At 43.5% G+C, this 243,793-nt stretch overlaps 2 protein-coding genes and 3 long non-coding RNA genes across 16 annotated transcripts; 4 read left to right on the top strand and 1 right to left on the bottom strand.

Annotated features, from left to right (window-relative positions):
• Nucleotides 1–5,469: 5,469 nt before the first annotated feature.
• Nucleotides 5,470–60,244, top strand: LMNB1 (lamin B1). The gene is made up of 11 exons (XM_027076795.2): nt 5,470–6,222; nt 32,047–32,203; nt 32,829–32,954; nt 35,850–36,020; nt 37,856–37,981; nt 44,064–44,284; nt 45,604–45,829; nt 47,497–47,601; nt 51,352–51,471; nt 56,621–56,728; nt 59,546–60,244. The coding sequence occupies exons 1-11, from the start codon at nt 5,864–5,866 to the stop codon at nt 59,585–59,587; spliced, it is 1,761 nt and encodes a 586-aa protein (XP_026932596.1). The 5' UTR covers nt 5,470–5,863; the 3' UTR covers nt 59,588–60,244.
• A 7,137-nt stretch (nt 60,245–67,381) lies between these two features.
• LOC106970735 (uncharacterized) lies at nt 67,382–177,681 on the top strand. 8 transcript variants are annotated; one of them, XR_008297447.1, is made up of 8 exons: nt 67,382–67,539; nt 102,381–102,468; nt 119,481–119,575; nt 122,529–122,629; nt 132,314–133,536; nt 137,424–137,728; nt 144,021–144,072; nt 174,651–177,681. It is a non-coding gene; the product is annotated as an uncharacterized LOC106970735 (long non-coding RNA). The 8 variants fall into 8 exon arrangements; XR_008297446.1 differs by lacking the exon at nt 122,529–122,629 and having other exon boundaries at nt 174,651–174,737; nt 175,548–177,681; XR_008297448.1 differs by lacking the exon at nt 122,529–122,629 and having other exon boundaries at nt 174,651–174,737; nt 175,798–177,681.
• Nucleotides 87,029–239,050, bottom strand: MARCHF3 (membrane associated ring-CH-type finger 3). Of its 2 annotated transcripts, XM_015067430.3 has the most exons (6): nt 238,843–239,050; nt 142,283–142,389; nt 128,353–128,596; nt 124,644–124,848; nt 98,885–99,094; nt 87,029–92,616 (listed from the first exon to the last, which is right to left on the bottom strand). In XM_015067430.3, exons 3-6 carry the CDS (start codon nt 128,538–128,540, stop codon nt 92,458–92,460), a joined length of 762 nt encoding a protein of 253 aa, XP_014922916.1. In that variant the 5' UTR covers nt 128,541–128,596; nt 142,283–142,389; nt 238,843–239,050; the 3' UTR covers nt 87,029–92,457. The 2 variants fall into 2 exon arrangements, with proteins under 2 accessions (XP_014922916.1, XP_026932595.1); XM_027076794.2 differs by lacking the exon at nt 142,283–142,389 and having other exon boundaries at nt 87,030–92,616; nt 238,843–239,049.
• LOC106970737 (uncharacterized) lies at nt 189,437–222,740 on the top strand. Of its 4 annotated transcripts, XR_008297456.1 has the most exons (8): nt 189,437–191,335; nt 194,987–195,142; nt 208,455–208,634; nt 208,747–208,848; nt 210,702–210,843; nt 211,117–211,251; nt 220,976–221,097; nt 222,465–222,740. It is a non-coding gene; the product is annotated as an uncharacterized LOC106970737 (long non-coding RNA). The 4 variants fall into 4 exon arrangements; XR_008297460.1 differs by lacking the exon at nt 220,976–221,097; XR_008297457.1 differs by lacking the exon at nt 208,747–208,848.
• LOC128315077 (uncharacterized) lies at nt 228,827–234,139 on the top strand. The gene is made up of 2 exons (XR_008297461.1): nt 228,827–229,035; nt 231,321–234,139. It is a non-coding gene; the product is annotated as an uncharacterized LOC128315077 (long non-coding RNA).
• Nucleotides 239,051–243,793: the final 4,743 nt, after the last annotated feature.

A 243,793-nucleotide genomic window follows, 5' to 3' on the forward strand; every position in this document is an offset into this window, starting at 1 on the left:
GGTGTAAGAAAGTGGTCCAGGTTCCTTCTTCTGCATGTCGCAGTCCAGTTTTCCCAACACCACTTGCTGACGAGACTGTCTTTATTCCATTGGATATTCTTTCCTGCTTTGTCAAAGATTAATTGGCTATATGTTTGTGGGTCCACTTCTGGGATATCTATTCTGCTCCTTGTTCTGAGTGTCTGTTCTTGTGCCAGTACCACAGTGTCTTGATGATTACAGCTTTGTAGTATAGCTTGAAGTCTGGGATTGTGATGCCTCCTGCTTTGGTTTTCTTTTCAAGATCGCTTTGCCTATTCGGGGTCTTTTTGGTTCCATTCAAATTTTAGGATTGTTTGTTCTAGCTCTGTGAAGAATGCTGGTGTTATTTTGATAGGGATTGCATTGAATATGTAGATTGCTTTGGGTAGTATTGACATGTTAACAATATTTGTTCTTTCTATCCAGGAGCATGGAATCTTTTTCCATTTTTTTGTGTCTCCTTCAATTTCTTTCATAAGATTTCTATAGTTTTCAGTGTATAGATTTTTCACCTCTTTGGTTAGATTTATTCCTAGGTATTTTATGGTTTTTGGTGCAATTGTAAATGGGATCGATTCCTTGATTTCGCTTTCTGTTGCTTCATTGTTGGTGAATAGGAATGCAACCGATTCCAAAGAAATAGATTTAACAGGATATGTATATATAGACAAATTTATTTTAAGGAATTGGCTCATGTGAATAGGGAGGTTAACCAAGTCCAAAACATGTAGGGTATGTTGGCAAGCCGGGATAGCCAGGAAAAAGCTACTGGGGCTGAGAAGGTTGGGATGGAAAGATGGAATGGATGGGACTGGCTCAGCCAGACTACCTTACTTTTCAAATCTTTTCCTATACCTATATCAAAATTATTAAACTTAAAAGCTGAAAATGGTGTGATTGTCTTTCGTCCTGGTTTTACAATGCCATCTTGAGAAGAATGGTACCCCAGAATTGTGGTAATGAACACACTAACATCTGGTTGAAAATTCATTCTTTTATTTTAGAATATCAACTATACGAATATTGTATTTTCATTTTTCCTCTGCTTTCTTGAACTCAACCATGGGGTCTGGAAACAAAGATGTTTTAGGTGAGAAACGTCTCATGTAATGAACACGTTTAAATGTTATTGTGTAGGGATAAAACCATCTATAAAGATAAATATGCTGGCTGACTGGAGACGGATCATGAAACAGGAAAGCCCTTAACTTTTGAGTAGTGTCGGTTCCAATCAGACCACAAACAGCTGAACTATGTATAAACTCTACACTTTGACTCCAGTCTTTATTGTTATTATTATTATTTTTTACTCTAATGGTAAAGATGCAGAATAGAGTGTGAGGGAGCATATCTTGGTAGGCTTTTAAAAATCTAAAAAAAAAAAAAATCAGATACATAAATACTAGCTTATTAAATGGTTTTAAAGATATTCTTTTTAAATAAAGTAGTGTTATGACCATATTTTGGCATAAAGTAAAACTGAAATGCAAGCGTGAAGATTGGTTTCTCTCTTTTTTTAAAATAAATATTTATTTATTTTAGAGAGAGAGAGACAGACAGACAGAGCACGAGTAGGGGAGAGGTAGAGAGAGAGAGGGAGACACAGAATCTCAAGCAGGCTCCAGGCTCCCAGCTGTCAGCACATAGCCTGATGTGGGGCTCAAACTCATGAACCGTGAGATCATTACCTGAGTGGAAGTCGGATGCTTAACAGACTGAGCCACCCAGGGGCCATTCGTTTCTCTTTTTGATCAACTCATGTGTTTTCAGGAAAATGGAACCACGGAGTTAAAATAACTGTGCCATTTCTACTATTGCCAAATTATCCAGATCTTAACAATTTGGAAAACAGTTTTGAGTCATATGTAAATGTCATGCAGCTTTGCTAAGAGAAGAATGCTATTGAAGATGATAAAGACACCTTTATAACTATTTAGGTTCTTTTTATTAATATTGTTATTTTTGTTTATTTATTTATTTTGAGAGAGACAGAGGAGCAGGGGAGGGGCAGAGGGAGAGCAAGAATCCCAAGCAGCCTCTCACCCCAGCAGGGAGTCCAACATGGGGCTCAAGGTCAGGACTGTGAGGTCATGACCTGAGCCAAAATCAACAGCTGGTTACTTAAGGGACTGAGCCACCCAGGCGCCCCTTAGTCTCTTTTTAAAACACAAAAATCAAAATCAGAGTTTGAAGGGATTCTGGATAGTCATTCAACCTTCTGAAACCTGACTTATTGTTATGCTTTTATGGTAACTGGAAAAAATATTAACTTTGCAAAGTGTATTAAACAGAAACAATGTGGCCTGGAGGAACACCATGTATTTATTTCTTCTTGCATTCTTTCAGCAAACATATATTGAGGGGATGCCACCCAGCAATATGTTTCTTCATTGCGCCCTGCAGTCCTAGCTAGTCCATTTGTTTGCACTGTATGCTCAGCTAACTGCCAGCTGTCACTCCTCTCCCCTGGGACATAAGTGGGGTATTGCAAGCTTTCAGTATCTCCTTCCCTTCTTCCTGCCTCCCCACCTCCATCCTAGTCTGGGCCCCTTCTGTCCAGGTAGGACAGGTGTCCTGTATTTTTCTGTCCCAGATCCAAATGTCATACAGAAAGTAGGGCAAATGTCAATTAAGCTGTGTCTATGTTGTCAAGTAGGTCTGTGCAGTGGAAGGAGTATTGAAGAGGGAACCAATGTCGCGGCAACTTGAGGCTTGGTGGCGATATGTATGGCCTAACCAGCAACGAGAACATGTGCCATGACAAGAAAGTAAAGATTTATAAAAACAAGGCAGAATATTTGAAAATACGATATCCTGGTAAATGTGAAAGCACTGTCACCAAAAACATAGTATTTGTTACTTCTGTTCTAATTAATTGGGAAACACATCGGCAGCGATGGGATTACGGGAATTATTTAAGAGGGCTGAACAGCCTCTTATTATGAAAGAGCAGGGGGAAGGCACTCCAGGTACAGGGTTAGGCATGGGAATAGTCAAGAGAGTAAGGCAAATGTACATTTAGTAAAGTTCTTGACCAAATGTTTGCAGAATTGGTTCATTTTATGGTAAGAGATTTTCCATTTTTTAAAAATTGCTTTTGGTTGGAGACATAGAATTACTACTAGGAAGAATTACTAGTCATTTCATATTATATGTTTAAAATGTAATCTTTATGAACCTCCTGGAATGTAGAAATCACTCCAATTTTTCTATGAGGAAACCAAGGAATAACTTCCATTGTTACACAGCAATCAATGGCAAATCCTTAATTGACTCCAATGTATTTGTTTCAGACAAAAGGACACAATCTGAGTCTCCTAAAAAGAATCTAAAATTGAAAGATTCTATCAGGAGAAAGCTTCATGAGCATGCCTGGGTGGCTCAGTCAGTTAAGCGTCTGACTCTTAGTTTCAACTCAGGTCATGATCTCCCTGTTTATGAGTTTGAGCCCTCCATTAGGCTCTCTGCCCCCCTCCCCTCAAAAAATAAACTTAAAAAAAAAAAAGGCTTTATGGGTTTGAGAGTAACAGAGGTTAGGCCTGATGACACTTCACATACAGTTTTAAAATTTTCAAAGTGGAAAGAAAATACTTTAATAAAAGATTTCAAAATATATATTTTTTTGGGGGGTGGAGGAGTATGGAGCAAAAACCAAACCATGGGTGGAGGGGATTTACATTCCAGGGCTGATTCCACCACGTCGGATCAGCATTCATCTTCCTTAGGTCTCATTTCTTCTCCAATAATCTGGATTTTTTAGACCCTCTTAAACAGAAGCTTTTCTTTTGTTATTTATTAAAAAACTTAATGCTTATTTATTTTTGAGACACGGGGAGACAGAGCACGAGTGGGGGAGGGGCAGAGAGAGAGGGAGACACAGAATCCGAAGCAGGCTCCAGGCTCTGAGCTGTCAGCACAGAGCCCAAGGCGGGCCTCGAACTCCGCAAACTCACCCACCATGAGATCATGACCTGAGCTGTCGTGGGAGGCTTAGCCTACTGAGCCACCCAGGCGCCCCTAAAATAGAAGCTTTTCAATTCTTTCTCAGCGAGGTTAAGGAAAGGCATTTTAGGTAACAGGGCAGGAAATAGAACCATTGGTAAGGACAGTATCATCACTCAGGGTGCCCAGAAATCCCCCCAGGGTGATGATGCAGCCTGGTGCCCTTCACTACTTGTTATGTACGTAACTTAATATTTAAAGAACATCCTGGTCTTCATTTCTACCATTATTAAGGCAGCTAAGCTGTAATTACAGATGTGAGGTGTACTTTACTAATACATCGTGAGGTGGCCTAGGTTATAGTTAAGGGCTAGGCTCTGGGGTCAGCTGAAACTGCCTGGGTTCAAACGTTGTCCTGTCACTTGCTGGGCAGCCTTGAGGAATTTCGTCTGTTAAACGTGAATTTTCAAACGAAAACAATCCCCATACCACAGAGCGTCTGCGTGGACGGATCAGTGCAGGGCACAGTAAAAGCCAATGAACGTTCGCCTCAAGGTAAAGACTTTTCAAAGGGATTAACGGGACATTTGATTAGAACTAGCTGACAATTACATTTTAGAGGGATCCCTTTTTCAAGCAAAAAGTCGTTTCTATCTAAATTTGCACAAGCTTCGATTTTGCTGCATCGGACTTTAGTGAAGCAAGATAATTCACAGCTAGTGCTATTTACTTCTTGCGAGGCGGTTTTGATTTTATAAACCCTTTAATTGTTCAGAAACCAACCGATCAGGGACGGACCATCAGATCAGCACTGGTAGCAAATGACTCCAAGGTCAGGGTTTCTGGCTTCTGTGCGGTCTCTGTCGCTTCAAGACACGCGTACGTCGACTTGACTGGGAGGAGGTGTTTGGATACACCGTTTTCCGTCCCAGAGAAAAATAAAGGCTTGCATTTGGCACCGGCACGTAGCGGGCTTTGAACCTCAGACAGCAGAGCCCATTACGTAACTCCACGGCTGCCGGGGATAAAGTTACAACGTCTGCGACTGTCCCGGCCTCCACGAGTTGTGCGAGCGGCTGTTACGGCCGTTTATGTTTGAATTTCCCTGAACCGCTGGGTGTGGGCTGCGGCGCTGGCCCGCCCCGGAAAACCTCCGGGCTCCTTCCCGCCACCCGCAGGCCCAGCCCCTCCGGGGGTCCCCGCGGGGTGGTGGGAAGGCCCGGCGGCGCTGGGCCCTGGGCCGCCCGGCGAGCAGTCCTCGGCGCCTCGCTCCACCGCCCTCAGTCCGTCCCCAGCCACGCCCAGCCCCGCGCGCCTAGCTGACGGTTGCCGGAGGCCCCAATTTTGAATTTACAGGCCCAGCCCCCGAACCCCGGAGCGCGCCGCCGGCTCCCCATTGGCCGGCGACGGTCACGTGGAGGTGCCGGCGCGCGCCGGCCATGTTGGAGAGTGCGGCGCCACTGCCCGCGCCACCTCCGCCCCCCGCCGCCCTCCTCCCTCCCCACCCCCCCCCGCCCGCCGCTCCGCGCCGCCTGAGAGGAAACAAAGTGCTGCGGGCGGGAGACTCGGTGGCGGCGGCGGCGCGCGGACCCAGCTCGGCCCCTCCCGGTCACCCTCGCCCCAAATCTTCCAGAGTGTGTGTGTGAGTGTGTGTGCGTGTTTTCTTAAAAGGGCATTTTACGATCGATTGATTGGCAGTCTTCCCCCTTTGCCCTTTGTGCCGTAACCCGGCTCCTGCCAACCCAGGTGCTTCTCCCTTCCCACGCCGGCTTCTCCGCGGGCGCGGGTCGTCGGTTTGTGCCTTCGGATCATCGCTTCGCCCTCTGCAGCTCCTTACGCGTCCCGTGCTGCCCGCGGCTTCCCCGCTCTGCTCTGCCCGCCAGCCGCCCCGCCGCCCGCCATGGCGACCGCGACCCCCGTGCCGCCGCGGTCGGGTAGCCGCACCGGCGGCCCCGCTACGCCGCTGAGCCCCACGCGGCTGTCGCGGCTGCAGGAGAAGGAGGAGCTGCGCGAGCTCAACGACCGCCTGGCCGTGTACATCGACAAGGTGCGCAGCCTGGAGACAGAGAACAGCGCGCTGCAGCTGCAGGTGACGGAGCGTGAGGAGGTGCGCGGACGCGAGCTCACCGGCCTCAAGGCGCTCTACGAGACCGAGCTGGCGGACGCGCGACGCGCGCTCGACGACACGGCCCGCGAGCGCGCCAAGCTGCAGATCGAGCTGGGCAAGTTCAAAGCCGAGCACGACCAGCTGCTCCTCAAGTGAGTGCTCGTCTGGGGGCCGCATTAGCTCACGCGAGGGGCGGGGGGCGCAGCCCCAGGGCGGGAGGACCGGGGCCGAGTGCCCACGCCCTTTGGAAGGCGAAAGAATACAGTGTTTCTTAGCGGGGAGAGGGGTCGCGGAGGAGGGTTCGAGTTGTAGCGACGGTGTGACCGAGAGATGCACATTTCCGACTGCCCGCTCTTTAGCAGGGCCGGGTGGAGCGCGCACCTGAGGCCGCCAAGGTGGATTGGCCAGCCTCGGACCTCGAACCCCGAGATCCAGAAGGGTTCTCCGGCCGGGAATGCCCGGCGGGCCCCAGGTGTGGGGAGGTGGCGTCTGGGCGCGCGCTCCAATGCGCGTTCCTGTTTCCGGCCGGGCCAGAGACAAAGCGGCTGGTGGGTTTGCGGCGCAGGGATGGCCGGCCGGGAAGATGGTCTGCCCGCCTCAAGAATGAATGAGCTGTGCGCGGGCGGAGAGAGGAAGGGGAGGGACCTGCCTCCAGCGTCCCCGTCTCCCGGGGGTGGGTCCCGCTTTGGCGCGCTCAATCTGGGCCCTGTGAAATTTTGCAATCGTTCTACGCCTGTCTTGGGCGGGGTCTGAACTGAGCGCCTCTGCCGGCCCAGGCCGAGTTGGGGTTTTAAGCTCTTTAGCTTTCTCTAGGGAAAGGTGCCGTTTCTAAGAAGATAGTCGCGGGTCCCCTTGGGTGCTGAAAGCTGGGGTTTTGGATGGCGTGGCCACCGTTCTCTGATTCGTGGACCACATTACTCACCGCCCCTCGCCCCCCCCCCCCCCCCCCCCCCCCGGCAGCAGTCTCCTTCCCCGAGCTTTTGCACCCCCTTAATGTAGTCAGTTGGTCTTTCTGGTAATGGAGAGACCTTTTCAGCGCCCGCGTCTGTCATTGTAATTAATGACAGGCCAGGGCAGGTGTAAGGGTTGTTGTGTAAACGTGAAGTGCTGTGGCGAGTTTGTAATTATTCCACCGAAGGAGGTCTGAGTTTTCAGACCAGGGCACTGGGATAAACTAGCAAGCCTTTGCTGAGCCTACCTTGACTTTCTGGTGAGCAAAAGGGCATACTTGTAATCAACATCAGTAGGCAACTAGGGTTGATGTCATGCTTTAGATATTTGCTAAATTTGCTTCCAGAACTCGGTCTCCATCCTCCATTGTTCATTGAAATTTCTGGAGATGCTTGACTCCGACTTTGACTCTGTTTGCCTGTGAATGTCTTTCTGTCTGTGTGAATGCTCCTGTCTCTCTCTGATTTTGTATGCGTGAATCTGCCCCTCCCCCTTATTAATATTTGAAAAATGGTTCATAAAAAGTGTGTGCGCTTGATAAAAAAAAATGGGCTGACTTCTGGTGAAAGACTGTTGACAGTCTATTGTCTGTTTCCAGGAGGCAGTCGTGTTTAGCTCTTTTTGTGTTTATTTATTTGGGTGTTTAGTTTCGAAACTGAATAATCTTATTTTTCTGTTTCTTGGATTTACCAACCTTTGGAGGCATCTTTTGAAATGGGTCATTGCACTCACATTACTGTCTAATTTTTGTTACTGAATTTCTTCAAATCCTAGATGCCGACTTGCTATGAAATGCACCACTAAGAAAAAAATGTCAGGACCAGCTATGTAGGATCCATTCTGTTGGGCCCATATTTGTTTCAGAGATGTTAAAATGTGACCGATTAAGCATCTGTTATGTGCCAGTCACTGTTGTATGTTGAGAGACTACAGAGATTGTTTTAAAGAAATAAATTATTGCCCTTGTGTTGCTGAGTTGAGTACTGTAGGGGAGATACCTAACAAGCACATAAAGGTCCTATTTCATCTAATCTGAGGCATTTCGATGTTGATGCTTTTGTAATCTTTTCAGAAGTTAACTACGGAAGGTTTTTAATACAGTAACAAGACTGCCACCTGGCTGACTGTAGTTTTAAAATGCTGCCTATGGAGGGGGAGGGGGAAATTGAGGAAGCCAGTCAAAAGATACATACAGTTACAAGATAAAGTAGTAGGAATGTCATGTATAACAGGATGTCTATAGGTCATCATGTGATATATAGGAAAGTTAAGAGGTAAAATCCTAACAGTTCTCATCACAAGGAGAAATTTTTTTCCTTTTTTCTTTTTGTATCTATGTGAGAAGATGTATGTTAACTGAACCTATTGTGTTAATCATTTCTCAGTATATGTAAATCAAACAATTTGCTGTACACCATGAGCTTACACAGTGATGTGTGTCATTTGTCAATTAAAGTGTAAAAACATGCGGGGCACCTGGGTGGCTCAGTCGGTTAAGCGTCCAACTTTGGCTCAGGTCGTGCTCTCACGGTTCATGGGTTTGAGCCCCATGTTGGGCTCTGTGCTGACAGCTGAGAGCCTGGAGCCTGGTTCAGATTCTGTCTCCCTCTCTCTGCCCCTCCCCCACTTGTGTTCTGTCTCTCAAAAATAAATAAACATTAAAAAAAGTGGAAAAAAATGCTGTGTGTGGATTGTAAGATGCATACTAGTTTTAGCAAGATTAAAAAGTAAAATATACATATATTAGAATCAATAAAATAACGTATGTGATATAATTTTACATAATAACAGGTGCCAGGGTAGTAAAGATAAACTAGGGTGAAGGGATGGTGTGGTTAAGGAATTTTGCTACTAAATGGGCTTTCATTTTTCTTGTTGACTAAAGAAGTCTTTTTGAAAATATGTAATCATAATATCTATTACATGAGTATTATTTTTTCCCTGAAGCTTTCTGGGCTTAAGATGTGCTGTGTGTAGGGGCGCCTGGGTGGTTCAGTCGGTTGAGTGACCGACTTGGCTCCGGTCATGATCTCGAGGTCTGTGAGTTCGAGCCCCGCGTCACGCTCTGTGCTGACAGCTCAGAGCCCAGAGCCTGCTTCGGATTCTGTGTCTTCCTCGCTCTCTGCCCCTCCCCCGCTCATGCTCTGTCAAAAATAAAAAAACTTTAAAAAAAAAATTAAAAAAATGTGCTGTGTGTAGCTGACATCCTAGGAATTGACCTGATTTCGACGCACTGTCTAGATCACATACTTTTCTTTTCTTGGTTTCTTCCCTCATTTTGTTGGAGAACATCCTTAAGCAACTGACTCAGAAAAGATGGCAGGATGTAAACTTCCTTTTTTTTTTTTTTTTTTTTTTAAGTTTATTGGTAGAAAGAGAGTACAAACAGGGAAGGGGCAGAGTGAGAAGGAAAATCCCAAGCAGACTCTTTGCTGTCAGCACCCTGAGTGGGACTCTATCTCAGGAACTGTGAGATCATGACTTGAGCCTGAATCAAGAGTTGGTCGCTTAATCACCGAGCCCCCGCAAGTTCCCCAGGATTTAAACTTTCTGAGTCCCATGTGTCTGAAAATAACTTTGTTTTGTCATGCTTGGTTAGTAGTTGGGTTAGGTATAGAATATTGGTTCTAACCTTTTTCCTCAGAACTTGGGAATTACGATATTGCTCCCTTGTCTTCTAGTGGCCTGTGTTGTAGTATCTGTCTGATGTCAGTCACAGTTATTTTCTTTTGGTAATTGCTTTTGGTTTTCTTCTTTGGAAGCTTTGGAATTTTCTTTTATCCTGATTTTCTGAAATTGGATGGCAATGAGTCTAGGAAAGGATATTGCTGTTATGCATCCCACCTGTTACAAGTGGTTGCTTTCTATTTAAAGTCTTGAACTTTATTTAGCTCTGGGAAATTTATTTTATTCCAAATCTTTCTGTTCCTTGTTTTCTTTCTTTTTTCTGGTTGGGATGTTAACCACTTTTGTCTCTTGTCTCTTTTTTTTCTTTTTCCATTCTGGGAAATTACTTTGATTCTTCTCTAGTTGAGTAGTGACTTTTTATTTAATTACTTAATTTATTTTTCAGTAGTGACATTTTAAAGACTGAAGTCATGCTTTTAATTCCAAGAAATTTTTTTGTACAGATATTTCTCTTTTATTCAATTTGTTTCTATTTTATTTATTTTTTATTTTTTCTTTAACATTTATTTTTTGAAAGAGAGAGACAGAGTGTGAGCAGGGGAGGGGCAGAGAGAGACAAGGAGACAGAATCCGAGCAGGTTCCAGGCTCCGAGCTGTCAGCTCAGAGCCCAGTGCGGGGCTCGAACTCACAAGCTGTGAGATCATGACCCGAACCGGAGTCAGATGCTTAACTGACTGAGCCACCCAGGCGCCCCAATTTGTTTCTGTTTTAAGGATGTATTATTTTCTTTAATCTGTCTGAAGGTAATATTTAGGATTTTCTTGTTAAAATACTTTTCACTGGATGATCTCTTTTTTCCTCCCTGTTCATTTGTTCTTTTTGTTTGGATTGGATTTTTTCTTGCAAGTGATTTTTGTCACATGTGTGATCCTTCTCGCTTGTCAACATTTACAAATGAATTGGTTGAGCATCAGTGCTTTAGTTGTTTAGGTAGCTCCTTCCCTGGCTTTTCTAATGGAAGAACACATTAGGACCTCTTTATATCTCATTGGGATGTGCTGTGGACTAACTGGTTGGAAAGCCTGCAGTTAGGCTAAGGGATGCTGAGGAGAATCAGATATAAAGCTGTTCATGAGTTCATGCCCCCATTTTAAGTCTCCCTCACTTTCCCCTGTAGTCCTTATGTGCATATTTTGTGATATGTACTTTTATCTGCTTTTCATCGTTTTTTAGAAGTTCATTGGAATGTTTAATGATCCTTCTCCCATTCTCTTTGGTGCGACAGGTTTATTTATTTTTTTAAAATGTTGATATATTTTTGAGAGAGAGCTAGAGGGGGCACAAGCGCGGGGGAGGGGCAGAGAGAAGGGAAGACAGAGGATCTGAAGTGGGCTCGTTGTGAGCTGACAGCAGAGAGCTGAGTGAGTCTTTAACTCATGAACTGTGAGATCAGGAACTGAACTGGAGTTGGATGCTTAACCGACGGAGCCACCCAGGCGCCCCGATACAAATTTATTTTATGTGGCATATTTAACTGCCTTTTTATTAGGGTCTAGTGGGTGGACTAATGCTGCCTGTATGTAGTAATTCTTGGAAATCTTGGGAATAATTTAATTTTGAGCAATAGTTGCAGTATAATTTGTAAGATGTAAAGCAAGAAGTTATTTTTGTCTATTTGGGTCCATTTAGTTCTTTTATTTAAGAATAATTTTCTGTTTTTAATTTTTTATTCAGAGTTAAGAGTCTTTGTAAGTTAGTATATCATGTAAGTGGATTTAAAAAATCATAGATTCCGAAATTACTTAGTCCCTTTTTGCTTCCTCAGTACACAATGTACCTAAAGACAGAATAATTCTTGGAGATGCTTGGTCCTGCTGGAGAGTATTTGACATCCGCTTCCATCCATGTGGTCTCTCACAGGAACACATCTCAGATTTAAGATACAGCTACTCTGATTCAGTCCAAACCTAATTATATGTCATTGGAAGCTGTTTTGGTGAACAGTTTCCAAGAATGATGATGAGTGCCATCAGTCAACACTTGAAACAAAAAAGTAAAGGAAGATTGACATTGCAGAATTTCAGTGTTAACTCATTATACAGGAAAGGTAGATAGATATAAGAGAAAAGTAAGTTTGTTGGTCACTTGTTCAATAACTAATTTTATGGATGCATACTTTTTTTTTTTCGTTCGCTGATACAGGTCCACAGTTTTTTATGTAAAATCCTTAAGGCCAGGTGTGTTATAGAAGTAAAAACAATTTCAATTTTAAGGTAATATGCGTGTACCATATAGAATACCCCCAGTGGGGTCTGGGGTGGCACTCCATTGTGAAACATGTTTCTGCAAGGAAAGATATTAATAGTTATAGTCAGTGGAGAAAGACAACTAAAAATAGCCTCATATCCATTTAGGTCAGGTTTTGCCCCCAAATGAATTAATGAAAATTTTAGGTTTTAGAAACTCTGGAAGTGCATGTAAGAGAGTATGGATTTGTGTTTTTAAATTAACCGCTTCAAAAAAATAAAAAAAAATTTTTTTAATGTTTTTATTTATTTTTGAAGGAGAGAGGGAGACAGACCATGAGTGGGGGAGGAACAGAGAGGGGGAGACGCAGAATCCGAAGCAGGCTCCAAGCTCTGAGCTGTCAGCACAGAGCCTGATGCGGGGCTTGAACCCACAAACCGTGAGATCCTGACCTGAGCTGAAGTTGGACGCTTAACCAACTGAGGCCACCCAGGCACCCCCCAATTTTTTTTAATGTTTATTTATTTTTGAGAGATAGAGTGCGAGTGGGGGAGGGGCAGAGAGAGAGGGAGACACAGAATCTGAAGCACGATCCAGGCTCAGCTGTCAGCACAGAGCCTGATGCGGGGCTCGAACTCACGGACTGTGAGATCATGACCTGAGCCGAAGTCAGAGGCTCAACCGACTGAGCCACCCAGGCGCCCCTAGGAAGGAAACTTCTAATGGGAAATTTGGATTTGTGTGTGTGTAATTAAAAAATGCATACAGGTACTTATGTGCTACTAACAAGTATGTTGGGACACTGTCAACCACAATAGCATGAGGTTGGGTAGTATCGAGCAAGGGTACTTTGCAAAGTTGCAAAGTCTTAGTTTTTTGTGGCTTGGGTACTGGAATTCTTTGAGCCTGTGTTTCCTCATCTGTATAATTGAGATAAGGAGTAAGTAGTAGTGTTGTGAATCTCAGCAAGAATTAAGACACTTATATCATTTTTTAGCCTCTTATTTACTTGTGTCATAATAATGGATGAATTTTTATCCAGTAATAGTTGGATAAAATATTGCTGATAATTTACCAAGGAAAGTTGCTAAAATTTTAGCACTTTTAAAGAGTACTGAAATGCAAATATGATAAAATAATTTTTCCTGTTACTTTCCTAGTGGTGAAAGGGGTTGGGATTTACTATAAATTTGGACTTAGTGCATATATATACTTCCTTTGTTGGCTGTCTACCTATTTTAGTCACAGAATGACATTTAGGGAAGGTGCACAGACTAAACAACATCACCAGGGTTGTTCTAACATTCGTATTCAGTTTTCAAACTTAAAATAATAAATGCTAACCTGCTTTAGGGAATTTTCTTTGGACATAGGATGATTAATTTAAAAACAAAAACCTTCATCACATGTATTGCCTCGTCTTTCGGTTATGTCCTAATTTTGCTCTGGTAGAAGCAAGTTGACAGCAACACCCCGGCCTTAATATAAGAGCTATAAAATTGCATGCTAAACTTAATTTTCAGGGAAATACTTGGAAGGACGAAACCCCTAGAATTGGTGTCAAAATCTAGGAAGCAGATCCTAGGTAATTAAACTGTCATAACACTTCCTTCCTATGCTTTCAAAGGATGTCTGGTAGAGCAGGATATCTTTTAGAGTTGTTGGAATTTAATCCTTAGGTTTAATCCTATAAACTAGGTAATCTTTTAGTGTACCCAGATTCAAGAAAGTAAACACAGGATGAAAGATAAAGCAGTAAAAAAATATGCTGTTGATTTTTTTTTTTTTAATTTTAATGTTTATTTTTGAAGACAGACAGAACGTGAGTGGGAGAGGGGCAGAGAGAGAGGGAGGGAGACACAGAATCTGAAAAGGCTCCAGGCTCTGAGCTGTCAACACAGAGCCCGATCCCGGGCTCGAACCCACGATCTGTGAGATCATGACATTGGTGAAGTTGTTTGCCCAACCGACTGAGCCACCCAGGTGCCCCGATTCTTCCCACCTGCCCCCCCCCCTCCCCGCCAGCACAATCTATTAATGTTTGTCCTTTAATTTGTTCAGATGACATCACCTCTGGTATGTCTGAGTTAGAGATCTTGAGAATTTTATATCTTCAGTGTAGGTCTGTTCCATGCACAGATAGTGAGATTGAGGCTGAGGCATTACTTGAGTGATGGGAGCGTAACTGAAGTTCCCAATTATTATTGGGGTCTAAGGAAGTTTCCTAATCAGGGTTTTTAACTTCTTTTTTTCACTGTACTTCTGTGATAAGGGATTGTGTGTTGGCTGTTATATTTTGGGAATTAAAAAAAAAAAAGCTTTCTTATTACACAAAAATTATGTTTGTTATGGGAAATTAAAAAATACAGGTAAACACCAAGAAGAAAGTAAAAATCATCCTTAGTTCCGTAAAAAAGAACTCTGAAGTTTTCCTATTAATAATAAGCATATTGTTAACAAAAAATGATTCCTGTTAAATACTGATATGTAACCTTTTTTCATGCAGCACTGTTTTGTGATTATCTTCTCACATCAGCTAATGTACTATACTATCATTTAACACTTTTTAAAGCTACACTGATAACTTTTATTGGTCACTTAGCTTGCTGTGACCAAGCATGTGTACTTCTCAGTGACTGTATGTCCCCAGTTTCTCCGAGATGGTTAGAGGGCCATGTTTATCTTCTCTTACTGACAGTTAACAGGTTTTTTCCTCTGGTTAACTTAATGGTTAAATGTTAACTAACTGACTGGTTAAATGTTAACCACTGGATGAAGAAATGACAGTTTTGCCAATTTTTGATGCTACCAGCAACAGATGAGTGTCTGAGGAATTTATTTTAATTTTGGAATCTTTCTAGTTCTTGATCATTTTTATATTGTTAAGGTCATATTGCTGGTATAAAGGCATAAAATGATTGAAACTTAGGTTATAATCTTAGGTTTCTGCTGATATTTTTGGTGTATGACTAGATGATAAATGACGTTTTCCTTAGCTAATCTGTTTAGTTGGTCCTTTTTAAATATAATTTTTTGCCTTCACTGCATCTACATTTATTAATCACAGATCAAATCAGAGCCCTTTTGGTGCTGGAAGGGGTCTTGGATCATGCAGTCTAATCAACTTGATTTGTGGGTGCAGAAACTGAGAGCTAGATTAAAGTACTTACCCAAGATACAGGACAGAAGGTGCTAAGATTCATTTCACGCTTAACATGTTTGCCACACACTCTGCTAGATGCACTGTCTTTTAAGTCGTGTGATAACCCTGTTTGATGAGTGAGGAAACTTCAGGCTAAGAGAATTTAGCAGATTAGTGGTAGAGCTAGACTAGGTCTGAGCTCTGTGTTACAGCGTTGTCAGAGAGTTTTTACATGGATCATTTATTCATTTTTAAATAAGCTCTTTGGCCAACGTTGGGCTTGAACTCAACTCCAAGATAGAGTTGCACGCTCTACCGTCTGAGCCAGCCAGCCTCCCACCCCCCGTGTCATTTCTTGTAATCCTTACATCATTGCTGTTTTGCAGGTGTGATTTTGGTTTCTCTGCCTGAAGCAGGCTCACCATGCACTATCATTGGGTTGGGACTTGAAATCTTACATAAGACGGCTGATTTTCAGGTCCATTTGGTTGTTACTTTTGCAGATGGTACTGGATGTGTGTTTTTCACAGTGATAGTTCATAGCTCCCTGGAGGTGATTGTGGATTTGTCAGGAGGGTGCAGTAATGGAAGCAGCTGTTGGAAATACTGAGGGCTTCGTTCGCTCATGAGGAAAGGGTGAAGATGAATTACTGAAAAAGACTTCTTTTATCTTCCTTCTTAGAAAGCTACTTTCCTACTTTACTCTATGCCTTAATAATAATTTTAAGAGGAATTAAAATCTCTTAAGTCTTTAATACTCATGAGAGAAATACTGTTTTTTTGAATTATTTTTTTGAGAAATGTTCTTTTCATTTTTTATTCACACATTTGTGGAAATAATACTATATGCCAGGCCTTGAACCAGATGCCGCAAATAGATGGGACGCTCAGTTCTTGTTACCAAGTTGTTGACAGTCTCATGGGCAAAGCAGAAAACAAACACTATGCTATTGTGAACTGTTAATGTGGTACATTAATACAGTGTAATAAGTGTTATGATAGCAGTATCTACATGGTGCTGTGGAAGAAAAGACTAAGGCAGACAGGAGCCTTCTGAAGTTTTGAAAGACATCGCCAGGGAACTGGGCTGAGTGTTGGGAGGTAAGTAACTAGGAGTTGGCTGGAAAGCATTAGGAGAGGGTGGTTACCCAAATGGCAGTTAGTTTCCTCTAACTAGACCTGCACGCGTGCGTGTGTGTGTGTGTGTGTGTGTGTGTGTGTGTACATACCTACGCATGCACGTATGTGGTAGAGGGCGGTTGGATTTTAGGAAATGAGCCTCAAGAATTTCAGGTAGAAAAGTGACATGAACAGAAGAATGGTCTGGCCATTCTGTGGAGGAAGCAAAGAGTACAGATAAAACCCAGGTAAGAACACTTGAGGCGGGCCCTGAGCTCAGGTAGGCAGTGGGAAAGGATAGAAAGTGGATTTAAGAGATACTAAGCATGGGAGAGTCAGGAGAAGAGTTGAGGATGACCCTGCTTCCATGCATGGGTGCCTGGGGGAAGTGTTGCTTTTAGACCTTGATGGATAGGGGACTGGTTTAGAGAACCTACTCAAGGTTAGTGTGAATTAGTGGTGTTTGTTGGACTTCTAGGTGGAGATGTCACATGGCAATCTAGAGTACTTGCCTGGAGCTCTATGGAGAGACTTTGAATGGAGATACAGTTGCAGGAGCAGGGCTGATATTTGGGGATAAAGACGAAAGAGAGGAGGGGCAAAAACGTGGAAAACATCTTCATATGAGGACTGGGTAGAAAAAGGAAAAGTGGAGATGGTAAGCAATAGCCAGAGAAGCAGGACAAGAGTTGAGTCATGGGACAGAGATTTATAAAGCAATGCTAGGACAGTTTTGGTTAGATAAGTCCTAAAAGTTATTTATTACATTTGGTGGCTGGCAGATTATTGTTGATTGTGAGGAGTGCGTAATGCTAGTAACTTTGGCAGTGGGATCAAAGCCATGGGCTATAATGAAGGAAGGAGTGGGAAGAAAGATTGTGAGATTACTTGTACAAGAATGTTGGCTGTGAAGAGAAGACATTTTTATTTTAAAAAAATTTTTTTTCAGCGTTTTTTGTTTATTTTTGGGACAGAGAGAGACAGAACATGAACGGGGGAGGGGCAGAGAGAGAGGGAGACACAGAATCAGAAACAGGCTCCAGGCTCTGAGCCATCAGCCCAGAGCCTGATGCAGGGCTCGAACTCCCGGACCGCGAGATCGTGACCTGGCTGAAGTCGGACGCTTAACCGACTGCGCCACCCAGGCGCCCCGAGAAGACATTTTTAAAGTTTTATTTAAAGTAGATTCTCAGGGCACCTGGGTGGCTCAGTTGGTTAAGCGTCCACCTTCAGCTCAGGTCATGATCTCATGGTTCATGAGTTCAAGTCCCATGTCGGGCTCTGTGCTGACAGCTCAGAGCCCGGAGCCTGCTTCATATTCTTGTGTCTGCCCCTCTCTTGCTTGCACGCGCTCTCAGAAATAAAATAATAAAAACATCAAAAAAAGAAAAAGATAGATACTCATTTCAACTTTGTATCACAAAACATTGGATAGGAGACCAGAACACTTACCCTCTAAGATAATGCACTTAACCCACTTTGCCTAAAACACTTTAGTAACTTCTAGGATAAAGACTAAGACCCTCAGTATTGCCTAATTGCAAGGTGACCATATAATTTAGCATCCAAACAGGGATGCTTTTGTGTGTGAAAGAGGGAGGTATAAATTATGCTGGGACAACTGGCATGAATGGAACTTGCCCTTTGTAAACTGGGACAAGATGGTCATCCCACCTCAGACTTCTTCTCTGCACGAGCTGGCTGCTTTCTGACTCCACCTGTATCTCCCACCATACTTGGTCTTGCTCTCTCTCCTCACTCTGAAGTCCTTTATTCAACCTTGTTTACTACGCTCCCTGTTAATAGGTCCTTTGCAAAAGTGATTTCCTTGTCTGGACATGTCTTGTCCTTGGGTTAACGTCTCATCTCTCTGATGTCCACTGCATCCATTTTTTAGGGAAGTGCTTCCTGACTATCAGATGTTTTCAATTTGAGTCTTGGGAAAAAAGAAAAAAACAAAACAAAGCAAAAAGCAACCCAGGACTATACAGCAGTGTGTATGTGTGTATATAATTTAAGGACTCCAAGGATTCTCCCAAGGCTTCTCATAAAAAGAAATTACCTTCAACTATTTTCACTGCTCATTTGGAATTTTTACCTAAATGACATTATTGACTTTGTGCTTTGAAAGATGGGGAATTGAGTTCTTCATTGTGTTCTCCATAACACATTTTCTTCCTGTGACTGGCCTCGTGCATTATATTTTGGACCGGTTTAGATCAGTTTTTTGGTATTTAAAGTATTTAGTGTGGTGCTACAGATGCTTCTTTAACACCAATTAGCTCATATTTGGCTTTTAAATCGAGAAATGATATTACTGTAATTGGAGGTTGTATTGCTTTATATGTGACTTTTCCTAGTAAAGGAACCAGAAGGTCGAGAGTAGAATTTAGAGGTAGAGAAAGCTTTCAGTTGCACTTTCAGCTGTGTGTTATTTTAGTTTTATTATTTTTTAATCGAAGTGTTGTTGACACACTGTTATATTAGGTTCAGGTATACAACATAGTGATTCCATACTTGTATACTTACCCTGTGCTCACCACAAGTGTAGCTGCTGTCTGTTAAGGTATGACTCTACTTGAATACCATTGTACAACTCTGTTACAATACCAGTGACTGTATTCCCTGTACTGTGCCTTTATCCTTGTGACTTACTCATTAGGTAACTGGAAGCCTGTATTTTCCTCTCCCCTTCAACTATTTTGCCCACGCCCCTCCCCTCTGGCAACCATCTGTTTGTTCTCTGCATTTATGAGTCTGTTTCTGCTTTTCATCTTTTTCTGAAGAAGGTTTAACATGAGTGCTGCTCCCAGGATTCCCTCTCCCAAACAGGTACATTCCCTTTGGTATGTTCAGAGCTCTACTTCTTTCTGTCTCGTCTCAATTCCCGCAAGCCTGCATGACCACTCTTGTGCATTTATAAGTATCTCTTGAGGTAGTTGTAGCCACACAACTCTCTGCCTGGGTTGTCCAAATCATTTCCTGAGGTACTAGTTTTATATTATTATTGCTAGTGCTCTTGTTACAAAACTGCATAGGTTTTGAGAGGATTGTTCCAACTTTATGTTTCCATTTGATCTATTAGTGGAAGGGTTTTCAGGAACACACATGTTGTGTTACGGCAGAAATGCCTGTACGTACTACGGACATAATCTCCCACAGAACTGAGTAGTCATTAGTTTTTCTTCTCTATACCATCTTTTGTTTACTTACGGAAATGGCATTTTTTCCCACTTAGTTTTATCTAATTATATAGAAAGACTTGATACTAACTCTTAAAACATCAAGTCATTTGGAATCATGAGTTTTTTTTTTTAATTTTTTTTTTTAACGTTTATTTATTTTTGAGACAGAGACAGAGCATGAATGGGGGAGGGGCAGAGAGAGAGGGAGACACAGGATTGGAAGCAGGCTCCAGGCTCTGAGCCATCAGCCCAGAGCCTGACGCGGGGCTTGAACTCACGGACCGCGAGATCGTGACCTGGCTGAAGTCGGACGCTTAACCGACTGCGCCACCCAGGCGCCCCTTGTTTTGTTTTTTAAAGTAGGCTCCATGCCCAGCGTGGGCCCCAATGCAGGGCTTGAACTCCCAACCCGGAGATCAAGACCTGAGCTGGTGCTTAGGTACCCTGACCCCACCCGGGTCCCCTGATCACGTGGGTTTTATATTGGGAATGCAAGGTTGGTTCAGTCTGTGAAAGTCTATAATGTAATAAACCATATTAATAGAATGAAGGGCAAAAACCCTCTCACTGGATGCATAAGAAATATTTGACAAAGTACACTGCTCTTTCATTGTAAAAATATTCGAATGAGGAATAAAAGGGAGCTTCTTAACCTGATGAAGAGTATCTATGAAAAATTTACGGCTAATATACTGGATGGTCAAGACTGGCTGCTTTCTTCCTAAGACCAGGAACAGGACAAGGTCGCCCACTGTCACTACTTGTTAACATTATCAGTGTACCGGGCGTTCTAGCCAGGGCGATTAGGCAAGAAAAAGAAGTAAAAGGCATCCACATTAGGAACAGAGTGGTAAAACTGTTTCTATTTGCAGGTGCCATGCTTTCATAGGCGATCCTAAGGAATTTAATAAAAAAAACAAAAGCAAAACTCTTGAGAGCTAGTAAGTTCAACAAAGTTTACGACATGGGAGCAATATACAGAACTCAAGTATATTTCTGTACATTAGCCATGAAGAATGAGCAGTCTAAAAATGAAGGTAAGAAAACTCCATTTTTAGCAGCATCAGAGGGAATGAATTACATAGGAATAAATTGAACAGAAGTATAAGACTTGTACACTGAAAACTATAAATGAAAGAAGACCTACATAAATGGAAAGATATCCCATGTTTATGGATTGGAAGATGTTAAGGTGCCCTTTCTCCTCAAATTGACCTGCAGATTCAGTGCAATCTCTATCAAAGTCACAGCTGCCTTTTTGCAGACGTTGACAAGTTAAGCCTAAAATTCATACAGAAATTTGTGGTACCCAGAGTAGCCAAAACAATCTTGACAAAAAACAAAATTGGAGGATTCAGTTTCTGATTTTAAATTTCACTCCAAAGCTCCATTAATGTGTGTGTTATTGACATAAGGACAGGAAAGCTTCAGGTTTTAATGATTGGTTTTCAGCAGGAAAATTGCCACAAGGATCAAGAAGGTGGTCCTGTGGTACTTCCTTCTTCCATACTCCTTATAGGTGTGTTAGAGTTCCTCATTTTCCTCCCATATCCTAGCGTCTAGGCATTCTGGAAAATGTAATTTTTACCTTTCCAGTTGAGGAAAGCACAACTAGGAGGATGGAACAGACGTTGGGTGAGTTAATCCACGTGAGAGTTTTTCTCAGTTGTCTGATGACTGTTGTATGTCCCTTTATATTCAGAAGTGTTTCTCAGAAGCTGATAGAAAGCTGTGTGCGTAAGTGGGGCTTCTTGACCAAGCTTCCCGGGGGTGATAGGGCAGGATCACGTCACTGGGAATACCCACTGTCATGTTTTCAAGTCTTCCTTGGGCTTTGCTGCCCAGCCTGCTGTAAGCTGAGAGAGGCTGAGAGCGGGTTCGGTGTCTGGAGGGTCCACTGAGCTCCCCTACCCTCTGTGTGGTACTGCTGCCTTCAGGTGTGTTGTGTAACTACCAGGTCTAGGAATCTGCCCCACTCTCCTCAGAGAGGAGATCTGTCATCTTTGCCACGGTGGATGAGGGTCCATTGACCCAGGAGTGTGGTATGGAGTGGTTATTTGCTTTGCTTTGTAATAGATTGTCAGCTAGTTGTACTTCGGAGTTACCAAGGTATCTCTTGTTATCAACAACGTCTGCAGTATAAAGTAGGTTACTTCTCAGATATCCCTGTGCCTGGCTTAGGATTCAGCACTCTTGTGTTGGCTAAGCTCGTTTTCACTTATCCATCCATGTGCAGCTTCCAAGATTTTGTCATTTTCCCTTTGCCTTTGCCATTGTGAATTTGTGCCTTTGCTTGTTTTAGTTGGGTTTCTGGAGTCATGTGTAATGTGGTGTTTTAACCCAGAAGTTTCGGGAGTCCTGTTTAATGTGACATTTTTACCCTGAAGTTGTATCATGTACTCTTGGAGCGCTGTGTATCAAGAAGGCTGCCGACAAATTTGATGTGTTAAGACAATTCTATATGATTGGTTGATTCCCTCATGAGAGTGGAGTCTCTTTGTGGACAGGGTTAGTGTCTGACTTTGTTTCCTGTTGTATCAGTACATTTTTCCAGTACCCTCTAGGCTCTCCTAAGATAATTATTGACTTAATGATTACCATTTTCTCAGGAGGCTATTTTCCTACAAGATTGGGTTGTGTGAAACCCATAGAGGAGCAGTAAAGTAGTCATACTAGTAATTTCTAACTTGTTTTTCTGATTTAATTTCCTTCAAAGTATTGATTACCTCTGCCATATATAAATGTGTTTACTGTGTGCCTCTACCTACCAGAAAATACCTTCCATAAGAGCAGGGACTTGTTATATTTTGTTCACTGCTGGTTTCCAAGCCCTCTGATAAGTGGTCAGGCACACAGTGGCGGTTACTGGTTTTTTTTTTTTTTCCTTAATTCATTTTTTGTTAGGATTTAAGGTCTAAGTCTGTGCTATAAGCAAGCACAGAAGTAACTGTGAATCTCTTTCGTTCGAAGAAATAGATGTGAGGTCCAGTTTGAGTCTTATTTGGTATTTTTCCTAATTATAACCTAATTTCAATTAGGTTTTGCCTGATTGTGATTGGATTGCTGCTAATTTGTTGACTGCTCAGCTTATTGAATAACTAGCAGAATTTTACTCCCACAAAAAAATATTAATTTCAACCTTTGGGCTTGTATAGAAGCATCTTAGTCCTTTTACTTGTGCCAGAGGAGACCCTCGTTCATGGAAATTGTGATCATATGACTTTCTAGAGATTTTGTGTATTATTACATTGAGCTTAATTGCAGAGGAATTCATTTATTTTCCTCAGTAAAACTACTGTTGATCACATTCCTTTTTCCCTTGGAAAGGAAGATACTTTGGGGACAGAATTGAAGCTGGTGAGGGGCGCCTGGGTGGCGCAGTCGGTTAAGCGTCCGACTTCAGCCAGGTCACGATCTCGCGGTCCGTGAGTTCGAGCCCCGCGTCGGGCTCTGGGCAGATGGCTCAGAGCCTGGAGCCTGTTTCCGATTCTGTGCCTCCCTCTCTCTCTGCCCCTCCCCTGCTCTGTCTCTCTCTGTCCCCCCAAAAAATAAATAAACGTTGAAAAAAAAAATTAAAAAAAAAAAAGAATTGAAGCTGGTGAATGAATATTGGAGCAAATGCTTATTTAACAGCGTTTTGAGTACAGTGTTATTTGAAATAGATTAGTTTAACTAAAGACAAGGTTTGCGTTTGGGTATATTAATAATCCTTACCTTAAATTCAAAGGGAAGTTTATTTTTTCTTAAAAAGCCTAGACCATGGTTAGATAGATGGTAAAGGCCATGTTCATTTTGAACTCCAGGTGTGAAGAGAGCCTCAGAAGTTGCACTGATAGTCACTTGAATAATTGCTGTCGTGTGGAGTGGTGTCCAGCTGCCATCAGACAACTGTCAGAAGAAGCTTACGGTGTATCCCAGCACAGGGCTCAAACGGCTGGCCATACTTGGCCTGGCTGTCCGTGTAGAGTAGGTCTATTCTGGGGGATTTAAAATCCTTGCTTTGTGGTTATGTTAGAAATAACGGTTTATATAGAATGGTTTCTGTTAGGTTATCTGGCTGTAGGTGAAAAACGAAATAGCTTTTCCATTTCACCCTCTGTCATTTATTTGTTTTTTCTAAATAAGAATGGTCCTGAAGTGAAATGTCAGTGCTGAGTGCTGAGTTAAGAAAGGCAGCTGGACAGAGAAGGGGTGTCATTGGCATGGATTTCTTGTGTTCATTTTTCATTTTTTTTTTATCATCTCATTTCTATCTAGGGTATCACGATACGTGCATTAGGGAAAATTTTCAATCTGTTTGTTGTGTCTGTTCTTCAAAAAAACTATTTTAATGTTTTTATTTTTGGGAGAGAGACAGAGTGCAAGCAGACAGGGGCAGAGAGAGAGAGAGAGAGAGAGAGAGAGAGAGAGAGAGACTCTAAAGCAGGCTCCAAGGCTGTTAACACAGAGCTTACTGTGGGGCTTGAACCCATGAACCCTGAGGTCATGACCTGAGCCGAAGTCAGACACTTAACCGACTGAGCCACCCAGGTGCCTCGAGCGTCTATTTTTCTATAAGATGAACCTGGCAATCTTTAAGGGCTTCTCCCAATTGCTAAGAAGTGATCTAAGAAACCAGAGTTGCATAGTATTTTGCTGTAGAATATTATGAGTGGATTTTAAAACTGACTTGAGAATGGTCTATTTTTGGTTTCCTTACACTATTCTTTTGCCTGACCTGTTAAAGTAGTAATAAAAAACCCCACATACTTGTATTTCTATTTTTTATTTAGAAGCATGAATATTCCTGGTCTGGTTTTTTGTTTTGTTTTTGTTTTGTTTGTCAAATTTAGAGCTTTTACAATTCTATATTCTTAAGTCTCTCAGTATTTATTGAACACAAATTTTTGCCCTTGTCCATGCTTGGTTATATGCAGCATAATAATCTTTGGTGAATTTCATGGAAATGACATTGAATATCCAGAAACTTTATTTATTTACTTACTTTCTTACATACATACAGAAACTACATACCTTTCTAGGTATGTAATTATTAGAACAACTGAGAGACCATCTATAATTTGGGTCTCTTATTTTGAATTGCTTAATGGAACTCTTTGTACCCATATATACTCTATATATGAAAATCAAAGAACAAGGGCAAAAGGGCTTTTTTGAGAAAATACATTGAAAATTACGGCACTTGTGACAGAAGGAAACCAAACCGAAGCAAAGCATGTGTATAGTTCCTATCCTGAAAACTAACACAGATTCTTTGTTCACAGATACATTGTAGGTGATACAGAGAAGCTGAGCTCCAGGGTGGGTGCTTGGCTGGCTGGGTCAGTAGAGCATGTGACTTAATCTCAGGGTCTTGAGTTCAAACCTCATGTGGAGCTTACTTAAAATTAAAAAAAAAAAAAAAAAAAAAAGTTGAGCTCCAAGATTTTTTTTGTAGTTGTGCTACTGGCCAAACTAGACAATTCATTTAGCTGAGCATTTGTGATACAAACTGACCTGTGTGACCAACAAAATGTTAACAGAAGGGCAATAATTTGCCATTATCTAATTAAACTGTTGTGTAATGAGTTTCAGATTATGTTCTAAGTGTGTGTCCCTCTAAGTTTACTTCTTGGTTTCTGTTTTACACTAGTTCTTTGTTACTGTTTAAGTGGTTAATTATATTAATTCATTTTCAAATAGTTACTGTCATATGCTTATTAGGTCTTCAGTCACTTTCTGTGTGTTCTGTGTATGTAGTATGACTTTATTTAAAAAGTGCTCTACATTTATTACCTAGTAATGATGTATTTCCCCTAAGAGCTACCTTGAACATTCATTTTCTAGTGATTCTGTAATTGAGTGCATTTTATTTTTTAAATAAAAAACTTTTTTTAAGTTTATATATTTGTTTTGAGAGAGAGAGAGTGTGAGCTTGAACCAAAGAAGGGGAGAGAAAGAATCCTAAGCAGGTTCCATGTTTGCACAGAGCCCGATGTGGGGCTCAAGCTCACGAATCATGAGATCATGACCTGAGCCAAAATCAAGAGTTGAATGCTTAACCAACTGAGCCACCCAGGCACACCTCAAGTGCATTTTTGAATCTCCCATTTCTTTATTGGTGGAGGTTGTCGGAGTTGGGTTCACTTAGACAAAATGAAGGATACTTCAGTAGGAGACTTGAATCTTCCAAATGGAAAGGGTAGTGCAGACATCGAAGCAAGTTCAAGCACTGAGTTCCAGAGCCAGTAATTCAGTGCAGAAGCTAGGTTTGAAATTATGATCCTTAGACAAGTCAAGGTCAAAGAGGTGGTAGGATGAAAAACCAAGATGGTGAAAGCAGTGAAGTACAGTGGTGTTGTTGGTAAGTAGAAGGTGATCAGGAGTAATTCCGAAAGTGGCAAGTAAGCAGTTGCATTCAGGTTAGTCAGATAGACCCCAGGAGATTGTAGGGCTGGTTCCCAAAAGTTAAATGGTACTAGGTTCTCTTGGGAAAGTATATCCATGCTGTATCATTGAAACGATGTCTGTTACTCTTGAGCCATTGCTATAGGATATTAACAGGAATGTAGGTGTCTCCTGTCAAGCTGATTATTTAATGGTCATATATTTGATTGGACCTGGTTACTTGTTATGCCTGGTGAAATTCAAGTTTTCTTGAAATGAAAGCTTTCGTTTTATTCATATTATTTTTATTAAGGGAAGCAATTTTTTTTAAAGTTTATTTTATTTATTTTGAGAGAGAGTGAACTGGCAGGGTAGGGGCAGAGAGAGAATTCCAAGCAGGCTCTGTGCCGTCCGTGCACAGCCCAACACGGGGCTCGATCTTAGGAACCATGAGATCATGACCTGAGCTGAAATCAAGAATCGGACGCTTACCTGACTGAGCCACCCAGGCGCCCCTGAGGGAAGCAGTACTTAATTACGATGGAGTGTCAACTACATTTTATAAAGGTTTTCTGGGCTGCATTTGGAGTTTCGGTTCATCTGTAAGCATCTGCTGTAAACGAGCATGTTTTCTGACTTAATATTTAGCAGTGTGCATATTTCTAGTGGTAGATTCACATGCTGAATGAATGTAAATGAAAACACAGGAAAGTCTCCTTATCTGGAGGTGGGGAATAACTTAGGGTAGGTCAGCAACTATGAAGAGATCCAGTTAGGAAATACTGTCAAAGAGGAGGGGCATCTGGGTGGCTCATTGATTAAGTGTCCAACTTGAGCTCAGGTCATGATCTCAGTGGTTCATGGGTTCGAGCCCCGTGTTGAGTTCTGCGCTGACACCTCAGAGCCTGGAGCCTCCTTTGGATTCTGTGTCTCCCTATCTCTCTGCCCCTCCCCCACCCACACTCTGTCTTTCTCTATCAAAAATAAACAACAGTAAAATATTGTCAAAGAAAAATGCCCACCATGCCCTTAAGCGATAGCTTCTGGTAAGTTTGGTCTCCTGTCTCAGTTGCTGTTTGTTCCGGGGTAGCGTCAGATGCTACTCTATGCTTAGGTGGTGGCTATAGTCAATTAATGTGTTATGTTTTAGGATGTCAGTTCCATGGGTTTTTGTAATTTGACCAAGCACTGATAATTAGATCAAGACTTCCTGTGTCCTTTGTAATGAGTGAAAAATAATAATGCAGTTAGAAAACTGTCACAAGATTATGTGCTTTCTGCACAGCTCCCATGTGTCCTTGGTATTGGCAGCTCATGTGCCAGGTAAAACTCATTGATTCATAGCTTATTAGATGGAAAATTGCATGTGATCTTAATAATTTTCTTATGATACATCCAGCCTAGGAAATTGGCAAGGGGATAGGGAGGGCCTCTGGTAATGTGAATTGTAGAGATGATAGAAGTATCACAGTTATTTTTTCCTTCTAGGAAAAAACATGGTATTTTTATATAGCGGGAAAAAGCAGAGTGAGTTTTTCTGGGAACTGTATGGAGGAATTTCTTTTAAGAATTACCAAAACAGTCATTATCTACAGATTGTGTAGAAGTTAGAGGGTAGTAAGTCATGGCCCTTGCCCTGAAAGAGTTTCAGTCTGTTGAAGTAGCCGAGTACATCCACAAACACGGGTTTGTATGGAAAGGGTAATATAAGATAGGTGCAAGGTGCAGTTATTTAACTCTCTTCCTTTTCCATCTTGTACCCGGGCACATAAAGCTTTTATTTGTAATTTTAAGCACATTTTCAACTTCTGACTTCTTTTCTGCCTAATTACTAATGTGACAGAGCTTTAAGAAAGAATTTGTAATGGAATAATTTATATTTTTACAGATTGGCAATGGTATAAGCAGCTAAGAACTTGACACCAAGTTTCGGCTGGTACCATTGGGTGGCTCAAGGTACCACACATCAGTATATCCTCCTCTCATCCATCCGCTTTACTCCACCACTCTTTGGTCTTGATTGTTGTTGCAGAATTCACCAAATTCTAGTCCTGTACTAGTGCACCATCTTACTTTTGACTTCTTGGATTTCTTGTACTTTTCAAGATGTTGCACGGTTTCTATCATTTACACTGTAACATTCTGAATTTGGAAATGTGCATGTTTCATTATCCATTAAATCAGTGAAATCAAATAGAACATGCCATAGCCTATAAAATGGGTGTGATTTTTAAAATTCAGTATCCTTTCTGGTACAAAAACAGACACACAGACCAGTGGAATAGAATAGAGACTCCAGAATTGGACCCACAAAAGTATGGCCAACTCATCTTTGACAAAGCAGGAAAGAATATCCAATGGAAAACAGACAGTCTCTTTAACAAATGGTGCTGGGAGAACTGGACAGCAACATGCAGAAGAATGAAACTAGACGACTTTCTCACACCATTCACAAAAATAAACTCAAAATGGATAAAGGACCTGAATGTGAGACAGGAAACCATCAAAACCCTAGAGGAGAAAGCAGGAAAAAATCTCTTTGACCTCAGCAGCAGCAATTTCTTACTTGACACATCTCCAAAAGCAAGGGAATTAAAAGGAAAAATGAACTATTGGGACCTCATAAAGATAAAAAGCTTCTGCACAGCAAAGGAAACAACCAACAAAACTAAAAGGCAACCGACAGAATGGGAAAAGATACTTGCAAATGACATAGCGGACAAAGAGCTAGTACCCAAAATCTATAAAGAGGTCACCAAACTCCACACCCGAAAAACAAATGATCCAGTGAAGAAATGGGCAGAAGACATGAATAGACACTTCTAAAAAAGACATCCGGATGGCCAAAAGGCACATGAAAAGATGCTCAACGTTGCTCCTCATCAGGAAAATACAAATCAAAATCACACTCAGATACCACCTCACGCCAGTCAGAGTGGCCAAAATGAACAAATCAGGAGACTATAGATGCTGGCGAGGATGTGGAGAAACGGGAACCCTCTTGCACTGTTGGTGGGAATGCAAACTGGTGCAGCCACTCTGGAAAACAGTGTGGAGGTTCCTCAAAAAATTAAAAATAGACCTACCCTATGACCCAGCAATAGCACTGCTAGGAATTTACCCAAGGGATACAGGAGTGCTGATGCCTAGGGGCACTTGTACCCCAATGTTTATAGCAGCACTCTCAACAATAGCCAAATTATGGAAAGAGCCGAAATGTCCATCAACTGATGAATGGATAAAGAAATTGTGGTTTATATACACAATGGAATACTACGTGGCAATGAGAAAGAATGAAATATGGCCCTTTGTAGCAATGTGGATGGAACTGGAGAGTGTGATGCTAAGTGAAATAAGCCATACAGAGAAAGACAGATACCCTATGTTTTCACTCTTATGTGGATCCTGAGAAACTTAACAGAAGACCATGGGGGAGGGGAAGGAAAAAAAAAAAAGAGGGAGGGAGGCAAACCATAAGAGACTCTTAAAAACAGAACAATCTGAGGGTTGATGGGTGGGAGGGGGGGTAGGTGATAGGTATTGAGAAGGGCACCTGTTGGGATGAGCATTGGGTGTTGTATGGAAACCAATTTGACAATAAATTTCATATTAAAAAAAAAAATTCAGTATCCTTTCTGGTAGACCGTTTGGTTTCTGGGAAGCACAGGTTCTCTTTCCTGCCAAGAGGTACCACATTTGGAAGCACTACATAATGATCTGAGATTTAAATATTAGATACTGGTACCTAATAGTACCTAATGTAGATACTGTGAGTATACAACCCACACTCAGTTCTGGTCCTTCTAGCAACCTGGCCTGGGCCATGTGCCTGTGAAAGACAGGCTTTCCTTCTCCCAATCCAAAGTACCCCCCCCCCCCCCCCCACACACACACACTGGATACTGGGGGGTGGGGAGATACTTGGAGCTTGGGCCTGCCTCTAGCCAGACCTCACAGGCTCCTACTTGGCCAGGCTTCTAAACGTCAGCTTGCAACGCCCCACCCCTGCTCCCTGGTTGTCCTTGGAGCCCCTTGCCCCTTGGGACAAGGCAGTCCCCCACCACACAGGCCCCACAGGATAAGGCACATGGCAGGGAGGGCTGGCCTCACAGGCTGTGACCCCAGACTACAGACCTGGTCAGTTACCAGGTAAGACCCCTTCCCTGCCCAGGCAGGGGCAGACCCCGCCCTTCTCAAGACTCAGTCTTTCAGAACCTGTGGCCAATTTCTGCCCATTGCCCCCACGCCCAGCCTGAATCTTACCAAGGCCCTCTCTGCCACCACCCAACCCCGGGCCCCAAATGTGGGCTCAGTCTGTAGCCCCTTAATTTATTCACTCACTCAGCAATAAATAAGCCACGTGTTATGCACAGACACACACACACACACACAAAGATAGTGTAGTAGAATTTTTTGTGATTGTTAAGCAAGCCAGTATTTTTTGTGAATATTGTATAATCTGTAAAATATGAGTTTGTTTTAAATCATGTTTTATGACGTGTTTCTGCCCAGCTCTGCTCATTTATGTGGGACAGAACTCCTCACGAACACTGATTCTGTTCTAATGAATTCTCTGCTTTAGACCCTGGCCGTTGTATGAACTAAGCATTTTTGTTTTAAATTAATGACTGTATGGGATTGCTTTTTAACAACTAATTTTTCCCCTCTCTTGAACAAGACATCAGTGAAAGGATGCCATCTTGTGGTTTGTTAAAAATACAGAATTTAGGAAAAAAGTTACTGGGAAAGGACTGCTGAGATTTTATATATATAGTTGTTCTATGATACCAAACGAGTAAGAGATGAATACTTTGGACAGGTTTTTTTTTCCATTTTATTTGAGTAGTATAAGATTAATTTAAAAATTCCTGTTAACTAAGGATTCCTCTTCTAGACCATTCTCAAACATCAGTTGTAGAAACGTTCTTCGACAATAGCAGTTTAATTAAGAATTGTTACGGAGAATTTTGGTCTTGAGGCTTTCCTGGTGCCTAATAATTATTGTTTGGAATGAAAAAAATGCTTTCCTTTAAAATATAATTATTTGACAAAATATATCCAAAGGAGCCTTAATTCTATAATATAGAACTTCATTTAATGAAAAGTGATGTAATTTAGAAGACAGAGAAACTTCAAATCTCATTTTGGAGGGTTAATAGTATAAACTGAAATAGTATTTCCTCGAGATATTAGGGAAGCCGTTATTTCTAAGTTAGGGAAATCTTAAAATCACCTCTGTAAGAAATGGAAAGTGTTTGCAAGCCTGGGATCAGTTCTTATGTAATATTGAGGGAGTGTCTGCATAAAATAAAACAGAAACAGACTCAGATATAGAGAACTAATATGGTTACCAGGGGGATGGGGGTTGGGTAAAATAGGTGAGTGGGATTAAGAGGTACAAACTTGAGTTATAGGTAAGCCATGGGGATATGTACAGTACAGTATAGGAAATGTGCTCCATAATAATGTAACAACTTTCTATGGTGACAGATGATAACTGCACGTATCATGGTAATAAGTATTTTGTAAATGAATATAAATGTCAAAATCATTGTGTTGAGCACCAGAAACTAATACATTGTATATCAACTATACTTAAAATAAAAGTAAATTAAAAGATTTCTATAGGATGTATTTTCAGGTCATAAAACTGCTTTTTAAAATAACTTCATTTTCATTTATTTAATCTCATTGTATATCTTGATTTATGTGTCCTGTGGGTCTTGGATTTAATGCTAATTTTATTTTATTTATTTATTTTAGCGTTTTATTCATTTTTGAGAGACAGAGGCAGAGTGCAAGTGGGGGAGGGGCAGAGAGAGGGAGACGCAGAATCCAAAGCAGGCTCCAGGCTCTGAGCTCTCAGCACAGAGCCCAGTGCGGGGCTCAAACCCATGGACTCTCAGATTATGACCTGAGCCATAGTCGGCCGCTTAACCGACTGAACCACCCAGGCGCCCCATATTAATTGTATTTTAAAATAATACTTTTCTATTTCTTCAAAAACATCTTCTCTTATTGAAATATGTAGTGTCTCCTTATAGAACAAGAAGGGCATATGTTCTTAGTGACAGCCAAGATTCTGGAACAATGGCCTTAATGGACTTCTTTTTTGACCTAGAATCATTAGTAATCATGGAAGGAAAGGCATTGAAAGAGAATGTTGTTATCCACCAGAGTTGTAGATGGAGTGCTCCTGAATTGCTCATCTAATTTTAGTAGATTATGGCAGCCTTTATTTAAATTGCATCTTCTTTTGTTTGCCCTTCAGCAAGGAGGGGGAAGGCTTCAAGTCAGGGGTATAATTTGGTATCTTGCACCTTTAAATGTCTTACAGTTATGCTAAGAAGGAATCGGATCTTAATGGAGCCCAGATCAAGCTTCGAGAATATGAAGCAGCATTGAATTCTAAAGATGCAGCTCTGGCCACTGCACTTGGTGACAAAAAAAGTTTAGAGGCAGATTTGGAGGATCTGAAGGATCAGATTGCCCAGGTAAGGCAGACTCTGCCTTTGAACCATATTGGGAGTTTAGTTGCCCCATCCGACTCGGTTGATTGATTGAGTTTTGAATTAAATTTGAAAATATTTTTTGTTTTTAAAATTTATCATGATTTTTTTGTGGCTTACCTGAAAGATAGTTTTAACGCAGCTGACATACAAAGTATCTTCGCTTCTCAGTCATTGCACTTGTGGGTCATGCAGATCTTACTGGTGCTCTTCTTCGTTTTTGTTGTGCTTATGCTTATCTTTGCTCTCAAAACCTCTTTCGTTATTGCACCAAACTGTAAGATCGGAAAAGAAAAACTCATACCACTGCTCCACACTCAGGAAACAAATGAAAGTAGTGGCAAAAATCATCGGTATGTGTCTATCACTCGTTGGCAGTTACCAGATCTGAGAGGTTTTGGTGTGGCGTTCTGGGTGGGACCAGCAGTTGACTACACAGTTCTGTGATAAAGGTTGTAATAAGAGACTCTCATATATTGGTAAAAGAGAAGATAAAGATAAGAGATACGGAAGTTTTAAGACTTGATTAGATTCAGTCCATAGGAGTCTATTAAATTCATTACTAAATAATCGCTGTGTGATTTTCATCAATTTTTTTCCCTTATATTAGTTGGAAGCCTCCTTAGCTGCTGCCAAGAAACAGTTAGCAGATGAAACTTTACTTAAAGTGGATTTAGAGAATCGCTGTCAGAGCCTTACTGAGGACCTGGAGTTTCGTAAAAACATGTATGAGGAGGTAACTGTATAGTTTTATTTTTGTAAGAAGTGGGGGGATCCTAAAAGATTTGTTCTAACCATATATATATATATATATATATATATATATATATATACATATATATATAAAGTTGGAGGGGTTTTATAGATGAATTATTCAAGGCACTGCTGCTGAAATGTTGTATGTAAGAACTCAAACTCTTAAGATAAACAGATAGGATTTCACTTTATCTGATTCATAGAGGCTTGGTCATAGCAGTTAATATCAACCTGTTTAAGCATTTGTATTAGTTATCTGTTGCTTCGTTAATAAGTTACTCTAAAATTTACCAACTTTAAACCACAGATCTCTGTTATGTCACAGTTTCTGAAGGTCAGGAATCTGAGAGCTGCTTAACTAACTGCCTTGTTATTAGAGTCTCTCATGAGGCTGCCGTCAGGCTTTCATCCTGGACGGAGGAACCGCTTCTGAGCTCATGCACAGGTTGCTGGCATGAAGAGTCACTTCATCTTGGGCTTTTCCATGAGGCTCCTCATGATGAGAGAGAAAGAGAGAATGCAAGACAGAAGCCTCATTATCTGCTATAACCTTTCTAATCCCACAGAGTGATGTACCATCACTCTCTTACCACACAGACCAACCATGATGCACTGTGGGATTCTACAAGGGTGTGACTGTCAGGAGGCAGCAATCAAGATTGGGGATCATCTTGAAGGCAGGCTGCCCACAGCATTTACAGTTATATACGTATATTTTAAAATATTGTTTACAAGCCTTGACTTCTGTGGTCAAGCCTTGGTTGGGGAAGGTAGCAGCTGTTGCCAAAAAACAAGTAATAAAATTGAAGAGAACGGGGAATGTATGTATATTTCCTCAAAATTGAAGAGGATTGGAATGAACCCAGGGCATATGGAACCTGCAATTAAATACTTCATGATTTTAGAGGTAATATAATTTTTGAAAACTGTTAACAGTGATGTAAAAAATGGGGAATTAGTGTGGAACTTAAAATTTTTTGTTAATTGGCGAAAAAAATAAAATAGAAATTTGACTATTTTTGTAACTACATGCTATTAAAACATACAGGTATGGGGGGCACAGTGCACTTACTGGGCAAACAGACTTTGGACAACTCTTGAGTCATTTATTTAAAAGTGAAATACCAATACTTGCTGTTTTTTTCTTAGAAGAGTGGTGACCATCAAAGTGGAATATTTTGTGTAGTTCCTTGTAAAGATTATAGTGAATGCTGTCATTTAATTGTTAACTACAGCTTTGCTTTATAAATGGAGATATTTTTATATTAAGTTGACTTACATTATTGTTTTGTTTTGATAAAATTGCCGATGGTGTATCATTACTTAGTTTTTATGCTGTGTGTGGACTCCTGCATCTTTAAACCAAGAATAGGGTATTCTTTTTTCCTTTGCAAGTCACGGATTCTACATAAAATAATAAATGAAAAATGGCACCAAAAAAAAAGTAGTATTTTGGGGGTTGCATAGCATCTTTGAATATTTTGGGTTTTGCCTTTTATGAGAGAATGAATGTAAAATATTCATGTTTTTAACAGAGGATATAATACTTTTCAATAAATATACTTAAGTTCCTTACTATGAACAGTTAAGGATTAGGAGGCAAGAAAGAGGAAGATGAAAAACAGGAAGAGGAGGAAAGGAGGTAGACAAAGGGCAAAATCAGTAGGTGTTTAGTATTTGTTGAACTAAAAACCTTTCATTTGCGTGTTTTCATGATTTAAGTGTCATTTGCTTCATCAAGTTTATGTCAGCCCTGGGAGACAGAACTGGAATTTGAACCCTGGTTTTCAGATTCTGTCAAGCGCATTTTCCTCTGCAATGAACATTTAAAAGGAAGATGAGGAAATGCATAGGGAACCACGTGCAGGAAGAGGACACAAAAACAAATGTCGGTGGGTTATATCCCCCTCTTGTGGCCTCTTGAATTATTGCCATTAAAGACAGCTCTTTTGTATTTCCAGCGCTAGAAGCTGGAATGGAGGTTTTATTCTGGGACTTGTCTTTCTAGGCATCCTAGTTTTGGATACTTCTTTATAACATAAAGTGAAGGATTATGCCTACTATTTCTGATCTTAAATAGTGAATGATCATATGTACTTGAGAGAGTAAAGTAATATTGTTAATGTTTTTTTTTTTTTTAAACATTTATTTCTTTTTGGTAAAGAGAGAGAGAGAGCGAGCAAGCATGTGAGCAGGGAGGGGAGAGAGAGAGAGAGTGAGAATCCCAAGCAGGCCCTGCACTGTGAGCACAGAGCCTCATGTGGGTCTGGAACTCACAAACCATGAGATTGTGACCTGAGTTGGACGCTTAACTGACCGAGCCACCAAGGTGCCCCATTGTTAGTACAGTTTCATATCAGTTGATATTCATGCCTTAACACCAGCTGTTAAAATAAGTCACATAAATTAGCTTGCATCTTAGTATGTTTAAGTAGATAGTTTTATTATACATAAATCTTGTAGTTAAAGTTGCCCCGGTTGGCAAGTTTAACTTTTCACGTGGATTTTTTCTAGAGATGTCCTGAGGATCATCATTACACCAGTGTAGAAAACAGATGGTAATCAGTGTACATAGTTAATCCATGGTTGCATGGTACTTTTGTAAGTCTTCATGCCGTTCCTGGTCTTGAGAGAAGTATATAGCTGTGCCACTGAAAAGAAACACAAAATTCTTAGGGCTCTCGTTTCTGTCATTAGTTCCATCTCACAAATCTCCTTTGCAAGCAAAGGCAAAAGCGAGGTCTTTTAACCTGCCCGCTGTAGGAGAGACAAAGGGAGGTTAGCGTGTAACACTTAAAGTGGCCCCGATGTTGCTTGGACTGGTACTAGTGCAGCCGCGGTAGGTAACTTGGTTTCGTGTAATTTTTTCCCCCAGGAGATTAACGAGACCAGGAGGAAGCATGAAACTCGCTTGGTGGAGGTGGATTCTGGACGTCAGATTGAGTATGAGTACAAGCTGGCTCAGGCCCTTCACGAGATGCGAGAGCAACACGACGCCCAAGTGAAGCTGTACAAGGAGGAGCTGGAGCAGACTTACCATGCCAAAGTGAGCAGTCTCCTGTGAGCACAGGCTTGAGTCTTGAGAACCCTTGCATCAGGCACCCTGAAGAACATGACTTGATGGTTGCCTTGTTCTTGTTTTCCTAAATGAGTTCCCCTAGTCTCTATGAAAATAGAAAATGGACTTAAAAAAAAGTTTTTTTTAACGTTTATTCATTTTTGAGAGACACAGTGTGTGAGCGGGGAAGGGCCAGAGAAAGGGAGACACAGATCCGAAGCAGGCTCTGGGCTCTGAGCTGTCAGCCTAGAGCCCGATGCAGGGCTTGAACTCATGGACCACGAGATCATGACCTGAGCCAAAGTCGGCCACTTAACCGACTGAGCCGCTGAGGCGCCTCGAAAATGGACTTTTTAAAAAAGTTTTCTATAATGTAAATGATACTAGAAATTATTGAAAGAAAGTAGGGTTATTTTACCCATATCAGGGGTAAGGGTTTCTTAATAGAGGTAAGTTGTGTCTTAATAGTTAAACCCAAGCCTTCTGAAAATACTTCCCTCCCCGTGGCCAGAACTAATCATGCTGTCCTACATGTGCATTTAACAGCGAATGAATGTCAGACAGTACCTCGTTCTGACTTGCATGGCATCATTGTGCATTGGTTGCGACCACCACAACTCAAGCTTTTTTGAACAGAGGCTAAATGGAAAGTGTGGTATTTCTTCCTCTGCCGCCATTATTCATCTACAAATACTATAGAAACTTTCCACTTGTGTTAGCAGATCATGCAAAAATCTTTAACACCAATGAGTGTAGGCTTCCCTCATAAATGATTTTATCCCAGTGTGTGAAATGTAAATGATTTGATTAAAGAGAGTTAGTGGAAGACTTAGAAAAATTAAGGTCATCGAAATGTTGAATATAATTTCTGTTGAATGGCCTCAAACTGTTGATGTTGCTTTGAATTCATTTCTGAAGTAGTCCTTGGCTAGTGAAAGGGAGGGATCTTTGAAACCTTACATTGAATTGTCTGATACTCCATACTAGGCATTGTGCTGGGCAGTGAAGGAGCCAAAGTATAATGTAGGTTTCGTCTGTCACATAGACTGTGTCCCCAGAGGGAGCCAACAGACTAACAACGTCCAGAAAAATGTGTCTGAGGCACACGCAGAGCTGAATGTTATGGGCATTTGGAGAAATAGGATGTTTCTGTCTAAGGGGCTATATTTTGCTTCTGAAAGGAAGTGTTCTACTTGGTGGGAAATAATCTATGAGTTAGTACTCTCTGCTTTTGGCTTTATCTTTTTTTTTTTTTTTTTTTTTTTTTAAGTTTATTTATTTTGAGAGAATCCCAAGCAGGCTCCACACTGTCAGCTTGGAGCCACATGTGGGGCTGGAACTCACGAACGGTGAGATCATGACCTGAGCCGAGAGATCAAGAGTCGGACAGTTAACCGACTGGGACTCCCAGGCGCCCCTGGCTTTATCTTCTCTAATTAGATTTGGTGGGTTAGAGATATGTGATGTTTATTTTTCTACAGACATCACCCACAATTAAGTTGCTAGTACCCAGTCTCCTCATTAGCAGTATTACCTAACACATTAGAAATACTCAGGTAAAATATGTAAGTAATAAACTTTGGGGAGAGAACCTCATGTATTACCATTATTAAGCTCATATGTTGGGAATTGAACCTAAAGTCAGAAAGACGTGTAAGATAATTCATACCACGTCAGCAAACTTCATGATGCTTTTCCTGTTTCATCAGCCAGTTACTAGTAGGGCTTAGGTTTGAACTGAAATGCCTTGAGATGAATCATACTTCCTCATTGTTTGCTCTAAGTCACTAGATAAGGCTGACTCTTGTTTGTTCTTCTTTTAGCTGGAGAATGCCAGACTGTCATCAGAGATGAATACTTCTACTGTCAACAGTGCCAGGGAAGAGCTGATGGAAAGTCGTATGAGAATTGAGAGCCTTTCGTCTCAGCTTTCCAATCTACAGAAAGAGGTTAGTAAGTGTCTTCTTCCAAGAATAATGTAAGCTGCTCTTGAAGGCTACCTTGACCACTGTCATCCACCTGCTTGGCTCAGCCTGATGTCATTGTGCAGAGAGCATCGTAGTTTTCTACATTCTTGTGTCACAGGGCTTTCCTGGTTTGTTCATTTTGCACTACATAAACGTCCCCTGGGTAGGACTGTTACTCCTAAATTAATAGATTACCCAGAACTAAAGAGGTTTCCCTTAGGAAGTGACATGCTGATTTATTTCTAGGGCTTACCCCTTGGACCCAGATTTTCTGAACCATCTAGCAGCCTCATCCTTTTTCTTCACATTTGGAAGCCATAATAAGAAAAACATGCAAAAATTCTTTGTGAGTGGTAAATGCTTTGTGATTTTGGACAGATTCTCTCAATGTTTGAACTACGTAATAATTAGGGTCATCAGATGTAGCATTTGTTGCCTATTAAGAATTTAGCAACTGATTCATTCGTCAGTACACCTAAGTTGCAACTGATGACATTGCTGGTTGTGCTGACGAAGTGCCTCCCAGTTGTGATGGGGCCCTGAAGGTGCATCTCCAGGCGGTGGGGACACCGCTCGAAACCGGTCTCAGTGTACGGGTGGTGTTGATGTGGACACAAAGTACACAAGCGACCACTTAAGTATGCAGAATGCTTTGATAATCTGCCACTCACCTTAATTACTTGGGAAGTAATTTCAGCCTCCGTTTCCCATCAGGGAGGAAATTTTTGTTGTTTTAAATTTTCCCCATAAGAATAAACTCTATTCTTGATCAAGTTTTCCTTCCATTTTATTTTATTTTAATTTTATTATTTTTAGTAAAATGTTTTTCTGATTATAAAACTGAAGACTTTTTTGCAAGAATTTAGAAAACAAGGTAAACAGTGAGTTACATAAAATGGGGTAATGTAAAAAAAAAAAAGGGGGGGGGCGTCTGGGTGGCTCAGTGGGTAGAGCATCTGACTTTGGCTCAGGTCATGATCTCGCGGTCCGTGAGTTTGAGCCCTTCATCGGGCCCTGTGCTGACAGCTCAAAGCCTGGAGCCTGCTTCTGATTCTGTGTCTGCCTCTCTCTCCGCCCCTCCCCCGCTCATGCTTTATCTCTCTCACTCTCAAAAATGAATACATGTTAAAAAAAAAATTAAAAAAAAAAGAAAGAAAGAAACTTGTACATTGCCTGTTTTGTGTACTTTATTATTCATGACATAATTTAAAAAATTATTTTAGACCTATTTTGTCCTGACAGTATTTTGAAGTTTTCATGTAGCAATAGGACTAGAAGGATCTTTGAGTTCAGTCAGTCCGCACATAATCTTAGGCCAAAGGCGGAGAAGTGATTGAGTTCACTCAGTCTGACACAGATCTAGGTGAGTTTAAATACTTGCCCAAGAGGCTGCAGGCTGATAGATGGGTTTTTCTCCTAGTTCCCTGTTTTTCCTTTTACCCCTCATACTCTTTAAAGATAATCTTTTTTTCCTTTGCACCATCTTAAGAGCTACCTTTCCAAAAAAAATAGGCTTCTGTGTTCCTACTATGTGTTGACATTTACTATTTTTCTCCATTTAATAAATCATACTCTAGTCATCCCCTTTCTCTGAATTTCACATGGCCCCTACACTTTTTTTTCTTGGCAGCTGCATATTCCACTTAGTTATGCTAGGTATAGATGTTTTACAGACAGAGGCACAGGCTTGCCTGTTAAATAGTGATAGGTTGTGAAACTTGGTAGCCACCTTTCCTGACTCAGGCTCAGGGCTGTTTCCCTCTTGGCTTCTTAGTTATACTCCTGTCCTTGACAGTTTTTTGTTAACTTCTGGTTAATGGTCTTTAAACAGTGTTAGGCGGGGCCCTGGGGGTTTCCAGGAGCTAACTCCTTACGAAATAGGAGAGATGCACCTCCTTCAGCCAGAATAGTTTTAAATTTCTTTGACGTTGGGGAGCTGCAGGGGGCGGGGTGTCCTTCCTCTATTCATTACTGGTATCAGCTTTTATGGTAAGTGATATATCTTGAGGAGTGTCTTCATTAGTTCATAAACTTTAGCCTCTTAGAAAGAGAAGCAAAAAGCCACCCCTCCCAGTATTTCCCATTGTGTATTTTAACTGCATTTGTTGTTGGGCCATACCTGTTTCCTCATGCTGCCTCTTAGGCCATACAGTTTCCTTTTGGTTATTTGACTTATGCTAGTGAGGTACTTCTTAAACTTGATTTAAAATTGACATAGTCTTGGGGCACCTGGCTGGCTCAGGCGGTAGAGCATGAGACTCTTGATCTCAGGGTTGGAAATTTGAGCCCACGTTGGGTGTAGAGATTGCTTAAACATAAAAAAAATAATAATACTAAAAAAATAAAATTGACATAGCCTTTAAAATGCTGACTTAAAATATTTTTAAATAACATAGATATGATAGTAGTAGTCTGTTTTGAAATTAGGAATTTCGTTTATTGCTTACAGCATTTCTTTTATTTCTGTCTAGTTTTTTAGTGGCCAAATTACTTGGTTGATCACAGTCTGTCTGGCTTGCAGAAGACTCTCCATTAGCACTTTGAAAGCACCTCTAAGTTTTTTTTTTTTCTTTCTAACATTCAGACTCTGGAAGCTTCTATTGTAGCTAGACCCTAATAAACTAGTACAATTATGTTACATACTATTCAAACAAACAAACAAACAAACAAAAGACCAGCAGAAGTCAGCTATAAAGTATTTTAGAGTGAGGGGTAGGATCATACATGTAGATAATCTAGTTTGACTTCTTCATTTTTCAAATGTGGATACTGGTTTAGTGAGGTTAGTTACAGCTTGCCCAGAGTTTTGAAGGTACTTAATGGCAGACTTGCAAGAAGAATCTAGGTCTGTCTCTCATGTTGTATTCTTTGTGTTTGCCTACACGACAGGTGTTGTGTAGCTATTTAAAATATCATTTATTTCTAGGGGTGCCTGGGTGGCTTGCTTGAGTATCCAACTCTTGATTTTGGCTCACATCATGATCCTGGGATTGTGGGATCGAGCCCTGCATCATGTTTCATGCTGAGCTTGGAACTTCCTTGAGATTCTCTGTTTCTCTCACTCTCTATCTGTCTCTCTCCCTCTGTCCCTCATCTCCACTTGTGCTCTCTCTCTCTCTCTCCAAAATTAAAAAAATATATATACAATTTATTTCTAAATGATTCAGAGTAACTTTAAAACTTTTTTATACCTTGATTTTGTTTTTTCCCCACTTATATAGCTCTGTAATATCAGAGGCAGAAAAGTAGAGACATTTTTAGGTTTACAAATCTGGGCTCAGAGGTTACCTCTGAATCTTGGGTACTTCATGCCTTTCATCAACTCCTTTAATGTTTGTTTATTTTGCAAGAGAATGAGAGAGAGCGTGGGCAGGGGAGGGAAAGAGATAGAGTTCCAAGCAGGCTCCTCACTGTTAGTACAGAGCCTGACACGGGGCTCAAACCCAGAAACCGTGAGATCATGACCAGACCCAAAACAAAGAATTGGATGCTTAACCAGTTGAGCCACCCAGGCGCCCCTGCAAATGCAGTTTAAATGCAAGTTTTCGAGGTAGGGATTATGTTTAGTATCACTCTTAAGATGAATGCCTGCTTCTGATATGGCCTGTCAGATGCTGCTCTGGATTTTAATTAATTATTTTTTAAATTACCTTTTTATTTTGACATAATTCTGGATTTACAGAAAAGTTAGAAAGGTAGTACAAGCAGTTCCCCTGTCTCCCTCAACCAGTTTTCCCCCATTGTAAGCATCTTATATTATCATGGTATATTTGTCAAAATGAAAGCGCTGGTGTTGGTACAGTACTACTAACTAGACCGCAGACTATTTGGAATTTATCACATTTTCTATTGCACTTGTTTTCCTTCTCCAGGGTACCACCTGTCTCCCTAGTCTCATCAGGCCTGTGACAGTTTCTTAGGCTTTCCTTGTTTTTTATGACCTTGAGAGTGTTGAGAAGACTGGCCACTTACCGTGTATACTGTCTCGCAATCTGGGTTTGTGTGGTGTTTTTCTCATGATTAGACTGGGGTTCTGGGTTTTAAGTGCCTTTCTTGTCTCATCATGTCAGGGGTCACATGACATCATTGGTGATACTAACCTTCATCACTGGTTAAGGTAGTGTTTGCCAGGTTTCTCCACTGTCATTACCATTTCTTTCTTTTTATACTCTGTTCTTGGAAAGCAACCCACTAAGTCCAGCCCACTCTTGAGGGTTAAGGGATGGGAAATAAGCTCTCCATCCTGAAGGGGTATCTACATTTATTATTAAGTGGAATTCCCTAGTAAAGATGTGTCTCTTCTCTTTAAAATTTATTTATATTTTATTCATTCATTTTGTTTGTTTATATTAGTATGGACTCATGGATATTTATTTTATCTTTTGGGTTAATCCAATTCGACATTCCTTTATTGGCTTAGATGGTCCCAGCTTTGGCTATTAGGAGTTCTGTCAGATTGCCTATCATGTCCCCCCCTTTTTAAGCACTTCTTTACTTTGTAGTACTGTAAGATACTCCAGGTTCATCTTGTATTTTCCCTGCACTAGCCCTAGAATCAGACATTTCTCCTTGGAGCCTTGGTTCTTTTTATTAGAGAATAGTATATAGAAATGATGATCTGGACACTGAGTGTCTCACTGGTCTGGGGGTGTCATTGCTTCTAGGCCCTCTTGTGGATGGAGCTAGCTGACATAGGTATTACGCTAAGCCAAGTTTACACACTTTGTATAATGTATTTCTGTCCACTTGTATTTATATTAAACAAAACCCAAGTTAATATAGATGTTTCTCACTAACCCCATCCCACAGGGTTCATTTTAGGCTTTCTTGTTTGCTTGTCTATAACTTTTCTGTTTGAGAGTAAAAAAACCTAGTTTCTCCCATCCTGTTTACTTATTTCTTCGACCCAAGTATAGATGTAAAGCACTTTCAAAAATTTTAACCCATACCCCTGTGAGAAACACATAAACCGATTAAAGGGTAGTGTTTCTGCACAGTGTAGATCCTCTTTTGATTTTTCGCCTTCTAGGTTTAATTTTTGCACGATACATGCCCTTTGGATTCTGCTCTGATGCAGCTACTTGTGATTCTAAGGGTGTGAACTATCTATCAGGCTTTTTGAGTTGATCACCTTTGTCATTTTTTGAGGTTACTGAGATGAATTCTGTCTTGGAGAAATGCAGAAGAATAATAACCTAGTGAGCCACAAGGTTCTCAGATGAACTTTCTGGCTCAGGCTGTGTGATTTCTCATTTTTTTAAATACCAAATGCAAAGTTTTATGCTTAAAATAGAATCTTACAAACCACACTATATTGTACAGTCTTTGTATGCTGCCTGATTGTGAGAGCGCAGCAGTGCTAAAGGGACACTGTCCCTGGGACTTACCAGAATCCCTTTCTGTGGTTTCTGCATAATTCCCGCAGTTCTCCAAAGCATACTTTCACCCTTAGGTTTCTTTTGTCAGTGAGTTTCCTACCTTTTTCCTTCTTTACCACTGAGTTTCCTATCCTTTTTGTTCTTTACTTTTGTTAATTTATACTTTTGAGTGAAAAGGTTTTTAGGGGAGCCAGACTTGACTTTTACTAAAACCACAACTTTTAAAATTTTGTTTTATTTGGCCAAATACAGAAAAATTATATGTACGTTTATGACATACTACATTTGAAGAATTTACCTCTTTTGGAAATCTTTTACAAGTCAAAACTTCCCAAGGGCTGTATTTTGTATTTGAGAGATTTTGGTTTTTAATTTTTTTTTAAGTTTACTTATTTTGAGACATAGAGAATGTAAAGTGGGAAGGGACAGAGAAAGAGGGAGATCACAGATCTATCGATCTTAACAAAAAATATTCAAGCAGTCTTCTTATTTTATGTGTTGAGAGAGCCAGCCCGAGTGGGGGAGGGGCAGAGGAAGAGGGATAGAGAGAATCTTTTATTTATTTATTTATTTTTGAAAATTTTTAGCTTTATTTGTTTTCCCATCCAGGAAATAGTTTAAGATAGGTGCTTTGTGCTAATGTTGAAACATTCCTAGAAAGTAATTGTGTTCCCTTGACTCTGAAGTCTAGAGCATGTTTGGAGAGGATTCAAGAGTTGGAGGACTTGCTTGCTAAAGAAAGAGACAACTCTAGACGCATGCTGTCTGACAAAGAGCGAGAGATGGCGGAAATAAGGGATCAGATGCAGCAACAGCTCAATGATTATGAACAACTTCTTGATGTAAAGTTAGCCCTGGACATGGAAATCAGTGCTTACAGGAAGCTCTTAGAGGGTGAAGAGGAAAGGTAAGTAACTTCGGTGTCACTCTGCCCCATACTTTTTGTCCTTCCCTTTTTTATTTGAGAGTAGTAAATAGGATTGAGCTTTTGCAAAAATTTTATTTTAACATTTAAGGCAACCTTAAATATCTTCTCTGTCATATTTTAACACTGGAGTATAGATATAAGTAGAAATGGATCATCTCTCTCGCTCAACAACAAAAATATTCAAGCAGTCTTTTTTATTGTATTGTATTCTATCGTATTCTATTTTATTTTATTGTTTGAGAAACCTAGCACGAGTGGGGGAGAGGCCAGAGGAAGGGGAATAGATTTTTTGTTTTTGGAATTTTTTTTAGTTTTATTGAGATATAATTGACAAATAGAATTGCAATATATTGAAAGTGTACAACATGATGATTTGGTATATGTATACATTGTGAAAAGATTCCCACCCCAGAGTTAATTAATATGTCAGTTAGGGAGAGAGAATCTTAAGCAGGCTCCATGCCCAGTGTGGAGCTTGACAGGTGGCTGGATCTCGTGACTGTGAGATCATGACCTGAACTGAAATCAGGAGTTGGATACGCTAACCAACTGAGCCACCCAGATGTCCCTGTTACTATTATTTTAAATGCTGGACTGTGTCAAGATGCAGAGTCTTTTTCTTGAGATTTTAAATATTATGTTGTAAAATACTACATTTGCTGAAAGAGACCTTTATGCTTATTTTTCAAATATGGTTAGTGTATAAATCCTTTGATACCTGTTCTCAGAAAAAAGTTTCAAAGCATAAGTTTGATTTAGAATGAAAATCCAGGGCGCCTGGGTGGCTCAGTCGGTTAAACATCCGACTTCAGGCCAGGTCATGGTCTCACAGATTGTGACTTCTGGCCCCGCGTCGGGCTCTGCGCTGACAGCTCAGAGCCTGGAGCCTGCTTTGGATTCTGTGTGTCCATCTTTCTCTGCCCATCTCCTGCTCATGCTTTGTCTCTCAAAAATAAATAAATGTTAAAAAAAAAATTTGGAATGAGAAGCCATTTAGTTTCAGTGTTACATACATTGTAGTAGGTGGGTTGGTTCCTCTCCCCATGTTTTCCAGACTTCCTGCATAACAATTACATTCTGTTCCTAGGGAAAAACATTCCGATATTATTTTTTAAAGAACATTATGGTGGGCACTCTAACACAAAGACTTTTGTCTTAGTTAAGATGTGTATCAGCCTTGTTCAGCAGATCTTCAGTGATGTTTTGCTTTAGAAATGCATGTGTAGGATATTAATACCGTTTTTACTAAAGTTGGAAGTGCATAATTGTCTCATAAATGGATTATTTTTCCCCTGTAGATTGAAGCTCTCTCCAAGCCCTTCTTCTCGTGTGACAGTGTCCCGAGCATCCTCAAGTAGGAGCGTGCGCACGACCAGAGGGAAGCGGAAGAGAGTCGACGTAGAAGAGTCTGAGGCGAGCAGTAGCGTCAGCATCTCTCATTCCGCCTCGGCCACTGGCAATGTCTGCATTGAAGAGATCGATGTTGATGGGAAATTTATCCGCTTGAAGAACACTTCTGAACAGGTGAAAAACAGATTCCCCCTTTTTTTCTAGGAAGGCTTTGCTGATTGGTAGACTGTTTTGCATTGCTAATAATTCCTCAGCCTTTATTTGGATTCAGTAGTCTTCACAGAATAAGAGTTGCCCTCCTCTATTTTTTACTTAAATTCACGGAGTAAAATACATATTGAAATAGGAGGAGGAAGAGGAGAGGGTACACTTAGTAATTTAAAGATGTCCTTCCTTAGCCTTTCTGTACAGAGCCACAGCTTTTTCTCACACTTGGCCATTCTCTCACAGTGGCCTTCCTAAGGATGAGTTGTTGTTACACCCTTCCCTAGCCAGATTGGTGGAAAAGTTGGAGTGGGAGTGTGAAAATGGGAGATATTTTTTCACAGCCGTTAACATCAGAAAAGGAAGGAAATGTGAGGCTAGAGTCACATATATGCAGGGAGTATTTTGCTCTTTAAATGAATAAATGAATAAAAACTCATTTAATTTATATGAAGAATTGAATGGAGCCCTATCTTGAAATTATTTGTTTAAAAGTTAAACAAAATATTCATAGCAGGGAATTGTGAGGTTTTGAGCTGGGTTTTTTGAGAGCTCAGAAGTGAAGTTCCTTCCTGGCTAGGCATCATGGAGCTGGAGGCCATGAAGGGGTGTGTGCGATGATGCTGGATGACAGGCCTGGGGGTTCCATGGGGGGTGCAGTGGGATGAATGTCACTTCCTGAAGCATTGTTCAGGATTTGTCAAATGTTGTTTGTGAAAACCACTCCTTTTCTCACCAAGAGCTATTGAAGCTGCCGTGTGTGTGTGTGTGTGTGTGTGTGTGTGTGTGTGTATGAATACATAATTTGGATGGGCAAAGGAAAGCTAGTAGTTCACATACTAAAAGAGAACAGGCTCTATGCCCTCTTAGTCACGACTTCAAAACCTGAAGAAAAAGAGTAGCTTCTGCTGCTCCATTATTGTAGTTTGGCTGTTTTTCAAAAGGCCTAATAGCCCTGTGTTGAGTTATTCTACAGCTGGCTTTCAGCCTGGTTTATTCCTGGCTTTGAGTTAGAGATGGATATAGATCAGTCCAGCTAATTGCTTTAAATACCCTGTACCTTTTCTCGGGTGTCAGGCAGCCCTGGGTAGCTTGGGGGCCCGCGGTGATAGACCTCACTTGGGACTGGCTCATTGCATCACTGACCCTTTTTCAGCCCCTCATGCTTTGAGGTAAGGGAGTTACATGTGGGCAGAAGTGGTATAGGTGCAAAAGATAAAGGACACATTTTCTTCCATCTGTTTTTAAGTTTATGTGTCTGTATTTTTTTAAAGCTTAAATTAATCAAATGTTAGATGTTTATAATCGTGATTAGGACCGCTAGATTGTGTTGTAAATTTCAAAAACCCACCTGATCTAGCAGTGACTATGAACCATTTAGTTTGGTTCACATTCCTTTTATTCCAGTTTTGTCTTCTTTAAAATAAAGTACCTTAATATTAAAACTGTAGCACTATTGAAGTTACTGCTCTGCTAAATGACAAAACCATGTTTTCTTTTTGTAGTAGGAAAATAGATTCCTAGGAAGACTCCCATAGAGCCTTCTTAGTTTAACTGCCTGTGTAAGTTCATTTATATGGTTATCTATCGCTTTCTGTATATTTCATGTGACCTTGTTTTACTCTTTTTGTGAATAGGATCAGCCAATGGGAGGCTGGGAAATGATCAGAAAAATTGGAGACACATCAGTCAGTTATAAATATACCTCAAGATATGTGCTGAAGGCAGGCCAGACTGTTACAGTAAGTGAATTTAATCCTCATTTAATTTAACTTCAGTGTCTTAACTAACAGTTAAAGTAATTCAAGAAAATTTTTGGCTTCAAGGGAAGCATTTTAGAAGTGGGCATTAAAACATCTTTGACATTATTAGGGAATTACAAGTACTATTAAAGATTTTTAAAATCCTATTTTATTGAGAGTGGTAATTGACTATTAAAAGTGAAAGTATTGACCTGTGAATAATCTTTATTTTGTCTACTCCAGTAGATATAAAATAGCTGTCTCTTGACATTATTGTAGCCAGTCTGATTCAGGAGATACTGCTTAGCATAAAGAACTATTAGGATAATCTTTTAATGCTAAGGTATGCCTTAAAATGACAGTTGTCTGCCTTGGGTGACTGACCTTCAGCATCATTTGGGTAGTGCTTTGGTGTCCAGGACCCACCTCACCCTTAGTCACCATCTCTGGTGTTGGATTAGGGACCTGTGGTTTGAACAATAGTCATTAAGTGATAGATCCTAGAAAGAATCACTTTTTTTTTGAAGTTTATTTACTTAGAGAGAGGGAGAGAAAAAGAGCGTGTACGCATGTGAGTGGCAGAGGGAGGGAGACAGAGAATCCCAAACAGGCTCTGCGCTGTCAGCACGGAGCCCGACATGGGTTCGAGCTCGCAAACTATGAGGTTGTGACCTGAGCTGAAACCAAGAGTCAGACGCTTAACTGACTGAGCCACCTAGGTGCCCCCAGAATCCCTTTTTTAAACATAATTTAGTGAGGGTAACGTGGTTTTTACATACATAGTGTTTACATTTCTAGATTTGCAGAGAGATGGGCTTTTTGTGTCACTCTGTATTTTGAGTTCTAAGTGGTTCACTGACCGTTGGCTGTGCTCTGAAACATCACATCTTTAATAGTTACTAAATGTCATTAGCATACTTCCTATAGAAGTAGCATCATTGAGCAAACACAAAATTTCTTTATTTTTCTTAGTAGATTTTGTAAATTGTTAACTTTGATAAAGATGTGAAAATGGTTCATATTTTCGTTCTTGAAGGATATAGAAGTAACTTTTATCAATTTCTTTTAAAAATACTAAACACATATTTTTAAATTTTTGATTGGTACACATTTAGTGTTTAAGATCAGAGGCTCGAACTAGTTAGGACTTTTCTTTTAAAAAAGTATCCTAGAGCTTGATACCACATTGGGAAAATATGAGATGCTAATTTTGTAATAATGGGTAAAAAATGGAAACAAATATTCTAACCACACTATCTTTTCTTCTCATTAGTCATTACTATAATGAGAGAAAATTGTTCAGTCCTCTTCCATGTCTTTTGGAGGTTACATAATGTGGTGGAGAGAATCTGACATTTTAATTCAGAAGATTTCAGAATTGAGTGTGCTCTCTGTCTCTGTAAAGTAATGTGAAACCATTATGCCAATCATAGGCTTTTTCCATTAGATATAGTTCCTCAGGGACCAAATAGATAAATATACTATAGGTCTAGTGGAGCTCAATTATCATATAAAATAATGTGATTTTTTTTTTTTTTTTTTTTTTTTTTTTAAGTAGCTAGCCTTAAATACGATAAGAAGCTCTTTGGAACATGGTAGTGATAAGTAATCTTCCTGTAAAATTGTACTAGACAATAGCGAAGATTAATTTAAAGCTCTAGAACACAAAAAAAGAAGTACTTAATTTAAAATTTTCTTGTAGCCACATTAAAGTAAAAAAGATGTGAAATTAACTTCACTGTTATATTTTATTTAATCCACTATATCCAGAATACTATTCTTTCAACATGTGATCAATATAAAAAATTATTAAGTCAGATATTTTACCTTTTTTTTTTTAGAATTTATTTTTTTATTTTTTATTGTTTTTTAACGTTTATTTATTTTTGAGACAGAGAGAGACAGAGCATGAACAGGGGAGGGGCAGAGAGAGAGGGAGACACAGAATCTGAAATAGGCTCCAGGCTCTGAGCTGTCAGCACAGAGGTCCGACGCAGGGCTCGAACTCACGGACCGCGAGATCATCACCTGAGCTGAAGTCGGACGCTCAACTGACTGAGCCACCCAGGCGCCCCTACCTTTTTTTTTTTTTTAAACTATGTGTTCAAACTTAGAGCTGTCCTCACAATACATCTCCATTTTGACCAGCCACATTTCAAATGCTCACAAGCCACATATGGCTAGCACATGGAACAGGATGACTCTGGGATGTTTAATTTTTTTTTTTTTTTAACTTTTATTTATTATTGAGAGACAGAGACAGAACATAAGCATGGGGGGGACAGAGAACGGGAGAGACACAGAATCTGAAGCAGGATCCAGGTTCTGAGCTGTCAGCACAGAGCCCGACACGGGGCTCGAACTCACAAGCCATGAGATCATGGCCTGAGCTGAAGTCAGACACCTGACTGACTGAGCCACCCAGGCACCCCAGACTCTGGGACATTTTAGATTTAGATTAAATTACCCAGTAAGGTTACTGACATTTTGTGATTATTAACAACACTAAACCAACTATATGATTCCATATGGACTAGTGAAAATGTCTTGCTTGAAACGGGAAAACATTAACATTCCACAAACCTGACAGCCCAGTTCCAGTTCATTTTTTGTTTTACCCCAGTAAATGCTCCTTGTCCGTTTCCAGCTATAATGCTGACGAAAGATCTTGAAGCTTCAGGTGAGCATCTACAGAGGATGGGCTCCCTCCTAGTTAGTAATTCATAGATTTTCCTCCCCATTTAAAAAGATGTCTGCCTGTATGATCTCCAGTCTTCATTTTGCCATCATGTAGCCATTTATATTGTAAAATAATTTATGGGGTGTAAGACTTTCCTTTCTATTTTCATACACTCTTTCAGAAGCATCAGGATTGGTGGTGGTGTCCCTACAGATGGAGGTTGTGGAGCTGGAATGATTTGTCCTTGGCTCAGAGCCAGAGTTTCTGACTCACATTTTCTCCACTCTACCAATACTCTTTTGCCTATAAAATACATTAAAAATATGGCAGAATTTCCATGCTTATTAGGAGGGAAATGTAATTTTTTTGGTTTTGCCTATTTCAGTAGCATTCCTGTTTATCAGTGAGTAATGGGTGATTTGTTCCTTTCCTGTTTTCTTTTCGGAGTTGAGTATCAGACACTCCTGACGTATTGTGACAGAGCCCCTAGTTGGAGACCTACTAGTTTATATTAGAATATTCTAGGTGGGCTGTGTGCTGCAGAAGTTTTGAGAGAAGTTAGCGGTATCTCTTCACTTCCTGCTCTAGGCAGCTGGAGGCTACTATTGGAGCTGGTCAGAGGGCTCCACCCCGGAAGAATGGCCCATAAAACCCATAGAGTAACAGTAGCGACAGTGAGAGCTGAGCCTTGCCGAGTGAGCCAGCCCCTCTGTGCGGGTAGAGTAATCTCATGTGTTCCAGGTTTCGCTTCTGTCGTTTCATGCCTAATGAGAGTAAGGTGACTTGCACACATTCAGCTGACATGTTGAGAGGTAGGAGGTGAATATGGACAACGTCCCCTCAGATCCCTGTGCATCACCATTCACATTTATCGGTTGGGGAAGCCGAGGCCTAGAAAGGTTCTCCTGGATGCACAGCTAGTCATACAGCAGGTCTCTGAACCTGGGACTCAGTTCTGAGAGTTAGAATCCGTTCTTTTATAAAGTATCCAAGTCTCTTGGTTACTTTGCTGTCGTTGGGATGTGGGAGAGCTGGGATCTGGATCGACTGATGTCCTTTCTCTTTTCTAGATTTGGGCTGCAAATGCTGGTGTCACAGCCAGTCCTCCCACTGACCTCATCTGGAAGAACCAGAACTCTTGGGGCACTGGTGAAGATGTGAAGGTGATATTGAAAAATTCTCAGGGAGAGGTAAGGCCATTTTGTCAGCACTACCACAGTGTATGTTCCCCTTGAAAGTTCATTGTGCAAGACGATTTCTCTTCAGAAATCACATTGAAATGGGAAGTAGTTGATTGCTTACACCAGACCAAGGCCGCTCAGTAAATCCAAGTGAAGCTGACTTCAGATTTTAGGAGTGAAGTAGGAATGTATTGTGGACACTGAACATACAGGACAGTAGTTCTGTCTCCACTGCCATTGGCTTTGTGACTTTCGGCAAGTTCCTTTACTTTAGTCTTCTCATTTTACAGTGGAGATGATAAAGACAAGTAATATAATTGTGATGGTATTAATGGGAGGAATACAATATAAATGAGATAATCGTTGGGAAATGCTTGCAACAGCATCTGGCCTCTGGTGACTGCTTATGTTTTCACCTTGTTGCTCGCTCAGAGTGTTTGTGAAACTGTGAGTTTGAAGACCGTGGAGTGTACATCTGCTTGATATTTCTATTTTTAACATGTCTGTCCTAGATTCTTATCAAAGAACCTTACCTACCCGTGCTGTCAGGTAAAGACACCCCTACCATATGTGCACGTGCACGCCCACCCAAGAAGTGGGAGTCTGCGGAGGAAGGAGCGGTTGCAGGCCAACTCGCAGCAGCCCCTTAGGGCTTCCTTCTCCGCCGCTGTAATGCCGAGTGCAGACCTCTCACCTGTACGGGGCTTGTCCGGTTGGCCTGTCTCATTACAGTAATCAGCACAGCACATTGAGGGTGAGGACCTATGGTGAATTTTCTTGGCACATATTTCAGTAAGAATTTACTGGATAAAAAAATTTTAATTAAACGTGGGCCTTCCCTTGAGTTCAGAGAAATAAAGTAACACGTTTGTGATGTGGGTGTGGGGTGTTTGCATCAGGAGCCTCGTGCCGTGCCACCTTCCTGTCTGTCTCTCACTGCACACGTGCGCTGGTGTTGGGACCGCTCTTCACATGAATTCACGGTCTGCTGGATGAAGAGTGCCCTTGATCTCAGACTGAGAGTGGTTCTGATTCACCGTAGACCTCAGTACGGTCGTGTGAGATTTCAGGGCACGCGTGAAGAATTCCCCTCCAGGTCCTTGGCTAGCCTTTCCGGTGGGGGCGTAGTTGACACTTGCTGTTGCTCACTCCGTCTTCAAGGTGTTGGATCTTCTCCGCAGGAGAAAGAAGAGGCTTCTTGCCGTCAGCACTTTGGAAACTTTCCCAGGGTCGCTGGGGCCGCCACCCAAGTGCTGCATTCCCCCGACACCTGACGTGGGCAGCACATGTGACACTCTCACAGTGTTGCCGAAAGTGGCGATTTGCTCAGGTTGAAAAGCACCGTTAGAAGGGGCCCTGGCAGATGAGATGGGCTTTTGTGAACCATGGAAATCCAGTCATCACCTGTGTACCATTCTTTTCTCTGTGAAAGCCTATCTAGTTAGAGGTGGTCTTATGGGAAGGTATTTGGAATGTAGCAGTTTAAAGCCCACAAGATAGAGTGACATGTGAACAAAGCAGATCCCGTGACTGGGGTCAGGCTTGAAGGTGGTATTACAGTGACGTTTCGATAAAGCTGACTGAAGCTTTGGTTTCTCTGCAGAACTTAAACCATTGAATATTAGATTATTTGCTTGGTCGGTTTTGTTCTTTTAACAAACTTCTGTCTTCTGCTTGCTAGGCTCTATTTAAAGTGACTTTTGTCAAATGAGGAAAATAGGATGAATACAGTTTCTATTTTTGCGGTTGCCAGCCAAGTAAATTTGGTATTTATTCGTTAATTCTGAAACCGTGTTTATTAGTAAATTCCAGACCATATTTGCAACAATCCATAATCACTACCATAAAGACCATTTTTCTGTAAGTTTGTAGGTAATTGGCATAAGTCAGTTTATTTTTTTACATATATTTTCTTCTTGCCTGAGGCATTGGAAATGTCAGAAAACCCACTTAAACCAACCCTCCTGGGAATATCTGGGCTCACCCACCCAGAAATCCAGCAGTAGTGGACTTGATCCAGGAGTTCACACACTGTCACCAAGGATCTTCTTTGTCTGTTTGCTGAGCGTCTCTGTGGTTGATGTGGGATGGGTGCTGGAGTTCCTGGAAGTGCATCATTCCAGGTTGGCTTTTTGTGGGAAGGAGCCTCTTTCCCTGTGACATTCCCATCCTGGGCTTTACTCTCCTCGTACCAGCATGGCTCACAGGCTCCCTTCTAACCCGGTTCCTGGAGTCAGGAGGACAGAGCTTGAGTATTCTCTCTCTAGCAGCTTGATCCCCTCTGCTCCTTGTGACTCATTTGTCCCATCTTCACGGGAGAGATGGGTACCCAGGTGAAATTGGGGACTGTCACTGAGAAATGAGGGAGGAGGTGCTAGATGATTAAAAACACCAAGTGTTGACATGCTAAAATGTTCTTCTGTGAGGGAAATAAGAAATAAAAAAGTCTCTACCTTCTGGAATATAGTCATAACTGAAGCTTTTATATATGTGAATGATTGCTTGTCTGTACAGAGATACCATAGTTTAATAGCTCCTCCATCGAAAAACAGCCCTGTAACATTTGCTGATTTCTGTGCTGTGGATATCCCATACTGTCACCGTGGTGTTTCCAGGATATCCGCATGTCATGACTGAGCACAGTTGGCAGAGGTGAGCGCATCAGCTGGTACTGGCTGGCTTCAGTGCATGCCTGAATAGTGTACCTTTGTGTGTGCAAGGCTTAACAGGGACAGACTCCTAATACATTTTACAGAGAGGCCATTTATATGTGTCTTTCAGGGCACTTGATAGGGTTGGATGAGAGGAACTTTTTGGATAAAGACACTTATTAGCGCCTTGACTAATAATTTCCTGGGCCCAAACCTTCCAACGATTTTTGGTTCTAAATGTGTTTTATGATTTTTCTATCAATTTTTAGACATTATTTAGTACACTGATTTTCTATACAGGCCTTCTGCATTGGATTATTTGGTTTTTAAATGTCATCACATGAAAGGTGCTTAACAGCAGGCTTATATTAAAAATAACTAAAGGGGCACCTGGGTGTCTCAGTTGGTTAAGCGTCCAACTTCAGCTCAGGTCATGATCTCACAGTTTGTGGGGTCGAGCCCTGTGTCAGTGACAGCTCAGAGCCTTGGAGCCTGCTTTGGATTCTGTGTCTCCCTCTCTCTGTCCCTCCCCTGCTCATGCTCTGTCTCTCTCTCAAAAATAAATAATAAAACATTAAAAAAAAAAAAGTAGTTAATGTGAGGGGCACCTGGGTGGCTCAGTTAGTTAAGTGTCCAGCTCTTGATTTCCGCTCAGGTCATGATCTCATGGGTTCGTGAGATTGAGCCCCGCATTGAGCTCTGTGCCGAGAGTGCAGAGCCTGGTTAGGATTCTGTCTCTCCCTCTCTCTCGGCCCCTCTCCCACATGTGCTCATGCCCATCCTCTCTCATTCGCTCCCTAAAAATAAACATTTTTAAAAAGTAGTTCAGGGGCGCCTGGGTGGCTCAGTCGGTTAAGCGTCCAACTTCGGCTCATGTCATGATCTCACAGTTCGTGGGTTCGAGCCCTGCATCAGGCTCTGTGCTGACAGCTCGGAGCCTGGAGCCTGTTTCATATTCTGTGTCTCCCTCTCTCTCTCTGACCCACCCCTGTTCATGCTCTGTCTCTCTCTGTCTCAAAAATCAGTAAATGGTAAAAAAAAATTTTTTTTAAATAAAAAAAATAAAAATAAAAAGTAGTTCAGGTGAATTAACTTATAATTAACTTAGTTGGGCAAGTTCCTGCTTACAGAGTTTCACATTTGAGGAAAATAACGTCACATGCTTTAAGAATGTTTGCAAGATGAGGTGTATATGTTTGTCACGTGCTGCCTGAGCTGGAATGTGAGAATTCTGTAGCAGGGTTTCTTTGACTTTTCTTGCCTCGTTTTAGGATGAATTGTGGAAGGCTGGGTACTCTGAGCACTTTTTGAGAATTCTTCTTCTATTTTGTATGCCGCCATCCCCCAATTGATATCTGACTTCAAAGAATTATAATTGATGTAAGGCTCACATGCTTTTTTGTTAGTGCTGATTTGGTCAGAGCACGCTGATGTTTGTGAAGTGGCTGTTCGTGTACCTGAGCACTGACTGACCTCACAGAGTTGAAGTTTCCAGCTGAGACTCTCACTCTCCGTCTTCCATGGCCGTGTAACGTAATCAAAATTCCCCACAAAACACTAGTGTACTACCTTGCTTCATTTATGAGATATATCCCTGGACATAAATTTAAAGTTGAACTCTGATTTGTAAGACAACCTTCTTTGGTTTTCTTTCTCTGCTATTTTAAACGAGCTGGTTGTGTGTTAAATTCCAGATAAGCTTTTACTGACGGAATTTTAGCATCTTTGTCTGTGGAGTTATCCTTCTTGAGTGACCTCAGGACTTGGTACAGAATAAAATGAGATGCTCTGCAGCAGGCTGTAGGACACTCATTTACTTGCTGCCAGATCGTCAGGTCAGCCTCTTGCTTACACACAAATACTGCTGTGCTGTGCAAGTCAGCGTTCTCCACAGGAGAGGCATCTGTACTTGTGCCTTTCAGGAGAAAATGGAAACGGTGAATGATGAAACTATTTTCTGTGCAGAACACATTGGAGCTTCACTGGTGTGTTATTAGTAAATGGCGCTCATCTGTCTTGGTGCCATTTCCTGAGAGGAAAGTTGTTGAAGGTGGACTGTTGCCACCATGTTGCCTGCGATCACAGCATTTGGCCTTCAGCTTCATTTAATTCAGAGTTTCTTCAGTGCCTTCTTTTTGCGAGGAGCCAGGACCTTGAAGCTGCATTCATGTTGAGTGTTACAAAGAGTCTCGTGTGCCAGATTGTTCACAGAGTTCTTAGTAAGCGAATGGGATCAGAAGCATTGGAATCTTTGCAGCCGGTATTTCAAATTGGATACCGGTAGCTCCTCTGTGGGGAATATTGAAAATCTAACAACTGCTACTAGTCGTGTAAAATATCCTGTTCACTAGCTAAAGCTATTGATGAAGCACTTTCTTCTTTTTTAGAAAATAATCCCTGATGCAGGAAAGGTGCTGTTTCTAAAAGTTAAGCAAAGATAAGTTCCCTCTCCCCAACTGCCTTTGCGATAGTTATGACGTTGACTTAAAAGTCACTCTTGTTTTCAGGAGGTTGCTCAAAGAAGTACAGTCTTTAAAACAACCATACCTGAAGAAGAGGAGGAGGAGGAAGCGGCACCTGAAGTGGTTGTTGAGGAAGAGATTTTCCACCAGCAGGTATCACTTTAATATATTTCTTTAAAATTTTATTGAAAGAATTACACAGAAACCAAAATCAGCAGTGAATTTGGTCTTTTTCCCTATTACTTGAACCAGATGAGTGATTTGCCACCTGGGGTTTGTTTTTCCCGAGGGGACATTCAAGATAGTACATTAGAGAGTGTTAGAGGAAAATGATGGCACTTCTTTAAAACAATTTTTTTCTCCTTATATCCAATTTCAGTTTTTATCATGTTTCATAATGTACATAATATGCAGGACATGTTGTGTATCACTTATAAATAAGTATATATGGGTTGGAATGCATGCTCAAAATTATTTACTGGAGAGTTCTGTGATAGAGGTTTATTTTAGATCACTAATTAGAGTATCTGCATATAAACTTAAAAAAGCCAGAGTAATATTCTACTGCAGTGGGAAACAAAAATTCTTGCTATATTAAATTCCAAGGGGCGCCTGGATGGCTCAGTCGGTTAAACCATATTAAATTCCAAATCATCTAATTATAAGATAGATTTTAGCTGATGCTTGGGCTTTTGAGAGCCCTTGAAATAAACTCCAAATTTGATTTTAATTAATTAAATTGGAATTATTAATAAGTAATAAGCCTTCAGTTTATAGTCTCAAGCTGTTTGAGTCAGGTGATTAATCAAAATTCCTACCCTTATCCTTATAAGACTTTGTTTCTATGTTTCCAGCTTTATAAGTCGGTTCATTTTGCTTCATTGGCCCTAGTCCTACTCCGAATAAACATTCTCTTAGGTGGTTAACCCCCAGGGTTGAGAACCACTTGATGGGGGTTGTGTGAGGTAGAATGAACTTTGGGATACTTCCTAATACATTCTGGAGGACTGTTCAAGAACAGCTACTTTAGCCTTAACTTTCACAAGAAACCAGGACAAGATCCATTTCCTGCCCCCAGTGGGAAGCATTATAATGAGTGGAAGTAAAATAACAATGTAAGAGATCTCTCAAGGTGGCAGAGAAGTGGCTCAGAGTATGATTTGTAGCAGGTCAGATGCTGGAGAAGACTGTCTAGGCCACCAGAATTGTTGAGAAGATCCCTGGGAAGTATGCTTGTCCAGTAATTTGAAAGTTGGGCAGTTATTTGGGTATCAGAAGACCCCCAGTGGTGTTTGCATTACCTGTTGGCTGCATTTACACTCCAAAACATAAGTGACTTAGAACAAGTGTTTCTTACTTGTCTTGATTCTGTGGTTTGACTGGGCTCAGCTGGGCAAGTCTTTTGCTCCATGTGATGGAGAGAAAGTTAATGACACAGTTGTATTCAGCTGGGATCTTGGCTGGGGCTGGAATGTTCTCCTTGTTTCTCTCCATGTTGCTTTATCTTTTTTTTTTTTTTTAAGTTTATTTATTTATTTTGGGAGAGACTGAGATAGTGTGAGTTGGGGAGGGGCAGAGAGAGCGGGAGACAGAATCCCAAGCAGACTCCACATTGTCAGCACAGAGCCTGATGCGGGGCTTAAACCCACGAAACCGTGAGATCATGCATGACCTGAGCTGAAACCAAGAGTCGGACACTTACCAAACTGAGCCACCCAGGCGCCCCCACGTTGTTTTATCTTTTGGTAGTTTAGCTGAAATCTTGTTTATAACATGGCAGCTGGCTTCCATAAGGGGGAGAAAGAGAGCACCAGATCTCTTAAAGGCTAGGCCCATATTCTCTTAGACAAAGTGAGTCTGTAGGCCATATTCAGCCGTAGGCAAGGGCAAATAGTCCTCAGCTCTGATGGGGAGGAGTGAGGCAGAGAACCTGCGGTGATCTTCTGTTCACCACAAAGGACGTGTCAGGATGTCAGTGTTAGGTGTATCTGTCCAGTTGTATCGTAGGATACACGTCATACATAGATGAAATGGGAAGCTTTGGTGGTAAGTGTGCAGTCTGGGCTGCCTGGGCAGAGAGCTTCTGCACACGTTGGAGCCAAGGAGATGCTAATACTGATCTGCAGTTGACTCCAGAAGGGAGATTAGAGAGACACTGAGGGACTGTGAATGGAGGTTCATTAAGACCTAGTGACTGAACTTGAGAGGGGAGAGAAGGAGAAGAAGGCAGATGTGTGAGGCGTTTAGCTTTGGTGATCAGAGTAGATAATGATGTCAAGTTTTAAAAGAGGGGAGATGGAAGGGTAGATGTTTTGAATTCTCATTAGAGAATGGGTCCAGTGGCCTTTCGAATTGATAAGGTTTTTTTGGTGGCCTTCAAGAAACCAATTTCAGCCAAGTCTGGTGGTGAGTGACAGGTCCGACTGTGTGGTTTTAAGGAATTAGTGCGTGGTGAAAGACAAGAACAGAGAGAGCCATGTTGACTTCACGTCTGAGGACGATGCCGGAGCCTGTGCTTTGGGATGTGCAAGCAGAGGACCCAGCCAGCTGGGCTCCCTGATGTGGTTGTTCACAATGGAGCCTGCTGACCTCCTGTTTCCGGTTAGAAAAGAAGGTTCTTTATTGAATAGTGACTTTCAGCCTTAGCTGCATATCATTAATTACTTAGGGAGTTTTAAAATTATATATAAATAGATATACTTCCCCACTTAAATGAGAAATTCTTATCTAGAGACCCAGATCAGAATTTTTTTTTTTTGAAGCTCTTCAGGATCTGAATGTGCAGCTGGAGTTTAGTATCACTGTTGTGGAATTTGTTGGAAGAAGTTTATAAGAGGAGGTTAAAAATGAGAAAATGATAAAGTTTCATTTGAAGTTAGGTAATACGGTTTTGTCCCATCTCTGCCTTATTTTAAAGTGCTGTCCTCCATTTTCTTAGCACTGATTTTTCTTTCTGCTTTTCCTCGTCAGGGAACCCCAAGAGCATCCAATAGAAGCTGTGCAATTATGTAAACTTCTCAAGTCAACGGTCTTCCTCAACACAAAGAAATACGGTAATCCTTACCAACATGCAGTGCAGAGCCTTCTCAGAAGCACAGAATATTTTTATATTTCCTTTATGTGAATTTTTAAGCTGCGAATCTGATGGCCTTAATTTCCTTTTTTGACACTGAAAAAGTTTTGTAAAAGAAACCATATCCATACACTTTGTTGCAAGATGTGAATTATTGACACTGAACTAACTGTGTACTGTTTGGAAAGGGTTCCTCAAATTTTTTGACATTTTTTTGTACGTGTGTTTTTTTAAGTTCTTACAAGAAGGGGACGGGAGGGTAAATAAACCACTGTGTGTCTGGGTATAATTTGAAGATTGCTCCATCTAGATTAGCAATCTGCTCTTGATTACTCTCTGCTATATATAACGGTGCTGTGAGGGGGGGGCATTTTTCAATATATCAAACTTTTGTACTGAATTTTTTTGTAATAAACAATCAAGGCTACAAAAAATTTTTTTTTAATAGAAAAGAGAAATTTTGTAAGAAGGCAATATTAACCTAATCATCATGTAAGCACTCTTGGATGAAGGATTCCACAAAACTTTGTTTTATGGTTACTTCTCTTAGATTCTTAATTCATGCGGGGATAGCGGGTGGGAGGGACGGGTTTCTCTTAAAATGCATTAGCTGTGTTTTTAAAGATAGTGTAACTTGCTTTAATTTCCTATGATACATTAACAAATAAAAGCTGTTTTAATATTAATTGGTCTCTTTTAACTTTAAAAACCTGATTTGGGGGGAAGAAGAGTATTGTTTTACCTGTGCTTTTCATAAAAATAATTTGGCTTCTTGTTTAACGTAGATGTTTCTTGGGGGGTGCCTGGATGGCTCAGTCGGTTGAGCATCTGACTCTTGATATCGGCTCAGGTCATGATCCCAGGGTCGTGGGACTGAGCCTCGAATTGGGCTCCATCCTGAGCGTTCTCTCTCTTTCTCTCTCTCTCTCTCTCTCTGCCTCTCCTCCACTCGCACTTGCTCGCTCTCAAAAAAAAAAAATTAAAATAAAAAATTAAACTAGGTGTTTCTTTAAGCTTTGATAATGAGGAAACCACAAACCACTCTGAGGTCTTTACCCCTCCTCCGCCTTTCAGTACTCTGTCTTCATCAATAGCAGTAATAACAATAATAAAAGTAATAATAGGGGCACCTGGGTGGCTCAGTTGGTTAAGCTTCCGACTTCAACTCAGGTCGTGACCTCATGGTTCTTGAGTTTGAGCCCCGTGTCGGGCTCTATGCTGACCACTCAGAGCCTGCTTGGGATTCTGTGTCTCCCTCTCTGTCTCTGCCCCTCCCCACTGTGCGCTCCTGCTCTCTCGCACACGCTCTCTCGCACGCGCGCTCTCTCTCTCTCTCTCTCTGTCTCTCTCTCTCAGAAATGAATAAACATTAAAAAAAATAATAGTAGCTTATGTTTTGGGGTCAGATACCGTGCTCAGTGCTTTATATTTTTTAGCTTATTAACAATTAGACCTTTCAAAATCTCCTTTAATGGGAAAGTCAAATGGGAACAGGGACAGTGGCAGAAGACACTGAGGAAGATACTCCTTTTAAAGGGAGAAGAGGGAGAGAATACTCTTCTAGAATCTAGTTTTACCGACTTATAAAATAGAGAAAAGATATCCGTAACAGTACCTGTTAGAGGATTAAGGTATGAGCGATGTGACAGGGAGGCCATGTGCTTATGGGGTGGCTTTGTCATGTATAGTGGTAATCTATAGTCGTTCGTTAGGTAATCTAGTCGTTCATTAGGGGTTTGGGCCAGTTTTGTCTTGCGATTGCTTTCTCCAAGTGTGTTCATCTTGTGGGAAGTGGAATGCCTGCACCATCCGTCGAACGAACAGATGATAAATTTCAGAAGCCAGCCCGGAGTCAGTGTTTGGTTTTCCCTTAAAATATTCCTGCATTAAGCTGCGCAAAGACTCCCGGCTTTCACTGGAAAATAACTCACAAAGTCTCAGAATTACTGTGCTCTGCAGATTTACTGCATACGCTGGTGCCATCACAGACACAAGATAAATGCCGGGCAAGATACGGTGTCAGGTGAAGCAGATAAAATGATAACTTCTCAGCACAGATTTGTCTTCACAATGAGCGTGGCACTGCAGTGTGCAGTCAGACTCGGCTTTGACAGATTTTGCCACAAGATGGGGTTCTTGTCATCAAAATGCACTCAGGGTACTTACCTTCTGGGTAAGTCAGGTTCTAGAAATCAACCCTTTTTAGTAGGTGGGCACTAAGAATTGACGGCCGTGACACGGAAGAGTAGTAGGTACTCCGGCGACGTAGACGCACGTCTGGTGATGTAGGGGGAAAATCCGGGACCCTGTACCCACGCGGTTTGGTGCCCTGGGTGTGTTGCAAGCAGAAGCTGGTGGCGTTCACTTAGTCTGACAAAGGTGAAACCACAGGTTCTCTGAAAACGAGCTGCACGTGTATCTGTTCCCACGGAGCAGGAGAGGCAGAGGGCCCGAGCACCTGCCTCCTGTGTATGCTCTATGTCTCCACATCCACGGAGCTTTGGGATACATTTCTGGATTACTGACCTGTTTTACACCCGGCATGAGGTTTCCCTTCCGCTTTCTCTTTGGTTTTCTGGTCTCACCCCTGTGTTTGGACAGGGATTTTTTTTTTCTTTATTCTTTATTTTTTTTTTTTTTAAATTTCTCTTGTGGGTAGGTCTCCTCTCTGTTCTTCACTGAGAAAATTCTGGATGCTCCTATTTTGTTGAATATGATCTCTTTCCTGTTTGCTGTTCTTCCCTTCTGGGGTTTCTTTTAGATTTTTTACCAAACCCATTCTCTTTCATATCTTGTAGATTTCTCTGTGTTGTTGTATTCTCAGTAATTTCTTTCTGTTTATCTCTGTATTTTTTTATCCTGCTCATTGAGTTTGTAATTTCTATACTTTTCATTTCTGGAATTTGATTTTTTTTCAAATTCAGCTCTTCACTATAGTTCTTTTCTTCTTTTAAAGGGTCATTTTAGGCACACTTGTATGGTTTCTAACATATTTTCCTGAGTTCTTATGGAGAGCCTAATTTGGTTTGCCAAAATGGTTTGAGAGCCAAAAATGGTTTGCTTCCTCATGGGGTTTTTAGATTGTGAACTTCCCTTCAACAGGTGTTTATTCTGTGAGTGGTTTGTGTGCCTAACATACAGGGTAGTTTGGTGCTTTTCTGTTCCAGCTCCCCAATGATGATAGTGGATTGGACCTTTGTTGCTGTTTTCTCATCTGGTGGTAGTGAAAAAAAATCCACTTGGATGCTGGTGCATGGGTATTCTTTATTTCTCACAGGTAACTTCCACATGCTCCCCCTCGGTCTGCATCAGAGGTTTGCCATTGGGGTGCCTGGGTGGCTCAGTCAGTTGAGTGTGCGACTCTTGATTTTGGCTCAGATCACGATCCCAGGGTCATGGGATTAGGACCCTTGTCTGCTCTGCGCAGAGTGTGAAGCCTGCTTGGGATTCTTTCTCCCCACCCCTCCCCCCCCACCCCTCACCGATGCGTGCACACGTTTTCGCTCTAGCAAAAAAAAAAAAAAAAAAGTTTGCCTTTGCTCTGGGTCTTTGGGCTTGCTGTAATGGGAGGTGTGGGAGCACTTTCTGGTTCTGAACCTTTTGCAACCAGCTCCCTTTTGGGTAGGTCCTGTCCTTGCACGGAGTTGTGCCTTGTTTCCTACCCCCACCCCCCAGCCTCCATCCTGAAAGTTTCCACTTCACACTCTGAATTCTTGTTCCTTTATGGCACCTGGGCATTTTTGGTTCTCATTTTAAGCCTGGCTCTCTATTAAAACAAAGATTACAGGTTATCAATTTTATAGTGATAGAAGGAGCCCCTCCTTGTCAGTTATTTCCTCATCACACACCAATACAAGCATGTGCACATTGATTTGCCTGTGTGTATGTGTACGTATTTTACGAGAGATGCTGATTCTAAATCATGTTCCCTTTGGTTTCAGTTTCTTACCCACCATCCCTTTCATGGAATCTTAAATTACAAAGAAACTTATTTGAATGCCCTTTCTTTTCCTGGCCAAATCACATGGAGAACAGAATGACTTGGGCCCCTTGAAGCAATGTTCTGGTATTTCCACGTAGTTACCTAGGAAAGCCCAGAATTCTGAAACTGGGAACACTCCTTCCCTCCCTTGCCAGAAGAAAAAAAAGGCACAGAAGGACGTAATATTTAGTATTCTGTGTTTCTGCCATTTGTCTGTCTTACTAGGGAGACTTTCAGTACTAAACTGATGGCAGCGAGGAAAATATTTAGGCAAAACACAAGTAAAGCTCACAGGAGTTGTTTTCAAGGTGTTGTGGAGGGAGCTTCATGTGAGCACGCTGAACGGGAAGAATAGTTAATCAGTGGGGAATGGATGCAGCTTGGCTGATCTGGAGGGTCATGCAAAGAGAAGGGCAGAGGATCATCGTGGAGGCTGACCAGTCACCAGTTGGCCCTGGAGACCGGCACCGGACCTAGAGTGCGAACCCGCACCCCTTCTCTCATTTCTCTTACATATTTGCCTTCACTTTTAACAGCACAGTAAGTCCTGTCTTTTGCTGACTTTTCACCAGAGGCTAAAATGCACCTCTCAGTTCAAGGAGACAGCCGGTTCAGTAGCTTAAGTAGTATTACAACGATAAAGCACATATCCACCCAGATTTATTATGTGAGTGCTTCCTCCACCAATCTGAACTGGAATTCTCAGTTTAAGTGTCAGCCAAGTTTGCTCTCAGAGAAACACAGCTCTTGTTCCATTTCAGGAGTTTTTATACCTCCTTTGGCTTTGTAGTGCTTCAAATGGGCCCTGGTGTGTGGAGCCTAATGGTTTCTCTGAAAATTTCTTATACCATTTTCTTAAACATTGCTGTTGGTTTATTTGATTTAGAATAAGAAAATCCTCACTTGCCTTCTTAAAAATGTTTACTATCTTTGAGAGAGAGAATGCAAGCAGGGGAGGGACAGAGAGAGGGGGACAGAAGATCCAAAGCAGCCTCCGTGCTGACAGCAGCCAACCTGATGTATGTGGGGCTTGAACTCACGAACCATGAGATCATGACCTAAGTCAAAGTCAGATGTTCAACTGACTGAGCCACCCATGTGCCCCCACTTGCCTTTTAAGCCTCCTTTCATGATGCACTCAGCCCTCAGAGTGGGTGTCCTAATCCTCTTGGCCCTGTCACATCCACCAGGCTTCACTTTCCCCACATATCCAGCATTGGGGGCAGATCTCCCCATGGAACTGTAATAGAGTGGAGGTACCTACACCAGTATTTCTTTTTCCTCAGTGTTTGTAATACACTCTGGGTAATTATTTTCAAAGGGCCTAGTTTGTTGAATACACCAGATTCTTTTTTTTTAAATTTATTTTAATGTTTATTTATTTATTGAGAGACCAAGCACGTGAGCGGGGGAGGGGCAGAGAGAGGGAGACAGAGAAACTAAAGCAGGCTCCAGGCTCTGAATTGTCAGCACAGAGCCCGACACAGGGCTCGAACCCATGAACTGTAAGCTCATGACTTGAGCTGAAGCCGGACGATTAACCGGCTGAGCCACCCAGGTGCCCCCATCGGAGTGTTTCCATAACTGCCTTCCATATAGGCCTGTGTGCCAGGACTTACCTTAAGCTCCCAGTGTTAGCTAGAGTGTCCACAGTGTCACCAGAGGGACACGGGTGTCCTGTGCTGAGTTGGTCTCATCTGGCAGAGGCTGGCTTTCTAGTTTAGTGGCTGAGCATGGTCTTCAGAGGACTTGTTCATTGTCTCACTTCCCCGAAGTCTGAATCCCAGAACCCTTCTTTTCTTTTCCCTTCTTTTTCTCCAGGCTCTCCATTTGAGCCAGGGAGAGTCCCAGCTCACACCACCCTTCACCAAAGGCTACTTTGTGGCCCAGCTGTTGGCCACTGGAACATTGTCTTCCCAAGCCTGGGATTGTGAAACCACCCAGCCTTCCTTCCTCTTTGCTGCTAGCTCCCCCCCACTCCTTTGTTACCTTCCAGCCAGTGTCAAGAGGGGACTGAACCCAGGCTAAATGTGGAGCCAAAATTTTCCTATGATTCATTTTCTCAGTTGCTCTTTTAAGTCTTTGTCCTGCTGAGAGAAAAACTGGAAATTTGAACCTTAGAAAAAAGGAGCTGAAAAGTCTTGATTAAGTGCCTGTTGTGTAATCATCCCTCTACTGGCACCGAGGGGATGGTGGGTCTGGCCTGGACTCAGCTGCAGCTGCGGGCCACCAGGAACAGTGCTTAGGTTTATAATATGGGAGGGGTCCTTGGGTGGGGAAGGAAAGGTTTGGGCACAGAGAGGCATGTTTGGGAGGCTCAGGGTGGCCTCCTGCCAGAAGTTCCTACAGGAGCCTGAAGCAGGGCCCCTGGCTGTGTCATGCACCTGGGAGACTAGGGACGCAACTAAGAGAAAACAGCAGGGACAGGGTTCTGGAAATGCAGTGTGGCACATCAAAGATTAACTTACTTAAAAAACTTCTGTTTTTTTAATTTAAAAAAACCCTTATTTTTGACAGAGATACAGAGCATGAGCGGGGAGGGGCAGAGAGAGAGGGAGACACAGAATCGGAAGCAGGCTCCAGGCTCCGAGCTGTCAGCACAGAGCCCGACGTGGGGCTCGAACTCACAGACTGAGAGATCATGACCTGAGCCAAAGGCGGACGCTCAACCGCCTGAGCCACCCAGGGGCCCCTATTTTTTTTAATTAAAAATTTTTATTGTTTATTTTTGCGAATGGGGGAGGGGCAGAGAGAGAGAGAGAGAGAGAGACACAAAATCCCAACCAGGCTCCAGGCTCTGTTCTGTCAGCACAGAGCCGGACTTGGGCTCGAACCCACAAACCATGAGATCATGACCTGAGCTGAAATCGGATGCTTAAACGACTGAGCCACCCAGGTGCCCCTTTTGACGGTTACTTTTCAGAAAGAGAGAGAGCAGAAGCAGGGGAGGGGCGGAGAGAGGGAGCCACAGAATCCAAAGCAGGCTCCAGACCCAGAGCTGTCAGTGCAGATCCCAGCGCGGGGCTCACCGTGGGGGTCCACCTCCTGGACCTGGAAGTCATGACCTGAGCTGAAGTCAAACGCTTAACCGACTGACCCATCCAGGCACCCCTAAAGGTTTCCTAACTTAAAGTTTGCTGTACCGCACTGGGTAAGGGGTATCCTTGCTTTGCAGACTGGCTGTCTTGCCTAGAGGTGAAGTCATTTATTCACTCATTCATTCCTTCAGCAACCATACCCCGGGGAATTTGCGTTTGCCTGGGGGCCACCGCCAGACAAGGCTTCTGGAATACGGAGCTGAGAGATCCAGTGGTTTTCTGAAAAACTCGTTCTGTTCACACAGGCCTGTATCCGACAGCTCTGCCTACTTTATCCCCGGCAGCTGTCAGAAAATAATTCACACAGCCGGTTTACAAATGAAAACTGTGCTATTCGTTGTCCAGAATGAACGGGAACAATTCCAGCTGTCAGATAATCCCCACATCCCTAGTTCAAATCTCTGTTGCGAATGTTCCTCAAATTAATGGCGAATGTAATAAATATTACTGGCGTGGTGCAGTTTAGCAAGCGCTTTCTCGCATGTATTTCGACCTCACTTGTGCCTCTCAGCCTGTAAAGCCGTGGCTTGGTCGGGACAGGCAGGCTGACTGCTCTCCGGGAGGCTCGCCCCCGCTCGCCCCTCCCCCCCGCTCGCCCCTCCCCCTGCCGTGCCTTCCTGGCACCTCCCCCCGGCCTCCGCCTCGTTCTGTTCTCCGGGGTCGGAACCACAGCGGGCGCGTGCTCCCCGCGCGCCGCCCTTCCCGGAGCCGGAGCGGGCTGCCTCCCCTGCAGGATGCATTTTTCCTGCCGTCAGGGAGGTAATGAAGTGTTGTGATGTAAAAGTCACCTCTGGGGGATAGTCACCATTAGGTAAGCTAAACAGAGGTGGTGGAGACGCAACAAGTCCTGCAGAGCAGGCCGGGCCTCGGTGAGGCAACGTGTTACTAATGTATCTGGGAACTGTGGGACGTGTCCCGGGGCGGGAACAAGCACCCCCCAGTCCTCCTAGCGGGTGGTGGACGGCCTGTGAGTAACGGGAATGATTGCAACTGGTGGTGATTCAGCTCTGATTAGTAAGGAGGTGAAAGAAAAAAATAGTGGTGTTGTTTTTTTGTTACATGATAGAGAATTAACCATTGTGTAAACCATGCCCCGTGCGGTCCTGGGTTATGTTCCAAGTTTGTACTTCCCCACATGGGTACTTCTCCTCAGACGGGCTGTAAATAGAAAAGGCAGCATTTTTTCACCTTTGAACCAGCTTTGGGAATGGAAACCCCTGGAGACCGCAGCACTTAGTGACAAGAAGCCGCCGTCCCAGAAAGTGTGGTCTAGAGAAAGCTGACATTCCTGCTTCTCAATTTGCTTATCTGCAAACCGAGACCAAAAGTCCTGTCGCAAAAAAGAGTGTTGATGGGCGTATTAGATCCCGAGGAAAGATCACGCCAAGACAGTAGGTCTAAATAAATAAATAGTGATTTGTTTAAGTGTATTTATTTATTTGGAGAGAGAGAGCGAGCATGAACGGGGCAGAGAGAGAGAGAGAGAGAGAGAGAGGGAGAGAGAGAATCCCAAGCAGGCTCCACACCGTTAGGCAGAGCCCGATGCTGGGCCCGAACAAACGAGCCAGGAGATCATGCATGACCTGAGCCGAAACCGAGAGTCAGACACTTAACCGAATGAGCCCCCCAGGTGCCCCCGATAGGTAGTCATTTAAAGCGAATGGTTACTTAAGAATTTTTGACAAGGGGTGTCGGCAAGTAGGGTGAGGTTCTCATCGCATGGCTGTTCGTGTCTGGAAGTCTCCGTGTGAGAACAGTGCAGGTCAGAGCTGACGCTTCTCCCCGTCAGCTGAGTGCTCAGGCAAGGAATGCCTCTGAGAATGCCGGAAGCATCCCACCCTTCGCTTATTTGGTGAATAGATGTTAACCCCACAGACGTCTCTGAGCGCTCGAAGAGTGCCAAGCTGCGCCCTGGGCCCCGGGAAGGCAGTGTTGCGCGCAGAGAAATCTTGCCCTGACGCCGACGGGGCTGCAGCTCCGGGAGGGCATCAGCCGAACAATCGCACAGATACATCCCCGCACAGCCGTGGGACGGCACCACACAGCTGGCTTCGAGACACCTGGTCTCCCATGGGAGATGGCCATTGGGAGAACGCGTCCGGTTGGAAGCCCGGTTTCAAAGACGGGTTCTCGCCACCTGGGAAGAGCTCCCCTGCGCACACCTTCACAGTCACGACAGGCGTGATTTTCACTGTGTTCAAGTTCTTTGGCTTCGTGCGTAGTAGGGTTACTGGAGCCTGTTGGAAATGGTGGCCGCCGCCTCGCACAGCATTAGCTAAGGGGACATCGGGTGGTCCCGAAGGGCCGTTTTGCTCTAGCCTGGGTCAGTCCAACTGCCAGTCTCAGGGCTCCCTTGTGCAGATGGAGGCGGAACAGTGAAGAGCGGTCAGATCCCCAGGGGGGTATCCGCACCAGCCATGGCCTGCGTCTCGGCCAGTCTCCCTGGTGCTCTTGGACCTGAAATTGACAGGCACCGATTCAAGGGTGTAGGTCACCCATTGGTACCATGGGTGCCCACGTCTGTCAGGTCCTTCACCCAGCCCCCGAGAGGAATTCAGAACCGTCCCGGGACTCTCAGAGACTAGACTCTGCCCTCTGTCACTGATGGGGTTTGGGCTGGAACCTGGAAGCTCCTGGAAATTGGGAGTTTTGGGGATCGAAGGCTGCCCGAAGATAGGCATTGTGAGTCACTCACGTAGAGAAACCCATACCTGAAAGGGGATCATTTCCCACCCCCCCAACATTGCCACCCCCCCCAGCCAGGTGCAGACAGGTGTGTAAAAGCAACATCAAATCAGGGATAGCATAGCAACATTGGCTTTTCTTTTTTCTTTGAAAAGCGAATATTAGATGACTACTTCCCAGTTAGAATCTTTGGAAAGTACACTCTGAGTTTTCCGTTTTAGACAAATGTCGGCTCTCCCCTGCCGTAGTCCCCACTGTACCGATTTGTTCCAAATCATTTAAACATGTAGTCCTGTGGCTCGCCTCCCCCGTGCAGAGGTGCGGTCCCTGTCAGATCCGTCTCCATTTCTACTGGAAGAAGACATTGGGAGCTCTGTCAACACTTGTGACAGGTTGGCCACACTGGCACCTTTGTTGCTTAAAACCAAAGAGGACAGTGACGGTCCAGGTGCCCCCTGTGCTCAGGGCTCAGATGGGACCACGGAGAGGATTTCTGGAGCATGTTTGGCAGTCACTTCTGAGTTTTCCGTCGGGACCCAAACGCTTAGAAAATCTTTTCGCTCGTGCCAATTGGCCATCTTTCCCTCTCAGCGCTTTCCCGGCGCACAGGGCCTGCGCGCTGCTGGAAAGTCGTGTCTGCGCTCTGCACAAAAGCTGCCTGCCGACCTGCTGTGCGTGATCCACGGGGCTGAGATGACAGGGTCTCGCTTGATGTTGGCTGTGGGTGGATTTCAGGTTTTCATTTAAGTAAAGAATAGTTTAAGCCTTCAGCTGGGAGAGGGGGTTAATGTGTCCGTGGGCGAAGCCTCGGGGGTTCTAATGCAGCAGGTGATCCACCAGCATAGCCCTCGCCCCTCCACACCCCCACACCCCCAGGTGGCCAGAAGAAACTGTGGCTCTTTGGCAGCTCTTTGCCAAAATGCTTGGTGGAGGTTGGGAAACACTGAATTGTGAAATTTAAGGCAAGGCGACGGGGTGCTCTTGTCATCTTTGGCACGTGCATCCTAAGTGACAGGAACGAGAGCAGACCTCATTTAATGGGCGGCCAAAGGGTGCCGGGCTATTCTGAACCAATCTGTTGGTCAGCGTGCTACCTTCGACAGGCTCGGTAGCCAATGCTGAATGACTTGGGATGGTTTCAGTGGAGAGACATGAGTTCACTGATGCTGTGTCTGTGGGGGAAGCCAGGAGGCCGACAGGATTCCAGGAGGCTTTGTGTGAGGGGCTTGCTCACTTCCAAGAAACAACGGGCGGAGCAGGAAATGTGGACATACGTGCTACTCGTTAAATGACTTGTTCATATGGCAGATTGTCCCCATCTGGGGGTGCATGACCCCTGTTATGTTCACAGGAGCCACCAGGAGGTTGTGGAGACAGATGTATCCTCTCCTTATCTCCGATCTCCTGACCCCCGAGGTGCCTGTGGCCCCTTCTTCCCCCGAATCCTCTCTGGATTCACTGTTGATTCTCACACTTGCTGCCTCATTCTTTTTCCTCCTCACGCAACCTGATTCCAGGCATTTTTTCCTTGAGTGATGCTCATTGTGGCCACATGGAGCTGTCATTAGGCGTGTGGGATGGGAGGAGAGGAGATGATGGGGTTTCAGAAGACTTCACCTTGATTTTGATAAATGAAAGGAGGTGGCCTATCCCCAGATTTAAAGCAAGGCAACGGGCAAGAGCACCCCGTTGCCTTGCTTTAAATTTCACAATTCAGTGTTCCCCAACCTCCGCCCACACCCACATGCTTTATTAGAGGAGAATCAGGGCTTCAGGGGAACCTGTGGCGATTTCTGTTTCCAGAGTGTGGTGGGTGGCTTCAGTTCAGCAGGACTGGTCTGGTCAGTGACAGCCTCACCAGCACTGTGCAGTCTCAGCAGGACGTGTCTTTGGGGTGGTTTTTTTTTTTTTTTTAAGTTTATTTAAGAGAGAGAGTACAAGCAGGGAAGGGGCAGAGAGAGAGAGAGGGAAAAAAAAATGCCAAGCAGGCTCTGAGCTGTTAGCACAGAGCCCAGTGTGGGGCTCAAACTCACGAACTGTGAGATCACGAGCTGAGCTGAAATCAAGAAAGAGCTGGCCTCTTAACTGACTGAGTCGCCTGGGTGGCCCAGGTCATGTGGTTTTTAGGTCAGAAGCTCTGAGGCTGGCTGGCTTCTATCCACGATGGGAAGAAAAGCATCATTCTGGCACAGACCTGGAGGCCCCTTCTCTGACCTTCTCCTGGCAATCAGTGCACAGGCTGTTCACAGTCCGTGCTGTCGAACCTGATGTAGTTTCGCTTCAGCAGGGCAAACACCAAAATAGTCAGCCTTGGCCACGTATAGCATCTCTAAGGACAGTCACCAACTTTGAGCCTATAGCCTCTAGTTAAAATGCACTGCTGCTTTCTCACCGTTGCATGCTGTTCATGCAAGCCTCTGACTCTGATTGTGCTAGCTGCAGCCCACGCTCTCCTCAGCTTCCTGGTCTCAGCTTTCGGACAGCGCTGGTGTCAGGCTGGGCCCAACTTGCTCTATTTTATTTTATTTTATTTTATTTTATTTTATTTTATTTTATTTTATTTTATTTATTTAATTTTAATTTTATTTTATTATTTAATTTTATTATTTTATATTTTATCTTATTTATTTATTTATTTTATTTTATTTTATATTTTATTTTATCTTATTTTATTTTATTTATTTAATTTTATTTTATTATTTAATTTTATTATTTTATATTTTATCTTATCTTATTTTATTTTATTTATTTTATTTTATTTTATATTTTATTTTATCTTATTTCATTTTATTTTATTTTATATTTTATTTTATCTTATTTTATTTTATTTTTATTTTATTTTATATTTTATCTTATTTTATTTATTTTATTTTATTTTATTTATTTTATTTTATTATTTTATATTATATTATATTTTATTTTATTATTTTATATTTTATTTTATTTTATTTTATTTTATTTTAATTTTTTATTTGTTTACTTTATTTAAGTTTATTTATTTATTTTGAAAGAGAGACAGAGACACTGAGAGAGAAGGAGGGAAAGGAAAGACAGAATCCCAAGCAGGCTCCGAGCTGTCACCACAGAGCTGGACACAGGGGCTCGATCCCATGAACTGTGAGATCATGGCCTGAGCTGAAATCAGGAGTCAGTTTAACTGACTGAGCCACCCAGGTGTCCCACCAACTTGTTCTGTTTTTTTAAATTACTTTTTACAATGCAAAATTTAAGCATATGTATATGTGGAGAGAAGAGTCAACCCTGTGTGCCCATCAGCCAGCTTCAACAGTTGCCCATATGTGGTCAGTCTGGTTTCTTCCCTACTCCCTCCCTCTGCTCTGCCATCTGGTGGATTATTTTATTTTTTTAAATGTTTATTTCTTTTTGAGAGACAGCACGAATGGGGGAGAGGCACGGGGCGGGGGGGGACAGAAGATCTGAAGTGGGCTCTGTGTTGACAGCAGCCAGCTGGATGTGGGGCTCCAACGCAGAACCGTGAGATCATGACCACAGCTGAAGTCAGGTGCCCCCCACTGGATTATTTTAAAGCAAATCCCACATATTACATAACTGCAGATATTCCTTCAAAATGTATCTCCAAGAGACTGGGACTTTTTCTAAACAGAACCATAGTTCTATTATCATACCTAAAACAAATAATTTCCTTAAAAAAAATTTTTTTTCCTCCTTTCCTTTTTCCTATTTATTTTTTTAACTTACATCCAAGTTAGTTAGCATATAGTGCAACAATGATTTCAGGAGTAGAGGCCAGTGCTCATCCATAACGCCCCTTACGCATTAGCCCACCCCCATCCCACAACCCCTCCAGCAAACTTCTGTTTGTTCTCTATATTTAAGGGTCTCTTCTGTTTTGTCCCCCTCCCTGTTTGTATATTATTTTTGCTTCCCTTCCCTTATGTTCATCTGTTCTGTGTCTTAAAGTCCTCATATGAGTGAAGTCATATGATTTTTGTCTTTCTCTGGCTGACTAATTTCACTTAGCATAATACCCTCCAGTTCCATTCACATAGTTGCAAATGGCAAGATTTCATTTTTTTGATTGCTGAGTAATACTCTATTGTGTATATATACCACATCTTCTTTATCCAGTCATCCATCAATGGACATTTGGGCTCTTTCCATACTTTGGCTATTGTGGATAGTGCTGCTATAAACATGGGGGTGCATGTGTCCCTTCGAAACAGCACACCTGTATCCCTTGGATAAATACCTAGTAGTGCAATTGCTGGGTCTCAGGGTAGTTCTATTTTTAATTTTTTGAGGAACCTCCATACTGTTTTCCAGAGTGGCTACACCAGTTTGCATTCCCACCAGCAGTGCCGAAGACATCCTCTTTCTCTGCATCCTCATCAACATCTGCTGTTGCTTAAGTTGTTGATGTGAGCCATTCTGACAGGTGTGAGATGGTATCTCATTGTGGATTTGATTTGTATTTCCCTGATGATGAGTGATGTTGAGCATTTTTTCATGTGTCGGTTGGCCATCTGGATGTCTTCTTTGGAGAAGTGCCTATTAATGTCTTCTGCCCATTTCTTCACTGGATTATTTGTTTTTTGGGTATTGAGTTTGGTAAGTTCTTTATAGATTTTGGATACTAACTTTATCTGATATGTCATTTTCAAATATCTTCTCCTATTCTGTCAGTTCCCTTTGAGTTTTGCTGATTTGTTTCCTTCACTGTGCAGAAACTTTTTATTTTGATCAAGTCCCAATAGTTCATTTTTGCTTTTGTTTCCCTTGCCTCCAGAGACATGTTGAGTAAGAAGTTGCTGCCACCAAGGTCAAAGAGGTTTTTGCCTGCTTTCTCCTCGAGGATTTTGATGGCTTCCTGTCTTACGTTTAGGTCTTTCATCCGTTTTGAGTTTATTTTTTGTGTATGGTATAAGAAACTGGTCCAGGTTCATTCTTCTGCATGTCGCTGTCCAGGTTTCCTAACACCATTTGCTGAAGAGACTGCCTTTATTCCATTGGATATTCTTTCCCGCTTTGTCAGAGATTAGTTGGCCATACGTTTGTGGGTCCATTTCTGGATTCTCTATTCTGTTCCATTGATCCATGTGTCTATTTTTGTGCCAGTACCATACTGTCTTGGTGATTACAGCTTTGTAATACAGCTTCAAATCTGGGAGTGTGATGCCTCCAGTTTTGTTTTTCTTTTTCAGGATTGCTTTGGCTAGTCGGGGTCTTTTTTGGTTCCATATAAATTTTAGGATTGTTTGTTCTAGCTCTGTGAAGATTGGTGGTGTTATTTTGATAGGGATTGCACTGAATATGTAGATTGCTTTGACATTTTAACAATATTTGTTCTTCAATCCAGGAGCATGGAATATTTTTCCATTTTTTTTGTGTCTTACTCAATTTCTTTGGTAAAGCTTTCTATAGTTTCGTGTATAGATTTTTCACCTCTTTGGTTAGGTTTATTCTTAGGTATTTTATAGTTTTTGGTGCAATTGTAAATGGGATCGATTCCTTGATTACACTTTCTGTTGCTTCTTTATTTGTGTATAGGAATGCAACCAATTTCTGTGCACTGATTTTATATCCTCCCACTTTGCTGAATTCATGGATCAGCTCTAGTGGTTTTTTGGTGGAATCTTTTGGGCTTTCCATATAGAGTATCATGTCATTTTCAAAGACTGAAAGTTTGACTTTCTTCTTGCTGATTTGGATGCCTTTTACTCCTTTGTGTTGTCTGACTGCTGAGGCTAAGACTTCCAATACTCTGTGGAATAATAGTGGTGAGAGTGGACATCCTTGTTGTGTTTCTTAGGGGAAAAGCTCTTAGTTTTTCCCCAATGAGGATGATATTAACACTGAGTCTTTCATATATGGCTTTTATGATCTCGAGGTATGATCCTTCTACCCCTACTTTCTTGGGCTTTTTTTTCAAGAAAGGATGCTGTATTTTGTCAAATGCTTTCTCTGCATCTATTGAGAGGATCATGTTGTTTTTGTCCTTTCTTTTATTTATGTGATGTATAACATTAATTGTTTTGTGGAAATTGAACCAGTGCCCTGCATCCCAAGTATAAACTTGGTTGTGGTGAATAATTCTTTTAATGTATTATTGGATCTGGTTGGCTAGTATCTTGTTGAGGATTTTTGCATCCTTGTTCATTAGGGAAACTGGTCTGTAGTTCTCCTTTTTAGTGGGGTCTTTGTCTGGTTTTGGAATCAAGGTAATGCTGTCTTCATAGAACGAGTTTGGAAGTTTTTCTTCATTTCTATTTTTTGGAACAGCTTCAAAAGAATAGGTGGTAACTCTTCTTTAAATGTTTGGTAAAATTCCCCTGGAAAGCCACGAAGCCCTGGACTCTTGTTTTTTGGGAGATTTTTGATTACTAATTCCATTTCTTTACTGGTTATGGGTCTTTTCAACTTTTCTATTTCTTATTTCACTTTTGGTAGTTCATATGTTTCTAGGAATTTGTTCCTTTCTTCTGGATTGCCCATTAAAATTTTTTTTTAATGTTTATTTATTTTTGAGAGACAGAGACAGAGCATGAGCAGGGGAAGAGCAGAGAGAGAGAGAGAGAGAGGGAGACACAGAATCCAAAGGAGGCTCCAGGCTCTGAGCTGTCAACACAGAGCCCGCTGCGGGGCTTGAACCCACAAGCTGTGAGATCATGACCTGAGCTGAAGTCGGATGCTCAATGAACTGAGCTACCCAGGCACCCCCATTGCCCATTTTATTGGTGTATAATCGCTCACAATATTCTTTTATTATTGTTGGTTTTTCTGCTGTGTTGGTTGTGATCTCTCCTCTTTCATTCTTGATTTTATTTATTTGGGTCCTTTCCTTTTCTTTTTGATCAAACTGGCTAGGGATTTATCAATTTTGTTAATTCTTTCAAAGAACCAGCTCCTGGTTTCATTGATCTGTTCTACTGTTTCTGTTTTGTTTAGTTTCAATATCATCGATTTCTGCTCTAATCTTTATTATTTCCTGTCTTCTACTAGTTTTGAGTTTATTTGCTGTTCTTTTTCCAGTTCTTTAAGGTGTAAGGTTAGGTTGTGAACCTGAGATCCTTCTTCCTTGTTTAGGAAGTCCTGGATACTTTCCTCTTATGACTGCCTTTGCTGTGTCCCAGAGGTTTTGGGCTGTGGTGATATCATTTTCATTGGCTTCCATGTACTTTTTAATTTCCTCTTTAACTTCTTGGTTAGCCCATTTATTGTTCAGTAGGATGTTCTTAGTCTTTGGAGACTTTTTTTTTCCGAAGTTTTTCTTGTGGCTGATTTTGAGTTTCATAGCGTTGTGGTCTGAAAATATGCATGGTATGCATGGTATGATCTTTTTATACTTGTTGAGGGCTGATTTATGTTCCAGTATGTGATCTGTTCTGGAGAATGTTCCATGTGCCCTCAAGGAGAGTGTGGTCACAAACACCTTTAGTTTTTGTTTGTCTGGGAAACTATTTATGTCTCCTATTGTGAATGACAGTCTTCCTGGATGAAGAATTCTTGGCATATTTTTCTGATCCAGCACATTGAATATATCCTGCCACTCCTTTCTAGCCTGCCATGTTTCTGTGGATAGGTCTCTGGCGAGCCCAATCTGTCTTCTCTTGTAGGCTGAGGACGTATTTTCTTTTCCTGCTTTCATGATTCTTTCCTTGCTTGAGTATTTTGTGAATTTGACTGTGATATGCCTTGTTAATTTTTTAAAAAAATATTTATTTATTTTTGAAAGACAGAGAGACAGAGCACAAGCAGGGGTAGGGTGGAGAGAGAGGGGGACACAGAATCTGAAGCAGGCTCCAGGCTCTGAGCTGTCAGCACAGAGATCGACGTGGGGCTCGAACTCACAAACCGCGAGATCATGACCTGAGTCAAAGTTGGACTCTCAACTGACTCAGCCACCCAGGTGCCCCTGATATGCCTTGTTGATGGTCAGTTTTTGTTGAATCTAATGTGAGTTCTTTGTGCTTCCTGGATTTTGATGTCTGTATCTTTCCCCAGGTTAGGAAAGTTTTCCACTTTGATTTGCTCACATAAACCTTCTACCCCTTTTTCTCTCTCTTCATCTTCTGTGACCTCTATGATTCTGATGTTATTCCTTTTTAATGAGTCACTGAGTTCTCTAATTCTTATATTGTGCTCTTTTACCTTAGTCTGTCTCTATTTTTCTACTGCATTAGTCTTTATAAGTTTGTCCTCTGTATCTCTGATTCACTGCTCTGCTTCATCCATCTTTGCCGCCATGGTATCCATTTGAGATTGCAGCTCAGTTATAACATTTTAGATTTCATCCCAACTAGCTTTTACTTCTTTTATCTCCACAGAAAGGGATTCTAATCTATTTTCAACCCCAGCTAGTTTTCTTATTATTGTGATTCTAAATTCTGGTTTGGACATCTTGCTTGTATCTGTGTTGATTAAGTCCATGGTTGTCATTTCTTCCTGTTCTTTCTTTTGGGGTGAATTCCTTCAATTTGCATTTTGAAGGAAGAAAAGGAATTAATAAAGTAAAAAAAAAAAAAAACAGAAATTAAAAAATTAAAAACAGTATAAAATAATCAAATAAAGGTTGTTAGATCCTTGGTGTGTTTTGATCTGGTTGTTGAAAGAAGTTTGATAGAATAGAGAAAAGAAAAAAGGAGAAAAAAAGGAAAACATTTCAAAATTTGAAAAAATGAATAAGTAAAATGAAATGATGAAAGTAACCTAGAATTTAACAAATTTACAAAAAAGTAAACAATATAGAAGAAAATTAAAAAAAATCTTTTTTATATAAAAACAGAAGATAAAAATAATTTTTTCTCTTTCTGTATTCAAGAATAAGAAAAGGAAAGAAAACGAAAAAAAGTAGAATAGATGGACCAGCGAACAGAATGAAATATGATTGAAATTACATCCAGTTTTCCCTAGAAGTCAAATTATGAAGTACTGTCTACTCTGTAAACTAAGGAGGCGGAGAGACTTGTTGTGTTCCTCAAGAGCGTGGTTGGCACAGTTGGCTTAGTTTAACGTCTCCATTCTCCACTAGGTGCCATTGCTTAGCTAACTGGGGTAGATTGTTGTGGCACATGTAGGCGTGTATGCACATGCACAGGTGAAAATGGTGTCACTCAGCTACCCAGTCTCTGGTTTCAGAACTCTGTGCTCTCCTGACAGGCAGTCAAGCACTCCTCCTTTGTCTCTGGCTTCCATCCACTCCCCACTTCTACACTGTCTGTGTCCAAGCCTTCAGGCTGCCAGATAGCACCTCCCTCCTGAGTTTTATCTCAGATGCGTCTGTGTTTCTCAACCCCTCACTTCTGAGGGACTGCAGCTTTCACCTCAGACCCTCTGGGGGAGGGTCTCCCTGAGCAATGGCTGGGTGCCGGTCCACCCCCAGGAACCCTCAAGCAACTGTGCTGCTGCTGATGTCCAGAAACTGTGCCTGGGCACCAGCCCACCCCAGAAAAAGTTCATGTGGTCATGTAGCAGCAGTGTTTCAGGGGCTACGGGAAACCACATCACACATCTTGCACTAGGCTTCACCCCAGTGTCCCTCTTCTGACACCAGAAAATGTGGCTGATCTCCAAGATCTGCTGGGTCCCTTGCCTGTAGGAGGTCTCACAGCCTCTATCATATGTCCTCCCAACAGGGGAACTGCCACTCCCCATGTGGCCATAAGACCCCTCAGACCTCGCTCTCTGTTCCTGGGTATTCACCCTTCCCACCAGAGCACTGCCAGATATTGAGCTGTGGAGTTTCAGATTCTTTGCTCCCCCTGTTTTTAGAGTCTTAATGGAATTTAAATCCTTTGCTTTCTCGTTTCTCCCTTTTATCCTCTGTCCCATGCAGCTGTTTCCACTCTTGCCTTTTCTCTCCAGCTGCTTTCATTGGGGGGGGGGGGTGCTTTTCTCCATCCTCTCTCCACAAGCAAAAACAGCTCCCTGCCCTCTGCAGCTTCTCTCCCCCAGTTCAACTCTCCACACCACATGACTGCCAAATTCTGTGGTTCAAGTTGTGCAGATTGTTGTGTTAATCCTCAAATCAGTTTTCTAGGTGTGCAAGATGGTTTAGTGTTGTTCTGGCTGCATTTCAGGGAAGAGAGAGGCAAAAATCACTTCCATGCTCTTCCACCATCTTGGCCCCCTCCCCACAAATTATTTCTTTTTATTTCTTAAAATATTTTTTAATGTTTATTTATTTTAGAGACAGACAGAGTATGAGCCGGGGAGGGGCAGAGAGAGAGGGCAGGAGACACAGAACGTGAAGTAGGCTCCAGGCTCCGAGCTGTCAGCACAGAGACCAGTGCAGGGCTTGAACTTGCAAACTGTGAGATCATGGCCCGAGTTGAAGCCAGACTTAACTGACTGAGCCATCCAGACGCCCCAAATTATTTCTTAATATGATCAAATATGTAGTGTTCAAACTTCCCTGTCTCATGATGTTTTCTTTGCCTTTGGTTTTCTGAATCAGGATCCAAACCCAGTCCACATGTTACGTTTTTTGATAGATGTTGTAAGTCTTCCAAATGAAACATCCAGCTCACAGTGTCAGTAGCGCTGCTGTTGAGAAACCCTGTGACTGGTGCAATTTGACAATGTTTTTGCCCCTCTCGTTCCTGTAAACCAGCAGTTAGATAACAGTGCTTGATCATTTTCAAGTTCTGTTGTTTCACAAGAATATCTCGTGGGTGTTTCTGTACTTCCCATTGCATCATGTCAGAAGGTATGTCATGTCAGCCTTTTGCTTTTCTGTGATATTAAGATTGATTTGTGGGTTTTGTGGAGGCTCTGATCCTTTGCATTATAAAGTTCCCTATCGGCCAGTGGTTTCAGCATCTTTTAATGATCATTAGACAGATTGATTATTTCATTTAGATTCTGTCATTATTTCTACATTTGTTTGGTGAAAGTCTTCTCTAAAGAACTGTAATTCATCAGTTATACCCCAAGGTACAGAATACACAAAGTAGTTTTTAAAAAGCACTTATCAGCACAATGATTTGGTTCTTTAGCGTGCTCCAGAGGTGACTTGGGAGCTTTTTTATTTTAAGTATCATTGTAAACTCATGAATTTTACCAGAGAATATGTGTAACAATTCATGAGTTGTTCCTTTTAAAACAAAATGTTTATTTATTTTGAGAGAGAGTACAAGCAGGGAATGGGTAGAGAGAGAGGGAGAGAGAGAATTCCAAGCAGGCTCTGCCCTCTCAGCATGGGGCTCGATCCCATGAACCGTGAGATCATGACCTGAACTGAAACCAAGAGTTGGATACTTAACCCACTGAGGCACCCAGGTGCCCCAAGTCATTCCTTTTTATGCCCATATAGTTCCATCTTAGGTTGGTGGGAGCCTGTTTAAGTTGTATCCTGTGTCCGCTGGATACAACCACTGTAGTTTTCTTTGCTTTCTGGTATGACAAGGTGTTTCAGATTCCTCTAACACATTTTCTTTCCTGACCTAGAGTCAGACCTTTCTCCAAGGAGATCTTCTTCCTTTTAGTAGGACAATGGTATGTAGCAACCATAAGCAGGGCTGCCCAGTTTTTGAAGACCTTGTGTAAGTGTTGACAAACCTGTAAGAGATGCAGGTGTACATGGAGGGATTCATGTCTTGCACGTGGATGTGATCACCTGCCACAGCATTTTTACCAGGTGCATGAAACAGAATACATCCCATCTCTTTCCTCTCAAATAGTGTGTGCTTGAGAGTTCCTTGATCCTGGCTGATCTTGCCTGAGTCTCATTCCTCATCCTTCCTATCTGGCATGAAGGAGACTTATCACCAGTGTGGAAATCTTCCCTTTGCCCCTAGTAGCTGGCACAGGCTTCTGAAAGTGGAGTCTCAGGCTGAGGACTTGGAGAGGGTTCTGCAGGATTCCTGAGGTTGCTCTGGTAGGACCCCCCACCCCCCTGCTTCCAGAATGGTGCATGCCTTGGGGGTGGGGGAGTGTCTCCTCATGCACAGACCCCTAACTCAGGGCCACTAATTTTGTCATAAGATGTTGCCTACAAAGAGTCCCGTGCCTTCAGATGGACTGCAGAATAGATGGAGAATAGGTTGATCCTTATGACAGAGTCTGAGACCGCTTACCATGGACTCTGCTTAATCTGTCTCCATGGTCTGGGGCCAAGCTCACCAGGAGCCCTTAGCTGCTGAGAGGCCCTGAAGAGGGTGAGCTCTGAGTGATGTCCTGTGAACCTCACCAAGCTGCCTGGCACCCTCAGCTACTGAACCAGAGGCATCAAATAGAGCCGGCTCTGCATTTGTTAGGCAAGGGGAGTGAAAGGAAGGTAAGTGATGGAGAAAACCCAGTGACATTTTTGAACTCCAAATGGATTTTCATATGATAGCAAAGTTAATTGCAAATTTCCCAAAAGCCAGTCTGAACTTCTAGACTGTTCCATTCTGTTTAAAGGGCAAGAAAACATAGTTCTAGTTGTTACACTGTAAAAGTATTGCCCCTTGCCCATCACCGGGGCATCCTCATGCCTCCATGGCACCACCTGGGCTGTGACGGGTGCCCTGCAGAGGTACCCTCACAGCATCTCCCAGACATTTTCTCCCACAAATCTCAAGATTCACTTAAAAAAAAATCCTAACGTCAGCAGCCTTTAAGCCTTGTCTGAGAATAAAACACACTTCTTATGTCTGCTAAGTGTTTCTTATTTGCAGCTGGGTTGAAAGTCACAGCTGCCTCCTCTTGTGAACAGGGAGGAGGAGTGGGTAGCGCATGGTTAGTCATCTTCATACAGGACAGGCCCACGTGGCCCCATCCTTTCCTGCCCTTTGCAAACTCAGGGTCCCCAGGAGCCAGGGAGCCAGATGAGGTTGCCCAGAGTTTTAGAACAAGAAAGGACCTAATTTCAACATTGTTGTTCTTCTTTCCAGTGAAATCTAGCCCAGATCCCCACTATACAGAGCAGACATCAAGTAGTTGACTGGACTTGAGGCACCAGAGCCAAGGCTGGGGGGCTCCTTCCAGGCCCTGTCTCCACAGCACCTCCAGAAGTGCTGATGGTAGAAAGTAGGGCAGTCTTACCCTGACCGTTGGCTTCTTTCCCCTCCTCCCCCCACTCCACCCTGGAAGTGCTGAAGAAGTAAGAGGATGGGTGGTGAATCTGAGAAAAGGATATAAAAACCTAGAAACACTTGGGCTACAACAGGTGTGGATGTGGAAGGGCTCATTGACATAGCTGGGAGACAACTATGGCGGGGGGATGCTGTGTCCCTTTCTCTGTCCTGTATAGCACTTTTGGGTAGATCCAGGCCTGCTTTATCACATCCCAGAAAGAAAAGAGCAGTGCCAGTGTGGTGCCACCAGGTCATTGGGGTGACATTAGGGCTGTATTGCATCCATGCTGGGGTAGGTGCGGATGACTTCTGTATAGGCTGTTTTGCCAGCTGAATGGAGTTTCCCACTTCTTTTCTCGAAATGCAAGTTGGTTGCAATCCAGGGCAGGGAAAAATGGTGAAAATCCACGCATCAGGAAATGGTGATCAGGAAAGAGGTATGGGGATGTTCCCTGAGGCATGCAGTCACTTGCTGAGGTGTGGCATGTGGACAGTCGTTGAGTCCAAATGCCAGCACGGAGCATCTCCCTCCTCTTCCGCTGGCCCACCGGGATTTAGCTGCCCTCGTTGTGGGCACATGTCAGTAGCCAAGGTTGTTGATGCTCAGGAAAGTATGGGAACACAGGAAAAAATAATGAGAGATGAAATAAGATGGTAGAATTCTGACCCAATATATCTGTTTAATGTAAATTTAAATAGATAAACTCACCAATTCAAAGGTAAGAGATTTTCAGATAAAAAAAAATTAGCAGCATGCTATCTACAGGAGGCATAAAAGAACGAAGAAATGTTTAATACAAATTCAGACAAAAGAGAATTTTAAAACATCAAGATGGATAAACACAATATAGGAATATTATAATTTGGTAAGGAAAAATCCATTAAAAAGATGTAATGGCAAAGTTAAACCTGTAAATATTGCCACAAATACATAAAGCAGCTACCAACAGGGTTAAAAGAAGTAAATAAATCAACAGTTGTAATGAAATTTTATATGTCCCCCTCAGAAACTGACAGATCAAGCATGAAAAAAAGCAAAGTTGGAAGATGTAAATAATTAATACACTGTAGCTTGTTTATTTATATGTACATATATGTATATACATTTGCAAAAAATCAACCATGTATCAAGCCACAAATAAATGCCACAATTACCAAGAATCAACATTACTGAAATCATCGTTCTTAGACCATAGTGTAAAAATAACTGAAATACAAAACAAAAGAACACTACCCACCCCATGCTTATTTGCTGAAAGAGAAAAATCTCCCCACTAAATGACTCTGGGGATAAAGACAAGGAACATAAGAGAAATAAAAAAAATACCTAGAACTAAAATTTAAACATTGAAAATTTCCAAAAATTATAGGAGATAAAGTAGTACCTAGAGGAAAATTTATAACTTTAAATAATCTATCTAAGAACAAAGACAACAAAAAGATGGAAACGAGAGGGAATTACACACACACACACACACACACACACAAAACAAAAAGGAAGGCCATAATAAAGGTAAGGCTAAAATCAATAAAGCAGAAGGCAAAGAGGATGAGAGAAAGAGAATAGCAAGAAAATTCTAAGCTTATTTTTTTCAAGATGAATGAAATGCACCATTAATTCAGATTGGCTAGACAAAAGAATAAAAAAGAAGATGGAAATAAAACACTGAATGAAGAAGGAAATTGGAAGCAAATGAGTGAAAGTGAGGACCAGCCACTGGCTGCACCAGAATCTGACTGGGATGAAGTGAGTGCCCCCGAGAGGGGTAACCTGGTATGGGATGTCAAAGCTAGAGAAAGGTGAAGGGGGTGTCTCCACAGGGGAGGGGTTGTCTGTGGAGGTGAGAAAGTGGTTACCTACAGAGACACTAGTTATATAGGTAAATAAATTAAGGGCAATGAAAGCCAGCTTTCTCCTGGTAGCTGAAGAAGCTATAAATATGGCAAATATAAACATGATTGAACTTTATGGCACTGGATTTGAATTGGTGCTATTGGTGTGAACTCTTGATTTTCAATATATAGAGAGAGGGATACACAAAATCTTTTTTTAGTGTTCATTTATTTATTTTTGAGAGAGAGAGAGAAAGAGAGAGAGAGGGGAAGGGACAGAGAGAGAGGGGAGAGAGAATCTCAAGCAGATTCCACACTGCCAGTACAGAACCCAATGCCGGCCTTGAACTCATGAACCATGATATCATGACCTGAGCCAAAACCAAGAGTCAGATGCTTAATGGACGGAGCCACCCAGGTGCCCCAGGGATGTACAAAATCTTAAGTAAGATTGATCCAAGATCAAAAGGATGGCTTAACAGTAGCAAGTCTTACTACTTGGATTAAGGTAGTAGAAAGTCAGGCGTAGTTATTATTACTAGTTCAGTGTGGTATTTAAAATAATGATGTAAAAATTCACAAAATACTAGAAATAGAAAGGAAACAGAAACTCAACAAAATGATAGAAGAAAAACGTATAGCAAGTGTCTTTCGTGGAGAAACTCTGACCCCTCATTAAGACTTGGAATCCAGCCAGTGTGCCTGCTATCATGACTGCCATGGAAGGGTCTGAGAGGACCTGGCCACTGCACCCGGCCAGGGAAGAGCAGGCTTAGAAGGGAATCAGCAACCTTCAAGAACTAACAGCAGGTTCAGCCAAGATGCTAGTACAGGATAATACTAGCCAACAAGAAAAGAGAATAGAAAACAGGAAAATAAGATACAAAATAGAAATAAGATACTGTGCCTGGGTGGCTCCGTCAGTTAAGTGTCCAACTTTGGCTCAGGTCATGGTCTCATGGTTCGTGAGTTCAAGCCCTGCATCGGGCTCTGTGCTGACAGCTCAGAGCCTGGAACCTGCTTCAGATGCTGTGTCTCCCTCTCTATCTGCCCCTCTGCTGCTCGCACTCTGTCTGTCTCTCTCAAAAATGAATAAAAACATTACAAAATTTAAAAAAAAGAAAAGGTACCATTTACAGTAGCAATACGACTAAAGGTGTTTAAGAATGAAACTAGCAAAGGACACAAGAATTTTACTGACAATGATTACAACTCTGTTTCAGGACACCAAGAACACTTAAATAAGTGGTGTTATGCTATTTTCATCATATGGGATTGCTAAAAATTGCAAAGAGGGCAATTTTCATGAAATTAATGTATAAGTTCACTACAATTCCAATCAAAATTCCATCAGGACCTTTTAAACGAGTTAACAAAACTGTTCTAAAATTTATGCACAAGAATTAAAAGCTTGGTTATAAATAACCGAGTCAGTTTTGAAAAAAAAAAAAAAAGTAGAGCGAAATTGGCAGGGGATAGGGTTGCTCATTCCACTAGATGCCGAGGCTCAGGATGAAGCCATAGGGAGAAAAACAGCGAGGTAATGCAGGGCCACAGCAGTAGACAAAAGTCACAGATTTAGACTGCAGAAACAGACCCATGTCTACATGGAACTGGGTATATGACACAGGTGACACCACAAGTGAATGACAAAAGGGGAGATTGTGTGGTGGAAGGCGAGGGGAACTTAGGGAGATAAAGCTGGATCCCTGTCTCATATCCTGCACAGAGGTAAACTCCAGATAGTTCAGAAGCCTAAGGGTAATTACATGAAACCATAAAGGCAGAAAATCTGGGAAACTGTCTTTGTGATTTTATAACGAAAAAGGACTTGTTGAGGCACCTGGGTGACTCAGTCGGTTGAGCTTCTGACTCTTGATTTAGGCTCAGGTCATGATCCCAGGATCATGGAATTGAGCCCTGCATCAGGCTCTGTGCTGAGTGTGGAACCTGCTTGAGATTCTCTCTCTCTTCCTCTGCCCCTGTCCCCAACTCATGATCTCTCTCTATATAAAATTAAAAAAAAAAAAAAAGACATTTAAATTTCAGTAAGACCACTCATAGTACAGAGTGCCTGATGACAACCAGATCTGGCTATGTCCAAGTTAAGGATTTCTGTTTAACAAAGCATATATAGCACAGGCAAAGTTAAGAGAGAGTTGAACAAATGACAAATGGAAGCACATTGAACTGACTAGGGAAAATATAAAGGGGAAGATCACCAACCCGGTAGGGAAAATTAAAAGTGTGCGTTTGCACATATACAAGCAATGAGAAACAGGTTTGTATGGTCAGATTGGCCCAAAAGTAAAGACTAGCTAGCGGAGAAATTGCAAAACTCAGCTGCTACAGGGTAGTGTCTTAAGTGGTGTATTCCTTCTGGAGAACAATTCAAACATAGTGAAATTAACCATGTCAGTGTCCTAGAACCTGGCATTCCCATGCATGCATACCAGTCCAGAGGAATCTTCCAACAGGACTGGAAGGAGATGACTACCCGGGTGTCTGTTTCAGGGCCCTGTTGGCTGGGTCAGGGAGTTGGTGGTAGCACGAAGGGAATAGAAACATGAAATGGAATCCCAAGCCACCATTAGAAACAGTGACCTAGGCACACATGAAGCAACACAGATCTTAAGAACATAGTATTAAGTGGGGAGTGGGGTGGGTAAAGAATGAGATTTATAGCATAATCACCTTTTTTTGTAAATTAAGACATCTAGTAAAAAACAGTATGTTTTACAAAGTTCTATGCATATTCTGTTGACTGGATGCCTAAGGAAGGGAAGAGATGAGAGTGGAGACCAGGAATGAAAGGGAAACCACCATAAAATAGAAGCTGAGAGGCATCAAGGCATAGTGGTTGGCAGCATGGACTCCAGAGTCTGGGTCTGAATCCCAGATCTGCCTCTTACTAGCTCTGTTACCTTGAGCAAGTAACTAAATTCCCAGGTTAAGCTTCTGCATCTGTTCTAAGGGTCTGGTAGCGGATCTGCAAAGATGCAAAGACAGCCCCAAATGATTCTGCCCCTCCTGTCAGCAGGCAGGGCTTGTCACTGCTTTGACCAGTAGAATTCAAGGGAGGGGACAGCTCCAGGACTTCCAAGCCCAGCCCTTATGCAGGACAGAAGCTTCTTCCCTCTTAGAGCCCTGAGCTGCCATGGAAAGAGAGGGGCCTTTGAAGTTGAGATGCCAGGTGAAGAGGCAAGGCCACACATGGAAGGAGCACCTGGACCATCTGACTGAGACATCCAAGTGCAACCAGAAGGGGCGCCGCCCACAGACCGCCTGGCTGAGCCCTAGCCAACCCATGGAATGGTGAAATGCAATGAAATAGTGGTCTTAGAGCGCTGAATTTTGGTGTGGTTTGTTAGGCACAGAGTTTGGCTCTAGGTACATACTTGTAGAATAAAACAGAAGAAGGACCCGTGTAGGCTGATGGTGACAGAAGTTGTCAGGGACTAAATGTATGATTAACTCAGGTCTTTGCATCTGGCCTTCACAAATATGATAAAATAAAACGTTTGATAGGGTTCATGTATTCATTTCCTTAATATGGTAACTGTGGATGGTGTAGGTGAAAAGTGTGTCTGAAAAGGAGTTTCTCAAAAGAAGCAGGGCTCCGAAGCTGATCTGGTGTTGTCTTTGTGCACAGAATTCAGAGTCTCTGCGAAGGCACTAGATGTATGAGCTCAGTGACTCATGAGTTCCTCATTTCTGGGAACACAGACAACTGATAGACTATATTTGTTTTCCTCTGTAGCACTAGATCCAGAACTAGCAAAAAAAAATTTTTTTTTCATCTGTGATGAATTCTCAATTAGCCATAGTCTCCAGTGTCAGGAAATGCAAGGGTAACTGAAATCTACACATGATTCAAAGATCTCAATCAAGTCAGTAATTTCAGCCTCCAGAAGGGTCTCTTAGTTTTTATTCCAGGCACAGTGTGCTCAGTAAATATCTCTTGATCATTTAAAAGCAATCCCTCTTCTTTTTGAAAGGGATTTTTAAACTATTTGTTTATGGTCCTTCAAATCATTTATTAAAGTCGTTTGGCAAAACCCAAGCTAGGGCAGAATAACCCATACATCAGCCACAGTGAATGGACTGAAGGGGGCAGAAGGGGTATTGCCATTCATTCATCAACTATTGGGAGCTAAGCCCTACCAATCTCACAAGGATTGTCTGAGGTAGGTATTGCCCCCATTTTACAGAGGCAAAAAAACTGAGGCGCAGGTAGGTGGGGTCACTTGTTCAGTCAGCAGCAGGGACACAGTAGAGCCAGGCTCAATGCTAGGTTGCCTGACTCATGGCTGGTTCTCTCCCACTCTATCGACCTGGGAAGCAGAGAGTTGGAATCACCCCACAACAACTAATCAACAAGGGAAAAGAGCCAATCCCTCGACACTGAGAACTCCAAATCCCAGGCACTAGATGCCGGTAGAATATACCGGCCCGTGCATTTTTGCAGAACTGACCCATTTTGCAGAGAGCATGCATTTGCCCAAGCATGGCCTTGGAGTACACATTTCTTGTGACTCCAGCCTCCACAGTCCCAGGTCTCTCGCGGCAGCCTGCCAGACCATAGACCCTCCACGTGCTTGGCCAGGAGGGTTGGCGTCCAGCCAGGTGCATCCATGTCCCGACATCTGGTCCAGAAATAATCCTGAACTCTGTACTTACCCACAAGTCCACCTCCTGTCCCATTAATGGCTTCGGAATCACCACCTGCATCTCTCATCCAGCTTTAGGTCTTAGAGCTGTGTGGCTGACTTCGGGTAGCTTCTGGGAACATTATAAATCAAGGAGGAAAGGAAGCATGTGCCAATTTCCTTTCCCAGGTATCTTTTGTCCTCAGATTCTTTCTGCCTTGGGATTCTCCCTGGTGAGAGAGACTGAGGACGAAGTTTTTGCCTGGGGAGAAAGTGGAGCCTCCAGCTGGCCAGTGGCCCAAGTACAGATCAGCAGGCTGCTTTTTCTCTTTCCTTTTCTCCGTGGCTCCTCTACGCCCTCAGATGAGTCACTTTCACTAAAGATGAAGTAACTGTGGCTTCAGTCCAGCTGTAAGTGATAGTCCATGGCACTGTGGCACAGGAAAGGGAGACCAGGCCACGGAAGACAAATACAAGTAACTTCTAAGTCATGTCATTTATTTTTTCCCTCCATTGGATTTTCTAGCTCGTCTGAGCTTCTGCTCAGTAGTCTGAGCTGTAGAATTTGTGTGAACATTCCATGTTCTCTGTATTCCCCAGATGTGAACATGCAGAAGCATGTACACACACACACACACACACACACACACACCTGGGGCAGGCAAGAATGCACTGGATTTGTCTCAGCTGTCCCTTTCCCCTCTGGCTTCACTGTGACACACATTTGTCTCTACCCTATATCCTTAAGACATATGATTAGGACAGGGTACAGCAAAGAGGGAGAAGAGAGGGCTGTTGAAGAAGTTGAAGGAAGGGAAGCTGTGAATCCCCAGGATCCTTTACTTGCCCCTCCTCATTCTTCCCCCTGCTTCATTCTTGACTTTTCAAAAAGAAAGAATCAAAGCAAGAGGTCAAGGCTGGCAGTGACCAGTGCAACACCTCTGTGCCCCTTCTTCCAGGCAGGTGCAACTTGGCTTGGTGACAGACACAGAGCCTGGACGGCAGTCCCCACCTGTCCCTGGCCTCTTGGCTGGTGCCTTGTGCACGTGCTGCAGTTCCTTATGCTCTCTAACCTTGAATGATGTCATAAAGGGCCAAGAGTGGATCAAGAACTTTGAGGATCTCAGATGGGTGCTGGGCTGCTAGAGCTCAGGGTCTGTCTCCTGAGGAGGACCCAAGCTGCTGGCCCAGGAAGCAAGGCACTGATGCTACTCTGGGCTCCCAGAGTGTCCTGCCCACCACCCTGCAAGCAATCTACTCCTTGTGTTTGGACTCGGCTTTATTTACCCGGGTGGGGATGCAAGTATGGGGGAAAGACGTGTAGCACAGACCCAGTACCAACGTGCCAACCTTCCCAGTGCAGGGGCCTCAGCGAACTGCTGGGCACCTGTCTGCCTTTGATATTTTGAGTCACTGTATCTCATCTCATGAACCAAGATGGCAGGGACTCCCTGCAGCCAACCTCAACAGGAAATGATCCCAGGAGTCTCTCACTTCCTTAATTCACGGAAGGAGCCGGGAGGAGAAAGGGGCTGGTCCTCTCATGACTGCTTGTGCCATTCAACTGAGAGGTGTCGCTGGTTAACCTGACAGCTCAGGGACCAGGGCTGGGTGGATGTTATTTATCCAATCTATTACAGGGCTGTAGTTCACAAGCTACCAAGTTGGACTCTTGGCTCTGGAAATTTAATGTGTGACAGCTGCATGCAGCCAGTGGTGTCCAGCATTTTAAAAAGGTCAATTAAGAAACGGTTGATGGCGGTGCAGCTAATGACAGCCTGGAGGGGTGAGCAGGGCCGAACAAACAGAAGGGCTGAGGCGTAGATTACTGGAACGGAGTGTCGAAGGGGAGCGTGGTGGGGAGGAAATCTATTGTCATCAGCCATAAAGCACATCTGAGTTTTGCAGCGGAGAGCGGTACAGCTGTTTCCCTCCCCAGGCAGCTCGGGGAGCAGTCTGTGAACGGGAGGTTGGGGGGCTCGGCAGACAAAGGTGACACCTGCATCCGCTTGATCGATCTGCACAGAAAAATCGTTCCCCTCCTGGCCTCCTGTTCCTTTGCACTTTTCCGCTCTCCCACTTGGGGAGCATAAGGCAGAAGCTGGAGCGATATTCAGAATGTGGGTCATGTTCTAGAAATCCATATTTTAAGCATTCCCCAACGCTGGGCTCCGCCTTCTCCTCCTGGGCGTGTGGGTAGGCGGCAGGCAGGCGGATGGGGAGCCAGCGCCAGCAAGGGCTTTCCTCAGACGACACATGTGCCCCGTGGTTTCAGTGGCTACAAATGCAGGGTGCAGTTTAGAGCCTTTACACAGTGGTGGATAAAACAGGGACAGGAAGTCCTTAGCAAAGGTCTGTTTCAGCCTGTGACTGAATTGGCTCATGGTTGGGGGAAGGCACTGTGTGGGATGCGTTTTTTAAAAAAATCAGACAAAGGGGCCATAAGCTGCTAGGACAGGTTTTTTGCCACGTCTACCTGTCAAGCTAGAAATTCAATAGAGCAATGGGAATGCTAATTGATATGCAAAACAGGTCCAGGGTTCCTAGAAATGTCTAATGATCCACCAGTTCCTTGTGAAGGCAGAATTAAGACATGCACTAAACGAGATGGGAGTAAGAACACCAACCTTTTTGCTTGTCTTTTTTTTTTTCTTTTCTTTTTAAAACCTACTTTGGGGAAACTTCACAGGTTTTATAATTAAAAAAAAAGAATGCTGCAATCAGCGGGGTTTGTCTTTCACACACTGGATATTTATTATTAGAAAATAGCTTTTATCAGCTGGCAGTATCAAACAATTCGAAAGGAGCCTGCTTCTCGCCGTAATTTTCTTTCCCTCCTTAATGAAATTTAAATAAACAGTTCACTGTAGGGAGAGTTGCCACACCTTTTTTTCCCCTTTAAAAACGGAATAAATGAAGTTTAGTACAAAACATCCTCCAAATAGGCCTTGTTCTGTAGCCATTATGCTGTCCCCTTGAGTGAGAGAGAAGAAGGCAATGAAAAAGACCACTCAAGTTATCAAATTACCCCCAAAGAATCTACAGTAGAAACTGGGAAACGCATAAACTAACCCAAACCAAACTCATCCAAACCAAGAAACCAGTTGTAACGTTGGCTTTTTCGACTGTAATTATCATCTGACTTTAATATATATACATATATATATATATATATATATATATATTTGAAATAGTAATAAAAAAGGAAGCATTGAATTGCATCTTTAGCAGGACAACCTTCCTCATATGTTAAAGAGGTGTTCAGAAAATCCCACAAAGTATCTGCTAAATAAGCATGTTTGGCAGCTGAGCAAGTATCACGTGATTGCAGCATCCATGATTTGAAGTCAAACAGCATCTGCTCTCTTCCGGCTGAGTCCGTTGCTGGGGCGATGTGCTCACAAGGCTCAGGGTGTTCTGAGACCCACAGCTTAAGGAGGGGTTCGGGCGTGGCTCAGTGCATGGCCCCCGTGCGGAGACTTCCAAAACCCCAAACAACGAGCCAACCGACCAACCACACAAGCCTCAAACAATGGTCTCCTTTGAGTTCCTCTTGACAGAATGGGGGCCCAGCAGGGACTGCTGGTTAGAAGGTACGCTGACAGACTTTGGAATGAGGAGAATCACTCTCTGATTGGTCCGACGCCATTCGTTGTACAATCGACAGTGGTATCGAAATGACACCTGGGGTCAGGAGAGGAAAAAATAAGGGAAGGTTTCAGGTAAGCAGAAGCCGAGAATCAAACCAAGGAACAGAGAACGTCGTTTACAACAGCTCTGAACAGCTGGCGGTGGTACAGCGGGGCGGGCCGCATGGGCAAAACGGCTCTTGCAAGCGGCTGAGGGTTGGGAGGTTGGGACCAACCAGAGAAAACCCATGTGTGGGCACACGCAGGGCTCCCAGGGTGGCTTCCTCCATTCCCCATAATACTGGATAAAATTAGGATATGAAGAGGAAATGAGGTTCCTTTGGAGTCTGGATTTAGTTTTGGGGTAGTAGTGTTTGGGCCCCAAAGCGTCAGTTGTGAAGCAAGTTAGCCACAAGCAGTTGGGCAGAGTGGGTATAGTGCTAGCCCTCCCCGAGGTGTGGGATATGGCAATGTGTCTTTCTGGTCTTCAGGTTAAATGAGAGGGATGCTCATGTGTCCTCCTGCAGGTTGGACTCTGCACAGTTCAATATTCAGACTAGCAAATGTACCCTTCGAATTGTGCCATGCACAACCTGTACAACTGTACTAGCTAGCCCTGATGGGTGAACTCCAACTGCCTGTAGCTACGGTGTTCTATGGCTTCCAGTGGGGATGCTTTGGCATGGGCGCCAGGTCCCTTGATAAATTCTTCTTGAGCCAGAGCCTGGGGTAGGTTCAACTTCCGTGGGCATCTGCAATGCCTTGTGCCTACCTCAACATTGCATCCAGTGCTCTGTACCTTAGTGTATTTGTTTCTCTGTCTCCCTGCTCCAGAAGCATCTTGAGAGCATGGTTTGAGTTGTATTCGCCCGTGTAAGCCCAGCACCTAGCACGTGCCTGGCACTTAGGAAGTTGCTCAGTAGAGTTTGCTGCGTGAATAAATATCCTATGCTTTCTGATTGCACCACTGCTTCAGATTCAAGCCTCTCCTATAGAATACACAACATTATAAGCAGTCAACTGATGGCCAATTGTGGCATAACTCCGCCGAAAAGTACTTGCTTCCCATGTAAATACACTGGAATGAGACACATCTGTGGTTTGTTTTGGAGAAGGCTAGCTTACAGCATTGATGGACTGCCCAGGCAGTTCAGAGTCTGTACTTTTGAAGATGCATAAACTGTCTTTAACACTGGGGGTAGATTCCAGTTTGGGAGCATCCAGATGACGAGGTAGGTGCTGGGAAGGAAGATGCCCGTGAGCTTAGGCTGACAAATTACCCGGTATGGGCTGTTTAATAATCTGGGGTGGGCGGTTTGGGATGATCCCGGCACAGGATCCATGGTAATCAGAGGGCTGACCTATGGTTGGACCTCAGTGTTTCTCAAGCAGAGGAGAGCACAGGCCCTTGATCAGAAAGGGCTTACCAGTCGTCTGGCAGGATCATGAAATTCACGGCCGCTAGCTCAAATTTCTGAGGCTAGAAAGCAGATGCCACAGGCTGAGTGCCAGTGAGATTTGGATATGAAAATATAAGCTTCTCAACTCACACAGATGTGCTTTTCTCCAAAAGGCCCTGAACATGCCAAAGTGGATCAGGTTTTTTTTTTTCTTTTTCCTTAAGCTTGATTCTCATGTATCTATTCTGTCCTGCTACTGCTTGGTGCTACTCATGAATGTGAAACAGGTAGGCTGGAAAGCCTGCTGCTCGGGGCTAAGAGCAGGGAAAGAGGAGAATGCAGACAAGTACTTAACAAAGAGCTTTGGCAGTCGTGGAAGTCGGGAATCTGGAAATACTATAGTAAAGCTGGGTTTCCAATCAAGAGACCCTTCTTCTGGGGGTGCCTGGGTGGCTCAGTCTGCTGTGTGTCCTACTAGTGATTTTGGCTCGGGTCATGATCTCACGGTTTGTGAGTCTGACGTCGGGGTGGGAGCAGGTAGGGGGGCAGTGGGATCTCTCTCCCTCTCTGCCCCTCCCCCGCTCATTCTCGCATGCACACTCGCCCTTGCACTCTCTCTCTCTCTCTCTCTCTCTCTCTCTCTCTCTCAAAATAAATAAACAAAAAAGAGACCCGAGGTGCCTGGGTGGCTCAGTCGGTTAAACATCCGAGTCTTGGTTTCGACCCATGGGTTCGTGAGTTCAAGCCCCATGTCGGGCTCTGTGCTGATGGCAGGGAGCCTGCTTGGGATTCTCTCTCTCTCTCTCTCTCTCTCTCTCTCTCTCTCTCTCTCTCTGTTTCTCTGTTCCTCCCCTGCTTATGCTGTCCCTGTCTCAAAAATAAATAAACTTAAAAAACAAAAGAGACACTTCTGTATGTTAAAGAGCCGTGCATGCTGGACCTCAGTAAGCAGAGAAATAGCTGTGGGCGTCTGCAGATAGCTCCTTTTCTGATGCTGGGAGCAGACCCTGGGCTCTCGGGCCCAGGCACCCCAGGCTTGGATCCCATCCTCTGCCTAGCGGCTCCACATTTGGGAGTGTTGCTTACCATCCCCAAGCTTGAGTTTCCTCAGCTGCAAAATGTGAATGGTGGTATCTCAGAGTGCACAGAAAGCACTTAGCACAGTGCCTCACGTGCGCTAGTGTTCTCGGCCTGTTACTTTTGATGTGTTAAATATGGAAAGGAAGACAGTTTTGTGACGCTCCTTCTTAGACACAGGGGAACTGGGGGAAAAAGAGAAAAACAGGGCTGTTTCCCTTGCTCTCAGCGTGGCGGGGGGTCGGCAGCAGGTTGCATCACCTGGGAGCTTGTTAGAACGTCAGAATTTTGGGTTCCACCCAGACCTAAGGAATCAGAGCGTGCATTTTAACAAGATCCCTAGGTGATTCACAGATACATTCCAGCCTGAGAAGCACTGCTTCAGGCGACCCAGGAGTCGACAGCTTAGCAGTTCTCCTGGTGCCTTGGCCAGGACGTACAAAAATCAGCCTGCTTGTTGAGACAAACAAATGAGATCTTATTATGCATTAATCTATCTTCATTGCCGTTAACCATCACAGTCTGCAGGCAAATTCAATCAGTAAGAAGAAAGCATCATATAAAGATGACTTCTTATCGGGGGACAGTAAAATAGATTGGGGCACGATACAGACGGGGCCTTGGGTTTGCGCTTGCCCTGGGTTCAAGCTGAGCCTGGACCAGGAGCTCCAAGACGCCCCCTCCCGGCAGTGGGGCAGAATAGGAAGAAGGGAGGTTTGATTTAGACAAAAAAAAAAAAAACAGGCAGTGACAGAAAAATAAACAACACAAACCCAAAAGAAGCTGTGGCAACTGTAACATTAGGAACTTCGTTTAGATATTTCGTAAATGTGTGAGTTTTTAATTTTTTATTTTGAGAGAGAGAAAATCCCAAGCAGGCTCTGCCCTGTCAGCATGGAGCCTGACTGGGGGCTCCATCCCATGAACTGCGAGATCATAACCTGAGCCTACATCGTAAGTCAGATGCTTAACCAACTGAGCCACCCAGGCGGCCCAAATGTCTGAGGTTTTAAGAAGAAAGGAGGAAGCAAGAGCACAGGGCCACTATTCTAAAAATACTGTTCCTTTTGGGGTGGGTTTCTTAAGGTGTATTCATTTCTTTGTCCAAAGGGTATTTATTAACCTGTTGTGGACCAGATCCTGCGAAGAGCTGTGGTCACAGACTGGGCAAGGAGGGCTAGAATACATCAGCATCCACCTCTCCCTGTCAGGGAGGGGACAGGCTGTTACCTAAGGTCTACTGTAACGTCACGGCAGGGTTTGGGAAATCTCGTTACGGATTTTTTATTCTGCCCTTTCTCTCCAGAGGTTTTGGCATGATTGAGGCTTGCTGATGGGGCCAGGGCCTTGTAAGTCACCTTCCCAGAAACGGACTGCTGCTCCCTGAACTCTGGCTGTACCGCGGAGGTGGGCTGTGTGAGCAAATGGGATGCGGAGCAGGACTGGGCACGGGGTCACATTCAACCCCCTCAGGCTACCGTGGGCTATTTGGGCTGCGGCTCAGCCAGCCGGCAGTGACCCTTGTTGGACAATGTCCTACGGAAGGTTTCCCCGTGTTATAAGGAGAATTCAAATGACTACCCCATCGGGCTGGGAGCAAGCCAGAGGAGACAGATCACTCATTCATTCCATTCTGTGCCTTAACTGGTTTCTGTGCTGAGTGCTGGTTCCATCAGGGACGCCGTAAGCTGAGGGGCTTCCCCCGGGTCACAGCACCACCCCCCCGCCCCCCTGCTCCCCACCTCTCAACGGGAGCTAATTATAAGTGCCACCCTGGATGTCTTCCTAACGCTGAGCGTGGACTCAGCTCTCATCCGGCTTTTGACTATGCATGGAGCTCAAGTGGTTTGTGATGTGGGCAGTGACGTTTCTGGGGCACCTCTCCCCGGGATCTCGGCAGAGATGGCTCACGCCCTGGACTCCGGGGTCCCTGGTACGGGTTTCCGCACGGCAGGTTCCAGAAGGCCCAGCTCCCCTGAGTTGCGCCAGATCTGCGCACAGACTGCAGAGGCAGGCCGGCTGAGTCTGAGATGGTGGGGAGGCTGTGTGTCCCCCTTCGCTGCGCCCGTGAGGCCCTTTCAGGAAGGCTCCTCTGAGTAGCCGGGCTGGGACTGACACCGTGTTTGTTTACCTAAGACATTTTCACAGCATATTCTCCCGAAGCCTGACAGCTTGTTTACAATGGGTTTCTGCCGGAGGGCACTTTCCACGTGCTGTCAGCTCCTGACTTACGGCTCCTGCCAGGGCTGCTGGGTGCAACATTTATCAGGGAGGGAGTTAGTCTAGATTCAGTAACTACTGTCGCGGGGCGTCGCGGTTTCCGCACCAGTCAAACGGGAGAAAGCCTTTCTTTCCCTCCAAACGCTTTGCATCTTGTAGACGGCTGGGCATGCAGAGGAAGAAAGCCCTGTGCCTGTTCTGGGTGCTCTGATAAATGTTCCCGAAGTTTCCGCGCCTAATCGTCACAGCAGCGGGACCCAGGGGCTGTCGCCTGCTCCTCCACCTTTTTGCATAAGGCTGGTCAGAGAGGTTAAGTACTCTGTTCAGAGTTACACAGCTATTAGGATGTAAATCTTGGGTCCAACCACAGGGTCTTTGGATTCTAAATGCATATGTGCTCTTACCATGCAGCACTGCCTCTTGGAAACATTTCTGGAATAGAATATGTTCTCATTCTCCTGAAAGAGCCCTTGCTAGGTACCTTTCCCACCCAATCCCCTCTTTCATCTAAGATGGGTCGCATCTGCATTCCCCTAGGAAAACTTTTCCTCTCCTTTCCTTTCTTCCTCCTCCACCCTTCTTTTCCTCTTTCGTAGTGGGAGTGGGAGCTGGTGGGGCCGGGTTTGGAAGGCAGAGCAAAGGAGCAAGTGTGAGCAAGCGCTAGAAGCTTCCACATGCTGACACACTGTGCTACAGGATATGAGAGTGGTACACTCTGGACAGGAAATACATATTAAATAACAATGGAACGTGTTCAGATTAGAAATGAGCAGGCACAGGAGAGTAATGCCAGGAAGCAGGGGGCCTGGTTTCTGAAACTGTTGTAGAGGCTAGTGACGCTCTTCGCTGCGGGTCCCAGAGGGAAACATAAAGCGTGAGATCAATGCCGTGCCAACTGGTGCCCAAGCCATCAACTCACTTCACGAGTTCAGTGAACGGAAAGAACAGAGATGTTTAAGAATTCTTCCTCATGTACAGCAGGCACACTTATTGGGAACTGGTTTTCTTTGGTGGCGGCTTCTCAGCTAGATAAATGAGTGTTTTTATGGGCAGCAGAGTCAATATCCCAACACAGAGAATAATCATCAGGCAAAGTGCAGCCCCACGTCCAACAAAGACTTGAGGCTGCGTCAGGAAGTAAGAAGCAAATAACCAGCAGGAGGATTCATGATGTGCGCAGGCAGTGACAGCAACGGTGGCCGAATGCATCATTCATAATACACTACAATCCCAGCAAAAGTGAGGAACATAACCAGAGAAAGGAAACACCATGCCTCATAACGGATGGAGTCCTAGAACGCTGGAGGGGAGAAATGTCTGGAGTGTGTGTGTTTGACTGATGGGCTCTCAGAAGCTGGGGCTTTTTCTTTACTTGATCTGCTCTTCTCAGCAGCACACCTACGTTTACACACACACACACACACACACACACACACACACACACACACATGCACACACGTAGTAATAAATCGCATCAGACTCTCTCACCAGCACCTGCAGGTCTGTCTCCCACGGGGCAGATAGGACATGTGACGGACAAGAGGGAAGTCTGCGCCAGCCTTGGGGCAGCCAGCTCCAGCTGCTCTGACCGCCCCCCCCCCACCCCGGATGGTGGGCCATACTTACTAGTGTCCAAAAGAGGTAAATAGTGAAGAGTGCGACAGTGAGTGCAATCAGTCCGACAGCCTCCAGCCGACTGCTAAAGTGCAGGTGGTCCACAGCGCCCCGCAGGCAGAGCCAGCCCGAGATGGTGGCCAGTGGAGTTATGAACAAGAAGCACACCATGTCTCCAAACAGAGTCCGCTTCTCATGCTGGGGACCTGGGTTTCTGAGCCACTGCCGGGGAAAAGGGAGGAGAGAGAAGAGAAAAGCAAGGTCACGGTTAAATGCCAGGATGGCATGGAGATACACTACCCGCAAGCTGTCTTCTTCTTCAGGAAACTGGGAACGGGCACTTCTGACCCATGCTGAGATCACAAGGCAGCATTAAGGGCTCATTCCCAGGCCCCGCCTCACTGGATTATAGTGACTATGGTGATAATTTAACGTGACAATAGTGATGATGATAAAAACAATAATTTGAACAGTGTCCTTGCTGTCGATGGCCTGCTGTTTCTGAAACGATGGTTATCATTTTAAATAGCGACCCCATGGGAAGGTAGAGAGGATGTTATTTCTGGAAGGTAATAGCTGAGATAGAAAAAGTGCTGTCATGTGGCCAAAGCCTTCCAGGATCTTGGCTCTGGGAGATGTCTACAGGAAAGGGTTAACTCAGCAGGCCGCGGTGGCTCAAATTGTGCATGTTCCCCTGAAAGACCCGTTTTCAAGATTGGCTCTTCAGAAATGAGCTCTGAGTCCTGGCAATATTTTGCCTTTTACGAGTGTCTTTGTTTGCCTGAGGCCTTGGGCCGTATGGTAAGAGTATAATGAAATAGTTTATGCCAACAGCGTGATTTATGCTGAACACCTATGTTCGCTGTGGGGGCTGGAAAATGAGCAGCTGAGGTCAGTCACGCAGGCGCTGAATGCCTATGTGACCGACCCCAATAAACACCCTGGACACCAAGGCTTGGGTTGATAACGCTTGGTATGTGTTGTCACAAATTGTTGCTGGAAAAATTAAGCAGATTTGTATGACATTACTGGGAGGGGACACCTGGGAAGTCGCACCTGGTTTCTTCTGAACTTCACCCCGTCCATGCACCCTTTCCTTCTGCTGATTTTAGTTGGTGTCCTTTTGCTGTAATAAATTGTAACCATGAGTAAAAGAGCTTTTCTGATTCCTGTGAGTCCTTCTACTCAGTCATGGAGCCTGACGGTGGTTTTGGGGATCCCCCACAGAGTGAGACTCATGTGACTCCATGAACTGAGTGATGCCCCTCCTTGTTAGGACCCTGGACCTCCTCCTTAGGGTGGTCCCTGACGTTTTAATTGGGTTGCCCTCTTGACTGAGTCAACCCCAAAAAAGGGTGGGCAAAACTTTGTGGTTGTTGAAAGACCAGAGAGGAGAATTCCTACAGGAGGGGAACAGAGTTGCTGGGGAACTCAGTTGGGGAATTGCTGAATGCCTGCTGAAATGTTCTCCATAATCCATTCTGGGAAAAGTCATGCTTACGTATGGGTGTCGGTGCACGACAGTAATGAGGTCAGGTGGCTTTTCTTCAGATTGGCATTGAAACATGTCTCCAAATACCCCTGCCTCACTACCCCATGTAGTAGTGGCTGTGCCCAAAGGGTCCAGAGGAGGGGGGGTTGAGCACAGTTAGGGGTGGGAGTGGCAAGAGACGCAGGCCGAGTCTGTTTTCCATCTTGTTTCCTAAATGAACGGGGGCTTAGCTGTGCCGTGGGCTGGCCCCCAAATGGAAGCACTGTGGGCTGCTGAGCACACATTCCAAATGGCCAGGGCTGCAGTTCCCACAGAAACATTGGTGGGAGTGAAAGCATCATGACAGGGGATATGAGAGTAGATGGTGCACAGTGGAGAGTAAAGGGAAGGCCATGGTCAAGGGCAGGAGGAAGAGACAGAGGAAGCAAGGTGAGGACAGAGCAATGGAAGGGCCAGCAAAAGCTTCAGGGAGTGACCAGAGGAGATGGGTGGCGGGGAGAGATGGTAAAAGGCAAGGAAGAGCTTTTCTGAAAGGTACCCTTTCCTTGAGTGTTTGCCTGGGGCCAATATTAAACGACCCACAGTGCCCAACATACCAGTTTCCAGGGACAACCCACCTTACCATTGTGCTGAGATGCTGAAAGAAGTCAACCTCAGCTCAGTAATGAGGAGGCAACTTGTCTGTGAATATAAATACAGCATTATAAAAAATTTCACATAAATCCCTAAGTGATCAAGTGCGAATGATGCTGACCCTGCTGCCTGTTGTCATGTTACCTTACACATCTCAGCAGCTTCAGAAAAATTCAAAGAGCTCTTATTAATTAACATTTTCTTGCCTAAACACTGGGAATATCGATTGCTGTGAGGTGGAAAGGGGAAATCAGGTACGATTATCCTAATTTTATGGAGGCTCAGTGAGGTTAAATGATCGCTCCAGGTGATTCGGAGGTCAAACTGAGGAGAGGACTCACATCGCTCCCCTCTTGCTCAGGTGTCCTATCAGTAAAATACTCGAAAAATATTAAAATTGCAAGACATGCAGAAATCCAGATCCTTAAACAATTTTGGTTGAATCGCAGCAACCTGATTCCCCTTGCAGATTTTCCCTGGAAGCAGATCTGGAAGCCTGGCCTCCCTTGTTGGAACATAGGAAATTCTCAGTAAATATGCAACAGATGTTCACAGACAAGCCGACCTCCCTGGCAAAGACTTTCCTCAATTTCTTCTGCTTGGGAATTCGGAATGCATTTTATGAAAATTAATTTAGAATTTTACTTATCTGTGTGGCCCTTAACATGACCCAGTGAAATGACTCAGGTGTGGAAGGAGGTAATTACAAGTCACTAGTTATCTCTGTCTGGTGTAAGATAAATTACAAAGGCAAGATGATTATTACTAATGCTGGTTCCTGGTTTCTCAGTTTCTAGTTGTGCTCTGATTTTCTATATTCTTTTTTTTAGATGTTTATTTATTTGGAGAGAGAGAGATAGAGAGAGAGAGATAAGAACGAGTGTTGGCAGGGGAGGGGTAGAGGGAGAAGGAGAAAGAATCTCAAGCAGGCTCCATGCTCACCATGGAGTCCAGCATGGGGCTCGATTCCACGACTGTGAGATCATGACCTGAGCCAAAATCAAGAGTCAGCTGCTTAATTGACAAAACCACCCAGGCGCTGGTGATTTTCTATATTCTTGAAAAATTTTCAGGCCTTTTTATATATCCATTATCACCCAAAATCTGGACTCTGCACATTATTAGCTATAAATATATATGTGTGTTTATAAATGTATATATATATGTATATAATATATATGTGTATGTATTGTATGTATATGTATAATATATACATATATATGTGTGTTTATAAATGTATGTATATAAATATATATTTATAGTTAATGTGCAGAATCCAGACCATGAGTCATATAAATTTGCTCAACTTACTCTTTATGTTGTTTGCTGCTGGGTCATATTTAAGTATGAAGTTGTTTTTCTTTTTTCTTTTCTTTTTTAAAGTAAGCTCTGTGCCCAGCTTGAGGCTCGAACTCATGACCCTGAGATCAAGAGCTGAATGCTGTACCAACTGAGCCAGCCAAGTGCCCAGGTATGAAGTTACATCCTAGGTAGCGTTATATCAAAATCGGTGACTTCTTCAGAATCCCAGGTGTCATTTATGTTTTACACAAATGTTAAGTCCCATGAACAGGACCACTGGTAGTATCTGTTGCTGAGAAAAACCCTGCCCTCTGCCACAGTAAGAATGTCTGTCAAAGCATCCAAGTTGGTCGAGAACAGGATATTTATACAAGCAGAGATTATAACTGAGAAAATCTGATTACACCTCAAATTTCCAGCAAGCGGGGGGATGTCTAAATAAATTAGGAAAACAAAATAAATTATGGAATTTACTTAGAGCAGAATACCATCGAGTAATTTCAAATGATAATGCACATTTTATATTTCCTGACATGATGTACTGCTGAGCAGGAAGAGTTCTACTGGACAGAATGTGTAGTAAGATCCTGTATATATGATGAGATAGTTACATACACACAGACATTTACAAAGATTTACAAAGACATTACCTACAAAGATGGAGTGGATTTACACAGACAAAGACCAGAATGATACCCAGCAAGATAGTGGCTATTCTTGGTGGTGGAATCATGAATGGCCTTTAATTTTTTTTTCACTTTGTATGTATTCTCTAAAATGAACATAGATTCGCCATGTAGCTACACATGTATGTATTAGTTGTGTACGAAACATTGGGAAAGAGAGAGGGGGACCCTGACTGAGAGACAGGGAGAGAAGAGGGAGGGAGCTGTCTAGCTAGTGCTTAGCAAACTATAGCAGTAAAAAAATAAAAAGAAAAATAAATAGTACTGACAGATGTTTGGGGCAAGCTCAGTGCTAGAAATCCAAGTTTATTATGCACTATCTCCCTGAGTCCTTGCAATAACTCTCTGAAGCATGTGCTAACATCATCCCCATTTTACAGATGCCGACACTGGGGAACAAAGAATAACTGACCTAAGGGTGGACAGCAAGTAGGTGGCCGAGGCAGGATTCAAACCAGCCTCACTTTGCTGTTCCTTGATTTCCATGCTTACATTTTCTTTCTGCACCAAATGGCACTTGTGTGTATGTGTGTGTGCACGCGCAGTCACTAGATTTTTTGCAAGCTTTCAGCGAGGTGGGATATGGTAAATCCTGCCATTTTACTGTTTCATCAGGTAGGTGAAGGACTGGCTGGCCAGGATGGTATCGTGGTAACTTTATAAAATATTCTCAGGCTACTATTCCGTTCTATGTGAATTCTCTTACCAGATCACAATGCGGTCCAATCTGTGGGCGTTGAATCACAGCTTCACTTTGGCATAATTCGTAACAGACAAAGGGTTGATCTCAATTATTGTTCACTGTGGTTTTTTGCTCCTCTGTGTCTCCTGCCTCTCTAATCAGTTCTACATATTATACACAGAATATTAAACCTATTCTGTAGCAGTATCTTCATTTCCCAAACATTTAATAAAAAAGCAGCCTTCGGCAGAATGGCAGGTTTGTTTGTATGTCTGTGTTGCCACCCGACCTGACCTGAGGTGGACCCTTTAGAACACTGGCATCTCACACGTTCAGCATTTACAATGCTAAATCAATGACAGGAGCTTATGTTGACTCACACCTTGTGAAATGCAGAGCACTCTCTTATACGCCACATGAAGTAATTGCTTTACTCTCTGATAACCTTTGAAGGCGGTGCCACTACACCACCGTTTTACCGATAGGGAAACTGAGGCACAGAGAAGAGTGGTGTTGGCTTTGGTCCATGCACTCTAGCTCTAAAGACTGTGCTCCAAAACAATCTGTTCTGTCATCATTCTCTTTTTATTTTTTTATTTTTTTTTAATGTTTATTTGTGAGAGAGAGAAGGAAGGAGAGAGACAGCGTGAGCATGAGTGGGGGCGGAGCAGAGAGAGGGAGACACAGAATCCGAAGCTGGCTCCAGGCTCAGAGCTGGCAGCACAGAGCCCAATGTGGGGCTGAAACTCACGAACTGCAAGATCTTGACCTGAGCCGAAGTCGGACGCTTAACCGACTGAGCCACCTAGGCGCCCCTCCGTCATTATTCTTGAAGAGGCTTTAGTTTAACATTGGTCTTCTGCTTATACTTGGGGGTTAGCTGTGGCCGATGTTTGAGAATACTAATTTATTTGGCATCTCTCACCTAGCCGGCTCACCTCCTTGGCCGCCAGGGGATCTGTCGGCAACCTGGGCACCCTTCCGGCCTTCTGTTCTCTGCTTCCATCAGAAACGTAAAGCAGGGAGACTGCACCATTAAAAGCCCTGGCACTGAGCTGCCTATTTTTCTGTGGTGATCTCATTCCAATCGCTAACTCGTTCCTGAACCCGGAGATTGATCTGCTCTTGGAAATACGTACAAAAACCAACCACTCAACCAACCATCTAAACAAAACAGAACCCCCCCGCCCCGCCCCATGGTAATCAGCACTGTAGGGCCATAGACAGCAGAGGGAATGAAAGTATCATTCCACCGGTGACACAGCATCACTCACTGGCCGTAAGTGTACATCCAAGGTGAGCTGGGCACCAGTGATTCCTTTCAAGGTGGAGTAACTGTGGGTTCGGATATAATTACAGTGTCAATTTGTTAAATCCCTTCTTGGGGAGTAGGGGCAAAGGGGGTGCAGTGCTATAGGACATTAGATTCTGCCTCCCAGCCTCCGAGTTAATCGGCTTAAATCCTCAAGGCAGATAGGACAGCCTGCAGGTCAGTTTGTACTAGAACCAGATTACACTCTGGTGGCTAATAGCTCTGATCGATTACAGCCTTCCCCATGAATCTCCTTAATGAGAAACCATCACGAGAGTGGGAGAAACTGATAGAAGGGATAACAACTGATAGGACCACCACAAATTTATGGAGAGGAAAAAGAAAAAGAAGGCATGGTCTCACAATGTTGTCTCATGTGGGTTTATCCGCTTGAGTGTCTCTTGTTAATATGACACTTGGCAGAGTTATTAACCAAGGGCTTACCTTCCTTGGGATGGGTCTTATTTTTGAAGCCCAACTCATTTTACACTAAGCTGTCTTGCTTGCCTGGGGAGCGGCGAAGTGGAAGGGGCAGTGCTGTGATCAGACGGTAGATGATGGGTCCTTTCCATGATTTAGAAATGACCGTGAAACATGAAAACCATGCATTTCAGTTAATGGAGGCACAAAAGAGAACAAAACCAAACAAACATACTCCTACCGGTGTTCTCAATCCCTGAACTCCAGTCTGTCAGTCAATTTCCAGGACAGCTGAAGTCTCACAGAAAGAAATTCCGATGCCGGGGAGCTGAGGAGATGCTTGTTTGGGACATCCATCAGTGGATGCTGACACTGCTCACAGCAATGCGCCTCAAATGAAAACTTCACAGAGGATTTGCTCATGATCCTAAAATGTCCTTCTCCAGCCTTGGCCTCTGTCCAAAGCTCCAGATGCGCATATTCAACAGCCCGCTCAACATCTCCACTTAGATGACTAACAGGCGACTTAAACTCAATCCGTCCGAAACAGAACTCTTGATTTAGTACTTAACTTCACAACCTCTCTTTTCTCCACGTCTCCTTCATCTCAGTGAATGACATCACCACCCACCCAGTCGCTCAGCCATCCATTTCCTTTCTGTCTTGTGCCTAGCCCTCTAGGAAGTCCTATCAGCACCACCTTCAATAAGTCTGGAGTCTGTGCACTTCTTCCCACGTCCACTGCCTCTATCCCCGGGCCACGATCATCTCTTACTTGGGAGGCAATAGCCTCTCGGCTTCCATTCTGGCTTCCCTACAGTCCAGCTCCAAAACCAGGGAGAGAGACCTTGTACATACATCAGTCAGAGGATTTTGAACCTTTGCTTAAGGCTCTCCAGTGGTCAGAACTGTGTCTGTACTCTTGACCTAGGACTACAAGAAGACCTGACCTCACACCTGCCTACCTCTCTGACTACGTCTCCTACCACCTCTCGCCCTTCATTTCCAACCTTTACCTGTGGCTGTTCCCATATGGGAGGCAGGCTTTCTTGTACGGCACATTCTTGTACGGTTGGCTCCTTCCGATCACTTAGGTCTCAGCTCAGAGGGTAACTTAGCACTGCGAACACTCCTGAACCTATAAACAGTGCCTTGCTCTATTTTCTACAGAGCTATGGCACTCTCTGAAAAGATGCTCTCTTTATTTATTTGTTTGTTCCCTTGTTTACATTTTGTTCCCTACTTCAGTGAGAACTCCGTGATGACAGGGACTTCATTTTTGTTCATTATTGCATGCCTCAATCCAAGAACAGTGCTGGAATGCAGTCGATGCTTAATGAAAATGAATGAGCAAACATCTGGATGCCAGGACCCCTGACCAGAAATGATCTTACAATATGAGTTGGACCAATGAAATTGGTTGGTAAAGAGACACTTTTGTTGGTGAGTAGACATCAAGTGCTGAGGTTCACTGCGTTCAGCCTTCTGGACGGGAGATGGTATTCCTGAACATTTTGCTCTTTGTAGGTTTCCAAGAGAAATATCTACATGTTGTTTTGTTGCTATGAGGTGTCAAACCTGTATTTTCTGTTCAAGCTTTTTTTCCCCCTGAGATGTAAATAATTGTGGAATGCCATCTATTTCTCCATAGGTCATGAGATAGCATGACAAATACACTAAATTATTTAAGGTCCTTTCTAGTGTTTTAGTCACAATTACTATCTTTTTTTTTATACCCCCCTCCTTTTTTTTTTTTTTTTTTTTTTACTACCTTGAACTACATGAGAACGAGACAGTATCAGATGCCCATTTAAAAATTATACAACCCGGTTCAACCAAAAATATGTACTGAGTGACTATTATGTGCCAGATACTTTCACTGAATTTAATAACACCAGCTGGTGTTGTTATTCCCATTTTGAATTACGATATTAAGCCTCATTGATGTTTAGGTACTTGTTCAAGGTTACAGGGCAGAGGAGCCAGGGTTTGAGATCTCCAGCCTAATGTTCTTTCAGCTCTTTCTTTCAGCTTGCTTTTGCACTACATACAATCTTACCCAAAATTTTTTTTATTAAAAAAATGCTTAAGGTGGCTCAGTCAGTTAAGCATCTGACTCTTGATTTCAGCTCAGGTCATAATCTCACGGCTGGTGAGATTGAGTCCCATGTTGCTGACAGTGCAGAACCTGCTTGGGATTCTCTCTCTCTCTCCCTCTCTCTCTGCCCCTCCCTGCTGCACGCACTCTCTCTCCCTCAAAATAAATGAACATTAAAAAATGTTTAGTTGAAGTGTAATAATGGACGTATAATGCTATACAGTATCAGTTTCACATATAACTACATGAAATCTTGATCCTAATTTGTTTGCCCCTACAGGCTGGGGAAGTAGCCGGAGGAGACAGGAGACTGCTTCTAGTGTCCCCTGTTGGCTCCCCCAAATGCTGTGTGACCCTCTGGGGGCAGTAAAATAACAGAAGTCCCTCTCACAGGGGTGAGGAAGGTTCAGCTTCGAAGGGAGTGGTGCAAGACCGTCTCTCTTTCGCTCAAGTTCCCACTTCTGTTCAAAACATCAGGTTCAACTAGAGACTGGGTGTATCGTCTTCTGAGCTCGGGCTGTGTGTTCGCTGCTCCCTAAACGTCTTTCCATCTGTGCAAGCAACACCTCACACTTGACACGGTCCACAATGGGGCACTGGGTTCACCTCCATCACCCAGCTCCCGCCCGCATTGTCCCAGACCTGGGCGTTGCAAGACCAATACTGGTGGCTCTGGTGCACACCCTCGACCCCATCCTTCCTCGATGCCCCACCCCCCACACACAACCAATCGGCAGGTCCTGTTGGTTCTTCTGGAATACATCTTGAACTCATTCGCGTCTCTCTCTCTCTCCAGTGTCACTAGTCTTCCAAGCCACTACTCTCCCCTGAGCCACATAATTGCCTCCTCACCCTCCTGTTCCTGTTATCCGAGAATCCAGTGTCTGCACAGCAGCAAACTCACATCACTTCTCTTGCTTAGAATTCCCTGGCGGCTCCCCAGGGCATGTAGTCTAAGGCTTCTGAACGGCCCACAAGCCCTGTGTGTTTGTACCCTGGGCTCCGCAGACCCCCAAGCAGGCCAAGGACAGGATTCATGGGATCTGTGATTGGGGGGATTTTCACAGCCTCTAATTGAAATCTGGCATCTCACTGAGTTATGCAGAAGATCTTATGGGTTGGAGCAGCACTTGTGGCTTTGTGATCAATAAAAAAATCACAGCTATTTCCCATCCCATTAAACTGTTGCAGACATCTTGACATATTGCTCCTTCATGGTTGGTTATTAGATCTGCCACAGAATGTGTTAAAGAAGCACTTCGATTTTATATCCCAGCTTTTGTCTTTTTAATACTTTGATCGCTGTGTTATAATGTAATGGGTTGTCCCTGTATTCCTACGTTTTTTTATTTTATGTAATTAAAAACATGATCTGAGAGAAGGGATCCACAGACTTCAACAGACTGCCACTGGGTCCTCAATGGAAAAGTTTAGGCACCTGGAATCTGGTTCCTTTGATCTCTCAAGCAATGCTCCTTCTTTTTCCATGTTTCTTCCTGATTCAGAAAAGCATGAGGACCTCTGCAGGGGTTCTCTTCTGTCTAGTACTCTCCTTCCCATGGCCAGCTCCTTCTTGGCCACACCTCTACTCAAAGATCATTCTTCAGAGAGGACTTCACGAATCACCATGCACTCTCTCACCACGTTACTCTTCACAACAACTTGTTTCTTTCTTTATAACTTTTATCACCATCAGAAATAACCTTTTTATTCATTTGTTTATCCCATGTCTTTCTCCCCAGCAGGTAAGCTCTCTTAGTACATAATAACATTCTCCTGGCGTGTTCACAGTTATAAAATTCCCGCTTCCTGAAATACTTAGTTTGTGCTTGATAAATATTAGCTGAAGAAGAATACAAATCCTCCTGACTCACAGGATCACTTTGAGTGAAAACAGGATGAGTTTAACTGAAATCCATCCCTACGTACATAAAGACCATTCACCCTGACCCTACCGGTCAAACACCGTAAAGTAATTTTTTGCCACAGACACACGGTTAGAGCAGTTGCTCTGGCATTCACAGGTGTGATTTGGCTGAAACATAAGTCACATTCAAGGGCACCCTGGAGATTTGTGACAGTCCCTGGAGGACTTAGGCCAATAGGCCAATTAATGGGCTACAATGCGTCATAAATACCATATTTGTACCTGAGACGCTGTAATTTGGTGCTGGCATTATTTAAAACAAACGCTACACATGCCGACATCAACGGTTTGAAGTTTTCCAAAAAGGAGATGAGCCGCACAGCAGGACTAGATGGCAGCGTAATTTCATATATTCACTCGCAACTTCAGATATAAGCAAAATGGGAATCATTTTGCTCTAATTATTTTAGATCATCCCTGTGCAGACGTGATCACAGCCAAATGGAGACTGCTTATCCGGAATATGAGAGGATGCTGCACGATTCTGTGGCATATGTGATCAATGTGAAGGCAGAGACAAAAGGAGACGAGATCAAGAGAGGACGGAGGACAAGAAAACAGAAATTTCTAGAAGAAATTAGTAATTGACAAGCATAGTGCCCAAAATAGAAATGATTTCTGGGAGGCAATGGTCTCATACTGTGTAGTCTGTTATCAGCAGGACCCCACCAGCCACCCCAGGTCCCTGAGCCCTGTTTCTTTTGGCTGTTTTGGGGCTCCTGGCCCTGCATCCAGTACAGTTGCTGGCATCTGACACCCTGTCTTCTGGCCTGCTGTGGGCCATAAGCTTCGAATAATGACTTCCAGCAGAAGGACAGGATCACAGGGCAAAAGGTGCCTGGACAATGGACCAAGTAAGAGCCCCATTTGGAATCTTGAACAAAAGCTGAGATTATGATGGATAATGTGAACAAGGATAACAAATCTCTATCTTGATCCCTGGGAACAGTGAGAGAGAGAGAGGGACTAGAGAGAAACCAAATTCAAAACCACGTCGTCAAAACGGGACCACATTTAAAGATCGGTGTCCCTCCGAGGGAGTGAGGGAGGATATGAGTGCAAGAACTCTCCAGGCAGAGTGTGGTGGAGGGGTTGTAGTGAAACATGAGGTACCTGTAGGACTGTGAACAGAAGGCACAGTCTCACCAGGGCCACATACCCCTGAAATAAGCAAGAACAGCGGCACTTTGAGAAAGGGGAAGATTTCTGCCGGATGGAAGAACCGTGAAGCTGTGGAAACAGAGGAACTTTTAGAGTCACAATCCCTATAGCCTGGTGTTTTGCTGCCGAAAAGGACCCCAACTATATAGGATGGCCCAGCCAACTTTGCTGACGTGCAATGCCTCTGAGCGGTGACTGGATCTGGAACCTCCCAGGGCTCCCTTTGAGCCAATGGCCTAAGTTCATGTGCTGATACCTCTTTATTTTTGTTTGAAATGTCCTGTCCTCAAATGTCAAAGGTATCCCCGTAGCATGCAAGCAATTTAGATGGTGCTGCCCACTCCCTGTGCACATTGTCTAAGCTCTTCATGATTTTCAAGATTTCAGATATGTCCTTCCTGAGCCTCCTCACATCTAGATTAGAGTCTCCCTCTGGCTGTCCAGGCCAACCCAGCCACCTGTTTTTGTCACTCCTCTGGACTGTTTGGATCTCCTTCATTGGTTACAGAGCCCTGAATATAATGAGGCAAAAATATGCCTTGGTGGGATATGAGGGGAGGGCCCTGTTTTCCACTCGCTGGCGTCGCTTCTCTTGATTATGTTCAATGTTTATAGACCGTTTTGCTACAAATACTCACAGAGCTGTCTTCAGGGAAGACATTCTTAAAGGGGTAGGGGCAACAGTTCAAATGACAAAGGTCATGACATCAAGGACTGGAATTTATGGAAGGGCAAGCAGGAGTCCGGCTGGATGCACAAAGTTGTTGTCTTGGGGGAAAACGCTTGTCCAGCTGGGAGACATACATTTTTAGCTTGAGTGATCCTGAGACATGTGCCCCCAGTATGTCCCTATGCGGAACCAAGCCAACCATGGAAGAGCCTGAGTTAATAACTAGCTCAGTCCTGTATATATGCATAACTGAATCACTGGCTCTCCCCCTCCAGACCAGCAAATCATATCCACTCTTGGGGCACCCACAGAATTATAAAGCAGCCTCCTCATGGAAGAGGGAGTTTGCAGCCAAGTGTTGAGAAATTTCACTTACTTTTCTTGTTTAAAACATTTTACGGGTGGGGTGCCTGGGTGGCTCAGTTGGTTGGGCGTCTGACCTTGGTGCAGGTCATGATCTCACCGTTCCTGAGTTCGAGCCCCACGTCGGGCTCTGTGCTGACACCTCGGAGCCTGGAGCCTGTTTTGGATTCTGTGTCTCCCTCTCTGTCTCTGCCCATCCGCCATTTGTGCTCTGTCTCTCTCTCAAAAATAAACAAACATTAAAAAAAATAAATGAAACACACACAACATTTTAAGGGTGTGGGAGACACTTTGGGAAACCCTACATGTTCCTTTGCAGTTTATGTAACTGTCTTTTCAGATCAGGGGTCTTTGACCAGGGCGCAGGGCTTTGGAAAACCTGTGACCCCCGCTTTGAGACTGTATTTGAGCACTAGACATCTGTGCATTTCAGAGGAGACAGTTCAAGCTTTTATCAAATTCTCAAACATATCTGAGGGTAAGAAATGCTATTCCAGAGCATTTCCTTTAATTGTCTTGAGACACTGCTTGGGTCCAGTTCAACTTTCTGAGCTTTGAAAAATTTAAGAATGTGGGCAGTAGGACTTGACTGGCTTCTGAGAAGCCGTAATTTTTCCTTAGACACTGGTTTAAAAAAATTGCCCTAGGGCACCAAATGTGATATTTAAAAAATTAATTGTATAGTTGCAGGGCAGCAGAATCATGAAAGCGTCCAAGTTAAATTAATGGGCTTAAAGGAAGAAAAGGATTTATATTCAGCAAAGATGGAAAAAATTCAGACAATGTAAAAAAATCAATGTGCCATATGATTTCCATACAATAAAAGATTAAAAAACAAACAGTGTTTCAGCTCATAGACTGTTATGGGGAAAAGGCAAAACTTCAAGAGGAAAAAGGACTATTGACATCTGTGTCAATCTGCCCTTTTCCTCCTTCCTAAAATGGCTGTATACACAAATAGAACATTAATATTTTATTTTATTTTATTTTATTTTATTTTATTTTAGAGAGTGAGTGGGAGAAAGGGGCAGTGGGGAGAGAGAGAGAGAGAGAGAGAGAGAGAGAGAGAGAGAGAGAGAGAACCTTAAGCGGTCTCCATGCTCAGCATGGAGCCCAATGCGAGGTTCTATCCCCCAACCCTGGGAGCGTGACCTGAACCCAAATCAAGAGTCAGATGCTGAACTGACTGAGCCACCTAGGGCCCCCCGCAAATAGAGCACTAGGCTCCTAGAACAGGGGGTACAGGGTAAGCACTAGTCAATGATAATGAGTAGGAATCATATATTAAGGAGGGTATCAGGAGAGAATCACAAATACATAAAATAATAGCAAGGACGGTTAAGATACATTTTCTATAAAGTCTGAGACTAGACCTTGCAAATGTTATGCTAAGTGAAGGAAGCCAATCACAGAGGACCACATACTGTAGGGTTCCATTTCTAGGAAATTCCCAGAATAGGCAAATCCATAGAGACATAAAATAGTTTAGTAGAATACCCTGTCACCAAATGGTACACTTTAAATGGGTGAACTGTATGGTATATGAATTACATCTCATTAAAGCTGCTTAAAAAGTCTGAGACCTGGAAAATTCCCTGGGTAAAAAATAATTTGAAGTGTCTTGTAGATTCCCCTAAAGAATCTTACTATCCCGTGCGGATTTTCGTTTGTAGGCATTTCCTTTCGCCATGCCACATCTTCATCTAATTGGGTTATTTTTCAGATAGGTATCTGTCAGGTATGTTTTCCCAACAGCTGAAAATGTGTTTATTTTGGTGAATGCAAGACTTCTGGGTTTCAACATGAGAGTCATAGATTTTAAAGCAGATACGTCAGTGTTTAGAAGGACATTAGAATGCTTTTATTCTCCCATCTCTCATGCCTTTCCCCCTGGTATCTCCTACTTTTCATGCAAAGATGAAGTCTTTGCAAGTATGAAAATAGGAAGGGTGGCATGATTTTCTAGGATGGTGGTTATTTCCTGTTCGTCTCGCAATTTCTGCTTTTACTGATTCTTCCCAGATAGAAGTTCTTAAATGCCTATAAATTCTCTTTTATAACATTCCTGCTGCAACCACCTGCCAGCATATTATATATACTATATTAGTCTATATTTTCCTCCAAGCCCCAAAAGATTTTGAACCTTGCCATTTATTCCAGCTTCCCGTTTCTAATAGTGTTGCTGGAAGTGAAGTAATGATCAAGTGATGAGTAGAAAATATTTCCTTTTCTTCTTTTTAAAGAGAGAGAGATACAGAGCAAGCAGGGGAGGGGCAGAGAGAGAGAGGGAGAGAGAGAGAGAATCCCAAGCAGGCTCCACGCTGTCAGCACAGAACCCCGATGCTGGGCTCGAACGCACCAACTGTGACATCATAACCTGAGCTGAAACCAAGAGTCGGACTCTTAACCAACTGAGCCACTCAGGCACACCTCCTTTCCTTCTTTTAATCTGAGCTCACTCTTCACAAACACATCTTACACATTTTCATAAATGGCACATCTAAGAATTAAACCCATTTTTCAGTAAACTAAAAGCTTCAGTAGAGTTTTCTCTCTCCCTCACATTATGCATATACAGTCCTAACTTTCCTCTCACATATCCGTCGCAGTGTAAATCTATCCAACTCTGTAATAATGGATTGCAAAGAAAAGTTTTATCAGACAATATCACAGGGTCCTATCTGAAGCATACAGGCAGGCTGTTGATGAGGCAGAGAAATACACAGTTAGTGAAAAATAAAGGAGGGAAGCCAAGCTACAGGACCTGACAGGGTCTTTCTTATCTTTCCCCAAATCTGCAGCACCTGTCAGGGAAGGGAAGCAAAGAATTGAGGCAATTATACAAATAATTCAAGAGAAAAGCCGGTGTTTTCCTTCATGAGTTGCAAAACCAGTTTTGCCAACCTGAAGATCTAGATGACAGTCTTTAAAGACATTTATCTCACAAATGTGGGCGACCACATTAGGAGTGATTAACCTTCACAACTGTTCATAAAAGGAGGGAAAAGGTGAACAATATTGTGTTCACCGGGCTTTCTAATGACATCTCTCTTAGGAGAAATCTCAGAAGAAATTGGTGACATAATAACTCAGTAAAACGAAGACTCAAATGTTGAAAAGGAGTAACCAGATGAGAAGAAACAAAGAAGGGGTGTGAAGTCCTTGGAAAGGAAGAAACTTTTCTAGCTCCTAATGGGTTGCTGTACCTAAGAGCTTAGACTACATCAGACTAGGGCAGAAAGAGGCACAAAGAAGGAATGCTATTCCACAATCCTGGCTCTCATTCAGAACCAGCCCAAGTCTGTTCTTCTGCTTGGTTTTACTTTAAAATATTTTTAAAAATATTTATTTATTTTTGAGAGAGAGAGAGTGCAAGTGGGGGAAGGGTACAGAGAGAGAGGGAGACACAGAATCTGAAGCAGGCTCCAGGCTCTGAGCTGACAGCACAGAGCCCAATGTAGCGCTTGAACCCATGAACTGTTAGATCATGACCTGAGCCAAAGTCGGAGGCTTAACTGACCGAGCCACCCAGGCGCCCCTGTGTGTGTGTTTTTAATAGACTTTATTTTTTAGGGCAATTTTAGGTTCATAGCAAAATTGAGTTCCCGTATGCCTCCTGCCCTCCCAACATACACAGCCTCCCCCATTATCAACATCCCCACCTGAGTGGTGCATTTGTTACAGTCAGTAACCTACATGGACACACTGTTATGGCCCAGAGTCGTCCTTTACATTAGGGTTCATTCTTAGTATTGTTCATTTTATGGGTCTGCACAAATGCAAAATGACACACACCCACCATTGTTCAGGTAAGGTTGACTGCCTTAAAAATCCTGTGTTCATCCTTCCCACCCTGTAACCGCTTTAGGTTTAATAGACAAATTCAGTGTCAAGAGGAGATCACAGCTTTAATCATCCATACAGTTAGTCTCTTAGAAAGGCTGGCAATTGGGAAGAAGCCCTTGGCTCTGTGTGTGCTTGTGCATATGCATGTCAACGAACAAGTGAGAGGGAGTACTTTTCCAGCTGAGACAGAAGAATCCAGGCATGGTGGGGACAGCACAGATGAGGGGCTGTGGAGATCTAGATTCTTCTGCCTTCTCCACTTACTGGCCCTGTGGCTGAGAGTGTTTAAGATCTCTGAAGAGGGAGGGGTACCTGAGTGGCTCAATTGGTTAAGTGTCTGACTTCGGCTCAGGTCATGATCTCCTGGTTTGTGCGTTTGAGCCCTGCGTCGGGCTCTGTGCTGACAGCTCAGAGCCTGGAGCCTGCTTCGGATGCTGTGTCTCCCTCTGTCTCTGCCCCTTGCCTGCTTGCACTCTGTCTCTCTTTCTCAAAAATAAATAAACATTAAGGAAAAAAAAAAAAGATCTCCTAAGAGGGACCTAACATCTCAGAGTCTCAGTTTCTTTACCTACAAAATGGGTTACTATCTGTTACAGGGATCATATCTTTATACGGATGCGGACTTTGAAATAAGAAGGGTATAGAAACGGTATTGGCATAGCATAGTTCCCTTTCCCTTAAAAAAGGGGAAATAATTTAATAAGAAGAAAACTCTGGGAGGTGAACACCGTCGGGACAGAAACAGGTGGACTCAAAGTGAAATCAATTAATGCCCCTGTATTTGGGTGTCACGTCAAGATCTGTGCCTATTCTGAAAAAAACAAATTTTTGGTGACAACGGGCAGAGAACAGGCTATCACTCTGAATGAACAGCCACTGATCTCCCACTTCCTAACAGAAGACCCTTCTCCACTTTGCTCATTCGAGTACAATTGTCCATCAGGCAGCATTTAACTATAATCATGTACCGCTTGCGATATTTCACACCATTATTTGTTTAATAATGCGTATTCTTTCTTTGGAGTTATTGACACTTAAAACTGAAGAGACCAGAGCAGGGGCTGGCAGGAGCCCTCGGCAGGGTGGCTGTGTTCATATAGTCTAACTCTGCATCTGAAACCTGGGCCAGGGGGTACGCAATCAATGTCTCCTTTCCGTTCAAGCTGGTGCCTCTTACTCCCGCCCGGGAGCTAAATGCGCCTTGTTATTTTGGCAGACCTTAGGGACAGATGATGACCACCAGCTTTAGTCATTCAGTGACATCGTGTTGCTCCTCTCTCAGACTCCCCTTTATGCAGCTCTGCTGCCGGCTGCCCCGGGACATTTTCACCTCCACCCACCACCACTCTGAACTCCCACGGAATAACTTCTAATCACATGCCTTTGAAAGAAGCGGACCTCTCAGTGGCTAACGCTGGCTGGGCTAGTTGTTCTCACGTTTGAAGTTAGCTAAAAGGGTCCAGAATCTCATGGGCTTATCAGTCTCCTTTTGTTTACTTCCTCTTATTCTTGGCCCAGATGTGTTTAAGGAAAACCTGGCTCCCTTTTCTCCTGTGTTTGAGAACACCTAAGGGGGAATTCGTGAAGACTACAGACATTTTCTCTCTGCACCCCCCCCCCACCCCCGCAAAGAAGCTGTTCCTTCGAAAGGTGTGTTGCTCTCAAAACGCTAAGGTTTGTTAATTCTAGGTGGTGGAGGCACATCTGTTTGACACGTTATTCTTTGTCCTCCTTTGGATTTTTTTTTTAAAAACACAGAATTAAAACTAAAAAGTTGGGCGAAGCAACTCTTGGTGTTTTGCCTCTTTCTGTCTCGGCTTCTTGAGGTCCTCAGTGAGCCAGTGCAAGGGAGCAGGGCTGGACCGACAGAGGTCCTCTTGCGAACATGGATGCTAATTTGTATTTCAAACCGAGTTCACTGCGAGGATCAGTACAATTTAAAATAATAGAATCTGGTCATGTAATTCTTTTTATGCATGGCGCTGGATTTTCCCTCCAAATTAATCCTGTACCAGCAGTGGATGGGCTGAAAACACAGGCACCAAGCACTTAGCTCACTTCCATCTGGCACGGCCATGTGAACACTTCGGTTGGCTTGCTTTTTTAATGAAGTGATTTCTAATGAAGCAAGCTGTGAATTTAATAGCTACCTTAAAACAGCTTCTTTGTAACTAAGCTTTAAGTAAAGAAGCAACTGCCAAATTAGCCACCGACACCAAGAGGAAAGTTCAAGACAGAACAGCCACAAGGTGGAGGATTTCAGGCTGAGGTCATCTGGGATGTCATCTCAACTGCTGGCACCAGAGATGGTGTCCCAAGCCTGTGTGCAGGCTGGTGGCCCATCCAGAGACCTTAACCAGAGGTTAAGGAAGCGCCTGGCCAATGCTAACGGTGGCTGCAGGGGTAAGGTATCTGAACTGTTGTTATCCTGACCCCTCCCAGGCTGGTACACCGTCTCTCCGTGGTTCATTTGCTGTGTGATTCTGAACCAGCCACTTCAGCTCACTTATAATGTGGGCACAACAGAAGGGATGTCCTTGAGGTCGGTCTCTACTACCCAGAAAGAAAGATGCTGGTAGAAAAAACTGCACACAGAAAACTCTTAAAGGTGGGAGAAATCACCCAGTTTCGCAATCAAAGGTAAATGGCAGGCAGATAATGCAAGGGGGCGAAGAGGGCCGGGTGGGTACGAGCAAGAGGTAAGGCCCGGGTGAACTGCAATCACTCATCAGATCTAGGGATATTCAAATTCCTTTATAAAAAAGGTGTAGGAGCGCCTGGGTGGCTCAGGCAGTTAAGCAAGACTCGGTTTTGGCTTGGGTCATGGTCTCGCGGTTTTGTGGGTTCAGTCCCCACAGTGGGCTCTGTGCTCCTGGCGTAGAGCCTACTTGGGATTCTCTCTCTTCTCCCTCTCTGCCCCTCCCCCGATCATGCTGTTTCTGTCTCTCTTTATATAAATAAAGAAACCCCAAAAAGATTCTTTAAAAAAAAAAAGTGTTGATTGACAGCACACCTGAGCAAGCCAGTGTGTGAGCTCTGCTTTTCTTGACTGGGGTGGAAGCTAAGGCATAAAGATGAGCCATGACTTGTCCAAGGTCTCCCTGCACATTGTGAGTGGCCAGCCCAACATGGGTTACAGAGACGGGACATTAAGCCCCGCTTGGCAAGGTCACTGGCATGGATTTCTCAGTGGGAGGGCCTCCGCTCTGTTGTCCACAACATATACACAGGTTCCTCAACACAGTCCCCTTTCTGGTAACGGATACTTCCTTGTCTTTTGCGCTATGGGTCCTTCCTCTGCTTTGTGAGGCCTTAGCCTCATCTGGAGTGGTTGAGAGAGTTACCGCACATTAGGAGGGGCCCAGTAAGCTGGGGGGCAGAGCAGGGGGAACCCACGCTCACCTGTCCTGAGCTCAGGTGGTGGCATCAGCCTGGGAGTGAGTGTGAGAAGTGGGAACTTCTTGGGGCACCTGGGTGGCTCAGTCAGTTAAGCATCTGACTCTTGGTTTCGGCTCAGGTCATGATCTCACAGTCGGTGAGTTCAAGCTCCAGGCACCTGACAGTGTGGAGCCTGCCTGGGGTTCTCTCTCTCCCTCTCTTTCTGCCCCTCCCCTACTCGTTCTTGCTGTCTCTCTCAAAATGAATAAACTTTTTTTTTTAAAGCAGTCTCCATTCTAATTTTTTTTTTTTTTAACATTTATTTATTTTTGGAAGACAGAGACAGGGTGTGAGCCAGGGAGGGGCAGAGACAGAGGGAGACACAGAATCTGAAGCAGGCTCTAGGCTCTGAGCTGTCAGCACAAAGCCTGAGATGGGGCTCGAACTCTCGAACCGTGAGATCATGACCTGAGCTGAAGTCAGACACTTAACCACTGAGCCACCCAGGCGCCCCTCGAAATGAATACGCTTAAAAAAACCAAAAAAGAAGTGGGAACTTCTGTGGTTTCAACCGAAGTCCTTCCCTCCCACTTTACAGATGCCAGCATACGACCTTGTCGTCCATTTTGTCCCTCCAGAACAGGACACAGAGTAGGAGAGAGAAGTCTGAGGGCAGTGCATGAGACCGGCTCACTTCTTCCTCGCCGAGGGATTGTGACCTAATGCAACCATGGTAAATCTATGTCTTCCTCTATCCAAGGGTCAATATGGGCTTTTCTCCCCAAGCCTGAATTTTTCCCATTCGGCCTGATCCACCCTACTCCTGACCCTTTCTAACTTGGGCCAGCACTCTCCTGCTGAGTCCTGGAGTGCATGTTCTCCCCTCACTGGCCACCTGGTCACCATGCACACAGGGCTGCAATTGCCTGTCCTTCCTCAAAACCCGATTTAGGACCAACGACTGAGCAGGAGCCAGGATTGGTCAGAATCTTCTCACGTGCCCTGTAGCTCAAAGCTGTGTCACTAGCGTGTCTTGTGTAAGATCTTGTCCTGCTGTGTAAAGACGTGGTGTCACTTTCTTTGATTTACAACCATAGGCCAAAAGTATGAAAAAAGTTTGCAAGTGGGGGGAGGGGAGGTTCTCTGTTCTTGCATTTATTTAATGAGCAGACACCTCCTGACTGCCTATCACGTATAGCGATCATGGTCCAGCCACCTCCCTTACCAGGCTGCGCTCACGAATTGGCATGAAGAGGGGAGCATGCCTGCCTGCCTTCAAGGGATGGATTAGGTCGTACGCGTGCCTGGGAAGCGCCTTTAATCCCTTTATATCTCCTATGGTGTCATTCCCTAATTACCCCGATGCTAAAAAGGTTTGCTAATGAATATGAACACTCAGAAACCAAAAGCTCATCCATTCAATACATAGTTGTATCGAAAATCGCCAAGCAATGTCACTGCCTAAGTATGATACATACATATTCAGAGGGTTTGAGGGAAGTCTTAAATCTAGTAAATAGCAAATGCCAAGGTACAAAGTGGTTTCTCCCCAGCAGTCCAACTCTGCTTCCTGCTGTGTAGCTGGAGATTATACTGAATCCAGGGCACTCTTTAGAAGCATTTTCCTCAAATGACTTAAATATATATGTGTGTGTGTGTGTGTGTGTGTGTGTGTGTGTATATATATATGATAAATAAAAAGTTTGGGAGAAAAAAAAAAACCCCTTAATCCTCCTCTCCCTAGCTTTACATCCCACTGTTCTGAGTAACTGATCTGTGTGAAAACATTATCGGTCTCATTGTAGCTAACCCTCTGAGTCACAGGGAACAGCTTTTAAATTGTTCATACAGTTCTTATCAATCAGCTGGGTCTGTGTAAAGGAACTAGAAGTATGGAAACCTAATCACTCCCTCTGTGAAAAATCACCATGTCTCCTTGATCAGAGGAAGATCAGAGCGCAGAAAGCCTCCTCCCCCCACCCCGCACCCCCCAGATTTGCACCATTTCCTGGCTATTTCATTTTAATCAGGACGTTGCTGAGCTGATCTATTACTTCATAAGTCCCCTGGGAAAGCATGGGTGTTACGGATACATGTCTCAGGAAAGCCCAGTGCCAGATACTCCCATCAGTGGAAACTCATGTTGCAAGCGTGCTGTTTGCACGTAATAAGATGGGTTTCCTTGGCAAACTGCTCAATCAGATACACAATCACAGTGGTAGTCGGGAGTCAAGGCACACGTTTTTGGGAAAGCATCATGGTACTTTTATTGGGTTTCTGTATTCTTCCCTTTGTTATAAAAGAATGGCATCAGAGTTCAATTTACAGAGAGAAATGAGGAAAACTAAAAATGAGCAGGAAGGAGCCCATAAAACCACCCAGGCTGGTCATTCAGTGAATCCTTTTATGGTTAGTGGATGTCTATTTACTGCGTTCTACCAGGTCATTATTCTTGGGGATACTTTATCTGACAAATTGCCACTGGGTAAAATTTCCATCATCGATGAAAAATACGTAGCCTTTATAAGACAGAAGTACTAGCTGTGGACGTGTGAAATGTGTCTTATCTGCTCTTCCTTTTTGCTACGTGCAGTTTGAACGCTTCCCTTTCAAGCTTTGGCTGATTGACACAGACCTGAAGAGATTTACATAAGCTGGACTGGAGGAAATTCACCCATATCCAAATAAACCAGATGATCACAGTGTAGTTCTCTTGTTATACTGGCTTACTTAGCAGGAAAAAAAAAAAAAAATTAGGATATAATACTGGCAGTGATTTTACCAGAGGAGACTAAATGATTTGGTCTGGCCGTGGAGGTAGGAAGGTTAGTAGATGGGCACACACAGAGTCACCTTATTGAGTTATAAATCAAGTACCATGAAATGCTCTCATTTTTAAGTGTGGGATATAGCTTTTGAATGTATTCATAGAGACCAAGGATATAATGGAGAGCCCCCAGTTCATTGTCCTGCAGCTCTGAGAAACTGAGGCATGCCACACAGATGGACAGTGGCTAAATGGGGAGGTGATACCCACTTTGGAGGTGCTAATGAGAACCAGTCCATTGATTTTGGCCATGATGGGTAGAAACTCGTAGACAGAAACTTTGGGTTTCTGATCGGTTACAAATGAACATCCAGCTGCTGGGTGCGGAGAGTGCAGGAAAGGAATGGATGGGGCAGTGTCTTCTCAACAGTGGAGATATGGAGGATGAGGTTTACTTTGAAGGAAGGACTGGGGGAGTTTATGGAAGAGTGTGAGAGTCTGAGGTGTGACAGTGATTCTGACCACTGCTAACCCCTGGGTGCTGACAAATAACATTTATAAATGACTTTTTCAACCACTTCCTCTAGCAAACAAGAAGCTGTTATTATTATGTTGATTTTGAAATTCACTGTTACAGAATTTTCGTGCCTTAATGAGAAGGCAGATCCAACTGGTACGTAATGATTAACGCAATTGGAAGAGTGCAAACAAGAAATAAAGTAAAGCTACTCCGAATGCTTAACCCCAATAGGCAGGTTTTGCTGATTTTCCAGAAAAAAAATTCATGGTTATCTCGAGATAAAAATATTAAGCAAAGCTCAGTGTGGATAAGCCTGCCCTTTGGTAAGAGAGGAAAAGTCAATTAGTAATGTCATTTGTTTAAAACTATGCCTGCACCTGGTTCTCATTTGTCCTCCAGCTGAGAAACCAAAGACAACTTCTTTTTATTGCTTGTGGTCAAACAGCAAGTTCATTTTGCCATGGGATGATCAAACGGCCAGCCTCCCCCGGCTTGAGAAGGTTTGCCTTTCACTTTCAACTTGTTCAATCATCATTAACTCTGAAAAATGTCACATTCCATTTGTGCAATGAAAATTTCACCACTGGTGACCGTTGGGGTGAAGTTTTTGTAGGCATGGCCCTAAATCTTACAGAGCACCTCACACATTCTCAAGGTCATTTGCCCTGTTTCCTTGTTTAATGACAGTTGCCTAAGATCCCAGAGTCTGTGGCCAAGCATAGGCCACTTTGAAGAACCTTTGTGTATAGGTACATGTTTCTGTCTCTGAGATGGAAGGGGTTCACTGGGTGATTCGATGCAGGCAATTTAGCTGAGAAAAACCAAGATGTGTGCATGTGAAATGCACACGTGTGCACACACACACATACACACACACATACACACACTGGGGTTTTTACCAAGTGAAAGTAAGAGTCTTCTTTACCGGGGAGAGACCAGTCAAGACCACTGGATGCACAGCCCTTTTAAAGCAGAGTTGTTTTTTTTGTTTGTTTGGGTTTTTTTTTGTTTTTGGTTTTTAACTCTGGGAAGTTAGCTTCCCTGGGGAAGCCGCAATACCAACTTAGGGAGGTTCCAGAAAGTTTCTGGAAAGGACAAGTAGGCTTCTTTTTTAACTTTTGCCTTCGGGCTTGAGAAATCTTCCACCTCCCTTGTTTATTATTTAATTATGTACCTCCCCATGCACCTTCTGCAGAGAAGTTCTGGAATGTAAATCCCAGTGAACGTGGCATGGGGCCAGATCCCTGACAGGCACTCTACAAATATGAATTTCTGAGAGTGGATGTCAAGCAGCAAGGCTGCTAAATTAAGAGGTCACTTGATCCAGAGTCTTAAAGCATAGGGTGAATTGAGGCAAGTCCAATAAATTTTACGCCGTTTGGCAAGTAAGTCATTGCTAAAACAGGCCCCAGTTACAGGTCCTGATTAAATTCTCAAGGTCAAACCCAAGAGCATGTACATACAGAGTTCTCCAGAGCCTTAAGTGCTGAGGCGCTAACATACTGTTTTAAATAGTCTCTGAGAAGGGCGTCTTGATTTCTAGCTCTAGCTTAATGCCCAAGTTTCGCTGGGTCAGCTGCTGAAATAAAGAGTGGGTTATCAGCGGGTCTGGATTATAGGCACATAATCTTGATCTTGGTCTCTCTCAATTAGCTCCAGCTCATAATATATTGGAATAGTTATTATTGCTAACATCCAATTTTTAACTGTCTAATAGACATTGAGGGTAGGAGAGAGGGCAAAATAGTCTAGTGATATTTTCCACTTCCCCTAGCTAATGCATAGACCAGACCCTTGGTCTAACGTAGAAATGTGTGGCTCCTAAAATATGAAAGAGTGTCCTGCCATTTTAATAGCTGGGTTGAAATGCCTTCCTTTTAAGAAAAGAGATTCCAATATTAGGTTATTAACTGAAAAAAGCTTGTGTATAATTTCCTAAGAGAGATTTTTTTTTTTTATTCAAACACTTGGATATGTACTTGGTATTCTTCTAAGTGCTTTAGAAACCTTAATTCATGTAATCCTCATAGTAATTTCAAGAGGTAAAGTTACTTACCTAAGGTCATGGCACTACTCAAATCTAGGAAGTCTGGGTCTGTATCCATTATACTATGCAGCTATATTTTTTCATAGAGACCTCGCAGAGTATGCAAGCCAAATGCCCACGTATCTGTTGCTTCAACTGGGGCAGAGGGTATGCAAAGCGAAAGTATTGTCTCACTTCTCAGGAACGGGAAAATGGACAGCAACTTTATAAACTTCCCCCTTCTCCTCACACCGCTTTCCCATCTCCTGTCTCCACTTCATGGAGATCACTTTTCTACTGTCGGCTCCAGAGTGAGCTCGTGAGCCGTTTCTGTCTGTGTAACACACACACATGCACACGCACACACACACTTACACATTGCTCCCGCTGTGCTTCATTGAGCTGCGTGGGGTTTGTGATCTGGGCATCAAAGCAGACATCATTTGCTCATTAGAGCTAAGTTTTCAGGACGTGCCCCAATTACTGACCTCCACTAACGGCCTGGGTTTGCGCTCGACTGCAAACTTGAAGTGGCAGAGTTCACAGTAGCTGGTGTTTGAGGATGACAGCCAGTGCTCCAGGCAGCTCCGATGAATTGTCCCCAAGGTCCCTGTGCATTCGCAGGGAGAGAGCAAGTCCTCTTGGCTGCTGCCCTCGTGGCAGATTCTGCACATCGGCCGGTCATTGAAGGGGCTGCAAGAGAAGGAGGGGGGCCTGCTGGTCACCAGGCTGGAGACCATCACCAAGAGGATGGTCCTCTGGCTCTGTGTCCCTCAGACCCTCCCCAGTGGCAGCTGCTCCAACAGACGCTTGCTTTCAAACCCTAGATGTACGCTCTGTGTACATGGGGGGAGAGGGGGTCCTTGGGCATCTCCCTTCGCCAATATAAAGAAGCAGGGGATGGCCCGGGACCAAAAGTGGGTGAAAGCGAGCAGTGTGTTATTTTTGTCTTGGACGTGAATGTTGTTCAGGCAGACTCCCGATCGAAAAATAAAAACTACTCCTCACCCTTAAAAACAGAAATTGTTTTGAAAAGACACCAACTGTAGTTTCCAGGCAAACTTCGTCTTTTGAATCAAGCCAGGACACTTGGAAAAACTCACGGGTTCTTTTCCTTTCTTCTTCCGTAAGGGTGGGAGAATGAGGGGTGGGAAGTTAACTGGCAGCCAGCTCTCAAGCTGTTGCACAGAACTGAGGTCTGAGCCAGAGCCGTGAGCTGAGCGGCAGGTGATCCTTTGAGCTTTCCTAGGATGCTAAGGATACTAAGCTCAACACAAGTAATGGGTGTGTCTCACAGAGGTGGCCTGAGTCTAGAGCTCTGCCATGAATTTAGAAAAAACAGCCCTGCGCATTTCTTGAAGGCACACGGTGTGGTGGTTCCTGAGGCAGGTTCTGGAGTGGTGCCTGGGCCTGAACCCCAGCTCTGGTGCCTACCCACACTGGCTAATTTGGTGCGATTAATGTCATGTCTCTGTATGTTAGTTTCCTCATCTCTAAGACAGGCACAAAGAATGGTGCCTTCCTCTTTTTTTTTTTTTAATATGAAATTTATTGTCAAGTTGGTTTCCATACCCAGTGCTCATCCCAACAGGTGCCCTCCTCAATACCCATCACCCACCCTCCCTTCCCTCCCACCCCCCATCAACCTTCAGATTGTTCTCAGTTTTTAAGAGTCTCTTATGGTTTGGCTCCCTCCCTCTCTAACTACTTTTTTTCCTTCCCCTCCCCCATGGTCTTCTGTTAAGGTTCTCGGGATCCACCTAAGAGTGAAAACATATGGTATCTGTCTTTCTCTGTATGGCTTATTTCACTTAGCATCACACTCTCCAGTTCCATCCACGTTGCTACAAAACGCCATAGTTCATTCTTTCTCATTGCCAAGTAGTATTCCATTGTGTATATAAACTATAATTTCTTTATCCATTCATCAGTTGATGGACATTTAGGCTCTTTCCATCATTTGGCTATTGTTGAGAGTGCTGCTATCAACATTGGGGTACAAGTGCCCCTAGGCATCAGCACTCCTGTATCCCTTGGGTAAATTCCTAGCAGTGCTATTGCTGGGTCATAGGGTAGATCTATTTTTAATTTTTTGAGGAACCTCCACACTGTTTTCCAGAGCGGCTGCACAAATGGTGTCTTCCTCTTGTGTGACTGTGAGGAGAAGTGACAGTTCAAATCAGAAGCTTAGAATAGGGACCAGCCTGTAGTACATGCGTAGTTAGTGGTAACTATTTCTGCTCGCAGAAAAACTCAGGTCAGGAAAAGTCCAATGACACGGCCCTCATCAGGGAAGTTAGTAGCCAATGGAGGGCTCAAACTGACATGGCCTCACCTCCCAGTGCACACTGTGTCTTTGTGAGAGGACCATTCCTTTCTGATGGACATATTCTTATGTTGCTTCTCATATTTTTCTTTACTGGGCATTAGGTTTTAAACTATGTTATCACTGTATGTGCCAACCTGAAGAACAGCCTCTGCACCGGTCCTTGCCCAACCTAGACCCATCCCTTTCTTTGACACCATCTTTGGTCCAAATGGAAATGGCCATGGAAGTAACTGCTGTTTCCCAAAGACCTTTCTGGGATGATCCTGGGAACCAGTGAAGGCTTAAAAGAGGAAAAAAATCTTCCCACTTGCCCAGAAGTGGGATCCACTCATGCTCAGGGCTGAGAGAAAGAAGTTTAAGGAGTAGAGTTGACTTTGTCTCTGACTATTCCTGGCCTCCTTCATTCCCACTGAGCCAAATGCACGTGAAAGTCGAAAATCGTCTGGTTTACCTGAGCACCTGGTAGAACACGTGAAAATGCCTGATCTGTACGCCTGCGCGCACGCACACAGACAGACACAGACAGACAGACAGACACACACACACACACACACACACACACTCACACAACTGGCTCATAGGTCTAAGTCAAGCCTGTTCTTCTGATTAAACAAGGTGTCTGAAGGCTTCAGGGTACACCCGGTCATCTGTCTCAGTTAGCAGGTGAGCAATGGTGCTCATTGCCTCATCATATTCTGAGTCCTAAACCAATTGTTAGAAGCTTTCCAAGAGGTGGGAACATATATATTGACTTTCTTCTACTTTATCCCTTTGCTAGCTGCACAGATTGGCAGAAGGCGGTGTGTGGGGAATGTTTACAAGATGCATGAGTGTGTAAGTCTGTGTCTGGTGGCTTCTGTGTCCAGGCTGGGGTAACGGAAAACGCTGTGGTGCTACCCACAGTCCTGCTGCAGTTGCATGTGGGCCTGTATCTCTACTGTAGAGCTTGGTTGCATTCCTCAGACAAAGATAAGCAGTCAACATGTGAGTTACTGGCCCAACCTTCCAGAATCAGGAGTGGCGGTGCCGGCATCTTAGGGCAGGTCCAGTGTTGACAGGCATTTTACATTATTTGGTCAAAGTTGCACGTAACTGTTCTGCAAGAAAGCTGGAGAAGCCAAGGAGCACGTATTGGCCGGACAGCCCATGGCTCTCAGTCTGCCACCAGACAAGGGGAGCGCTCCAGGGACCAAGTGCCGGCCTGGATAAGCCATCTCGGGGCTACTCAGAGCCCACGGCTTTGTTTTGTTTCATCATCCAAGGGAGACAAGCTGTGGGGGCAGGCAGGGTATGTTGTGAAGGATCAGGGGTGAAGGGCCCATGGGGCGCAAAGGAGGGGGCGACAGAAGTGCCCCCACTCCTGAGTGGGGACATATCACAGAAGCGACTCACCCAGGAATAGTGCTCCCACCAGGCGGTGCTGATTAGCACAAGCACTAGGAAGGTCACTTCAGAAGTTTTGCCCACAAGTCTAATCACTTTGGCTTTGTCACCGGAATTCAGGTGCCTCCTTCCCTCCTTTCTAACAAAGAGCTACTTTTGTTAGCACATGGCGACAGAGAGTGTAATTTACCATAGCATTGTCCAAATAACACAGGTAAAGAAAGCCATCCTGTGTCCTGTGGGATCCTTCCCTGCCTGGCTCTCTGCAAGTGTTTTAAGTGGAGAACTCAGGAGTGTGGTTTTTAGCATTACACCCCATTGCTATAGAAACGCTGATCAGAGAACTTGTATAGTTTTTTCTTCCCTCAGCACCTCCTCTCACCTGACACGAAGCCCTGAGCACTGTTTACATTCCTTTTAGCATCCTGCATCTGACAGAGTGCTCCGGCTCAGTTACAGATTCATTCATTTAATAGCGGTACTACCTCTGGGTGGCAAGAGTCCGCACTACTGTTGACAGCAGCTGCCCGTCCTTGGCCGAAACTTGCATGACATACTGCGGCTGCCCATTCACGAGGCTGCCACAGTCGTCCACGGTCTTCACCACGGGCGCAGCCGAGCTGGTGCAGTCTGGCAGCACTTCCGGCAGGTGACTGCAGCGGCTGGTTGTCATGGTAACAGACAGCAATTACTCTGCTAATGGCTTCCACGTTCATGCAAGATTTCCATCTAGGAGAGATCAGAAAACAGTTTACTTGGGCAGGGTGGTTAATAGAAAATGGAGAGCTACGGGCCACCAACATCGCCGTGTCATCATTTAATAGGAATAACACGGGGAGCCTAGGCGTGGTGCATTATCTTGTTACCATGTAACACGTGTGTGCACACACGCAGAACCCACGAGAAACAGTGGATGTGGTTGTGAACAAGATGGCGGGCATACGTAAATAGCAGTGTACGTGAACATTTAGGATCCCGGCTCTTGGAGGCGAGAGGGCGTGATGGCTCTGGAGCCAGATCTGAAGAGGAGATAAGCGGTTCTCCTGCTCTGTGCCAGAGAAGCAATAAGTCTTTGTTGACACTCTCTCAAAGTTACTAGAATCTTTATTAAAACCGCTCGCAACTCTTTTTTTCTTGTAAGCAATTTATTTTCCATTCGGCTTCATTCTGAGATGCTAAGATTAAAAAAAGAGAGTAAGGGAAAGAAAAAAAAAAAGACTTTGGCCAAGTAGCACCTTCTAGGACAATATTTGCCAAAGTGAATCGTTCAATTAATGTACCACATTTCTGACCATTGCCATATCTGTGTCCCATAATACAATTATCTACTTAATATATCTTGACAATTAACTTCCTTTAAAAACTTAACCTATTTTAGCCTTGTCTTAAATAGTTATTCATGAGAAATGATTAGTTGGATGAGGTCGTTATATTGTTTCCTAATGGACATCACAATCAAGACATTAGAATTGAGTTTTTGTTAGTGGAATACCTAAAATCCAGGGACACTGCATCATCATAGAGGAACGCAAGAAATGATGACGAATGAGCTCTCTACAGGCTCTTAAAATCCATTCTTAGTAAAGGCCTTGCCTCCCTGACACACAGTCTGTCACAGGGCCTGCAAGGAATTCTGTCCCCGATCAGTGTGGTGGGGGCTTGAACCAGACCTCAAATTAAAAGCACCCAGATGCACCGGTGTGAGCAACCCCACCGTATCCAGTAACCGGTCTGCAGGTGATACATGAGAAACAGACATCTTTACAGAAACTTGCAGGCATTGAATCTCACCTCTAGGAATATGGCTATTTCTGCCCAGCCTGCTCATCTCAAGCTCCAGAGCCTATGACAGCCCAGACTCTATAGACAGAGGCAGGATTGGTTGACGGATGGAGTTCACATCAACAACCAGACTGGATGGTAAAGGCCCCAAATCAAAATAAATCCACCTCACAGCCCCCGAAAGATTTTTGGAATTCCTCAGTGGGTTGCTTTCTCCTAGCTGTTTCTCCTGGTTATTATACAGTACTTGACTCCTATGGGTCTGGGAAACAGGATCATCCCAACTTCCAGAACAATCTGCATCTACTGGCTGTTATTAGGATGAGAACATAGTGCTTGCAGGTGAACTTGAACTGACACTATCCCTCCCGAAAAGCACATGTCAAGGAGCCTGGCCATCAGGGGCAACTGGACAGGAACGGAATCCCCTCCTTGTGCTGAGGTGTCTGGCTGGCCTTGCTCCAGCATGTTCCTGTTCCTGTCCTTGGCCGTCACCATTGCTCTTAGTGTTTGTGATCTGGCCTGTCCTGGGAGACCTCTGGAAGCCGGAAGTGAGGACGGGGTAGTGGACAACCAGCCCTGGTCAGAGGCCCGATGTAGGGACACAGGCAGGGCTGTCCCCACATGTTGTCGTCACCTCCCTGGTGGGCTTTCCAACCACCAGGCACTGGGCAGTCAAGGACACACCCGGATAATTAGCCAGTGTGGTTTTGCTTTTTATTTTTTATTATTTTTTAAAAGTTTCTTCATTTATTTTGAGAAAGAGAGAGAGGGACTTTGAGCATGCATAGGGGAGGGGCAGAGAGAGAGGGAAACAGAATCCCGAGCAGACTCCGCGCTGTCAGCCCAGAGCCTGAAGCGCGGCCCAAACCCACGAACCATGAGATCATGACCTACGCTGAAACCAAGAGTTGGACACTTTACCAACTGAGCCACCCAGGTACCCCTGGTTTTGCTTTTTAAATAGGATTTGTTGCCTCTGTTTGTTTGTTTTTAATACTGTAAAAGCCAGAAATGTATGTTATAGAAAGTACAGAAAAGTACAAAGAAAACAACACGACTCACAGATGATCCCACCCCTTGGATAACCACAGTAAACTTTCTGGGTGGATGTCTTTTTAATTTTTGGCAGGGTTGACAGGGCGGAGTTGATTTGTAACTGAGGCCAGATTTTTTTTTTTTTTTTTTTTTTTTAGTAATTGAGTTATAGTAGCTCTCAGGCCACAGAACAAAAGGATGTTCAAAGACCGACTTCTAGAACTCTGTCTACTCCCCCTTCCCTATCCCTGCTCTTATAAAACCCCATTGACGTGATCTTAAATTCTAATAATGCCTCCTAGTCACCAAGTGTAACTTCCTGGCACAGCTCTCTTGCCTCACAAGGCAGCCATAGATAAAGAGCCAGGGGTGTGTTGGCAGGAAAAGCAGACACAGTGACCTTCTTGCCGCATGGAATCATTATGTCTGGATGCATTCTATGAGTCTATTTTCAGGTTCTGCATAACTTCAACTCCTAGGACCAAACGCTCCCTCCCTATGCTCGATGGCATGGGAAGGAGGCAGAGGAGAGATGCACAGAGGGAGAAGATGAGACCCAGGCAGTCAGTAATTAAGCTAACTCTAGTGAAGGGACATCACTCAGGCACACAATGTCCCCAAGTTCGTTCACTTATAACCCAGATTAAGTTCTCATCAAAGGAAGCAATTCTAAATATATGACCTAAACCTGTAATAAAATGCCCTTACAACAATTCACGAAGTAGAGTTCCCTTTAAACTTATTTTATATCTGTAATTTCACTTCTGGGTGATATACTTCATCATTTAATTTCCCTTCTCAAAGGCAAAAGGGATCATCAGCGGTCTGATCAGTTCATTTCATTCACAGTGGGTGCTGGGCACGGAGTTGAGCATAAAGGGAAGGAAGGCTCCTCTATGTTGCCTTCTCCTGCAAGCAAGCCCTGAACCCAACTTGGGACCTGATGGATATGATGCTCCAGTCCAGCACTCACTGAATGCACCACCATATTCACAGACCACCATGCATCAGAATAATCTTGAGGTACCAAGCCTGGCATGCCCATGATGAGTTCGCACACTTTGAAGAGATCATGTCTTTTTTTTTTTTTTTTAAATATTTATTTATTTATTTTGAGGGAGACAGCACAAGCAGGGGAGGGGCAGAAAGACAGGGAGGGAGAGAGACAGAGAGAGACAGAGAGAGAGACAGAGAGAGAGAATCTAAAGCAGGCTCCAGGCATGCTCAGCATGGAGCCTGAGGTGGGGCTTGATCCCACGACCACGAGATCATGACCTGAGCCAAAATCAAGAGTCAGACACTTAATCCACTGAACCACCCACGGGTGCCCCTACAAGATCATATCTTGAATTGAAAATTGGATAGAAGGGATTATGCAGAGCATGGGCACCTGAGATCACGGTGGGAAGGGCTAAGTTGGTTCTGACCCCACAAGAGTGGATCTAGTCATCTCCCCAGGTGGAGGAGGAGGAGGCTGTCCCCAGTCTCAGTCAAAAGGAAGCACAGAGGCCTAGACCAGGCCCGGGGCAGGAGTGGGCCTGTGTAGGCTGCATGCACCACTTGGCATACATATGTTGCACTGGGGGCAGTGACAAATGGCCCACTGCATTTCCCTGTCTCCTTTAGGGCCACCTGGGAAAACAGCAGGCTGTTGCTGTGGACGCTGGAAAGAGCTGAGCTGTCAGTTTGCAGTCTAACTGGGCTTCCACTGGTCTTTCTGCAAAATTTCAAGCACCAATTCGACTGCTTTCTTATCAACACTGCTGCTCTTGTGGGAACATGTCTTCCTGGTTCAGCCAAGAATTCTGCTGTCTGGGATTGTTCAGGACAAAACCACAGTGCCCGTGGGGGGTGGTGTGTCTGTGTAAACCTGAACATCAGATTGCACTGGTAGGGCAGGTCCTTTGTTGGCCAGGCTTGACACCTTGTATTCTTTCTTTCTCAGGCTGTGAATAGAACATGATTTGGCATCGGCCAAATCCATCTGCACAGAGTGAAAAGGAAGGCGCTAGGTGCAGGAGAGGGAGCCGGCAAAAGAGGAGGGAGTGGCTAAATGAATGAAAGCCTGATGAGACCATTGTGAAGATTAAAAAGGCCTGTTTGTTAAACTGTGACCCCTTTAAAGGACAGTACAGGTTTTACCAAAGCAAGAACCCAGCCGGGCTACGGCTAATTGCTGCCATGTTTCTGAACGGTCTGCCTTTGGTAAGTGATTTCCATGGGAACATGGCTGGCACCACGAGGATGCAGCCGGAGGACATGGGGGAGGGGAAGGCAGGGGCCCTCTGTTCACCTCCTCAGCCCCCCTGGCCCCAGCAGTCCCTGAAACCTCCCTGAGGATCACAGAGTTATGGGAGGAAGCTCTGTTCTCAGAGGCAGGGCACCCACGCCTGCACCTTGGCTCATTGCTCACCTGGCTAAATCACATAGCCTCTCAGCCTTTGTGGAGATCTCTTGCGTATTTGGAATAAAGGCACTAATATTCCTGAGCCACTTGATCGGGTTGTTTGTGAGGCCTAAAATAATACCTGTGAACACGCTCCGTAAACTGGGATGAGCCTCGTGCAGGGGACTATTGCCACGTTAACCTTAATTTCTGCTCTTTTTTCTAGGCTGAGTTGCATCTTGTTTCTCTCTTTGAAAACTCCCTTCCCCCGTGGCTGGTCAGTTTCCACCATCCTGTACCTCTGGATCATGCTTGAGCTCTGACATTGTACTGCTCCGTCTCTCTTGGTGGGGGAGCACGAAGGGACCCTCTTCCCTGAACATCTATTTCTCTTCCTCAGCCCTGTCTCCTTCAGATCCCTGCACACAGGTTGTCACCTGTCCATGATGAATGTTTAGTGAAGGTACGTATTATGTTTGAGAGATTTGGGTTTATTTGTTACAGCAGCTGCCATTATCTTAGCTTATCTAGTATGTGATAAATATACTAGGAAATAAAATGCAAGCCACGCCCCCAAGTGCCTGCTTCTATCAGAACTGTATTTTCAGCGGCAACTCAACTTGAATCTTTTAGTTGTAGGACAACAAGATGTCTGGGGGAGGAATCTGTTATGTTGGCACCTCTGTTTGGGTGTACAAGTTATCATGGGGTTTAAAGGTGAAAATAAGAGCATAAGAGTATGTGTGTTAGCTGGCACTAACCTGGTCAGGAAGGCTGCCTGGGCAGTGGACTAAGCAGGCCCAAGCCTGGAGAGGCAATCTGTGGCAAGAATGGACCTCCAAATTCGATGCTAGTAATTCCTGAGATTTTTAAGAAGCACGCTCCTCAGGTCTCAATATGTTCTAGAAGGGTGCCCTGTCACTCTCACAACCAGAGTCGGTCCACAAAGCAAATCCAAGAAGCGAATGTATTCATTCTTTTGTCCGCTCAAAGAAATATTTTCTGAGACATGACTAGGTACTCCTTCGAAGTTGCTGATGGTGTAGTGTCCAGACCTTTCAAGCCAGGCTTTGCATTTCTTGAGGAATGTTTCCCAGACCCTCTTCGGGGCTGCAGAGCCATGAGGGCAAGGCATCTTTCCACTAGCAATCATGCCTTTGCTTACTCGGGGGAAACTGCCCTACATTTGTGGGGGGCTGGAGGATGGAAATGCACAACTGAGGAATGGCTCGATGGCTTTCTGCTCCCACAGAACTGCACATCATTCACCCTGGTCCAGGATTCAGAAGGTGGACCTCCGTTTTACATGATACTTGCCTCAGGAGTATCTCTAAAACGTCCCTTCGCCTTCCTAGAGGGGCTGCATACTCAGGGGGGCAAGGCCTCCAATGATGAGAACAATGAGCGGGCAGGACAAGTCAGTTGGTGATTGAAACGAAAAAAAAAAAAAAGGCAATAAAGGCTGTTCAGGAACTTCCCCCTCTGACGGAGACTTTTAGACTCTGAATTCTAAGAACAGTCTCTGAGAATAAGAATGCTCTTTGATAGAACATTTCCCTGGCTTTTGAGGCATGTTATAACCAGGCAGTGCCCTGCATGCCTGATGAACTGACTTGGGAGTATGTGGAATGTTCAGACAAAATGAAGGCAGGCGGGAAATCACACACTGACCTTCCTTTCCAATGAAAATGGAGCAAATGACTAATTTCAAAACCATTAACATGTAAAAGCGGCATATTTCTTCTGAGGACAGGGCACAAAGGCTCTCTAAGGAGATTGCTGGGACATGATTACCAGCAACATTCAAGTTTTCAAAAACACGCCAAGGAGGCTATTCACTAAGAGTGGGTAGCGGTAAAGTAGCTGCTTCATTAAACTGAAATAGCCTCGGCAGAGCTGTGCTTACAGACCCACGCTACCAAATTATACGTTTCTTTTCTAGATGCTTCACTGACCTCATTATGTGGAGCGGAGGGTTTGTCATTCCAAATAAAGTGACCGTCCAAGTCTTTACAAACATGTCCGTCAGGCGCCTCATGAGACTGCGCACTGCCACACTGCCTGGCCCAGTGGGTTAAAAACCAAAAAAGCAAAAAACAAAAACAACAACAAAAAAAACTTGCCTTTTTGTTTTCTCATTATGCTCCGCTTACGTGCGCACTGTCACACTTGCATAGCAGAGTAAGCAGGCGAAATGCCGGTTTCCGAGCATTAAGGAGGTTTTGATGTGGGGGTAAAGACACTTTCTTGAGGAAAGCGTAAACACCGGTGATGAATCAGGCGGGGGGAAAAAAATCCAGACTAGCATGAAGGCAAGTTGGATCCAGAGAGTTCCAATCACACAGTGTCTTTTTGAAAGTGACACACGGAGTTATTTATCCCTTCCCTGTTATTAGTTTTGATTCTCCATCCATGTTGTTATTTTATTTTATTTTTTTCATGTTATTATTTTTGACTTTCAGCCACAAGAAGCACCAGAAGTATTGGGCTAATTTTTTTTTTTTTCATTTAAAATTACTAATTTTCTCTTCAGGCAGGTAAAATCCTCTCGTTCTGCTGAAGGCAAATCAAGTAACAATTATAGTGTTTATACATATTTTTTCCCCCTCAAGAAGTACTCATAAAATTAATTCAGATTTTGGAGGCTATCCATTTTTTCATTTAATTTTAATTATAGAGATGAAAATGGCAATTAAAAATCCCACAACTGCCTTGTGTGTTCAAAGACACAGCGGCAGCTGAGTCACACTTGCAAGTGACAACAGGACCCGGGACACAGACCCCTGCTTCCCAAGGCGGGGGGTGGGCGTGGGGCAGGGCTCTCTGATGAGTTCTGGGGACCGGGGAGCAATCAGGACACATCAGAAATGTTTAAGTGACAAGTTGAAAAACCACAGAGGGGAGCAGGCAAAAGAGAGTAAGACATTCTGGGACATCGCAGGGAGATGAAAAAGAAAAGCGTATTCTTCAAATGACATTCGGCATGCCTAGCACCCAACAGCTGCCTGTCTAGCCTAAGGAAAAGTGTGGAGGGTACAACATGCTAACCAGGATATCTGGTGATACAGGGGGTAAATGTTTCAGCTCCAAAGGAGGGCAGAATAAACCCTAAGAACCAGAAGTCCCCGGTCTGTCGCTTCACTCGTATTCATTTTCTACCAGCATCCAGGTGAATGCCCACCATAAAGGAAGTTGTACCTCACTCACCTTTTCTGTGCAAACAGCCCTGTGCCCGGTGTGTAGGTGTGCCTAACCTCAGCCTCCCACCCCCGAGAATAAAGCCAGCTGTTAGCGTATTTTCAGCCCGGGTGCCTTGGGGCTTTCCCTGTCTGCATTTCACCAAGACCATGGGGAGGCTGCACTCTTGCCCTCTCCCAGGGTCTTGTCCAAGCTCTACGTTCTGCCAGGTTCTAGGGGCCCAGGCCTCACTTCAGGCCCTTGAGGTCCCAAGAGACTTGGCTCCATTACCCTTGGCTTCAGCGCAAGGTTGACTTAAGTGACTCAGCGTGGTGAGGAGTATTAAGGCAAGCACAGAGTAAAGATGAAAACTCTTTGGATCTCACTTTTCAGCCCTGTCTTTGGCATTATAGAGGGACTCCCTATCGTGTGCTTCATAACATTAAAAGCCTACCAAATTCCACATGTGCTCATTATCTCACATGTGCTCTAGAGACGTGCCGGAGCCTCTGGGTGTCTTTGCGTTGCTTTTGTACATATTTGGCTTTGGGGTCAGGAGCACTCTGGGATGGTGGGGGGAAGGGGACAGAGCCCTGGCTTATAACTGCCACCCAGCGCTTATGAATGGACGAGACTTACCCGGCGCTAAGCCTCATTTTCCTCCCTGACACTGAGGACCTGGGATAGGTGTGTGCCTGGCATGTGGAAGGCACTTGGTAACAGACAGTGCTTAAGACTGTAGTGCAGCGGGGTCAGCTTACAACAGCTGGGGGCCAGGGAGGGTGTGAGGGGTTCCTTCCAGATCCCTTACCTGGCTCATCCCCTCTACAAGCCCTCCTTGCTACCCTCGCATCTGCCCAAGCAAACATCTCACGGAAGCACAACCGCTGACATATGCTTTGACAGTCTTGTGTAAATATAGCTAAAAAGCACAAAAACATCCCCCTGGAATGACTCTTCTTGGCCCTTCGACTCTGTTCCCTGCCTCTCCGCGACACACACTCACACACATACGCATACATGCAGAGACAAGCCACAGCTTCTTTTTTGGTGCTTCCTGAAAATAAACGGGTCTAGTCTTTTAAATCAAGGTGCAAACAAGCACACGAAAACGCACCACATAGCCAACGACTGAGTTATCCGTGATCACTTGATCACTTAATCTCTTCACAGGGTCTTCTGGATTCTTGTTCTTCACCCCCTACTGGCGGGGAATGAGGCCTCTTTCTTCCTTCCTACCTACCTCGATGCAAAGCATTCAATGAACTCCTTCAAAGGAATCTGAGGAGTCACTTTGTCCTCGTGGGAGCACATGCCCCCTTCTGGCCTTTGCTCCTTTCGCTGCCTGGTCCAGCTTACCCTGCGTCTTGACATCAATCCCTGCATCTGACACAGCCCCCATCCGCTGGAGTATCGGCTTCATCTGGGCTTTTTCGGTGTGAGGCCCAGCCAGCGCTGTCCCCAAGCCTCCCGTGCAGGTGAGTATGTTATTTTTTCTTTTTAAGTTTATTTTTAAAATTTACTTTGAGAAAGAGAGACAGAAAGAGAGACAGGCAGAGAGGAGGAGAGACAGAATTCCAAGCTGGCTCTGTGCTGTCAGCGCAGAGCCCGATGTGGGGCTAGAGCTCACAAACTATGAGATCATGACCTGAGCTGAGCTGAAGAGTCAGCTGACTCAACCGACGCTCAACCGACTGAGCCACTTAGGTGCCCCAGCCGCTGAGTATTTTTAAAGCCTGTTAGAAATATTGCAGCACATCACGTACATGGAGGACTGTTTTCACCAGAACATCCCGTTAGGCCCCGTGGCCGCTTAGAAAGAAGGTCCTGAATCAAATTTCTGGTCTGTTCATTTCTTTGTATATCCAGCCCCGCCAAAAAGAAGGGGTGAGTTTCCTTAACCTGATCCAGCTTGTTTGACAGAAACAAAACAACTTTATACTGACACTGAATTAAATTCTCATCCAAGATAAAACAGTCAAATATTATACAGAGGTCTATCTTTACTTTTAAATTTTCATCTGATGGGTTTTCCTTCAGAACATACAAAAAAAAATTACACTATTAATAGCAATAGTGTGAATATATTTTTCTATTTTCATAGCACTATTCATTTGCCATTCTCTAAGTGCTTAATAAATACAGTGGGTCTTTACTGCCTTCCAGGGTGAAAATAACAGTTATGCCCCCACGGAGCTCATTCATTTGCTTTATGGGCTAAAAAATCTCTAGTGTGTCACAAATTAACAAAATGTTCCTGAGGACTGTGTTTTATTCTTGAATCTCCAATTTCACTAATAAATGTGAAAAACACATGTAGCCAGATAAGCCCCTGGAGACCAACCACTGCGGATGCTGAAGAAAGCAAGTTATTCCAGCTAAGATCAGCATTCACTTTTCCACCAGAGACTATTTGTTACCCAAATTCCCCTCCAATTGCTTGATGTAAGGCAATGGAATTGGTTTGCAGTGACTACCCCCAAAAGCTAACAAAACAAGTTTTTCTTTTAAAAAAGGATACCTTCAAAAAAATAATCCTTTTTTTTTTTTTTTTTTTTTTATCATCAGATAATGACCTTTTTCTAGTCATGGCCCCAGTGGATCCACACACTCCCACCTCTGAGAGAGATCTGTTATTCTTCTCCTTAATATTTTCAGCATGAAAAATTTTAAGCAGAGAGAATACTAAGTAAACTGACGTAGATATACTCCCATCATGCCAATTTAACAACGAATCAAAATTTTGCCACACTTGTTTCTCCTTCCCTCCTTTTCTTCTTTCCTATGAAGATTATTTTAATGTTTATTTATTTTGAAAGAGCGTGTGTGCATGCGTGTGCACGACTGGGGGGAGGGGCAGAGAGAGAGAGAGGGAGAGAGAATCCCAAGCAGGTTCCGTGCTGATATTGGGGTTCGATCCCACCAACTGTGAGATCATGACCTGAGCTGAAATCAAGAGTAGGATGCTCAACCGACTGAGCCACCCAGGCACCCCACTATGCAACATTTAGAGGTCTATTTATGTACCTCTTACTTGCCACCTCCTTTTCTTCTCCCTGCCACTATCTTGCTGAAGAAAGCCACATTCAAAATTGGCTTTCTTGTGGTATCATTTAATTTGTTCCTCTATCCCCTATGTGTTCTGTAAACGTGTAAGTGGTCTTGATAGAGTTCAACTCTTAGGCAACAATAGCTCATAGGTGACACTGTATACTTCTCATTGTATCACATCAGGAGACACCTAATGGGTGTCCCATTTTTAATGGGTTCAAGTGATGGTGGATGATTCCCTCATCCTTCCCCATCAATATTCTAATGGTCTAATGATTGCACCCACGGATGACAGTCGCCTGAAGCAATTATTTGATTTGGGGGCCACAAAATTAAGCTTTCCAAGTGGAACTTCCCTTCACCTTTAGTAGCAAGAATTCTGGAAACAACTTTCCTTCATCAACCAGTGCAATCTGGTTATGCTGAAGTCTGATTTGCATAGAAAACGCATGATCGCTGTTTAATTCTTTCCTTTGTCAACTTTCAGAGTAAGGAATCTGTGCCTTAGTTACATGGTACAGTAACTGAGTTGTTTTGTTATCGTGTGTATTATTCTTGAAGGTCCACCTGTTTTTACTGAAATTAAGGAAAAAAACAAGTCAGACCACCTCACCATAACTAACCCTCCTTCTCATATTGAGAACTGGACTTGTGGTTTAAATGGACACAAAATAACTCAAGGGCCTGGTCTCTGCCACTGAGCGCTCTCAGTAAGAAGGCCAAGCACTGGTTCTCTCACCTGCTCTGGTGTCTGACTTTGTCTTTTTTTTTTAATGTTTATTTTTGAGAGAGAGAGAGACAGAGCACAAGCAGGGGAGGGCCAGAGAGAGAAGGAGACACAGAATCCTGAAACAGGCTCCAGGCTCTGAGCGGTCAGCACAGAGCCCGATGTGGGGCTTGAACCCACAAACCGTGAGATCATGACCTGAGCCGAAGGTGGATGCTTAACCAAGACTGAGCCCCCCAGGCGCCCCGGTGTCTGACTTTGTCTTGATGGTTGATGTAGTCTTTCCTTAAGCCGAACTTCCCTCATAGACCGAGGCCTTCTGCATTGACTAATCTCCTGGGAAAATGAAAACAAATCTAAAAGATCGCCTCTTTTGCTTACTGCAACACAGACCACTTGGTGTCACTTGCCCCCGTACACTTCCGCCATCATATTATTTACTGGATGCATCTGAAGGAAGCAGATTGGCAGAACCACATGGCTTCAGACTGACTAGCTGAGGTCACTGGGCCTGTATCAGTTGGACCTTGTCTGTGACTCATCAGGAAGCCATTCTCACCCAATGAAGCCTGCAGGTGCCATCTGGCTTGGCCACACCCTGCTCCGGGGTTGCGGTAATAACACAGTAACGTGCTGGGCAAGCTTCCACCGGGGGAAAAATACGCACTGTGGGTGAAATCTGCCCATGTAATGAGAAACAGCTCCCCTTTTCTCTTCTCACTAATAAGGGTGAAAACATTTAGGCCACTCATGGGTATTCCCCAAAGAGGCATTTATAAGTCTTCTTTAACAATGGCTGATGAGTGTCTCCGAGACTGACAGGAATCCAGGGTCTTTTTGGCTCTCTAAGAGCAGAGACATTTTCTGCCCATTACTGCCTTGTTTTACTGACAGGCACCTGTCAGTTAGACATTAAAACAGAGTGATAATGGGGAGATAATATGCTGGCTCTGTCCACACACTTCAAGAGGGAAGCACTCAAGAAAAATGTGTATTTTGGGAAACCTAGATGCTCATGTGCCCATCTGCATTTCTATTTAGTTTGAAATTGAGTGCAGAATAATAAAGCAGTGAGAAGAGGGATAACAGGGAGACCCGGAGCAGAAGAGCTTCCCAAGTGGCCCTGCAGACGCCAGTGTGGGTGTCCTGCTCTAAGCTGGGGGAATGGCTTAGGAAATGCATGCCAGAGAGGAGGAGCAGGACAGACGCTCCCCCCTCCCCTCCCCGCGCCCGGCAGGCTTCACTGGAACTCCCTGAGAGCTGCTGAACTAAGGAACTGGCAGAAAAATATCTTCCAGGACTTTGTAAATGGAGGACTTTCACACATTCTGCAAAAGTGCAAATACCCTCTTTTGAGAGAGAGGTGAAAAAGGAAGTGCACACTATAAATAAACTAATAAAAGCAATTCGATTCCTTCTGAGAATCTTTCTAGTAAATAGTTCTCTGTCAGAAAGTAATGTTGTTACTCAGATATTTGGACCTCCGGTAGTATCTTCGGGTCCTGACTTCTTGGCTAATGCGTATCTTCTAGTACACACACACACACACACACACACACACAGACAGGCCCCATATAATACCCTCTTTATTTTCTTCAATCCAATAAAACGTCAATGTATTCAGTTAATGATTATAATATAATGCCATCTTAATGCTAACTAGTCACCATAAAATCTTACCATCGTGGACTTTAGCCATGGAGCCCGGGGACTACTGAAGTGTAATCCCCACTGCAAAGTTGTCCTATGAGCACAACAGGAGGACAGCAGGTGCCATCACATCCAGTGGCAATGGTCAACTTGACTAGCATAGATGCCAGAAATCACTCGCCTCCCCGCTAAAAAGTGTTGGAATTTTCTTTCTAAAATACCAAGTGGGAGAAAGCTCTCTCTGCAAAGCTCTCTCTGCTGCAGTGATTCAGCATGTGAGATTTGGAGTTGAACACTGTTGGTTTGAATCCTGGCTCTTCCGTCTACCAGTTATGACTCCTCAAGCTGGGGATAAAACGGTGCCCATTTCATATTTGAGAATGAAATGAAACAATGTATCTAAAGTACACAGCAAACACTGCTGGCTGCAATGATTGGGCCAGGGCCACGGCAACCGCACAGGTCTCCAGGGTACACTGTCGCTTTCAGTATTTCTGTTCAAGCCAAGAGACATTTATTACAGTACTGACACTAATAGGGGAGGCAACAAACTGCTTTGACAGGCAGAGTGGGGAAGCAAAAGACAAAAACAAAAACAACTCACGAGCTTAGGAATCAGGCACACGGTTTTGAATACTGGCTCTTGCCACCAGTTACCAGGGCTCGGTTTTGGATAAGTTACTTGACTTCCCTGCACATCAATTTGCCCATCTGTGAAAAAGAGAAAGTGACTTCCTTACAGGGTGGTCGTGCCCTCGGCTGACAGGGTATGTAAAGTGCCTCGCCCATTGTGTGTCCACTCAGTGGTCTCTGTCATTATTATTAGAATACTACATGAAGCTCTGGGGAGGGACAGAGGTGGGCCTGATGCATCTTGTCACTGGGTGGTGTGACCCTGGGGATCCTGGGCTGGGGCAGATGGACCAGCACGTGCCAGGGGAACAGCGGGTTGAGACAGAACACACACACACACACACACACACACACACACACACACACAGAGGCATCCTAGGAATCTAAAAGAAATTACGTATTAGAAGGCGAGGTGTGTAGAGAGTATTACCTTAAAACATAGCATCAATCCAATACAGAATATAAAACTGTCTCCCTTTGTTTTTGCTGGCAGGCAAATCTGAGGCTCTGGGGAGCCAGATGGGCCACGATTACTCTTGGAACCTTCCCTTTATCTTCCATGGGTTGGCCCAAGAGCCAGGTACCATTGTGGCCCCAGATGAGGTAGCTACCCTGAAGCATTTAAGATGGACACAGAGGAATGAATGGTCCTGCTCTTTGCTGGGGAGGGCATGTCTTTGGACTTTCCTAACAACAGAGGAGACAATTAAACGGAGTCTGTCATTTCATTTCCATCCGTTGATGTCAACACTCCTAAAACCAGGCCCTCACTTATCTTGTTTACACAGTGCTCAGCACTGGGCCCACTTAGATGTTTACTAGGTACATGAGACAAATACATGTTCTTTCAGTAAAGGAGGGATATGCAGAAAGGGAAATGTCCGACTTTTTGGATATCGGGTTGTAAGGATCTGGACACTTGAAAGAGGTTGAATATACCGTATCATGCTTTTTATTAAGTTCTCCTTTCAAGGTGACATAAAATACGTGTCCTGTTTGCCAGGGGAGAAAATGCAACCAAAGCTAATCCATGATGACGGTGTGTATGTATGCAAATGAGGCATGCTGATTTCTCTAGCTTCGTCTATTCATAAACTGGACTGATTGCTTAGATTTACAACCGATGATCACTATGGTAAATTCAATAACAGAATTTTCTGCTCTAAATGTAGCATTCTCTTCAGTATCTTTTTACAGCCCTTAAGTGGTTTTTGATGTACACGAAACTAAAAGCTTGGAGAATTAAAAATTACACAAATAATGAAGATGGGTTCCTAGGTGAATTACCCATTACTGTGGAGGTTTTTGGATAGTTTCATTAAAAAGAGTAAAAAGGCCATCTAAAGATACTTGTGCATCTACAAATGATTGTAAAGTCATTGTCTTTATTTCTTTCCAACTCCCATAAGCCTCTTTTATTAGTTTCAAGGAATAAAACTCCAATCTGCTTCAGTAAACTGCATTATTTTTTAAACTACAAAACATACGTGGTTTCTTTACATGAGCAATCTTCTTTAATGGCAATGCAGCCATTGGGAAGACCACACTAAAACGTGTAGTTTATAGATCTTCCCTCTACCTTCTAGCTCTTCTCTACCTTCTTCTTCTTTTTAAAAACAATATTATTAAGATCTAATGCTTTAAAGTTTTTTAAATTTTGATTAAAAAAAATTAACTCCAGTTAACATACAGTGTTGTATTAATTTCAGGTGTACAATGTAGTGACTCAACAATTCTCTACATGACTCCATTCTCATCATGGTAAGTGTACCCTTAACCCCCTTCGCTTATTTCACCCATTCCCCCACCTCCCCCGCCCCTGCCACCTGCCCTCTGGTAACCATCAGTTCTCTAGTTAAGAGTCTGTTTTTTGGTTAGTCTCTTTTTTTTATTTATTTTTTTTAAGTTTATTTATTTAATTTTGAGAGAGAGGGAGAGAGAGAGAGGGAGACAGAGAATCCCAAGCAGGCTCCATGCAGAGCCTGATGTTGGGCCCGAGCCCATGAACCATGAGATCATGACCTGAGCCAAAATCAAGAGCCAGTTGCTTAACTGACTGGACCATCCAGGAGCCCCTTGTTTGTTTTGTTTCTTAAATTCCACATATGAGTGAAATCAGATGGTATTTGTCTTTCTCTGAGTGACTTATTTTGCTTAGCATTGTATTCTCTAGATCTGTCCATGTTGTTGCAAAAAGACCCAATACTTTTTAACAAGTGCCTGGCACATAATGAGCTCTTAAAAATATCTGCTGACTCACTGAATGAATAAATGAATTCACTATCGTAATATCAAATTCTGGATCCAAGTTTAAAGTCGTGCAACAAAGGGCTGAAACAGTTAGTTCTCTTACTTAGAAGTACAATCCTTTCTATCTGACTTCTTTAAGTGTTTTTTTTTTTTTCTTTTTGGGGGAGAGAGGTGCAGAGTCCAACGTGGGGCTCGATCCCATGACCCTGGGATCACGACCGGAGTCCAAATCAAGAGTCGGACGCTTAACTGACTGAGCCACCCAGGTGCCCCTAACTTCTAGGCAGTCCAGTATCCCCTCTGCTATTAAATCATTGCCAACATTTTATTTTTTTCCGTGAATCTTGAATAATCCTTTTATGTGTGTGGATTTTTTTTTTTTTTTTTTTAATTGAAGGAGAATCCTGAATAATCCTTTTGTTCGTGACCAGACTTGGAATCAGGTGCTCGTTGGTACAGGTCATTAATAGGCGGACTATGAATTTGAACTCTTAACCTAAACATGGCTTGCAAGTATCTCTAAAATAAAGAATCTCTAATTTCCCTTCCTATTCCCTCCTATGCACATAGTCTCCTTAAGCTGACATGGCATGTGTTGTTTAAAAAATCAAAGAATGAATGAATACATGAATAAATGACTAAGTAGATGAAGATACAAAATACTTGAGAGGTAAAGCAGTTCCCATTTTCCCGTCAATTCAGAACCCTTTGAAAGTGCAGAAAAGGAGGATCTGTGGCTCAAAGATCTACCGAAACTTAGGTTCCTGATCTGTGGCTTGAGTAGAAGCATGGTGGAAGCTGGATCTCTGTGGGACCCTGACTTGGAAGTCATGGATAGATTATTTTTCCCATGGTTGATAAAATGGCTGGCTATAGTTGAAATGGTACTATTACTTCCGTATTCAGGTGACTGAGCTCTTATGAGCTGGTGCTGTAATCTAACCATCATATGACCAGGTTTCTATTTGTCACAAGATACCATGTGCACAAGTTGAGGAAGCCTGTCCCTTCTGTTTCTGAATGATGCAAAGTAACAAAACCACTAGAAATAGCTATTGTTGTAAAGAAAAAAAAAAAGGTTGCTATTTCAGAGTCACCTGTAGGGAATGGTTGGGATAGGTAGGCAGGCCACGGAGGCACAGGATTGAGGGTGTAATGGTTAATTTTATGTGTCAATTTGACTGGGCCACAGGGTGCCCAGATCTTCGGTCAAATATTATTCTGGGTGTTCCTGTGAGGGATATTTTTGGATGAGTTTCACATTTAAGTCCATAGACTGAGTAAAGCAGATTGCTCTCCCTCATGTGGGTGGGTCTCATCCAATAAGGTGAAGACCTGAATAAAACAAAAGGCTGAGTCTCCCTTGAATGAGAGGGAATTCCTCCTGCCCGACTGCCTTTGCACCGGGATGTGCTTTTTCCTGCCTTCAGATTCTCACTGAAACACTGGCTCTCCTTGGGTCTCCAATCTGCCGGCCTATGACCTAGAATTTACATCATTGGCCCTTCTGGGTCTGCAGCTTGCCTGTTAACCCTGCAGATCTTGAAACCTGTCAGCCCCCATAATCACATGAGTTAATTCCTTATAATAAATCTCTTTATATCTGTCTATCTATCAGCTATCATCATCATCATCAATCTATCATCTCCTATTCCGTTGGTTATGCTTCTTTGAAGAACACTAATACAGCAGGAAATGCCAAAAAGGTGATAATCTAAAAAGTGTATATGTACATACACATATATATCCATGAAGCAAAAAATGAAGATAAAATCCATAAACAAAAATAAAAAATGATAATAAAATAAAATAAAAATCCATAAAGCAAAATTTAACCAAGTTCCCAATTTCCTTCCTGGTGATGCTCAGGCCATGTAAAAGGTAACCTACAATCTTTGATGACACTCTATGCAGAGGGTGGATGACTGGGGTAGGCTGGGCAGAGATGACATGGGCAAGGGTGATGAGCCTCCACACACAGTGCAGAGCAATTTGCTGGTTTCTGCTGCTAGTCTTACAATGGCTGGACCTTTCTTTTCAGGAATCTTTCTTTTAGGATATAATGCTTGAGTCTTTTCTTTATGGAACCCATTTTAGGGGCATGATCAGAAATGCAAACAGGGAAGTATGCACAGCCCACACCCACACTTGTCTTTTATATTCTCCAGTGTTCCTTTCAAGTGGCACAGACAACTGCCCAAAAGTGGGGGAAAGATTAAGTAAACAGATCATACCCATTTCATGGATTATTAGTGGGGCCATTAACATTACTTTTATACTACAGGTGTACTGGCACTGGAAAATACAATATAAGGCTATAAGGCCATATGAAAAAAAAGTAGGCTATACAAATACCTATCTATAATTTCAACTACCAAAGGGAGAACGATGCTATATCAACATGTGAACAGTGGTTTTCTCCAGGTAATAAGCAATTCTTGTTTCGTTTTTATTGTGCAGGCATTTTGTATTTTCCAAAATAAAATGTATTTTTATCATATTTAGACTAAAAAGGATAAACAAATAACATCCTATAGCCCTCAAGAGGGGAAGCACATTAAACCACCTTTGGAAAATGATAAACACAAAAACCAAACGAGAGCAATCCAATCCCAAACTCAAAAAGGCCTATGTCCTCATCATAAATAATCCAAAATCAACCAAGACCACTTCCTTTCTTCTCTAGGTGCAGACATGACACTAGAGATATCCAGGGAAGGATATGCAACAACCCCTCTCCAAGGCAGCCTGCTCCAGGAAGCAGCTGGTTTAGTGGGAAGACCCCTGGGTCAGACCCCGAGGCCCTGGGTGCTTTGCCTCGGACAGGCATGGGGACCCCACTGTATCATTTATATTCCCTCAGCTTTGGCTCTTCATCAGTAATACATGAGAACTAAATAGTCCTCAAGGAGCTCCTCAGGGCGTTGTCATTATAAAATGGAGTGGTACCTGTGCAAATACCCCCACGTACAAAGCACTACAGTGACGTAACACGGTCATCAGTGGTCTCCAACACCAGGTTCATGAGCGAATCCTCCAGTGGCCCGTCCTCCCCCACCTTGGTGGCGGCCGCAGATGTCAACAGTGGAGAGACGAAATGACCCAGACAGGATACTCTCTCTTCCCTGCCCCCCCACATAAATACAATGTGCCTAAATTAACATTTGGTTAGCTTGTTTCTTTTTAACCAGAGACATGCCAATTTAGATGAAAAATCCATATACTTAACATGAGTCATATCCTTGCTAGAGAAGACAAATCTATAAACAGGAGCTGTAATAATCAGCCAAACTTTTCTAAAGCATCATTTACATTCCTGTTTGGAATTTCTATATCCAAATTGCCTGCCCATCAATTGTATATTTAAACCATGTGGCCTTAGGAGAACTGGTGGGTATTTTCACTTGTTTCAGAAATGAGGAAGCCAAAGCAAAGGGATTCTATGATTTTCCCAGCCCCCTGCAGTTCGTGGAAAAACTTGGTAGCTCCATCTCTGACCTCAATTTCTTTAAGATTTTTTTTTTTAAGTTTTTATCTATTTTTGAGACAGAGAGAGACAGAGCATGAATGGCGGAGGGGCAGAGAGAGAGGGAGACACAGAATCAGAAGCAGGTTCCAGGCTCTGAGCCATCAGCCCAGAGCCCGACGCGGGGCTCGAACTCACGGATGGCGAGATCGTGACCTCAGCTGAAGTCGGACGCTTAACTGACTGAGCCACCCAGGCGCCCCTAAGATTTTTTTTTTAAGTTTACTTATTTATATTGAGAGAGACAGAGACAGTGTGAGTGGGGGAGGAGCAGAGAGTGAGGCAGAGAGAGCATCCCAAGGCAGAGAGAGACGCAGGGTTCAAACCCACGAAACTTGAGATCATGACCAGAGCTGAAATTGTCCAAGAGTCGGATGCTTAACCAAGTGAGCCACCCAAGCTCCCCTCTCTGATTTCAATTTCTCTGCCAGGCTCCCATAATTATTATTTAATACTGATGAAGTGTCTACATGATGCAAGGTGCCCTTAGTCATTCTGGCTGGGGTGATAAGGAAGACTAGGGCAAGAGGAATAGAACTGAAAACTTTTTTTCCTCCTCCAAAGTTGGAGTTAACAAAGTTGGTGATTTCTCCAGTTATGACAAGTATATTCCACAAAAAACTTCAGAGTTTCCTAATACATTGAGTAGGACTGCATTTGCTTAACGGGAAAGTACATGCTCTTTTGATAAGACTCAAATTTTGAAACAAGAAGAATTCTTGGTATTTAATGCTTGGGCAAGACAGTGTGGAACAGCTACAAGATTTCATGATTAACTTTTATAATATGCAGTTGCAATGGCCATCATGGACGCTGATGAGTTCCTCAGACTTTTTCAATTCACATTTTACTAACTTAGAGGAGAGGAGAGCATAATTCTCAGCTCTGTTGATCTGATTCTACTGAACATTCCCCTCCTCTCCCCAAGTTGGGAGTTAACGTGGAGGACACAACAGAGAAAATATGAAAAAAACTGAAAGCCGAGTCACTTTCCTTAGTATTCCCAAAGTCTCAGGCTGCAGATGAAACTTCTTTTCATATCTGTGAGTCACCACATATTTTCCTGGGTATCACAACTCATTCACTTCCCTTTTTGTGCCATGATTTAATTTTTCCCCGTAGCACTTTCAAACTGTAGGCAAGAAAGTTCTGCGAGCTGTCCTACTGAATTATAGAAAATTAGAATCTGGTTTGGGGGAAATAACTTCACATGTGCATTACAATGAAGAAAATGTCACAGTTCGTCAGTTTTTCAGAAGCCAAAATAAATAATTTTCCTTATTTCTTACAAACAAGGGGGAAAAATACAGTGATCTCCTTTGCTATTATAATCAGGTATCTGGGGAGTAGGGGAGAAGTCTAAGATCGTCCTCTCTTTGAATAAAAGTGAATTCTGTGGATATATTAGTCACTAAAGTTGCAAATGGCTCTTTTTCTTAGAAAACGTCATGAAAGTTGCCAGAGGTTGCCCATTTTTTTGGGTACTGTGTGATGATAACACAGGTACAAATTCCAATTAGCGTCCCGTTCTACAACAAACAGAGCCTTATGCCAGAGGTTGATTATAACAGGTGACCCTCAGCTGAAACTCTGTTATTATTAATTTTTCACAGACACCACCACCCTGTTGGGTATACCTTCCCTATTGGAGAAGGTTAGGACCAGCGTCTCACCTATATACCTCCCTGTCCCCCATGTCCTTTCTTTTTCACTTGAAAGGAAGGCTTCCCCAAATGGTATCAACTGTTTAGCCAGGATAGACAAAAGGTCTCCGGAGTGGTTGAAATGAAAGAACACAAACTAGCAACTAGCACTCTCCTGGCTTCTACCTGTGTCTCCATTTCCTTCTGATCCCCTAACCTTACCTGTACCATTGTGCGAGTGACCACCTGCGGTACGACCACCTTTGGAACATGGGACAGTATTCAGAGATAAGATGGCTCTAATGATCTTGGAAGAACTGGAAGACATCCTTGTTGGTGCTTTAAAAATAACTTATAATTATTTAAAAAGTCACTGTAATTTTAACAGCCAGAGATTCTTCTGGACTAAAGGTACTTAAGCCCCATATAGGAGAATTGAATAGAAAGGGAATCCAAATACCACTGGATTCCTCTTACTCGAGGTTGTTATGTTCTGTAAATTGCTGTCAATGCTGAATTAACCAATGCTGAACCATTGCTCCTAACAGAAACCCAGTGCTGGGTTCCTGCAAGGCTCTGGGCATAACATTTTCATCAAGTGATAACCTTTCGTCACTACATAACCTTACTTTATGTGTGTTTCTGTTTAAAGATACTTATTTAACATGTTTTGTTGATTCATTAACAGTGAACCCAGGGCCCACAATACTACAACCCATGCCTGAATTAAACTTATGTGACTCTTCTTCTTATAGAAGTTAGATAATACAAGTTATCGAACTTCTGTTTTTCTCTGTAAGACCTATCGTAGCCTTCTGTGCTTGGGAACACTAGAAAGCACATCGGCATTTCTGCCATTTTAAAGAGCAAAATCACCAACAAAAAGCCCACACGGGCACAGTGGGAAAAGGACACTTGTTTACACGATGAGATCTGAAAGAGCTGAGCGTCGCCTTGCTCCACCTCAGCTGGGAACATGTGTGTCAGGTGACTCGAATTTTTTGCTACCCTGTGCGTGTCTGCAAATCACTGTGAAAGCACTGCAAGTATTGATTTTGGGGTTACAAATAAATTTTCACAAGTAGGTGAATTCTCAGTTGTGGAATCTGTGAATAATAAGAATTGAGTGGAGAAGTTCTACTCCTTATCCATCAGCAGATCTTGCTTTATCTCTCTTTCTCCTTGACACTGATACAGCTTCAATTAACCTGATCTTTGATGCTAAACATTGAGATATATATACATATATATGTATGTGTATATATGGGTTTTTTTGTTTTTTTGGTTTTTTGTTTTTTTTGCCAGATGGCCATTCTAATTGTAGTGCAGGTGTATATTATGTTTTATGCTTGTTTTTTTTTAAACTAAATCGTTGTGAGAAGCTTTGCTTTTCAAAAATTAATGAGCGTGGGGTGCCCGGGTGGCTCAGCCGAGACCTACTTCGGCTCAGGTCATGATCTCATGACCTGTATCGGGCTCTCTGCTGTCAGAGCAGAGCCCACGTTGGATCCTCTGTCCCTCGGCTCCAGCCCGCTGGCGCTCCCTGTCTCAAAAATAAATAAATATAAAAACAAATTAATGAGCATCATTAGGAGTGATGGAAAGTGTAAAACCCATCAGTTCACAAAATCCCCTCCAATTTTCTATTGTAGAAAGAACACAGCGTTGAGACCACATTATCACTGAACAGACATGTTAACTACCGTTGGTGCCTTACAACTGACTCTGGTTCAGCAAAGTTATGTTCAGAATTTCACAGAAAACTGATAAACAATTGCTAAGTACTGTGGGAAGAGAGAGATCCTCAAGTATAAGTGTGGAAGATGAGGCCTCAGTCCTCTAAAGCCCCTCGTGCCGAGCCGCCTTTCAGGAGCTTCCTAACACTGTGGGTGAGATTAGAAGTTCAAACCTAGTTTTTAAAAACGTTGTTGCCTTCTCTCAACTGTGGGGGAAAACGTTGACATCAGCCACCCAACAGGGAAGTGTAATAAATAGGAAAAAAAGAAAAAAAAGAGAAACAGAAAAAAGAAGTGTAATAAATAGGAAAAAAAAGAAAAAAAGAGAAACAGGTGGGAAAATTCACACTCGTTAGAAATAGTTCTCAGAACTGTGCTTGGTTTTTCAAAACTGAAGCCAAAGCATGTGTTATAGATGTGACAGTAGCGTCCCTCAGAGTATATCTGAATAAGGCAGGACTGAGGTCCAGCGTAACATTAAAGGAAGATTCTGGCAGAGGCACTGTTTGCACTTGGGCCCTGATCCCAGAAAAGCACACTCCTTCATTCATGTGTTGGTTTATCGGTGACGGCTTCAGGGAAGCGCCTGGGGGGGTCCTTCTGCTGGTGGTGCTGTTGGCAGTCACCCGGACCCCGCACCACCATTGTTCGCACCCAGCCTGTGGAAGAGGTCTGGGAAGGAAATGAGAGTCAGGTCCTCTAAGGGGTCAGCGTGCAGTGACGGTATCTTATAACAAACAACGTTATCATCATGTTAGCTGATCTACACGGCCCTGTGCAATGTTGGCCACCATTGCTGGTTTAGAGAATCATGGTGCTGAGACTCAAGGTTGGGGTCTTCCTGCCTTGTATTTCTTACCTAAAACTAACTTCATTTCCCCATGACAGCTTATCTTAGACACCGAAAGGAAGCCTTCTTGAGCATTTGGAGCTATTTAATCACACTGTGGCTTTTAAAACAATGGCATCACAGGAGCACCTGGGTGGCGCAGTTGAGCGTCTGACTTGATTTAGGCTCAGGTTATGATCTCAGGGTCATGGGATTGAGCCTCACATCTGCTCCATGCCGAGAGCGGGGAGGCTGTTGGGGATTATCTCTCTCCCTCTCTCTCTGCTCCTTCCCCGCTTGTGTGCACAGGCACGTGTGTATGCGCGCTGTCAAAATACATAAACATTAAAAAAAAGGTTATCTCAGCAGTTTCTACCACTCCCTGTGTGGTTTGATAAACAATCAAAACCTTGAATCTCAATAGGGGAGGGGATAGCAACTTTTTAGGAGACCTACTAGTTATTTTAGGACCGAAGTCAGCAAACCTTTTCTGTAAAGAGCCAGACAGGAAATATTTTAGGCTTCGCAGGCAGGCCCTATGATCTCTGTTACAAAGACTCAACTCCGCCATTGTAGTGTGAAAAAGGCCACAGGCAATATTAGCTACATTGCCTGGCTATAAAAAACTTCAAATAAAACTTCATTCCCGGAAAATAAAATTTGAATTTCATGTAATTTTCACACATCACAAAATACTAATCTTTGTTTTACTTTTGTAATGTAATTTTAAGAATATAAAGACCATGCTCTTGGTTCAAAAGCAAACACGGGCCCTGCCCTAAAGGGGTGTGTCATCTAAAGTGAGGACTGTAGACACAGACATAGAAAGAAAACACAGAAAGAACTATATACCGCACAGACTCTTTATTTATTTTTGAGAAAGAGACAGAGAGAGCCCAGGAGGGGCAGAGAGAGAGAGGGAGAGAATTCCAAGCAAGCGTCACACTGTCAGTGCAGAGTCTGACGCGGGACTCGTACTCACGAAACGTTGAGATCATGACCTGAGCCGAAATCAAGAGTCAGGTGCTCAACCGACTGAGTCACCCAGGCACCCCAAGACTTTTTTCTTTTTCTGTTTTTTTTTTAACATGTTTTGCAACTTCCTCAGAAACACACTGAGCTCAAACACCCAGTGCAACTGTATCTCTACTTGTACTAATGCACTACTCCATTGCAAGGTTTTCTTTTCCTATGATCGACATCAATAAAGCATGAGAAAGTACCTTAGTGTCTTACAGAAGAGACAAAAAAAAAAAAAAAACCCACACTGTAATGGAAGTTAGAAAAATAATATTGAGGGTGCACTATGGAACAAGCCCAGCTGTAAGCATTCGGCATGGATTATCCAATTTAATCTTCATAGCAGTCCTCTGAGGGTTGATTAGAAGTAGCAGGAAATGATGGCACAAAAAGGTTACAAGACCAAGTTCACACAGCCAAGGGGTGGAACAGAATCTGAACCCAGGTATCCAATTCTTTAAAACTCACTCTTTTCTTTTTTTTTTAATTTAAATCCAAGTTAGGTAACATACAGCTTAATAATGATTTCAGGAAGAGAATTTAGTGATTCATCTCTTATGTAGAACACCCAGGGCCCATCCCAACAAGTGTCCTCCTTAATGCCCCCCACCCCTTTAGCCCTTCCCCCACCCAACACCCCACCAGCAACCCTGTTTGTTCTCTGTATTTAAGAGTCTCTTATGGTTTGCTTCTCTCTCTGTTTTTATCTTATTTTTGCTTCCCTTCCCATATGTTCATCTGTTTTGTATCTTAAATTCTACATGAGTGAAATCATATGATATTTGTCTTTCTCTGAATGACTTATTTTGCGTACATAATACAATCCAGTTCCATCCACGTTGTTGAAGATGGCAAGATTTCACTCTTTTTGATCGCTGAGTAATATTACATTATATATATATGTATATATACACATGTACATATACATATACATATATATACATATATATGTATATATACATACATGTACACACACACACACATACCACATCTTCTTTATCCATTCATCTGTTGATGGACATTTGGGCTCTTTCCATACTTTGGCTATTGTCGATAGTGATGCTATAAACACGGGGGTGCATGTGCCCCTTTGAATTTATCTTTTTGATAAATACCTAGTAGTGCAATTGCTGGATCATAGGATAGTTCTACTTTTAATTTAAAAATTTTTTTATGTTTATTTTTGAGAGAGAGGGACAGAGTGTGAGCTGAGGAGGGCAGAGAGAGAGGGAGACACAGATTCTAAAGTAGGCTCCAGCTCTGAGCTGTCAATGCAGGGCTCGAACCCACGAAGGGTGAGATCATGACCGGAGCCAAAGTTGGACACTCAACTGACTGAGCCACCCAGGCACCCCTATTTTTAATTTTTTGAGGAACCTCCACACTGTTTTACAGAGTGACTGCACCGGTTTGCATTGCCACCAACAATGCAAAAGAGAGCCTCTTTCTCCGCATCCTCGCCAATATCTGTTGTTGCCTGAGTTGTTGATGTGAGCCATTCTGACAGGTGTGAGGTGGTATCTCATGGTGGTTTTGACTTGTGTTTCCCTGATGAGGAGTGACATTGAGCATCTTTTTCATGTGTCTGTTGGCCATCTGGATTTCTTCTTTGGAAAAGTGTCTATTCAAGTCTTTTGTCCATTTCTTCACTGGATTATTTGTTTTTTGGGTGTTGAGTTTGTAAGGGTTTTTTTTGTTTTTTTTTTTCTTTTACTGTTTGTTTACTTTTGAGTGAGAGACAGAGCGCGAGTTGGGGAGGGGCAGAGAGAGATGGAGACAGAATCCGAAGCAGGCTCCAGACTCTGAGATGTCAGCAGAAAGCCCGATACGGGGCTCGAACCCACAAACCGTGAGATCATGACCCGAGCCAGAGTCAAATGCTTAACTGACTGAGCCACCCAGGTGCCCCTGAGTTTGTAAGTTCTTTATAGATTTTGGATACTAACCCTGTATCTGATATGTCATTTGCAGATACCTTCTCCCATTCCATCGGTTTCTTTTTAGTTTTGCTGATTGCTTCCTTTGCTGTGCAGAAGCTTTTTATTTTGATGAGATCCCAGTAGTTCATTTCTGCTTTTGTTTCCCTTGTCTCTAGAGACATGTCAAGTAAGAAGTTGCTGTGGCCGAGGTCAAAGAGGTTGTTGCCTGTTTTCTCCTCTAGGATTTGGATGGCTTCCTGTCTTATGCTTAGGTCTTTCATCCATTTTGAGTTTATTTTTATGTATGGTGTAAGAAGGTGGTCCAAGTTCATTCTTCTGCATGGCGCTGTCCAGTTTTCCCAACAGTATTTGCCGAAGAAACGGTCTTTTTTCCGTTGGATATTCTTTCCTGCTTTGTCAAAGATTAGTTGGCCATATGTTTGTGGGTCCATTTCTGGGTTCTCCATTCTGTTCCATTGGTCTGAGGGTCTGTTCTTGTGCCAGCACCATACTGTCTTGATGATTACAGCTTTATAATACAGCTTGAAGTCTGGGATTGTAATGCCTCCTGCTTCGGTTTTATTTCTCAGGATTGCCTTATTTAAGCCCCACTCTTAAGTGCTCACAATCCCATCTCTCACTGCTGAGGGGTCTTGTCACCAATGGCTCTGTCACTCACTTGGTATTCCTTTCCCAAATACTGTGTCATGTGTGGCTGGCCTGTGTGCACACGTGCACAGGCACAACACTCCTCACACCTGGGCAGTCCTTGCTCTTCCCTGCACCATTATCCTCTCTGCTTCAATCTTTGCATTTGCCCAAATGTCTATTTTCCCACGACAAGCAGGGACGTCGATATGGGAAGCCACCCTGAACAGTAAACGGACGTGGGGCTAAAACTCAAGAAAAACTTTGTTCTAGCTCAGGTGTGAACTGTGTAATCCTGTGTAGATCACTATACCTTTGGGGAGATAGTTTCTTCATCGACTAAATAACACCCCTCCTCCTAACTTTTCTGTGAAAACAATCACATGATGCACTGTGTGTGGAAATATGGTATAGTCTGTAAGGAAGCAGTGATTGTTGGTTACTCTTATTATTTTTTCTAAGTGTTTATTTTTTGAGAGAGCACAAGTGGGAGCGGGAGAGGGGCAGAGAGAGAGGGAGACGGGGGATCCGAAGCAGTCTCTGGACTGACAGCAGCGAGCCCAGTGTGGGGCTCAAACTCAACAAACTGCAAGATCACACCATGAGGGGAAGTCAGATGCTCAACCAACCGAGCCACCCAGGCACCACCCTGTTGGTTATTATTTTTATTACACCCGGCCTTTACCCTTTCCTCTCCCATTCCTTCCTTACTCATTGGGAAGAAGCAACACATTTCACTATCTCAGTATGTCTCAAAACACCAGCCCATTATCTTGCCCTTGCCTGCCCTTTTTATTCACCGAGGAGATATACAATGGTCAGCAAGACAGAGATGATCCTTGCCTTCCCCCAGGTCAGAGAGGATGAGACAGACATCCAGCGGTATGCGCTGGAGCCCATTTGCACAATCCCATTGATGCCTTTCCAAGTTCACATTCAGTGAAGCCATGTTGATGGCTTCAAATTGGCAAGTGTGGAAGTATTTACACCAAGGAAATGGGCAAATGCTAAATCACCCCTCCTCCCCCCGCCCGCCGCCCCCTATTCCCCAGAGAGCTGGTTGCTGGACATTTACCAGCACACCCCTGGAGATAGAAACATGTGCAACAGGGCAGAGAAAAATACACCGTGGTCTCCACGTTCACAGGGAGGCACTTATCATGACTGTGGAGGGTGGGGGTGGGGTGGGCACAGGTCCCAGAGGAAATGAGGTTTAAACTGACACCTAGATACGGTCTAAATAAGAGGAGCAAACCAAGCAAAGGGAGAAGAGAGTTCCAGGAAGTCCTAGAGTGTCAGCACAGCTGAAGGAAGTTCCTTCGGGCTGTAGTGCAGAGGGAGGGAGGAGGAAAGGAGTAAAATGAAGCTACAGAGGTTAAAAAGTTCAACCCGACCCTGCGGGTAATGAGTGGTTACCAGTGGGCTTTGAGCAGGTAGGGTCAAGGTTACGAGCGGGTTCAGAGTCAGAGCGATCGCCTTTGAAATCTGGCTCTCCCAGCTGGCACCTCCAGCTTCTTCCGTCAGCTGAGGCTCATCTGTACAATGAGGGTTGTTGCAGTACTCAGACCTCCTGGTGGTGGTTGTGAAGCCGCAGGGAAAGCGTGCAGCACCTGCCTGGCTCCTCAGAGTTGCCGGGCAGACATTCAAGCACAGACTAGCCAACCGCAGAGCAGAGGCGCACCTTCTCCTGGGAGGACCTGTTTCTGCAGCCCCTGCCCACCTTCAAACACCGGTATTCTGCTAGTTGGGGACGGTGTTTCTCGTCCTCTGGGGGGTGACTTACTGGTGGCTTGTGAAATCCACAAGTGTCTTGGGCAGCACTTAAGGAAGACACAGAATTAAATGGAATTAGGCAAAAAACAAGGGCTGGCGTCCTTTGTACTTTGCAAGGTAAGTTCTGTCTCGTGTTTGGGTGTGCTGGATTGCCATGTAAAACTGATCCCTGAGGGCTACAGTTAAAAAAAAAAACAGTTAAAAAGTGTGAAAGCTGCTCTTAATCAGGAAGCTACCTGAGCTCTGGGGGCTGGGAGACGAGAGGGTGAGGCAAGCGGGGCCAGCCTGGCTTTCCCCTCTCCTAGAGATCGTTAATGTCTCCGGTAGGGGATTTATTCCCCCAGGTCTCCCAAGGCTTTTTAGCTTCCAGTAAAAATTGATGCTCCCTGCACCAGGTAGGACCTTAGGCTTTATCTGCTGATGAGCAGCCAGAGTAACTGACAGCCCATGAAAGTGACCCTTAAAGCCAAGAGCCAGGGAGGGAGACCGTATCTTCTTAGTGGGGGTGGTTGCTTGTTTGGGAGGCAAAAGGAGGTCTATTCAGCACCTCCGACGCCCCCATTAGTAATCGCAACCCCACCATGAGTCCAAGTCAGTAACTAAAACCAACCAAGACAAGTCACTGCCCACTGGCTTAGTGCATGAAGGAACTCATGCATGGAACTGACATTTAGTTTGGTGTGTCCCAGAAAGATAATTCTATATATGAATAGATTTTAGAATAATTTGCTTTCATCATATGTCAAAACATATCCAGTTTGCCCTTTGGAGTTGCAGAAACCATTTGGCATTTCTTTTTTCCTCTGCAGTTTTAAAAAATGGAAAGTAATGGCAGATGCCTGGTCAGTGTTTGGGAGAAACAAATGCCCTACCGCAAGACGATCTGGTTTCCTCGAGTCCTCAGGGCTCATTCCCCAGGCATGGGCAATTGGCACTAGATTAGCTGCCCACATTTATTGACAAAGGAATTAATCTTCACCAGTGGTGTTTTTTTAAAGCCCATTCTTTCCAGGAAGCTGCAGCAGAGCATCGGGCCTCCTTCATTTTTCCCTTTCTTCCTTTCCCTGCTGACAAAAGTGGCTAAAAATAACCTCGTAAACCCTTGATTCCACTGAGGAAGGTGAGGGAGCAAAAGAACAAAAGAATGTCTTTTCCCCAGTGCAGGCCGCCCAGTGCCCAGTTCAGGCATCAAGTGAAATCACAGACATCAGGAGATTGCCTTTTAGATGGGTTGAGGAGGGTGTATGTGTGTGTGTGGGGGGGTGGGGGGGTGGGGAGGGAGGCATGAACAATGTGAGGACAGTTACCCTGACATGACAACTGTGTATTTGGTCAGACAAAACATGTCCATCCATGATCTCTAGGTATGCAGCACCCGCCTTAACTGCATTTTCCTACTATGTTTCTCACTTAACAAAATCATCTTCTGGGGGAGGGAGAAAGCAGTATACGCTTCCTAAGTCAATAAACCAATGCTGGGAGCACCTTAGTGGCTCAGTTGCTTATGTGTCTGATATTGATTTCAGCTCAGGTCATGATCTCAAGGGTTCATAGGATCGAGCCCTGCGTCCAGCTCTGTGCTGACAGTGCTGAACCTGCTTGGGATTTTCTCTCTTTCCCCACCCCCACCCCTCCCCCTCCCTCACTTGCTCCCCGTCTCAAAAATGAATAAACTTAAAACAAATTAAAATGAACGCTGAGCCAGGAACTGCCCATTTCCATTCCATACACTCTACTGAAAGTCCCCCTCAGTTAGACCCTAGGTAAAGTGCATGGCTCTGTTGGCTGTCTTCCAAGGAGTGCTCAGCCTGTTAATAACTGAGAGCATCTTCTGTATGCGCCAGACTAGGGTTTGTGCAGAAAGGCACAAAGCAAGAGAGAAAACCACAATAGTTGCATGAAGAGATGCATGAGAGAATGAAGGGTTGAAAGGTTGTGGCACTGGGGTTTCTCTGGTCCATGGAGTTATGCATAATGATCTTTGAGCTAGGTTCAATGGGGTGATGTCTTTTTTTTTTTTTAATGTTTATTTTTGAGAGAGAGAGAGACAGAGCATGAGTCGGGGAGGGGCAGAGACAGAGGGAGACACAGAATCTGAAGCAGGCTCCAGGCTCTGGTGCAGGGCTCGAACTCACAGACTGAGATCATAACCTGAGCCAAAGTTGGACACTTAACCGACTGAGCCACCCACACTCCCCCAGTGGGGGTTATGTCTTAAACTCCCATGGATTTCAGTATGGCTGTGTCACCCATGACAGGATGGCAGCATGGAACTTGGTGATCTACATGGTAAGACTAGTGTCGAAAGAGGACGTACAGACCCCAGGGAATTAACAAACATGATGGACTTCCATATGTTGGTGCTGACATGGCATTAACTGATTGGCAGAGGTAGCCTGAGGAAGGTGTTGTGATGAGGGTAGGTTTCTTGGCTAGGCAGTATTCGTCGCATGTGATTTTATGGGTGTGTGCCTTTATTGGTTTGCAGCTATGGAGTTGGAAAGGTGAAAAAGGTGGGTGTGGAGAGAGGAGGGAGAATTTTTCCTTCCATGAAGCTTTATCAAGACGATATACCAGTGAAGGAAATACCGTTAAAAGACAATGTTTAGGAGGTAAACAGTTATACATGCATTTAAATCTAAATGCCATTCCCATCACGTACATGTGTTAAAGAAAACAAGATACCAACAGCTAATAACTTAAAGAGTTCAAATTCATCCTCCCTAAAGGATTTAATTATTCTGTTAAACTGATTTCCCATTAAAGATTGTAACACGGAGATCATTTAAATACAGAAAAAAAAATGGTAACACTACAATGGTCAGTATATGTCTAAACAACATTTATAGGGGTTTTGATGGAACAGGAAATAGAGAGTGTCCTCTGTGACAAAGATCACATTCCATACAATGAGAGTCCTAGAAAGGTGGAGCTATACACTGAAAGACCTAAACCCTTTTGTCTTTGCAAATTCTGGAGCTAGAGCCCCAGTTGTAAAAGGAAAAGACCCCATATCTCTCCAATCTAACAACACTTCATGAAAGACTGAGCCCTTGATAAGGTGGATTGCCTCCAATGATATCCTAGAGGGACAGACATATGGCGCCTGGCCTGGTTCCCCTGGCTTCCCTTCTGGTTTTCAAGGGAATCATAGAATTCTCAGCATACACGGGCAGATGTTATTAGAGGGTTGGGATCAGAGAGGCAGAGGTGCTTATAGAGAATAGTTAGATTAGGGTTAAGTCATCTGAGAAGGGAGGGGTTGAACCTGGTAGAAATTCCTGGGATCTCAGGGAGAATCAGGAATGATCAGGAAATAAGAGGTGGCAGAAGGAAAGGAGATAGCTTCCATGGTCCTAAAGGCTCATCTTAGAAAGGGGTCTGAACTGGTTAAACAAACTGTACACATCCGTATCATGGAATGCTGGGTCATGCCTCCCAGTATGACCACCACCCCTGACCATTCCTCCAGTACCCCAACTCCAACAAGCTTTCAATTTCCCTGGAACCTCTAATCCATTGATTCTTCTCCCTTTTGACTCTACCTCATCCTCTTGATGATTGTCCTTTGGTCCTGAGCCCATTTAAACAAAAACTCCATCCTTAGAAGCCATCTGTTTGCATGTACCCACAACTCTTGCCTCTTTCCTGTCTACTCTCTTGGCAAGGGCACAATCCAGTTCTTTGCCAATTCTACGCCTATACCCGTTGCTGCTGAATATGACTGGAGAAAAACACAGAGCTGCACCGAATGGAAATTTGTGACCGCAAGACCGAGCCCGGAATGCTGCCCCACAATCATTCTTCGTTTTTCTCTTTCTGAACCCTTCCCAACAGCATACACATACATGGCTGGTTATTTCTCCCACCTCAAAAAATCCTCTTTTCTCTGCCTTGTGTAGCTCTTACCTCATTTCTCTGCTCCCCCTGCAGCAAATCTCATCAAAAGAGGTTTCTTTCTGTCCTCCCATTCTCTGTCTCTTGCAGCTTTATGAAGGTATAACTGAAGTACCCTACCATGTACATATTTAAAGTGTACAATTTGATTGGTTTTGACATATGTGTATACTGAGAGATCATTACCACAGTCATGATAATGAAGCTATCGATAACCCTCAAGAGTTTCCTTCAGTACCTTTCCTTTTGTCCTCCACCCATTCTAATGAGCCTTCTGCCAGCACCACTCCAAAGAAACTCCTGGTCAAGGTCACTGGTTATCTACATGTTCCTGAATCGAACCGTCGATCCTCAGTCCTTACCTTACTTGACCTCTGCAGCATGTTGACCTATTTATTTTCTCCTTCCATCTTGACACACTTTCTTCTCTTGGCTTCCAGGACATCGTAATTGATTGGGTTTCCTCCCCTTTTCACTATCCTCTTACCCTAAAGAGCCCTAGGATGCAGTCCATGGTGCCCCTTTCCTCTCTGTCTAAACTCACTTCCTTCATAATCCTCAACCAGTAACACGATTAATCCCAAATTTCTCTCCATCCTGGACCTCTCTCTTCTACTCCTTACTCGTACATCCCACTGCCTAGGTAAGATCTCCACTTCTCCAGTGTACCATGTTGAAAGCCGAACTCCTGTATCTACCCCCCTACAAAATTTGCTCTCCTACAGTCGTCCTTGTCTTGGTCAACGACATCTCCATCCTTCCAGATGCTCGGGCAGCCAACAGCTGAGTACTTATTCTTGACTTTTTTCTTTGTGTTACCACCACCAGATCCATCAGAAAATCTGCTTAATTTTACTTTCAAAACCTAGGCAGAATCTAACCACTTTTACTGCCTCCACTGCTTCCAACTTGGTCATTTCTTGCTTGGCTTACTTTGATGGTCTCCTAATCTCCTTTTCCCTATAGTGTGTTTTCTATAAGGCAGCCACATAGATTCTTTTAAAAATGAAGCTAGGAGGTTCCCTGTGTGGCTCAGTCGGTTAACTGTCTGAATCTTGATTTCGGCCCAGTTCATGATCTCATGGTTCCTGAGTTCAAGCCCTGCATCCGGCTCCACACTGACAGTGCAGAGCCTGCTTGGGATGCTCTATCTCCCTGTCTCTGTTCCTCCCCCATTCCCACTTTCTCTCTCTCTGAAAATAAATAAACTTAAAAAAATGAAGCTAGGTCACATGATCCCTTGCTCATAAACCTTCCTATGGCTCCCCATTTCTCTCAGAATCACAGCCAACTTCCTTACAATGGCCTAAAGGGCCCTACACATTCTAGTCCTCCCCCCCGCTTTATCTCTCCATCCCATGTTGAGCTCACTCCATTCCAGCCACAGTGGCCTTTGCACTAGCTGTTCATTCTGGCTTTAAGTGCTTTCTTCCTGGCACAGCCACTCTGGAAAACAGTCTGGAAGTTCCTCAAAAAATTAAATACAGAGTTACCATCTGATCCAGCAATTCCACTCCTAGGTATATACCTGCTAGAATTGAAAACAAGGCTTCCAACGAAAACTTACACATGAATGTTCAAGGCAGCATTGTTCCCAGTACCCCAAAGTGGAAATGCTCAGTGTCCGTCACCTGATGAATGGATCAACAAATGTGGCATATCCGCACAACAAAATATTATTCAGCCATAAAAGAATGAAGTACTGATACGTGCTACAACTTGGATGGAACTTCTAGACGTTATACTCAGCGAAAGAAGCCATACACAAGAGGTCACATATTGTGACCGTTTCATTTACATGAAATGTCCAGAAGAGGCAAAGCCATAGGGACAGAAAGTTGGCAACACCAAGTTGCCAGGGGCTGTGGGGAAAGGGCAATGGCAAGTGACTGCGACTGGGCACAGGGTCTTGTTGGGGGTGCTGATAATGTTACGGATTACTCCTGTGCCTCCATCAAGGCTTTGCTCAAGTATCATTTTTCAGTGAAAATTTCAAACACCCTACCACCCTCCTCGCTCTTCTCATCCCTCTTATCCTGCCTTATATTTTAATCCTTGTACTATGTGTCAGTTTCCGACATGATACACACTTTGCTTACTGTGTCAATTGTCATTTCCTCCCACTAAAATGGAAGCTTCCTGACTTCAGACATTTTTGTCTGCTTGTCTACTTACGTAGTACAAGTATCTGGAGTACTACCTTGTGCATCAATAAATATTGACTGAATGAATAAATTAATACCAAGAAGACATGAAGATTGATATGCAAAAGAACACCGAATCATATGAAATAATAATTTATTCTTAAGTGAAAAAAGTAGATTAGCAAACAATATATAGTATTTACAGTATGATCCCTGAATTGTCAAGAAATAAAAATGTATTATGCATAGGAAATACATTAGGGAGGTGAGATACATTAAAATACATCACAATCCCTGAGTGTTGTGATTATAGTTAGTTATCGATTTATTTCTAAAAAAATGTGTTTGTATTTTCTAACCTGACAGGCTTAGGAATCAGGCAGATTTGGGATATAATCTGTGCTCCACTTCTTACTGGCTATGTAAATCTGAGCAAGTTATTTAACTCCTGGTGACTCAGTTTCCTCATCTTTAAATGGTATTAACCTTACTGGACTCGTTTGAAGATTAAATAATACATGTAAAGCATTCAGCATGTGCTTGCCACATGCTAGGCACTGAGTTATCATTACCTTTCTAAAAACCATGGAGTTCACATATTTTAAAAAAAACTTTTTTTAATGTTTTTTTAAATACATTTTTAATGTTTATTTATTTTTGAGACAGAGCATGAGCGAGGGAGGGGCAGAGAGAGAGGGAGACACAGAATCTGAAACAGGCTGCAGCACAGAACCTGACGTGGGGCTCGAACCCACGAACCACGAGATCATGACCTGAGCTGAAGTCGGACACTCAACGGACTGAGCCACCCAGACACCCGTTTAATGTTTATTTTTTGAGAGAGAGACAGAGTGTGAGCTGGGGAGGGGCAGAGAGAGAGGGAGACACAGAATCTGAAGCAGGCTCCAGGCTCTGAACTATCAGCACAGAGCCTGATGCAGGGCTTAAACTCAGGAACTGCAAGATCATGACCTGAGCCAAAGTCAGGTGCTCAACCAACTAAGCCACCCAGGCACCCCATAATTATGGAGTTCAAAATGTACTACTTCCTGAATTTTTTTTCATAAACATTTTGAGTCATACTCTTTTAAATTCCTTTGAGTGAACAATGAACGAGTATAGACTCTCACCTTTGTTATACGTCTGTACACTCTCTTGATTCATTCAAGCCTTGAATCATCCATTTCTCTACTGACCAGGTCCACTGGACTCATTTGTTCCCTGTTGATTTTGGGTGATGTTTGACTCATCTGGCCAAGAGGAGATGACATGTACATAGCACTGTCTGCAAGGCACTGACCTTAATGTTTCCTTCTGAGTTGTCTGGGCATTTTTGTCCATTGTTGAGTGATTGCTCTGTAGGTTTTTTAGTTTTGGCACAACTGTAATCGAGGGTCTCTAATGCTTTAAGAAGGATACAGAAGTTACAACATAAAAAACTCAAAAGCAAGCTCTTGAGTTTTCTCTAGCTAGACTGTCTTCTTATGGGGAGGGGGAATCAGCAAGGCAGAGAAAATTGTAAATTTTCACCTCCCTTTTCAAAGTTATTGTAAAAGTGATGTATTCTCATGGAAATACAGATTCACTCATTAAAGGAGGATATACATGGAAGCAAAATACCTCTAGTTCACAAACTACTCCTAGTAGTAGTCCTGGAATTACAAGTGGTTACACTTGTAACAATTCTTGGTTTATCAAATTTAAGTAATATCAATTAATTCCTTGTTTTTAAAAAATTAGAAATTTAGCCCCCTCCCTTTTTTCCCTCCTTTTTCCTCTCCCTAAATTTTGTTATATTTTTTACTTTTAAGTTCTTTGTTAACTTTATAGGTTTAAATAATGGTCCTGTATTTTTCTTTTTTAGTTCATCACCTTCAGCCAGTATCTCTTAAGCTCCCCCCAGTTGTGTAAGTCGAGGAAACTGGCACCGTTCTACCTCCCTCTGTTGCTTCTCTTTTCCATCACTCACATAGATTCTCTCAGCCACATCATTAATTTTGCATTCTTAGGGTTTATAACTTAATTGTCTGTAATCACCCTTGTCTTCCACAGATTCTTTACGAGTACGTTCTAGAAAACGAAAACCAAGAAAGCATTTTAACATTATGAGTCTCCATAGATACAATTCGCTTCAGAACTAAGTAGTGTGACTGGACACTGACAGAAGGTGATGTGGGTTTCCTTAATCCATATTGCTTGAAAGAGAATGCCCCAGGCCTCAAAGTGTGTTATAAAAGTGTTAATTATTTTGGGGGGGCACATGGGTGGCTTAGTAGGTTAAGCATCCGACTTTGGCTCAAGTCACGATCTCATGGTTCATTGGTTTGAGATCTGCATCGGGCTCGCTGCTGTCAGCATGGAGCTTGGGATCCTTTGTCTCCCTCTCTCTCTGCCCCTCCCCTGCTTGCTCGCTTGCTCTCTCTCCCTGTCTATCTCAAAAACAAAAACAAAAACAAAACTTAAAATTTTTAAAGTTATTTTTTACCAATTGCTCTAAATCACAACACATTTTCATTTGTTTCATAGTTGCACTATGTATTTCTTATGGAGCTTTTTGTTTTTCCTGACAGTTTGAATTGCCTTTATTTTATTTTTTTCTTGTTGGCAATAGTAGCCTATTTTTCACCCAAATGCTAAGATCATACATCTGGTTAATCAAATTGTAATACAAAATCCACATTCTTCTTGAAGTCACGCTTCCTGTTGCTCTCTGACTCACACAGTCAGACACACTGTGTAATTCAGACACACTGTTTTCTAAACATGCCACATCCCTAGGATTTCTTTTCATCACACTCTTTGAAATTAGGGTCAATATTTTCTCAAATATGTTCTCCTTTCTTTTGGGTCCTCTGCTTCCTTTGCTATAGAATATTCTCAAACAATTTTTCCCCCAGAGATCTTTATTCCAGACATTTCTAAAATTTTTATTTTCCCTTTCTCTCAATTAATAGCTTAATGATAAATAAATTCTAGGTTTCAAACTCTTTTCCTTCTGAGCTGTGAATTAATTTTTTCATGAGTTGCTGACGGCAAATAAAATGCCAGTCTGATTCTTATTTCTTTAAAGTGTTCCCCCTCTCTGTATATTGTTAGCATCTTTTCCTTCTCATTCGTGTTGAGAATTTCATAGAGTTTTGCCCTTTTAATCTGAAGCTCTGGGAAATGTTATTTCTTTAAATACTTGTATCACCCCTTTGTCTTTATTCTCTTTTTGGAGCTCTTAATCATATGTTGGACTTCTAGGATGGGCTGTCCATGTCCATGAAATATTCTTTTATATCTCCTTGTCTTTTTGTTCTAAGATCTAGGCCATATACTTGACTTTATTTTAAATGCAGAAAATGTGGGGCACCTGGGTGGCTCAGTCGGTTGAGCGTCTGACTTCAGCTCAGGTCACAATCTCGCGGCCCGCGAGTTCGAGCCCCGCGTCGGGCTCTGGGCTGATGGCTCGGAGCCTGGAGCCTGCTTCCGATTCTGTGTCTCCCTCTCTCTCTGCCCCTCCCCCGTTCATGCTCTGTCTCTCTTGGTCTCAAAAGTAAACAAAAGTTAAAAAAAAAATAAATGCAGAAAATGGATTTTGAAAATTTCGTCCACCATATTTTATTTTTATTTTTAGAGAGGGGGGAGGGGTAGAGGGAGAGAGAAAGAATCCCAAGCAGGCTCCATGCTTGGTGTGGAGCCCAATGCAGGGCTTGTTCCCATGACCCTGGGATCATGACCTGAGCCAAAATTAAGAGGTGGATGCTCAACCGACTGAAACACCCAAGTGACCCTCATCCACCAAATTTTTAATTTCCACTGTTTTTATTCCTTAAACTTCCATTTATATAGTTACTTCTTCTTATTTTCTGGATACAAATATTCTTTTTATTTAAAAAGTTTTACAGAGAAAATAAACACCTCTGTATTTACAATTCAGAATTTTTTTTAAAGTTTACATTTTGTCATTTGTGCTTTAGATACTTTTCTTATTAAAAGAAATGAGACCATTGAGGTCAGCTGAAGTGGCCTTTTTTTCCCCCAACCCCTATCCCTACTTCTGTTCTTCCCTCTTTCTCTTTCCTACCATCATTCACTTCTTACCAGAGGCAATCACCGTTATAAATTTTGTTGGTTTTCTTCTAGTCCATGTTCTACTATTTTTAATATGTCATTATCTTTGAAGAGCACACAGTATTGTTTTATGTACATTAAATCTGTACCATAGTAGACATATTCCAGAAACATTTTGTTCACCCAATACTTGTTTAAAATTTGTCCATATTGAGGGCTGCCTGGGTGGCTCACTTGATTAAGCGTCTGACTTCAGCTCAGATCGTGATCTTGCAGTTTGTGGGTTTGAGCCCTGTGTCAGGCTCTGTGCTGACAGCTTGGAGCCTGGAGCCTGCTTTGGATTCTGTGTCTCCCTCTCTCTGCCCCTCTCTCACTTGTGCTCTCTCTCTCTCTCTCAAAAATAAATAAACATTAAAAAAAAATCTATCCTTGTTGATACACAGGGATCCAGTTTGTTCATTTTCAACTGCTGTGAGCATCCTCATGATCATTCATTTAACAAATACTTAGGTGCACCAAAAATGTTCCTGAAACCGTTCAGGTGGCTGGAGGCACAGCCACGAAGGAAACAAAATACGAACATAGCATATTTTATCTTTCCTCCGTCCACAGACATTAGGTTTTGCCATGACCAACACTGCTTCAGTGACTGTTCTTGTACCAGGCTTTGATTGCATGTGCTTCTCTAGTGAATATTTCTAGAGGTAAAACTCTTTATCACAGGCCACATTTTCAATGTGACCAGGTATTGCCACCTTGCTGTCCAAAGTGGTGCATCAGATGGGATGCCCAGCAAGCTGAGAGAATTGTCTGTTCTGTTCATCCTGCTCTGCATTTGGAAAGTCCTACTTCTTTTATTTTGGCCATTCTGATGGCCGAGGAAGGGTGCCTCTTGGTTTTAGTAAGCATTTCCCCTAATTGTTAGTGAGGCTTAGCATCCCTTCTCCCATTTATTGGTCCTTTAAATCTTTGTGTACTCCCTGAAGGTATCCTTCGCTGCTCTTTTTTGCAGTTAGTTGTTTGTCTTTTTCTTACCAACTTGTAACGTTCTCCATCTATACAGTGTGGAAGCAAAAACATTTTCTGTTTTATGCATTGAAAATATATTTTTGCAATTCAGGGTTTGTGTCTTCACTTTATTGATAGCAGCTTCTGCATAAAAGAATTTTACTTCTTAATGCCATCTTTGCCTTTATGAACTGTCCTTTTTGTATACTGACTGAAAAATAATCTCTCCCCCACAGTCATAAAGAAATTCTCCCCTCTATTTCCTCTTAGTAATTTCAAAGGTTTATTTTACACACACAGGCCTCTAATTCATCTAAAATTACCCATCTGTATGAGTTAGGCATTAGTCTACCTTTTTTTCATAATGAGACCTAAATCATTTATTAAATAATCTCTCTTTTTCTCCCTTATTTTTAATGCCTTGTCTACCCTCTGCCAAGTTCCCACATATATTTTGAAGATTGTTTCTGTGGTTTCTATGATGTTACAATGAATGGATCTGCGATTTGTCAGGTTCTTTTTTGAAACAATTCTCTTTTGCTCCCTAAGTTTCCCATCTTTCACCCAGTCTCAGTACTACTCTGTCTGTCTTCACTTACATTGACTATATTTTTAAACAGACCTCTTTATTTAAAGATGAGGAAACAGGGGGCACCTGGGTGGCTCAGGCGGTTGAGCATCTGACTCTTGATCTGGCTCAGGTGATGATTTCACATTTCATGGGTTCGAGCCCCACATTGGGCTCCACTGACAGCATGGAGCCTGCTTGGGATTCTCTCTCTCCATCTCTCTCTGCCCCTCCCCCACCCACTCACTCTCATTCTCTCTCTTCTTTAAAAAAAAAAAAAGATGAGGAAATGGAATGAAGCAAATAAATACTCCTTTAAAACTTGATCATGTTCTTCCAATCCATGAGCACGGAATGTTTTTCCATTTCTTTGTATCTTCTTCAGTGCCCTTCATCAGCTTCCTATAGTTTTCAGCATACAGATCTTTTTACATCTTTGGTTAGATTTATTCCTAGGTATTTTATGCTTCTTGGTGCAATTGTGAATGGGATCCATTTCTTTATTTGTCTTTCTGTTGCTTCATTATTAGTGTGTAAGAATGCAACTGATTTCTGTACATTGATTTTGTATCCTGCGACTTTGCTGAATTCATGTGTCAGTTCTAGCAGACTTTTGGTGGAGCCTATCGGGTTTTCCATGCATAATATCATGTCATCTACAAAAAGTGAAAGCTTGACTTCATCTTTGCCAATTTTGATGCCTTTGATTTCCTTTTGTTGTCCAATTGCTGATGCTAGCACTTCCAACACTATGTTAAACAACAGCAGTGAGAGTGGACATCCCTGTCGTGTTCCTGATCTCAGGGGGAAAGCTCTCAGTTTTTCCCCATTGAGGATGATATTATCTGTGGGCTTTTCATAAATGGCTTTTATGATGTTTAAGTATGTTCCTTCTATCCCGACTTTCTCAAGGGTTTTTATTAAGAAAGGATGCTGAATTTTGTCATATGCCTTTTCTGCATCAATTGACAGGATCATATGGTTCTTTTCTTTTATTAATGTGATGTATCACATTGATTGATTTGCAAATGTTGAAACACCCCTGCAGCCCAGGAATGAATCCCACTTGATCATGGTGAATAATTCTTTTTATATGCTGTTGAATTCGATTTGCTAGTATCTTATTGAGAATTTTTGCATCCATATGCATTAGGGATATTGCCTGTAGTTCTCTTTTTTTGCTGGGTCTCTGTCTGGTTTAGGAATCAAAGTAATGCTGGCTTCATAGAATGAGTCTGGAAGTTTTCCTTCCCTTTCTATTTTTTGGAACAGCTTGAGAAGGGTAGGTATTATCTCTGCTTTAAATGTCTGGTGGAATTCCCCAGGGAATTCATCTGGTCCTGGACTCTTATTTGTTGGGAGATTTTTGGTAACTGATTCAATTCCTTTGCTGGTTATGAGTCTGTTCAAGTTTTCTATTTCTTCCTGTTTGAGTTTTGGAAGTGTGTGGAATTTGTCCATTTCTTCCAGGTTGTCCAGTTTGTTGGCATATAATTTTTCATAGTATTCCCTGATAATTGCTTGTATTTCTGAGGGATTGGTTGTAATAATTCCATTTTCATTCATGATTTTACCTATTTAGGTCATCTCCCTTTTCTTTTTGAGAAGCCTGGCTAGAGGTTTATCAATTTTGTTTATTTTTTCAAAAAGCAACTCTTGGTTTCATTGATCTGCTCTACAGTTTTTTTAGATTCTGTATTGTTTATTTCTGCTCTGATCTTTATTATTTCTCTTCTTCTGCTGGGTGTGGGGTTTCTTTGCTGTTCTGCTTCTATTTCCTTTAGGTGTGCTATTAGATTTTGTATTTGGGATTTTTCTTGTTTCCTGAGATAAGCTTGGATTGCAATGTATTTTCCTCTCAGGACTGCCTTTGCTGCATCCCAAAACATTTGGATTGTTGTATTTTCATCTTCATTTGTTTCCATATATTTTTAAATTTCTTCTCTAATTGCCTGGCTGACCCATTCATTCTTTAGTAGGGAAGAATAAATATTGTTAAAATGTCAATACTACCCAAAGCTATCTATACATTCAATGCAATCCCATTCAAAATTGCACCAGCATTCTTCTCAAAGCTAGAACAAGCAATCCTAAAATTTGTATGGAACCACAAAAGACCCCGAAGAGCCAAAGTAATTTTGAAGAAGACCACCAAAGCGGGAGGCATCACAATCCCACACTTTAGTCTCTACTACAAAGTTGTAATCATCAAGACAGCATAGTATTGGCACAAAAACAGACACATAGACCAATGGAATAGAATAGAAACCCCAGAATTAGGCCCATAAAAGTATGGCCAACTATCTTTGACAAAGCAGGAAAGAATATCCAATGGAAAACAGTCTCTTTAACAAATGGTGCTGGGAGAACTGGACAGCAACATGCAGAAGAATGAAACTAGACCACTTTCTTACACCATTCACAAAAATAAACTCAAAATGGATGAAGGACCTGAATGTGAGACACGAAACCATCAAAACCCTAGCGGAGAAAGCAGGAAAAAACCTCTCTGACCTCAGCCACAGAAATTTCTTACTTGACACATCCCCAAAGGCAATTAAAAGCAAAGGAATTAGGGGCGCCTGGGTGGCGCAGTCGGTTAAGTGTCCGACTTCAGCCAGGTCACGATCTCGCGGTCCGTGAGTTTGATCTCCGCGTCAGGCTCTGGGCTGATGGCTCGGAGCCTGGAGCCTGTTTCCGATTCTGTGTCTCCCTCTCTCTCTGCCCCTCCCCCATTCATGCTCTGTCTCTCTCTGTCCCAAAAATAAAAAAATAAAAAAACGTTGAAAAAAATAAAAGCAAAGGAATTAAAAGCAAAAATGAACTATTGGGACCTCATGAAGATAAAAAGCTTCTGCATTGCAAAGGAAACAATCAACAAAACTAAAAGGCAACCAATGGAATGGGAAAAGATATTTGCAAATGACATAGCAGACAAAGGGCTTGTGTCCAAAATCTGTAAAGAACTCACCAAATTCCATACCCGAAAAACAATCCAGTGAAGAAATGGGCAGAAAACATGAATAGACACTTCTCTAAAGAAGACATCCGGATGGCCAACAGGCACATGAAAAGATGCTTAACGTCCCTCCTCATCAGGGAAATACAAATCAAAACCACACTCAGATATTACCTCACGCCAGTCAGAGTGGCCAAAATTAACAAATCAGGAGACTAGAGATGCTGGTGAGGATGTGGAGAAATGGGAACCCTCTTGCACTGTTGGTGGGAATGCAAACTGGTGCAGGTGCCCTTGTACCCCAATGTTGATAACAGCACTTTCAACAATAGCCAAATTATGGAAAGAGCCTAAATGTCCATCAGCTGATGAATGGATAAAGAAATTGTGGTTTATATACACAATGGAATACTACGTGGCAATGAGAAAGAATGAAATATGGCCTTTTGTAGCAACGTGGATGGAAATGGAGAGTGTGATGCTAAGTGAAATAAGCCATACAGAGAAAGACAGATACCATATGTTTTCACTCCTATGTGGATCCTGAGAAACTTAACAGACGACCATGGGGGAGGGGAAGGGAAAAAAAAAAAGGTTAGGGAGGGAGTCAAAACATAACAGACTCTTAAAAACTGAGAATAAACTGAGGGTTGATGGGGGGTGGGAGGGAGGGGAGGGTGGGTGAGGGGTATTGAGGAGGGCACTTGTTGGGATGAGCACTGGGTGTTGTATGGAAATCAATCTGACAATAAATTTCATATTTAAATAAATAAATTTAATTAATTAAAAAAAAAAACCTGATCATGTGTTTCTTGGCCATAGTGTTTTGTCTTTCTGATTTGTTTACTCATGTTCCCCCAATCTTTGATTTTGTTTTTGCCTTTCTCTTAGTGAATTCTCTATATATCTTCAAATATTAACTCTTTGTTATTTGTATTTAAATTAAAAAAAAAAAATCCCGGGATGCCTGGTGGCTCAGTCAGTTAAGAGTTCAACTCTTGATTTTGGCTCAGGTCATGATCTTACTGTTGTGAGATCGAGCCCTGCGTCAGGCTCCACATTGGGCATGGAGCCTACTTAAGATTCTCTCTCTCTCCCTCTCCTTCTTCCTCTTCCCTGCTTGTGCAGGCTCTCTTTCTTAAAAAAAAAAAATCCTATCATTTGTCTTCTAGTTTTGTTTATAGTCTGTTTGACAAAAATTTTTAGATATTCTTCTCTGTGATATCCTTTATTATTCCTCTACTGAGAAAAATCTTCATTCCAAGAGCAGATTAAAATTTATCCTAGATTTTTTCTTTAAGTAGACTACACGTCCAGCATAGAGCCCAACAACAGGCTTGTGCTCATGACCCTGAGATCAAGACCTGAGCTGAGATCAAGAGTCAGATGCTCAACAGACTTAGCCACTCAAGTGCCCCTCATTGTAGATTTTCGGTGACTTTTATAATTTCATGAATTCTTCAATACATTTAAATTTTATTTTGGTGTATGGTGTGATGTCAAAAGCCAGCTTTCATTTTCTCCGAATCGTTTATCAACTGGTTCAATCTTATTTATTGGTAACTTCTTCATGTGTATGCCACTGTTCTCAACAGTAAATCCCTATTCATCGTAGAATCTCTCCCTAGGCAATGCTTCATTAATCTATATTTGGAAAACATCACATTTCAAAGTTATGATAGCTTTATAATTCATTTCAGTAACTGTTAGACAAAGATCTCTTGTCTCCCACATTTTGTTGATCATTTTTTTTAATTTTTTTAATTTTTTTTCCAATATATGAAATCTATTGTCAAATTGGTTTCCATACAACACCCAGTGCTCATCCCAAAAGGTGCCCTCCTCAATATCCATCACCCACCCTCCCTCCCTCCCACCCCCCCATCTTGTTGATCATTTCGATTTATTCTTCCTGGGTTATTGTTGTTTTCTTGTTTTCTCTTTGTTTTTTGTTTTTTTCTTAACCTTGAATCACCATTTTAAAGTTGAGATTTTCTTAAAAATGTGTTTCACCTGAAGAATAACATAGAAAAGAACTACATTTTGAAAATATTTAGTCTTCCTATCTAGCTACATAGCCTTTATTAGAGTTTGCTTTTATTTCTCTCAGCAAATAGTTCAGTTTTCCAAGTACTCATTTATTATTATTGAATATTTTACATCTTAGTAAATGGGATCTTTTCCATTATATTTTACACACACTTATTGCTCATTGACAGAAAAGCTATTGATTTTGGTTTATTTTGTAGATAGGGTTTTTTTTTTAATTAAATTTTTATTCATTATATTTTGATTGATTCTCTTGTTTTTAGGTAAACAGAAACATCACCTATAAATGATGATCTTTTTCCTACTTTCCACAGATTTCTGTTTCCTGGATGGGCTGTGGCTCCCAGCAGAATACTGAGTGATCACTTTGTGAAGGGAGTCTTGGTCCTGATCCTCATGAGGTATTAGTTTATTGTCCTTACCAGTTTACTAGTTATTGTGCTCTGAGCTGTTATTCTGGTCTCAATGTTCTTGATCATATTAAGATACATGTTAGTTTCAGAAACGGTCTTGTGTACTTATCCTGAATTTTCAGCTTTTTTTTTTTAAAGTTCAATTTTTTTTAAATTTCTAAAAGCCCGTTGCTTTTGTATTCTGTATTTTTTTTCATTTTTCGTGATCAAATTCTTCATATTCCATTTATTCTATGTCCCTAGTCTCTTCTGATTTACTCTATTTATTACTACTTTTAAAATAATTTATCTTTGAATCCAAAAAGTGTCTCATGACTGGATGGTACAGACAAGGAGAGGAAAGATCAAGGGTACCAAATAATCTTCGGGTAAAACATCAAATGTGACAGATTTTTTAAAAATTCCACTTGTTCACCTGAAAAGAAATTGATTGATGACTGGCACACAGAGGAGAAAAGCTGGTAACTACCACTTTGGCTGACTTGTATGTGCAAGATACAATTAAATTAAAGAGAAATGATCACAAAAGCCCACCACACACACACACACACACACACACACACACACACACACACAATAATGGAGTTATTTCAAAAAGACAGAGGATCAAAGTGTAAGAGCTCCACTGACTACAGGTGGAAAATAAAAAAAAGTAGTATTGCACTATGAGCCCAAGTACGAAATCGGAGTCCATACTTCTACAAATAAGTGACTGAATAAATAAATCAAGGGAGGGGGAGGGAGAAGAGACCAATCTCCTGTGCAGAAGAAATCTGAATAAGTTATGTACATGCTCAGACTCAAGGAGGTGGAACATAACTCCCCGTTCCTCAAGTGTCGCTGGGCATGGTGACTTCGTTCCAGAGGATGCTGTATGGAAGAGAGGGAAGAAGAGCAACTTCACAGTGGAGAAACCTGGTAGACACCATCACCTCAGTCAGGTGATCATGGTCAACATCAAGCCGGAAAAGTCATGTTGATAACATGTGCCCTTCGTGTGTGATGACACTGGCCCTTGACTTGCATTGTCTTCCTCTCCCAAACTCAGAACCCTAGATGCATCCTCACGGAGGGACATTCTACAAAATACTGACTTGTGGTTGTCAAAGTCACGGCATACGTGTGAGGAACTGTCACAACCAAGAGGAGCCTAAGGAGACATGACAACTGACTGTCGGAACACAAAAAGCATATTACGTAAAATTCCATAAAAACTAAGGAAATGTGAATGAAGCATAATCTTGAGTTACTAAGAATGTATCAATATTGGTTCATTAGTTGTAACAAAGATACTATATTAATTTAAGGTGTTAGTGATAGAGGAAACTGGGTGGGAGGTATATGAGAACTTTTTTTTTTTTTTACTATCTGCAGTTTTTCTGTAAATACAAAACTGTTCTAAAAAATAAAGTTTATTTACTTATTAAAATTTTTTTAACATTTATTTATTATTGAGAGACAGAGCTTGAACAGGGGAGGGGGCAGAGAGAGAGGGAGACACAGAATCAGAAGCAGGCTCCAGGCTCTGAGCCGTCAGCACAGAGCCCGACCCTGTGCTCGAACTCACAAACTGCAAGATCGTGACCTGAGCCGAAGTCGGCCGCTTAACTGACTGAGCCACCCAGGGGCCCCAATAAAGTTGATTTAAGAAATAATCACACCTTAATTCCTTGGTGTTCTTAAAGCTGCGATTACCACACACCATGGTGGAACCCAACTGTAACTCATGAATGGCTAGCCCTGGTTGGCATTCCAACCAGCATTGCATCTGGGACTGATTACCAATGTACCTTTGTCTCCTAGGTGATTGCTTGGTTATAGTTCCATAGAGGGTACTCAGTTAAATTTTAAATGCTCCTCTGAGAAAACAGCAAGAACAAATGGACATAACTTGCAGTCAGAAGGGGTTGAGTTAGAGTTCTGGTGTGCTGTGAAGTCAAGCTATGTGATGTTCCTAGCTAGGTATCTTTTAAAGGGTGAGTTGACCATAGGTCAGTTTGGGTAGCCTGGCTTCAGCACGTCTTCGAGTAAATCAGGCAAGAAAATGAACTGTCGGGTGCCTGGGTGGTTCTCTTGGTTAAGCATCTGACTCTTGATTTTGGCTCAGGTCATGATCTCACAGTGGGATCATGTGGCATCCAGACTCGCGTCGGGCTCTGCCCTGATAGCGTGGAGCCTGCTTGGGATTCTCTCTCTCTCTCTCTCTCTCTCTCTCTCTGTCTGCCCCTCCCCCACTTGTGTACACATGCTCACACACTCACTCTCTCCCTTAAAATAAATAAACAGAAAAAATGAATTGGTACAGTTTCCAGGAGGCCCTAAGAGTTTTTGTATCTTAAGCCAAAAATTGCCATAAACTAAAAATTGGTCTAAGTGGTTCCAATCACATAGAAATTGTTCTTCAAATTGTCTCCAGTCTCTGCCATTCTCTCCATCAACACATGATTTATTAATTTTGTTTCAGAGACTTGAGTTCAGGCTGCATAAATCATGAATAAAGATTAGTTTAACAGTCACAATGCCCCCTGGGACAATGTTTCAAGTGAAGAAAACTCAAAATTGTCGCAGAGTGAAAATAATATGACAGTTGTATCAATATTTGCAAACTGAAGCGATATTCAGTACCCTTAAAGAGGCGGGGAATAAATTCTATTCCTTCTCATTTTATGCAAACTCCAGAACTTTCCTTTTTAATTTTTTATCAATATTTTCCCCTTTGAGAATGTTTTGACAACAAGTCTCAGTTCACCCTGATCTGCCTCCAGCTGTTAAGCAAATCAGACACTGACCTCTTGCTACTGCCTTGATGACTTAAATACTTTAGAGAAACAATGTATTACCTGGCTCCCAAGCCATTCACAGTAATGACAGTTTGCCATCTTTATGCATTAAAAAACGAGAGAACTGTCTGTTAGTGTGGCAAATACCATGGTTTTAATATTCACAAGTGTATCACCTTGTTTCCACTGGCTTATTCTACTTGGCTTTTTAACCTTCATGAAACTCTAGTTGTTCATGTACTTAGATATGTAACTGTGATTCAGAAAAAATGACCAGGTAATAAATACTCCGGTTAGAAGCTAAATACTCACTGGAATGAGTTAAAAGTGGCTAGTGTTAAGGAGAAATGAGTCATTATTCAGGCAACTTAATTTTCTCTGACTTATATTATTCTCAGGTAGCCGATGGTGTGGTGAGGACCGACAATAAGATCACAGGGTAGAGGCTATCCTAGCTATGACTTAGAAGATCACACGACAGTAAGATCACATAGCTATTCTAGCGATGACTTCATACAGTTAATGGAATCTCTTGCTTTAAACATTTATTCCAAATGTCTGAATCCTGGGTGTGCTAGATGAAGAAAAGAGAGGAATAGAGTACGTACAAGGGAGCAAACCACAGTCTGTTAGACGAACTTCTCTCTCCACTTCCCGAATGATAGATATTTTGATGGAGAGCTTTCAACACGCTCTCTTGGTCAGCAATGAGGGGCATTGATTTATATACAGGCAGGGTTTGCACAGAGGGCTGTCAAAATAAAACTGTAGCGAATCATTAGAAGGCTGAATTCAATATGTTAAATCCCTAATCAGAGAGGCCGAAACCCAGACTCCGACATCTGTCTCGGGGAAGGGACCACCACGAGGCTGATGAAAGAGGGTTCGTGGAAAGGTCAGGAAAAAAATGCCAACAGTTACACTTAATATTATAAAAGAGTGTAGTACTGTTTGTGGTAAGCAATACAATTTGTTCCCTTTTTGTCCTATGTTGTCCCCTATTCATTTGAATAACTATGTTATCAAATCAATTTCATTAGCTAGTATGGGGGAATGAACAAAACCTGATTAAAATTCAAATTATAATCCCATCATGATGTAGTCTGCCCTGGTATTCTCCGAATCTAATAAGAAATTATGCCTCATCAAACATACATAATTTGGCTTGAAGTGGTATTAGTGGGAGGCCAAATTTATAGTCACAATAAAGTTGTCCGTGCTGGATATTTTCATTTCATAGCGCAAGATGCATTGGGTAACCTAGGTCCCCAGGCAATCATCTCATCATTCGGCCTCACTCTGGGTGGAGCTTGTTTATATCCTATAATTACACCATTAACAGCCACTGCTAAATATAAACACAAGGATGGATATGAATGATTGCTTCACAACTGCGGTGGAGTCACCACACAATTACATTGACAGGCTCACTAGTGACAGCCCTGGAACTACCACGGTTACTCCTCCGCAGTGTAAACAAACAGCCATCTGAACACTTAACAGGAATATGCATTGTGTTTCTTTGTCCAATGAAACAGAGGTGCCAGCATCACATGAAGAAGTGAGGACGGGTCTATGCCGTGAGCCTAGTAGTTCTGCTACACATGTTAAGAGCCCAGGGGTGGAAGGGGTGCCTGGGTGACTCAGACGGTTAAGTGAGCAACTCTTGGTTTTGGCTCAAGTCATGACCTCACCACCGTGAGATGGAGCCCCATGTCGGGCTCAGTATGGAGCACAGGGACTGCTTGGGATTCTCTCTCTCTGCCCCTCCCCTGCTCATTCTCTCTTCCTCTGTCTTTCAAAATGGATAAACTTAAAAAAAAAAAAGGACCCAGGGGTGGAGGTTCTGGACACACCGCCAAAATCTTAAGAATTCATGTCACAGGAGCCTCGCCATATGCATCTGCTGGTTGGTTCTGAAATCCATTTAACTGGCTGTGTCCCTGGGGGTTAGTCATTTCACGTCCACGGACCTTAACTTCTTCATGTGGCAAAGGAGAGTATCAGGGCCATGTGTTTATGTACATATAAGATAACTCCATGCTTTCAGTAACAGCAACAAGAAAACTAAATATGAACTTGTGATTCTGTAATTTATTTACTGAATCCATTTTGTTGTTATTTTTTTTTTTAATAACAAAAGATTTCCTTTCTGTCCATGTGACTGTGGGCAGGTTTGTTGTTCTCTGAGCTTTAATTTTCTTATATATAAATTAAGATAATCACAGCACCTATCATGGTTTATAGACTATTGTGAGAATTACCCAGAAAATGTATGTAACATTTAGTCCAGTGCGTGGCACAGAGTAGGGACCTGATAGACAGGTTTTCATCTTTTTTCTAGCCCTTTTTGTTTTGATTATAAACAAGTGAGCAAAGATTGAATAGATTCATGATTGTCTACTTACAAGGGAAAGTATCTTTATGACCTGTTAGAAATTTTTGTATGAATTCGTTGTCTAGAGAAGCAACATCTGAATTTGGGAAATACTTCAACAGAAATAAGTGATCCTAAAACAATGTATTTGTCCTTTAAAAAATAAACTAGGGTAATACATCGCCCTTGGTATTTTTGTCGCATGAAGCAAGACAGTATCAGGTGCAATACCCCTAAAAACCAAAATAGAAGATTTGACCAATCTTAGGTAACTTGTCAAAGTTACCGGGTAGGAAAAAAAAAAAAACCCTTAGGATGTTACTGCTAATTATTGGGGGGCGGGGAAGGGAAATGCTGCCTTAAAAAGAAAATTAAAAAGCAAACCAAGTACCTGCATTTTCTGCTTGAGTAAATGGCATAAAAGATGTTTGCTACAGAGATTTATTTATTAGTTTGAACTAACAGAAGATCAGTTTGATCTAAGACACTGAAAATTTTTAGAACTGGAAGCTGACAGAAATTTAAGCTTAGTTTTTAAATTGGTGAATCTTTTCAAGAAACAAAAAATCTAGGGAGTTTTTTCAGCAGCTGAAGAAAAGCAAGCGGAGAATCAATTCTTCCATCGTCTTCCGTTAGGAAAGCCAAAGGAAAATGGGCTAGGATGTCAAAATGTCAAGGATACTCATTTTAAACTCCTGAAGTTCGTCAAACTAATTCACCAATATTTTCTGGCATTCTCTCTCCTGTGTGTAACAGAAAACTGGCCTAAGGGGTGGCATCAGAGGGCTAAAGCGCCTCTCTAAAGAGCACTCCTACCTTGGGGCTTATTTTCAATATTTAATACAACATTGGACTGTCTCACACCTTCACCCATTCTGGCTGAGGGCGCTCGCTCCCTCAGTGAACTAGCTGCTTGGGCCAAGTGTCACAGATGTCAGCTGGTCCTTCAGTTGATACCTTAGAGGGTATCTGACAGAAGGATCTGGAACTATGGTTCGCATGACTTCACCCAGATTCTGCCAGACCGTAACCTCTGCCCTCCTCCCCACTTCCCCGCTGCTGTGTCTCTCCCGTCCTTCGCCTGAGGTGGAACTAACACCATAGGGTGAAGGGCGCAACACAGAAAATGACAAGATCTGCCCCAGTGCAGTGTTCCGGTCAGCAGATTTACCAATTTAAAAACATAATGCTGGTTAATCCGAGTTTCCCTGGTCGCTCTCCTTCCTACACATACCTAAACACATTCCATTTCCTAATTAACTTACTAACTGGTATGGTTTATTCCCCTCCTGACAGACTGCAATTTCTCCAGAGTTAGGAGCTAGGGCAGATGCAATACTGGCTATTGCATAAAGGCTAAGTGCAGGTGCAAAAAGAAACATTTACCAAATGGTTTCTAAATTGAGAGCCCGAATCTGGAGGGTTTCTCTCTTCCTGACGGTCCACGTCTTTGGAGAATTAAGCTTAAAGAATGATTTTCTGGAATTTTAAGACGTGCATCTAGTGAGCTTTCTCCTATGGTCCTGTTATGGTTGTTGGAGGCTGGGGTCCAGAGAGCCGGTGCCTCTTAATCCCTCAGCCCACCTTTTGGGATGAGCACTGGGTGTTGTATGGAAACCAGTTTGACAATAAATTTCATATATTTAAAAAAAAAAAAAATCCCTCAGCCCATGGGTCTGGTACGTCTCCTGAGCATGTAGGATGTTGAGTTCTGAAAGGAAGCGGGAGGTTTCAGTGCCAGATCAGTAGAAACAGCTGAGGCAGAGGGCAGCATGGTGAGTCCAGGCTTCTGAGCAGGTGAGCCAGACTGGCACGAGGTGAGAGAAGGGTCACATCCTCCCCCACCCCCCACCTCCCGCAGCCAGCCCCAGCAGGAGCAGAGGATGGGGAGGGAATGACCTTGTGGAGGATGGGGCTTATTGGCCGCTAATGGAACGGGGATCTCCCTGACTTCCAAGGAGAGAGAGGCAGCAGGCTTCCTAGACAAAGCAAGGAGAGGGGATTTATCTTCCAGAACTCGAGCTGCATTTCCTATGATGACTTTTTCCTTCACTCACATTGGAACGTGTCTTTTTTAAAGCTTCCATTTCTTAAGCAATAAATATGAACTAGGAGCATTGCCAAGGGCTTTACCTACATGAGATCATTGTCCCCAGAACAATTATATGAGATAAGGATATTTATAACGCCCATCTCCCAGATTGCAGATGAGGGATCCAGAGCTCTCTGTGTGTTAAAGAACAGGCCCATGGAAAGAATTCACCATGTTCACACTGGTCTGACTACCTCTTTAGCTAGGGCTCTTTAACATTAAACTGTACTGCTCCTCTTTTGTGAACTGAGGCACTGACTTCACAGAAAGTCGATTTTGGAAAGGATAAACAACAAAAACTGCCAAGATGTTACACAGTCAAGGATTCATTCACAGCCATTGCCCACTCATTAGAAAGGAACATACATAAATGCTGTTTGGGAAGCCATTTTTAGCTATCACTGGCCAGGAAAAATGTTTTGTGCTTGAGACTTTATTTTTATTTATTTTTATTTTATTATTATTTTTTAATGTTTGTTTATTTTTGAGAGTGAGACAGAAACAGAGTGCAAGCAAGGGAGGGACAGCAAGAAAGGGAGACACAGAATTGAAAGTAGGTTCCAGGCTCTGAGCCGTCAGCACGGAGCCTGACGTGGGGCTCAAACCCATGAACCGTGAGATCATGACCAGAGCTGAAGTCGGACGCTTAACCAACAGAGCCACCCAGGTGCCCTGAAACTTTAGTTTTATTAATGGCATACTAATGATATAGAATGCTGATAATGATATATATAATTAATTTATAGTGTATCATTATTAACGCTGGTTGAAGCCTAAACAGGGTTTGGAACTGTATAGAGAAATGTTACAGAAATACAAGGTGAAACTCCTACAATAGCAGACAAAATAATGAATCAATGAGACATGAAAGTCACCTAGAGAGAGGATTTTATCTCTACTAGTTTGTAAGTCCTGGTAGAGGCTTTCACGGTCACTGTCCTGCATTCCTAGTGGGAGTATAAAATGGTGAAACTACTTGAGAGGAGGTCTGGCAGTTTCTTATTATGTTAAACATATATTTAACACATGGCCCAGCCTTGGGTATTTATCCAAGAGAAATGGAAACATACGTCCATGAAAACACTTGGGCCCTTTCATTCCTAACAGCCCCCAACAGAAAGCAAGAGGTGAATGGATTAGTAACTTTTGGTATATTCATATAAGGAATACTACTCAGTAATAAGATGGAATGAACTACTAATCCCATGCAGCAACATACATGTATGTCATAGCTGTGTTGAAAGAAGCTGGACCCAAGGACATACAGAGTATGAGCCTGTTTGTCTGAAATTCTAGAGGCAAAATTAATCAATAGTGCCAGAAATCACATCACTGGTTGCTTGGGGCAAGGTGGGCACATGGTCGGGCGACTGACCGCAAAGGGGCACATGATTCGAGGGAGGTGGAAATGTTCTGTGTATCGATGGAATGGTAGTTACATGGGTGTGCGTACACATTTGTCAAAGGCATTCAGACCACATGCTCAAAATATTTTTTTGCATATGAATTATACCTCAGTAAAGTAGATTAAAAACAGAAAGGCCTACTGGCTTACAAAGGAGTATGCATTAGAAAACCAAAAATCTCTCCCTCTCTGTCGCTCTCCCCTGAAATGTTTTCTGTGTCCCATGCTCATTTCAGGAAGTTTATATCCTGTTATTTTTCCTTAGTTGCAAGACTGATTCTTGTTTGTGAAAGCCAAGTGGAAAAAAAATTAGAAAACTTTAAAATAAAGCTATTAAGGATTTCTAAACTACCTTAGCTGGATAATCAGATTTCCTCAATTGTTGAGGTTTTACTACTTGGAGCATTCTTAAAATGCTATTTTCTAAAACGAGTATTTACCTCCACATGCCTTAAATAACATTTACTGAACACAGTTTAATCCTCTCTGAATGCCTCCAGGTCATCGCTATGAATATCAAAAGTTGTAACATAGCGATGATGTCGGATTGTTATGGCACATATGACTCTTTGCTTCTGGGCTAAGTGGCCTCAGAATACTTAGGCTTTTTCAGCTGTTATATGTGCATCTTATTCTTGACTGTGTCTTGTTGGGTTGTCAGCAAATATATATATATATATGTCATATATATATATATATATATGTCATATATATATATATACTTTTTTTTTTCTCCTGTTTGTCTCCCTGTAGAAACTGCTTTCCTCTCAGCCTTCTAAGAGAATCGGACTAACAGAACCATATAGAGAGCAGTGGTCCCCAACCACTGATTTTCCAATCGGCAGTTGACTGGTTTCAAGTAAAGTACCTGGAAACCTGTCAAAACCATAGCAGCCCTGGCCCCATCCTCGGTGATTCTAATTCAGTGTATATCACACATTATTTTTGATTATGGAAATATGCTTGGCCCCACTGGCCAAATCCACCTTGCTGCCTGTTTTTTAAAAACTGAAACAGAATTTACGTACCATGAAATACACCCTTTTAGGTCTACCATTGAGTGGTTTTAGTATTTCACAAAGTTGTGTGGCCATCAGACTTCCCCCAGCCCCCGACAACCACGAATCCACTAGTCACATTTCTGTGTCTATGGCTTTGCCTATTCTGGACATTTAACGTAAACGGAATCACACAATATGTGGCTTTTTGTATCTGGCTTCTTTCACTTAATGTTTTCAAGGTTCATCCATGTCACAGCATGTATCAGTATTTCAAACTCCTTTCTAAAGGTAAATAATACCTCATTGTATAAATATACCACATTTTGTTTATCCACTCATTAGTTGATGGACATTTGAGTTGTTTCCACTTTTTGGCTTTAAGGAACAAGGCTGCTGTGAGCATTCATGTACAAGCTTTCATGTCTTCCGTTCTATTGGGTATATACCTAGGAGTGGAATTGCTGGGTCCTACGGTAACTCTGTTTTTAAGTTTTTGAGGGACTGCCAGGCTGTTTTCCCAAGTGGCTGTGCCATTTTATATTCCTACCAGCAACGTGTGAGGGTTCCAGTTTCTCCAAATCCTTGTTGACTCTTGGTATCTTCTATCTTTTTGATTCTAGCTATCTTAGTGTGATGTGCCGTCTCATTGTGTTTTTGACTCCTATTTCCCTAATGATGAATGATGTTGAGCATTTTTGTGTGTGTGTATCGGCCATGTGTACATCTTCTTTGGAGAAATGTCTGTTCAACTATTTGATTTTTAAAATCAGGTTATTTGGGTTTTTTATCGTTGAGTTGTAAGTTGAGTATTTAAAAATACGTTCTAGATACCAGACCCTCTTCAGATGTATGATTTCTAAGTATTTCCTGCTCTTCACTCGCTCTCTTGATAGTGTCCTTTGAAGCACAAAGGTTTTAATTTTTAATTGTCTATTTTTTGCTTGATTGCCTGTACTATAGGTGTCATAGCTAAGAAACTGTTGCCTAACCCAAGATCACGAAGATTTACACTTAAGTTTTCTTCTAAGTGTTTTATAGTTTTAGCTCTTACATTTAGGTTAAAAAAAAAAAAAAAAGCTTCTCATGTGATTCTGAGGCACAACTAGTTTTTAAGACTGAGAAGATTTTGGCAGCCTCCAAGAATTTCTTTAAAAGGAACACGCTCTGGGGCACCTGGGTGGCTCAGTCAGTTGAGTATCCGACTTGATTTCGGCTCAGGTGATGATCTTGCCGTTCATGGGTTTAAGCCCCTATCAGGCTTGAACTGGTGGTGTGGATCCTGCTTGGGATTCTCTCTCTCTGCCTTGTGCTCTCTCTCTCTCTCTCTCTCTCTCTCTCAAAATAAATTAACTTAAAAAAAAAAGGAACAAGCTTTGGTGTGCAGTTTTCATAATATACATGTTGAATGATAAAAGGTCTTTTCGGTCTACTTTCTGGGTTACAGATGGCTAAGGTATTCAGAGAGTTGATTCAGGAAGACTGTGTATTACTGTTTAGGTGTATGGTCACCTCTTAGTACCAAACAAACTAAAACAAGTTTAGGAGGAGCTCCTTACACGTTCCAAGTTTAACATACAGACTGTCATCTTAAGTCAGTTTCAACGTATGGTGCCCCATAGTTCTGATCCAGGTATTGGGAAATGTTGTGGAGAAAAGAAAGCAAAAGTCAGCAGCTGGGACCTAGCTAGCTTTCAAAGGACGATGGCACGATTGCCACATTTCTTCCATCTGCAGAAAGAAAGATAAGCAGGTACAACCACAAACCATCAGTTGCCAGTTGACAGTTTGTCCCAGAGACCCTGAGGCCAGTGGCTCTCAAACTGCAGTGAACGTCACGATCACCAGAAGAGCTTGTAAAAACCCAGATTCCTGCGCCCCACTCCCAGAAATGCTGGGACCCTGATTTTGCCTTTTTGATATGCTAGCAGATTAGGTTAATGATGATGGCCCTAGGATCCCACTTTGAGGATAAACGGGTGGTCCATCCTGCCCTGTTGCTTCCAGAACATTGATCAAGCAAGCATTAAGCCAGAAGACTCATCTGGGGCTCCTCCTTGGTCGTGAACATGCTAAAAGTATATACCAAGGAAGTTATGAAGCCATAAATTATTTTAAAATCTTCATCATTGACAGTCTGATTTCAGGTTCCAAGGGTACGGTTATTTTTCCAAATGCCATTTGGTCACTTGGAAGAGTTTCCGGATTTCGATAAAAATAGCAGGGATCATCTAAATTGCATTGTTTCTCTTACATTTTTTTTTTTTTGATATTTGCTCTTACTCCATGCATGTAGACATCGACAGTGGTTAGGAATGCTATTCAGGAACATCTCCTGTGTTTGTGATAATGGATTTGACCTGTGGCCAAATGGTACTCGTGAGAGATGTGGTTGTGACTTTGACAGATTGAGCCAAAGTTATATTCTGATGAACTGCAAAGGAATTTTATCAGTCCCAGGATGTCGCTCAGCTGAATTTGACAAAGGAGTGACTTTCCAAAATGTCCTGAGCAATTCATGTTTATTCCATCACCTCTATTTCCAGCGTTGTCAAAGGTCAGCTAAAAACTTCATTTTCCTAGTTTCTGCCATTTTCAGGACCACAAGTTTAAACCTGAGAACCAAATGTTAAGCTGTGTTCCTGCCTCTTACAAATCAGCAAGAACAGAGCTCAGCAAGCAGAGGGGAGTTTACAATTTTGCTGATGCCATAGAGACAGAATGAGACCTCAGCTTGTTTGGCTATTCAGTAGAGAAGATAAGTAGAAAATGTCTCTGTGGGTAAATCGCAGAGATTCAGGAACAGAGAGAAATCTGTCAGGCCAGCCGCAAGAATACGTTTTGCATTTAGGTCCTTAAAACAGTACTGGAAGTCAGCTAATTATTTTTTGAGACAAGTGGAACGTTTGCTTTGAGAAGAGCCAAAAGTGCTGTGCCAACCCAGTCAGTCTGCAGCATCCCTGCAGCTGGCTCGGTGGGGCTCTGCTCTACTGTCGTTTGCAAACTCCCAAGCCCTCTGTCTCCCAGACCACCCACAGGAGGGATCTGGTATCCAGCCCTTACCATGCTCCAAGGAGCAAGTACACGTTTTCTTTTAAACAGACTGCAAACCAACCCAAAGAAAAGTTATCTTAGTATCCCTATGTCCACAGGAGGAAATGTGTACGTAGCATTTTAATCCCGGTGAGTGATATTAGTCACTAGGCTTCTTGGGAGTTCGACTCTGTTATCCCTCCCCCACTTTTCTAAATTATAATGTCAATAACTGCATTTGCACAAAAATCGCCCTAACTGGGTAGCTACTTCATTAAATTATCACATGATTCCTATTTTATAGGTACAAAATACTTGATCTCAGTGAACTGGCGACTTTAGAAACTCAGGAGGCAAATTAGAGCAATTACTAATAAATTATACGTGTGGTAACTAACAATTTGTCTATCACCTAGAAATATGAGGAAAAAATGCCAGACTTCTTGTTCCTGCACAGCTCTTTTCATTTTTCCCTTTCCAATACCAAAAGCTTGCATTATCCACACCGGTTCCGCCAAGACTGCTGTTGCTTTCCAGAGTCCAACGTTCATAACACAAAGTTAGGAACACAACGGCGGGATCTGCAGTCTGTTTGGGGTGGAGGGTGTGACTGCTTCAAATTAAAAACAAAAAAATAAAGGGGAAAAAAAAACCCACCCTAAGCCAAGAAGTGAGTTTCACATCAGCTTTCCCCAAGTAAGTTCGCAGAGGAAATAATGGCCAGGAGGCAAGGGCAAAAATTCTCCTCGCTCATGATCACCATTCACCATCGCTACTATGTGGTGTTTCTGGGAGAGGCAGTTTGATGGCATTAGAGGAAGTTCTGTGTTATAAATCATCTGTAGTTCTGGGGGAGGAGGTGCGATTAGGTCAATTAACAAGATGATATCTTTCTCTTCTTTCGTGCTTGTCTCATCCAGCCCTCGGGTGTGCTGTTCCACATGAAAGGCGTTGATGTCATTCATTAATTGTAGGTCAGGTTCCCTATCAGCATCTTCCTCCCACCTGGTACAGTCTTACCATCATCCACTCACATCCCCAGCCGGTTTCATCTTCTTTTTTTCTTTTTAAGTTTATTTCTTTTGAGAGAGAGAGAGAGAGAGTGGGGGAAGAGCAGAGACAGAGGGAGAGAGAGAATCCGCAGCAGTCTCCAAACTGTCAGCATGGAGCCCAACATGTAGCCTGATCTCACGAACCGTGAGATCATGACCTGAGCCCAAACCAAGAGTTGGAATCTCAACCGACTGAGCCACCCAGTCGTCCCTGGTTTCATTTTCTGTGGCTGCTGTAAAAATCCTAAGAGTGGCAAGAGAGGCATTTACAACCGTTTGCTTGAATTTATCCTCACTGGCCTCTTGTACGAATGAGGAGAGAAAAAAAAAAAAGTTTCCTGATCTTGGGGAAAAGAGGTCCAATGTCTAGGACCTAGATGTTGGGACAAGATGTAAAAAAAAAAAATAATAATAATAATGCTGGAAAAAGACCTGTAAATTTAAAAAGTTTTAGCTACCAATCCCAAATACCCTCCAGCAATGGAGAAAATTTGTTTTCTGCATGATTTATACACTGCATTTCCCCCTTATACCCAGCAAAAATTAGATACTTATTTCTCTACATTTCATGATGTCAGTTTTAAAATATATTCTTTTTACACTGAGTATAAGTATTTGTTTATAATCCATAGTTACACATTTTACTTTAAAATTTCATTATTTTTTCCCCCATACTCTTTCTTTAGTTATTTGTGCCACCTGCCTGGGTACAGGTAGATGTCACCATGTCATCATGTCTCCCTGGAGAGTCACATGGGCAAAAAGCTCCCTTGAGATGTTAGGGAGAGTAAAGAGTAATCACACTCATTGTTTTCTACTAGTACAATGAGCAGAGTTTAACAAAAGCAACCTCCTGGGAATTGCAAACACCTTTCTAAATAACCAGGGATGATGTGCTTTCACAACCTGACCTGCATAGTTCTGCAGGCTCCCAGGGGAGGGGGCAGGGGCGTGGGGCGGGGTGGGGGGCGGGTGGTGACTGCCCTGTGCCCACAGACTTGTGTGTTGGGTCACACTAACTGGGGGAGTCAACACATCCTGCAGCAGCCTGTCATTTGTGGGGGCCTGAGCAGGTGCAGCCCTGTGGAATCCCACTCCTCTGGGGCTCGTGCCAGGCGAAGCAAGCGAGAGGCAGCACCGCTTTCACCTGCAGGGGATGCGCGTGCAAAGCTGGCGGCCCGTAGGTCCTGCCCGTCCTGATTCCAGCGGAGACTCAGCCTCTCACCCCCCTCAGACACTCAGCTAGACACTCCCAGGAGCTCGGAAGGCAGCACAGGGAGTTGGGGGGAAACCATCCTTAACTCTCACACCCCGTTTGCCTAAAATGCATCGTGATGACCCCACTCAGTTCAGCAGTGCTAGAAATAAAAATGTTCGAGTGTGGGGCACCTGGGTGGCGCAGTCAGTTAAGCGTCTGACTTGGGCTCAGGTCACGATCTCACAGGTAGAAGGCTGGTGAGCTCCAGTCCCGCGTCCGCCTCTGTGCTGACCCCCCCCCCCCCCCCCGCCCCCCAGCCTTCTTCGGATTCTCTCTCTCTGCCCCTCCCCCACTTGCACTCTCTCTCCCCAAAACAACATTGAAAGCAATGTTTGTGAATTATTGCTTCTGCAACTATAAAGTAGTAAATTCTGTCTATTGGAATATACGTCACACAGTTTTGTAGTTCTTCACTATATAGAACTGCCCAAGGCGATGGCCGGCAACATTATCTAAAAACCTTCATTATAATCTAGGGGCAGAAGAATGCCTCATACTACAAAGCAAACTGTTTTTTAAGGTGGGGGACCCTCCTCCCAAGAGGGTCTGATTGCTGACGACGATGGTCCAGGCCCTTGGCTCCCAGCTTCCTCTGTCAAGGCTATGCCTAGCTGAGGGGAAAAAAGTCTGAAGTCACCACCCAAGGAGGTATAAGCCTCACCAGTCTTTTTGGCTAAAAGAGCATCTTGATTTTCTCCACATTTTGGCTTTGTTGTTCTTTGGATAATCAGAGGGGGAGGGTAACATAAGCAACCTTTTCATAATACTCTTGCTCTTGTATTTTGTTCAAAACTCACCACGGAAATGATTAAGAGCCTTAACTGGGGGGCTTTTCGCATCAAAATCAAAGGTGGCATATTTCAATATTTCGCATATTGATCAAAGGTGACAACTTTCTAGCCATGTTCATGTGATGAGCTCATTTAAAAATAGATTAGGAGGAGTCCTGACCACAATTTCAGATCACCATATGACACATGGAAATGGTAGCTATTTGAACAGTAAGAAAACAGGTGTTTGGTTTTTTTTTCTGTAACCTACACTCGTTTTTATATATTCTGTCACAGTCTGGGCACGACTTTATCCCAATAAGTTCGTTTTTATCAATGATTTAAAAGCCTTAACAAAGGGGAGCCTGGGTGGCTCAGTCCATGAAGCATCTGGCTCTTGATTTTGGCTCAGGTAACGATCTCATGGTTCATGAGACTGAGCCCCGAGTCAGGCTTTGTGCTGACAGTAAGGAGCCTGCTTGGGATTCTCTCTCTTTCCTCTCTCTGCTCCTCCCCGACGCACGCTCTCTCTCTCCCTCAAAATAAGTAAATAAACTTGAAAAAAACTTAGTGACAAGTTAAGTTGCATGTGATACCTGAAGTCATCTGGCTAACCCAGTCCTACTGAAATCTTTCAACGTAGAATACAGCAGTCTCATAGTGAAACCTGACTGCCACACTTTCGTGTTTTCCCACATGTAAGTTCAAGTTATGTTTTCACTGGTATAATATTCTGGTGAAGTTATACGAGAATCTACAGCTTGGGATCATATTTCCTCATCAGCCAGACATCCTGGGATGCTCTCATTGCTAGCCTGGAGGTACACAGAACATGGGGATGGGGAAGGCATTCTCCCAGGTCTAGGCAAAGCAAAGTGTGTTCACAGACCAGTGTGAAGGGCAGGAGGCTTTTAGACAGTGGGTCAGGATCCGTGTGGGTGAAGTTAAAACCCAGAACAGCTGTACTGGCTAAAACTCATGGTTCAAAAGTCAACCTTCACGTGGACGCACTTGAATCAAGGGAATGTAAGGATCATTAAATAAGATCAGTCTTCTCTAAATGGAAAATGTACCTCATTTTCTCCCCATGCCATGTCATGTCCCCAACAGGCATGTCCCTATGTGTCTTTTGGTTCCTTTTACTCCCTGGGGAGTGGCCTGCTGTTCTTACGTCTCTTTCTCTCTCTGGTGAATCCCCAGGGTGATGCTAAAAAAAAAAAAAAAAAAAAAAAAAAAAAAAAAAAAAAAAAATCCTTCAATCAGGGGCCCACGGTCTTTTCTGTTTCTTTCCCTTCAAATAACTTTCTCGTACTTTCTTCTCCTTTGTCATCCAGGGAATGACAAAGGAAAATACTACCCCTCTATATTCATGGGGCTGAGACACAGGTTCTTAACTCTTTTTTTCTTTCTGCTCATTATACATTGCCGATAGGTCCTTTCCTGGTTACGTCTGGGTGTCCACACCTCAGTGCTGGGTAGCTTGTGGGTAAAATTACCCAGAGCTCAGTGGGGCTTGGGGACAAAACCTTATGTGACTCAGTCCATTTTGTTTTGTATTTTGCCAGCCTCTTCCCTTGGAGACCCACTCCCTTCTCGCTAGTTCGCCCTGCTTTCAAGTCCATGCCCGAGTTCCGTTGTCCCTTAGCTCCTCCACTGCTTGTGGTCCAGCTCGACTCCCTTTGCTTTGGGTCAGAGCTTGTGGAGACATCTGACCCTCTGTCGGGAGATTCAGCCCGCTGGTGGTGATTGCTGCTGGCCGTTTACACAGGGCTCCTCACTCCCTCGGGGCATCCCTGTCCCCCAGCCCTGGGCAGCATGGGGAACACACCCATCCACCCCTTTGCCTGCTCACCCAGCAGGTGGTTGGGAGTGTGCCTGTGTGACAGCTTTCCTGACTGCGCTTACCCTCCACTGGTGCAGATTTACTTCTGGTCTCATCCTCTAAGGCAGGTCCCAGAAGCTTTTTTAAGAGAAAGGAAGGTCTGTGTGTTCCAGTGACGATGCCTACCGTAAACACCCTGTTATCTGGCCATATTCAGAGGCAGGGGTTGGTTTATCAACCGTGACCAGGCTGGCACCCCACCCAACATAATCAGCACGTGTGCATGTAACAGCGGGGCTCTGCTTTGGGTGTGAGAAAAATGGGCAGATACCAGGGTGCTGTGGGGTTCACACGAGGTCACACTGCTGAGGACAGTCTCAGTGTGCAATGTTTCTTGGATAAGGCAGGCCAGCCATGGCTGTTTTTAGTTGTGGATTCTATAATCGATCACTTTCCCCTCTTTGCATTGGCTGCTGGAAAGCTTAGTGCCAAACCTGAAGGATGCCTGGTTTGCATGAATTTGAATGGATTTTTTTTTAAATGTTTATTTATTTTTTGACAGAGAGAGAGACAGAGCATGAGCAGGGGAGGGGCAGCAAGAGAGGGAGACATAGACTCCAAAGCAGGCTCCAGGCTCTGAGCTGTCAGCACAGAGCCTGACGCGGGGCTCAAACTCACTAGCTGTGAGATCATGACCTGGGCCAAAGTTGGATGCTCAACCGGCTGAGCCACGCAGGTGCCCCAATTTGAATGGATGTTTATGAGTGACTTTGAATGAATTTTTACAATACCCTTACTTACTCACAAGTCCATTTTATGTATTTTTAAAATTTTTTTTTTTTTTTTTTTGAGAGAGAGAGAGAGAGAGAGCACGGAAACCGGGGAGAGGAGCAGAAGGAGAGATAGAATCTGAAGTAGGCTCCACACTCAGTGCAGAGCCCAATGCGGGGCTCCATCCCACAGCCCTGGGATCATGACCTGAGATGAAATCAAGAGTTGGACGCTCAACTGACTGAGCCATCCAGCGCCCCCATTTTATGTCTTTACCTTTGTTTTCTGTTTTCCCTTCCCATCTGCCTATAAGTTCTATTTCTCTGCCACCCACCTTAAACCTTTACTGAATCAAGGTGGGACCATGAGTACACAAACATAAAAAATGAGGTAATCTTAGGAAAACAAAAATAGTCTCTTCTACACAATGGGTTGGGAGACAAATCCCTGGATAACAGTATCCACTAAACGTTGTAACGTACACATTCATGACACAGAAATACCGATTCCAGTAATTTATCCTACCCATACACAAGTGTGCGATATTTGTCACACTGTTTGTAACAGGAAAAAGGAAAATAAAGTAAATTCCTGGGCATGGCTCAATGCATCATCCTGCATATGTACAACGGCACACCATGCGGCTGTCCAAAAATGAGAGATGAGTTTACGTGTTCTAACATCAAGGGTGCCGTCAAGGTAATAAGTGAAGAATGTCAGTTGTTGGTAGGGTGGGGGTGGGGAGGAGAGGAAGATATGTTTGTGACTTAACTTCCTCCTAACCCCCCCCACAAATAGCAGGAATACTAAGGAGGGCTTGTTGCTTGTTGGATGGTGTAGACAAAATTGTCATCCTCGGCGCGGAAGCTTTCTCATAATTCACCTGGTATTAAATAACAGGAATGAGGAAGCAAAATTGCAGAAGCTTAGAAGTTCCGTTCTCTGAATTAGCACAGGCTACAGAGTGGGTGAAGATAGAGGAAAGACCAGAGTCTGGCCTTTGAAAGAGAAAAGCTTCAGCAGGTGGGGGTTGTCTAGTGGGCATTTTGATGAGAAATGCAGTGAATTTTCACTCTGTCTCCCACACTCTAAGTAAAACCTACCTCCCCACCTCCCAGTACTTTTGCAGTTGGATTTGTTTTGGAGGGAACGTGATAAAGTGCTGCATCCAACCTAAAGGTCAGAGAGGCTCACGGGCAGAGGTGGCCCAGAGTGACCACTGGCCCCATCTGGGTCACCAACAGATAATCAGGTCCCGTGTGCAATTAGTTCTGTGCATACTGGGAACTACAGGTTGAAGACTAGGAAAAGACTGGAATATGGACAAAAGCCAATATGCCTAATCAACCCTATGCAAAAGCAGTGGTCCGGCTTAATAAATACTGAGATGAGTCTCCATACCCAAGATGACTTAGAGCTATTTAGATAAAAAGGGTTAAAGCATCGTAGGAGAGAAGATAATTCCAGAACATACCATGTATCACAGTAGCTGCTGGGGCGCGTGGATGGCTCAGTCGGTTAAGCGTCTGACTTAGGCTCAGGTCATGATCTCGCGGTTTGTGAGTTCGATCCCCGCCTCATGCTCTGTGCTGACAGCTCGGAGACAGGAGCCTGCTTCGGATTCTTTGTCTCCCCCTCTCTCTACCCCTCCCCTGCTTGCACTCTCTCTCTCTTTCAAAAATAAATAAACATTAAAAAAAATTTTTTTTAAAAAGGAGCTGCAGTTACACACGTGAGAGATAGACAAAATGCTAGGTCTGACTGCATGAGTTGTAATAGGAATATTTTCTCCATCTGAAAAAAAAAAAAAGAGTGATGTCGTGTCCATTAAAAATTGCTCTTACTGCCCATCTCACCTCTGCCCCTTGCTCTCACATAGAACCGCGCTGCCTGGCTATTCCTTCGTGAGACTCTTGCATCTTCTGGAACCACCACTTCCGCATCCTGTGGGATCACCCCTCGTGAGGACCTACCCAATGGAGCAGGCCCCCTGAACATGCTTTAGGAACTGCCACACCCCTGGAATGTTATGCAAGTTAGTGTGTGTGTATACTTTTCTGGGGGGAAATGTACTGATTCAAATATGGCCCCCTAAATACCAAGCACCTCTTATGTTAGAAGCCTGATAATGGAACTCCTAAAAAAAAAACAAAAAAACCCAAAAAAACTCATATTTCCAAGGCCTAGCACAAATCTTGGCAAACAGTTGGTACTTTAAAACACACACACACACACAACTCACGATGATTGAGAATACAGAATATGCCAGGTACAGAGAGGTTTATTATTGTGACCCTTTATATGTGGGGAAAATGAAGTCCTACTTGCAGATCCTTGTTGTGAGACTTTAAACCCTCGATGTTGGCCCCTCTGTATAGATGCTATTAAATGACTGAATTACTGAATAAGATGACGAGTGGCAGCTACTAATACCTCCACAGTGCAGGTAAGGAAACTGAGGTAGCAGCACAGAGAGAGGGGAGTTGTGTCACACAGCCATGTTACCTGTCTTCCAGCTAAGTGTGCTGTTCCTTATGGTCTCTGGGTTTGATACAGTGGTTATTTCTCTTGGACACGAGAGTGAAGTCCTGTACCCTAAACTGAACTCATTTCACCCATCTCTGAATTGAGGACTCTGGCATGTGTGGGAGAATCTTGTTCATCAGTAGGTGACACTTCACACTGGCAGGGACCACGTGGTGACAGACGTCACCACGGACGTCTGGTCCGGAGCACAGAGCTACCCCTTGGCCTCACCACACTGTATGCCTTGAGAATGTGGGCCTGGGATCACCAGAACTTCAGAATTTTAAGAGAAACCAGAAACGTAGATTTTTAAGCAGAATGTCCTGAGTTTTACAGGTTGACAACTCACACATTTCTTGAAAACACAGTAAAGGCCAAACAAAATACATCATCTGAGGCTGGGTGGGCCCGTGGGCCACTAGCTGGCAAACGAAACTTTCATTCAGCGAACGTCCAGAGTGATCTTCTGGCCCAGCCAGGCAGATAAAGTACGTGGAGGAGAGGAGAAATTACTATTTTCAGTTTGGCAGCCTGTTAGCATCTTTACTGAAAGGTCTGGCAGGGGGGGGGGGGGGGGGAGGTGGTTGAAAGAGAGTCTGAAGTTGTTTTGAGACTATCTGTGGATTTGAAATAAGCTCTCCGTGGCCCCGAACTGAAAATCCGGGGCGGGTAGGACCAGTTGTGCGTGACTCTCTCCCTGAAGCTACCAGTCAAGCTTTTCTGCCGCACAAAGAACTGTTCCAGTGAGCAGCGACACATGACTTCAGCATTCTTCAAGCAGTTGTTCGAGCGCAGTGCCCTGCTGAATGTGCAGAAAAATCCCCGACTCGCCGCGTGTCTTCTTGCACTGCGTGTGCTTCTGCGGGGCGGCAAATCAGCCTCCAGCCGTGAACAAATGACTTCTTCCAGGATTGCTCTGGATAGTTCGCTGTCCACTGAGAAAGAAAAGCTTCTCAGAAGAATGGAACTTCTCCTAACAGGAGGCCCCTACTTTGCCTTTTACTCTGTCAAGCAAGGCTGTGCAGAAGGCCGAATAAATGCGGACCCGTTTGGGGATCCGCGACTCTGGCACATGAGCATCTGGGGCCCTGAGCCCACTTCCCCGACAGTACAGCCTCAGGAGCTTCTGATGGCGAAAGCCAGGCAGAGGCATAATTTAGAAGAGGAGATGTTTCAGAATTGGTTTCCGCTCCAGCTGTAGGAATTGTATGTGGAGAAAACTTCCTGGAGACCCCTTTGCTTTAAATACGTTAGTAAAATGGATACGGAGTATTAATGTCCTTCGCGAGGCGTTGGGAAGTAACACTAAACGCCGCTCCCTTGCAACTGAAGGTGCCGTATACGTGTTTAGTTTGGAGAGGAATCCGTGCTTGCATATGCACAGTTTTCCTCCATACCAACAAACTGGGGATTTTTCCAGCCCCCTTTCTTTAAACAACCACCAGAGAAAACATCACATCTGATACGTAAGCCAACGGTAACAGAGTGCTAAAGTGTGGACAGCATCAAATATTATGTTTGGAGTGAGGCTTCCTTCTGCACAGGCTGCCAGGCAGGCTCATTTTACTTGTATAAGAACACTTTACTTGACTACTATGGTATTTAGAATCCCTGGCCTGGAGTCTTCCCAAAGTCTGCCGTGAAATAGCTAAGGCTGTTTCCAAACACTCCTTTCTACTTTTGTTAACACTTTCCTCTCCTTTGAAGTCAGCTCGAAGGACTGCTTCAGGTTACCTCGAGTGTTTCGATACCCAGTTCCAACATGTCAGGAGGACAACCTAGCGATAATGAAACCTGGTGCCACTGTCCAAACATCTGTGCTGTTCAGGCTTAAAAATTGTGGACCAAGATCAAATGCATACTTTTTTCATTAAAAAAAATTTTTTTTAATTTTATTTTTGAGAGAGAGAGAGAGAGAGAGAGAGAGACAGAGAGAGAGAGACAGAGACAGCGAGAGAAAGCATGTGAGTGAGCTGGGGAGGGGCCGAGTGAGGTGGGGGGGGGGGGACAGAGAATCCGAAGAGGGCTGGATGCTGACAGCAGAGAGCCTGATGCGAGGCTCGAACTCATGAACCGTGAGATCATGAGCTGAGCTGAAGTCAGATGCTTAACCAACTGAGCCATCCAGGTGCCCCTCAAATGCACATTTTAATGCAAATCCGAAAGAAAGAACCTGTGTTCAGTTTTTCCTTTTCTAGCCCAGTTTTTAAATACCCAAATATAGAAGAACCTGTATGTTAGAGGCCAGGTGAGAATGGTTCCCACAGGGAACAAACAAGGCACAAAGGATCATGAGCTTTTTCTCTACTGCATATAAATGCGGTTCTTGAGATAGAGAATCTAATTATTCCTTAAACTGCCCTCCCATGTCCTAACTTACAGGATTTTGTTTCTTGTGCTGACAGTTAAGGTAACCTACGAAGGGGGAGCTGAATAAAGGGTGTGTTGACTCTGCATAATGAGTCAAGGTGCCCACATCAAATTAAAGGTTGGATATAACTTGTAATTTTATTTTGGATTTTATTTTTGGTCGAGTAAATAATGACAGTTTGAGCGACATACATGTATACATACAGTAAAACCTGGGATTGCGAATAACTTGTTCTGTGAGTGTTCTGCAAGACGAGCAAATGTTTCTGATAAATTTTAACTTGATAAACGAGCAATGTCTTGCAATAAAATAGCATGTGATGCCGAACATCATGTGATCACAACTGAGCCGATGGTTCTTCTCTCTCTCTCTCTCTTCCTGCGGGATTGTGGGTGATCTTCTCCCATACTCAGATGCTCAGTTGCAGGTCATGGTGTTTGGCAGAAATCAGTGATTTTTCAGAATTTTGGAAGGTGCCTACAACTGGCACTGGTGTATTTTTTGTTACTTCAAAGCACCTATGGACAGTCCTTTGCCTTTCCCTATAAGAGTAAGTTTAGGAATGCTTTGCTTCATTTTGGGTCACGGGATAGGTTCCTTGTTAAAGGTGCACCAAAAGAAAAAGATTCCATTGAGCCAACAGATAGAAGTGATTCCGTTAGTGATAGTGAAAGTTGTCCTACACGATAACCCTCCTCTCTCCTGTCTCCCTCACACCAGCCACAAAGGGTTTCAAAGGTTAAGTGCAGGCTAATTTATTTTTCCTTTTATTTTGTTTTTCTTTATTATTTCTTTATGTATTTCTTTATTATTTTGTATTATAGTATTTGTATTTCTTTATTATTTTGTATTATTTTGCATTTTGTATAATCATTTTTACATGAGTGTTTTTGGGTTGTGGAATGAATTATCTGAGTTTCCGTTATTTCTTATGGGGAAATTTGCTTTGATAGACAGGTGCTTTGGATTGCAAGCATGTTTCTGGAACGAATTACGCTCGCAAACCAAGGTTTTACTGTATACCGTTATTTTTTAATTGAGATATAATTCATCTGCCACATGATTCACCCATTGGAAATGGGTTTTAGTATATTCCCAGAGTTGTGTAACCACCCCCGGAATCAATTTTAGAAACTTGTCACTCCCAAAAGAGACTGCATACCATTAGTAGCCACCCCCCACTCCTCTCTTCCCACAGCCCCTGGAAACCGCAAATCTACTTTCTGTCACTATGGATTTGCGTACTGTGGACATTTTATACCAGTGGTGTCACATAGTATGTGGCCCTTCCAGTCCATTTTTGTCACTTAGCACGTTTTCAAGAGAGAGAGATGTATACACACAGACACAAGAGCACCGTCTGACGGCTCCAGAAGGACCTGGGCTGTTCTTGCCGTTCACCTTCTCCCCTTCTTTGGGGCGTTCACATCCCATCTGCACGCGTTTGGGAAAGTGAGCGAGTCCTGCTGCGTCTCACGACAAATCTCCACTTGCCAGTGGCCGTCTCTGTGCCAACTTCTTGTAAAACCTCACACTCAACGTGTGCAACACGCTCTCAGCATCTTCCCTCTACACTTTTCCTCCTCGTCCCAGGATAATGGAGAGACAGGCTGTCCTCTTAGTGGTCGAGGGGACGCTGAGTGCTCAGCAGCTCTTCCCTGGGCGGTCGGGACCGCACCAAGAGGTTCTGACTTCCTCGTCTGCAAGTCCCCCAGATGATTCTAAAGTCTAGTTCTGGGATCTAACAGACTGCCTCAATGGCACGTGTCATAGACCAAGCAGGGGTTCTCACATCCGGAGACCTGGCTTCCAACCTCCTTCTACCGAAGGTTAGCTGCGGTACCTAGGGCACCTCAACGGTCTACCCTCCATTTCGCCATCTGTAACATGGGCTAACTAAATACGCCTTCATCGAAATGTTGAGTGTTAATTAAATCAGAGATGAAGTACAAAGCAGAGGGCCTGGCACAGAGAAGTTCCTCAGAAAGTAGGGGGCGGAGAAGGTATACATGCCTTGTTCTGAATTGTCTTTGTCACATCGCTAATATGGCTGGGTGACAACCAAGAACCAGTGTGTTTGAGTCCTTTTGTGAAAGGAGAAACGACCTCGCTGGCTGAGGGGAGTCCAGACCTTACAGGAGCACAGCCAGACGTAAACATTTTGTGCTGTTTTAGTTTCTTTATTATTACTATTCTTAAAGTTTTTTTGTTTTTGTTTTTGTTTTTATTCTGAGGGAGGGGAGGGGCAGAGATAGAGGAGAGAGAGAATCCCAAGCAGGCTCCACACTGTCAGCGCAGAGCCTGATGTGGGGCTCTGTCTCACAACTGTGAGATCACATGACCTGAGCCGAAATCAAGAGTTGTTTTGTTTTTATTCACTATTAATTAATTAATTAATTCATATGTTTATTTATTTTAGAGAGTGAGCGGGGAAGGAGCAGGGAGAGAAAGCGCGAGAGAGAGGATCCGAAGTGGGCTCTTGTGCTGACAGCAGACAGCCTGATGTGGGGCTTGAACTCATGAACCGTGAGATCGTGACCTGAGCCAAAATCAAGAGTCTTAACTGACTGAGCCACCCAGGCATCCCTGTTTTAGTTTCTTTCAATGGAGGAAGGGGTGGGGGCACCTGGGTGGCTCAGTCAGTTAAGTGTCTGACTTTGGCTCAGGTCACGATCTCACGGTTCGTGGGTTCAGGACTCACGCTGGGTTCTGTGCTGACAGCTCACAGCCTGGAGCCTGCTTTGGATTCTGTGTCTCCTTCTCTCTCTGCCCCTCCCCTGCTCGGGTTCTGTGTCTCTGTCTCCAAAATAAATAAAAACATTTAAAAATTAAAAAAAAAAAAAAAGGCTTCCGGTGGGGTTAGCCGTGCACGCCTGCATTATCTCTCCTCTGCAGGAGGAGCAAGGGATCGGGAAACATGCGGAAGAATCATATAGCTGGATTGCACGCATAATGCCCAGCAGTTGCTCCACACCCTTAGAGGGACTTGGGCTTCCCCAGAGAGCTGCTTGTTTTTCAGTAACAAAGGGACAGATGATCCCTTCTGAAAAGTTGGCCTCAGGATGGGAGGGAAGGGGTAGGTGAGAGATCTGGCAGGGCCGTGGTGTGCCCATCCCTATCTGAGGACAGGAACTAGCCCTCTGCCCCAGACCTGGCTCTCGAGTCTGCGAGGCCACAGGCCGGTCACTTCCTCGGCTCAGGATCGTGTATCAGAAACAGCAACGCGGCAGCTCAGAACTCCGACTTAGGGCAGGGATCTAAATATGGCAGGGCTCGAATTCTCTGTTTTGGGTATCAGCAAAGACTATCGGAAGTGTCAGCAGGCTGAGAATGCAGACCTCGTGGGGAGCTAACTTTGGACTTGGAACGGCAGTTCACTCAGGGCCCCAAATCCACCCTCTCTGCCAAAGTGATTTATGATGCCAGCTCAGCCCACTGAAGCTCAAATGGTCAAGGAGTCATGTCCCTCATCTTACGTTCCAGTTGTGCCCCCTGCACCTCCAGACACCTCACGGGCAGCAAATCAGAAGGAGCACAGGATGCAGGGGTTCGCTTGGAAGAGGCCTAACGTAAAGCCAAGGCCCAAACCAAAAGAAAGCACTGAAAATCTGTGTGACTTTACCTTTTTCCTATCTTTTTATCTGTGTCCACCTTCCTTGAGGGTTTGCATATTTAATCGGTGTTGGCTATTTTTTTTTTTTTTGCCAATTCTTTTTTTTATTTAAAAAAAAATTTTTTTTAACATTTATTTATTTTTGAGACAGGGTGAGACAGAGCATGAATGGGGGAGGGTCAGAGAGAGAGGGAGACACAGAATCTGAAACAGGCTCCAGGCTCTAAGCTGTCAGCACAGAGCCCGACGCGGGGCTCGAACCCACGGACAGTGACATCGTGACCTGAGCCGAAGTCAGACGTTAACCGACTGAGCCACCCAGGCGCCCCTTTTTTGCCATTTCTAACAGCAAAAAGTTGATCAGAAAATCTGAAACCTGGGGGTGCCTGGGTGACTCAGCTGGTTAAGCGTCTGAGTCTTGATTTTGCTCCAGGTCATGATCTCACAGTCTGAGTTCGAAGCTCCTGTCACCTGCTTGGGATCCTCTCTCTCTTTCTCTCTCTCTAAATAAATAAACTTAAAAGACAGAGAGAGAGAGAGAGAGAGAGAGAGAGAGAGAGAGAATGCGAAACCTGCTATCGTGTGGCAGGGAGAGAGACAGAGGTTATTTAGATGAGGCTGAAGCAGGTAAGACCTGCTTGCATCCAGGTGTTCGTGTGGGCCCCGCAATTTTAGGGGCTGGAAGGGAAGAAACTGCCAGGGTTTCTCATGGCATGGGGATGCTATCCGTCTTTTGAGTGATGCGATTCCCTAAGAAGGGAGTGTGTCACCCTCTAGGGAGGGCAGTGGCTCTGCGATGGGCCAGGTACACGGATTGGGGGGGGGGGGGGCGGGCAGACAGGAGGTTGAGGAAAAATGGTGAACCTCCATATTCAGAAAAGAGGCTCCAGAACAAACAAAAACCGGAGCGACGTTGCTTGGGAAAGAAACAGGACAGGAACACCTTCCATGCCAGGACAGGGGGATGTGGGAAGGAGTGAGACAAGCCCAGCAGAGGTGAGGCCCAGCCCAGGGGCAGCACACTGGAGAGAAAGTTCCGGAGGTAAAGCCCAGTGGGTCGGGGAGGCTGACCGGGGAACCAGACGGGACACAGGCTGTGGCTCCACCAGAGCCCTGCACAGGCCTCAAGTGAAAACAGAATGATCTGGCAGGAGTGCAGGGCCACTGAGAGCCGGTCAAGGTTCTTAAACCTTTTTGGGTCACGGGTCCCTTTTAGGATCTGAGGAAAACTACAGAGCCACTCCCCTCGAAAGCGCACTTCAGCTTCACGTTATTCCCCCTTCACTTCCGGGGCTTCAGGGGTCCCTGAAGGCCAGGTCACACACTGGAGGTTATGACGTCCGGGCCCAAAGGATGCTCCCATGCACTGAGAGAAGACGAGTGATAACAGGAAATACTTGAAGGATTGTTTAATCCTTTGAACCTCTGGCAAATTGAGTGGAATCAGATGAGACCTGCCCTGAAACTGGTCTGAATAATACATGAAATGCAGTAAAGATGAGCGAGGCATTTAAGCTTTCGATGTGTGTGCAAGTCCAGTGGAATGACAGGGCCTGGTGGGGGGGGGGGGGCGGGGGAGAGGTCCCAGAAAAATTGAGGAAGAAAGAAAAATCGGAAACCAAAGGTAGAGAGTGCGTGGCAAGGAAACTGTCCCCCTGTGTGCCGCTGGCCGGTGGCAGGAGAAGCTTGAGAAGCTTGAGAACCACTGGGAACGGCTCTGGGTAATGGGGCTTTGCTCTTGGGGACCACACGTGGGTTCTGTCACTTGCGTTTCATACTAAATCAAGACACGTGGTATTTCTTTAAAAAATATCACTATAGGTTTGTAACAGGGAGTCTGTACTTGTAATGATGACTTTTTTTTTTTTTTTTAACAAGGTGGTTAGTGAAGTGCATCTTGGCAGGTATGGGAGAGAAAGGGTTGCAAGTCTGTTTGCTATTAGTAAATTATGTGACGGGTTTGATTTGATTTTTTAAAAATGTTATTTATTTTGAGACACAGAGAGCGTGTGCACATGCAGGAGAGCAGGGGATGGGCAGAGAGACAGAGGGAGAGAGAATCCCAAGCAGGCTTCGTGCTGTCATCAGCAAGGGGCCCAATGTGGGGCTTGATCTCATAAACCATGAGATCATGGCCTGAGTGAGCCAAAATCAGGAGTCGGATGCTTACCAACCGGGACACCCAGGGGCCCCTGATTTCTGAAAAGATGCATCTTGGGAGGTATGGGAGAGAAGGAGTTGCACCTCCATTTGCTATCAGTAAATGATGTGTTACGTTTAATTTGATGGTTTTATATTAAGACTAGAAGCATGTCTTTTTTGTACAGATGAATTTTCAGCAGTTGTAGGAAGGCTCAAATTCTGAAAACACAAAGGGGTTCTTGATTCTGTTTTTTTTTTTTTAATTGTTTTTTTCAACGTTTATTTATTTTTGGGACAGAGAGAGACAGAGCATGAACGGGGGAGGGGCAGAGAGAGAGGGAGACACAGAATCGGAAACAGGCTCCAGGCTCTGAGCCATCAGCCCAGAGCCTGACGCGGGGCTCGACCTCACGGACTGCGAGATCGTGACCTAGCTGAAGTCGGACGCTTAACCGACTGCGCCACCCAGGCACCCCTTGATTCTGTTTTTTAATGGCAGTGTAGTTGACATACAATTAGCTTCAGGTATACAACATAGTGATTCAACACTACATACATTAGGAAATGGTCAACACCATAAATCCACTACAGTCTGTCATTATACAGAGTTGTCACAGTATTATTAACTATATTCCCTATGCTGTTCAGTGTATCCTTGTGTCTTATTTATCAGTGGTCTTTGATTCTTTTTTTTTTTTTTAATTTTTTAACGTTTATTTATTTTTGAGAGAGAGAGACAGAGTGTGAGCGGGCAAGAGGTAGAGAGTGGGAGACACAGAACCCAAAGCAGGCTTCAGGCTCTGAGCTGTCAGCACAGAGCATGACGTGGGGCTCAAACTCACTAACTGCGAGATCATAACCTGAGCTGAAGTCGGACGCTTAAGTGACTGAGCCCCCTGGGTGATCTAGTGGTCTTTGATTCTCAAACACACCTTTGCTGGGAGAGAGCCTAAAGCTGAGAGCAATTTTCATGGAGGACTATTTGGTCCATGGGTACAGAACACATACGGAAACAACAAGGTAGATTGTTCAAGGAAACTTAACTTCTTATAAAGAAAGGGATAGTTTAGCGTATTAGCAGAACATGACATGAATGTGAGTTCATTGCAAGCATATCTAACAGTAGTAGGATTTATAGAAATATGTTCATTGTCTAATGTTCCATAAGGATATGTGATACATCCAAAATAAGGAGCATAAAATTAAGAATCAGAAGACTTGGACTCAGGCAGATTCAGCAACTGTCAGGTACATGGCCTCAGCAAATTATTTACCATTTCAGACACAGCCCAAGTATCCCTCCTATAAAATGAGACTTAAAAGTGCCTGCTCCCACCCTACCTGACAAGTACTATCAAATTTGAGGAATGAATGAACTATCATAAATTGAAGCATTTGAATCATACCATTATCATACAGAGCTAAAGAATGTTTTTAAACACTTAAGCACCTTTAAAAAAAAATTTTGAGCACCTACTTGGGACAAAGCACCGTTCTAGGTGCTGTGAATTACAGAGGCGAGTAAGCCCTTCAAAGAGCTTTGTTTGTGATTTTGAAAATTAAAATAATAAAGTTACGGGTCAGACTGAAGGCTGAGGATTCATATCGTGAAGATTTTTCAAATATTCAAAGTTGGAAGGACCTACATCCAAACAAACAGGAAAATAAGCAATTTCCTTTGGAGAGGTCCTTTTAGATAAAGTATTTGAAAAATTCCAAATAAGTACAATGCAGTAGACACCCCTAAGAATCAATATTGGAAATCTGTCTTGAGCAATATGTAAAGCAAATAAATACATGGGAGTTGAATCATGTGATGTTTTTGTTGCTGTTGTTTTTAATCTCAAAAGGACTGCTGACCTCTGCCGACACGCCTGTATTTAGGAGAGGCACTTGCAGGAGCAATCAGGTTTTCTTTACAAGTAAACTTTGGTTTCTACAAGTAGAAGACAGTAGAATGAATAGAAGCGCTTATCTCCTTAGACTGTAACAAAATGTTAACACAAAGGGGAGGGATGTAACGCGGATACAACTGGGAGAGGAGCATCAGGGGAAGAAGAAAGATTGCAACAAATTTCTGGAGGTCAAGGAGAGGCTTGGCAAAGAGAACAGAGCAGACGATGGTTAATTTTATGTGTGAACAGGGCTGTGGCGCCCAGGTGTTTGGGCAAACTCTAGTCTCTATGCTGCTCTGAAGGTATTCTGTAGATGGGATTACTATTTCTTACCATTTGACTTTAAGTAAAGGAGATTACCCTCCATAATTCGAGGGGTGGTGTATGTGCCTGGGCGTGTTAATCCAATCAGTTAAAAGCTTTAATAGCAAAATCTGAGGTCTCCCAGGGAAGGAATTCTGCCGCAAGACTGTAACATAGAAGTCCTGCCTGAGTCTCCAGCCTGCTGGCCGGCCCTGGGGATTTAGGACTCCGAGACTTGCAACATCAAGTCTTACCTGAATTTCGAGCCCGTCGGCCTGATCTACGGATTTTGGACTTTCCAGCCCCTACAGTCGTGCGTGAGAGTCAGTGTCTCAAAATAAATCTATCTCTATCTCTGTCTCTCTCACTGTACCTACATTTGTATCTGTAGCTAATTTTATATCTGTCATTTACATCTCTATCTCTTTGGTTCCTTCCTCTGGAGAAGAACCCTGGCTGATAGACACTGAGAGGTAAGAGCCTAGAACATGTAGGAGAAAACTTTGGGAGAGTGGAAGGGTGGGAGGACGTCAGAGCTGCCTGGCAGTGTCCCAGGAAAACCCCTGCCTCACCGGGCACCTGCAGCTGAGAACGGGACTCCAAAGGGGGTGAAAAGGAGAGCGGTTCACTGGGCTGGCGGAGACTCCTCGTGTTTCTCTCCCCTCCCCACCCCTCGCCTTAGGTCCGTGCCCGATGCTAGAAACCCCAAATTTTACTTTTACAAGTCAAACTGTGCTATATGTAAGATATTAACATTAGGGGAAGCTGGGTGAGGGACATATACAGAAATTCTATTTTTTGGTAACCTTTCTGTAAATCTAAAATGAGTTCAAAATAAACCGTTAAAAAAAAAACTGGCAAGAACTAGAAGGGCTAGAATATGTGCCAACATACTGTGCAGTAAAACCTTCTCCTCGGGCATTTTAAGCACCATTCCCGCCTCCCACCCCTGCCGCCAAACTCTTAACTAAAAGTCGAGCGCCTTCTTTTTTGTTTTTAAAATTTTTTATCTTTAAAATTTTTTTAACATTTGAGAGAGAGAGAGAGAGAGAGAGAGAGAAAACGAGAGCATGAGTGGGGGAGGGGCAGAGAGAGAAAGAAGGAGACACAGAATCCGAAGCAGGCTCCAGGCTCTGAGCTGTCAGCACAGAGCCCGACGCGGGGCCTGAACTCACGAACCTCGAGATCATAACCTGAGCTGAAGTCGGAGGCTTAACCGACTGAGCCACCCTCATGCGCCCAAATCTAGCCCCTTCTCAGTGTGGTTTCCATTTTGGACGGGGGGCGGGGGGAGTACCATGGCTTTTCAATATAATCATTTCTCCGTGCTACTTTATTTCTTTAACTGATACCTGGATCATTTTCACAAAAACTTAAAAGGAGAAAACGGAAAAGTTGGTTCACTTAGACATGAAGGAGATTGTACACACTTCACTGATGAAGAAAAAAGCCTATAATACTAGGACTAGAGGGGAACAATTTCAAATGCAGATGTAGAGGCTCAAGTAGCAAGACCATTTGGAAGTTTCTGAATTGACTTCTTTGTCAGAAAGCAAAGGAAGTTTTAATGGCAATTTAGCAACCCCTTCCCCTCCCCCAGATGCTATGGATCTTGCCAGCATACAAATGCCAGATCCCTGTAAATTTAAGTGTAAAAATGGAGCAAACGCTTCAATGGGTTGGGACACAGACCCAACTCGACCCCTTCCCTTGGCTCATCTTGACCCCTTCCCTCCGCTGAGGGGTGAGATCTGTGCAGTATTCAGTGCTACTATGGACCAGCAAACAATGCGTTGTGAACTACGTAAAGGAAAGAAACCTCTTACTGCTAGCACCGATATGAATACGCGAATCACGATCCGTACAGCACATCACTGATACTTGTGAACAGCTTCCTCTTCTATCATGCTCTGATCCTTAGCGTCTCCTGCAATAATATCAACTTGCCCTAGGAATAAGAATGAAATTTAGCAGCATGATGACGTCTTCTATTACAGCATTTTCTTGTCCCTAGTTTCATTATCGCTGTATTCTTTCCCTTGGCAAATGTACTCCATGGCCTGCTAAAACGTCTAGCATTGTGAACTCGCCATATGCCTAGCAAGCAAGAGTGCCCCCACATCTCTCCCTGCACTTGCTGCCTCTCGGAATCCACAGACGGGGCCTGCCAATTGGGCCTTCTTCAGGCTGTGTGCAATATACCAAGGTGAACAAGTCATCTGGCTGCAAATGCTGGCAGCTCTGGGGGAAACGATTTACTGGACAGTAAGAGGGAAAGCCATCCTGTGGGTTTAGTTAATGCCCAACAGTCACAAAAGGGCTGGATGCCCCAGGGAATATGGTGCAATCAAAACCTGTGACTGTCTCCCCGCCCCCACCCCCACCCAGCCCATCTTTTCCTCTGCTCTCACATTCTGGTAACTTGGCTCTAAAAAGTGCACCCGCAGGCCCATCTGTAGCTGGAAACAAAACACACCTCTTCCTCTCCATACCACAGGTATCCTATTTATTGATCTTCCCCATTCTGTCCAAACTGGTGTCTATAAGAAGAACGTCAAATCAGCCCGATGGAACACAAGACATGTCTGACAATGCTGTAGAGCCTTTCCCAGTACCTCTGAGGAGGACACATGCTCGGGGAAGTAAGAACAGGTGCTTGCAACTCTGTGGCTGATAGGTGGGTACTGAATGGACATTTCCATTTGCTTCCATGAAGCAAAATCAGACAGAAAATGATCATTTTCCATTTACTCTCCCCCCCCACCCCGCCCCTCTTTCTGTTTTGTTAGAGTGGAGTTGAGGGTAAAGTACAAAAGCCCCACAGAGTCGAGTGCCCTTGGCTGAATGTTTTCCTTGGTCAGGATCACTCCATGAATTCCTACTCAAACACAGTGAGTAACCCGTTCCTGGAGGGTTACTGGCTGGATTTGCGGGTCACGGTGCCTGTATGGTTACCACAGAACTCTGAAGGTTACCAGAGGGCATCAGACATTCCACAAGTCACTGATTTTTTTTTTTTCCTTCCTGTTTGGGATGCCCCCGCCGATTCTAAAGCCAGCTACCGTGACCCACAAGAGGCCACAGGAGGACCAGGCCTCCAACGCAAATAGCCTTTGAACTGATTTTCCTGTTGAGCATAAAGGTGCTGACCATAGCCAAGGCCAGAAAGCACTCAGACATATTTCCCCTGCTTTAGGGCTGAGGCCAGGTGTGGAGGCCAACTCCATAATCCCTGATTTCAACCAAACATAAACTAGGTGATAAGAAGCCTCGCCTGCAAAGTGTCTCCACTGGTCAGGATCTGAAAGCATTCGGGTGAGGAGGTAAAAGAAATCAGCTGTTAGGCAGTTGAGAGTTTGTCCAAGTCTTGGAAATATCACCTTTTAAAAGATGTGCCATCTTCAGATTCCCAGGACTCAACCTTGTCGATGACATCAGCACCAGGACACCCAGCGACTGCCTGAGGGCTGGGAAATGACTCTGTGGCCAGCTAGATTTTCTGAGCTTATCTGCAAAGCTACTCTAATCTCCTCTGAATATCAGGGCAGAGTCTTGCCAAGCAGCCAAACACTCACTTTAATCATTTTCAGTTAGGAGACAAAAAAAAGTTCTGTTTATAAAGAAAAAGCTTAACCCATTGAGTTGGGGTCCACATCCCTATTCCATTTCCTTTTTCCTCTCAAGGTACCCACAGCTGAGGCAGGACAAGCAAAACAACACCTCGAGGGATCTTCAATCTCCCTGGAATATATAATCCTCTCGAAATGATCTAAAACGGTGTGGATGTAACCTTAAAGGTGGACCTCCCTCGGTGAATATTACAGCAACGCAAAAACAGAAAAGCCACTTTGAAAAATGATTCAGCAGTTTCTTATAAGAATTAAACATACACCTGTCATTCAACTCAGCAATCTCATGCTTAGGTATTTATTTAAGGTAGATGACAACACATATTCCCACACAAAAAATGGGATAGGAATGTTTATTCATGATGACCCCACTGTGGAAAGAACCCGGATGCCCTTCCACTGGTGAAGAGATAAACAGTAGTACATTTATACGATGAAGGGAATCCTACTGAGCAATAAAAAGGAACTAGCTACCGATGCACAGAGCAACATGGAGGGATCTCATTATGCTGTATGAAAGAAACCAGGCTCAGAAGCCTGCATGGCATATGATTTCCTTTATAGAACATCCTGGAAAAGGCAAAATTACAGGGTCAGAAAACAGGTCAGTAGTGGCCAGGGGCTAGGTGTGCAAGGGAAGGTTGACTTCAAGAGGGCATAAAAGAAATTTGGGGAGTGCTGACGCTATCTTGTATCTTGATCACGATGGTCATCATACACGCGTATGCATTTGTGAAAATACATGGTCCTATACACTAAAAAAAAGGGTGAATTTAGTCCAAGTTACACCTCAATGAACCCAACCTGAAACTAAAATCTCAGTGTCAAAGGCTCAATGATTAACAAAGGCAGACGTCAAAACAACAGATTAACTTCCTGCCTACATCAAGATCTGGAGGCCTTCTCCCAGGACGGGTCCGGTGGGACTCAGAAGCCGTGTACTACTCAGTTACCTTCGGGCACAGAGTTTAAATAAAGCACTAATACATAAATCAATATGGCCACTGTGCCAGCATGCTACTGTGCATGAGGTTACTCATTTAGGATGTTCTGAAGCCTGTTCTTCGCGAGACAGCTTCTCATATTCTGACATTAAGGTGCTATTTATTTTCCAGGGTGGTGCATGGTTCCTACTTTGCTTCTCCTAGAGTTCTAACTGCTTGGATGCCACAGGTTACATGATCCCCGGAGTCAAGCAATTATTTCAGACAGAGAATTCAAGCCTGCCCTGTGCTTGTGTTTTCTATAAATGAAGAGGTAAGTAAAAAAACGAATGAATGCACCACATTAATCATTAACAGTCCAGCTGGACATAACAAAGAGAAAAAAGGGACTTCCCTAATTCTGTGATATGCTTATAGATGACTTGGCTCAGAATTATTTTTGGCAGAGAAATACTCACGTCCTGGGCATGCAAAGGTTTTTGCTTACTTTTCCACCGGATGCCACGACTATAGTATAATAGAGTGTCTCCATTTTGAATGGTTATGATTTGAAACTAGGCTTGCTTTCTCCCCTTTTTCCCAACAGAAAGGTTTACTGAGAATCCACTATATGGAAATAAATGCTAAGGGCAGATGGAATGAGAAACTCGAAGATGCAGCCTTTCAGCAGCCTACTACAGCTACCCAAGTATGTCCAGTGGAAGGCGGAGTGTGATGTGTGGTGAGCAGAAGCATAACTACGGCGCTAAGCAGCAAGGGGGAGGGGGACAGGATCTGTCTGGAAAGGCGGAATTCAAGCCCAGCTGTGGAGGATGAGATGTGGGACTGCAGACATTCCAGGCCAAGGAACTACTTTCCATAAAGGGCCTTATGGGTGCAGATTTGCTTAAATCACTTTTCAGCTGGCATCCTGGAGCCTGAAAGTCATGGGTATTACATTTGGGGAGGGGGGAAGGTGTGGGGAGGCGGGGGGAGGATTTCATGATCTTTAGGCCTCAGGCCTCTCTGTTCTCTGAGAGTCTGGTGCTCCCCTATTCCCTCACGCACTAGAGCATCACATGTTTACGTCACCTGCCTTGTCCATATAGAGTCATTTCAGCAGGAACCCAGGTCACTTGTGGTCGATCACTGGGTTATGAAGAGTCAAGTTTGGGAAACAATGACAACAGGGAAAGGGACAGGAGGGCACAGAGGTGGTGGCTTTAAACGGGGTTAGAGTACTTGCTCCCCTCCAGTGGGGTCTGGATCCAGGATCTTTAATCACCTCAGGGAGCAGTGTTAGTGAAAACACTAATAACGAATGCATGAGAACCTTCGCTGCCGCATTATCATTACCGATAAGACTCCGGTAATCATCCAAAGGCTCATCATCAGGGAAACACTGTCCTCCTTTAGCAAGGGCGGGGATGGGAGGAAGAAGAGAATATCTTCCGTGGTCAATAGGCTTGCTATTTCTCACCACCTGATACCCCAAAGTGAAAGGACCAGGGAACTCAGGCCAGTCTTGCCTGTAGCTTCAGATCCTGTTTCTAACAGAAACAGTCGAATAACCGATTTATCTTCCTAAATGCCAGTTTACCCAAAATGACTGGACACTGTATTTTTTTAGCAAGAGTATCCTTTTTCTGTATCTTCTCTCTCTCTCTCTCTCTCTCGAGACATTGTTAGGTCAGCAACAATTTCCATGTTCAATTAAGTTTATTTATTATTTTTAGTAATCTTTACCCCCAAGGTGGGGCTTGAACTCAACCCTGTGATCAAGAGTCACATGTTTTTCCGGCTGAGCCAGCCGGGCGTCTCTGTGTCGATTGAGTACATGTGGTCAACCTAGGCTTGACTGCTACCATTCTTGAGGAATGGGCCATGTGTGCCATAGCATCGATGTGGCAAGGAAACACGGCCAGTTATTTTAGAAGATGATCAAAATCAATAGTCGGCTGATTATTTATCATTAGCCAGGAGACACTGAAGCACTTTTAGTACAGAAACCCAGTGGAGGTTACGGGCACTCTAAGGACAACCGAGGAAATACTAAGGGGGAGGAAATAGAGTGTTAGCGTATTCCTGAAAGCCCTCCTTGCTGGCAGTGTAAAATAATCCTTTCAATGGCAGGAAATAACATATCTCACAACATGGGAATTCCTAGGTCGTGGGGGTTTTCTTTTACTTTATGTGGGTCACAGAGTAAACTGCAAAACTTGATGGGCAAGGAAAGGGGGGGTGGTGGTGGAAGGGGGATCATGGAAATGCAAAAGAAGCATCTTCCAAGTGGCCCCAGTGAGCCGAATAGCCGCGAACCAATCAGGCTGGGCTGCTGATCAGAAAACAGAAGATGCTGACCTGTGGTGAACCAGAATTCTGCTCCAGCAGCTGAAGAGTAAAGCCCAAAGTTCCTGCTCCCTTTTCATGCCACTCCTCCGCTTTCCTCCACTTGGAGAACCCGCTCCAGCTTGGATCAGGGGTGAAACTGAAGCAGCTACCCTAAATGGGCTTTTGGCTTCGTACCAACAGGCTTGTTTCTTGACTTGACTCTCAGCAACCCCTGTGCAAACACTCAGCATTCCATGGCTGAGGCCACACACACACACACACACACACACACACACACAGGGCAGCCATCAGGTGGGACTCAGGTGGGACGGCCGCAAATGTACTTTCACACCCTGGGGAGAAGAGGTGGGGGTGGGGAGGTGAGGTGGGGGAAGGCCAAGAATCGGGTGGAGAGGAGGGAGCTTCACGGACGCTATAAAATCCATGCCAGGAGGAAACGAACAGATATCTCCATGGATATCAACCTGAGAAAAGTGGTCTTTTCAACAAGAATCTCACTCCTTCGCCTGCACCACTTCTTCCCTGCCGATCCCAGGCCAGGCCAAAACAAACTGAAAGACGATTACGATTTGTGGTCAAGAGAACAAGCTCCAAAATATTTGTAGATGTGACTTCAGGAGGCCCCACGGTGACAGACTGAAGTACGACACTAAGACCTGGAAATGTGGTGCCACAGGCACAAGACATCAGGAGGAAGGTGCACCTGCCAAAAAAACCAGAGAAGTTTCCAGAAAGTACCCTCTCAGCAACCCCGTTGAAGGAGAACTAGCATATTGAACTTTCCACATAATTGCTTTTCAGGTCTGTCTCCCAGATAATCCCTCAGTGAATACCTAAGTCAGCAAAACAACTGGAATTTTTATATTGATCGTGTAATACTGGCAGGTCTGTGAGCTATAGGCCTCAGTCGGGGCAAACACATAAAATATTGCCAGTTGGTATAAGAAGTTTTTAGCTAATGTAGATGGTTTGGAAAAGGGGGCCGTTTTCTTTCTCTTTTTTTCAGATGGCAGACTTTTTTTTTTTTTTTTTCTTATATGGTGCCCATTTTTAGGGCATTTAAGCCCCAACCAACTTCCAATGAGCCCATGAGAGCCAGCCCAGCACAACCTCCTGAGTAGCCTGCACCTTGGGGACAAGGAACCACCCTACAGGGCAAAAACGTAAATGACTTGACCTGCATCCTGGGCCTCCAAGCTTCAATCCTTGTTCTCCAGACTACTTTCTGACCGACTTTCAGATTGGGCCCTCCCTGTTCTACTCCCAGCCATAAACGGACCTCACTGCCACTGCACTTTCTGCACACACAGTCACCTGGTGGTAATGTGTCCCAGCCGATTTAGTCCCTGGTACTCTGGCATTTGAGGGGGGCAGCACTGCCCCTCAAAGACGGATGTATTTTCAAAACTTGCTGTTTGTTTCCAGAGGGCCAACTCTTCTCTAAATCAAATATGCGATCTAACCTGTTCAATAAACATACCAAACACCTTTCATTGCAAGACCGTCAGCACTAAGGGTATAGTGGATAAGGCACTGCGCTCCCCCTCACAGAACTGAGGCATTACTAATGCACCACGCTGGGTGGAAGTCAGACCAGCCCATCAAGGCCATGTTATGGAGCAAAGCAAATAATACCAATCAATGCCTTACAGTCACCCCAAACTTCATAGTTTTCAAAGAGCTATTCCGTGTATTTTAAGATTCATGACTTTTTAACATTTTTATTTATTTTTCAGAGGCAGAGAGATACACAGCACGCGCAGGGGAGGGGCAGAGAGAGAGGGAGACACAGAATTCGAAGCAGGCTCCAGGCTCTGAGCTGTCAGCACAGAGCCCAACGTGGGGCTCGAACCCACCAGTTGTGAGATCATGACCTGAGCCGAAGTCGGTTGCTGAATCAACTGAGCCGCCCCGGCACCCCTACTATTCATGATCTTAAGTCAAATTTTCACTAGTTGAAAGAGATCCTTCACATCATTTCCCCAACTTCATTTGTGCTTGGGCTGTTCCCCTCCCCTCTGGCAGACCCCCCTCATTAACTTCCCTATCCCCCAAACCTAGGAGGCATCATGCTTCCATCCGTTCCTTATCACACATAGTGAGATCATTATCAAGTCCCGTTTGTCCTTCCACCTTGAAATTATACACCGTCTCCATCACCACTGTTTTCATCTTCCCCAAGCCATCATCAGATCTCACCTGAATTATTCAGGTAGCCTCTTAATTGGTTCCTCTGCTTCCACTTGTGCCCACGTCCAATCTGTTCTCCATGCCACGGTGAATGATCAGGGAAAGTTGTGGTGGATTTGGTCCTGGCCACTTTTATTTGCTCTAGAACAGTGGGCGGTGTTAGAACACGAAGCAGGATGAGGAATAATCTGGATATGGCAGTGTCACTGACCTCACACCATCACTCCTCTTTGAAAAGGCAAGAATGAATTACTTTACATAAGGCTCAAGAAAGACAGCTGTAATCATTTGGATGCATGCCACTTAGAGACATGGCGGAATGGAAAAGACGCATAGTGACACATTCCAGAGGGCATGGAATGGGAAACAGAGGAAGACCAGGGATGAACAGAGTAGACTCAGTGAAGCATGACAAGGCACAAAAGGATGTAAAGAATGAAGCTGGGAAGCCAGTGAGGTTTCCCAGCCACCAGAAAGACATTAACCCTATTGCGAATGATGAAACCAGTTGAGAATTCCCTCCACACAGTGAGGCCTTGAAGGGTAAAGATCTCCCATTATCTCAGCCCCAATACCGTTTGTCTGGTGATCATCAGAAGACCAAGGCATAGAGATGAGGGTTCTATTTAAAATGTTTCTTAGTTGGCCAGTTCCTTCTCCACCTCTTGCTTTTAAGTCTGGCCTGTATGCAACTGGCACACCGTTTTGTGATTGAAACATGTACTGCCTGTCACTGTTCTTGGCGTCTCGTTCGTTGAGAATAAACTCATGTTGTATTTGGATGGACAGAGAAACTTATGGTGTAAAAGATCTAAAGGGATGAAACGGACACAGAGATGATGGAAAGCAATTTCTCCAGCCCCACCCAGGCTGGAGCACACTGTTACTATGTTCCATCAGTGTTGGTCCGTTTGTTTTCTGCGCCGACTTAAAAACGGTTAGTTATTTCAGCATCCCAGTGCCGCAATGGCACTGGCACTAAGAATACCACATCGGAGTGGAAACTGTCAACAGGCCATTTCCCAGAGCCTGGACAACTATGCCTGCAGGTGAAACAGCATCACTTCGGAGCCTCTAGAAGGTGTTAGAGGCCATTAGCATCCCTTTGATATTTTTAACACACAGAATTCAAGCCCTGATCACATTTCAGGGTATATGCGCCCCTTGCTACAAGCCCCCGTTCCTTTCATAACTCAGACATTAGTGGGGGGAATTATTGTTTTCTGAACCAAAGCTTAGCCGTTACTACAGTGGAGAATCCTGGCGGGAACCTCTGCCTGGAGGGAGCGATCGATAACTGGAGTGGAGAGCAGAGGGCAGAGAGCAGACCGCAAGTCCCCCTGGACAGAGGACTTGAGGACAGAGATCCTGTCTTGTTTGTCTCTTTAGTCCCAGAACTTCGCAGGCGCTCAGCACTCACTAATGCTTGTTGAATTGAACTGACAGGTGTAAGAAAAGAAAAGAGAAGAGAAGAGCCCAGGGGTGGAGACCTGGTGACTGGGGTGGGAAGGGAACTAGAAAAATAAGTGTTTGGGGGGGAGGATGTTCGAGGAGTAAAGAACTCTGGTAGGAAATGAGTGGGGAGAGAAAACAAATTAGAAAAAAAAAAAGGGAGAACCAAATGTCAGGATGCCACAAAAACATTCCAGGTGTGCATACGTGCACCAGACCCACACGCTCACGCACAGGTGGGCACAAGCACCCTCAATACCAGTGGGGAGTCAGAGCTCTCTACAGGGACAGAAGGGCAGGGGGGTCTTGGAGGCGCCCTGTTTGTTTTAGGTTCTGCTTCCCGCACAGGGGAAAGGGGAGGGAGGCTGGGGCAGCTGAGAGGTAAACAAACACCAGTTGGAGGCGGCACTCAGGCCACAGGTGTGTCCACGGGCAGTGTGGGCACAGACACTGGATTCCATGGGTCTTTCCTTCCAGGCACAGGAACATGAGGGATAAGCCCTCCTCACTAGTTCTGGAGGAGATCCCTCCCCGCCCCCCAGTCTTATTTCCGAACAATAAACCCAAATTACCTGACAGTCCACCTTGTTTTTATCATCTATATATAGCAATGAGGAAGCTGTTCCCTATAAATAGGTTTGCACAACTGGGCTGTGCCTTTTGCAAACATTAAAGTGGAAACGGCCCTGACGCAGATCAATAGTGCTTGCCTATTTCCCTGTGCTGCTCTGTTTATTTTTAGTCCCCACAAAGAGCCCAGTATTTGTACGAAAAACTCTACATCGCCTTCAAGAATATCACCAACTAATGACCTGAGCAGAAAAAACAATTTTGCATTTACTTTATTCCTATCATTCCTTTTTTTTTTCTTTTTTCTTTTTTCCTTATAGGAATAAATTCAGCCTCGGCAGGAATTTGTTCTACTACCTCATTACATAGATTCAGGCCTTTGGGGAAAGAGATCATGAAGCTTATAAAATTCCATACCACCTTTATTACTGCCTGTTTTCTTCCATTTGCCAATTTATCTAAGAGGTCAGTGCTCTATTCCACAGTCAGGGGAGTGCATGCTGGTGCACGTAAACCCAAAGAGTGAGCTTTGGTTGCTTAGAAATAGGAAGGAGTGTGACCCGCCCCCCGCCGCCTCACCTCCCTTTACTTGTACATCATCATTTAGTGCATGAAGGAAACAGAGTGGCAAACTGCAATCAGGAGCATCAGGACGTTCAGAATATAAAAGGTGCATTAGAAAAAGCACTGGGAGCTGAAGCCGGTAATTGGCACTTGATTATCTACAAGTGTCGCCTTACCCATCTCTGCGTTTTCTATGAAGTTTATTTAGCAAAATGCCCTCACACAGTTGGGCACACGCGTTTAATGCTGGTCAAGTAAACAAGTTTCTCCCACACACAAATGGAATTGTGATTATTGGTTGCACCCTGGAGTCCCTGCTGAAACTGTGGATTCCTTGGCGACCCAGATAGAGTTCCATCGTCCTGTTTGCATCCTCAGCTGCCAGACAGAAGCCTGTATGCAATGACATATGCTCAGCAGGTCTTGATTGAAAGATGAGATTATGGCATTGTGCGACCCTGCGTAAGTCACATAACTCCTTAGGGCATTCTTGTCCTCATCCAGGGGGTTTATCAGAGTCTGTGACAACAGCTATTCAGTGGGGCCGTGGGATCGCCCTGATTCTGGGCACAATTTTATTTGGCATCTGTGTATCATTTTTCTGAAAGAGGACACCTATCTTTTATTGTCTCAAAGATTCTGTGGCTATTCCCTGCCACCAAAAGTTTCAGAATCTTTAGCTGAGAGCTAGAGTCTCAAAAATTACTGAATTCGTGAATCCCAATACTTTGGAGCATGCATGCCATGCTTACTTACTAGATATGTGCGATGTACTATATTAGGTGCATTATCAAACTAGCATCAAAATCACAAAAAGTATAAGGTCAATAAACAATATTTATTTCTTTATATATCTAAGAGTACAGATACTTTATCTTAGAAAATAATCATTTTATCAAGAATAGTGTGAATGAATATGCCTTATGTTTGAAAAGCTGGATTAATTATTTGTGATACGTTAATCTGAAGGTCTAGTTCCATGTTCGGTTTATTTTACATAGCTGGGTTTTAATGGCTGTCATAGTTCTAAGCAAAAAAAAAAAAAAAACCAATCACAGTGTGAACATTTCCAAACACTGTTTTTCACAATGTTCTCTCTATAATAAGTTTCGTTAAAATTCAGTTATCTTCTTATTCTTAAAATGACATCTTTATCTTGAAAGGACAAATTAGTTATGCTCTGTATTTTTAAACAATGACCCATAGGTAGCATACTAGAGTGGCTCATTATCACAGAAATGGTTAACAAAATAGGGAACCCTTTACTTTTTATAAGAAGAAAAATGAATGTAACTTATCTGTAAGTTTGACAACTCAATTATTTTTTGATAAGATAACCAGCAAATCTCTGTGTGGTACAGAAGATTTTCATGGTCCCTTCTCAACTTAATACAAAATATTGTATTGCTTTGACTACACTGTATATTACACATTTGTTTTTTACAAAATTAATTATGAAGTATCCCACAGCATTTTGTATACCTCTGGCTTCAACATCTTGGCTGCCCTAGCTTGCTTATGAATGATGCAGTGAATGAATTTATCTCTTATAACCTCACCCTGGAATCCTTCTCTAAGAAACAGCTGCTTCTCAAGAGGGAACACTACTTGGTTTTTCTCACGAAACATTTTCATAAAGATTGTGAATGAATTTCATCTAGTGATGGCTCACCAAAAGGGGGCACTTAGCGTATTTCATTGGTGAAACAGAAATGAGCAAATACAATAGGCTAGATCTAACATCTTACAAACGTAAAACAAGTCTTCTGCCCTCCGTAACCTGTTCCAATATGTATTTGCTTCTTCAAGATACAGTAACACCTTCAATAATACTTGCACAGCACTTTGTGACAGAGAAACTCATTTTAGATAGTTTTCAACATAGTATCTTATCTGGGTTTGTACTGGGAGGAAAAACAGTTTTTGGGTTTTTTAATTTTTATTTTTTTACATTTATTTATTTTTGAGAAACAGACAAAGCATGAGTGGGGGGAGGGGAGGTGGGCAGAGAGAGAAGGAGACATAGAATCTGAAGCAGCCTCCAGGCTCTGAGCAAGAGGTCGGCACAGAGCCTGATGGGGGCTCGAACCCACAAACTGAGATCATGACCTGAGCCAAAGTCGGACGCTCAACCGACGGAGCCACCCAGCCGCCCCAGAAAGACAGTTTTTAAACATATGTAGCTTTTTTACTTCTGCATACAAGTAAAAACTTCAAAACAGGCTTCAGAACATCATTTAGTGAAATTTTATAAAGATCAGTAGGTGAATTTAAACATTGGTTTCACCAGCGCAGGGCTATTCTTATTTTTCTGTGGCACTTTCATATTATCATTTTTCAAGGCAAAGTATACACTTCCTTCCAATATATTCATTCTTAATGACAGTACATGTCAGTCTGTGTTTCATTCCATCATCTTGATAGTTTTGGAATTGGGGGCTAACGTTTGATCAGTACTGATTGTGTTACAGTTTTTAACTCCCAGCTTGGCTAATAAACCAAGAACCTAGAACAAAGTTGTCAATTCCATTTCAAACTGTTCACTTATTCTTGCTTGCACAGTTAGTGATACCTTTAAATTTATACTTTTTTTTTTACAAGATTCTTTCTTTGTTAAATTTTTAATGTTTATTTATTTTTGAGAGAGAGAGAGAGAGACAGAGGGAGAGGCAGAGGGGCAGAGAGAGAGGGAGACACAGAATCTGAAGCCGGCTCCAGGCTCTGAGCTGTCAGCACAGAGCCCGATGAAGGGCTTGAACTCATAGAATGTGAAATCATGACCTGAGATGAAGTTGGATGCTTAACTGACTGAGCCACCCACGTGCCCTTTTACTGGAATCTTTTTAAGCTGCTTGCCTTGGTTGTTGTTGCTGTTTGGTTTTTGTTTTGTGTTTTTGTTGTTGTTGTTGTTGCTGTTGAGGGCTACTTTAGTTGAAACTAACATTAAGCCAATTAATTTAACCCAACATGTACAGATACAATGCAACACGCTGTGGACAAGTGAGCAACCATCGCCCCCACCCCCACCCCCGACCCCGAACATACACCCTTCTGACTTAAAGAACAGGAGAGGGAGCAACTGTCAATCCATATATTAGTAAAACTTAATTTTTCTTATTTTTGGGGTATAAAAATGTGTACAAATTCCAGTATTTTCTTTCTTAGCCCCAGTGGTTTATCTTGCAAATTCCACCTTGGAAACCCTGATGTGGATAATCTCTGGTGCCATTTCCAGCTCAAAAATTAAAAATTAATGGATATTCTGCTAGCAGGGCACTGGCTCTCTTTGTTTGCTCAAAGAACTCCTATATAACCCCCGAATTTATGTTTCCTGGCAGCTCCGGAGAAACCCTCCATCCAAAAACCCCGTGAGTGAGGAAGGAAGGCAGGTCACCTGGCTGAGCTCTTCCCCTGCTGCCACCTAGGAGAGAGTCTGGTTGAATCCATCCAGAAGAACTGGGTAGGTTGACAGGTCTCTATCTCCCCATTAGCCTACCCTTCACACTCCGCACACACGGACTAGCAGTTTTCAGCCTCAGCAAACATTAAAACATGAGATTATGGGGGCACCTGGGGTGGCTCAGTCGGCTGAGCATCCGACTTCAACTCAGGTCATGATCTCACTGTTAGTGATTTCAAGCCCCACTTTGGGCTTGCTGCCATCAGTCTGTTAGCTACAGAGCCCACTTCAGACCCTCTGTCCCCCTCTCTCTGCCTCCTCACCTGCTTGCACTAGTATATATAAAACAAACAAAAAACCATGGGATTATGATGTGTGGCGCAGCAAAAGTGTTCAGGGCACAAGAATTTCCCTTGGAAGGTTTGACAGCTGCAAGTGGGAGGGATGAGGCAGGGTCATGTGTTTTCAGAGTGGTTCTGGACAGCCCTGTTTTGTGTGGGAAGAAGAAACAAATTGTATTATGTGGAAGGGAAAAGTCTTCTAAATTTAGTCTTTTATCACCTGGATTGTTGTCTCTGAGCCTGCTTTCCTACCTTTGCCTGGCGAGGCGCAGGAGCTGGGGAAGTCCGGGAAGACTGACTGCATCCAGCAGCAACAAAGCCAGGTGCCAGGCAGCCTGCCAGAAAACGCAGTCCAGTGACCACAGCCTCTTTCAAGAGTCGGGGAGGACAGTCATACATATCTAAGAGACATTCTTTGTTCGGAGGCAAGATCTGGTGACCCATGAGTAAAATCTCTTAAGGAATGGACTTACAACAAGATAGGCAGGTTTTTAGAATAAAGACAGGGCCAAAAGATCATCTCCGAACTTTCTCCAGTCACATTTCCTCCATCAAAACTAGCTTCTCTCCTGTTCCTCAAACAGCTCCTAAGGACTTTCTGAGGCCTCCAATTCCTTTCAGGGGTCAAACGCTCAAAAACCAGAGGCTCCTTCACAGAAGCTAAGGATAATTCACCCTTAGGAAATTAGCTTGATTGGTTATGTCTGGATTTGAGGACAGGGCGGTGTATTTCTTTCGTTGGAAAAAAGTTTTGTTAACAAAAAGACAACAAAAAATAATCCAGTCTAGGTTGTTTTCTGTATTTTAGAGATTCCACCAACATTATCATCAGAGAAACTGAAGATAAAAAAAAGATTATTTGCATCTCCGTTAAAATTATAATACCCTTCTCATTAAGGTGTTTGGAAAATGACAAGATGGCTCTTACAAATGAAGTTTTTATTTGTGCTACTCCCTTGCCCATGGGTTTATAAGTGCTGGTATTGTATTTCCTATACAAAGAGACAGAGGTTATTAACTGTGTGAATCCAGGCTGGGTTCCTGTTACATGTTTGTATACTGGATTCCCTCTCTTTATTTTCTTAGGAAACCAGAGCTCCACAACCTACCTCTCCCAATCACCACCACCCCCCACCACCAGAAATTGCTTCTTCTGCTCTGAAGTATGAAACCTACTGGTTACTCTTATTTGGCATCTGTGATCAGACACATTGTATTTGAGTTCTTGGATACAACACAGATGAAAGAAACAGCCACAATAGGAACTTAAGCAGCCAACTAGCAACCTGGTGAGTGAGTACTCTCCTTACAAATAAAAGTTACCAACCAGAAATTTTTACAACTTGCTCCCTATAGCTAGGAAAAATAAACAGGCTTGAAAGATGAATAGAATCCTACGGCCGTGATGCCGGACCAAGTCCACAGAAATAATCCAGTTTTCCGTTTCTTTCCCAGAAGGTGTATTGCTCTATATCTGCCTTTATCAGAGGCAGGACCAGGACCAGGCTCAGGGGTTCTGACTGGGGTGGAGGGAGAATGGGGCGCCTGGCCATCTGGTCATTTATAGTGATATCAAAGAGAAAACTCCTAGCAGAAACTCACATGAAACTAATAATTGCATAAGATGGTAAAGAGTTCTACCAGGCACCTAAAGATGTAAATATTTATTAGCTATGCATACATTTTTGAAACTAGAAAAGGGATTTTTCAAAGATTTCCAAAGCAAAGATCTACTTCACACACTCCAAAATATTTTCCAAGATGTTCCCACTATCAACTGACATTCTTTGACAGAGGCCTAGAAAATGAGCTAACTCCACAGCTCACAAGCAGCTTGCTTTATGATGGGTGTGAACCAGGCACACACAATGTCACAGCCAGTCTCGAGTGCCACATCCCTTGTGGTTTCTCCCATCAGAAGCCAGTATCTCTGACTGCCAGTTGGAAATCTTTTCCAGAATTTTAATTCCAGAAAGATTTCTCTAAGAGCTGTGCTTCCAACCCCCCTTTCCAACATTCTATCCCTGGATCAGGTATACAAATCTAGGCTCTGTATTTAAGCTGGAGAAGGAATAAAGAGTAAAAACACTGTCAAAATACTTATTCCACTGAGCCTCCACACCACCTCGCCGCCCCTCTTGAAAGTTACAAGCTGCAGGAAATAATCCAGGTTCAAAGTAGAGTGTTTTAATCTGCATTAACGACCTTTGAAAGCGTGAGCTTGGGAAGGCCTCTGAGATTCAAGCAGTGAGACTTTCCACACAGAATGCATGGAATTTGTAAGCCAAGGTGCTTCTCTGAAGGACTCTGTGCTAGAAGTGAACGAATACTCGGGGCACTTGAGCAACAGATTCAAATTCAATCATCTCGGCAGGCTTTCACCTCCACTTCCAAATAGCTGTGGGCTCTCTGGGCTTGTGTTCAACTGCCTAATGTAGCATGAGGGGATGGCTTCTCTCTGAATCCAAGGCTCCATCTTGGCCTGTCCTCCCCTCCCCCCAAGTAAGGTATTGTCTCTCATGGGGGCAGACACAGGAGACCAGTGCTTTTCTTCCTAGCCTTTTCGTTAAACATGAGAATATGCAAACATATGCAAAATTAGGCATACTCTGTGGTGAAAATTCCCACAAATAAATAATAAATCTTCCTCATATTGCTCAAAGAAGAAAAGGCACGGTAACTAGATTCCCTAAAAGTGCCCCCCCCCATCCCCACCTTACCTTCAAATACGAAGATAAATGAGATTTTTAAGAGAATTCATTTTTAATTGCTTATTCCTAGTGAGTGATTTCAAACGCCAGGTAGATCTGGGGCTACGATTCTGTACAGCTGAGTACTGCTTCCCATATATACTTTTAGCATGTAAAGGCTGCCATTTTAATTGGTATTCAGAGGTCTGCCAATGTGCAGACCCAAGCAGTTCAATTATTTTGACCAACTGGGAAAGTGAGTTATCTAGAAACAAATGGGAATGACAGATTAAAAGGCTATCCTTGCTAATACTTTCAAATTGGGCTAAAGTTAGTTATACCCTGTTGAGTCCTTCCACTTAGGATGAACAATGCAGCAAAGCATGGCGAGAGGTACTGCTTGGGCCTCTAATCTTAGCTGTGACATTTCCTGTCTCATGTTCTACCATCAATAGTGACCTACTTGCTATAACCATGTGATTTCCCAACTGGGGCTTTTGATGCTCACACATGGGAAACACAATTATTTTTATATTTAGCACAAAGTGTAGCCGTGAAACATTTCAAATGATTTTCGGTTGAACATATCCACACGAATCTTATTTTGCGGTAATCTTTTGTTTTGTTTTGTTTTGTGTTTTGCTTTGTCTTTTGGAAACAACAGTTACGACACATTAAAAACAAAGCTTTCACTCCCCCCGCCCCTTTTTTAAAAAGCAAACAGTGCACACGCTCCATTAGGCCAGTATCCAATAAATTGAAAACTAGCAAAAAGTGAAAGAATCATGTCCTCGTTATCTCATCTGAAGAACTGGGCACACGTGACTCTTGTTGAGAGTGATAGGGAACAACACTGCTGGTATTATGTAGGCTTGAAATCCTTAGCAAAATGAAAATAACTTATTAGTGGTAAGTAAAGAGGAGACAGAAACTAGCACTCAGAGGTGGAACAGAAGTATACAAAAGACACAACCACAGGATTTTTTACGTAAAAAAACAGACAAAACTAAAAACTCACCAAAACACAACACAGAGTAGGATTACAAATACCTGGCAAGAAAGCCTTCCCATGCCACAAAATATGTCTGAGAGCCACTCAGGACAGCTGATTTACCAGGCAAAAGACAAGCCGTCACACACAGTTTTCAAAGTTAAGAAGACCTCCCTCAATAAAAATCTATGTCTGTCTGTATGCATGTAACACAGCAAACGACTGTTCACAATTTTAAACCTTGTCAACTTTGATCCGCAAACCCTAACGACGTGAACAGAGGGGTCCCGCACTCTACTGAAGAGAACTTGCTCCATGTCACGTGTGAATAAGCACATTCCCAAAAGTTAACCAAACCCCCAAAACAGATGTCAGGAGCCTGCAGTATACCTATCTCGGTGACTCTCCCAAACTCTGTGGCTACACCAGCTCAGAAGCAGCTGCTTTTGTGAATCATAAAGGACCTTTCAAAGCACAGGGTGTTCACACATGGAAAAGCACATGTTCTCTGCCTCTGCCAAAGAAGCTTCACGGCCGCCCCCCTCCAAGTACTTGGGAAATATTCCAGCAATATGTGTGTACCCATTATGGATTCCTTCTCATTGCTACTGCGTGTGCTATACATTTTCTATAACCTCATGCTGTTTCCCACCCACACAGCTTAGAAAGAAAGAAAGAAAGAGGAAAAAAAAAAAAAGAAACAAAGCCTTTGTCGAGCCATAAAAGGGCCAATCTACTGTATATGAAAACTACCCTGTCAAAAGCCGTCTCTCAAGAGTTTATGTCGACCATGAACCTGCCTAATTTCAATAATGATATGTTGGCCCAGCCCTTTAATTACCCATCTCATTGTCACCTGGATCTTGATGGGCTCTTCCCCAATCACACACCCAAATCTACCTAGCTCATAAAGTGAGGAAGAAACGGCTCCCCTCCAGGACACACAGGAGGAAGGTACCATGTGAACAACATCGAAGTATCCTTTTCCATTTCCTCCCCATTCTGTGTTTTACTGACTTGTCTCTGATGCAAGACATAAAAACAACTGGAAGAACTAGACTTAAAAATTACTCTCAAATATAGATGTGTTCTCACCATAACATTTAGATCTGCTTCTGGAAGTCTGATACGGGGGGTTTAGCTGAGAAGTGTATTTCATAGTAACGGCTCCAACAGGTTTTTGTGATAGCGGGAAGCCCAGAAGGCAGGAAAGAGCACCACGCGGGTTTAAACTCATTCCCCGAGTGGAGAGCGATGCCGTGGTTGGTGAGGTCACCTGAGGAAAGATCTGGGGAAGGTGAGCAGGTAGGAGGGGGATGTGAAGCTCCTGTCAAAGGTGAGATGATGATTTGTTTGGTTGAGTGGTAAAGTCACACTGGAGGCCTCAGAAAATAATGGTTCACAGCGCACTCAACAAATGACACAGCAACCCACAGAACGACAGGGAAAGGAAAACACAGATGCACATATTTTAGTCGAGAGGGTCCCGAGCTGAAAGCCAGAGAGAAAAGCAGCTTCAGAGGAAGGCACTGATTCACTTCTGTCAGTCTCTTCCAAATTAACATGGGAGGTAAAGCTATTTTTCAATTTGCACCTTCATAATTACCTCAGAATAATTAAGAACACAGTTCTAGGAATACATTATTTTAGTAGATACGTGAGTTCAAGTGAAAAATTATGTGTAAGCAGAGAAAACAATTTTGTTTTAGTGAATTTGCCACTGCAAATTATCATGCAATTATAAGTCTTCCAATTTACCATTGAGCTTTATATGTACACCTCCATCTTTTAAGGGTTTATGTCTAACACTAAAGGAGGTGGCATCCTTAAAACTATAATCAAAATAAAAACCGAAGTTAAGAGTATTACTCAAATCTCCCTCTTCGACCAAGCTCTTTTAAAACCTTTATGTAATATTATTGTAGTAAGTCTACCTTCTCTCCAAAGAATTCTGATATCTATATCTTATTTTACCCTCACAGAGAGACTGAGAGAAAAGTAGATTTTGTTGTTTCCAGATTTTATATGAAAAAAGCTACAGTGCATGCACTCAGCTCATTGACAACTGTCATCCATCTTTAGTCCTAGTGTGGGAGATAAAGGCAGATTATGGATCATTAGAAGTCAAAACTTCTAAATATTCCTTTCTTTATTAACTTAGTCGCTTGATTTTCCATTCGCTTTATAAACACAGCTAGGATCTCTGCCCTCGTGGAACTTCTATTCTAAGTGGGGGTGGGGAAGCGGACAGGCAAAACCAAGTAGACAGGTAAATTATGTAAGATCATGGCAAATACCATAGAGGACACAAAAACGGAGCAGAAACAGAGGATTGGAGGGTGGGGGATCCCCTAAGGAGATCAGATGGGATGGTCCTGAGAGGTCACTGTGAAGGGGAGCCCTGAATGGAAAGAATGGAGCCGTAGGAGCTAAGGATGTGTGATCCAAGCAGACGAAACAGATGCAGAGTCAGGGGTGAGAATGAGACCAGCTTATGAGACAAACAACAAGGAAGCTAGTGTGGCTGGAAAACTAGTGAAGGCAAGTGAGTAAGTAATAAGGTCAGAGAGATGGGCAGGGCCCGATCACTTAAGGCCGTACAGGCAATGGTAGTCTTCTAACACAAAGAGAAGCCATGGAGGGCCAGGAAGGACATGGGCAGATGAACCGAAGTCTAAATCCTAGCTTAACCACTCAGTGGTTATGTGAGCTAAAAGCAAGTTACTGGCTCCTCTCGGATGCTAAGTTCCTAATTTATAAAAGGGCACTCGATAAATCATAGCCACTTACCATCATCGATAATCATTATTATTATTAATGCTGTGATATGTAAATAAAGTTGGTAAAAAATGTTTACATTCAAGTAGACTGATACTGCAAAAAAATATATCCAAAATACAGAATTCTTACGAAATGAGCACATCGTTTTAATCTTTTTTTTTATTCAGTAAAGATCATATACTCCTCGAGGACAAATAGACATAAATTAGTACATTTGAATCATTAGGGTTTATTGTGATTCTAATCAGAATAATTATTGATCTTGGCTCATTTCTCCGTCCTTAATTAGTCTGCATTGTGGCTTTTCTCTCCCTGTCAACCTAGCCTAGCCATTTTGTGTCCAGATGTGTATAGTATTTCAGTGGTACCTACCAGCCACACAGTAGTCATAAACGGAATTTCATGGTTACTTTCCAAGTTACAATGTATACTAAATACAGTTGCTTGCCAACATCTACTGCCCCTCACTCCCATACACAGACTTCTTTCTTACTAACAGAATCCCAGTTTTGTTCACATTCACCTGTCCCCTCTCTCAAGCAATGATGGAGAATATCCTGCTAGTGATGGATGTACAGATGGGGCATGTGATCCTGTTCTGATCAATGAGATAAGAAGACAGGTCTTCTCAGACACTTCTTAGTAATATTTTCGTCTCCTTCAAAAGGAGACTGTACAAGGGGGTGGTCCATTTTCTGTGCTCTAGATATTGTCATGCCCACGAGTACCATCTGAACAACTGCAGCCATCCTGCCAAGAAGGTAAGACCCAGGCTTAGAGGGAAGTGGTCCCTAAGGATGACAGTGGCAGGGAGGTGCAAGGAACCTGTATCCTTGATGATGTAAATGTGCCACTGAATCAACCAATCCTGCTGCCTGCCCTACTTCTCACAGGAGCTAATACACTTCCTTCCCGCGTAGGTCAGTTGGAGTTGGAGTCTTGTGCCGCGTGCGGAAGGTTTCCTAGCCACATCACCTTCATTCACATGGACATTTCCATTTGGAAGCATCCCTCGTTTCTTTGTCTCTGCGAAGGTCTAGGAATGGAACGAGGACTTCTGACTCTAGTTCAGTGCACTCCAAAGTTCTGGATATGGGGTGATCCAGCGTTGTAATTTACAATACTGGAACGGTCACCGGGAAAAGGCCAAGGGGAAAACACCCCGGAAGTCACAACAGGAAGATGGCGCTTGGAAGTAAGTAGCTGGTGCCGAATGGTCTATCTCTGGCTTTCCGTTTATAAACTTTGCCTTTCAGCTTTCGCCTGCCTAGTTGACATGTTTTTCCCTGAAGGCCTCAGTGAAGCACACCCCTCATTGGGCTTTTGTTTCGTAAGGCTTCCACTTCTGAGCTCTTATCCAATTATAAGAATTTCAACAGGGACCACGTAAGATCTAGCACAGATCCCACGCACCGGGCAGATGCTAAGTAAGGAAACCGAAGTAGCTTCGCACTCTCCTGGGACAAGAGGATTAAGGGGCAGAAACGCTCTGCAGAAGAGGTGCAGGTTTATGATTTGTTGTCAGGAGACAGACCCGCCTAGAAAGGAAGGGGGGAATATAATCATAATAGGGCACTGGCTATATTTGCTTAGGCCATGTGGAGTTAGTTTGAAGTTGAAACTATCAGGGACCGGTAAAATAAAATATCCATCTTGCAAAAAAAGCCTAGATGCTTACTGACTGTAGAGGGAAGGGTCGGACTGTGATTATTGGCAGCGGAGTGGCCAGTGGGGGTTGGGAATGAGGTAAAATAAAAGATCACATAAATGTCTAATGGTTCACAATAAGCAAAATGCAGTACGGCTTGAAACCAAATTAGCCATTCTGGTCTAAGAAGTATTTTTTTCTTTAAGAAAAATTACAGAATTATAAATTTAGCCCATAATGGAGAACAGAAAATATAAGGCACATAGGTTTTATAATTTTGTAGAGTATTTGAGAGATATTACTTATCAAATGGGGTGTACATTATAACTGGTGAAAATTTGCTAAGAGACCGTAATTAAAACAGAATAGCAAATGGTGCCTTAGCTCTTGAAAGGGTCACCATCAGGATGCCACTTAATGTCTTCATTACTGATCTGCGGCAAAAATGGAATTTCGTTCAATATAAGGATGGTGTCTAATTGTGCGATGTTGTCAAGGGCTGGAAAGTGGTAGAAAAATATCTGCAGAGGTTAGAAACAACACGACTTAAGTAGGTAGATCAGAGTAAAACAACCTGAAACACCCGAAATAAAAATTAGGTAAAATCAGTGGAGGAGAGGAAACCAAACACTGCGATCCTTCCAAAGGGAAAGCCAAAAGGGACCAGTGTTGGTGTTAGCTAGAAGGCAGTGACCCAGCCTCAAAAGGAAACAGTCCATGGTTGGTTAGAACAACAGATGAAGGACTTATCAGCGGAAGAGGCGCCAGCGCACATGTCCTGTCTGTAAAGACATCAGGGCAGCCCAGTCCTTCTTTTCCCTATTCAGTGTCTACCTGTTCAGGTCTCTGTAGAAAGGTCCATCCCCTAGATTGCAATGAATATGTCTATTGCTAGCAGAGGCTTGTGATCTTGTTTCCTAACAATACAAAAAGTGAGCAGGAGGCAGTAAGGGTGATTAAGCAGGTAAGGGGTGGGGGGGGGGGTTGTCCCTGGCAAGTATGGGTAAGGCTGGTGAAAACTGAGGTTTTGCGAGATGAATTCCTTTCTCACTGGGTAAGGCCATCAGAGCATGTATTATCCCAGAGAGAAGTCGCATCACTGGGATCATCTCCTTAGCATGAGAAAGACACACTGGACTCCTCTAGGAAAGTCCTCTGGAAATGGTCAAAAATGCAGTTTCTCCTGCAGGGAAAAGGTTCGTGGGAACAATGATTATCATAGAGCTTTATAAAATAGAGTTCGTACCTGAACAGGAAGGATGGAGAATGTCCCTTTCCAGAGAGGAAAATGTGAGTGGAGGGTGGGACTAAATGAAAGAGAAAAGTCGAAATCGGGGAGACCTAGAAGGTGAAGGATGAGAACTTTCTGGCTGTGAGAACCTCAGTTTATGTAACACAGTCACAAAGTATTAAGAGGAAGTTTTGGTATACGGGATGCTGAAACGCAGGTCTGAGAAAATGCCAAAGCACAGCACCACAGGGAGAGCCTCCACCGGCTGCAGGGAAGGGCACGGGCGAGGGGTTCCACAGATGTTTGCCCCCCCCCTCATATAGACACCCTCAAACCCTGGTAGCCTGCAGCACCTAGATGAAAGAAGCTTTGAGACATGCAGGGGCAAGTGCTCCTGACTTAAAAGGTCCAAAAGACATCAGTGAGTCCATGACCTAATCTAGGATTGCTCATCTTCTCTGTTGCCTTGAATAATATTTAGATGTAATCACCCAATTTTCTAATGGGATTTTCTTGGCAGGTAGGAGAAGAAAGCACCTATGTTAAGTGAGGCTTAACCTCCCAGATGGGACGGAAAACAAGGGTCCTTGATCTCTTGCAGTCATTTGAAGTGCATGAAGATCTCACCTAAAAGGGCGATGCTAAGGCACTGACCCCAGGCAGTTACGCTTCCTTTTGCTGCCCCATCAACTCCACCTGGACACGCGGTCCGTGCAGCAGTTCAGCAACCCACTCTGAGGTAAGCACGTACCTAAGTCATCAGATGACATCATAAGCACAGTTGTGCAGGGGGTCGTTCTTGAACGAAAGGAGATTTAGAGATGAAAAACATTTATAAAAGTTAGTCTCGGCAATAAAAATCTGCTGGGATTATTATTTTTTAAAAAGCCTCACTGCACAAATGTCAAGGTTGCCCATTATGCTGAGCTTTGGTTGGCAGCGGCCTGTAGGCCCAGCAACCACCTGGTTCCTCCATGGCGCCCAGACCTCCGTGGCCAAAAGTAGCTGGTTGGCTGCCCTGGAAGGCAAGAGGGACCAAGCCGTCTGAGACTTGAAAAGATGTGCGTGGTCAGGCTGCCCCAAATCTCCAAGTGGGGCCCGTGAGTTAGCTGCTTACTCAAGATAGGACACAAGGAGTGTGAGAACACAAAAGGTACCAGGGGCCGTGGCCCAGACTAGTGGAAGGAGGGTGGAGATGGGGGCATTTCTGAACAAGTCACAACAGGGAGGCAGTGACAAGAGGAGGAAAAGCCAGGAATGAAGAGGAGGGGATATAAAGACGAAAGAGCAGGAACGGATAGCAGTTACATGAAGCATTGAGATTGGGGCCAACGCCGGAACTCTGGCACTGGGATTCAATTATCACTGCCATTTAAACTGGTGGTGAGAGGTGCCTGGGTGGCCCAGTCAGTTAAGCGTCCGACTTCGGCTCAGGTCATGATCTCACGGCTTGGGAGTTCGAGCCCCGTGTCGGGCTCTGTGCTGACAGCTCAGGCTGGAGCTGCTTTGGATTCTGTGTTTCCTTCTCTCTCTGTCCCTCTCCTGCTCGTGCTCTGTCTTTGTCTCTCAAAAATAAACATTAAATAAATACACTGGCGGTGAGTATACGCGTGCACATCCTTCAGAGGGCTTGCAAGTGTTCACCTGTAATTCTCTGTGGCCCTCTAGCATACCTGGCAACTATTTCTTAAGCACCCTTTCTTGAGAAACTGGAAGGTGAGAGGCCCTGCCCTCCAGGGGCTGCTGACCTGGAGGGAGTGCGGCTACAAGAGGGAAAGGTCCTGCTGACAGCATACAACCAGCCCAAAGAGGAACACGGAGAAGCTTCCCAAAGGCTCTAATGCTTGAACTGCAATGTGGAGTTAGTTAAGTAGAAAGGAGGTGCCACCCATGATAGGTACTCAGTCGCTGTTTGTTAATTAATTTCAGTTTGTTCCGATTTGTAATGATTACCTGGAAAATCGTTCAAGGGCTAGGAGTTTGTTCTTATCCCCACTGTTTTTATTATGTCAATGAAAAAGATAAACCTGTCCATTTTCGAGTCTAGGGATATAATCCAAAAAAAAAAAAATACTAGACCTTACCTTTGGCTGAGATGGGGAGTGCACTTATAGTTTTTCTAATTAGGAGACATCTTCTTGGTCTACTTGTGTCATAGCAAAAAGTTTTAAAAGCTTTTGAAAAGATCACGTTTTGCTCACTTGAAATATGTGTGTATATTTTAGCATAAACTACACTTGGCAGCTGCTAACATAATTGGATGGCTACGCCTTGCAAAAGCTTGATTTCTTTTTAATCAAATTTTTAGAATCATACTGGGTTTTTTGCCAGTGCTGCGACAGTGAGCAATAAATACATCATTAGATCAATGGTGTTCTGATGATGGATTACTCCAAAGATACTTCCAGCCAAGAAGACTAAGCCCATAGTCTCATTGTGCAAAGATGAATAAAATATTGTTTAAAACACAGATACGCAGTTAACATAACAAGGAAGAAAACATTGCAAAATAGAACACAACAGCCATGGGTTTATAATGTAGCAATATTGATCACGGATTTTCCTAAGTACTCTAGAGCAGCCATGCTATTATATATGCCTCTGATTAGACCCAGAGATGAGAAGGAAAAAGTTATAAAAAAGGAAACTAACAGAGGAAGGCCTGCTGCTATAATAAATTATTTAAAGCAAGCAGGGCGAGCGGGTTGTGAAGACAATATAAAACAGAATCAATGCCCCCAAGAAACCCCAAACCATCAGCACCTCTATAAATTTCTCACCACTCTGTCTGGCATGTTCCTGGGGCTTCTTCTTTCCCAGCACCCTCCCCATCCCATCCCACCCCTACCCTTCACATTTTGTCTGTTCGTTTCTGAGAACTTAACATTTGTTTTTCTTCTGTAACCTAGGATGTTGTCTTCAGTTATATTTCTCATCTTCTATTAGAAGAGTGTCTGCAAGGCCACAGATGAACGCATCTGTCACTTCAATTATCTCCATCTTAAATTTCCCGTGGAAACAATAAGCTGGTAATATCTAACATGATACTTACAACATGACTTTGACATTACTCTTCTCCTCCTTTTTTCTTACCATTGTTGTAGTTAAATCCACAAAGTGAAAGCTAGAGTAAAACTTACATAGCTCCATCAGTATTCTGTATGAGGACGTGTCTAGGACCAAAAATCTAAAGTAAAGGTAAGAACTTGGTAAGGGTATGTTGGGGGAAAAAGAGTCAAAATGGCTACAATTCAAGTATTAGGAGATGTTAAAAGGGCAGATTGACTTGAAAAGTAAATACTTTATAGGTAGATTTTGCCATGGGAATAGGGGTGGGGAAAGAAGGGTGAAAAAACGAGAAAAGAAGTCGCCAAATTCCTTTTGCCAAAAGTATGCCATGGCCAAAAAAAAAAAAAAGAATTGTTGCTTAGAAGCTTGCAGTGACCTATGGCCCAGTTTCAAGAAAAGTAGCATTCTACCATAGTTTTTTGAAGTAGGCATAAATCCCATTGTACAATCAGGCTGGGATTATAACTTAGGCTTTTAAAATGTTCTGGGTCCTATTCGTCATGCAGAAGCTGGGCAAATGAAATATAAACAATTCTATTCTGCCAGCATAAAAACATTACTAGCAGCATAATAGGACTCATAAGCAAATGGAAACGTCTAAAATATGAGTCCAAAGAATTCTACATATAGGCTTTGCTGCCATCGTGCTCTGTGACCTTTAGCAAATTATTTGCCATTCTGGGTCAAGCCTGGCTGGTTAAGGTTAGGGTCATTGAACCAAGTATCACATATGGTGGTTAACTTTATAAAGAAAACTGTCCCAAGGTCACATTCACTATACAAATAAATGTGAAGAAAGAGGTAAAAAAAATTATAGACGATATGAATGACTAAGCATAATCCTGTCATATTACCAGGATGCTAAAGAAAAAATAATTCAAATGCAAGGCCAATTTCTCAGTTATTGGTGTTATCTTTGAATGGGAAAGACAGGATCTAAATACTACCAGCCTTTTGTGGCTGCTGTTTGCTCATCTGGAAAAGAATCATCGTACTCAAAGGATTGTTAAGATAAGTGACCTATAAACATTTCTGCCAAGTGCTCCTTTAAATGGGAATTGCTCTGTGAAAGTCCCAGTAATGATCCAGTGGCCTGGAACAATCCAAGTTCAGTGTCCCAGCCTATCCAAGTCCTTTTGTCATCAGGCAAGTAAATATCCCAGGCACTTCTGAACTCTGAGAAGTCAATAGGTTTTCCTAAGTGCACGGATGGTAGAACGAGGGAAGGGCAACAACCTCTGATAGATCCATTCTCTTTAAAACCTTATCTAGAAGTTTTAGGGGCGCCTGGCTGGCTCAGTCTGTTGAGCATCTGACTTTGGCTCAGGTCATGATCTCGCAGTTTGTGAGTTCCTAGCCCCGCACTGGGCTCTGTGCTGACAGCTCAGAGCCTTGGAGCCTGCTTCTGATTCTGGGTCTCCCTCTCTCTCTGCCCCTCCCCCACTCACGCTCTGTCTGTCTCTCTCTCTCAAAAAACATAAATAAACATTAAAAAAAAAAACCCTTATATAGAAGTTTTAAATTGAGAATTGTGCCAGTCTGAAATGGGAGAATGACTCTTTTTTTTTATTTAAAAATTTTTTTTAAATGTCTATTTATTTTTGAGATGAGAGTGAGACAGAGCATGAGTGGGGGAGGGCCAGAGAGAGGGAGACCCAGAATCGGAAGCAGGCTCCAGGCTCTGAGCTGTCAGCACAGAGCCTGATGCGGGGCTTGAACCACGAACCGTGAGAACATGACCTGAGCCGAAGTCAGACACCAACCGACTGAGCCACCCAGGCACCCCAAGAATAGACTCTTAATGTGTATCAAACTGTACATAAAAAGGGAATTGGCAATAATTAATAAGTCCAAATTCACACTGATTTGAGAAGAGAAGTTATTAGCAATCAGTTTTCAACCCATCACTCTATTATGCTGAAAAAAATCTATCCAATTAATTGGACAGCTTGAAATACTTCTAAGATGAGTTACAGAAAACGAGAATGTTTGGGCCTCTGGATAGGTGACCCGGACTCTCCCTTGAGCAAGAGGCAGATCAGCTACAGCTTCCTAAGGAGATCCTTGATCTTGTGTCAGTCTGTCCTAGTCCTACTGAGGTTCTAATTCCCAAGCGCAAATTGGCTTTAGAATCAAAGGTGGCTCCCAAGGACCGGGATTCTTTTACCTTCTAGGGAGAAATGTCCAACAATGTGAGTTATGACTGGCAAAGTCCCCTTGGAGCACCCCAGGAACCCACTTGACTTTGAATATAGACTGGAGGAACTGAGACTGGAGGGGTCTTAAATTACCTTGCTTTTCCAGAGAGACTTCCTTAGAATTGGGGCTAACCTAGAAGAGAGATAGCTGAGGATTCTAAACACTCCTGAATACAGGACAAAAGGTGCCATTGTTGAGGACAGAGTATTAGAGTGTTGCCTATAAATTTCACAAGGCTGATAAATGCCACCTGGAAATATCAGAACAATTACTTGTTAAATGACCTCACAGACTAGGGTCATTCTGTTATATCATAAATACCATGCCAGTGTTTCTTAAAATACGGTGAGGGGATCCCTGACGTCAGAATCACTCAAGGAGAGGGGGTGCTTGTTCAAAATACAGATAACTGAACCCCACTCCAGACTCCTGAATCAAATCTTAGAGAACAGAGTTCAGCCCACAAACTGAATTTCTAAGTTGATTCAGATGATCCATATCAAGGCAGGAGAATTATTTTGTCTTTGTAGTGCATGAGAAACTTAAAAGACACTCACAGATTAGAGATATGTATATTTTCTGCAAAATGTTTTAAGTACCATAAAAATAAAAACAATACTTCTTGTGATGAGTTCTTAAGAACCATGCCAGTTTATTCTGCCCACATTAATAATAAACACCACTCTTAAAATGTAATTATGAGCATAAAATTATTGGCAAAAATATCAATTAGCCTTCTCAAAACTGTGCCTTTATTTTGTCACCAAAAGTAATTACGTTATTAAGGAAATTTATAGTTTTTTTAAGTATCAGTCACTTAGCTGCAGGAACTTATTAAGCTGTTTTACTCCTCCCATACCCTTTTAGTCATCAGAATTTTTGTGATAAAGGTTTTTTATTATTTCTTAAACTATAAATTGTGAACCACTGCAACCAGTGATTAGGCTGAATATGAATTTATATCCAGGTTATAAATTCCTAAAAACATGTTTCATTAGAATTACTAAGCCAGTCTTAACTCTGGTAGATTAAATAGCCTCTGCAATAAAGCTCTGTTTACGTCTATTAAGGATTTTTTTTTTTTTTTTGGTGCAAAACAATTCAGTTTTAATGCATTCTCTTAAGAAGCAAAAGAAAACAGTTCCTGATATACATGCCACTGCAAAGCAGTAAACCAGTGTTGCATGGTAATGTGACAAACACATTTCTTTTCTACAGGAATTTTTTTTTTTCCTCTTATAAACTCTCTTTCCCCAAACCACGACCATAATTATTTCACAAAATGTAGTTTGCCATTCCCGAAGAGTCCAACACTCCTTTTCTCCCTCACCAAAATCACAAGTTCAGGCTGAATACAGAATGAAAATAGAACTTGAGAGGCAGTCTTTGTTTGTAGCATGTTGTTCCTACTAAGGGTTGCCCCCTACCCACACTCCACCCTAGTGATCCAAATGAAGTGACTTAAGCGTACATATTATGTTTTAACAGATGGGCCGGCTGGCGGCTGCTGGGCTGTAAAACAGGAACTCGGAATCTTCACCGAGTGGTATTGAACTAAATGCTCGTAAAGTTCATGGACATACACTGACCCAGAGAGACCACGCAGATTCAGACATGCATACACACACACACACACACACACACACTGATCATACACTCCATAGATCAGAGGGTCCATCTCTCCACCCAGGGCAAGTTCAAGGCTGTTTCCCCCTCCATATATTTCTATCTCATTCACCCATCAATTTTACACACACACGCACATCTACATATGCATATTCAAGCATGAACAGTTATATATCTCAACATTTTGGTATATTTTCAAAGACAAATTTTCCCCCAAATTGTGTTTCCAAGTCTCTAGTACACTCCGGAAGCTCTCATTCACATCAAATAAGAATGACAAGAAAATATTACATTTAATTCTATTTGGTCCACACATAATATAAAGGACATGTATGCAACTGCCCTCAGAAAAACCAGCTGCTTTTAACCCTTATCATTAAAACAGAGAAAAAATATCCCAGACTGGGTCACAAACGAAGTGTCAAATTTAACCTTGAATCCTCTGTTGTCAGTTCCTGTCACAACTTCATCGCTTAAAACACACACAACCGACCAGCCTGGTGGTCCCTTTCACGGTTTCGTCTTGGATTCTCCCAGGCTCCCTGCACTGGGACAGACAGCAGCTCCCCGCCTGGTCCTAACGAAGTCTTTCCGACACACCTTGCAGGTGATGTGGAGGTCCGAGCACCTCTTGAGGGATGCGGATACAAGTGCTAATAGAAAGTAATTACTTTACCAAAGTTTAATATCCATGTTGTCAATTCCTTTCAGTAATTGCAAAGCACTGAAGCCCCTGTTACAGAACCTAGATGGTCGCTTAAGTTCTCTGACCGCTCAAGACCCACCCCGAACACGATGGTCCCTGGTTCAGGCTACGGATAGGACACTGTCGCGCCGCACCGCCTCTGGCGCTGGTTAATTTTTCAGAAACCCGTCCGCAAGCCATCTAGGAACTGTTGCCCGTACACGACAGGGCACCGAGGCCGCCCCCAGCGCGCGTGTCGTCGCCGCAGAGGGCCAAGGGACGCGTCCCCAGGCCCCACCTAATGATGGCAATTACAACATGCCAAGTTCGTGAGAACGCAGAGCCGCGTCCCGGACCGAGTTGCGACTCTCCGAAACAAGTTCGGGAGTGGGGATACTAGCAAGGAGTAAATCCCGCCTGGCCCTGACCTCCCCACAGCCGCCAAGCTAGGACCGACGCACCGACGCCCGCCAGGACCCGTCCAGTCCCCCCGCTCGCCGAACAGCGCCAAGAGGAGCCGCTCGCCTTGCGCGCGGCCACTCACCCTCCTCGCCGAGTCCCGATCACAAACCGACGCCCCTGCAGAGGGTCCTGAATCCCAAGTTGCCCCGAACCGGCGACCGTTCTGGCCCTAGCGGACCCGGCACACTGGTTCGGGAAGGCACCTCCGAGGGAGCACGACAAGCCCGGCGGGCGCCCCGGCTCAGCAGCCGCCCGAACGCGTTGACAATTCGTGGACCAGCTTAGCGAATGAGGCGGACCGCGGAGCTGAGGCTACCCGGCTCTGGAGGGAGGCGGGGCCGCGCGGCGGGCGGGGCGGAGCCAGCCCTGGGCCAGCCCGGCGGGGCGGGGCGCCTTTCGCGCGTGACTGGCGGAGCCCGCAGCCAATTGCGGCGACTCGGGGAATCCGGGCGGCCGCGGGCAGTGCCGAGCGCCCGGCCCCGCCCCGCTGCCGCCGTCCAATCGCCTGAGGCTGAGGGCTGGATCTGAGACGCGCTGGCGGCGGGGAAGTTGGCTGCGGTGGGGTACCTGGGCTGCGGGCTGGTGCTGTAGGGGTAGCTGCCCCGCGACCCGGGTGCCTCGGGAGGGAAGTGGCGGCCCCGGAAGGCCCCTGCCTTAGAGAGGTCTGGGGCCGTCCAGAGCCCCAAGAGCCGCAGCGTGTCGGCGCGCTGTGAAGCGAGAAGCCCAGCCGCAGCGCGGACGGACTCCGGATTGACAACGCCCACACCTGGTGTCCGCGGGAGGCGCCCAACTTGGCGTCCCCAAAGGAGCCCCAGCGAGGAAACCGAGACCCAAAGAGGGTGAGTCCCGGGCCGCCTCACCCAGTCACCTTTGGAGGCCCGGGCCCGGAACTGGGAGCTCCGGGCTCCGTGGAAAAGGTTCTGGTTGCGGTTTGGTGGTTATCTTCAAAACAAAACTCCGACTCTGCGGACCTCCTGGAAAGTTCAATACACGTCCCCTCCTCAGCCGTGCTTTCATACCAACAGCAGCATTAGGAGGGAAGCCTACCGGCGCCTAGGCCCCCTTCCCGGCCCAAAGTGCCTGAGGCGCTTGGGCAGAGCCCGGGGGCGAAAGGGAGGCTCGGACGCTAGACGGCGCCGGAGGCCTCGATACCCAACCTAGGGTCGGGCTGCTCTGTCGGGGGACTTCCGTAGCATGGCTCCTGCTGCTGTTGTTCCTTGGGTCCGCCAGAGGGCCAGGGCCGCCCAATCCTCGCGAGCAGGAACGCCTCCAAGCGAGCCACAAGTGCCCACAATGCACGCTGTCGTCCCCTGCCCCTTCGGATGTTCCTGGACCAAGCTCAGAGACCTCCCTAGCGGCGGGCACCGGAGGATCCTGAGCTTTCTGGTCGGTCGCAGCTCAGTAGCCCCTCTGAGTAGGCTCTGTCCTTCCTGGCCGGCCCGGTCACTTCTCCTTTTGTTGGCAGGGATGCTCTTCACCCTGTGTTTAAGCCCTTACCTTGGCTGAAGTATACACATACACGGAGCTGTAGGTATAGGGTCAAAAAGCAACGGGGTTGGGTGTTGCTTTCCAGGCTGAGGCCTAGAATGTTAGCAAGCTGTAGACCCATAGCTTTGGGTGCTGAGCGGCCAATGGGTGCCTGGAACTGCACCTGGCATAGGTAGGCACTCAAACCGTGTTAGTAAAATGAACTTACGCGTAGTAGGAAAAGGGTCAAGCTTTCTGGTGCCCTGACACCTTCATCACTGACCATTGGCTCCCTCAGATTCACAAGTCCTGAAGGTTTTAGTTTCTTGTGCGTGAGGGAGTATGGACTATTACAGGTGTTATTGCGGTAGCTGCTTGACCCTCCTGATGAGGGTCATTGGCAAGAAGGAAGGCAAAAGGCCTGTAGCTGGAAAGGAATTGAAATGGCCACTCCAGCAGGGAAGGCTACAGCTCTGAGGTGGGCTCTCTGGCCTGGTTTGAGTTTCAACTTGTGTCTATTCAGCTCCCTGTCTCAGCAGGGAAAGGTCCCTAAGACAGGTTGTCAAGCAAGAAAATCAGGCTCTGGACAGTCCTTAGTAGGCCTTAAAAACCGATTTGGATTGCAGAAATTACTCATTTAGTGAATCAAAGGACTGGTGTAGCCAAGGGAGTCCAGCCCATTCCATGGTAAGCAGTTGTTTACCATACTGCTGACTGGCTTGAGAGAATGGCCTTTGCCCACAAGGAATGAGCTGTAGACCAACTGAATGGAATATACACCAGATCTCTGCCTAGGTTGGGGTTGGAAGATAAGGGGAAAAGTATATTTCCTTGGATTACTTACCCCACCCCACTCCCCAACTCCTGTCTATAACTAGACGAAAAGTTTGCCAACAGTGTTTATCATGTTAACACCCTGTGAAGGTTTTTCACAGATGCTAGTGAGTATTTTAAAAATCACCTTGGTAATAGGAGCTAAACATTGGCTGTTGACTGTACATGCTATAGTATTTGTGTTAGATGATGAAACAAGGAAATAGGAAGTTTCTTTTTAGGAAATAAGAACTAGATGGGGGACTTCCATTTCCTGATTTCCAGGGTTTTCCATCTCTTTGTTCCATACAGACATAATTGCCATGGGGTTTCGGACAAGTAACTGGTTTTATTTTCCTTTATGGAGTGGATGGCATTTAGAGACAGCACATCTAGACTACATTCGTATTTCCGTACCATCTTCTGTTGTAATTGGTGTTTGATAGGAGTTTGTCACTCTGGCACAGACTTAATCCTTTGGCTGTCGTTCTCCCAGTGATCTCTTGAGTTTGGGCTGTCCCCGTATTCTACAAGGAAAAAAAATGAGATTTACTTGCATAAGAACGCATTGTAGTCCTATCTGTATGAAATAAATAGAAAAGCAGGGAAATCTAGACACAGAAGACACTTGCTTAGTACTAACCTATTTCAGTGAAGACAATTTCTTTCCTTCAAAAGGATGAAGAAGTTTGTGGAATGGCTTGGGAATGAGAAGACTGAGTTGAGGCCATGGAAGCTGGGCTGGTCCTTTTGTGGATGATGAGCAAATTTCCCTTCAGGCACTGTCACCCATCTCTGACACTGAAACAACATTTTGGAGCCTTGTAAATTTCAGCAGGATGTGACTGATAGGAGTCCTGGGTTCTAATCTGAGCTGTGAGTGCTCAGTCACTTAACCTCTGTTTACCCCTGCTTCCTCTCCATAAAACAGCAGTGGCAGAATTGACCCACTCTGTTTAGCTGCTTAAGGGGGACACTGTGACAGCGGTTAAAAAGCACTGCCAGTTCATGCCATTTATAGCAGTAGTGATTGTTGAAAAGGAGAACAAAATGATGTTGAAACAGGAAAACAGTGTGGTCTGAACAGTTCCTCTCTACACTTGGAATTTCTCTTCATTCTAATCTCGTTGGATTATTGTCCTTTTATGCCATACATGGAAATGACGGAAAAGGGTCCTCACAGTCCTTGTTCTTTGATTACCTTGTTCTTTGATTGTCCTTGTTCTTTGTTTTGGGAGCTTTGCTCAACTGAATAGTGTTTTTCCCTATTTTCCGTTTCCACCACCTCTCTCATCATGTATTCACTTTGAAAATTATTCAGAAATTGAACAGGCTGAGCTAAAGACCTTAGCAAAGAAATGCAATCAGAAGCAGCAGATTCTAATACCAGCCCTGCCATAGGTTCGTTCTAGGACTACAGGCAAGCCATTAACCTGAGTTTTCCAGCTACAAAACAGCAATCCTTCTGATTAATTTCACAGAAAGAAGAGATAACTCATGATAAGGCACTCTGAAATATTAATTCCCCTAGAGAGGACAAAATATCTTGTAGGTGATTTTGCAAACTCAAGTATGGTGTTTGTCCGCAACTAGGAGCTATTTTTGTAACAGAGAGATTGCTCTGGCACAAGGTCTGCAGCCAGGGTGATACCACCCACAAAACAATGATATCTCATGTGTTTAAATGATATTGCAGGCACCCCCTGTCAAAGTTCTATTGCCTCAGGTCCAACCAAGGAAAAATGTGATAACAGAAATGTGTGGGAAAGGGAAGCCTCTGTTGTACACAAACTTGGGATTTCCTCATGCATGCCCTGGAAAAAAATCTACACTGAACTTGTTAAAAATGGATGCCACCGTGTGAGGACAACTCTGATGAAAGGCTAGAATGATCTAAGGAAGATGGCCTGGCACATAAAACTACACACATTGGTCAGAAGGCCACCAGAAGAGATTAAAAAATACCGTTAATTTTAAAACTTCAGAATGAGTAACACTGAGGAATTTGGAAAGGGAGGGTCATGTACTCAAGAAGGAAAAACAGACTCCCAACCTAAGTTAAAAATAAGAACAGCAGGGTGTTCTGAGAAACAGGACAAACAATATGGGCTGAAGAAACATGATCGACTGAAGGTTTTATTTCCTTTCTGTTGCTTCCTAACTTTGAGACCTCGGACAAGGTGCTTAGCTTCTCTGAGATAATTGGGGTGGCGGTGAAGAATGTTGAGTTTTTTCTGCTTAGCTTATTATGAATCTCAACCAAGAATCTCTGTGTAACTCTTAGCACAGGGCTGGGCTCATACTGGTCCTTCTGCTGATAATAACAATGCCTCATATTTATTGACACTCACTATATGTCCTGCGCTGTTCCATACTCTTCCATCTAATTACTCACTTGATGCTCACAATCAGCCCCTAATGTTGCTACTGTCTCTCCTTCCTCAGAGTTGCTATCTATGTGGAAGGACTGTTCTAAGATTTATATTCTTCTATGGACTAAAAGTCAGCAGCCTCTTTTAGTAATAGTATTTGCAACTAGCATTGCCTGTTTTCCTACGGAAAGGGCTAATCCAGTCTTGCCTGGTACCTCAGTTAGGCTGCATTGAGCACTTGGTAACATACAATAAAGCGAGTGACAGGTTCAGAATTCAGGACAAAAATGGCCACAGAAAACAAATGGTGCTTCAAAACTCCAAACCACTTCCAGGTCTACGACTATAACCTCCTCAGTTTGGGCTTCTAGACAGTGTGCT

The sequence above is a fragment of the Acinonyx jubatus genome, chromosome A1 (genome assembly GCF_027475565.1).
Source record: "Acinonyx jubatus isolate Ajub_Pintada_27869175 chromosome A1, VMU_Ajub_asm_v1.0, whole genome shotgun sequence".
NCBI lineage: Eukaryota > Metazoa > Chordata > Mammalia > Carnivora > Felidae > Acinonyx > Acinonyx jubatus.

What these genes read in the sequence shown, in the direction of transcription:
- LMNB1 (XM_027076795.2), top strand. Translation starts at nt 5,864, where the DNA reads ATGGCGACCGCGACCCCCGTGCCGCCGCGGTCGGGTAGCCGCACCGGC. An exon ending in AGGCAGGCCAGACTGTTACA is followed by an intron (nt 47,602 to 51,351) that starts GTAAGTGAATTT and finishes TCTCTTTTCTAG; the next exon opens with ATTTGGGCTGCAAATGCTGG. An exon ending in AAGAGATTTTCCACCAGCAG is followed by an intron (nt 56,729 to 59,545) that starts GTATCACTTTAA and finishes TTTCCTCGTCAG; the next exon opens with GGAACCCCAAGAGCATCCAA.
- MARCHF3 (XM_015067430.3), bottom strand. Translation starts at nt 128,540, where the DNA reads ATGACAACCAGCCGCTGCAGTCACCTGCCGGAAGTGCTGCCAGACTGC. An exon ending in CGGACTCTTGCCACCCAGAG is followed by an intron (nt 124,849 to 128,352) that starts GTAGTACCGCTA and finishes CTTCTCTTGCAG; the next exon opens with CCCCTTCAATGACCGGCCGA. An exon ending in AACCCAGGCCGTTAGTGGAG is followed by an intron (nt 99,095 to 124,643) that starts GTCAGTAATTGG and finishes TTTCCCCGGCAG; the next exon opens with TGGCTCAGAAACCCAGGTCC.